The sequence below is a fragment of the Pseudorca crassidens genome, chromosome 15 (genome assembly GCF_039906515.1).
Source record: "Pseudorca crassidens isolate mPseCra1 chromosome 15, mPseCra1.hap1, whole genome shotgun sequence".
NCBI lineage: Eukaryota > Metazoa > Chordata > Mammalia > Artiodactyla > Delphinidae > Pseudorca > Pseudorca crassidens.
The window spans coordinates 82,853,965-83,138,348 of NC_090310.1; the positions used below are offsets into that span (position 1 = coordinate 82,853,965).

At 46.8% G+C, this 284,384-nt stretch overlaps 8 protein-coding genes and 1 long non-coding RNA gene across 24 annotated transcripts; 7 read left to right on the plus strand and 2 right to left on the minus strand.

Moving 5' to 3' along the window:
* The first annotated feature begins 28,632 nt into the window (after positions 1-28,632).
* FAM210B (family with sequence similarity 210 member B) lies at positions 28,633-39,969 on the plus strand. The gene is made up of 3 exons (XM_067708569.1): positions 28,633-28,878; positions 37,302-37,477; positions 37,675-39,969. Exons 1-3 carry the CDS (start codon positions 28,693-28,695, stop codon positions 37,889-37,891), a joined length of 579 nt encoding a protein of 192 aa, XP_067564670.1. The 5' UTR covers positions 28,633-28,692; the 3' UTR covers positions 37,892-39,969.
* Positions 39,970-41,201: 1,232 nt separating this feature from the next.
* Positions 41,202-59,473, minus strand: AURKA (aurora kinase A). 6 transcript variants are annotated; one of them, XM_067708564.1, is made up of 9 exons: positions 59,266-59,473; positions 55,578-55,621; positions 52,590-52,869; positions 50,530-50,584; positions 49,280-49,468; positions 48,362-48,500; positions 44,000-44,148; positions 41,975-42,149; positions 41,202-41,848 (listed from the first exon to the last, which is right to left on the minus strand). In XM_067708564.1, the coding sequence occupies exons 1-9, from the start codon at positions 59,324-59,326 to the stop codon at positions 41,669-41,671; spliced, it is 1,272 nt and encodes a 423-aa protein (XP_067564665.1). In that variant the 5' UTR covers positions 59,327-59,473; the 3' UTR covers positions 41,202-41,668. The 6 variants fall into 6 exon arrangements, with proteins under 6 accessions (XP_067564665.1, XP_067564664.1, XP_067564666.1 ...); XM_067708563.1 differs by having other exon boundaries at positions 49,280-49,471; XM_067708565.1 differs by having other exon boundaries at positions 49,280-49,471; positions 59,252-59,449.
* On the plus strand, positions 59,471-70,874 carry CSTF1 (cleavage stimulation factor subunit 1). Of its 4 annotated transcripts, none has more exons than XM_067708561.1 (6): positions 59,471-59,610; positions 61,942-62,142; positions 64,091-64,368; positions 64,533-64,730; positions 65,484-65,874; positions 68,667-70,874. In XM_067708561.1, exons 2-6 carry the CDS (start codon positions 61,974-61,976, stop codon positions 68,924-68,926), a joined length of 1,296 nt encoding a protein of 431 aa, XP_067564662.1. In that variant the 5' UTR covers positions 59,471-59,610; positions 61,942-61,973; the 3' UTR covers positions 68,927-70,874. The 4 variants fall into 4 exon arrangements, with proteins under 4 accessions (XP_067564662.1, XP_067564661.1, XP_067564660.1 ...); XM_067708560.1 differs by having other exon boundaries at positions 59,484-59,825; XM_067708559.1 differs by having other exon boundaries at positions 59,485-59,808.
* An 87-nt stretch (positions 70,875-70,961) lies between these two features.
* Positions 70,962-120,658, plus strand: CASS4 (Cas scaffold protein family member 4). 3 transcript variants are annotated; one of them, XM_067708557.1, is made up of 8 exons: positions 70,962-74,330; positions 76,459-76,660; positions 98,039-98,461; positions 102,748-102,849; positions 112,249-112,332; positions 113,820-115,127; positions 116,308-116,385; positions 119,386-120,658. In XM_067708557.1, exons 2-8 carry the CDS (start codon positions 76,625-76,627, stop codon positions 119,794-119,796), a joined length of 2,442 nt encoding a protein of 813 aa, XP_067564658.1. In that variant the 5' UTR covers positions 70,962-74,330; positions 76,459-76,624; the 3' UTR covers positions 119,797-120,658. The 3 variants fall into 3 exon arrangements, with proteins under 3 accessions (XP_067564658.1, XP_067564659.1, XP_067564657.1); XM_067708558.1 differs by having other exon boundaries at positions 70,962-76,660; XM_067708556.1 differs by lacking the exons at positions 70,962-74,330; positions 76,459-76,660 and having other exon boundaries at positions 97,412-98,461.
* A 7,606-nt stretch (positions 120,659-128,264) lies between these two features.
* RTF2 (replication termination factor 2) lies at positions 128,265-168,797 on the plus strand. 2 transcript variants are annotated; one of them, XM_067708571.1, is made up of 9 exons: positions 128,265-128,418; positions 132,126-132,220; positions 133,061-133,154; positions 134,891-135,030; positions 138,846-138,924; positions 164,117-164,230; positions 167,089-167,143; positions 167,251-167,346; positions 168,157-168,797. In XM_067708571.1, the coding sequence occupies exons 1-9, from the start codon at positions 128,350-128,352 to the stop codon at positions 168,333-168,335; spliced, it is 921 nt and encodes a 306-aa protein (XP_067564672.1). In that variant the 5' UTR covers positions 128,265-128,349; the 3' UTR covers positions 168,336-168,797. The 2 variants fall into 2 exon arrangements, with proteins under 2 accessions (XP_067564672.1, XP_067564673.1); XM_067708572.1 differs by having other exon boundaries at positions 168,160-168,797.
* On the minus strand, positions 146,628-158,555 carry LOC137208099 (beta-1,3-galactosyl-O-glycosyl-glycoprotein beta-1,6-N-acetylglucosaminyltransferase 7). 2 transcript variants are annotated; one of them, XM_067708570.1, is made up of 3 exons: positions 152,283-153,306; positions 151,252-151,347; positions 146,628-147,417 (listed from the first exon to the last, which is right to left on the minus strand). In XM_067708570.1, the coding sequence occupies exons 1-3, from the start codon at positions 153,250-153,252 to the stop codon at positions 147,194-147,196; spliced, it is 1,290 nt and encodes a 429-aa protein (XP_067564671.1). In that variant the 5' UTR covers positions 153,253-153,306; the 3' UTR covers positions 146,628-147,193. The 2 variants fall into 2 exon arrangements, 1 of the variants encoding a protein (XP_067564671.1); XR_010935458.1 differs by lacking the exon at positions 152,283-153,306 and adding an exon at positions 158,424-158,555 and having other exon boundaries at positions 147,383-147,417.
* Positions 168,798-170,177: 1,380 nt separating the features above from the next.
* On the plus strand, positions 170,178-172,926 carry LOC137206507 (protein FAM209-like). Its single transcript, XM_067705209.1, has 2 exons — positions 170,178-171,427; positions 172,357-172,926. The coding sequence occupies exons 1-2, from the start codon at positions 170,921-170,923 to the stop codon at positions 172,621-172,623; spliced, it is 774 nt and encodes a 257-aa protein (XP_067561310.1). The 5' UTR covers positions 170,178-170,920; the 3' UTR covers positions 172,624-172,926.
* Positions 172,927-215,696: 42,770 nt separating this feature from the next.
* On the plus strand, positions 215,697-218,108 carry LOC137206509 (uncharacterized). Its single transcript, XR_010934673.1, has 3 exons — positions 215,697-215,818; positions 217,274-217,440; positions 218,030-218,108. It is a non-coding gene; the product is annotated as an uncharacterized lncRNA (long non-coding RNA).
* A 14,926-nt stretch (positions 218,109-233,034) lies between these two features.
* TFAP2C (transcription factor AP-2 gamma) lies at positions 233,035-246,267 on the plus strand. 4 transcript variants are annotated; one of them, XM_067708573.1, is made up of 7 exons: positions 233,035-233,327; positions 238,535-239,020; positions 239,124-239,175; positions 240,390-240,606; positions 241,192-241,310; positions 243,272-243,416; positions 244,738-245,532. In XM_067708573.1, the coding sequence occupies exons 1-7, from the start codon at positions 233,127-233,129 to the stop codon at positions 245,021-245,023; spliced, it is 1,506 nt and encodes a 501-aa protein (XP_067564674.1). In that variant the 5' UTR covers positions 233,035-233,126; the 3' UTR covers positions 245,024-245,532. The 4 variants fall into 4 exon arrangements, with proteins under 4 accessions (XP_067564674.1, XP_067564677.1, XP_067564676.1 ...); XM_067708576.1 differs by lacking the exon at positions 233,035-233,327 and adding an exon at positions 234,434-236,953; XM_067708575.1 differs by lacking the exons at positions 233,035-233,327; positions 244,738-245,532 and adding exons at positions 234,435-236,953; positions 245,570-246,267.
* Positions 246,268-284,384: the final 38,117 nt, after the last annotated feature.

Here is a 284,384-nt window from a genome sequence, read left to right on the forward strand (position 1 = left end):
CATAGCAATCTGATACCTGAGCTTTCTGCTTCGGGGGAAAAAATGAGAAAACGTGATGCTCTTATGCTTTTCTTTTACAAAAGAAGGAATTGTGACATTAACTACCCTTCCTCTTTTTCCATTTTTTTCCTTCTTTCTCCTGGTTTGCAAAACTACTTTAAGATAAGAAATATGTGACTGTTTTATTTTTAAACACTGGCCTCAAATCAAGGATATTTTATTAGTTTCAGTTTTCTCGAGGAGAAAAAAATACCAGTTTCTGTTTTTGTTTTAGATTTTAGTGAAACCTCTATTTAGCTCTTGAATCAACTGCTTCTGTTCTAATCCCCACATGGCCTCCTATGAGCTGGGTAACCTTGACCAATTTTCCTAACCTTTCTGTGCTTCAGCTCTCTTGTGTATCACTCAAGGTCCAGGATGAAATAAATGGCACACTTGAGAGAAGCCACTGAAGAGAATTTAATACAGGATCAACTGACGAAGGTACAGGCATGACGAAGAGAAATCGGTAAGAAATGGGAAGATCCCCCAGAGCTGGTAATAGCACGAAGCCATCATTAGCCTGAACAGAGGGGCAAGGGAAAGCAGTGGGGTCCAAAATCTGTTGTGACCCTCAGCTGGAAGAGAGAACCACTTGCCAGGAGCTGTGGCCTTAGGTGAGGAGCTCAGCCTTTGCCCCCTTATGACATTATGACTTAACCTTCAGTCTCCCGAAGGCCGCCATTGGAGAAACACAACTAGAATCCAGAGGACAAAGGAGCACGATGGATGCTGCCCCACGGGCCATGCTGCCACAGCGCCAAGCACAGGAAGGAAGATCTGAAGGGCACAGAGAAAATCGAGCACAGCCCACCCGTACCATTAGGACAATAACAGCACCTTTGTCATAGAGCTATTCTGATGATTACATGAAGAAACATATAAAGGACAGTCTCTGGCACATATAAATGCTCAACAAACAATACCTTATAGCAGAATCATTAACTAGCCCACATAATCAGTATATATCTGAAGTACTGAATATGCCTACTGATACTAAATAACTATAGAAGTGAATTCTTTCTGAAAACCTGGGTGATTTATTTGTTTATTTATATATTTGTAGCAAGAAATTTGCCAAAGAAGTCATTTCCAAGCTGAATGTTTTCACCACACACTCAAAAAGAAAATCTTCATTTACTTTCACTAGGTCTGTACTGTGATCTAATATCCATTGCCCTTTAGGAAAAAAACAGCTCCTACAAAATGGAAATGATTTTTCTTCAAAGAAATGGCCACTCCAGATTTGTTGAAAGTGATTCAATATTTGGTTCAATATTTGTCCCCATGCCTGTGTCAAAATCTGGTTAAAAGAGAAGTTTTAGGTTTAACTATGGCCTGAGGAATGCAGTGCTGGCAGGCGTTTCAGTATAAAGGATTCCTGCAGAAAGTCTCACTTGGTCTTCTCCCCTTGAAAGCAAAGGATGAGTTTCCAAAAACCAAAATACTGATCAAGATCTCAACCCTAAAATGCAAAATGGAAGGCTGCCATCAATATCAATATATAATATATATTATGCTATAGTATCTAGAATATATAATCCAATATTAACTCAACATATAAAACATATCATCTAATATGTAACATATGATCCAATATTAAATATTGGAGGGTTGTCATATCTTGTGGCCAATGACTTTGTACCAGGTATAACCAGTGATTTGTGTAAGCCTGTAGCAACTCTAGTTATACAACTTGAGCAATTCATTCATAGCACTGAAACCCTAGTTGCATAACTTTACTCTCTACTTGTCCTTGGGCAAACCACCTCGATTCTCTCCACCTCCCTCTAGATTGGGGTGGGGGGGTGGGCAGAGTGCCCACTTCAACCTGTAGCTCTACCACTTATTAACTAAATGACCTTGAGCAAATTATTTAAATTTGAAATGTGACAGAAAGAGGAGTTGGAGGATTCTGAGGTTTTTGTCTTGAGTAAGTATACAGGATGGTGTTTGCCCTTTCCTGTGTCACTGAGTCAGCAGCCTGTTCTTATTTATTAGTTTATAACGAAAAGTTTCAGGCCTCGATCTGGACTCTCATCTAATGCCAAAGCCCGTGCATTTTGGTCCTTTACACCATATTCCCGTCATGCTTTGGCAAGTAAGCCTGGGCACTGAGCCTGAGCTAATAAGTCAGTCAACAGCAAGCTCTGACGACACTCCCCACTCAGCATCAATTTCTGGACTCAGCAAGATTGAAGTGATTTGCCAAGGGTCCCACAGCAAGTCAGAACTGGTGCTTTAGGCTTGTACAAACTTACCCTGCTTGCCCTGGGTGAAGCTTCGTCTCTGAAGCAGCAATTATTAACCTTCTAGAGATCCTGGACCACTCTGAGAATCTGATGAAAATGATGGATCCCATCCCCTTAAAAAGCTAGGCGTACACAGCTACACAGACAATTTCTGGAGGTTCACAGACGCTCCCTTTAAAGCTCATCTGTAAACCCACTCGGGAACCCTGGGCTAAGAATCCCTGCCTTGGAAGCAAAGTTGAAAATAAGTAAATTAATACCAAGATGCTTTTAATTATTTTGAATAGGTAATAGACACACCTGAGGAAAAATACTAAAATAAAAGAGTACAAATGAGTATTAGATGGTCTCTCTCCTAGTTCTATCTTTTAGCATCTCAATTCCCCTGACCGGATGCATCCACTCCTAACAGATTCTCCTATAGACATCCGGAGATGGAGTGTGTATGTGTGTGTGTGTCACCTTTCTCTTCACCCACAAAGTAGCATCCTGTACACATTGTTCTGTTTCTTGTTGCCTTACCCTCCTATGATTGCACAGCTGGCTCTTACTGATGAACACTTAGGGATGTTTTCATCTTTTCCCATAAAGAAACTTCCGCCCTGGATAACCTTGAGCATCCCTGTTTGTGCTCATTTCGGAGTTTATCTGTAGCAAAAGCTCCCGGAAGCGGCACTGAGGGTCCAAGGACCCGTGCGTTTTACCTTTAACAGACTTTCCAAATTGCCCTCCAAAGGGAATCTACCAATTCACACTCTCACCAACAAAATCACCAAGTATTTTAATAACACTGCCACGTTTTCCCCAGAACTGGAAGTATTCATTTTTCAATTTAAAAAAAGAAATCCACTACATGAAATGCTTTCTGGCTTCTCTTGACTAATCCAAGTTATTCCACAAATTATTCTCACAAACAAAAACAAATAGTCTGATCCATATGTTCACATTCAGCACAGGCCAAAAGAGCAAAGGCAAGCCACAGACAAGCCTTCGGAACCGAACCCTTATCTATCAATGTGGGGCTCTTTCTTGATAATAACCCTTTCATCCCATAATTAATGGATAGACCGATGTCTTACCTGAATCAAAATTTGTTTCAATTCCAAAGGAACCTCATATGAACAACTCAGAACAGAGATAAAAGTTTAAAAGATCAAAATCCCCAGGGAAATTTAAAATGCCAAGGCCAGAATCCATTCTCATTTCAATTAGTTCCAGCAAAGAACTACTGAATCAGAGTTTCCAATGCTGCTAAAGCAATTGCTCATTAAGGCAAACTGAGAGAAGGCTCAACCTTGCCGTTTTCCCTTCATGCCGAGCAGAACGTCCCACGCGTTCCGAATTGGACACATGGTACCAAGTACATATAAAAATGAACAAGAAATTTTATTAAAGCACAATACAGGGGAGAAAAATAAACTTGAAACTGGATATATGGGCCAAGATTCTGTCCACGAGGTGCAAGGGACCGAAGCTCAAACTGGCTTCAGGAGAAAAAGTTAAAAACTCAGAAAGAGAATGTGCCCCTCACCCTTTATTAAGGCCTCTGACGTCGCACCACTGCCCAATGGGGTTTATGACTTCCTGTCTTGCCCCAGGGTTACTTCTCTAGGATCCCTTGCCCTGGGTGCTGTCTCAACGGGACACACACTCAGCTACCTTCCGCAGCCTCCTCTTGACCCCTGTCAATGTGCATTGAGTCCCCCCAGGCTCAGCAAATAGAGTCAGCTTCCTCTGCTGCCCCTGCCTTCAGTCTCCTCCAGGCCAGAGAGGGGCACATGTCCAAATGCCCACCTGGCAAGCTACCCCAAGCCCTCCCTTGTGTTCTGCTGCTGCAGAACACACACACACACACACACGCACGCACACACGCGCACACACACACACACACACACCCCATCTTTATCCATTCATCTGTTGATGGACATTTAAGTTGTTTCCATATCTTGGCTATTGTAAATAATGTCGCAATGAACACGGGAGTGCAGACAGTGATTTCATTTTCTTTGGATAAATACCCGTACGTGGGATGACTGGATCATAGGGTAGTTAATTTCATGAGAACCCCCATACTGTTCTCCATAATAACTGTATCAATTTACATTCCCACCAATAGCACACTAGGGCTCCTTTTTTTCCAAATCCCCATCAATACTTGTTATCTCTCATCTCTTTTGGTAATAGCCATTCTACCAGGTGTGGGGTGGTATCTCATTGCGTCCTGGATGTGCCTTTACCCGTGATTAGTGGTACTGAGCTCCGCTAAGCTTGTGGCAATCTGTTCCACCGCGATGGAAAGCTAGCCTTTGAGAAGCAGGAGAGGTTGCCTGATGGCTCTGCGCATCTCTGAGCTTCCAGTCAGCTGAGGAGGAGAGGCTACCTGTTGGTTAGGATGAGCCTGGGAGAAAGTGCCTGGGCTCAACGTGCAATGGACGCAAGCTGGAAGGCAGCCACCACCAACAGGATGAAAATGGAGACCACCGAGCCACACAGCTGGTCAGGTGACACAAGGAAAACTGTAAGCTCAGATGTACTGCAGAGGCTGGAATACCCAGATCCTCCCCTGTCTTTCTTTTGCCTCTAGTTTATTCTAAGGCAAGACTCCTTACCATGCCCACAAGCCCCTGCAAGGGCTTACCCTGCTGACCTCCCTGACCTCCTTCCTCTCCACACTGCCCCTTCACAGATATATTATTATTATCATCACTTATTTATTTATTTATGCTGCACTGGGTCTTCATTGCTGCGCACAGGCTTTCTCTAGTTGCGGCGAGCTGGGGCTACTCTTGGTTGCGGCGCGCGGGCTTCTCATTGCCGTGGCTTCTCTTGTTGCAGAGCACGGGCTCTAGGTGCACAGGCTCAGTAGTTGTGGCACACAGGCTCAGTAGTTGTGGCTCGAGGGCTCTAGAGCGCAGGCTCAGTAGTTGTGGCACACGGGCTTAGTTGCTCCGCGGCATGTGGGATCTTCCTGTACCAGGGCTCGAACCCATGTCCCCTGCATTGGCAGGCGGATTCTCAGCCATTGCACCACGAGGGACGTCCCCACAGATACATTCTTATCTCATCAGCTTTATTTCAGTGTCTGGAACATACCAATCTCTTCCCACGTCTAGGCCTTTGCAATGTATGTTCCCTCTGCCTAGAATGCTCTTCTCTTGGCTCTTGCTTTGGGTGGCTCCTTAGTTAGGTCCAGCAGAAATGTCACTTCTTTTACTAGAAGGCTTTCAAGAAGCCTTCTCCAAATGCTCCACCCAAAGGAGGTCCCTCCATCTCATACTCTGTCTCTGCACCCTGTTTCTTTCCACCGCAGCACTCATGAGAATCTGCATTTAGATTATATATTCGGTTGTTTGCTTTTTCACTGTCTATCTTTATCACTAGGAAGTACGCACCTGTGGCAGCTGGGATTGTGTCTGCCTATTTAATCTCTGCTTCCCCAGGACCTAGCAGGGTGCCAGGCCCTAGAAGACACTCGATCATTTTAAGTGGACAAATGGCCTTCCTACCTGCGCAGAAGTGCTCCCCTGCCATCCCTTTTTCCCTCCTCTCATAAGACCAGCAAGGCCCAGAGCCTTCAAAGTTCTGCTTTCTGAATCCCAGACATGCTCTTCCCAAGTCCTGGTGATCGTTCACCAAGGTAGAACTATTGATTAGCCCCATTTTACAGATGAAGAAAACGAGTCTCAGAGAAATGAAGAGATCACAGAGCACCCGAAATAGCAGACCCAAGACTTGGACCCACTTCCGTCCGACTCCAAAATCCACGTTCCTCCCATGAGCGTCTGTCACCTCCAGTTTTCTAGAGAAGGCTTCTTGGGAAACCTTAACATCCCGAGTACTCACAGCAGCCAGTCCATGCCAAGCCAGGTGGAGGAGAGAAGGGTAAGGGAAATCTGGCTGAAAGGAATTTGAGGCAGCTTCCAAGGCAACAGGCAGAGAAGGCGTCCCCACCAGAGGAAAGTGCTCCCTGGAGACTGTGGGCTCCGTACAGACACTGGCTTGGTCCTGCTCAAGGCTGCACCTTCAGAGGTAAGAATAGTGCCTGGTATGTGGTGGGCATTCAGTAAGTATGGTTGAAAGAACTTAAAATGCTAATATCAAACTGTTAGGAGTTCACAGGTAGGTAACACAGCAAGGGTCTCAACTTGAGTAGAATCCCCGTACACACGGGCAGGCTTGCCAGGCATCTCAGTTATGTTGGGGTTTCTCAACCTGGACGCTACGGACATCTGGTGCCAGGCCGTTCTCGTCACGGGGGCTGCCCTGTGCGCCACAGAAGTGAGCAGCACCCCTGGCCTCTACTGTAGAGGCCAGCACACGTCCCCCTCCACGTGGTGACAGCCACCGATGTCTCCAGACAGTCCCAGAAGTCCCCTCGGAGGGCAAAACCACCTTCCTAACTCATGAGAACCACTGACTTACGTGCAGCGGAGCCTAATCCTTATTGAAACATGGGCTCAGACCCTCCGAGATTTTTGCCAGAACAAGGAAATAAGCTACCAGGATGCTTGGCTTGCCTTCCTTTCTTGTATAAAATTGACAATCTCTGTTTCAGGAGAAATAAGGGGAGGGAATCAAGAAGACTCTGCAGGTCACCACGAGGCAACTGACTCAGGACACCGCTGGGGCTAGTGTGGGGCTTGGAGCTGCAGTCATGTTGATTCCTAGAGAAGCTGCCAGGGTAAATTTTCCAAGCGTATGGCTAGGTAACATCTGGACTTAATCTGAAATGAGGTTTCACTGCCTTCTCTCACCTTGGGATAAAAAAATATATGTATTTTTGTTCAGCCTAAATCGGAGTCTCTAACACTTAAAATGAGAGATCCTTGAACAGAAGGAGTAAGCCATACTACAAACCACAAAAAGATAGTGGGGGGAGGATACTTCCTCCATCTGAAATGCTGCCGGATTAAAAAAAACAAAGACCAAGGTTTCTCTTACTTTGCGGGTGCGATCTTTCTAGGAACAAGCAGTGCAGAAAACATGGATAACTCAAAAGAATTTTCTAAGTGGCACCGTGAAAGCTCTGTGCACTTAGAATCTCATTCTCCCAAGAGTTTCTTATCTGAATCGTTAAATACGCTCATCAGTCCGGAACTGATGCCACCTTCCTCCTGAACCTTGAGGAAAAGCACAGACTCCGAGTCCCAAACAGACATTCACACCTGCCCTTCCTCCACTCTTTCGAATGTAAAGAGGAATGAACGTGTTTCCATCTTAAATGTCAGGCCTGCTCCGTGGGGGGCATCAACTCGGCAAAACATCAGAGGAAACACCAATCACAGGAGGGTTTTCTATTCCAGGTTGTGAAAGAAAAGCTCAGGTTGGAGTTCACGGAGCATTTTGCTTAAACGTGACCTGTTACTGATAGACAAGGGAGCAGGTGGCGGTGAGAGGGCTCTCGAGAGTGATTTTTAAAATAGGATTCTGATATCTGGAACATTTTCTTCTGACAAAATCTTAAGGAGGATCTCAATAAAAAGCAGATACAAGAGGAGCCTCTGGGACTTCCGTGGTGGTCCAGCGGTTAGGACTCTGCACTTCCAATGCAGGGGGCGAGGGTTCTATCCCTGGTCGGGGAGGAAGTTCCGCATGCCACACAGTGCGACCAAAAACAAAAGAAGGCTTTTTCAGAGAAACGGGAGGTCTAGAAATCCACCCCAGGCAACACTTCGCACCAGCATCTTCCCCAAAACCTCACCATGATCTGCCAAAACAACTTGGAGCTCTGCGCTCTGGGGGACTCGGTTTTCCCTTTGGCACTGGGTTGCTCTATGGATTTCCAATAAACTGTCCTTGCATTTTTTTTTTTTTTAGATGTTGGGGGTAGGAGTTTATTTATTTATTTATTTTTGCTGTGTTGGGTCTTCGTTTCTGTGCGAAGGCTTTCTCTAGTTGTGGCAAGCAGCGGCCACTCTTCATCGCAGTGCGCGGGCCACTCACTATCGCGGCCTCTCCTGTTGCGGAGCACAGGCTCCAGACGCGCAGGCTCAGCAGCCATGGCCCACGGGCCCAGTTGCTCCGCGGCCTGTGGGATCCTCCCAGACCAGGGCTTGAACCCATGTCCCCTGCATTGGCAAGCAGATTCTCAACCACTGCGCCACCAGGGAAGCCCCTGTCCTCGCATCTTGAGCTCGTTTCTCTGTCCACCTGCTGCCGCTCGGTGGCCTGGGAGCTGATTCTAGAGACTGGCTCACGAAAGTCCCCTGTCGCAGCCAATGGGAGGCAACAACAGGAGGTCCAAGGGCAGGAGGAGAGAGCAGTCAGGACATTTCTTCCCCACGGGCTCCCAGGATTGGTCAGCTCGGGCTAGTTTTGAACATGGCTATCTAAGCCCAATTTTCTAAGTCTGTTTCCATTTCAAACACCGTGGTTCGGATTTGGGGCTGAGAAATGTGGTCCCTGATATCAGTGTGCCTTAAGTTCGATCCTTCCCTGAAGAACAGTCACATTTTTTTACCTGGAAGTGGAATCTACTCTGTTGGTTGCCTGAGAGACAAAATGCACCGCTTTGTACCATTTAAATGTTAAGAGGGCTCAGACATTTTTCTGCAGAAAGCCTATTTCCCTGGCACTGAGTTCCCCAGTTCTCCCAGTTTCACAGGTTAGGGAGTTCTCTTTCATTAGAAAGTTTTTTAGAAAATGTTAGGGATGGATTTCATTTATATCAATTTCTTGCTGTGCTTTCTACTAAATTCCAAATTAATGCCAGCCCAGGGTTTAATAGATCAGATCCCTGAGGTCACTATGACCGCTACTAACTGAGCACTAGCTTTGTGCAAGGCATGTTCTATTCACTGTCTCTCATGCTCCTAAAACCCCCAAGGTAAGCAGCATTCTTCCCAATGGAAAAACTGAGGCTTCGCAATAAGTGAAGTCACTTGGAAGAGCTAGAATTTGAACTTCTATGGTCCGGAAGCCCTAATCTTTTGTACATATGGGGAATGACTGTTAAGGGGTAGGAGGGTTCTTTTTAGGGTGATGAAAATGTTCTGAAATTAGACAGTGGTAATGATTGTACAACTTTCTGAACAGAAGAAAACCACTGAATTGTATACTTTAAAAGGGTGAATCTCATGGCATACGAATTATGTCTCAAAAAAAATATTTTGAACAGCACTCAGAACAATGCTTGGCTAAGTACTAAGGAAGTTTTCATTAAATAAATTAAAGTAAATTGCAAAAACAATAAATTATTATTTCAGATTTTAAAATCTTTATTCATCAAATCCTTCGGCCACCCCACCACACGAGATTTTTCAGAATTGTCTTCAATCTTTCAGAGCCTTCACCCTTTCGCCGCTTTCCCATATTTTCTGCAATCTCTCCCTCCCAGTTGGACCCCTTCCAACTCCAAATTTCCCTCTTCCTGTTATACGAAGAAATCCTGCTTTATGTAAGTTGGTGCAGCCACTGTGGAAAACAGTATGGAGGATACTCAGAAAACTAAAAGTAGAACTACCGTATGATCCAGCAGTCCCACTCCTGGGCATATATCCAGACAAAACTATAATTCAAAAAATTACCTGCAAAAGATGGCAGTGTAGAAGGACGTGCGTTCACTCCCTCTTGCGAGAGCACCAAAATCACAACTAACTGCTGAACAATCATCGAGAGTAAGACACTGGAACTCACCAAAAAAGATACCCCACATCCAAAGACAAAGGAGAAGCCACAATGAGATGGTACGAGGGGTGCAATCAAAATAAAATCAAGGGGGCTTCCCTGGTGGCGCAGTGGTTGAGAGTCCGCCTGCCGATGCAGGGGACACGGGTTCGTGCCCCAGTTCAGGAAGATCCCACATGCCGCAGAGCGGCTGGGCCCATGAGCCATGGCCGCTGAGCCTGCATGTCCGGAGCCTGTGCTCCGCAACAGGAGAGGCCACAACAGTGAGAGGCCCACGTACTGCAAAAAAAAAAAAAAAAAAAAAAAAACACCTAGAGACAAATGACAATGAAAAAACGACAATCCAAAACCTATGGGATGCAGCAAAAGCAGTTCTAAGACGGAAGTTTATAGCAATACAAGCCTACCTCAAGAAACAAGAAAAATCTCAAAGAAACAATCTAACCTTACACCTAAAGGAACTAGAGAAAGAAGAACAAACAAAATCCAAAGTCAGCAGAAGGAAAGAATCATAATGATCAGAGCAGAAATAAATGAAATAGAAACAAAGAAAACAATAGCAAAGATCAATAAAATTAAAAGCTGGTTCTTTGAGAAGATAAACAAAATTGATAAACCATTAGCCAGACTCATCAAGAAAAAGAGGGAGAGGACTCAAATTAGTAAAATTAGAAATGAAAAAGGAGAAGTTACAACAGATACCGCAGAAACACAAAGCATCCTAAGAGACTACTACAAGCAACTCTATGCCAATAAAATGGGCAACCAGGAAGAAACAGAAAATATGAACAGACCAATCACAAGTAAAGAAATTGAAACTGTGATTAAAAATCTTCCAACAAACAGAATTCCAGGACCAGATGGCTTCACAGGTGAATTCTATCAAACATTTAAAGAAGAGCTAACACCCAACCTTCTCAAACTCTTCCAAAAAACTGCAGAGGAAGGAACACTCCCAAACTCATTCTATGAGGCCACCATCACCCTGATATCAAAACCAGACAAAGTTACTACAAAAAAAGAAAATTACAGACCAATATCACTGATGAATATAGATGCAAAAATCCTCAACAAAATTCTAGCAAACAGAATGCAACAACACATTAAAAGGATCATACACCATGATCAAGTGGGATTTATCCCAGGGATGCAAGGATTCTTCAACATACGCAAATCAATCAATGTGATACACCATGTTAACAAATTGAAGAAAAGCCATATGATCATCTCAATAGATGCAGAAAAAGCTTTTGACAAAATTCAACACCCATTTATGATAAAAACTCTCCAGAAAGTGGGCATAGAGGGAACCTACCTCAACATAATAAAGGCCATATATGACAAAACCACAGCCAACATCATTCTGAATGGTGAAAAACTGAAACCATTTCCACTAAGATCAGGAAGAAGACAAGGTTGCCCACTCTCACCACTATTATTCAACATAGTTTTGGAAGTCCTAGCCACAGCAATCAGAGAAGAAAAAGAAATAAAAGGAATCCAAATCGGAAAAGAAGAAGTAAAACTGTCACTGTTTGCAGATGACTGACATGATACTATACATAGAGAATCCTAAAGATACCACCAGAAAACTACTAGAGGTAATCAATGAATTTAGTAAAGTTGCAGGATACAAAATTAATGCACAGAAATCACTTGCATTCCTATACACTAATGATGAAAAATCAGAAAGAGAAATTATGGAAACACTCCCATTTACCACTGCAACAAAAAGAATAAAATACCTAGGGAGACAAAAGACTTGTATGCAGAAAACTATAAGACACTGATGAAAGAAATTAAAGATGACACAAACAGATGGAGAGATATACCATGTTCTTGGATTGGAAGAATCAATATTGTGAAAATGACTATACTACCCAAAGCAATCCACAGATTCAATGCAATCCCTATCAAATTACCAATGGCATTTTTTTTAACAGAACTAGAACAATAAAACTTGTAGGGAGACACAAAAGACCCCGAATACCCAAAGCAGTCTTGAGGGAAAACACGGAGCTGGAGGAATCTGACTCCCTGACTTCAGACTATCCAAGCTACAGTAATCAAGACAATATGGTACTGACACAAAAACAGAAATATAGATCAGTAGAACAGGATAGAAAGCCCAGAGATAAACCCACGTACATATGGTCACCTTATTTTTGATAAAGGAGGCAAGAATATACAATGGAGAAAAGACAGCCTCTTCAATAAGTGGTGCTGGGAAAACTGGACATCCACATGTAAAAGAATGAAATTAGAACACTCCCTAACACCATACACAAAAATAAACTCAAAATGGATTAAAGACCCAAATGTAAGACCAGACACTATAAAACTCTTAGAGGAAAACATAGGAAGAACACTCTTTGACATAAATCACAGCAAGATCTTTTTTGACCCACCTCGTAGAGAAATGGAAATAAAAACAAAAATCAACAAATGGGACCTAATGAAACTTCAAAGCTTTTGCACAGCAAAGGAAACTATAAACAAGATGAAAAGACAACCCTCAGAAGGGGAGAAAATATTTGCAAATGAATCAAAAGACAAAGGATTAATCTCCAAAATATATAAATAGCTCATGCAGCTCAATATTAAAAAACAAACAACCCAATCAAAAAATGGGCACAAGACCTAAATAGACATTTCTCCAAAGAAGACATACAGATGGCCAAGAGGCACATGAAAGGCTGCTCAACATCACTCATTACTAGAGAAATGTAAATCAAAACTACAATGAGGTATCACCTCACACCAGTTAGAACGGGCATCATCAGAAAATCTACAAACAACAAATGCTGGAGAGGGTGTGAGAAAAGGGAAGCCCCTTGCCCTATTGGTGGGAATGTAAATTGATACAGCCACTATGGAGAAGAGTATGGAGGTTCCTTTAAAAACTAAAAATAGAATTACCATATGACCCAGCAATCCCACTACAGGGCATATACTCAGAGAAAACCATAATTCAAAAAGATACATGAACCCCAATGTTCACTGCAGCACTATTTACAACAGCCAGGTCATGGAAGCAACCTGTCCATCGACAGATGAATGGATAAAGAAGATGTGGTACATATATACAATGGAATATTACTCAGCCATAAAAAGGAATGAAATTGGGTCATCTGTAGATACGTGGATGGACCTAGAGACTGCCATACAGAGTGAAGTAAGTCAGAAAGGGAAAAACAAATATCATATATTAACACATATATGTGTAATTTAGAAAAATGGTACAAATGAACTGGTTTGCAAGGCAGAAATAGAGACACAGATGTAGAGAACAAACGTATAGACACTAAGAGGGGAAAGCGGGGGCGGGGGGAGGGATGAACTGGGAGATTGGGATTGACATGTATACACTGATGTGTATAAAACAGATAACTAATAAGAACCTGCTGTATAAAAAAAAATATAAAATAAAATTCAAGAAAAAAAAGATACATGCACCCCTATGTTTAGCAGCACTATTTACAATAGCCACGACATGGAAGCAACCCAAATGTCCATCGGCACATGAGTGGATAAAGAAGATATGGTACATATATACAGCGGAATACTACTCAGCCATAAAAAAAATGAAATAATGTCATTTGCAGCAACATGGATGCAACTAGAGGTTATTATACTAAGTGAAGTAAGTCAGAAAGAGAAAGACAAATACCATATGATATCACTTATATGTGGAATCTAAAAGATGACACAAATGAACTTATCTATGAAACAGGAACATAATCACGGACATAGAGAACAGACTGGTAGTTGTGAAGGGGGAGGGAGTGGGGGAGGGATGGAGTGGGAGGCTGGGGTCAGCAGATGTAAGCTATTATAGAGAGAATGGATAATAAACAAGGTCCTACTGTATAGCACAGAGAACTATATTCAATACCCTATGATAAACCATAATAGAAAAGAATATTTTTTAAAAGAATGTGTATATATATATATATATGTGTGTGTGTGTGTGTGTGTGTATAACTGACTCACTTTGCTGTACAGCAGAAACTAACACAACATCGTAAATAAACTATACTTCAATAAAAAAAAATTTTTAATTAAAAAAAAGAAATCCTGCTTTCCCGAGGCCCTTCGCTCCAATCCAGTACCATGCTCATTTTTGCGTATCCAAACCAAGAATCAAAGCGCCTTCCATTTAACAAGATTCCACCCTGATTAAAAAGCAATTATGATTTATGTTTTTTCTTACGCAAGTTATTGTAATAGAGACAATACATGTCTTCTCTTTTTCTTTTTTCTTTTTAAAGAATTCAGAGGATAGGGTGGAAAAGGAAAAGGTGAGTCAGTAAGCCAGAGACTGAGGAAGCACAGATGGGACTGAAAAACTACGAACTCTTTTCTTCTCGTTCACCATTTCTCCCCATCGATGACAAATTTCAGACAACTTTTGGTCTCAGGACTTCGTATTTACTGTTCCCTCTACATAGAATGCTTTTCCCACAGGAAGCCACATGGCTCACTACCATAACCCACGCAGATCTCTGATCAAATGTCCCCACGTTGTGACATTCCCAGGGTTCCCTGATTGCATCTCATCCCTGACACCCACAATCCCTCTCGCCTGCCTTCTTTCCTCTCAATAGCTTGCATTATGATCTGCCATCCTATGTAGTTCAGTATTTGCTTGTTTAGGGTCTCTCGCCCCACTAAAATGTCAGCCCTCTAAAGGCAGTTTTCCGTCTTTCTTATTCACAACGTATCCCCAGCACCGAGAACAGTGTCTGGTACATAGTAAGATGCCCAGTAAATATTATTTGGGTGAATGAATGAATGAATAAATGAATGACACAAGAAGCTAATTTTCACCAGGTGTTCTAGACAAGGGGTCGTATTTTGCACAGATGGCAGGTATTACTCTACGTTGGGTGGTATTCCAACGTAGTGTAACACCTGCCTTCAGGTATTACTAAACTTAGAAGCTAAGTCTAAATACTGAAAACCAGTGAATAGCCTTTATATTATTACGAGAGTATGTGTGTAAGGAGCATGGCACAGTGTTTGGCAAGAGTAAGCCCTCCATCAATGGTAGTTGATTATTATTTTCATGACAAGCTAAATATTGTTCAGGTTGGTAGCCAGACTCCAAAGTGGTCCCCAGTGATGCTTACCTCCTGGTATTCACGTTTGTGTGTAATCTCCTCCTACACTGAATAGGGTTGAACTGTTTGACAAATGGGATGTTGCAGAAGTGACAGTGTATAATTTCCAAAGCTAGGCTACAAAGAGCATCGTAACTTCTGCCTTGTTCTCTTGGGATTCCTTGGGCTGGGAAAAGCCAGACACCATATTGTGAGGACACTCAAGCTGCTCTGTGGAGAGGAACCTCCAGCAGTCGACACCAACTGGCCTGCCATGTGAGTGAGCTGCTTTGGAAGGGGATCACCCAGCCCCAATGAAATCTTCACATGATGCTAGCCCTGGCCTAGGTGTTGACTGCAACCTCATGAAAAATTTTGAGTCAGAACCACCAGGTTATGAATTCCTGACCCAAAGAAACTATAAGCGATAATAAATGTTTATTATTGTTTTAAGCCACTAAGCATTGGGGTAACTTGTTACGCAGCAATAGATAACTACTACACTTTACTGTAGTGTCAGCCATCCTGTTGAAGGGCCATATTTCATAGTACATGACTAATTCCAAACGACATTATTCTAAGTCAGATAAAAAGATGCATCTCAGGACTTCCCTGGTGGTCCAGTGGTAAAGAATCCGCCTTCCAATGCAGGGGATGCGGGTTCGATCCCTGGTCAGGGAACTAAGACCCCACATGCCACGGGGCAACTAAGCCCGCATGCCACAAGTACTGAGCTTGTGCACCTCAGTTAGAGCCCACGAGCCACAAACTACAGAGCCCATGCACTCTGGAGCCCGCGCACCACAACTACAGAGCTGCCCTGGAGCCTGCGTGCCACAACTAGAGAAAAGAAAACCCACACACCACAACTAGAGAGAAGCCCGCATACCACAACGAAAGATCTAGCATGCCTCAACAGAGACCCTGCGTGCTGCAACTGAGACCCAACACAGCTGAAAATAAATTAAATAAATACATACATAAACATGGGGGGGGGAGAAAAAAAAAAAGATGGGTCTCTTTCAACCAAAGTGGTCCTTTCAGCCTGTGCTAAGACTTGGTTTTAATTATCTACAAAATTCTTTCTTGATCCTAGTGGCAAAAATCAAAGCCAATTCTCTATTCTAAGTTACAGGTCAGCAACTCACTGAGAGCTTTCAGCTTAGACATTTCAACAAAGGGGAAGGCTTTCCAGAGCTCAGCCTTGCACCACACTGCCTGCTCCCTCCCACCTCTAAAGCACTGCAGAAAATCACCTAAGTACTGATAGCTTGCTAAACTATACATCCCCAGACCCCACTCCCAGGGATTCTGAATCAGTGGCTGCAGCCTGGACCCAGGAATCTGCTTTATAAAGAAATAGTCCCCCAGGTGATCCCGATATAGGTAGAGCTGCTCTGAGAGAAAAGATGCTCTAAAGGCTGGCGTCTCCTCTGCCCTGATCCATTAGCTGAGCCGTCACAGCTGGTGAGATGGGAATAACACTGGAAGCATTTGCCAGCATGGTTTCGAGCCAGGCCTTCTCCAAGTCCGAAGTCAGGGGACAGCAAGCTGAGCGCCACTGCGTAAAACATATACAGTCAATCCTTTTATCTGTCTCAGAAAAGATCCACCAGTGAATAACTCAGAGAAAAGTTCCTCTGGAAGAATCAGTAGCCATTCCTACCTCTTGTAGGCTTTTTATTTTCTTTCCCCGTTTTGCAAATCTGAGGGAATTACACCTGTTTCATTATATCAGATGTTCGGGACCAAGATTGTTTTTTAATAGCTCTTTAGAGTCTCATGGACAATGCAGGCAAAACAACACGGAAACCTTGAAAATCTGAAGTGTGAAAAGAAGAGCTGGTTCTTTCCTGCTACCTCGCTTACCTCTCTCAGGGACGCTGATTCAAAATAATCATTTCCTGGCCCTAGTCAATACCCATTGATTATTCACCACTGCAGTTATTAAAGCAGGTTGATGTAAGAAAGCTAGAGCTCGGCTGGTGCGAAGCATAAAGATTCTATTTTCAAACAACACCAGAGATAATCTTGATCAAAGAAACCCACGGGTGCAAAACTGAAAGTCCGCACCCCAAGAGGCAAGCCCGCATAGATGCAGGCCCTTTGAGAGTAGTCACAATAAATCATTCTCTACACTCACATTCAATCAGTATCTATAAATTCTCTAAGATTTACATGTGCCAAGATTGCTGCAAGCAGAAAACCAAGATTTGTTTCTATTCCATAGTCTTTATCGCATTGTTTGCAAACTGGTGATTCCTGGGGCCCCATCTGGAGCTCAGAAATATTTGGTTACACCTGTAGAGGTTCTTTGTTTGTTTGAATTCATTGCCAACGTTTTAAAATCAGGAGATTTTACACTCAATGCAGATGGCAAGCCTGGGTCAGTTAGCATTTTCTGTGTAATAACCATTTATTGTCCCATGATTCTGGCGTTCAGAAATCTGGGCTGGGCTCAGCCAGGCGGCTCTGCTGGTCTAGGCTGGCTTGACTGATCTCTGCCAGCCATGTTCATGTGTTGGTGGTCAGCTGCCGGATCAGATGCGGGCTGGCTAGTCTAGGGTGGCCTCAGCTGGGACAATTGGCTCTGTTCCACCTTGTTCTCTTCCTCCATCAGGCTAGCCCGGGCTTGTTCACAAGGCAATCACGGGTTCCAAGAGCAAGGGCAGGTGTGCAAGGTCTGGATGCCTGGGCTCAAAACTCACACACCATTACTTAAGCTGAATTCTATTGCCCAAAGCAAGTCACAGGCCAGCCTAGATTCAAAGGGTGGAAAAACAGACTCCACCTCTGGATAGGAGGGGAAGAAGCTGAGGCCGATTCTGCAATTTTACACACAGCTTATCTTAAGAAATCAACAGATGGAAGCACACAGTGTGCTAGAGTATAGAGGCACCTGCCCCCTTAAGGGCCATGTCAGCGCCCTTCTGCACAAGCCTTGCCCTTGTGATTCACTGACACAACCATCTGGCCCTGAGGGCATGGCAGGGTTTGCCATTCCTGATCCCAGAAGAAGCTCCCACCTTGTGTATCCCAAAGATCCGTCCCCAGCACTGTCAGTACCCTGGAATCGCTTTTCACTTCTCAGAAAACATCTCCTTTCTGTTTACCCTGTCTCCCTTCCCCCAATAAATATCCCATTTTCTGCTGGGAGAATTAATGGGGGAAGGGGATGTGAAAGGGGGGAGGGTGACTCTTCGGTAGTTGGAAGGCTCAGGAAAAGAGCAGCTTTGGAGCCAACAGACTTGGGTTCTCCTTGTAGCTCCAAGACCCCATGAACATAGTGTCTCTAAGCCTGGTTTCTCGTCTGTAAAACCGTCCCTGCTAAGTTTGCTTACTTCTCCTTGAAAATGCATTATGTTCGTTGATCCATACATTTTGCATAAATATGGACCCTTTTTTTTTTTTTTTTTGCGGCACGCGGGCCTCTCACTGTTGTGGCCTCTCCCGTTGCGGAGCACAGGCTCCGGACGCACAGGCCCAGCGGCCATGGCTCACGGGTCCAGCCGCTCCGCGGCATGTGGGATCTTCCTGGACCGGGGCACGAACCCGTGTCCCCCGCATCGGCAGGCGGACTCTCAACCACTGCACCACCAGGGAAGCCCTGGGGACATTTTTTGATGTAACAAAGTTAGGCAAAAAAACAAAAACAAAAAGGAAACAAAAGCAAAGACAACCCAGAAAAGCACTCAGAAATGAGTGGTTAAGGTTATTTCCCGGCTCAGTCGTGAGTTTACACCAGGCTTCCTACAAAAACCAATTCAGGACTCATGTGCAGAAGCGATCTGCTGAAAGATCCAGAGACTTAATGGCCCAGGGAGCTGTTTTATGTCCTTGCATTTACAAACTGTAACTTGCCTCAAAGCTCAGAATCCCTGGCAATGCCTGCCTCTCCTTGGTGGGAGCCTTGGGAGGGCCTGCAGCGTCCCCTGCTGGGTGAGGGCTCCTGGGACAGGGTCACCCGGGGCTCAGAGCAGGGTTATTGAGGTAAGTCCGGGACAGATCCTCACCCTAAGGGACCTACAAGCATCACTCAGCTGCAAGCCGGTGAAGCCGGGGTCCCCTAACACCCACTTCCGAGGCCCAGCCCTGCAGCTCCCGCCACCTTCAGAGCCCCAGACCACCTTCCCCTTAACCTTCCTAAGCCTCAATTCCCTCATTTGCAAAATGGAAATGATGAGAACGCCGACCTCATTGAGGTGCAAATGTGACAATCCAGAGGAAGCCCTCAAAGCCCGGAAGCAGAGCGCACAACGCGTAGCAGCTATTAAGGTCAGGCCCGAATCTCCTCCGGATAACAGTAACATAACAAGAGTCATCTATAGCGGTCCCCCTCCCCACCCACCAGGAGTGTGGTAACAACAAGTACCGGGGATTCACCGTCTGCCAGGCTCCGAGACCCTTAGGCGCATTGAACGTTTTTAAACCTCAAGCATTTCCATAAAGTCCATAACATTATTATCCCCATTTCACAGGTAAGGAAAACTCAGATTAACTTGGCCAAACTCAGCTAGAAGCAAGTGGCAGGACTAAAATTCAAAAGCCAGCAACCTGTGTCTAGAAGTAATAAAAACTTTTCTTCCTGGATAGATATTAGCAAGTCAAAACTCTCCCCACCTCCCCCCTTTTTTCCTTGATAATCTATTAAAAAAGGGAAACTAAGTGAATCAAACCGTTTTGTTTTCCCCCAGAGACCCTCCGTGTTGCGTTTACTACCTGCAGAGCTCCTCACTGGCCTGGCGGCCCTGGGTATTTGTCCTCATCTTACAGAAAGAAAATGGAGAAGCCAGGTCAGGCTAAGCACTTCCAGTCACTTGCTTGTCACTCCCAGAAGCCAGTGGCGGGTGCCCAGGCCAGAAGCCCGCGGTCTAGGCCGCACTGACCTGGTTCAAGACCCCAGTCACGATGCACAAAGCTTGCCAGGGCGTTAGCTTTCGTAGCCTCACTGAAGCCAAGTGAGGGAGGCTGAGGAGAAACGCCTCCAAATTGCCGGGAGACAGATGAGAGACTGGTGAGCGCACACACACACACACACACACACCACACACACCACACACACACCACACATACCTCACACTCACAACACACACACCACACACACACATCTCACACACACCACACACACACACCACACATACCTCACAACACACACACCACACACACCACACACACACACCACACATACCTCACACTCACAACACACACACCACACACAGTTCTCACACACAGCTCACACGCACCCCTCACACACACACACACACACACACACCTGGTCAACCAAGAATCAGCATCACTTTTCAACGCCCCAGCGCGCTGAGACAAAGGAGGCTCTGAGTTCCCACGAGGTCTCAGGCAGAAGCTTGACTCACCCTGTACGTGGGCGCTTCCCCAGCTCGCCCGGCTCGGCAGATGCCTGTCGGTCTGTCTGTCCATCCGCCCTGAGCATCAGGACCGGCACGAGGCCCTGGGTTCGCAGCTCGAGAGTTGCGGGGTGAAACCTGAAACCGACCCCTGTCAACCGAGGGCCAGGGCAGGCCCAAGAAAGGGGCGGACCCTCCAGATGGGTGGGTGGTGCTTTCAACACGCAGGGAACTTACACACGAGGCTTGAAAGTTGTAACGAGCAGTTCTCCGCCCCGCGCCCGAGAATCTTAAAAGTTTATGTCGAGGCCTTAGCGGGCCTTCGTCATCCAGACCGTCTCAACAACACGTGACTCTCAGGCTGTGTCCTCCAAATGGTTCCCACTGTGGGATGGCGGGCGGAAGGCCGTGGGAGGAGCCTCCAATCGTCGGGGCTTAGTTCAAGCGGAAGTCACGTCCTCTCGGTGACCTCCTCCTACAACCCCGAGCCCTCCCTCTCTTCACCCAACTTCCAGGCTTCGCTCGTGTCTCCGAAGTCCTCCCACGCGGCGCCCAGAGCTCTGCAAACACCACCCGAGGGGTCTCCGTCTTCCATCTTCCTCCCCCACCCCGACCTCCAGGCACCAAGCAGAGGGGCCTGTTTAACGTGGTCATCAGATTATGTGGCTTCCCTGATTAAGATCCTTCAATGTAGGGCTTCCCCGGTGGCGCAGTGGTTGAGAGTCCGCCTGCCGATGCAGGGGACATGGGTTCGTGCCCCGGTCCGGGAAGATTCCACATGCCGCGGAGCGGCTGGGCCCCGTGAGCCATGGCCGCTGAGCCTGCGCGTCCGGAGCTTGTGCTCCGCAACGGGAGAGGCCACAACGGTGAGAGGCCCGCGTACCGCACACACACAAAAAAAGATCCTTCAATGCTTACTCACCGCAGCTAGAATAAAATCGCCTGATCTGGTCCCTGGCAACTTTTCCCAAACCCCTCAAGCCCCTCACTCCTTGCACACCGGCCACTCAGGCCTCCTCTGACACTCCTGCCCCCAACTTGCCACTCACATCACTTTCTTCCTCCTTTGGACCTGCACCCAGTTGTCCCTCTGCTTGACCCCCTCTTCCCCCTGGAAGCTCCACGTCTGCTCCTGGGCACCTTGCAGATGTCCAATGCCTCCTTCTCCGGGAAGCCTTTCTGATCACCCCTCGCCCAACACAATTCATGATGCTGTCCTCCCCCGGCTATCTGTTCTCTGCCCATCAGGCCCATCCAACTCGAAGCTCCCTAAGAGCAGGGACCATTTCCAAGCCACCCACCTGCATAACCTGGCAGAGTAGAGGGCAGATCGAAGATGTTCAAAAAGTATTTGAGGGAGGGAGGGAGGAAGGGAGGGAGAAAGGGAAGGAATGAGAAGACAGACATGGGAGAACAATCAGTAATTATTAACGTAATTTGTGATTATAATAGCCAACACCAGGATGGGCCTGCTCTGAGCCTGGCACCATTCCACGCACTTCACATGTGTTAATGCATTTAATCCTCACTGCGAGTCCCCATGTTACATGTGCAGAGACTGAGGCTCAAGTGAAGTAACTTGACCAGTGTCCACAGAAAGCAAGCGGTATGGCTCAAGCTTGAACCTGGGCTTCGCTCCAGAGTTCATGCTCTCAGCCTCCAGGAAGGAGGCCCTAGATGTCCATCGAATAGGGGAAAGGACACCCCCTCCGCAGGGAATACAAGGCAGCCGCTTAAAGAAGGATTTCCGTATTTACTGACATGGACAGGTGTCCTTGATGGGACACTGGGTGGGAAAAAAAGCAAATGAAGGACACATGTTATAATCCCATTTTTTTGGAAAACATCAGAGAAAACAACAGCCAGATGTGATTGTTCACACACAGAAACGTGGCTGGAAGGACACACAAACCTGGCTGATGCTGGCTACTGCTGGGAGGGCTTCCCGGGTCTCTCGCTCCAGGCTCTAGGCACATGGAACTCTCCCTGGAGACCTAGCAGGCTGCCCTATCCACAGTCCCAGAGCCCCAACTCCCCAGCCCCTTACTCGGCTTCCGCGCTGCATTTGCTGCTGCCTGACACCAGAGGGCACACTTATTTGTTTGATGCCCGTCTCTGTAAGGGTAAGAATACATTGAAAAAGAAAAAAGTTGATTTTCCCTGGTGCAAAAAAAGAGGAGAACCTTTGCATTGCCACTCTCCGTTTCTTAGATCATGTGATTCTTTCTCTGCCCCTTTGAGATGTATGTAAATCTTTTTAAAGGCGAAATAAGCCGCTTGCAGGTTTTTAAAACCCGGGAATGTGTTAAGAGTCTGAGAGCTGTCTCCTTGAAAGGTAAACATCAAGGAAGATAGCAGCCTATCTCCTAGGCCAGGTGAGGGTTTAACTTCGGTGACTAGCTCTGTGCTATAAATACATGTTTGTCACAGAGGCACAGGAAGTGTATTATTCCTTTGGATGAAGACAATTAGCAAGTACAAACGAGGGTGAACTACGTGTGAAAAACGGTGCTGTCAAGTCCTCTTACCTGAGAACTAGTTATTTTTTGTCTTTGGATGAAGCATCTGCTCAGCTGCATATAACAAGGCGCTTTCTTCCTGTCTCTGAGATCTCGTTAGTGAATTGCCCGTGATCTGCATCACGTTCTAGCTTAATGTTTACTCAATAATAAAATTCTTTTCTTTCTCTTCTCCTTTTGTGGAAAGGTTTTCTGTCAGCAGATTTGTTTTGAATTCTCCCCACCACCCCTCCCCGCTGGCTTGTCTTCCCCAGTAGAACATAAGCTCTGGGATACCTTGTCTTCCTACTTCACGGCTGTGTGCCCGGCACTGAGGAGGTGCTTAAAACCTGTTTATTGAATGAATAAAAGAAGTTGCTGGCTGTGTCCTTTGAGTTTTCATTGTTTACCATGATCAAATGTTACCTATGACAATAATTTTGCTAAAAAACAATTAAACTTTTAAAGACTCCACAGTTGTGCATACAAAAGGCAGCCACTGGTTTGCTTAACAGATATTGATTTTTTTTCCTGTTAATCCCCATGCTTCTCAGGCATGAGTCAGTCGTCTTTAAATCATTATTACCAAGTACTTAAGACATTCTTATTAGCAACATATTGAGACATCGAACGAACGAGAAAATCTTCAAACATCATAGTTCCAGCTAATCCAGATCCTTCTTGAGTACCGAGAAGTGATCGTTTCTATCTCCAAGGCAGTCGAGAGGAGATTCTTGGAAAACCGTGTCAGCACGCTCCTCCTCAACAAGCTACCGCTTTTCTTGGTGGTTGTTTTACAAGTAGCATCTCTCTCCCTGAGTGGCCTCACTGGACCGCACAGCTCGGGTTCTACGCCCTGTGCCCCCCACCCCGAAGCTTTTATTGGTGTCCAGTCCACACCATTCATACTCTTCTCGGAACGAATGAATGAAAAGGAACAATAATAATAATGGCCACTGTGCTCACCGCGATCAGCTTTCGGGAAGGCACTGTACGTGCTGGTCCCTGTGCCGAGCATACACGTGCATGAAATTTCTCTTCTTCTTCACAGCAATATTGTGATATGGTGCTATTATTATTCCCATCTTACAGATGAGAAGACTGAGGTCCCAAGATGTTGAGTGACTTGACCCAGCACACGGTCAGTGCACCATAATGGGGGGACACAACCCCAGGCAATCTGACCCCAAAGCCCCAGCTCTTGGCCCCAAGCCATAAAACACCATTTGTTTCAAAGCGTTGGACTAATCTTCTACCTTATTTGTGGAAACAAGAGAAAACCCAGCCAGGCAGTAACCTGAGGCAGGAGGAACCCGAATTCCTCTTAATAACTCACATTTTCTGAGCTCCTGCCATCAGTCAGGCACTAGGCACAGCACTCAAAAGGTGTCATCCCGGGCTTCCCTGGTGGCGCAGTGGTTGGGAGCCCGCCTGCCGATGCAGGGGACACGGGTTCGTGCCCCGGTCCAGGAGGATCCCACATGCCGCGGAGCGGCTGGGCCCGTGAGCCATGGCCGCTGAGCCTGCGCGTCCAGAGCCTGTGCTCTGCAACGGGAGAGGTCACAACAGTGAGAGGCCCGCGTACCAAAAAAAAAAAAAAAAAAGGTGTCATCCCACTTAAGCCTCACACCAACCTAAGGGAGGTTCATTCACTGTCCACATCCCAGAGGTGAAGGCTGAGAAACACAGAGAGGTGTCGTGACTTGCCAAGGTGCCACAGTCGGTCAGTGGCTGAGGTGGAATCATATCCAGGTCTCTCCGCCTCCATGGCCCATGTTCTTACTGACGATTTTTCCCCCAAATGAGGAAGAAAAGCAGAGATGATGATCCAATGTCAGCCCAAGTTCAGACAAGGACAGAGCTCCCACAGGGTGGGCCACGAGGAAAAAGAGGTCGCTCGGAAGTGGGTGGTGGCAGCTACCACCGGTGACATTCTCCACGCCCCCCTTGGTGCCTAGCAGAGCCCCGAGCATGACGCGGATGCTGAATTAAATAGTGACTGAAAAACTGAGAGCGAATGCACCTCTTCCTACAGAGACCTACGGTGCATGCCTCCATGGTTCCCAGTTCAGACATGGTCTGTGGGGCGTGGAAGCCCGTTTTCTCCTCAGCCCTCCTCCTCCCTTCGTTGTGCCCCACAGGCCATCTGTGTCATGATGGAGGGAAGGGGGGTGGGGAGTGAAGCCTTTGTGGGGACTGATACCATGCCCATCATGCACACATGGGATTGCTCTTCATTTTTTCAGGAAGTCACAGACACATGTGTCGTTATTCCCATATCACAGGAAAAGAAAGCTGAGGTTAAAGCAGGTTACATACTTTCCTTGGGGCCGCAAGGCTAGTGTCACGAGTTCCCAAACTCCACCCTGACCCATTTGCCTCCGAAGACCCTGCCTCACAGAGGGAGAAGAATCAGTAGGTGCCACATGATGGAAGAAAATGTGCACACGTGGTCAGCACCCAGTAAGTGCGTGTTGATAAGTGAATGGGTGAGACTCTTTCAAGGAGAGGGTTACTAACAGGATCTACTGCTACAAGATGTCACTAACGATAGTTCAGGTTATAATAGAGAAAAAACTGGAAATCACGTATATATTTATTATAACCTATATTAGTCAGCTCGGGCTCCCATAACAAAATACCACAAACCGGGTGGCTTAAACAACAGAAATTTATTTTCTCACAGTTCTGGAGGCTGGAAGTCCAAGATCAGGGTGCCAACGAGGTCCAGTTCTTGTGAGCATCCTCTTCCTGGCTTGCTGATTGCTTCTTGCTGTGTCCTCACATGGCAGAGAGAAAGAGTTCTGGTGTCTCTTCCACTTCCGATAAGGGCACTAATCCCATCATGAGGAACCCACCCTTATGACCTAATCTAACCGTATTTACCTCCCAATGGGCCCATCTCCAAACACTATCATACGGAGAATTAGTGCTTTAACATGTGAATTTGGGGGGAAACACAAACATTCAGTCCATAACACCCATTACCAGGACACTGGATTAAATAAATCATGGAGCACCTATACTATAGAATGCTCTGCAGCTTTTAAATAATAATATTGCACAATTATGGTTTCAACAGGAAAGACATTAGTGACAGATGAAGTGAAAAAGTCACATTATGATGCATATATACAACATCACCCCATTTCTACCAATACTAGGGGTGTGGGGTACTTTGGCAAGATCTGGATCTCACACCCATACCCTGACCAGAGGGCCACCAACCATTGAGATTGGACAGCTTCATACAAACTACAATAGGGAGGGAGGGGCATCTCCAATAGAAAGAGTGAGCTGGGCAGACAAAATAGACAGAAACGCCAGCCACACTGCCATGTCTTGAGTCCTTACTGTGTCATGCCCTGTTCTACAGGCACTGAACTATATTATCTCCTTTAACTTTCACAGTAACCCTTTGAGATGGGTATTATTACTCTCACTTCTTGCAAGTGAGGAAACAAGGGACTTAGATCGTTGGAGTCACTTAACAAAGATTCTAAACAGGGCCTGCACCACACCAAAGCTGTGATGTTCACCAACAAATCATGAAACCACAAAGCCTTACTTTTACTGCATCGCCCACTGCTGGCACATAGCAGGTGTTCAGAATAATGAATGCTGATTGGAAATGAACAGAGAGGAGGCAAGAAGTGATGTATGGGCACGGGTAGTTGGATTTGCTTTGGGAAAAGGGACAGAAGCAGGAGGTGGGGAATGGTGGAGGGAAACAGGGACGTGGGCTGGAGCCATCAGTTAAGACTCAGGCTTCCCCTGAGAAGTAAGAGGCCAGGGTATGTGCCAGGAGAGAAGTTATCAGGGCAGGAAGGAGGACTCCAGGTGAGCAGAAACAGTTTAGAGCAGACACTGCAGAATCTGACAGAGAAAGAGAACTGGAAGAGAACTGTTCTTGTCCTCAGGAAGACTCAGGTACAACCAGAGAATACGTAATGGGAGAAAACGTGGCAATGTGTCCCAAACACTGTTCACTTTCTATTTTATCACAGTTTATCTGCCTGTGCTCCAGAATCTACCTTCCCACATTCTTATAGAAAGGAGCCACAGTGAGTAACCCCGAGGCCCTGGACCCCTGAGCAGATTAACCATGGTTCCCTTGGGAACTGGGAAGAAGTAGTTCCTCCTCCACCAGAAGGGAAAACTCCTTTTCCTTCCTCCAGCACCCCGGCCCCCTTTAGGTTTCAGCCCCCTCACACACACACACACACACACACACACACACACACACACTGATGTGTGCCCCTTCCCATGGTACACGTGCACTTCCTGTGTGACACTCACCGCCGTGCACGGGCACACAGCCCTGTCGCACTGCCTGGAGTTACCACCCCCGTCCCCCGGCAGCCACCCCCTCTACCTCCCTGCCAGCAGAACCCCGACTGTGTTCAGGAAGACGATGTGCCTACTCTGACCTAAGCCAGGCCTATTTCTTTTGCTGGATCCTCAAATTCCAGACTCCCTTGCAGCTAAGAGTGTCCTGTGACTCAGCTGTAGCCAGTGAGACAGAAGGGGCTTCTCAAGGTGGGGGTAGGGTCCTGAGGTATTGAATTTGGGCACATCGATCCCCATCTCTTTCCAGTGTAGAACGGCTGAATGGCCGGCAGAACAGCTATAATTTCCCTTTGCACCTAGGTTTCTGGATACGAACTCATTTCTGCCAGTTGAATGCACTGGCAGAATATTTCGAAGGCAGAAAGGAGGCGGAGGCATCCTCCTGCGGTTTGGGCTGTTTGCTGCTGGTAAACAAGTGTGTGGAGACGTGGGGTTTTCTGCAGCAGAATTCAGGTGTGCAGTCGCCAGCCCACGGGTGTGGACCGTTAGTTGTGGCCGAGGCAGCCGCCTGACCCTGCTTTCCAGCGTCCAGTGATCTGTTCTGTAGAAGCTGGAAAGCAGCTGCAGTGGCAGTTTCCTGATCCTGGGGTCACGGCTCTGGCAGTGTGCTCTAGAATTCATTCATTCCACTGGCCGACCCCTGACACCCACCTAACGGCTTGTGGCTTGTGTCCCCCCTCTTGCCGGCCTGTGTTGCTCTGTCCAGAGAGCCTTTCCTGGGGGGCCAGCCTAATGTCCACTCCCCCAGCTTTTCCAATGGTTTTCCAAGCAACCGTTCCCTGTGGTAAAAAAAAAAAAAATTTTTTTCTGCTTAAAATAGCAAAGATCTAGAAACATAACATTCTGGATCCTCTAGTTTGAACCAAAAAAAGCTACCGGGGGCTCAGGCATGACAAAAGGATGAGAATAAGAGGCCTCAGGGAAGGTTTCATTTCTGTGAGCCTCAGTTTCTTCTTCTGCAGAATGGAGACCAAAGATTATTATTTTTATTACAGTTAATAGTTGACTACCGTGGTAGACTGCATTTCCCAAACATGGTCACGACAACATTTCCCATTCCACAAGCCCTTCCACACGTGACCTTGTCACTTCCCGTCAAGTCGGAGGAATCTGACCCCCTCACTCCTGAATCAGGGCTGGGCTGGCCTCTGACTCGCTTGTAAGCAACATGATGAGTCAGGATCCGCCGACTAGAACTCGCAGGCTGTCGGAAGGGGTGCACGTCTCCAGCCCCGCCCATTTCTCGCGGGGCTTCAGCTCCGGCCCGTCCCGGCAGCGCGGGGCTACAGCCCCGCCCTCGCCGCTCAGGTGGCGGAGGGGCGGGGGTCGGTGGGCGGGGCCAAGGACGGCGCGCGGCCCCGGCCCCACCCCGCCGCTCCGGGCTCGGGCTCCCGCGGGCCCCGCCCACCGCGCTGCTCCCTCTGCTGTCCGCTGTGCGGGCAGCGGCGCAGGGCTGAGTACCATGGCCGGGCTGCTGGCGCTGCTGTGCCCCACGGGCAGGGTGGGCGCCCGGGTCCGGTCTCGCGCCGCCTGGCTCCTGGGCGCTGCCGCCCCCCGCGCCCCACCGCCCTTGTTTCTGCCGCTGCTCGGGACCGGGCTGGACGCCCCGCTGCTGCACGCGGCCCGCGGGAACTGCCACGGCCGCCAGGTAAGCCTCCCCGCCCCCACCCCGAACCCCGCGCGCCCCGATCGTCGGCCCATCTCCGCCGAAGGAGAGCCTGACTCGCGCAAATGCCCGAGACCGAGCACCGCCAGGGTCCCCAGGCCTCAGATCTCTACAAGTCAAAGAAGCGAGTTCCCAGTTTACAGCAGGGGAAACTGAGGCTCAGGGAGGTGTGACTGCCCAAGGTCACAACCTCCAGGTGATCCCAGGATCCCAAAGCGTCAGGCTGTACTGTGGTGGTGGACGGGAGGATTGGAGATGGGGCCTGGACTTGGTATCGACGTTCTCACTGGGCGGTAGAGTTGTTCCCTTTGAAGTCGCGCCGGGGCTTCCTCCCTGGGCCGAGGAGAAAGGCTTGGTGGGTGCTGCGGTCTCTAACACCGCCCCCCCCCAACACTTGCTGCCACTCCCTTTTTATCTAACCTAGAGGGCAGGCCTCCCTGTCAGACTGCAGGCAGGACGCGCGCAAGAAACCCAGTGTTACTTCATTGCATCAATATTTCACTTCGGTTGCTTCTGTGTTTGCTAACTGAAAACTGGTTTCCATTCAGAATGGTAATGCAGACTATCCCTTTTTGAAAGTTTTGAAGTGGGTCTCCTTAAAGAAAAAAGGTGGTAAGCAGTGAAGTCTGGAGATCCAGAGCTAACAAGTTGGGACAAGCAGTGCCTGGAGGTTTGCACCTTTGGTCCCTTTGCCTGCCTGCATCCACTCACCAGCGGTGCAGACCTACCCCAAGTGCTGAAGGCCTCTGAGCCTGTTTGCTGACCTTGCAGGCGTTTAAAATAGCACCTTCCCAACAATAGTTTGGGGAACAGTTCCATGAGCTGATGTGGGCCTCAACATGGTGCCACCGGGAGCCAGTGCTTCCTGAATGTTGCATAGGCATTTGACCCGTGACCTTACCATGCCTCTGCCACAGGTGGAGAAACTTCCTTCCCTGCCTTCTGCTCCCCCATCGGACAGGTGGTAGATCTTGTCTCTGCCTCCTGAGCCCAGTTAGGGGATCCTCATGCGTCTGGCACCCTCCGCGCACACCCAGCTGTCTCCTGGTGATTCTCTGTGGATCAGCCCAGCTGTCCCTTCCTCCCGGAAGCCTTCCCTGACCACCAGTGATACCTTGGGTGCCTCCACTGGCCCCCTCCTCAGCCCCATGGGTGTGCATCTTCTATGCACTCATCATATGGAATGTCCTCCTGACTTGCTGGTCTGTCTTGTGAGCCTGGCACTGGCAGGTGTGTGTGTGTGTGTGTGTGTGTGTGTATACTGCTCCCCCACCCCATATTTATTAAAGTAAGAAGGCTGTATTAGAAGGGTCAGGAAGATTTGAGGAATGAGCCAAAAATTGCTCACAAGTTCAGATTGTTTAGAGTGACACCTGTTTTCATTCATGCAATAAGTAATATTAATAATAAACACTATATTTTGTTTACTTTGTACCAGGCACTGTTCTGAGTAGTTTGAAAATATTAATTCATGTAATCCTCACAACAACCCTGTGATGTAAGCAATACTGTCATCCCCCCCCCCCACTTAAGCCCAGAGAGGTTGAGTAACTTTCTGAGAATCACGCAGAGGTTACCTGTCAGAACTGGGATCCAAACCAGTCTCGTTCCAAGGCTTCTGCCCTCAACAGCTGTGCTGTGTTCCTCACTTATTCGTGAGTGTCTGCACTGTGCTAGGCACTGCTCTAAGGCGGCGGTGGGGGGGGGGGGCGGATAGAGCAATGAACAAAACAGACATAACCCACCCTCAGGGAGCCTGACGTCTAGTGGGAGGGGAGGGACAATAAACAGAAAAGGAAAATATCAGGCTTGATGTGAGAGGTGCTACTGAGAAATGCCAAGGGGGGAGGGAGGGTGCAGATGGGCAGGGCTGCAGGGAGGGATGCTGCCAGTTAATAAATAAGGTCATCAGGGAAAGGCTCCCTGAAAAGGCAGCGTGTGAGGGAGAACTGGGAGGTAGGACACTGGGGCTCAGAGAGCCATCTGCAGGTATATGAAAGCACTTATCTAAGAACAGACACGGGTGAGGTAGATGTTGTCTGCATCCAGGGCAGCGACTAAGGATACATCACAGGTTCTTAAGGTGATATTTCACAAAGAAATGAATGTCTGAAAAGTTTCCATTCCTTGCAGGTCATCACCTCATAAATTCCTTTATTTCAGTCTCTTTATTCTCCTCCAGGGTTAGGAAGAAAAATGCATGACCCACAATGATTAAAGAGATTTCCAGGATAAAAGGAAGAAAATTGTCCATATAAGCTTCTAACTCTAGAAAGTTAAAAACTAACTGCAGGGCTTCCCTGGTGGCGCAGTGGTTGGGGGTCCGCCTGCCGATGCAGGGGGCGCGGGTTCGTGCCCCGGTCCGGGAGGATCCCACGTGCCGCGGAGCGGCTGGGCCCGTGGGCCGTGGCCGCTGGGCCTGCGCGTCCGGAGCCTGTGCTCTGCAGTGGGAGAGGCCACGGCAGTGAGAGGCCCGCATACCACCAAAAAAAAAAAAAAAAAACTAACTGCAGCACCGGCTAACAGGAAATTGTCTTTTGTGTCTGAATATTTTGTCCCTCCCATTGTCTTGCAGTAGATACTGGTTATTCTGTAGCTGGAAGTCTGGCTGCCTTTTTTTTTAAGGAATAACTTTTCTTTTAATATTTATTTATTAATTTATTTATTTTTGGCTGTGTTGGGTCTTCGTTTCTGTGCGAGGGCTTTCTCTAGTTGCGGCGAGCGGGGGCCACTCCTCATCACAGTGCGCGGGCCTCTCACTATCGCGGCCTCTCTCTCTTGTTGCGGAGCACAGGCTCGAGAAGCACAGGCTCAGTAGTTGTGGCTCACGGGCCCACTTGCTCCGCGGCATGCAGGATGCGGGATCTCCCCAGACCAGGGCTCGAACCCATGTCCCCTGCATTGGCAGGCAGATTCTCAACCACTGCGCCACCAGGGAAGCCCTGGCTGCCTTTTTTTTCTTTTCTGGCCAAAAGGCCTTTTGCCAAAATAGAGGTCGTACAGAAAAGGGCTCTCGAGAGAGAGACAGTTCCACCCAGTCCTGGCAAGTAGACAGAGGGGACATAATGAAGTCTGGTTGGGCCAGATGTCCAGGGTGGAAAGTGAAAGGGGCTTTCACCCGTCATCAGCCTCAGGACGTTGTTTGGCTCTTGGAACCGGGGTTTGTCCACTGCTCCTCCTATCAGGGCCTGGCAGATCTCCCATCCGGGGCACTTCATCCGCAGCCAAAAGGCGGGTGGGGAGCTGTTTATCAGGAGCCTGAGCTCCCAGCGGCCATTCTGGCTGCTAGGCGTCAGAGGACAGGGCGGGCGCGGTGCAGGCCCAACCGAAGGGTACTGGTGACAGTTTTCCTTCTCCCCTCCAGAGCCTTGACGTTCTGGAACAGGCTCTTCCTTGAGGAATGTTCAGCTCTTGGGGGACATGAAGGGGAGCCTGCTGCACAGAACTCAGTCTGGGCGCCGCCAGCCAGCTCATAGCTTTGCCCCAAACCTTGGTCTCCCATCTGTCAAAGTGGGAGCGACAGAGGTGCCCACGTCGTGGGGTTGTGAGGGTTTTTATGGGATGGCGCCTTTAAAGTGCTAAGCCCGGTACCTGGCTCAATAGAAGGGGCCTCTCTTGAGGACACTGGTGGTTTTCCTAAAACCTTTCAAAAAACGTTATGCTTTCCTGCCTATCAGAACCAGCCTCTGGGACCCCATAAATGGATACTGGATTTTAGTAGGCAGTCCCCTTTTTTTAAGTGTTTGTTTTCTTAAGTCTGAAAAAAGCCCGCAGAAGTCAAAGCTAAAGGCAGAGAGGAAATACAGTTCGTCTCCCGCCTTAGGACCTTAACACTTAATTCCCAGGGACTGAGCAGCCTTTAATGAAACAGATTTAATTTTAATTGAAGCTTTAATTTAAAGCTTCCAGGTGTTTTGGGGTTTTGTTTGGTTGGTTTTTTTTTTTTTTCAGTCCCAACTGCAGTTTGGGAACAAAAGAGATGCTCTTTCAGTTGGGAGGTAATGAAAAGACTCTTTCAACTAATAAATCTGAGTTCTGTGCCAACTCTTTTGGGAGCAGGGGCAAATGAGCAGCTGCTGTGTATGATTAAAAATCAAGGATGATTCTGGGAAAGGTTTTTGGTTTTTTTTTTTTTTTTTGGCTACGCTGCGCGGCTTGTGAGATCTTAGTTCCCTGACCAGGGATTGAACTCGTGCCCTCGGCAGTGAAAGCGCAGGGTCCTAACTACTAGACCACCAGGGAGTTCCCAATTATGGGCAAGTTTTAATCCAAGACTGAATTCCACCCCCTCCTCGCCGTGCGTGGAATGTGGCCCTTCACTGAGCCTTACTTAGTTCTTTTGGGGACACTAGGAGAGTCTGCTTTTGTGCCTTCTTATCTTCTACGTACGTGCAGCAGCCACGGTTTATCTTCCATTCTGGCAGCTGGTCCAGAGCCAAGCCCTCCTGTCCAGCATGAAACCAAGCTGAGAGGCTGCCCCAGGGGTTACCAGACACAACAGGGCTCCAGACACTGCAGACATTCTTTGTAGGGCAAAATGTACTGTGGCTCCCAGCTTGCCCTGAAGAGTAAATTTTAGAATCTGTACTTTGTATTTCAGTTGAATCAAATTCTGCTTCATAAAAAGGAATGAAGTTTGATACCTGCTACAACGTGGATGAACCTTGAAAACACGATAAGTGAAAAAAGCTGCCGTAGTCTGTTCGGGCTGCTATAACACCATAGGCTGGGCGGCTTAAACGGCAGACATTCATTTCTCACAGTCCTGGAGTCAAGAAGTCCAAGGTCAAGACACGGGCAGATTCAGTGTCTGGTGAGGGCCTGCTTCCGAGTTCATAGCCAGCTGTCTTCTGTCTTCTTGCCATGTCCTCACATGGTAGAAGGTTCAAGGGAGCGCTCTGGGGTCTCTTTTACAAGGGCCCTGATCCCATTCATGAGGGCTCCACCCTCATGACCTAGTCACCTCCCACCTCCAAATACCATCCTGGTGGGGATTCGGTTTCAACATACGAATTTGGGGCGGGGGAGGGCTTCCACCAACATTCAGTCTGTAGCAGAAGCCAGTCACAAAAGGCCCCATGCTGTATGGCCCCGTTTACATGAAATGTCCAGAAAGGGCAAATCCATAGACAGAAAGGAGTTTCGTGTTTGCCTTTCCCCATCAGGATGGGGGAGAGAGGAATGGGGAGTGACTGCTAATTGGGTGACAAAAACGTTCCAAAATTAGATCCTTGTGATGGTTGCACAACTGCAAACACACATAAACCATCTGACTGTACGTTTTAAACCTTAAGATGGACTTTATGGCCTGTAATCTATATACCAGCAAAACTGTTACCAAAGTGGATGGGCCTCCCTGGGGAGGAGGAAGAAACGCACGTGGGGCGTTAGGTGGTGACGGCCTGATGGAGGGAACTGCACAGGAGCAGCTGTGTGAGGGTCTCGGTTTTAAAGAGGGTGCTCCAGGAGGGCCTCCCTGAGGTGATGTCGGAATAAAGACCTGGAGGCGGGGCTATGAGGACGTCTGGGGAAAAGCATTCAGGCAGAGGGAGCCGCAGATGCCAAGGCCAGGAGCGGGCCTGGCCTGGGCTGCTTAAAGCAGCAAGAAGGCCACGTGGCCCGAATGGGGAGCAGGAAGGAGAATGGGGGTGGGGGGCGGCGGGCCTGGAGGGCTGAGGGGCTGGTGCTTCCAGGAGGCCTCTGACGGGGGTGGTGCTGTAATCCCACCTCGGTTTTTACAGGCTCCCTCTGGCCACTGTGTTGAGTGGTCAAGGGTGGGATTGGGGGACCAGCTGGGAGGGAGGCCACCACAGTAACCCAGGGGAGAGATGAGGCGCCTGGGCCAGGTGGTCCTGAAGCAGCGTTCCCTAAACCCACCTAGGCTGGCACCGCTCAGCGCCCCTCCGGTCAGTACCCCTGTCTGCTGCTCTGTAGGGTCAGCCCCTCATGGGAGACCTGCAAGGTCAGGCCCCGGGCCCCCGGGTGGCCCCTGGTCTCTCATGTTCCTGCCTACAGCCCGGGCAAGAGTAGCTCGGGAGGTCTGGTCTGAGTGCCGTCAAAGAAAGAAAACAGCCCAGGAGGCCGACTGCAGTGGGCCCGGTGGAGGGCGGGGCAGTGGATTCTGATGGGCAGACACCATCACGTCCTGAGGATGGAAGGGCGGGGGTGGGCCACCAGGGCTGCTGGCTTAGGGGACAGCATGGATGAGCACGAGGGATGGAGGACACAGTGCGGGCCTGGCGTGCGATGGGGGGACGAGGCTTGGGTGGGCAAGCCTCCAGAAGTATCTGAGGAGGAAGGGGACCTGCTGCACTTAAAACCCTTTATCAGGGAGTTCCCTGGCAGTCCAGTGGTTAGGACTCCGCGCTTTCAGTGCCGAGGGCGCGGGTTTAATCCCTGGACGGGAAACTAAGATCCCAAGGCACAGCTGTGTGGCGTGGCCAAAAAAGTAAAAACTCCTGATCACATCCTAGTACCTGTGCATGCAATCCAGCTCGACCCCTAATACACCAGGCAGAGATGGTCCCTTCACTCTCCCAGTGCTAGGAGCCAGGCAAGACGACCAGGTTCCCTGCTCCCTGGAACCACACATTCCGGGCCTCTGGCCAACAGCAAACAAGCGAAGAACGGAATGCTTACGTACATGTATTTGTTATATTTGTTACATTGTAAGCAGGACAACTCCTGAAGATGGAAATCTCAGAGAGGGAAGTAGAGATGTGATAGCATGGCTGCCACTGAGGGCAGGCAGCTGAGGTGGTCAAGGAGGGCCTCTTGGAGGAGGTGACGTTTGTGTTTCCAGCTTAGGAAGTGGCTCACTCCAGTCTGTTGCAAGGCAGGTACATCTGAGAAGCGACGGCCACGTGGAGAGTCTGCTGAGGGCGGGCAGGAGCAGGGCAAGGGGAGGCGAGAGTGCTGAGCAGGTGTTTACCTGGCAACGCTGGCTGATCACTTAGAAGCACCAGGGGAACTGATATCTAATCGCAGTGCCCAGGCCTCACCCCACATCTATGAAATCAGAGGCTGGGCACCTGGGCACAGACAGATGGATCAGCAGCATCCGGGTCCCCTGGGAGCTCTTGAGAAAGGCAGCGTCTGCAGGGAGGCCCCAGACGTGCTTGGTCAAAGCTCCCACCTGCCCGCCAGCAGGGGCTCTGAAGCAGGGCAGGGCCGGGAGGAGGACCTGTGCCTCGTTGCGGTTGGAGGCTGCTGCCCTGGGCACCTGTGTCATTTCACTTTTGACCCTGGGATGCCACGCTGCATGTCATGTGTCCCCACCCCCCCACCCCCACCGCAGCCTTTGAAGCATGGCTCCACTGCAGCATGTTCTAAAAATACAAGAAAGCAGCCGTCCCGCTGCAAAGTCAGTAGCCGGAGCTGACTGACCCAGATGCTGCCTGTGAGAAGAGCTCTGAGGTCTGTCGTCAGAGCTGAAGAAACCCTTTGATGTAAAAGGCACTCTCCATATTGAGGAGTTTTGTCTTTTTAATCCAAGGTTGTTTTTATTTCTCCCAAACATTCCAGGCCCTGTAGATGCTCAGTAATTGTTAACAAACACCCCACGCAATGAATACTTTCTGTACTAACCCGGCCGCTGCATTTATGGCCGGAGAACTAGCCCTCCCTTTCTCCGTTCAGATCTCAGGGGTAAATCTTGATTCCAGAAGTAGATACGTCACGGCTTTTGCTCCATTTTATTTCGTACCCACTGTCTTGTAGAGTCTAGCATGGTTGTCACGTCACCACAAACCTGGAGGCATTAAACGACACACATTTATTCTTTGACAGCCCTGGAGGTCAGAAGCCCAAACGGGGTCTCACAGGGCTAAAGTCAGTGTGTGGGCAGGGCTGGTTCCTTCCAGTGGCTCTACGGGAGAATCCATTTCCTGCCTTGTCCAGCTTCTGGAGGTGCTGCACTCCTTGGCTCATGGCCTTTTCCTCTGTCTTCAGAGCCAGCAGCACAAATCTCTGCAAATCTGACTCTGCTGCTGTCCTCAGGTCTGCTTCTCTGACCCTCCTGCCCCGCTGTGTCCACTCACAGGACCCTTATGATTAAGGTCCCACTGGTCCCACTCAGAAAATCCGGATGATTTGCCCATCGCAGATCCTTAACTTAATCCCACCTGCAAAATCCTTCTGCCACGTAAGGTAACATATTCACAGTTTCTGGGGACTAGGACCTAGACATCTTAGGGGCCATCGTTCTGCCCATCGTACCTGGTACCCAGCCCTTCACTGCACTCAGTGGCTTAGCGGGCATTAGCCTCAGCTGACAAAGAAAGATAGTAACTTATCTCTCACTGGACAGGAAAGAGCAGAACGCTGCCTGAATCTGAAGCTGCTGATGACCACTAACATCCTTGCTCCTGCCCTAAAGCGTCTCCCCTTCTTTGGCTTGTGCGCAGGACACCAGCAAAATCACTGTGACAACAGGCGGCAACATCAGCAGTACAGAGGAGAAAAAGCAAAGCAAGTCGCAGCAGCTGAAAAAGATCTTTCAAGAATATGGTGCCGTTGGCGTGTCACTGCACATTGGAATCTCATTAATCTCTTTGGGCATGTTTTACATGGTTGTTTCAAGGTAAGATTTTGACAGTAGTAGATATTTGTTTTTCGCTGCCATCCAAGTGTCTTTGGGAATAAGAACTTTTTTCCTAAGACTTTATATTCATCTAGCTACTTTCATCACATTTTTTAAAATACTGTAAATGTCATAGCCAAATTGATCGGTTAACTCTATCCCTTTTGTGTTTGTCTGTTTGCCTCTCTCCCCTCCAGTGGTGTGGACATGTCAGCCATCCTGCTTAAGCTCGGGTTTAAAGAGTCACTGGTACAGTCGAAAATGGCAGCAGGCACAAGTACTTTCGTGGTGGCCTATGCCATCCACAAGCTGTTTGCACCCGTGAGGATAAGCATTACCTTATTTTCCGTGCCCCTGATTGTCAGGTATTTTCGGAAAGTGGGAATTTTTAAACCTCCAGCTGCAAAGCCTTGATAAACTCTTCAACTGTGGGCCTGAAAACCTACTTCTTTGAAATGATACATTTTGGACTGGTTTTATGATGTAGGGTTTCTGGTGGGGGTGAGGCAGGGGCTAGCTGCTGTCTTCTCGTGAATAGCATTTACTTTTGCCAGCAAAAATTCAGGGTTTCAAATCACTGTAATTTTTTTGCTTTATAAGTTTTGGTGATGCTACTCATCATAGGGCTTGTCTGCATCATCTACAGTGTCAGCAAAGCATCGCCATTGAGTTATCATCTGAAACAAAACTGTCAGCCAGGAAATGTTCCTTCTGGAGGATCACTGGTGAGGGTCTGCGTGCAGAAAGAAGCCTCAGGGGTTAATCTTTGCTCAAGTTCTTAAAGGGCAGCGATTCATTAAGCTGGTTTTTAAAGTTCCCCTTCCTCTAATATTTGCTGTCAGGCGGCCTTCGTTTTAATATGCAGTAATGTGCAGAACAGCTGCCAGTGCTACAATTAATGAAGCAGAATTTAAGACTTCACAATATGGAATCAGGATCTTAATTAGCATCAACACTTTGACGTTCATTACACTTGTTTGAGGGGAAAGAAAAACAAGTATTTCTGGTACGTTTCACTGATCCCAAGACACCTTCATATCTGGACATGATGGGGCCTGCCTCAGCTGATTTTTCCCAAACTTCATCAAAGTAGGTCAGAATCATTTGTCTCTGTTTCGGTAAAACACGGAAACTTCATCCAATAGTAATGGCATCAGTTGGCCCCGGACGCATGTGTCCTCAGGAATCTGGACACTGTACATATACGCAAAGCTGAGACAATCTTGGCCTGACTAACTCTGTCTCAGACTTCAGACATTCCAGAACTAGTGTCACAGTGTTTCCATTGTGTTGCTACTTATATTTTTTAATTGAGTTAAAATTATGTATGCAAAAAAAAGATTTTGTATCACTCTCTAAAAAAGTAAAATTACTAGCAGTTGCTGTAAATGGGAGACAACCGCAAAATAATAATATAGGCCGGGCAGGGACCGAGCTAGTTTACCAGGTAAAGGGCGTGTGACTTTAGGCCCCTCGTTCTCTGTTTGGGACATTGGTTAAGAACAGAAATGCAAGCACACAGATCTCAGTTGAGACTTTCTCCTTGAGCCAGTCAGGAGCAAGCAACGGAGCAGGAATCTATTCCCGTGGGCTTCAGCATCACTGACGGGACACTGGCTGCACCCCAGGAACCCCAGTGTAACTGCCCTGCCACCATGGTTTAGGGGGTGCATTTATCTTTCTGGCTCCCAGATTTATTTTTTATTTTAGTTTTTTGGTTTGATTAACTACATTTGTGACAATCAGAAAACTCAAGGAACTATAAGCTGATCATCCTGGTTTTACTGAGATCTGACTATTGACAGGTTTTCCTCGTTAGCCCATAGTAACCCATGTCAATCAGTTATTTCAGTTAACTTTTATGAGAATCTTTGTGAGCCAGATTCTCCATTTGCAAGATCTTTAAAGTGGATCTATTATCCCACCCCCACCCCCCCTTTTAAAGCCGTTAGCCCACTGCCAAAAGGTTTTAGCAATTTAAAGTTGGAATTAGACTGCCTTTCTGGGGTCTAATTCCCAGGACACGTCCACATCAGAGAGAGATGGCACCAGTGCTAGGTAATTCCTCATGAGGACAGGACCAGCACTTCTGTGTTGCTGTCTGTGTGTGAACAGTTGGCTCTGGGCTCCTAACCACCTTCCTCACCGGCCTCCCAACCATTCAACTCGTGAGTAATGCCTATGCAAAAAAGCCGATAGGGATTCCTACAGGTTTAAGGGCTTGAATGGGAGTGTACTGAAAGGGCAAGCAATAAAACAAATTATCATACCAAATAGCCATAGCGTTCTCTTGTAAGCCCCAACTCAACTCCACTCCACTCCAGTGGCCAGTTGTCAGAACAGAACAGAGTAACTAGAGAGGAGAGGCAATCAAAGGACCAGGGAGTTACAGCATTATGTGAATTCACCAGCAAGATGTACAGATCACTTGTATTTACATTGTTTTTATGGAACTAGGGGAATAAAACTGATGATCTATTTTAAACACGTAAGCCATTGTTCACCTCTAATTTTTTATCTGACCGAATGAGCAGCTTAAATTCCGTGAAACAAATAAACATCTTTGTAAAGTTTATGAAGAACTTTTTATTCTTAGAAAGCCATCACTGCTGCTGATCATGAAGCAGCAGTGCGTGTGACTAGTTTATTAATGCTGTGCTGCTACAGTGAGCTCTTTTCTGTGCTTCTGTGGGATTGTTTGGGGAAATGGCAGCTTAGCTAGTGTCACTGGTGGGGTTAGTCATGTTGTGTTGACTGCATCCGGGGTGGATGGATGAACTACTACTCTGGGATGTAAAAGCTCGAGACTGTGGGAACCAAAAGCTCCTTTGTCCCAACGGGGCTAACTGGACACGGCCGTTTTACTCAGTTCTTAAGTTTCCACAACTACTTCGGCAACTCTGACATGGAAGCGTATAGCCACGTCCTTCTGTGTAGACATTTCTGACCTCTGTAGGCCTCTTGCACTGAAAGTTGGCCATGAAAGCATGTTTCCTCTCCTAGTTCCCAGTAAGTTCAACACTTCCACCTTTGCCTTCATCATGGTCAAGTTCATCATCTTTGGTTGATGCACAGGTGTTGGCAGCCAGAAATACGTCATTTTACGTGATAGGAACACATAGAACGTGAGACCAGCTCCTCTCATGGCACCTCCTCATTTCTAGGCCAAGAGTGAACAGGTGGTGAAAAGAATTACCCCATGTACTGCAGACAGGTGTACTTGTGGACTCAGGTTTCAAGTTCACACAGACGCCACAACTCCAGTGTGTCCCGTGGGAACCAGGTGACACAGGGAAGAAGGGAAGCCTCTGCCAGCTGTACTGAAGGGGCAGCAGGCGTCCACTTTATAAGCCACGATGAACACTGACAGCGCCCAGATCCAAGTACGGCTGCGGAGGAGGAATTCCGTTTAGGCAAACACTCCTTCACCGGAGAATCAGGACAAAAGCCACACTTGGAAAATCCATTTGCCAAGAACTGGTTCACCCCACGTGTGAATCTCTTTGCCATCCTGTTGAGAACACAGTCAGAGGCCAGGGATGGGCAGGTGTGGATGTGTAGGACTCCCCCGCTCTGTCCTGACCACCTGCAGCTCTGGTGGTCCCCCAGAGGCCCCCGCTCAGTCTCACCAGGAGGTAAGTGGCTGAGGACCAACAAGCAGGCTCGGCAGGGGTACTGGACAGACACTGAGAGCGGTCCTAAAGGAACGCCATGGAGGTAAAAATACAAGTCTATACAAAAGTCTTTATTTTAACATTTAAAAGAAAGAATCACATGTTCATTCCGACAGCTTTACCAGACTGGGCCACCCGATAAGTTACACGCACACAGGGACTTGGAAAGTTATTGCACAGATTTTCAACGGGTCGAGTCAGGACCAAACAGCCGCCCTTCCCCACAGCCAGGCTGCGAGTCCATCTTCCACAAGGACACCTTACTCAAAACAGGCTGCGGGGTGGCTGCACTTGAACCTTGCCTCCAGATTGATCATATAACCACGGCTGCTCCCACTGCAGAGTGTCGTGTCTGCGGAGGTGGAGCTCTGAACTGGGAGGCCGAGCACTGCCTGCTCATAAACAGTATTTCCTGTAGCATCTCGAGGGCGGGCAGGCAGCAGGGAGATAGGCCAGCAGCCTGTTCCAGGCAGATTATCAGCAGCCCCGTCTCGAGGATTTCTGCCCCCAAAGATTCTTAAGATTGTTTGCTAGCTGATTCTTTTTTTTGACTACTCGATGGTTTTGAATTTGCCGTGATCCAGGGGTGTTCAAGTACTTCTTTGAGGGTGGGCCGCTGGCTGGGATTATGCTTCAGCAGTCTGGAAATGAGGTCCCTGGCTCCCTCTGGCACAAAGTCAGGGAATGTGAATTCCACCTGGGTAAGTGTACAATAAGTGACAGGGTCACAAATGTGGCTAAGAGAGAACAGGATAAATATTCAGATCGTAGCCTAAAGTCAAGGCTGATAAGGAATGATGGGTCCTTTCTAGTGATGTCTTACCCGTGATATTCTTTTGTAGGTCTCTTGGTATGTGTTTGCCTCAAAAGGAGGCTTCCCAACTAGAAATTCATAGCAAAGCACCCCAAGGCTCCAGAGATCCACCTTCTCGTCATGCATCCGGCCTTCAATCATTTCAGGCGGCAAGTAGTCCAGGGTACCGCAGAGGGTGGTTCTCCTAAAAACGCAGGCAGGTTCAGGTTGACGTGCTTCTGTTTCTGATGCACAACAGCTGCTCAAAATCACCAACCATTACACTAACGTTGAGCGCTTTTCCTAGGCTAGATCCTGTGCTACGAAGCAGGTACTGTTATAAATCCCCACTTTTAGACAGGGAGATGTACAAGATCTCACAGCTAGCAATCAAGCTGCACTCCAAATCTGTCCAACTCCAGAACTTCCTTAAATGATATAAAATATAGGATTTAAAGTATCACCACTATAAAATTTTGTGGACAACTAGGGAAATTTGAACATGGACTAAATAGCAGGTATTAATAAGGCTGTTAATTTTCTTAGGCGTGATAATGGTTGTGATTATACAGGACAATGTCCTTATTTTTAGGAGATGCACACTGAAGCACTCAAAGGACAAAGCACACTGTCTGCAACTTATACGTAGACGACACACCCAACATGGCAAAATGTTAACAACTGTTTGAGTGTAGGCACTGGATCGACAGGTGACCAATGCAGCACGTCTGTATGTTGTTTTTATAATAGAGGTTGGAAACAAACATCAAAGCAGGAGCAAAGACCATGCAGGTTTTGCTGGTTTACATCAGTTATTCTTTCCCTGGTGCCCAGTGAGCGCACAAATGCTCGCTCGACTGCATGGTGACCCAGGATTAAGGAGCTACCTCTCCAGACACCTAGCCTCTCATCACCACCGAGATTCAGGAGACGGCCTGAATCGGGGGGTTCTCAAATGACAGCACAACATCGAAGGAGCTCTTACAGTTACCAAGGTACGGGAGGCGAGGAGAAGTGACCAACATTTACACAGTGTCCTCTTCAGAAAAGGATCAGCTACCTTTCCTGTCACGATGACACCACTGGGAGGGTTAAGGTACAGTTTAGCCCTGCGATGCCATGAAGCCAGGTGCCAACAGCTCCCACCCGTGGCAGACCACGAGACTTTTTTTTTTTTTTAAACAGAGACTGCAGCAGCATATTCAGTGCCTTGCAGGAAACAATTAGGAGTGGTCTGTGACAAAAACAAAGCTCCCCACACCCAATGGCATCTATTTTAGACTACACAATTTTTTTTCAACTGGCTTTAAGGTAATCTGGCTAAAACTTTTTAAAGACCTACCCCAAAGTTGACAGACTCTTATTGGTGGATGTATGCTTTTAAATGCCCTACTTCACATGTGGTTCCAAAAGCTCACTTAAACTCCACTTACATTTTAAAGAGGAGAAAATGTTTTAGCTCTGTTGGCAAAGTTCACTTAAATTGTTTCATTACGTTGATCTCTCCACTTTAAGAGGAGACAGGAAAGGACTGTTCTGTTGACAGAGGACGAAAGAATCTTTGCCCCCCCACCCTGAAAGCTCCGTCCAAACCAGTTTGGTTCCTTTAAGTTCCCTGAAGAACTGTGCTCTTGGTTCTAGATCTTTGCAAGCGATGCCCTCAGAAACTTCTGTCTCCTGGTCCGGGAAGCAGTGGAGTCTCCCTCACACCAGTCAGCCAGGTGTTACTGCCCCTGTACACATGCTGCACTTCACCTGTCATACACTTGTCTTATCTTTTACTTATTTGTCCCCTTCATTAGTCTCTAAGGACATTACGCATCTTTTAACCCCAGGCTTAGGACAGGATAAACAGCCCAAAATGGCTGCGGAGTAAAAATGTTCTTGAAGACACTAGTTTACTATCAGGCCTAAATTACACCAAAGTACGTGCGTCAGTTACCTGCCCCAACTCAGCACACATCTATACTTTACATATTTTACTATTTAGCTCATGATTAGCCCCTGGGCTTTTGCTAAACTGAGCAAACAAGTTCCACGTCTGAAGTTACATACCTGGAGGATGGGGCATGTACTGACCACCCAAAATCTGCGATCTTAAGCTCTCCAGATGATCCGAGGAGCAGGTTCTCTGGCTTAATGTCTCTATGAATAACTCTCTTTGAATGACAGTAAGACAGGGCATTTGCCAATTCTGTGATATACTATTCAAAAAAAAAAAGTATTGAAAGTCTCTGTTTTAGATTTATATAACACAATTTTAGACATCTCTTCTGAAAGGAAACCCAACATAGATTTTAACATGTTTCGTAGATTTTTAAAGCCAAAACTAGAGAAAATGGATGACTCTACAAGAAAACAAACCAATTTAGTGTGCAGCATTAAGTACAAGTGATTCTGTGCTATGTTATTTGCTAACACAGCAGATGTGATATTGAAAGACAGGAAAACACAGAGACAGCACTACATCCCCACATGGCAATATATGGCCCAGCAGCAATGAATTAAGACAATATTGAAAAAATGGTATAAATTAGGGAGTCAGACATGTAAACGGTTTTTAACATTTAAAACAAAAACGCTTAAGTACAGACCATTCCCATTTTTAAACCAAGGCCAATTTACAACAAAAGGATTTGTCTGAAGCTAAAACTTTACTCTAAGAGCACCGGAAGAAAAAAATCCTGAACAATAAACTAAGAGCAGTTGTCCTGGCATGTTAAGTAGCGAGCTAAATTTGGGGACACACTACATAGTAATTCATTAGTCAGCTTCAAAGTACACAAGCAAGTCAGTCCTTTCGTTCGTTTTGTTTGCATTTCAACTAAAAGATCTAGCAAGCAGGTCCAGAATTTGCTTTAACATATAAATAAGAATGGTTTTATAGTATACTGAAAGAATATATTTAGCTCTGACTTAAGTTAGAGAAGCGTTTGTTTCCCAAAAGTAATTCTAGACAGGACTCAACATTATTTTATACCAAAAAAGGTGTACTAAACAAATGGGTAGAAACCAGATGTTATCGTCAGAAAGGACATTTTTCATTATTTTCAGCCAAAGCCAGAGACCAAAATTTAGACCATAATAAACTGAAAGTGAAGGCAAAGAAAGCTCGTCTCCTGCACCAAAGTTGGGTTGATGATGCCCTAGGAGCACACATTACTATTCCGGAGGGCAACAGGCTGTCCCTGCTCAAACCTCGGCAAGAACCAGAGCTCTCTGGCACCCAACTCCCTCCACACCTCCCACATTAGATTGTGGGTACACGTAAAGGTCCCTAACACTTCTCTAGAATTAGTCTTATTTTTATTAGAAAAGAAAAACAGGTGCGTGTATATATCTCCAAACTAAGGAATCTAGAAAGAACCAATCTTTTCTTTTAAATAGCTGTTTACACCAAAGTAAACTCCATCTGGACTGAGGAAAACTGAGTACTACAAATATTAATTGCCAATTAAATAAGAAACTAGTTTGGTTAACTAATATTTAAAAAGCAAATAAAATAGATTTCTACTTATCCATAGGGCAAATATTTAAGTTTAAAATAGTACGTCCTGGTTGCACAGACAGGACCAGAGGGTCATTCACCAATAGTGCTGTGATTTCATCAGAAGATAAAAGTAAAACCACCTGAACTTAATGCCATTTACATCAATGCCAAAAAGAAAATGAGTGTACATACTACCCAGAGACCTCCACCAAGAAACAGAACGAAGTAACCACCATTCAACAGGCCCATCATCAGCTAATTCAACAAAAAACAGCCCAAATTAAGACTCAGCTTCTTCAAACAATTTTCACACAATAAAGGAAAGTAGAATTTGGGGGGGGGACAAAAACCTGATAATGTTGAACTTTATTAAGATTAAAAACATCTGCCCCTGAAAAACACAGTTAAGAGAATGAAAACATGAGCCACAGATGGGGAGAAAACGTGATAAAGGACACGTACCACAAATACACAGGAACCCTTCAAACTCAGTAAGACAACAACAAAAATTTTTAATGGGCAAAAGATCTGAAGAAACACCTCAAAGATGATATACAGATGACAACTAAACACATGAAAAGATGCTCAACATTGTACGTCATTAGAGAACTGCAAATTAAAACTGAGGCACCACTGTACACCTACTGGAAAGACTGACATCCAAAAGGCTCAACACCGGGCTTCCCTGGTGGCGCAGTGGTTGAGAGTCTGCCTGCCGATGCAGGGGACACGGGTTCGTGCCCCGGTCCGGGAAGATCCCACATGCCGCGGAGCGGCTGGGCCCGTGAGCCATGGCCGCTGAGCCTGCGCGTCCGGAGCCTGTGCTCCGCAACGGGAGAGGCCACAACAGTGAGAGGCCCGCTTACTGCAAAAAAAAAAAAAAAAAAAAAAAAAAAGAAAGAACAAAAGGCTCAACACCACCAGCTGCTGGTGAGGAGCAACAGGAACTCTCATTCGTGGGTGGGAAGGCCAAGAGGGTATATCCACTTTGGAAGGCAGTTTAACAGTTTCTTAAAAGCTAAATGTAGTCTTACCATACAAGCCAGCAATCGCACCCCTAAGTATTTACCCAGCCAGTTTGAAAACCTATGTCCCACAAAAACCTGCATGCAATTGTTTATAGCAGCTTTACTCGTAATCACCGAAAACTGGAAGAAACCAAGATGCCCTTCAGTAGGTGAAGAGAGAATAATGGAATAGTATTCACCAATAAAAAGAAATGAGCTATCAAACCCTAAAAAGATACAGATGAATCTCAAATGCATACAGTTGCTTCCCACAGGGTAACTGGTTAACAATGCTACCACTACACATGAACACTGGAATTGAACAGATAAATGGATGGCGGAGGGTGGAACCCAAGTTTCTCAATGTTGGGGTGGAGGTTACAGATAAGCAAGGGAGGAGGGTAAAATGATCCATGTGATAATGGACTCATGTTTTGCTTAATATAGATACGGATGGATAAATATAGAAATACTTTTAGATACATGCATTTACATGGATTACTATACACATATTTCCTTGCTCTCTGTCAGCTGAAAGCCTAGAAGTAATAACACTCAGTAGCAATGATCATATCCAGCGCCCAGATCTTGGTTTCTAGTAACACTTTCCAATAAAAGGAACCAAAGCTCCGTGGAGAAATAACGAATTCTAAGACTGGGATAGGAAAGGTACAAGATGAAGCTGGAACATCATCTTATAGCACCAGAAAACAAGAAAGTGCTTTTCCGTGCACGCACACACACAACGATAGGGACATATCCAAAGGACACAGGAACCACGAGAGAGCTCCCAGTGGCCAAAGCTGGAACAATGAGAGCAAACTGGTATTAGATTATACTCAAAGTATAAAATAATCCATGAGTCCATGTTAATAAATGATTGACTCCATTTTCTGACTATTTTAACATCATTTTGCCTTTGGTGTGGGTATTTGTTGTTATATGTCTTTTATGTCTATGGATTAATTTTGTCTGGTGAATCAAAGGATTTATATCATTTATCAAATTTGGAAAATTCCCAGCCATTATCACTTCAAACATTACCTTCTGCCCAATTTCTCTATTATTTTTTCCTTCAGGATTACAAAATTTATTACTAAATTTATATAAGAAGTAAACATTACTTCCAAATGTCAAAAATAAATAAATAAAAATGAGTGAGTAAATAAATAATGGAGAATAGAGAAATATCTGGTACAGAATTCCAAATAACTTATGTCGATACCCTGCCCTATAGGAGATGAAACATAACCCCCCATGGGCTGTTCCTCTGAAAGGACAGAGCATGCAAAGGGAGAAAAAGAGTAACTTTACAGTGGAGAAACCTGACAAACACTGCCTCAGCCAGGTGGTCAAGGCCGACACTCAGGGATGAGTCAGGTTAATAGTATGTATCCTTGATACGAGAATGCATTTTACCTCTGATCTTCCTCTCAAAACCCCATGACCCTCATCTAATCATGAGAAACTAAAGAAATCTGAATGAAGTATGGATTTCAGTCAATAGTTATGTACCAATATTGGTTCATTAGTTATGACAACTGTACCACACTGATAAAATATAAATAGGAAAATTAGGTGTGTATTAATAGGAGAAAGTAAGTCTGTACTATCTTCAGTTATTCTATAAGTCTAAAACTAATCTAAAACAAATTTTTCTTTTTTTTTTTTTAAAGAGAGCAACTATACATTTCCACAGAAACAGCTGTGGAAACCAACCACAATATTCCATTTGGTACCTGATTTTATCTGTATATAAAAGGTACACCTAAGCTATTTTGATTTTTCCATTTCAAATATTTGATCTGATTAAGCTATCTTCCCATGAGACAAAACCCCTCTATTATATAATGAAAGGTCCACTGCTAGGTAGGACAGGTATAGAGGAAACAGAATTAGTCTGAACAAATGAAAACTTACAGTAGCAGTTCTCTGCTCATCAAACTTTGACAGTTTCTGAAGTTCTCTATAGACAGCTCCGAGGGGTGCATATTCCAGAATTAGGTAGACTCTGGTAGCATCATGGAAATAACCATACAGCCTGAGAATGTTTGGATGCCTGCAACGAAGGACGAACACTCTAACACCTGGTTTTGGAGCTGATATGTACTGAGTATCAAACAAATGCTCATGTGAAACCAGTGGTGAAAACTGCTGCTGGCCACAGATCCCACTTCAACCCCCCTTGAGAATTTGAAACTACAGACCCACTGTAAGAAAAAGATGTACACTGCTATCAATTTACATGCATTTCAAGGTATTAATGGACCTTGGGTTTAGTTAAGACTATTGTCTTCCTTTAGGCCATCTATATTCTTAGGTGGGGAAAGAATTCAGATAAATATTAAGTCTCTGCAAATTGGAAAAAAAAAAAAAGACATGGCATTCCCACAGTAGTTGAAACCCAGACACCATGAGATAGACAACACAGGCAGCGTTCACGAATGGCATGGGATGTGCTGCTGACAACTTTGGACAGCTGAGCACAGGCTATCTGTTTTTTTGTTTTGCTTTTTTTTTTTTTCTTTAATTCACCGAAAGCAAAAAGAAAAAGATCCACTGGCCAAAGTCAACCTGTAGGCTGCCAGTTTGCAACCTAACTCAAAATAAAAGGTATCATTCCCTTTAATTACCCACCAAAACAAAACAAGAACACCTCCGGTAAATTACTCCATCAACAAAACAAACCTTCAAGCAATTTTTCAGGACCACGGCACTTAAGTCTAGTGAATTTAGTCCCTCTGCAGTACTACGGAGCCAGCCTTCTACAAAGAAGTTTACAATCGTTTAACTCTTAAAGTTCTGTACGCCACTCTTCCTGGACATCTGAAAACTTACCTAAGGTGGGACTGTATTTCTACTTCCCTCCTCAGCTGATGCTCAACTCCTGCTTTCTCCAACTGAGCTTTAAATAATACCTTAAGAGCCAGGATAAACTTGCTTTGTTTTTCTCTCGCCAAATAAACATTACCAAACTTTCCTTTACCCAGCGGGCGACCAATTTCAAAATCTTCCAAAGCCCACTGCCTTCTAGGAAAGAATTGAACATTTTAAAATGTGAAGAAAACACATCTTTTCTAACAATGTATATTAGTGAGTAGTAGACATCCTATAAATTTTATATTCAAAGTTGTATTGAGTATGTACCCTCTGCAAGAACCAAACCAATAACCACAATTAATGAGTCACCACAGACATTAAGCCCCCCATGCCCCCACCCGCCATCAGCTGAGTGACTCTGTGACAAGGAACAACCTGGACTGTTAGAACTGAAGCACTCACTGGGAAGTGTCCCACGGCAGTACTATGCCCTGGAGCACAGACCTATTAACAACAACACTTAGGACCGTAAGAAGGATTAGATGAGTAACTGGAGAGGGAAAAATGCTGCAGAACCACCTGTGAGCCTCTTTCAAACCAAGCACAGCCTCCACCACTCTGGTTAAGCGAGTGGGATGGAGCCCGCAGGGCAGTGGGGCGAGAACCATTGGATGTAGATTCTCAGAAAGCCTCCGGTAGGTGCTAGAGCAAAAAAGGCTATGGATTCATTCCTGGCTCCTATCACATTCTAGAATCTAGACAATTCAGAGACTGAGAGCAGGGGAAAATACAGCCAAGCTTTATTATGAGGAACAAGTATAATAATTCTGTCAATACTTTCAAAATACCCAGACAGTCATGTATTAGTCCATAGCTCTGCAATAGGACCACATTTTGTTGTTATTTTTTTAACTTCCACCTCTTTACTAGAATAGAAAAAAGTATAGAAGCATACATAAACCATATGTAGTAGTTACTTCTGAAGGTGGAGAGGAACTTTCACTTCACACATTTCTGTAGCAGATTCATACAAGTCATTTCTAAATTTGGAAAGCAATAAGAAAAACTTGAGTCCCTAATAAACATCCATCATTAAAATTCCTTCTCCCTTTCTTTAAAGATTGGAAATTTGAAACATCTATATTTTCTAAGTGAAAATACAGTATAAAGACCTATTTTAAAAGTGTTCCCATAACTAAATTTGCAATTAAAAGGTGTATTCTAGTAGAATGATGGCACAGAACTCTGTAAACAAGATAAAACTTTACCTTTTTGATTCTTCATTTTTCTGTTTTGATGCCGCTTCCTTTTCAGGATTATTTCCTAGATAGAGTAAGTTAAAAACCTGTTTTTAGAATAACTATGCAGAATAAGTTAGAAATCTTTGATTAGAGATGAATATTAGTGTATGTCCAGAATGATAGATCTGAACTATTTCTAGTTTTTTTTTTGTTTTTTTTTTTTTTTAAAAAAGGGACTTCCCTGGTGGTCCAGTGGTAAAGAATTCGCCTTACAGTGCAGGGGTTGCAAGTTCTATCCCTGGTTGGGGAACTAAGATCCCACATGCCGAGGGGCAACTAAGCCCATGCGCCACAACTACTGAGCTCGTGCGCCTCAACTACAGAGCCCATGCAACCTGGAGCCCGTTCACCACTACTAGAGAAGAGAAAAACAGCGTGCTGCAACGAAAAGATCCCGCATGCCTCAACGAAGATCCCGCATGCCAAAACTAAGACCCAACGCAGCCAAAATAAATAAATAATAAATAAAATATTTTTTAAAAAGACTACTTACTACACTGTAACCTCACTCCTGCCATTTGAAGTCTTTATAGAACCTCGAGAGTAAAGACAAGCAGATACATATAGCTAGGCCCTTAGATAATCTCCTTGAAGCCTCAGTTTCTTTTTTTTTTTTTTTTTTTTTTTGCGGTACGCGGGCCTCTCACTGTTGTAGCCTCTCCCGTTGCGGAGCACAGGCTCCGGACGCGCAGGCTCAGCGGCCATGGCTCACGGGCCCAGCCGCTCCGCGGCATGTAGGATCTTCCTGGACCGGGGCACGAACCTGTGTCCCCTGCATCGGCAGGCGGACTCTCAACGACTGTGCCACCAGGGAAGCCCCCTGAAGCCTCAGTTTCTAAATGAAGAGCTTCTAAAGCAGAATTACCAATCTTCCCATCCATCACAAGCTCCCACCTCATCACCTTTTCCCCAGGAGGTGGGCCAGCCAGCTGTCCATTTGCTACAGACAATGTGCAACAAAACATAAGCCAACCACCACCTCCTTCCACTGTCTTGGTGGCCAAGGGGAAATTACATGGGACATTTCCACTTGTCTATTTCCAGCACTTCAAACTCTTAACAGCAGCACATTTTGCTCTGGTCAGGTATTTGAATTCAGGCCTCAACTGGACTCTTCCCCTCCCTGGTTCACAATCTCAGTTAAGGCCACCAGTATAACCACCATCCCCATGTCCAGTTTATTGCCCAGTTCAGTCAAGTCTGCATCCTAAGTGAGCTCTCGGATTTGTCTGCACCACTCCATCCTGGCTGTCTTCAAATAAGTTAACACTTCAAAATCTTAGCTTCCTCCTCCACAAAACCAAGTTAAAAACCATGGCTGCCTTTGTAGAGTGGTTACGAGGACAGAATGACACAACGCGGAAGAAGGAAGCCTGCGGTGTGAGCGCTCACACCTGGTAAATGCTAACTATTAGCACCGACCCTGCTCTGCCTAGGTCAGGCCGCTGCCATATCGGCCCCAAACCACAATGGCTTCCCTCCTATCTGGTACCCCTGGGTCCAGCAATGCTACTCTCCAATTCATGCCCCACATTCAGATGAGCTTTCTATAAAGGCAAGTCAGCCCGTCCTCCGCTCAAAAACCTTTCAGCAGCTTCCCAGTGCACACGGGATAAAGCCCCACTCACCGCGGCCAGCAGTGCCCACCTCGACCTGACCTGGCCCGCCTCAGTCCACCCACTCCCCACGCCGGGCACTTCCCTCCACACCCCAGAACCCTGAAGTTGTTCAGCTCCAAGAGTACCTGCTACAAGAACCCCATCCCTCCCCTCCGCCCCTACTATGCAATCAAAGAACACGGCACTGGTGCTGTGTCCTCCCTGGCTGCCAACTCTTCCTTGAGGGTGGGAGTCCGGCCTGGCCCACAGGAGACACAGGTACTTCACCCGGACACCAGATTTTCTCCCCATCCTCAGTAGAAAATGACGTAAAAGCTAGGGTTCCAAACAATAAACACACGTCTACACACTTGCTTTTTTAGCAACTAAAAAGAATGACTCTCCAATGAGCCTCAGAGCGCTGATTACCAGGTGCTGGGAGCTGGGGCTGCTCGCTCTTTTGGGTATTACTCAGCGGCCTGGAGACAGGACGAGGGGCGCTGGCTGCCTGCGTCGGCTTCTGCTTCAGGGGCTGTACGGGTTTTTGGCTGGAGACAAGCTTTTGCACTTGTGAAGGAACACGCTGCGAGGAATTTGAAGGACACAAGACCCGCTGAGCCTGGCCACTGTTCGCAGACACCGGATTCTGAGAAGGAAATTGCTGAGTCACCGGAACACGTTTTGGGCCATCACCAAGTGGAACTGTAGTCTAGATTGGGGAGGAAAAAGGAACTTTATGGTCTCCATGAACGAAAGCTGAATATCAAGAGAATATTCCAAAAGTTTTTTTTCCAATATAAGAAAATGAGTGTCACTCACTGATAACAGACGTTAGGGGAAAGCGATTTTAATCAGCACTTCCAGAGCATACAGTGTATGGCTGCAATACCTGAATGACACCGCCTCCCCTTCCCCAACACCCACCCCTAAAAAGCACGCCCCCATAAACAAATGTTCATGAACAAACTTTCATCGAAAAAAGGAGGCATTAAACACTAAGAATTCACAATGACTTGGGAATTATTATTTAGCAAGAAGCTGCAATTTGGAAACTGTATATCAAAATCCCAATTCCAATGACATTTCTTTGACAATACCTATGTTTAGAAAAGAGACTGAAAGAAATACAACAAAATATTCAACAGTGATTTTTTTTAAATTATTATTTATTTATTTTTGGCTGTGTTGGGTCTTCGTTTCTGTGCGAGGGCTTTCTCTAGTTGTGGCGAGCAGGAGCCACTCTTCATCGCGGTGCGTGGGCCTCTCTTGTTGCAGAGCACAGGCTCCAGACACGCAGGCTCAGTAGTTGTGGCGCATGGGCCTAGTTGCCTCGCGGCATGTGGAATCTTCCCAAACCAGGGCTTGAACCCGTGTCCCCTGCATTGGCAGGCGGATTCTCAACCACTGCGCCACCAGGGGAGCCCTCAACAGTGATTATCTTTGAGTAAAGAAGTTTTGGAGAATTTCTGTACTTGCCAGATTTTCCACAAAAGCTAATTACTTTTTTTTTTTTAACAATAATGACCACAGTTTTAATAGTCCAAAAAGCTAATTACTACTGATTTAGTAGTGTTTCAATTTCCAAGTGTTCAATACTGACAAAATGCATCTGAGGCAAAAGACAAAATAAATATAGGCTCTTCAAAAAGTTACTACCAGGGCTTCCCTGGGGGCGCAGTGGTTGAGAGTCCGCCTGCCGATGCAGGGGACACGGGTTCGTGCCCCGGTCCGGGAAGATCCCACATGCAGTGGAGCGGCTGGGCCCGTGAGCCATGGACGCTAAGCCTGCGTGTCTGGAGCCTGTGCTCCGCAACGGGAGAGGCCACAGCAGTGAGAGGCCCACGTACCGCAAAAAAAAAAAAAAGTTACTACCAAAATATATTATTTACATGCCTGTAAGTTGGATGTCACGAGTTTTTAAAATACTTAAATTCTAAGGCCCTGAGCTAATCAAACACAGGGCAGGGGGCACTTCCTCTAGCTTCAATGGAGGCAATTTCCTCATAAACGAGCAAACAGTGCCAGAAGAGAAGCCTCAGAATCCATCACCAGCTTGCTGGTACAAGTGCTTTCCAAGAGAGGGTTTCCAACTTACAGGAAAAAGAGATTGCTTCTGAAATTAGCAGCATCCACAGCACAGCAGACATTCAGGCAGCAAAAGACATTTTAAACATCAAGCAATTTTCTTTTTATGTAAATTTATTTATTTTTTTTTGGCTATGTTGGGTCTTCATTGCTGCGCATGGCCTTTCTCTAGTTGTGGTGCACGGACTTCTTATTGCGGTGGCTTCTCTTGTTGCAGAGCACGGGCTCTAGAGCACAGGCTCAGTAGTTGTGGCGCACGGGCTCAGTTGCTCTGCGGCATGCGGGATCTTCCCGGACCAGGGCTTGAACCCGTGTCCCCTGCATTGGCAGGCGGATTCTTAACCACTGTGCCACCAGGGAAGTCCCTAGAGCAATTTTTTAAAATGATTTTTATCATCAGAATTGAGAATCAAATACAGTGAACCAATTTAGCCTTTTTCTGGTTGGTCATTTTTACACTTTCAGCCAGTAAAAAAGGCTAAGTATCCATTTTTCAAAGATGAAGACTTCTAAAAACAAACCCCTCTCCTCAAAAAAAAAAAAAAAGCAGTATTTATATTCTTCTAATTTCCTAGAAGGAAAAAAACCCGGGGATTACTTATATTAAAAGGATCTTTCTGTGAGAGACCCATTCACCTAACTGCTCCACAAATATTCATCAAATGCTAAGTAAGGGCCAGGGGGTCTCTGCTCCTGGATTCCAATCTCCCCCAAGCTGAACTGAGCACCCCTCCTAGGAATTACTCAGGTTATATGTATATATAATATGGTACTGGCTCACACACCTACCCAGAAGGGCTCTAAGTTCTTTAAAGTCAAAGACCACATGCTTTTCACCGTTGTGATCCCTGCACCTGACACAGAACCTGGCTGCAATGCCCAGGAAATGCCCACTGAACTGCTGCTCGACATTCCTCTAAAGCGTGAGCAGAACCAACTACGGCAAAGAAATTAATTTCTGGAAAGCAAGGAAGTACGGGCAAGTGTTAAGCACCTACTACGTACATCATTATCCTGCATGCAATGGAGCAATAGAGATACTTAAACAGCTAACTGTAAGACAAAGCAGAGGAAATAAAAGTTACGGTGAAAGAAGCAACGAAGTGTTATTGAATGCGTAGAAAAATGACTAATTCCCACCCAAGAACGTGGTAGAGGGATCTAAAGTTACAACCCAGAGTAAAGGTAAAACGAATTCTAGATTTTAAACCCAATCTCAAACAACTCTACCCCAATAAAAAAAAATAATAATATAAATAAATAATAAAATAAAACCCAATCTCCCTTTGGGTTTTATAAATGTGACTTGAGATTACAGATTATTCGATTTACCTTAGGCCCCGAGATGCTGTTTTCTTTACATTTGTCCATGATGCCTGAAAAGAAAAAAGAACCACCTTTAATTTGTAAAAATCCACCTGCTTCCAAGTGTTATGCTGGATGAGGGTTATAAATCCTGATGAAAAAACCTCAACAGCACACAGAATTTTACATGTTTTGTCATCCAAATGAGGCTGATAAGGGAGCAGTGTTTTCTCGCCTGATACCACGTGCAGGCATGGGGCCTTCCCCCCACCTCACACGCTGCAGCCCGCCCCTCCCCCGATACTCAGACTTCACTCCTGAACCGCCCTGTCCTGCCCCATCATCTCTCTAACGGACCACTTTCATCACTGTACAAGCCAGCTTCCATACCTGCTGCCTTCAGAACAAAAAAGGTCCTCTTTACCCCAAAACTGACTCAAGCTATGACCACATCTCTGGCCTCCCCTTTCAACAGCAAAGCTCTGCAAGTCTCTACCACTTCCCTCACGCTGCCACAAGCTCCCTCCCACAGGGCTTTTATCCCCACTGCCAGCCCAGCTCCAGACTGACCCCTGCTGTTGCTAAACCGAAAGGTCAATTCTCGGCCTTCCTCTAACGTGCATTCCCTGCATTCCAGGGGATCCTGCACTCTTTTTCCACTCCTTTCTTCGCTTAGCTCGCAGATCTGTCTTCACCTTACTGCTGTCCCATCGCAACCGCCTTTGCTGATCAGCCTCACGCGTACCACCAATCTCAGTGTCTGAGGTGACTCCGGAATGGACTCTGCAGGTCTCCATCTACACCTGCCTACGGCCCCAGGACTCTGAACATCTTTAACAAGAGAACTCGAATTTGCATCTCCTGCCCTCCCCTCTCCTGCGACTGCCAGGCTCTCTAACAACCTGCTCAGGATCCCCCAGGAAGGTCTGCCAGGCGTCTCAACCCAACACACCAAATGAAACCTCTTCTCTCCGGCACACTTCTTTTCCCCTTTGCCATGGGGGTTGCCCAGAAACACTTCTTTCCCAACTACACTCACTCCTTCGGTGAGCTCATCCCATCTCCTGGCTTTCAGTACCATCCACAGGCTGAGGATCCCCAAATTTCCATCGGAACTCTGACCAGCTGGTAATCTGAGAGCATCTCAATGTTAAACTGTCCCCAACTGAAGTCCTGCTCCCTTCCCCACCCCATCTCCGGCAACCCGCTCTCTCGGATGGCGGACTGGGCTGCCCCCATCTCAGTAGACGGCAAATCCATCCTGCCAGTTGCTCAAGTCTAAAGTCTTAGCACAATCTTTTACACGGTTCTCCCTCAAAACCCTTATCTGATCCATCAGCATATCTTACAGGCGCTATCTTCAAAATCACTGCTCACAGCCTTTACTACTCCCACCTCGTCAAACCACAATTTTCTCTCCCCGCAATTATTTGCAAAAGGCTCCCCAATGGTCACTCTGCTTCCACCCTTCTCCCATTAAGTCCATTTGCAACACTGTGCCCAGTGATCCCATTAACAAGTCAGATATATGGTCCTTGGTTCAGAGGCCCCTCATGGTTCCTCAACTCAAATTCAAAATCTTACTTGCACATATAGGCCTATAAAGCCTCACAGAATGTGGATCTTGACCACCTCTGTGACCAGATCTCCTCCTCTTCTCTACTGCACACCAGCCATTCAGGGCTCCTCCCTTTCCCTGGCAGAGAAGTTCCCTGCCACAGGGCCTTTGCACTTCCTGTTCCCTCTACCTATGAGGCTCCTCCCTAAAAGAGAAGTGTGGCTGTTCCTTCATTTCATTCATGCTGAGATGCCCCTTTCAGATCATCTTTTACTTAACACCTTACATAACATTATTTGTACTTGTTTACCTTCTGAGTCCCCAGACTCAGATACCCAGCTATCTGCTCAGTATCTCTAAAGAAAGTAAGCTCCACAGGAGGAAGAGCTTAGTCCCATTTTGTTCACTGTTACCTCCCCAGAACATGCCTGGCACACAGTATGTATGCTCATCTTTTGGGAATGAATCAATCCATTAACAAAACAGATCAGTAATAAAAAATAGTTTCTAACACTTAGGAAGTGTTAGAATCACTTCCTGTGAGTCAGGCACAACAACCTATCAAGTAAGTAGAACATAAACTCCAAGAAAGCAGAAACCTTTCTCTATTTCTCTTACTCAGATGCTCCTTATACTCTAGAATCCAATCAGAAAGCACTCTTCAGCCCCACGCTTTCACATCCACTTTATAAGTAATCAAATAACTCCACCTCGAAGCCGGGACCAGGCTAAAGAGCCTGGAGTCCTTATAAACAGCCATTTAGACATAATAGACAAAAAAGAAAAGGAAATACATTCTCCTCGAATTTCACACATGCTCTGATGCTTTCTTCACTCTCCCTAACAGTTACAAGCAGCAGACTCATGAGAGCACACAGACCAATGAACACTGAACCATCTTCCACAGAAGCTACAGACATTCACGCCAATGTAATGCACTTTCCTTCTCAGGAAGCACAGTAACAGAATGGAACATGATTCTGATCCAGAAATTCTGGAGAAAGCCTCAAGAAGACTGCTTCTCAGGTGATTCTGGCCTGCAGCGGAGTTCAGGAGTCACATGTCCAGACGACCTGCACAAGATCCCTGCAGTTCAAACTAGAGATCCTACTAGTCTAAACAGCAAAACAGATTTGCACTGTGGGTTGAGGCTTTTCCTTCCTTCGTTAAACCTGCAAATGTCTGCACAGATGCAAGAGAGTGGAGAGGAAATGAGTATGTCGCTGAGAAGCATTTAATTCAAAGAACTAGGAAGGTTAAGGATGAGCAGGAAACAGTGAAAGGGTGATAGCTACATCTACATCAGGAGGACATTCGCTAGAAATGGAGACTTTCAGGCCCAACCCCAGACCTAACAACTACATCCTGCATTTCAAAGACACCCCCAGATGACCAGTATGTGGCTGGGCTAGACCACGAATTCTCAACGAAACATCAGAATCACCTGCAGAGCTTGATAAAAATACAGACACCTGAGTCCTACACCCAAGCGCTTCTGATCCCTTAGGTGGGTTCATATTTTTAACAAGGACGCTCAAGTAATCCCGATAAGGGTAGTCCAAGGTCTACGGTTTGAGAAGTACTGGCCCAGGAAGGCCTCTTTGAGGAAGTTATTTATTCACCCACTCATCCGTCCCGCCCGGACAAGGGCCTTTTCCGGCTAGTCTACCCAAAGTAGCCCCCGGTTCCTAGCGCCCTTCCCTAGTGGAAGTTATCTTGCTACTTCATCGTCTGTCTTCCCACCCCCCAGAACGTAAACTCCAAGACAGCAAAAACCTTCTGTACCTCCTTACCCAGGTGCTCACTGAACACGAGAATCCCATCAGAAAGCACCCCCCCAGAGCCCCCCCCCCCACGCCACACAACTCAACGCACTCCAGGTGTTTAATAAACACCAGGCGGCATGTTACAGGGCGTCTGGGGACCCAGGAGCTGATGGGAGGGCGCTGGAAAAGCACAGGGGGACGCAGGGAGGAACGGGGGGGGAACGCAGGGAGGAACTGGGGGACCAAGGGAGACTTTCTCGCCCCGACCCTCCCCTCGCCGGCCCAGCGGCCCCAAAGACCTCTTCCCTCCCACCCACCCCCAAAGGCCACCCAGGGTCCTCCCGCCCGCCTCACAGAGATGCCCCAGGTCTACGTACCTACGGCCTCCCACCTCCGACCCGAAGGCTCCGAGTCCTCCCGAGAGCTCGGCCGTTAGGAGGCAAAGTCTTCATTTTAAATAGGAGTTAAACCCTCGAACCCGAAAGCTGATTGGTCGGGGCTAGAGAGGCGCTGCATTTTCATTGGTTCAAAACCAACTCGACGGCTTGAGTCACGGCCCGGCGGAGACGGCGCGCAGGCGCACTTGCTTCGCAAGGCCCCGGAAGTGATGGAGGCAAAGGCCCGCCACATCTGCGGCCGTTCTAGCGCCCGCGGTGCTCTCCGGGTCTGACATTTGTCCGTGAGGCAGCAGTCCCTTGGCGTCAGGGTTGCCGCGTCGGAGATAAAGTCGGAGGAGGTGAACGAATCTCTAGAACGCGCCCGTAAGATGGCGAGAAGGGCAGGAGCGAGTGGGGTCAATCGATAGCGCAGCGCTCGGAGCGATGCCCTTTGTGCGTGCGCAGTGAAGGTGCGCCCGGAGCGATCGATTGGGCAGGATTCGCGTCTCCATTTTTCTAGGAGAGAGCGCGGGAGACCGAGAGAGCAGGACGTTCCGGTATGGGGCAGCCCGGGGTGCGTGGAATGGCGGGTGCGGTCGGCTAGCGCCTTTGGGGCACCACAGGAAAGACGCGGGCGAGGCAGGAAGAGTCAATAGTGAGCGGGGTGGCATGCGCCCTGAGTTGCCAGGCTGGGCCCGCACTCGCTCCTCTTCCTCAGAGGCCTCTCTTTCACCCTCTATTCTTCGCTAGCCTCTAGCTCGGGGTCATAGCGGAGCGTACGGTGAGGGGGCGTTTGTGTTCTCTCCCTGGTCTTCCTTCCAACTACGGGTACAACCAGTCCTGGACTGGTTACTTCCTGTCTTCGGGCCGCAGACCCTTCACCTGCAAATTGGGGGCGGTAATTAGGCGCTTTCTAGCCCAGCGAACGGACGTTCTATGGGGACTTGAGAAGCAGGGCTCGTTCTCTCTTTTCCTATTTTAATCTCTTGGTAGCCCTATGATGCGCCTGGCACGAGTGAAGGATGGAATAGTGGTTAAGCTCTGGGCTCTGGGGTGGGTAATCCTGGTGGCCACTTTAACCTTGGACGAGTTACGCAGCCACGTTTTACTTGCAGTATTTCCTAACTTCTTTGAGCCGGTTTCATCATCTCTGTTGTGTCCTAATATTGTCTACACAAGCATGGATTTATATATATTTGCTTAATACCTATCAGTAGAGCACAGTAAGAGCTCAGGCTCTGGGTTAGGATCCAGGCTCCGCCATTTACAGGCTGTTGGATCCTGGGTGAGTTAACCTTCCTGTGCCTCCGGTTGCCCACCTCTAAAATGGCATAAGCTGAAGATTGAATGAGGTAATGCATATTAGTTGCTTACACCATGTGTGTTATATGCGGAATGTCTAATGAATTTTATCTAGTTTATCATTAAGTTTTTAAGGAGCAGTACACGCAGCAATTAGAACACCATCTCTGGAGTCAAACCGCCTGCGTTCTAATGCTGGTTCCTCCAGGCACTAATTCTGAGACCTTGGGCAAGTTATTTCCCCTCCTCACCTGTAAACAAGATTACTGGACCTCCTTTATAGAATGTTGTTGAGGATTGAGATGAAACATGGTAAACACATTGGCTATTCTTATCATCAGTAGCCTCAGTAATTCTCCAGAGGGCCTTGGGTAGTTAAAAACACTGTTCCCGCCCCTTTCCTACAGCACCTCCCACTTTCAGAATCACCCCTGTGAAGTGGTGTTAACTGCCCACTCCCCGCCCTTCTTTCTTATATTCTTCTCTCTCTCCTGTGCTCTGCCTTCCAATTTTCTTCTGTGCCACAGCTACCTGTCTGCCTGTGACTTTTATTCTTTATCGCTGTTCCCCAGCTCCTGCAGCTTTCTGATACCTGTACAGATCTACACGTGTACAGACATTGATTTTTATAATCAGATTATCTAATCATGTCAACCAATTGGAGTTCTTTTTTTTTTTTTTTTTTTTGCATAAACTGGAAACCATCTGTAATTTTCTCTTTTGCTTTCTGAGCCGGAGAGAGAACTTAAACACTTGTAAATCAATCTAAACGCACAGTCCTTCCAGTTTTTCCATTTTTTATAGTTATTTTGGCTGTATCCTATTTGCCAATATTTTATTCAGCAATGCTTTCCAAAGTATTCTGTAATTAAATTATGTAATGTAACAAGCTCGGTTGCCTTGAAACATGTTTTAAGAATGACCATAACTGACATTAGTAAACATAACAGCTTAGCTGGTGGAAACAGTAGTGTCTAGACGTCCAACAGTAGCAGCTGTTGTACCTATTGCAAACATTAGCCAGGGTTTCATTAACAGAAGAAGTGGAAGATTCTGGGATAGCAGTAAAGAATAAAAATTGCAGGTGGGTAATTTAGCAGAGAAAAAATGTTCATGAAGAGAGGTTCTACTGTAAATATTGGCTAACGTGATTTGAACCATTTCTGTGTGCTGCTGTGCTCAATGCTCTACATGTATCATCTTGTTTAGCCTTCACTGACTTATTTAACAGCTGAGGACCCTGATCTCAGAGAAACGTAGTTGCTGACCAAAGATAATGCTGATAGAGCTGGGATTTAAGCCCTGGAAAGGCTGACCAGATTCCTGTGTTGCTTCTGTGGTTTGCTAGTGCCTCTGCCCCTCATCATCTCCTGTTTTCTCTCTTGCAGCTGGCAGGGAAATTACCTTCCTCTCCTCCAAGATGTACAGAACCAAAGTGGGCTTGAAGGATCGCCAGCAGCTCTACAAGCTGATCATTAGCCAGCTGCTCTATGATGGCTACATCAGCATTGCTAATGGCCTCATCAATGAAATCAAGCCTCAGTCTGTGTGTGCGCCCTCGGAGCAGCTCCTGCACCTCATCAAACTAGGTGACTTGAGAGCGCACGTTCAGTGAGCCCGTGACAAGCGTTCAGATGTTTGTCAGGATTGCTGCCCTTTACTTTTAGTGCCTAGTATGTGTCGAGCACAGTGCTGGGTAATGAAGGAGAAAGCGAAGTCCAGAGTGTGAAGGTTTTGAGCAGGTTCTGGCCTCAGGGTCTTTATGTGAATTATCTGGAGCTTTCTGCCGCTGTATTATTGACTTCAAGTCTCAGCTCAGATGTCGTCTCAGAGTCCTCCTCATTTCTTCTAAAATAACCCGAACATCTTCCCCGTACCTCCGCAAGTGCTCTAAAACAGCAATCCCATTTCCTTTGTAACAGAATCACTGTCTGAAATTTTCTATATTGTTTTGAGTTTCCCACACAATCCATACCACCTGCCAGAAGACTGCGAGTTGTTTTGCTTTGGGTTTGGGTTTTATTTTTTTGGCTGCGTCAGGTCTTAGTTGTGGCACGCAGGCTCTTTGTTGTGATGTGCAGGCTTCTCTCTAGTTGTGGCATGCGGGTTTTCTCTCTCTAGTTGTGGCGTGAGGGCTCTGTAGTTTGCAGCACGTGGGCTGTCTCTTTGCGGCTTATGAGCTCAGTAGTTCTGGTGCCCGGGCTTAGTTGCCCTGCGGCATGTGGGATCTTAGTTCTCCAACCAGGGATAGAACCCTCATCCCCTGCATTGGAAGGCGGATTCTTTATGACTGGACCCCTGGGAAAGTCCCAGACTGCAAGTTTAATAAAGATATTGAACCTTGTCTTGTTCAACAGTGTGTCCAGGTGCTTGCCTGTGTCATAGCACTCAGTAAAATACAAAATTGCCAAACATATTTATACTCTTTGACTTGGCAGTGTAAACTGTTCGAATTGGCCTGAGGAAATAAAATGAATTCCACTGAAATGCCCAACAATATGGAATTGGTTGTACATGTTCTCATATTCATAAAGTTGGATCCAACAACATGATGTGGGTGAACGTTTATTACACTGGCCAGGTGTTTATTCCATATGGGTAAATGACCGAGTATGTCACACCACGTTACATATTGTGATTTTATTTGTGTTTTAAGAAATGAAACAACTGTGTGCGTGGAGAAAGGTCCAGAAGAATTCATACCGCCATGTTAACAGTAATTATCTCTGGGTGATATAATACAAGGTTATGTTTGTTTTTTGTTTATCTGCATTTCTGATTTTTCCTATACTAATAAAAATTGTTTATATGATATGTCAAGTTATTTTTCAATTTAAAATGGATTTTCTGGGCTTCCCTGGTGGCGCAGTGGTTGCGAGTCCACCTGCCGATGCAGGGGACACGGGTTCGTGCCCCGGTCCGGGAGGATCCCACATGCCGCGGAGCGGCTGGGCCCGTGAGCCATGGCCGCTGAGCCTGTGCGTCCGGAGCCTGTGCTCCGCAACGGGAGAGGCCACAACAGTGGGAGGCCTGCGTACCGCAAAAACAAAACAAAAAAAAATGGATTTTCTTGTTAAACTTCAGTTTGTTTAAACCTCAACATTCTTTCAAAGATGTTTCACTAATGTTATTACTAACAATATATCTGACTTAGTGAGCTTCAGAGCTGCTACTAACAGATCTCAACACTAAAAATATTAAAATTCGAAATCGGGAAAAATGGACAATTTAATTACAGAACTGCTCTTTTTCAGTTTCTGTAGTTGTGGTTAAAGTAGAAACTTTTGGAGGCAAGTATCTGGGGAGGTGACTTTACCTGTTGGAACCTAACCTGCCACAACGCCTGTTGCCTTACAGCGTTGTCACTGTTTGTGCACCCAGGTCACAATACATAACTTTGTACAGTATTAAGTACCATGCAGCTCCAAGAAAGAGTAAGTTGACATCAGCAAACACCTTTCCCAGTTTGGATCCAGAACTTTGTCCTGTCTTTTTAAAATAACGTTTCTTCATGCCCTTAATTTTTATTCCTTTCAGGAATGGAAAACGATGATACTGCAGTTCAGTATGCAATTGGTCGGTCAGATACAGTTGCCCCTGGCACAGGAATTGACCTGGAGTTTGATGCAGATGTCCAGACTATGTCCCCAGAGGCTTCAGAGTATGAAACATGCTATGTCACATCCCATAAAGGACCATGTCGTGTAGCTACCTATAGTAGAGATGGGCAGTTAATAGCTACTGGATCTGCTGACGCTTCCATAAAAATACTTGACACAGAAAGAATGTTGGCCAAAAGTGCCATGCCAATAGAGGTAAAAATCCTGGTAATATACTTACCATTTGCCTTTTGTTGTTCATTCTTGGGAGAATGAGAGCATAGTTTAAACCAGTTTTAACTTAGCATAGCTGTAGAATGTATACTTTGAGCCAGACAGATTTTACACTTCAAGATTCTCTTCTCTTCTTGCTGGCCTAGGTCATGATGAATGAGACTGCACAGCAGAACATGGAAAACCACCCAGTGATTCGAACTCTTTACGACCACGTGGATGAAGTCACGTGTCTCGCTTTCCACCCAACAGAACAGATCCTTGCCTCTGGTTCAAGGGACTATACTCTTAAATTATTTGATTATTCCAAACCATCTGCAAAAAGAGCCTTCAAATACATTCAGGTTAGGAATGTTTGGAAAGGAGCTGTATGCATTTTTTTCCCTAAATACAATGAGCTGTTGTGTGGCTCTTCTCTTGTTAAAAGTCGTCTCAGTGGTCATCCTGTGAATAGAGAGGATGGCAGCAAGGACGCAGCACCCACTGCAAATGGCACGGCTCATGCTGTCACGCGCCCACCTCTGGCCAGTGAGGATGGCTGCCGGTCACAGATACAGTTCAGAATGCACATCACATTTTAAAGGTTGCAGATTCCTGTTTAAAGACAAAACACAACGAACTTCTCTAACTTAGGGGAATTAAAAAATTATTCAGTTGAAATTCTCAGGTGTTTGCTGGAAAAGCGACATTTGGTGCTCTGTTTTGAATATGCGGTTCAGAAATGCTAATGTTTTTGTAGTGGCTTCCACTTCAATATTTGGAGCCCTGGGACAAATTAAAGAAACTCTTCTTATAGTTTATTTTTATTCATTAATCGTATGTGAATGTGTCATAGATTGATAGTATTCCCTTCTGAGTTCACCCATTGTTTATGTGCAAATGATGAAGCTCACCAGTGATCTTCGGAATAATCTCACCAGTAGATAGTTTCGGAAATCTTTGTTCAGATGGTCCTTTTGTGTATTCCAGAAAGTTCTTTGTTCTTCTCTTACCTGTGTAATACCTAGTCATTGTTTTATGGGTTCTTTGCATCAGCCAAATATTTTCCCCATTTCCTGTGGGTTTAATTGTTCACCACTTGGTCTCTTTCCCAACAGGAGGCTGAAATGTTACGCTCCATCTCTTTTCATCCTTCTGGAGACTTTATACTTGTTGGAACTCAGCATCCTACTCTTCGGCTTTACGATATCAACACATTTCAGTGCTTTGTCTCTTGCAATCCTCAAGATCAACACACTGATGCCATATGTTCCGTTAATTACAATCCTAGTGCCAATATGTATGTGACTGGCAGCAAGGACGGCTGCATCAAATTGTGGGATGGTGTTTCAAATCGATGCATCACCACTTTTGAGAAAGCACACGACGGTGCTGAAGTTTGTTCTGCCATTTTTTCCAAAAATTCAAAATACATTCTGTCAAGTGGAAAAGACTCTGTAGCTAAACTTTGGGAAATATCAACAGGACGAACCCTGGTGAGATACACAGGTATGTGAGAAGTTGATATTACTTCACATTTCTGAGGCATTTTAGTTTCCAGAACTCTTAGATCCTCGAACTAGATCCACACAATAAATCTATGTGGATCAAACAAGAGGCAGAGCTGGAAATAGAACCACAGTTTCTTTGCCCTTCTCAAATGTTAACAGCTAAAATTAGATCTGATTCCATGCAAGTAACACTTGAGAATTAGGTGGTCTGTTTGTAGACCCATGGCCTGCCCACTTCCCGCAAAAACATGAAAGCAGTCCAGAGAAGAGACTCAGTAAGTGAGAGGAAAGATCTTGGCTCATGCCTGAGAGAGGAGAAGGAGCCCCCAAAAGAGACCCCAAGTGTTCCGAACCTAGATATAAAGTGGGCCCTTCAGACAGAAACACAAAATGGTCAGTCTGATTGTCTAATTTATGTTGGTCTCTAATTGTAACAGTTGTGCCTGTGAGCTCTTTTTATGAGATCTGTTTAAATTTATCCTATCACTAGTAGTCAGTGTTTGTCTAATTATTTGATAGTAAGTATTAAAATATTGTCTTTCATTTTCCTGTTCCTTGTAGCAGCAAAGGCTGTTTGGTAGAAAACTTCAGCTAGTTTCCTCTGTTGTGAGATGTTTGTGTCATACACTGAAATTTCCATGACCACAACTTTAAAACTCACAAGAAAACAACACTGTTGTAAGGGACTGCTGGGATGTTAATAAGTGAAGAAAATTGAAGAGTTGGTGACATCTGAACCACTAGGGTGCAGCATAACCTACCATAGATTTACCTTATTGTAACCAGTTTGCTTCCTGCCATCTCTCTGGCTTCTGATGTAGATGGTATAGCTAGCAAGTCTTGGGAAGAGTCATTTTTGTTTTACGAATGTTTGGGATGTTTTATGGTTATATGTGGCTGATTGGTTTGTTTTTCTGGAGAATTGGGATTTAATTTTAAAATGAGATTATAATGAATTTATACGCAAATTCCCTCTTTTTCTAATTCACAGTTTAAGACCCCTTCATGTTAGCACTATTGGATCTGCTTTTCCAGTTTTAATCTTTAGTTAGAATTCAGAGGGCTCTTGAAATAATGAAGGAAAAGGAAAAACTATCAAGTAAACATTAGAAATTTTGATGTTAAAAGTTAATTTAGGGCTTCCCTGGTGGCGCAGTGGTTGAGAGTCCGCCTGCCGATGCAGGGGACACGGGGTCGTGCCCCGGTCCGGGAGGATCCCACATGCCGCGGAGGGGCTGGGCCCGTGAGCCATGGTCGCTGAGCCTGCGCGTCCGGAGCCTGTGCTCTGCAACGGGAGAGGCCACAACAGGGAGAGGCCCGCGTACCGCAAAAAAAAAAAAAGTTAATTTAAAACGCTATAAACAAAATTAAATGCTGGCTAGGGAAAAAAATATATAGCATAGGTAATAAGCATAGGTCATACGCTGCTCAGTAAACCCAAGAAAAGATGACCAACTTCACTATAAACCTAAGAAATGAATATGGAAGTATCTTTTTGCTCATCAGATTTCAGGAATTTAAAAGATTGGTATTATATAGTATTGATAAACGTTTCAGGAAATCACATATTGTTAGGAATATGATTGGTAAAATACTTCTGAAGGGCAGCTTGGTGTCATATTATCAAAATTATAAATATATATATTTTTGACTTGCTATATCCACTGTTAGAAATTTAACCTAAAAAGATTCTTGGGAGGCATGCACATGCACACATAAAAAGGTATTCATCCCAGCATTATCTGGAGTAGTGGAAAGTTAGATAGAATATAAATGTCCAGAAGAAGCATTGAGAAAATTGTTACATAGCCTTTCACGGCATGCAGCCTTTAAAAATAAATACCCATAGTAATGCTTGTTGAACACTTATACTGCAAAGCTGAATGGGCATTACACCTCATTTTAATCCCTGCAACATCTTGTGGGCAGGTGCTGTAATTATCCCTGCAGAGCAGAGGAGACAGTTAAGGCCCAGGGATGTTATTCATTCAAAGTCACATCGCTAATAAGTACTGAGTCCAGATCCAGCACCAAAGTGTGTATTTTTATCCGTTAAGCTATATTCCCTCTTTGTAGGTCTCCACCACAAACTGTTGAATAAAAACTGTATGCCGTATGCCCTGATTTATATAAATTACAAACGCACACAGATTGGAAAAGATATTCACCAAAATGTTGACTGTGTAAAATTATCAGGCAGATTTTTTTTAATAGTTCATATAATACTTGAAACATAAAATATGCTTTTTTTAATTCATGGTGAAAAACAAAAAGCATAGAGTTTCCTCTTGGAGAGTTGGCTGTTCATCCATCCCAGTGATTCTAGTCCTAGGAATTTAGTCCTAAAGAAATAATGTGTTCTATACAAAGAATGTTTGTCACAGTATTACAGTTGGATACAAACTAACTGCCTAGCAGGAAAAGAATCATTACCTAATGGTGCTTCCAAACAATGGGATACTTTGCAGCCAGTAAAAACACAACGTATCCAACATGAAGTTAGATAATGTGGCACCACTTTTGTATTTTTTTAAGGTGTTTTTATGCCTAAAAATCCATCAGAACATTAATAGAGTCGCATTAGGTGGTGGGCCCAAAGGTGATTTTCTTCTTCATACATTTTTTAGAGTTACCAAAATTGCACAATAAATGTGTATTACTTCAACAACTGTAAAATGCAGTTTTTACGTCAACAGAGCTAATAACAAAAGTAGAACAGTCTGGGCTCTAAGATGTGAACTGGAAAGCTAGCCCTGGTGCCCAGGCCTTAACCTCTCGGTCTCTGCGCAGGTGCTGGCTTGAGCGGACGGCAGGTGCACCGGACGCAGGCCGTTTTCAACCACACGGAGGACTACGTGCTGCTGCCTGACGAGAGGACCATCAGCCTCTGCTGCTGGGACTCGAGGACGGCCGAGCGCCGGAACCTGCTCTCGCTGGGCCACAACAACATCGTGCGCTGTATCGTGCACTCGCCCACCAACCCCGGCTTCATGACCTGTAGCGACGACTTCAGGGCGCGCTTTTGGTACCGGAGGTCAACCACGGACTAGAGCCGCCGGCGTTAAATAGGGTTCTTTCCTCGAGGACTCCGCCCCTCCTTCCCCTTGTGTCCCGCCATCAGCTTCAGTAGTAAGTCATTGTACCATCTTTGGCAGTTGTGCTGCCACCTCTGCGTCCTTCTGGGATTTGTATGAAAGAATCTTTTTTTACCTTGATGGAGAATCATGGTGGAAAATGTTGGAAACACAGATCTGTGCGGTTGTTCTGCAGTCACTGATTATTACAGTGTGATTTTCATCAGTTTTGTAAATACAGGACTTGCTATTTCCCTTGATCATTTGAAGAAGGATGGAGTGTTCAAGTGCTTTCTAGATCCCAAGTGGATCTGTCGTGAGGAACGTTCATTTGGATATTTTGTCAACTCTCGTGCCTGTTTTACATCCCCTTTGTACCTTTCCTTTCAGAATACATTTTGGCAGATACGGGGGCATATGGCTCTGAGAATCAAGAGTTTTATGCCATGTTAAAACCATTTTAGAACATCGATAGTATCAATTCTATCCTAAAGTGACATCACTCTGATAATAAAGTTCAGATCTGCGACGTTACTGGTAACACATTTTTCACTGCAGTGAAACTAATGACCAGCTTTTCCTGAAGATTTATAGGAGGTCTGTCTCCCATCACACGTCCCACATTATCCTTTCACAGCCTAAAATGCTTGTCTTCAGTAAATGTGTTTCTGATGAGATTATTGCCATTTGATAGGAAACATTGAAAATACATCCAGTGTAATCAAAACTAGGTGATCCCGCTATTGCTCTCAGGTGTTGCTCATCTTCAGGAATGATTACTGTCAGTTGACTTTGTTCTTATGTAATTTTAAATCTTACTTTTCAGTTCCCTTCAGCATGAGCCGTAACTACTCATCGTGGATAGACCCAGCAGCTGCATTCTCAGAAGATTTTTTGCAATTAACAAACTAATACAGGTTTTCTGGTTCTTGAAACTTGACAGTGGTTCTCTGGATTCAACTCTAGCTAGGTCAGAGAGCCCTGAGCTCCCCTTACAGAGAGAAACTTTGGTTTATCATTATCTCCCAATACAAATACCTCATGGTCTGGGTAGGAGTACCTAGAAATACAGTCTGGGATCATTTGATAAAGATACTAAATATGTTAATTGTTTTATGTTACAGGAATTTTATAGTCTTCTGAAGTTTATTGTATAAAAAGTCTGCTTTAGACATCATCCTTAAGGATCATTTTAACTCTTTGGTCTATAAAACCATTTTCAGCATTCTTAACATGGTAAGTCACAGGTTTTAGTTAAGATTTCCAAAGAGCTATATTTTTTGGTCCGTAGTGAGTTTAAATTTATTTTGTGTTCTCATTCTGCGGTATTTGAGCTTGGCCATCTGTGGGTGCTTTTCTTGTACGACCAAAAGAAACCTATTGGATAGAAACAAGGATAACCAGTTCTACCCCAAAATTACCAACCAAAACTACCCACGTTTTCCATCTTTCAGCCTATGAAACTGTAAAGCAGAGGTTCAACCTTTCTGCTTATTCTCTCTGGCACATGCACTGGGATGACCACACTGTACTCCTGATACAATTTCCATTGGACCTTTTTAACTGTTCATGTATTTAAATGATACTGCCTACTTTTTCCAGCTTTTGGAATAGTCTCAGCAATAGATCTGTAGTTTCAGGACTTCTGTTTACAAGATCAAGATGCTTTTGTGTTTCCAAAATAGATTTCTTTTTAAATTTTTTTGCTTTTAAAAATCACATTAATGTTTGAAACTGGTGTAAATGCCAGGTATATTACATGGACTTGGTTTCATCACATCGTTAATTATTGTACCACTTAATTTTACCACATAACACCCTGACATTCAGATGGTGAGTAATATGCAGTTAAGAACTTATAACTTCTATGTTATTTTTTAAAGACATCTGATTTCTAAAATAAACTTTTTGTATATAATGATAATTTAAAGCTAGTGTTTGTGGGGTTTTTTTTTTTTTTTTGGAGCTTGCCTTGAATGTTTCTGTATTTGAACGTAAGCTCTTGAACAGCAGTTGTGACTTTGGACTGACACTTTTCACACTGTTTCTTCAGTGCTTTGTTCTAGAAGGCAGATTTTCGTAGCTTAATCACCTTTAGCTGTGTATCTTTGCTCTTCTATGAATGTACAATTTTTAGTATAATCTGTTTCTTTAGATGGTTCAGAGAAATCTGGCTTTCGCCTTAAGCTTTGGTTTCTCTTAGGAAAGGAGATGTTGGGGGCATCTAAGTCTCAGCTCTGTTGAGGCAAGTCATTTCCAGGCGATAGCTTCCTTTTCTGTGATTGAAGAACTTTATCAAAATCATCCCCAACATGCACTTCAATCACTGAACCTCCTTTTTTAAAAACACATGATATAAACAATTGGGAGAGGGGAAAAACATTTACTTCTTGGGGGACACTTCTTCTACTGAAAAAAACAGCAGGCCAGACAGAACCCTTTCAGTACGAACCTGGATAGAATTTGTTTTTAATCACTAAGTAGATAGCTGAGCTAGCAAGAAAGTGAGGGGGTTTCTGAGGCAGACCCCACACAAAGCACACATCCAGAGGATTAACAGTGACAGAGCTGCCGGTTGCACGAAGGACATTTGTCAGTCCCTTGCAGCCTAAAGATTTCTGGGCTCTGAGTCTTCACGAGGTTAGGAACTTTGATCAAGACCCATAAAAAAAACCCAGAACCCAAAAGTGGCCCCCTCAGCAAAAGGGCGAACTGGACAAAATCCCCACCTCAGAGAAAGAGGAATCCGGCCCCACACTGCTGGTTCAGGTTTGCAGGGAAGGGTCTGGGGCGTTGGCACAGGGGAGGGTCTTCGAGTATCTCATCCACAAACAAGGGTGAACCAATCCACACTACCTATGCGGTTTGGAGAAAAGCAAGCTGAGAATTCCAAGCAACTCCAGCTGGTAGTGGCCATGAGTGCCAGACAGGCCAGCACCAGTTCTCCATGGATGAGCACATCTTAACACCAGGCCTCAATTATTCCTTCTCCCAGAGAGCGCTAGGAGTCACGTGTTCACAAGTGAACATAGGAAGCAGCCACTGTGATGAGAATCAGAAACGAGTCAGACTTAGTGGAATTAGCAGATGCACAATATATATGTAGAACATGTTTGAACTAAAACAGAATAACTAAAATGGGGCCAAGGATCAAGAGACGTCAAAAGTAACCAAGTGGGTTTGAACAACAAAAACTATAAAACATTCAGCACGTCCGTAGCTTTCGTACCTCATGTTTTTGCCCTTTTTCTGGAGCCTTTGCCTTTGCCTTGCTATTCCCTTAGTGAGTGTTTTCATCTATGAAGCCTCTTTCGCAGTCATTTTCTGGCCAATTTACTCCTCTCTTCCTGGCTGCTCACCCGCAATGACTACTGGCCTGTGGTGTCATTTTCTGCCCTGGTTTTTCTTGATCTCCCTGTCTGCATTCAGCCTTTTCCTCCAGCTTTACACCCCCTCTCCACCTGCAGTGTTTCCTTTGCATCCTTTTCTTCAAGTCTTGCTCTCATTCTTTTTCCCTCTCAACCTTGGGATCAAAATTCAGGCTCTTAAGCTGAGCTCTCACTAATAATTACAGTAGCTGTAGGATGCCAGTCCTCCCTGTATTATCCCTATACTAGGGTATTTAGACGAATTTCTTGGCAATTTATGAAATCCTACTTTGACCAAAGGAGCTGTTTTGAGCTACATTCATGAGGTTAAAATCTGCCAGATAATAAGGTGATTTTAAAGCAGCAGAGTCTGAAATGTCCTGCCAGGCCTTTAAGGCTTTGGACATTCTGAGTGGTGTTTGGCTGGACTTTAAGAAAAAAGTCAGGTATTGAACTTCCACTCATGGAGCTGAATGGCTGAAAGTCCACACGAAAACAGCATGAAAGCATATATAAAGAGCAGTACGCAAAAGCCATCTGCCTTCTTGCACATTTATTTATTTTTAATTTATTTATTTGGCAGTGCCGGGTCTTAGTTGAGGCAAGCGGGATCTTTAGTTGCGGCACATGGGATCCAGTTCCCTGACCAGGTATCAAACCCGGGCCCCCTGCATTGGGAGCATGGCGTCTTAGCCACTGGACCACCAGGGAAGTCCCTGCCTTCTTGCACATTTATTGGGAGCTGTGGAGGTGATCTGACTCCCTAGGTTCTGAAAAGAAAATCAATTCAAAATACCGTTCTCGGGAATTCCCTGGCGGTCCAGTAGTTAAGACAGAACTCTGCATTTTCACTGCCGAGGGCCTACGTTCAATCCCTGGTTGGGGAACTAAGATCCCGCATGACACGCAGCCAAAAAAAAAAAAAAAAAATACTGTTCTCAGTGGTACATTAGTTAAGAGAGGAGGGGTGGGAATTACCTCATTAGAAGCTCTCTCACTTGGTTCTTTTGAATTCTAACCGTTTCAAACTTCCGCCTGCAGTATATTGCGAAAACCACCCAATTTTCTAGAATGGTCAACTCTCGCAATATTTGTGCACGTAAGAGACTCATTTGCCTTAAGATGTAAATATGAACGGATTGCAGCAAAATGTCTACAGCCTTTCATTCAGAAAAATCTTAGCAGGGTCAAATAGGAGTCTGGGAACTCAAGCCCCTTGTTCACAAAATACTACACTAAATATCTATGTAGGGGTGAGTATTTAATTTCTGGGCCAAATCCTATTACATTTGTATGTTGGATTTTGGTTCTGATTGTTTTTCCTTAAAAAGGCTTGCAGGGACTTCCCTGGTGGCGCAGTGGTCAAGAATCCGCCTGCCAACGCAGGGGACACGGGTTTGATCCCTGGTCTGGGAAGATCCCACATGCCGCAGAGCAACTAAGCCCATGCGCCACACTACTAAGCCTGTGCCACGATTACTGAAGCCCGCGTGCCTAGAGCCCGTGCTGCAAAACAAAGCCACCGCGATGAGAAGCCCGCGCGTCACACTAGAGAAAGCCCATGCACAGCAACGAAGACTCAACACAACCAAAAATAAATAAATAAATGAAATCAATTTTTTAATAAGACATGCAAATTACAGCATTCTAATCTGTATAGGGACCTTTGAGGTCAGCCCTTCAGTATAGGGAAGAATTACTGTCTGGAGTTTGAGAATGTGATAGGGACCGTCCAAATTTGAGTTGGTGTGAAATCTGTCTGTTGTCTTTTTTTTGTGTGTGTGGTACGCAGGCCTCTCACTGCTGTGGCTTCTCCCATTGCGGAGCACAGGCTCCGGACGCGCAGACTCAGCAGCCATGGCTCACGGGACCAGCCGCTCCGCGGCATGTGGGATCTTCCCGGACCGGGGCACAAACCCGTGTCCCCTGCATCGGCAGGCGGACTCTCAACCACTGCGCCACCAGGGAAGAAGCCCTGTTGTCTTTTTTTGTTCATCACTGTGTGACCTTGAGTGAGTATGTCCATCCTTTCTTTTTACTTTTTTTCAAATATATACGAAAGTCAATAATACAGTAGAAACAATGGTTGCCAGGGGCGGGGGTAGAGGAGAACAAGGAATGACAGCTGACGGGTACGGGCTTTCTCATTGGGGTGACGAAAACGTTCTGGAATTAGTGGTGATGGTTGCACAACTCTGAATATACTAAAAAACACTGAATCGTACTTTTGTGGTATGTGAATTATATCTTAATAAAGCTGTTATTTTTTTAAATTCAGTATCAGCAGTACAGTACAGTGAATCCCCATGGACTCATCACTCAGACTCCCCAGTCTTCAACTCACGCCCAGTATTGTTCTACCTCTACCTCTATCTACTTTCCCCTTGAATTATTTTGAATTTTCAAATTTTATCTGTAAATATTGCAGTATATATCTCTGAGAGATAAGGACTTTTTAAAATGCAATCATAACATTTTTCCGTCTCAATATATATGTGGAAACATTGAATCTTGGTTTAATAAATTCCCACTCTGGAAACATGAACCTCAGCCTTAGCTGGACAGTGCTTGCCTCTTCCTCATCTGAGGTGCTACATGGCCCATGGCCGCCGACACAGAGGAGCTGCTAGAGCCAGAAGAAAAAGCAGGAGGGAAGAGGTGCACCCAAGAGAAACACCCGGATTCACATTTAACAACATGGAAATCACCTGCTATTTTGCAGTGGCCTTTGCCTCACAAATATCACCTGTTATATGCATTGCAGTGGTACTACTTTAATGATTTGTGTCATCTGTAAAGACTAACAGGATAAAATACTTCTGTTAGGCCAGGGTCTATACGGCTCTGCCCCAGCTTCTCGTACCTTGCCTTCCTCGTGAAGCCTTCCCTAAATTACTCCCCCACTCTCCCATCTCTGTCCTCCTCTCTATGGATCTCCACCTTGAGCTTGTTGCCAAGTCAGTTTGTGATCGTTCTGTGCGATCACAGTTCCCTCCCTGTTAACTGCTCCCATCAACAGCATGTCAATTACTTGGCACTGCAAGTTAACTTCCAACACCGGTAACAATTTAAAATATAGACCCTGGGGACTTCCCTAGTGGTCAGGTGGCTAAGACTCTACACTCCCAATGCAGGGGGCCCAGGTTCAATCCCTGGTCAGGGAACTAGATCCCACATGCCACAACTAAGAGTTCGCATGCTGCAACTAAAAGATCCTGCATGCTGCAACTAAGACCTGACACAGCTAAATAAATATTTTTGAAAAGAAAGAAATAAAATAAAATATAGATTGTCTCAGCCAGAAGTCAGTCAGCTATTTCCACCTGTAAATCCTTCCTGGTGCTCAGACTTGTAGGGGCTACATGTGGGATAGCCTGCAGACAAGACAGTAAGTGCTGTAATCACAGGAGAACAATGAGAGAGACAGCCCATTGGAGGTGGAAGCTGAGCCCCGCTGGGAAGGATGGGTACCCGTTTGTTTATGTGAAATAAAAGTGTGAACATGCCTAGCAAGGAATCTGCTCTCCTGTGGGTCCTCTCTGGATGTTTAGTCTGAACTTAAGGAAAGTGGAAAGACTTAGCAAGTCGTCCCGAACTGTGTGAACTAGTGTGGCATCACGTGGGTGGGTCGGTGAGATTTGAGAGATAATGTATTGATAAGTACTCCGCATAACCCTGCTGCAGAGCCAGTACTCAAAGACCAGGGGGTGAGTATGGGGGTCAGAGCAGGGGGAAGTGGAAGAGTGCACCTGACGGGAAAGATGTGGGACGAGGTCCCTTGGGCACGCCCCCCACCCCCGCTGGACTTGTTTTCTCCGGCTGTTGCAGGGTAAGTTTTAGGGGGCAGGAAGGAAGAAACACTGACTGTTATCACAAATTTGTCCTGGTGGCCTCTAATCAGAGAAATATGCTTGGTCTCTCCAGGGGGAGTTGTTCCACAACGTTCAAGGGATGAGAATGCTGTGCGTTCATAAGTAGGAACTTCACCCTGTAAAGCAGAAGACTTTTTTTTTTCGTTTTGCGGTTTCTTGTAGCAAATGTGTGACAATTTATACTTACAGACATCACACATTGAGGAGTGAGTGTGGTCTGGATTTCTGGTCTCCCTTCCTTCACCTCTTTTCTTCTCACCCTTTCCAGAAAGTTTGCCTGCTGGGAGAATCATTCTGACAATTTCCTGTGCTGTCAGCTCCATAGAATTCAGTTTCTGAGAACCAGCCAGAGGCATGCAGTGACATTGCGTAACCACCTCTGAAGTCAGAGATATCAGCCGTGGAGCTCAAAGGAGCCGTTTCACACCAGCAACATGAAAGGAGCTAGCATCACGGACGGGGCGCCCAAGGTGAGTGGCAGGGCTGTGTGCAGAGGCAGACGGAGCAGCCTGTTTGGGTTATAAGGACAGCGGCCGATTTCAGGGCTGAGTTTCTGATGAAGTCAAAGATGAATACCAGTAACATCTAAGTTTGAGAGGAGAAAGTTTCACGTGAGTTTAAGTATAGAAACTATATGTGCCGTAAAGCTCCTGACCAGTCTGACTCAGAGATGGTTGCAAATTACTTTCTAGCAAAACCCAGTTTACGCGGTTGATAACACAACCCATCCCTTTGTGTCCATTCACCTTCTAACAAACTTCCGAGCGAGACATGGGTCTCTGCCCCAGCCCTGAGTCCTCAGCGGGCCTTCCTCATGCTGTTTTCACATTACCTTCTGTACTGACATGCATGAGTGGAGCTCAAGTCTGTGACAGGAATCAAAAAGGATTTGCTGTTTAGAATGTTGAAATGGCTGCTAAAAGAAAACTGCTTGGACACAAGGAAAAGTGAAGGTCAGGGTTATTTTGCTACATCTTTTTAAAATTTTAAGTAGAACAGGAAGACAAAATGAAACAATTATGAAATGGGGAGCTTGCTTATATGATTAAATATGTGTTATTTATTATTATAATAATAACAACAGGTGTCACTGGTGGAATGTACAGCTGAATAACCCATGACAGTCTCTCTTATGTAGATTGCTACCCTAGAATTTTGTACCCGACTATTTGCTTTGAAAAATTTTAAACCATTGGGAAAATAGAAAAAAAACATTCAGTAAACCTGTGCACATCCTTTACCTACGCTCACCGACTCCTGACACTTCGTCCCATTTGTATGCATCTATTTGTATATATTTAGACACAGGCTACGTTCACATTTTCCAAAAATCCAAAAACATCCTCTCTAGCTTTTTTGGCTGTTATTCTTTCTTTGCATGTTTACTTGTTTTTTTTCCAGCCCAGGACTCATTCCAGGATCACACATTTTGTTTGTTACGTCTCTGTCATCCTTAATCTAGAACAGTCCACTACTTTTTTTTTTTTTACATCTTTATTGGAGTATAATTGCTGTACAATGGTCTGTTAGTTTCTGCTTTATAACAAAGTGAATCAGTTATACATATACATATGTTCCCATATCTCTTCCCTCTTGCGTCTCCCTCCCTCCCACCCTCCCTATCCCACCCCTCCAGGTGGTCACACAGCACCGAGCTGATCTCCCTGTGCTATGCGGCTGCTTCCCACTAGCTATCTACCTTATATTTGGTAGTGTATATATGTCCATGCCTCTCTCTCACTTTGTCACAGCTTACCCTTCCCCCTCCCCATATCCTCAAGTCCATTCTCTGGTAGGTCTGTGTCTTTATTCCTGTCTTACCCCTAGGTTCTTCATCAGTCTACTACTTTTTTATTTCTTTCATAAAACTGACATTCTCTATGAATATCCAGATTTTTTAACGATTTATCCTTTTATTTTAATGGGCCACTTATTCTGCCCAATTTCTATAGCACTTTACAATGTGTAATTGTAACATGTATGTGTGTAATTAACATGTATATATACATATAGCATATGTATATGTGATAGTCCCAGCATCCCCATGATGCTATATGTATATATACATATATGTGATAGTCCCAGCATCCCCATGAATTTCTATTATCGACATTATACAGATAATAACAGCTGACCCTTACTGACTGTCCATCTGTCAGGCCTGGTCCTGAGTGCTATTCTTGCTTTTTCTCATTACATCCTCTCGACATCTCCATAAGGTAGACGTGTTACTCTTATCCCCATTTGACAGATGAGGAAAGTAGGGTTCATTGACTTGCCAAGGTCATTTGCTAGTAAGTGGAGTGCCAGGAGCCAAACCCAGACAGACTGACGCAGACCCAGACTTAACCAGCTCACTGTATGCTGACCCTTAGGCCAGAGGTCTGCAGTCTTTTCATAAAGAGCCAGCTAGTATTTTATGCTCTGTGGTCCACCTCTGATCTCTGGTGCACATTCCTGTTTTTATTTTTTATTTCTGGCTGCACCTCGGGTTTCGGGATCTTAGTTCCCGGACCAGGGATCAAACCTGGCCCCCTGCTGTGGAAGATCAAAGTCCTAACCACTGGACTGCCAGGGAAGTCCCTCTGATGCATATTCTTTTTTGTTTTTACAACCCTTTAAAAATATGAAATCATTCTTAACTCTTGGACTGGTCATGTGGATTTGGCCCACAGGCCCTAGTTTGCCGACCCAAGTCTTAGATGAATGATGTCTCAGCTCGTACGGATGCACCCCCTACCCAGTTACAGCAGCACCAGGGCGAGAACCCAAATCTTCCATTCCTAGCCCAGAGGCAACCTCAGTTCATGCTTTCTTGGGTATCCCTACAGAACTGCCAATGCACATATAAGATAATATGATTTTTTTTAAAGGTTTTTCAAGAACAGGAGCAGTAACTGAACAACTGTTGAGCTTCTTGTCTTTTACAGTGAACAGTACATATTAGAGCTCCATCTGTTTTAGCACCACTGACCTACCTCAGTATTTTCAATGCCTACGTTGTCATTTAGGTGCTTTTGATTAAAAGGTAACACAATGCTTGAAGGAGTCATACCATGTGAGTGGTTCTCAGCATTGGTGCATCTGACTTTAAAGCAACCCTGACTTTCACTTAGGGGCACCCAGACTCCTTTCATGCCCCGAGGTCAGCCTGTGTACGTCAGGAGGTGAACTGTGCCTGCCCTTTCAGGCTGTTCCCCAGTGTTGCTGCTTGACAAACAACCAAGAGCTCCTCGTCCGTAGAATTTCACCTTTGTGCACAGTGGATTTTGTGTAATTGTATGACTTTTATTAGGTTTCCGGAAACTGTCTTACAAAATGAAGAGAAAACTAAAAAATAAACATGGTGGTATTAGAGCTAGGAAACACTGGTCTCAAACAGTGTAATTGCAAAAGGTAGAGACCGTTGTGTGTTGCCAAGGCGGTAAATCCAACATCTCATTGGACTGTAGCTGATTGACTCCATGTTCAACTCCATTCATGAAACGCTGGAAAATTAGGTCTGAAAGACAAGGTGAATAACTGGTTTTACTATATGTAAGTCCTTGCTTTGGATTTTTGGTTGTTTCAAAAGTGCCTTATTTATGAAAATAGAGTCTGCATGTATTTTAGTGATTTGGTCCCGTTTGTTGCGGTTTACTTCTGAGCGTATGTGTCTGTGTGTGCGTGCGCATGTCCACACCATTAGAGGTGATGCTGAAAATAGCATCTTTGTGTACAGGCATCTTTGTCTCCCTGGAGTGAATGGCCAGGAATTGAAAGAGGAATCCTGGGTCAAATAAGCATGGTATTTTGTTTTCCATCACTTTCTGAGAACTTCTAAAATTTGAAAACTTAGTTTCCATAGTATTTTCTCTACAATCTATATTTTCTCTGTTTTATAAATAGAGCCATAGGCTGTTTTGCTCACTTGGTTTTCTGAAGGGAGTTTTCAAACCAAGTGTCTTTACCATGTTACTGAAGGGTGGATGTTCCAGAGCACTGATCAAAATAATATTTATGTTTTAAGAACGTTTAAACATCCTGAAATGTTCTCAACATTTCAGATTCAGCTTCAGTTAAAAAGCAAACATCCTGTGGTCCTCTTCCATCTCAACTCTGAGTGGGATGGTTCTAGATTCACTCAAGGAGGGTCTAGGTAAAGACTTAGAATAAAAAAAAAAACAATCACCAACACTCCCAGGGTTAGTTTAGACCCTGACAGGCTGCAGGGGCATTGGATGAGTCTGCCGCTCGCCAGGACTCTTCTGCTCTGGTACTTCTGGGCAAGAACGCTCGGTGAGGCTTTGTTTGTGAATGAGGAGCAATTTCAGGCTCTCCTTGTACCTTTAAAGCTCTCAGATGGTAAGCAAGACACTTTCAACTCAGTCTTTGTCGGAGAAGGGCAAGTGTGATCACGGCAGGGAACTCACCATCACCCACCAGGCCCTGCCGCGTGCCACTCTCACCAGCTCCCACCACCTCAGTTCCTTCCCCTTCTCCCCTGCTGTTCCCGACCTGGGAATGCTCCTCTCTCCCTGTGGCTTGACCACTGGGTCCTCCTCTCAAGCATCTCCCCATCCAGAGGCCTCTCTGGACCACCCTGTCTAAACCACCTCCCTTTTCCACATCCATCCCATCATTCTCATCATCCGTCCCAGCCTCACTTAACAAGATTGGAAATTGTCTTGCCTTTGTTTCGTCCTTTGGAAATTCATCTCCATAAGGGACAGATCTGGCCTTTCTTATTCAGTGCTGCATCTTTAGTGCCTACAGCAATGCCTGCACATAGTAGGTGTTCAAGAAACACTTTGGTCGGTGTGCGTGTGTGAATGAATGGGAGGTTACCTGGAGTGCAGATAGAGAGCCCTTGCAACATGGTCACGAGGACAGGAATAGTACTTCCTGCTTACCAGATGTCTGGGAACAGAGGTCACCCCTGACTCTCAGCTCTTCTAACCCCTACCTGGCCCCATCCTGACCCGCCTCTCAACCTAGATGCTTGAGAATTACCCCCCTCGTTCTCCCATGGCGAGATGTTGCCTTAGATCTGAGCCTGTGCAATTGAAGTCACGGCCACAAGGACCTGTGGTCTCCCTCTGACCTCACCAGCAGGCTCATCCCTTCACCTGCCTCCCAAAGCAAAACAAGTAACCACAGCACCCAGCTTGAAAGCACAACTCATGGTCCACTGTTTAGCCTCTCACCCAAGACAGAATCATTGCGCCCTGGGGGTTTGGGCGATCAACACAGAGCCGACATTCCCGTGGGATCAGACAGTCGGTAAATAAGTAAATGGACACAATGATCTCAGGTGCTGACAACTGCCCTAAAGCAAAGAAAACAGGGCTTCCCAGTGGCGCAGTGGTTAAGAATCCGCCTGCCAACGCAGGAGACACGGGTTCAAGCCGTGGGCTGGGAAGATCCCACATGCCGCGGAGCAACTAAGCCCATGCTCCACAACTACTGAGCCTGTTGCTCTAGAGCCTGAGAGCCACAACTACTGAGCCTGTTGCTCTAGAGCCTGAGAGCCACAACTACTGAGCCCGTGTGCCACAACTACTGAAGCCTGTGTGCCTAGAGCCCGTGCTCTGCAACAAGAGAATCCACAGCAATGAGAAAAGCCCGCACACCACAACAAGGAGTAGCCCCGCTCGCCACAACTAGAGAAAGCCCCCGTGCAGCAATGAAGACCCAACGCTGCTATAAATAAATAAATAAATTTATTTATTTTTTTAAAAAATTAGTATTAAAAAAAAAAACAAAAAAAACAGGGTGACCTGATAGAGGTGATCCACAGAAAGGGCCTCTCTGGAAACCAGAATGATGGGAAAAGCTTTCCAGGCAGAGGGAACAGCAAATGCAAGGGCAGGAATGAATTCAGCAGAGCAGAGCATCCATGAAAACGCCAGTGGTCAGAGCAGAGTTAACAAGGGTAGAAAGTGTCAGAAGCAAGATTTGAGGGGTAAGCAGGGTCTGTTCACATAGGGCCTCGTCGACACTGTAAGAACTTTGAAGTGCATTCTAACTGCAGAATGCACTCTAACTGCATTCAAACTGCTACTTTACACAAGCCACTGGCCTGTGTAAAGTAGGAGATAACATGGGCTGATTTACGTCTTGTAAGACATCTTAAGGCTGCCGTGCACACACAGACAGTCAATAGGAAAGAGCAGAAGCAGGGACGTGAATCAGGAGACAGGGCCAGGGCTTCATTTTCCATTTTGGATGGTACCGTGCTGTTCTCAACGCACATGGAGAAGAACCGTTTGCTCTGTCTTTTGAAAAAAATAAAACGTTTGGTGTTTGAGAGTGTCAGGAGATGTGATCAGAAAGAACAGTAAATAAAGGTATAAATAGCTTTTATTGAGGTACATGTGCTATATGCTTTATTTTTTTAAGAAACGGATGTTTATTTTCCACCAACTTTATTTCCATTTTCTTTCATTCATTCCCCAAATATATTGAGCCAGACGCTGCTCTAAATGCCACAGAAGACAAAAGTCACTTTTCTCAATATTTAATAAACTGTCATTAGCGTTAAAAATCCATTACCTTCTATTATTCTTTCCCCTGTTCGATAACCTTTATTCTCTCTTTTTTTTATAAATTTATTTTTTTTCTTTATTTATTTTTGGCTGTGTCGGGTCTTCGTTGCTGTGCGCAGGCTTTCTCTAGTTGCAGCGAGCGGGAGCTACTCTTGGTTGCGATGCGCGGGCTCCTCACTGCGGTGGCTTCTCTTGTTGCGGAGCACAGGCTCTAGGCACGCGGGCTCAGCAGTTGTGGCTCGTGGGCTCTAGAGCGCAGGCTCAGTAGTTGTGGCGCACAGGCTCAGTTGCTCCTTGGCATGTGGGATCTTCCCGGACCACGCCTCGAACCGGTGTCCCCTGCGTTGGCAGGTGGATTCTTAAACACTGTGCCACCAGGGGAGTCCATAGCCTTTATTCTCTTAACATTGTATTTGCTATAGAGCTCACTTTGGGGGGGGGGGGCGGCGGTGCAGAAAAAAGGCCAGACAGAACACCAACTGCTTATACTACAAGTTAAAAATGTTGCCAGGAGACTTTTCAAAGGAGAGTGGCCTGCATGATAATGGAATGAGGAAGCGACCTTAAAAATGTGTGTGGTCATGTTGGAACTGTGATGACTCAGGGGGGAAATGACAAGAGCCTGGAGGGGAAATAACTTCAAAGGAGGAAGGTGGGAGGCTGGTAACAAAGAAAAAAAAAGATACCACTACAAGTGATATTCGAAGACTCCAACATGAGTTGCAAAAAGGGGAATTAAGTATTTTTGGAACCATTTCCAAACGTATTGCCCATAAACCATGTGTTTATTGGAATGGAAGAGGGCTCCTGTGTGCACATGGCAAGGACAGAGATAGGAACAAGAAGGCGGAGTGTGCGTCTGCGCCTGGGACGGCATCTCCTGGCTCTTTGCGGGGAGGCTTTGCCAGCTCTTAAAACTCCTCTAGGAAATGTTATTCCTGGTCAAGTCTGGGCTCTGCATCGGGCCCACTCACTCCACGGTGAATCGATTGTTCTTTTTCTTTAAACCCTTGCTTCTCCTTAGAATCAGGAACAGTTTTGTTTGTTACAGGCAGCTTGTCTTTTGGGGCTTGGAGGGGGTGAGAATTGGGGTAAGAAAGCAGTAGGGTGCCTCTCCCTCGGAGACGCTTGCCATCTAGTTAACAAAAAGTAAAACGTGCCTGTGGAAGGTTCTCTTGGGTTCAGAATTTAAACTCAGAGGAGACTGAAGGGGCACGACAGTCAATTACTAATAGCGAGAATGTCAAGTTGCTTCTGTCCTACACGGATGTTTCCCAACATGGAGGGGATCAACAGCCCTGGGGAAATCAACAGGGACAGTTACAAAGCACATTCTCTATAACCTTCCTTGTGGCGCTAGTGACGGGTTTATCTGTGGCTCATTATTGACAACAAAATGAATAAACCCAGTGAACTGGAATAAATGCCCACCAACAGACTGAGAGAAGAACTTAAAGAACAGGTGGCTCGTTGCTTTCCTAACACCCCCAAAAATGACCCTAACAAATGGAGAATTCGGTGAACAAGTATGAACTTTCACATTTCTCTATGATCCAGTAAACAGCTTGGACCAGTTTTGAATTCTTCCTGATCAATCAAGTGGAAAATAATCACACCCTGCAGGGACTTTGACCTCATTCATACAAGATGATTTTAGGTGTGGTACACAGATAGAACATTTCTTAATGTTAGCTCTGTATTTTAATGTGCATTGGAAAAAAACTAAAACTAGCTCATCAAACTTGTAATTTCATAGGTCATATTGCTTTGGGAGACTTTTTTTTTATTGGCTTAATTTAATATTTTCCTTGAAGTTAAAAATGTACAGACAGCACATGGATATGACAGGAAGCATGCAGTTAATAGACACACGAAGTTTAAGAAACACAGTCTTAGACAAAGCTTTCTCCTAATTGGCGGTGGTATAATTGCTTCAGACCAATCAAAGGACACGAAACACCTTCTTTCGTCTCCATGCCTTTGATCCCCTTTACGCTTCAAAACAAGAAAAAGGGAAGGAAGGAAAAGATGAGAAAGGAAAGGATCCCACCTGTCATTTTCTTTAATCCCTCTGATGGCTTTCATGAAGTAGGAGATAAGAGCAAGACGAAACCATGCAAAATGTGGGGGGTTGCAGTTGGATGGGAACCCTACACTTTCAGATGAGGATACTGAGGCCCAGGAAAATTCTCAGCTACTTGCCCTCCTCCCTCCATGTGTTTCTCACAAGAGAGGGCTGAATTCTCAACCACTTACCTTGGCCCAACATTGCTCTCAACTCCTCTTTTCCCCAAACCAAATACCTGAAACAAGAATTCAGAGACTTGTCTAGCAAGGAGTGAACTTGGAGGTGGGGAGGGGGTTTGGGGGACGGATGAATAAATATCCTGGATCTCTAGGGCACTACAAGCTACAGAAACAGTTTGGTATAACATGAACCTGTCTTGGGCCACATCCAAAAATATCAATTACTTAGAAGACCTGGGAGATCTTTATTGTTGCATCATTTCAACCCTTGGGCTTGGACTAACAGAACCTTGTTCACCTTGTTCATGGAGAAATCAGTTAAGGTTTGTGTGTGTTCGCAGACTAAGCCATGGTCAGGCTCATTTTTAGAGGTGTTGGGAAAACAAGGAATCCTTCTTTTATTTAAGTTTTTCTTTTTCTCTTATATCCCTTCTCATTTCCAAGTTCACCAGGTTTATTCCCTTCTTAGTCCCCAGTGCCTACAGCTAAGCTGGAGACAATGGCTATTTGCATCCAGATGGGTGGAAGGGAACCGGTGTGTTATGTAACCGGCCCCTACCTTTCCCACCCATGGCTGTTGGTTTCACCCCAGATCTCTCACCCCACCCCAGGTAGGGACAGCTGCAGAAAGAGCAGTGCTCAGGCACAAGTGTTCTAGACCCCAAACCTCACAGCATGCCAGCACCAACTACTACAGGAGTTCCCTTCTGAAGTGATTTCTGCCAGTGTTTTCCAGGGTATGGACTAATCACCTTTAAAAATAATTTCTTTAAAGGATCAAGACGAAGGTGAATGTCTGTATCTGAGTTTCTCTCTTCTGGAATCCATTTCCTGCAAGAGTTCAATTGCTTAGGACTCAGAGTGAACTGTGTAAATGCATCCATTACTTGTTATTCTGCATTTTTTCCACTAAGTTAAGGAAGTAGGTAATGATGTTTCCCAAGCAACTATCCCATCAGTGGAAATTATCAAAAGTTGTTTTATGTCCCACGTTTTGAAGCAAAAAAGAGAGAAATTGAATTTTGTTTAGAAAGCTCTATTCTACTCAGTTAAGTTTTTGGCTTTTTTCGTTTTTTTTTTTTGCGGTACGCGGGCCTCTCACTGCTGTGGCCTCTCCCATTGCGGAGCACAGGCTCTGGACGCGCAGGCTCAGCGGCCATGGCTCACGGGCCCAGCCGCTCCGCGGCATGTGGGATCTTCCCGGACCGGGGCACGAACCTGTGTCCCCTACACCGGCAGGCGGACTCTCAACCACTGCGCAACCAGGGAAGCCCTAAGTTTTTTTTTTTAAAGCTTAAAGGTGACTCTAAATATAAAAGTAATCTGGAAAAAAGCATTTCAGTATCTCAGTTAAATGACTTCAGATCACTTTCTACACATTCTGGAGCCTTTTAGTCCAGAACTTTTCAACTTTTTCAGAAGCGGAGCTGAAGCTAAAACTCAGTTATTTTCTAGCCTATCTGGCAAATTAATATTAACCACAAGAAAGACAGCAGTTTTCCCTCAGCCTCTCTCACTTAACTGCTTTGCTAAGTTTTTTATAAAAATAGCTCCAAGAGAAGCAACTCTTCTTTATGCTGTGGGATGATGGAAGAAATTACTTAGCTGTCACCTCATTTAAAAAAAAATTCTAAGTATTTCTGAAAATGAAATGCAGATCATTGCAGCCGAGCTGTGTCAAGTTCTACAGCACCATGTTAGGCATGACACATTAAAAGGAAATAATTTAATATAGTTGCAAATCTCAAGGCAAGTTCTGGTTGTGAAATATACCATTTTGCTATGTTAAGTGACTCGGTTCCCTGTAACTTGTGGAATTTTACTTTTCAATGTAAATGTGGCTATGGAAAGCTACTGAAATTCATGAAAGGAAAGAAAAGTTAACTTAGAGAAGAGAAAGAGGAGGAGGCCTGATGGCCTGGTGGCCCATCTCAGCTGCAGACCTCATAATACAGTTCCACGTGGAAGGAAAGCAGCAAGTGGTTATCCCAACGCCTTCCCCGATGTTACGCGAGTGCAAGGCACAGCTGCAGTGTCCTGCAGCTGCTGGTCCTAATTTCTGGTCTTGGGAACAGTCCCCTCATGGGGGCCCCTCCCACTTGGCCCAGGTGTTTGTGCCCAGGACCATGTCATTCTGCAGCTGACCACAGGGGAGGGGACGTAGTGGTGGCAAAGGCACCCAGCCTCTCCTGTTTACCTGGAGACTTATTCGATGCCTCTCTAACTTACCTGGGCCAGGCCAGAAAAACCCTTAAAGCTTCACCCCACCTAAATTTCTGCGATTCTTAACACACCTACGGTTAGACCCTGTTGCCTTTAAGTGGTAGGTTTTTGTTGCCTTCTCTGGATGTCGTCTGTGACCCTACTCTCAAGGAGCTGGGGAGAAAGAAACACAAAATCAGCTGGTTCTCAACAACTGTCCAAGCACTTCTCAGCATTTTTCATGCTGGAAAGGATCCTCTGATGGATGGGCAATGAGAGTCCCATCAATGGTGTGAGTTATCCCGGAAGTACACAAAGGGTTTCCCCAGATGCCAGATGCTTTTGTGTGGCAAACTGCTTTTGGCTGAGATGAAGACTGACTGGGTCAAGGTTCCCGTCTATCAAATCTGGGAGTAGAACAAGCTTAAGTGATCATGGAAAGCAGGAGCTCAAGTTCACCAACGCAGAAGCAATTCTCTTCTAACAGAACAGAATCTTTTTTAAACACTAGATTTTTATATTGAAAAAGCAAAACACATACATATGGCTTTAAAAATTCAAACTGTACCAATGAACATGGACTGAAAGCATGTTTTCCTTTAATCCCAGAGCTCTATAGTTTCCTGGTCTCCGGTTCAGCTAGCCAGAGGGGGAGCCCCAATGACTTATGTCATCTTCCAGAAAGATGCTGTACTCATAAAAGCATACATAGGGACATACTGTCTGCACAGTTTCTCATCTTGCTTTTTAAAGTATTAATCCTTGGGAATTCCCTGGTGGTCCAGTGGTTAGGACTCCACACTTTCACTGCCCAGGGCCCAGGTTCAATACCTGGTCGGAGAACTAAGATCCCACAAGCCACGTGATGCGGCCAAAAAAAAATTAATACTCTATTTTAGAGAATGTTCCACTTCGGCTCATTTAAACTCTACCTCATTATTTCTAATGGCTGAATAGTATTCCATTATACAAATGTGTCATTATTTGCCAGTAATTACATTGAAGCCATTTCCCAAATTCTTAATGGAGAATCTAATTCTGATCCTCTAACCATACAACTTACCCAACTGAGTTAAAAATGTTTTTATCAGCTTACCATGCCTCTCTCCAGAGGCACACTTTGTCATTTGCTCATCCATCGAAATGCACATGCCATCTCACAAAGGATAGCATGCTAAGCACTATGATTTGTAGGCTAAAAGGGCAGACTCCAGGGTCAGAACTGCCTGTATGCCAGTCTTGGTTCTATTCGCTGCCCCCCGAGCAACCTTAGGCTAAGTCACTCACCCTCTCTGCGCCTTAACTTTTCATCTCTTAAATGGGACATTAGTAACAGTCCCCGCTTTATGGGATTGTGACTATCAAGTGAGATAGTCAATGCTAATTACTTATCCCAGTGCGTGGAACAGAGTTGAAAAGCTGTGAGCAACCCTTATTAAGGCGGCATTGGCTACATAGGGAACAACAATACAAACGTGACTCAATATGCATCCCAAAGATTAGAGAGGATTTTTTTTTCTCTTTGATTAATTATGGGAACTTAATAGCAGTTGACACATACAGTGTGTAAGAAGTCTGCGTTGTAAGTGGGGAGCCTTCCCAGATAGCCCTTGCTGTGACTCCTTAAAGCCTGTTGAGCCCTCCCTTATCTCTCCCCAGATTGCCTTGCAGAATGCTGTCACCCATCCGCATCTCTCATTAAAAAAGTGTCATGGGGATACTTTGTTTCTTCCTCAGGGTTGTCCTCCTTCCTCTGTCCTTCTTCCCTTTTTGGAGAATGTGGGTAGGAAAGGGAAAATGGAGGTGGTGAGGGGATTTTTCTCATGCTCTTGGAAACTTTTCTTTCTCTCTCTCCTCTCTCGATTTTGTTTAACATAATGCGCTTTAAAATATGATGGAAAATAAACATTCACGAGCCAACAGATAGCACCATTCTCTCTGCTTTGATCTTTCTAAGCCTATCTATGTATTTATGTAATATGAAATACTTCCAAGTACATTGAAGGGGAGACCTTTGTCTTTAAAGATGATCAAAGAGCTTTCTCCGTTCCGCATTTACTCCTATGTTCTCAGTCTGGGCTCAGCAGCCTCATAAAAGATGTATTAGAGAATATCTCATTGATCTCAAAGGAAAAGTTCCTACATCCAGGAAAAACCTTCATGAACTTCAGGGGTTCACATTTCCCATACATCACAGGGTTTGAAATATTGATAGTGCATGCATTTTAAAAAAATTGTGGCTTATGTGTAACTATTCTCTCTCATGGCCCTCAGAGGGGGAGTATCAATCATTCCATCACCTTCCCCTGAAACTAACTACTACTTCCAAGAATTCTTGGAAGTAAGTCATGGAATCTGTGAGAAGGAAGCTAAAACGCTAAGCATGGATGCTTTTCAAAGAAGGATTTTAGTAGAGGAAAAAGGCCTGTCTTGTTAATGGGGTTCCACGATGTCGTACAGAGCAGGGACCCAGCAACGGCTTTCTGCCCAGGGTTCCTTCCACGTTTATGATCTCTGTCTCTTCCTGTCTGGGACACTTATTTATTTACTACTTCCTGCCGTGAGCGGGTGACCCTGTGGTATGATTTACCTTCCCAAGGAAATGAAGATTTTCTGGCTACTTTAATGGAAAACATTCCAGGATCTCTACTCTCCTATCCCCTGGCCACTACCTCTGTCATTTCAAGAATACAAGAGTCTGGGGGTGGGGGGAACACTTGTGGAGGATGAAGCGAGAAAAAGCAGGATTGGGTTGTGATGCTGATCTGACCCTTGTGAAGGGAAAGAGGGGAGCAAGCAGGGGAGGGTGGAGAGAGCCTCAGACTGTGAGCATTTTGCACATAGTCTTGGATAACATAATGGGGGGGCGATGGGGGGCTTCAGAACAGATTGCCCATTAGAGGAGTCCTGCACTGGGCAGAAAGGCTCCAGCCCCCGCTTGTTAACTTCCAGTTTGCAAAGGAAACCAGTGTGGGGCCTCTAAGAGCCCAGCAGTGGGCTGGACTCAGCCACAGAGTACTTCATTTGGCCCAAGTGTCATCTTTTGAAATCTGCCTGAGTGTGCCGCAGTCTCCACCGCTCCCAAACGTCTGACACCTGGCCTGCCTCCCTGACATAATACTGCTTGCCCGGCTCCTGTGACCATTTGAGTTTGCCTCTCCTGCCTATAGACGTCATTAACCCAGCTCCTTCTAAGTTTACATGCATCTAGACTTCAGCAGATTAGAGCAGGAAATTGACTTGGACTCGGGGAGGCTGTGCACTGAATTGACAAGAGCAGGCTTCAGAGTCCGACAGACTCGAGTTTGAATACCCAGTCTACTGACTGCTGCTGTGTGACCTTACCCTCTCCTAGTCTCGGGCACCATAAAGCTCTAAAATGAGGCCAACACAGCCAGTGAGCCCCCCACCCCCACCCCATCCAGCTCGAACACTGAGTTTCTGCAGCTTTGCTCTTTCAAGTGAACTGAAGAAAAGTGGAAAGTAAAGCAGGAAGGCAAGCCAGGCTCTTGGAGAGCCAGCATGGGGCAGGAACTGAGGAGCTGTGCCCACCCTCCCGGCCCAGAGAGGGGATGACCATCCTGGCAGTGGGAATGATGCAGAAGCCCAAAGAGCAGCTTCAGCAGGTGGCATTTCTACAGGCTCATCTAATGTGGTTCTGCTTAGAACTGTAGCTGCTGGCTCTTCACATCACTGCAGAAGACAAAGTATGAGAACCAAATCTGTCTCTCTGCATCTTACTTCCCTTGGTCCACAGCGCGCCTCTCTTCCCTTCTCTGGCAGTTACAATCCTGCCCTTCTTTCAAGACTCACCTCAGGGTTGCCCGCAATCCCTCGCCAGCTCCTCCTGGCAGCGCTCCTAGAGCCAACTGCCACCCTTATCTGAGCCTCAGGCATCTCCCGCCTGGACTGGACCACTGGCTTTGATGAGCCTCTTTGGCTTCACACTGGCTCCGTGGAGTCCCCTTTCCACCCAGCAATCAGAGATAAACATCAACCAATACGGAAACCAAGCCCCAGGTTTTTGTTTACTTCTCTCCGGACCACCTGGTCATCTTTCAGTTTCCCTGACTCACAGTGCACTTCGCATAGACACACAAATTCACTCCCTCCCTCCCTCACCCACTTTTCTTCCTCTGCATGGATGATTTGTCCCCCTTTCTTGATCTGACTAACTTCTACTCACTCCCAGATTGCAACTTCCATGGCCCGTTTCTCAAGGGAACGTTCCCTAAGCCCTCATCCATCCCCACTTCCCAACTGCACTCATAATTCCTCATAAATGTCTATATCTTCCTTCATTGCACTTAAGAGAAGTAGAAACCCTACGTTTATTTCTGATGTGACTGGAATGTGTCTCCTCTGCTAGGACGTACACCGGCATGAGATCAGGAACTGTTTTGTTCACCACTGTATCTCTAGCAGAGTGCTGGGCATATAATCAATGCTCAATGCAGTCTTGATGTATGAATGATTGAATGAATGAATGAATGAAGCTAGCTAGTTACTCCCATGACTCATTGCTGATTCAGTATAGATTAGCACATTGCATCTGGCCATTGTGTGAACGTCTCCCCAGAGAGGGAATCTGTTGTTTGCCTTCATCTCCCTAGTCTCCTTTCCCTTCTTCCAACTGTTGTATGAAGATGGGCATTTGGGGGAAATGTCCTTTTTGGAAATTGGTTAAGAAGGTTTCTTCCGTTGTACCTAGAACCTAACTGTCTTTGTGCCGAAAGAGAATAAAAATATAAACATATGCCCTCTTTCATCTCTTAAATATCTACACGAATGTTTCCAAATTATCACCCTGTTAAAAAATAACTTGGGAGTGGCCTCAGTGACAATTGCAGTTGTTATCAGGATGCTTTGCAGTCCTCGTCAGTCCCTTCCATCTGTTGTCTATAAAGTGTTCAGCGCAGTGCCGGGGCATGGGTTCACGATGCCTGTTTGCTGCGGCTGCTATTTCTTGTTCTCCCCACACGGCCAGCCTGTCCATAAAAGCCTGGGTTACCCCGACCAGACTGTTTCTTGAACATGCCTAGAGGGTCATCACCTCCAAGTCCCGTGGATGCACGTGGAGGAGCCCAGCCTCCAGCGTGTGGTCAGGGACATTCTCTTCAGGAGGTGACTCGAGCTGAGATCTGAAGGAGGATGAGTCATTCGTGCAAAGATCTGGCAGAAGAGCGTTCAGGGCAGGAGGACTAGCATGGGCAAAGGTCCTGAGGTGGAAGCAAGCTTAGTGCATCGCAGGAAAGTAAGAAAACGATGCAGCTGGAGGGAAATTAACGGGAGTAGTAGCAGCTCGGGAAGCCGATCAGGCCGGGCAATCCGGTAGGGAGTTTAGGTTTTGTTCTAAATGGGGTTCTGAGCAACTGGACATTTTTAAACAAGAGACCAAAAGTCTGATTTATATGTATAAAATACCACTCAATGCAAATCAAAACTACAATGAGGTATCACTTCACACTGGTCAGAATGGCCATCATCCAAAAGCCTACAGATAATAAATGCTGGAGAGGGTGTGGAGAAAAGGGAACCCTCCTACACTGCTGGTGGGAATGTAAATTGGTGTGGTCACTATGGAAAACAGTATGTAGGTTCCTCAAAAAACTAAAAATAGTGCTACCATGTGATCCACCAATCCCACTCCTGGGCATATATCTGGAGAAAGCCATACTTTGAAAAGATACATGCACCACAATACTCACTGCAGCACTATTTACAATAGCCAAGACATGGAATCACCCTAAATGTCCATCGACAGAGGAATGGATAAATAAGATGTGGTACATGTATATTATACAGTGGAATATTACTCAGAGCCATAAAAAGAATGAAATAATGCCATTTGCAGCAACACGGATGGACTTAGAGATTATCATACCAAGTGAAGTAAGCCAGACAGAGAAAGACAAATATACCAAATATCATTCTGGCTGGTGTCTAGACACTGAATTGTCAGGGGAAGTGTGCAATAACGGATGTGAGGAGAAGGCTTAGAGTCCACGTGACCTCGGACAAGTCATTTGACCTCTCTGACCCTCCATTTCCTCATCTGTAAGATGGGAATAAGAAAACCTACCTCTGAGGCAGTTGAAAATTAAGTGACATAATGGCTTCAGTGCCCCCAACACAAGTCCCCATTCAATATAGTCCACTGTTACCTACCTTTTCTGGGAGAGGAACTCCCCAAGATTTCTCACATTTTAAAAATTCTTTTATGACACAAATTTTGATAGTCTGTTATTAAAACTCTAAGACATTAATTGACTGCAGGAGATGTCTCTGGACCAATTATAATGAAATACTATTCTGAAGGGAATCATGTTATAGCAACATATTTAGGATTTTCCTTTGCTGGGACTTTACATCCTTTAAGATGCTGGCTGCTGCTCTGAAGGCTTCAGGCTGTAAGTGCAAAGTAAACTGTGTCTCCATTTTGGACACAGCTGTGGGTGCCCGATGGGGTGAGTGATCACACAAGCCCATCGTTCTCTGGACAAGCATCCCAGCCTTTTGTAACAGGCAAATCCACTGGCTAAGCTGATGCCAATCTGGGCACTTCAAAGCAACTGCCATGTTGAAGCAACTTCTCTGTCTAAAGATACACACGATCTTATTTCTAGACAAGTGCAAGCACGTTTCAGATGATGGGCTTTTTCTTTTCAGACTACGTTAGATGTATTTCATGGGAATTGTGACGATGGGTTGGAGATTGTGTTTTGTTTTCCCATTTCTTCCCAGTGTGGACAGTTAAAGTATCATTTTCATAAAGGTAAAATCATGACTCTCATGCGAATATAAAATGAACTCATGTCAAAGATTTTATTAAACTGAGTAATTAATGAAGGAACCAGAAAAAAAGTTAAAAGAGCATTTGAGGATCTAGGTATCTGGAGACAATTCAATACAGTAATATTGGGATAGGATTGCAGGGCTGGACACGAATCTGATTAAAATCCAGCCAACAAGGTAATAAACCATTAACATTTCAGGTTATCTTTTCTTACTGAACAGAAGTTACTGGCTTCTTTAACCGGAAAAAAAAAATCCACAAGGTAGCAAGTAACTTTACTAAGTCAGGACCTTTAATCAATACCCTTTATAAGATTCGAAACCTCCCTTCCCTCTAAATGCTTCATCTCTGCTCGATTCTCCAAAGCTGAGGACCCATATTCATGTGAAACCAACTCACAGCACACTGAAGGGACAGTACTAGAGTGGGCAGACTAGCCAGGCCTCGAGGTCCATCTTCTGGACATCTCAGGGGTCATTCTTACTGAAAGCCATCAAAAAGAGTGGCCAGAGAGTCAGAGAGCTTCCTTCTTCTTAGACAGAAATAGGAGCTCTCACCTTGGTGCTGTGTGTCTCTTTACCTTCCAAAGACTTGAACCTAAGGCATCGCATCACTCATCCTTAACCACTCATTAACTAACCAAGTAGCCAGTGAGCACCTACTGTGTGCTGGAATCTGGGGATACAGTAAGAGCAGGAAAGTGTGGTCCCTGCTCTCCTGGACGTTATGCTCTGCAGGGAGACAGATACCAAATAGATGATCGCCCGCTTAATGAATTAAATACAAGGGTCATAAATCCTGATATGGAAAGGTGTTAAGAAAAAAAATGGGGAGAACTAGCTTAGTCTGGAAGAATATGGGTAACAGGGCATCATCTTTCAAGGAAAGGACACTTTAAATTAATCTGAAAGGATGAGAGGGATTTCACGGGGAGCAGGGGGGCAAGGTGCTAACTGTTTCACGGGGAGCAGGGGGCGCAAGGTGCTAACTGTTTCACGGGGAGCAGGGGGGCAAGGTGCTAACTGTTTCACGGGGAGCAGGGGGGCAAGGTGCTAACTGTTTTGGGTAGAGGGGACAGCTTGTGTGAAGGATTCGAGGACCCCAAAAGGGTGGGGCTCCTGAGTGGCTGGTGAGGAAGTGACGCCATGAGGCTGGACTGGAGAGCAGGGTCCTGGAAGTTTGGGCTTCATCCAAAGGGTGCTGGGGAGACGTCGAAGGGCCGTAGGGTGAGGAATGACGCGATCAAAATTTGTGTCCCTGGAAAGTCCAGCACTGGGAACAGTGCTGGTAAATACTCAGTAAACATTGGCAGAATTCGTGAAGGAGCACAGGGCTGGCCCGAGGGGAAGCTTCCCCTCGGATCCCTGGCTGTTAGCTCTAACTCAGCTCTTTGCTTTCCAGTTGAATCTCATAAACTCACTCAACCTCAGACAAGTAAGGCTTCATACCATCCCTCTAGCTGAGGATCTGTGGTTCACCATGGATGAAAGAGAAAATCTCCGCAGGCAGCAATGACCCTCACTGTACACCAGCCCTTAACGCTTCAGGCCCTTCTTCCTTCTTTGAAAAATGAGTGAACAGTGGAGATGCCCCAGGGAGGTAACGCCCTTCCCAAACTGCAAAAACATTTCAAGTTTTCTTGACAAAGATTTTAAAATGAATGCGCCATCCAACCAAGAGCTGATGCACAGGGTATGTTAGGGTGCAAGGAAATGGGCAGTTTCATTCAAGGGTCAGGGTGGGCAGATGTGGAAATGACTCAGACCTCACTGGAGGGCCGTGAGCAGCCCGGAAGGGGGAGCCCCAATGATTTCCACCTGCAACTCCCCTCCCACAAATGTGTCTGTGGAAATAACAGGGGGAGTTGCAGATAGTTGGCTATCAAGGTAATCATTTCAGCATTGTTTGTAATCGCTAAAAACTAGAATTAGCTAAAATGTCCCCAAATCAGGAAGTTCGAGTATGGGTCATTCATACAATGGAAGACCATTCTGCTATTTAAAAGGATAGGGAAGAAAACTGTTTATAGGCTGACGAAGATGTTCACAATCTATTTTTAAGTGGGGAAAAGCAGATTATAAAACTGGATGTATCATAGATTCTTATTATGTTTTCTTAAACATCTTTATTGGAGTGTAATTGCTTTACAGTGATGTGTTAGTTGCTGCTGTATAACAAAGTGAATCAGCTATATGTATACATATATCCCCATATCTCCTCCCTCTTGTGTCTCCCTCCCACCCTCCCTATCCCACCCCTCTAGGTGGTCACAAAGCACCGAGCTGATCTCCCTGTGCTATGCAGCTATCTATTTTACATTTGATGGTGTATATATGTCCATGCCACCCTCTCCCTTCGTCCCAGCTTACCCTTCCCCCTCCCCGTGTCCTCAAGTCCATTCTCTACGTCTACGTCTTTATTTCTGTCCTGCCCCCTAGGTTAAAATATAATTGTTACTCTAAGTATGTGTATGAACATGTAAGTTCAAGAAAAGGTCTGGAAAGACACAGCCAAAGAAGTAACAGTAGTGACCTGTGGTTGGTGGCACTGTAGGTGCTTTTGGCTTTTTCTATTTTCTTACCGTCATTTTGTATTCTTTCTTTATGAACTTTCATCGCTTTTGTAGCAAGGAAAAAAAGGCTCATGTACAAAAATGTGCATGATCTCCTAGGATCTCAGCTGCTGTAGATTTTATGGAGGATTTTCAGTGCCTCTTTGCCTGCAAGGAGGATTTGATTCTCCTTAGTCTTCTCAGATATACATGCATGTGTTTCCCCAAATCCACAGACCTGATTGTGGGTTTAAGATGGTATTTTTCAGCAGTTGGCCATCCAATTCCATTTTTGTGACAGAAAAAGAAAACATTATTATGCAAAAAAAAAAAACGGCATCAGTTCTCAACCAATGTAATGGGAGGATTGGTCGTTTCCGCTTTATTTATAAACTGTACTAGGGGCTAGTGTGTATAAAAAGTATAATTAACTAAATTTGATTTTTTTAAAAAGGCAGCCGGAAGAATGAATACCAAAATGCTGTAAATAGTTACCTCTGAGTGGTGGGATTGTAGGTGATTTTCACTTTCTTCTTTTTGCTTCTCTACACTTCCTAATTTTTCTGTAATGCACTGATATAATAAGGGAAGGAGGCGATTACTTTAAAACCCACAGAAACAAATTGCATTCTTTTATTGACAGCAGAAAATTCCAGTAAGAAGGGGTTTTACCATTGCCGTCGTTACAACAGGTGGTTTTGCGTTTTTTGGAGGACTGTGTGGCTTACAGAAAGAGCATGGGTCTGAGAATTAGGAGACTGCCCGTGTTTTGATCCTGGCTGTATAGACTAGTCACTCACCCCTTGCGTCTTTGTTTCATTGCACGTGAATAAATGAACATTGATGGAGCCTCGCCTATGCGCCTGGGTACATGCTTGATGCTGGGGAGAGAGCAGCAAATCGAGTGAGGTCTGGTCCCGGAAGTCATGGAATTTCCAGTTCCAGTCGGGAGAAAAACAAGCACCAGGCAAAGGGCAGTAGAATCATCTTGACACTTTACAGCCAAGCATTACTGAGCACTTAGCAAATGCCAGGCACTGTTCAATGAGCTTTCTACACTTACCAACCCATTTAATTCTCACAATAACTCCATCAGGTAGATGGTACTATTATTCCCATTTTACAGACAAGGAAACTGAGGCCCAAAGAGAGTAGCTAATTTACTCAAGGGCACACAGCTAGGAAGTCACAGAGTCAGGATTTCAACCCAACTCTGTGCTAGGCTGCCCTCTACCATATAACTAGGGGGGTCATAAATTAAATCAGGACCGTGAGAGGGGAGAGACTGGACCTGGTCTCAGGGTGGAGGTAATACTTCCTGGAGGATCTGACATTTCACCTGAGGCCACGCCCCACACTCCCCAAGGATGGGTAGAAATAAATCAGGCAAACAACAGGGACGGGGCCTCTGGGGTCGAGGAAACAAGATAAATGAGCAGCTGTGACTGGGTGCTAAGCGAGTGGTATGGCTGCAGTGGTTACTGGCAATGATAATGACCGTGAATTCTTTCGCCCCTGCCCCCAGATGCTCTTGGCCAGGGCACTTTATGACAACCACCCCGACTGTGCCGATGAGCTGGCTTTCTGCAGAGGAGACATCCTGACCATTCTGGAACAAAATGTGCCAGAAAGCAAGGGCTGGTGGAAGTGTTTGCTTCACGGGAGGCAAGGCCTGGCCCCTGCCAACCGCCTTGAAATCCTCGTGGAGGCCCCTGCCGACAGGCCCTGTCCCCCTTTCCTGAGAGGCCCGGAAGATGCTTCCACCAGCTCCCAGGAGACCTATGAAGTGCCCACCCTGCTCAACCCCTCATCTCCAGGCCCTGTGTACGAGCAGATGAGGAGTTGGGTGGAGCGGCCTCTGCCTCCCACCGTCCAAGTCTATGAAGTCCCTGACCCGCCTTCCAGCGCCAGAATCGTCTGTGAAAAGACTCTAAGATTTCCAAAGCAGGTAAGCCTGTTTCTGGACAGAAGAAATAGGTCAAGGGGTACGTAGCACCCAGGGGCTTAACTACCCTTGAATCGTGGGTGTCCATCAGGAGATCAAACATACAAGATGGGAACCAGATGGCCGGGGTGAGTGGATGAGCTTGTGTTTGGCGCCCACTTTGGTTGTCATTAACACTCTGGGCACCCTGGCGGTTCCTGGCTCACCGAGACACCCACACTTTGCAGGAAACTAAATACTTAGTCAAGCTGTGTGTGAAAGCATCTCAGCATTCATGGTGGTGTTTTTTTACGCCAGGAACACTAGGATGGCTAGTGGTAAATGGAGGGGTTGAATTTCCATGGGTCAAAGGCAGGAAATCACTCATCAGATTTAAAATTTGTATTCCTTTCCATCCAGAAACTTTACTTTCAGAATAGCTGCAGAAATATACAAGAAGGCAGAAATAGATCTGGATGAGGAGGTCATAGGCACTATAGCGTTATTTGTTACAGGGAAAGATCCAGGATGCCTAACTGTTTATTCATGGGGTATTTGTTCCGTAAATTTCGGCATAACCTATGATGAGCTACTATGCAGCTGTGAAAAAAAGATGAAGCAGTCCTGTAAGGTATTTATAAGTGGGGACAAAGAACCATTTAAATAAAAACCAACCTAACAAAGAAAAACTCAAAAAAAAAAATTGTGTGTGTATGTGTGCATTGAAAAGAATACACACCAACGGTGGTTACGCTTAGGAAGTGGAACTGGTTAAGGAGAAAATGAAAGAAGGCATTAAGCAGGGACCTTTAATTTATTCGCTCCTGTGTCCCCAGCATCTGGGACCATGCCTGGCATGGGGTGAGTACTTGATAAATATTTGATGAACAAAGAGACTAGGAAGTTGATTTGTGCGTTAGGCAGAGCATGTGTTACATCTGTAGTTTTTAAAAATAACAATTTTTAAAAAACAGAGGAAAAGAAGCGCTCAGTAAATGCAGAATGAAACTGTTTTTTTTTTTAAAGAAGGAAAGGAGTTAAGAGAAAAATAATGTACTGTTTTTCCCCAAGCCCTGGCCTTCATGAAGTGTTAAGAATGTAGAACAGATTTGCATATGGTCTTCAGTCACTGTAGGCATTTCCTGCCGTCACACACTTTGCTTTCAGCTCAGATGACACATCCCACCCGGCCCCAGCTCTGCATGGAAGTCCCGGCGAGGTCTGTGTCCAGGAAGGCCCACTCCTCCCATGTATGTGCTGGCCCCCACCCCCCAGCTTCCCCCCCCGCGAGCAATATCCCACCTACCATGCAGGCCTCCTCCACACTAGCTTCTTCAGACAAGGTGTTGATTCCTTAAGAGATTTTGAGTACTTCAGATTTCCTAGCTCCCCGGGGCTGCCATGCAGAGAACCAGCTGTTACACAGAACAGCTGCCACTCGTAGGCACTGGCTGCAGACACCAGAAGGAGGCAGCTCAGTCTCCAGCATCCATCCGTGAGGTGGACCCCAAGTCACTTTTCGGGAACAACTGGCCCAGATCTAGGCCTGGCACACTCAGCTGTCATCTGAGCAGCTGACTCGGTGCTGGCTTCTCTGAGAACAACAAGTGGCCTGAGCTGAAGTTAATTGAGTTGCTTTTCAAAGCCACTAAAAGACACACACAAAAAATCAAAGGCCCCCAAAAAGGACAGCAGCTGCAATGCCCACTGTTCCCCGGGGATCCCAAACCCCCAGCACAGTGCCAGGCTCCTGCAAGGTGCTCTGTAAACATTTACGGAACGAATGAAATGACCGGATCCAACCTAAGGCTTCACAACCATGGACTCACTGTCAACTTCTAGACTGACAACGGTATGGAAGGAGAGATGAGTTTACCTCATCAGAAAAGGGCCAGGGCATTAGCTGTAACATTTGTCCTTGACATGAAGCGTGGAGCTCTCACTGGTGCAGGCTGCGGCCACGGACAGAAACCACGGCTGCAAGAGGGGAATTTAGAAGCGAGGGACTCCTCACCACTCAAGCAGGTCTTGCTGTGGCCCCAGCAAAACACCTGGGGAACTTTCCTTCCTTTCACTCCTGCTTAAGTTCCCTCCATCGCTGCCCTGTCTATATTTTTGCTCCCTCCCGCCTCCCTTTTTTATTGCCTTCTCCGTGCTTGGGGGTCTTTTAAAGCAAGAGATGCCATCTGTGGCTTAGAAATCAGGAGTCCAGGTTCACTTGGCTTTGGGGGCAGCCACAGCTATGCTGGGTGATTGGAGACATCCCAGCACCCCTCTGTACTTCTCTTTCTTGCTCTGTATCAAGAGAGGGTGGGGCTCCATCATTTCTAAGTTCACCTCAAGTTGTATCTTTTGGTGATTCTGAATAATTTTGCTTCTTCCTCTACTACAAGAAGGAAGGAGCTAGAAGAATGCAAGATGATAATCAGTTAAGAATCTTCTGATTCACAGAAAAGGCAGACATCTTCTCCAAGTTCGGGTAATCTAGCGGTGAGCCTTGAGTCTGAGACCGCCCAGAAAATATTCCATTCTGAGCAGAAGCGGACATTGGTAAAACCGAGCACGTCCAGCCATTAGCTTTGAGCTGTTTTCCGACGGGCGGTTCACAGGGTTGGTACACGGCCCGGGGGACCCATTTCAGAGATTCCCCGGGTTGAATATCTCTAGATTAAGGTTGGCCAAAAATTAAAAACCAAGAAGGTGGAAATATGTCACCTGTCTCAAGTTGTCCTAATAAGGGATTCTCCGTCTTTCTAGCTGGAAGAGACCCGTGTAGATTAGAACAACTCTTCGCTTTACAAATGAGGAAATTGATTCCCAGGGAGGTGAAAGGCCCATCCAGGGTCATACCCTGATGAGTACTAGAGACCAAAGTTTCTTTGTTGTGTCTGTCTCTGTCTACACCCCTGGGCTGACAACACCCAAGGCAGAACCCTTGGCCTACGCTTGATCTTGTTCACCTGGCTCTGTGGCTGACGCTATCTATTTTGTTTTATTGAAGTTTAACCTATAGATCCTAAGGGTATGTAGTTCAGTCGCTAGTATCCGGATCTAGAAAAAGAACGAAACTAACATCCCAGAAGCCCCCTCCCACCTCTCCCAGCCACTTCCCCCCAGGGTAACCACTGTCTTGAGCTTTGTTTTACTTTTTATTCCAACTTCCTTAATATAACATGTCGGCCTCTCTTAAAAAAATAATAAAATAAAATGACCATACAAAGAAGGTATTTGATTTTGGTTTAAATTCAGAGAGGGTAATCTTTTGTATTTCAAGTAAGAAGGTCAGATTTCCTGATGAAACTGCTTTTAGACCCTCTAGTTCTCGACCTGGAGCTTCCTTCTGTCCTCCAAACCTTTCAAAACCACGTTTCTCAAAACAGGTTCCTTAACTGATTGCCATCTACATTTTCCGAGAAACACTGGGCATTTTTGAACTGACTTCTTTCCACCTAAAATTCCAAACACAGGAAAGTCCCCTTGTAGTCTGTAGGTTGTCTCTTGGGCAAGTGTGACCCACAAAGTCAGCTGCATAAATAAAATGGACCTGTGGTGATTGGGGAGTGGTAGGCAGTGGAACCGTGTTTGGACAGGCTCTGCGGTGGGAGAGAGCTCGCTGTGTTCCAATAAGGAGGGGGGTGGGCAGGGAGGAAGGAAGGTGATGGCTGACAACTGGGGACACACCATGCATAGTCCCTGGGGTTGGGCAGGGCATGGCCTGCAAGGAGCTTGGAATTAACCCAGAGCATAATGGGGAACCGTTGCTGAGTTTGTCCTGGACAGATCAGCCAAAGACCAGCAGGGACCAAGTCCGGTTTACTAATCTGCGGCAGTGAAGGGGATCACAGAGCAGAGGATCAGGTAGCACCTGTAAAGCCCCCCTGCCTGCCTCATTCACGGCTGCATCCTCAGCATCATTAGACAAACATTAATAACCCAGCGTTCGAATCACAGCCTGGGATCCCTAGAGAACAGCAGAATCACCCGGGAAACTTGATGATACAGCAGTTTTTCAGTTTCTCCATCAAGACTCAGAAATTCCGTACCACGGACGCGGAGCCCAGGAATCTGCATTCCAGCCTGCTTCTCAGGTGAGGCTGATGCAGGCAGCTATGGGCCAGCATGTGAGGAAGACTGCCCTCCACCATGGACCTCCCCAACAGCGTGCTGCTGTTCCCAGTCTCAGAGCGAAGGGCTTCCAATTAGAGGTGCCCAGAGAACATCCCAGTGTGTCAGAGCTGCCTTTGCTGTCTCATGACCCGTGGACTCAGTGGTGACGTTTCTTTCCCTCAACTCTTCTTTTTCTCCCCAAGGCCCTCTTCACAATTCCCAGGCCTGCTCGGACCTCGTTGCCAGCTCTGCCTTGCCAGGTGTACGATGTGCCTGCCCAGAGCCGGTGCCTCCCAGCCCTAAAGGTGAGCCTCAGCCGTGGCCCTGCTCTTCCCACACCTCTCCATCCATTGTGGGGTCTCAGGGTCACGCAGACCCTGCATTTCGGCTTTGCCACTGAGATATCTCCTGGAGCATCAGTCCTGACTCCAAAGGACACACCTTCCCTCAGAAACCAGCTTTGTGCCCAGGGAGCCCAGACCTACTCACGAGAACATTACTACTATTTGAATTCTGAATATTTAAAACTTTTTTACTTTTCATTTGTAATAGATACTTTATATCCACGCATATGTATACACACAAACATACACATACACATATCTGCACTTTTTTTTGTTTTTTTTCGGTTTCCAAAGCACTTTTATTTTGGCAGGCGCGATCTTAGTTCTCCTGCAATGGGAGTATGGAGTCTTTTTTTTTTTTAATAGACCTTTATTAGAGTATAATTGCTTCACAATACTGTGTTAGTTCTGTTGTACAACAAAGTGAATCAGCCATATACATACATATGTCCTCATATCCCCTCCCTCCAGAGCCTCCCTCCCACCCTCCCTATCCCACCCCTCTAGGTCATCGCAAAGCACCAAGCCGATCTCCCTGTGCTATGCTGCTGCTTCCCGCTAGCTAGCTATTTTACATTCGGTAGTGTATATATGTCAGTGCTACTCTCACTTCGACCTAGCTTCACCTTCCCACCCCGTGTCCTCAAGTCCACCCTCTGTATCTACATCTTTATTCCTGCCCTGTAACTAGGTTCATCAGTACCTTTTTTTTTTTTTAGAGTCCATATATATGTGTTAGCATATGGTATTTGCTCTTCTCTTTCTAACTTACTTCACTCTGTATGACAGACTCTAGGTCCATCCACCTCACTACAAGTAACTCAATTTCATTTCTTTTTATAGCTGAGTAATATTCCATTGTATATATGTGCCACATCTTCTTTATCCATTCATCTGTCGATGGACATTTAGGTTGGTTCCACGTCCTGGCTATTGTAAATAGTGCTGCAATGAACATTGTGGTACATGTCTCTTTTTGAATTATGGTCTTCTCAGGGTAAATGCACAGTAGTGGGATTGCTGGGTCGTATGGTAGTTCTATTTGTAATTTTGTAAGGAACCTCCATATTGTTTTCCATAGTGGCTATATCAATTTACATTCCCACCAACAGTGCAGGAGGGTTCCCTTTTCACCACACTCTTTCCAGCATTTATTGTTTTTAGATTTTTTTGATAATGGCCATTTTGACCGGCGTGAGGGGATACCTCATTGTAGTTTTGATTTGCATTTCTCTAATAATTAGTGACGTTGAGAATCTTTCCATGTGTCTCTTGGCCATCTGTATGTCTTCCTTGGTGAAAAGTCTATTTAGGTCTTCCACCCATTTTTTAACTGGACTGTTTGTCTTTCTGATATTTAGCTCCATGAGCTGTTCGTATATTTTGGAGATTAATCCTTTGTTGTTTCATTTGCAAATATTTTCTCCCATTTTGAGGGATGTCTTTTTGTCTTGTTTTTGGCTTCCTTTGCTGTGTAAAAGTTTTTAAGTTTAATTAAGTCCCATTTGGTTATTTCTGCTTTTCTTTCCATGACTCTAGGAGGTGGGTCAAAAAGGATCTTGCTGTGATTTATGTCATAGAGTGTTCTGTCTACATTTTCCTCTAAGAGTTTTATAGTGTCTGGCCTTACATTTAGGACATTAATCCATTTGAGTTTATTTTTGTATACAGTGTTAGGGAGAGTTCTAATTTCATTTTTTACATGTAGCTGTCCAGTTTTCCCAGCACCACTTATTGAAGAGGCTGTCTTTTCTCCATGGTATGTTCTTCCTCCTTTGTCATAAATTAAGTGCCCATATGTGCGTGGGTTTATCTCTGGGCATTCTATCTTGTACCATTGATCTATATTTCTGTTTTGTGCCAGTACCATACTGCCTTGATTACTGTAGCTTTGTGGTATAGTTTGAGGTTGGGGAGCCTGATCCCTCCAACTACGTTTTTCTTTCTCAAGATTGCCTTGGCTATTTGGGGTCTTTTGTGTTTCCATACAAATTGTAAACTTTTTTGTTCTAATTCTGTGAAGAATGCCATTGATAGTTTGATAGGGATTGCATTGAATCTGTAGATTGCTTTGGGTAGTATAGTCATTTTCACAATATTGATTCCTCCAATCCAAGAACATGGTATATTTCTCTATCTGTTTATGTCATCTTTGATTTCATTCATTAGTGTTTTTTTTTAATTTATTTTTGGCTGCATTGGGTCTTCGTTGCTGCACGCGGGGCTTCTCATTGCGGTGGCTTCTCTTGTTGCGGAGCATGGGCCCTAGAGTGCGTGGGCTTCAGTAATTGTGGCATGCGGGCTCAGTAGTTGTGGCTTGCAGGCTCTAGAGTGCAGACTCAGTAGTTGTGGCGCATGGGCTTAGTTGCTCCGTGGCATGTGGGATCTTCCCAGATCAAGGATCGAACCTGGGTCCCCTGCATTGGCAGGCGGATTCTTAACCACTGTGCCACTAGGGAAGCCCCTCATCAGTATTTTATAGGTTTCTAAGTACAAGTCTTTCGCCTCCTTAGGCAGGTTTATTCCTAGGTATTTTATTCTTTTTGTTGCAGTGGTAAATGGGAGTGTTTCCTTAATTTCTCTTTCTGATTTTTCATTGTTGGTATATAGGAATGCCAGAGATTTCTGTGCGTTAATTTTGTGTCCTGAAACCTTACCAAATTCATTGATTAGTTCTAGTAGTTTTCTGGTGGTATCTTTAGGATTCTCTATGTATTGTATCATGTCATCTGCAAACAGTGACAATTTTACTTCTTTTCCAATTTGTATTCCTTTTATTTCTTTTCCTTCTCTGATTGCTGTGGCTAGGACTTCCAAAACTATGTTGAATAAGAGTGCCAAGAGTGGACATCCTTGTCTTGTTCCTGATCTTAGTGGAAATGCTTTCAGTTTTTCACCTTTGAGTATGATGCTTGCTGTGGGTTTGTCATATATGGCCTTTATTATGTTGAGATAGGTTCCCTCTATGCCCATTTTCTGGAGAGTTTTTATCATGAGTGGGTGTTGAAATTTGTCAAAAGCTTTTTCTGCCTCTATAGAGATGATCATATGGTTTCTATTCCTTAATTTGTTAATGTGGTGTATCACATCGATTGATTTGTGTTATTGAAGAATCCTTGCATCCCTGGTATAAATCCCACTTGATCATGCTGTATGATCCTTTAACTGTTTTGTTGGATTCTGTTTGCTAATATTTTGTTCAGGATTTTTGCATCTATGTTCATCAGTGATATTGGTCTATAATTTTCTTTTTTTGTGATATCTTTTTCTGGTTTTGGTATCAGGGTGATGTTGACTTCATAGAATGAATTTGGGAGTGTTTCTCCCTCTGCAATTTTTTGGAAGAGTTTGAGAAGGATCGGTGTTAGCTATTCTCTAAATGTTTGATAGAATTCACTTGTGAAGCCATCTGGTCCAGGACTTTTGTTTGTTGGAAGATTTTTAATTACGGTTTCAATTTCATTGCTTGTGATTGGTCTGTTCATATTTTCTGTTTCTTCCTGGTTCGGTCTTGGAAGGTTATACCTTTCTAGGAATTTGTCCATTTCTTCCAGGTTGTCCATTTTATTGGCAAATAGTTGATTGTAGTAGTCTTTTATGATACTTTGATTTCTGCAGTGTCTGTTGTAACTTCTCCTTTTTTAAAAAAAATTTCTAATTTTATTGATTTGCATCCTCTCCCTTTTTTTCTTGATAAGTCTGGCTAAGGGTTTATCAATTTTGTTTATCTTCTCAAAGAACAAGCTTTTAGTTTTATTGATCTTTGCTAGTGTTTTTTTCATTTCTATTTCATTTATTTCCTCTCTGAGCTTTATGATTTCTTTCCTTCCACTGACTTTGGGTTTTCTTTGTTCTTCTTTCTCTAGTTGTTTTAAGTGTAGGGTTAAATTGTTTATTTGAGATTTTTCTTGCTTCTTGAGGTGAGGTTGAATTGCTATAAACTTCCCTTTTAGAATTGCTTCTGCTGCATCCCATAGGCTTTGGGTCATCGTGTTTTTGTTGTCATTTGTTTCTATGTATTTTTTAATTTCTTCTTAGATTTGTTCAGTGATCTCTTGGTTATTTAGTAGTACACTGTTTAGCCTCCATGTATTTGTGTTTTTTATAGTTTTTTTTTTCCTGTAATTGATTTCCAATCTCATAGTGTTGTGTTCAGAAAAGATGCTTGATACGATTTCAATTTTCTTAAATTTTCCGAGGCTTGATTTGTGACCCAAGATGTGATCTGTCCTGGAGAATGTTGCATGTGCACTTGAGAAGAAAGTGTATTCTGCCACTTTTGGATGGAATGTTCTATAAATGTCAATTAAATCTATCTGGTCTATTGTGTCATTTAAAGCTTGTGTTTTGTTATTTATTTTCTGTTTGGATGATCGGTCCATTGGTGTAAGTGGGGTGTTAAAGTTTCCTACTCTTATTGTGTTACTTTCGATTTCTCCTTTCATGGTTGTTAGCATTTGCCTTATGTACTGAGGTGCTCCTTTGTTGGGTGCATAAACATTAGTTATTATATCTTCTTCTTGGATTGATCCCTTAATGTAGTGTCTCTCCTTATCTCTTGTAACAGTCTTTATTTTAAAGTCTATTTTATCTGGTATGATTATTGCTACTCCAGGTTTCTTTTGATTTCCATTTGCATGGAATATCTTTTTCCATTCCTTCACTTTCAGTCTGTATGTGTCCCTAGGTCTGAAGTGGGTCTCTTGTAGACAACATATAGATGGGTCTTGTTTTGGTGTCCATTCAGCCAGTCTGTGTCTTTTGGTTGGAGCATTTAATCCATTTACATTCAAGGTTATTATTGATATGTATGTTCTTATTACCATTTTCTTAATTGTTTTGGGCTTGTTTTTGTGGGTCTTTTTCTTCTCTTTTGTTTCCTGCCTAGAGAAGTTTCTTTAGCATTTGTTGTAAAGCTGTTTTGGTGGTGCTGAATTCTGTTAGCTTTTGTCTGTCTAAAACGCTTTTGACTTCTCCACTGAATCTGAATGAGAGCCTTGCTGAGTAGAGTAATCTTGGTTTTAGGTTTTTCTCTTTCATCACCTTAAGTATATCCTGCCACTCCCTTCTGACCTGCAGAGTTTCTGCTGAAAAATCAGCTGATAACCTTATGGGGATTCCTTTGTGTGTTATTTTTTGTTTTTCCCTTGCTGCTTTTAATGTTTTTTCTTTGAATTTAACATTTGTTAGTTTGATTAATGTGTGTCTTGGTCTGTTTCTCTTAGGGTTTATCCTGCATGGGACTCTCTGTGCTTCCTGGACTTGGGTGACTAATTCCTTTCCCATGTTAGGGAAGTTTTCTACTGTAATCTCTTCAGATATTTTCCCAGACCCTTTGTTTTAATCTTCTTCTTCTGGGACCCCTATAATTCGAATGTTGGTGCGTTTATTGTTGTCCCAGAGGTCTCTGAGACTGTCCTCAATTCTTTTCATTCTTTTTTCTTTATTCTGCTCCTTAGCAGTTATTTCCACCATTTTGTCTTCCAGCTCACTTATTCGTTCTTCTGCCTCCGTTTAAAAAAAAATTTAAAATTTTTTTAAAATTTTTTATGAGTGGGATTGTGTTCCTTTCTTACTGGTTGTTTGGCCTGAGGCTTCCAACACTGGAGTTTGTAGGCTGTTGGGTAGAGCTGGGTCTTGGTGCTGAGATGAGGACCTCCGTGAGACTTTACTCTGATGAATATTTCCTGGGGTCTGAGGTTCTCTGTTAGTCCAGTGGTTTGGACTTGGAGCTCCCACCGCAGTAACTTCTGCCCCACCCCCAGTACATGAATCAAGATCCCCCAAGCCACATGGGGTGGCAAAAAAAAAAAAAAAAAAGAACAATAACATATTAAAAAATAAAATTAGACTAGGAAACTAACAGATATAGTAGAAAGAACATAAAAATAAAAATATACATGAATCAGCAACTGGAAGGTACATCACTACCACAATAGTAAAAAAGAGGATGAGGGAAAAGAAAAAAAAAGGAAAGGAAAAAGAAAAAAAAAGGTGGGGGGAAGGCCTTGGCTGTGGAGGGCGGGGCCTAAGCAAGGGCGGGTTTGGGTGGTGGGCAGGGCCTATGCTCAGGACCCACAGGGCTGGAAAAGGCCCTGAGGGCTGTGGCGGGTGAGGCTTAGGCTCAAGGAACAGAAGGGGCCCAGGCGTGCCCCCCACCCCTGGTCTCAGAGGGCGGGGGACCTCACCTGGGAACCCAGCAGGCTTCTTGGGCTCGAGTAGGCAGGGCAATCGCCCTCCGCTCCTCTCCCTCTCCTCCCGGAGGGCCCCTCCTGCCTGCCTTTCTTGATCTCCCTGGCCTCCCTCCTCTGCCCCTGGGACCCACGCGGCCTTGAGGGGGCTTTGGCGGGGCAGCTACCAGCCGCGGAGCTCAGCAGGCTCTCCGGCCCCAGTGGGAGGGGTAATCACCGTTCACTCCCCTCCCGCTCTTCTTGGAGAGGCCCTCCTGCCTGCCTCCCCTGGTCTCCCCAGCCTCAGGGGCACCAATCCTGTCTGGCCCCCATTTCTTCTCCCCGCTCAGTCCTCCCATGTCCTACCAGTTCACTTGGGGGTTCCTCCCGTCTCCTTGGGCATCAGGGTCCCACACCAGCAGCCGGCAGGTGCCCTAGTTGTGGGGAGACGCTAACTTGGTGTCTTCCCACACTGCCATCTTGACTCCACCCCCCTGCACTTTTTAAAAGTAATAATATCATGAAGGATATACATCTTTTTTGTTGTTTTTTGGCTGCGTTGGGTCTTCGTTGCTGTGCGCAGTCCTTCTCTAGTTGCAGTGAACAGGAGGGCTTCTCTTGTTGCGGAGCACAGGCTCTAGGCACGTGAGCTTCAGTAGTTGCAGCACACGGGCTCATTAGTTGCAGCACATGTGCCCTAGAGCGTGTGGGCTTCAGTAGTTGTGGCGCAGGGGCTTAGCTGCTCCGTGGCATGTGGGATCTTCCTGGACCAGGGCTCGAACCCATGTCCCCTGCACTGGCAGGTGGATTCTTAGCCATTGCGCCACCAGGGAAGTCCCACATCACAGTCTTAACATTATCATTGGTTATCTTAACATTGATTATCTCTGGGGGAGGAAATTTTAGGTTTGGGGATTTTTTTAAACTTATTTGAATGTTACTAGTACATCACTTCTGTAAGACATGCTTCGTTTAATCAGAAAACAACTTCACTCACTTCTCAGCCCATCAAAATTGCCCCGTGGCTGTGTTCTCCCCTGCCCATCAGTGCACATCGGAATGGCCTGGGTGCTTCACCCACGCCTGCATCCTGGAACCACACTCAGGGGCGCTGATGTTTGAGGTCTGGGTGGGCCCCGGGCAGCAGTAATTTTAACGCTCCCAGATGGTTCTGGAGCACAGCCAGGGCTAAAGGCCACTGCTCTAGTCTAAATAAAAATTCAGGCCTTCTCTGTGACTTCCTGGTCCCTCACAGGTAATAATTAGTCTCAATGGAGGAATTTAATGTTCAGTGCAGGCAATACCCGAAGTTCCTACTATATTTAAAGCGAAAGCTCGTGCTCTCTCAGCTTGTTTGCAGGGCCTGGGCTCCTGCTGCAGGGACGGAGGGCTGGCTGGATTCTCTGCTAGTTCCCCACCTCGGGTTCCTTCTCACTGGGTGACCTCAGGCTCCTGCGGGGCTGAGGGGAAGCAGGGAGGCAGGACAGAGGTGGAAAGGTCCCGCGTGCCTGGTTCTGTGGGAGGGATGGTGCAGTGTTACCCCATGGAGGCAGTGAGCACTGCAGGCTGATTCTTTCTCTTCGGGGACATTTTTGCGAGTGCCAACCCCTCCCCGCCTCCCCCGATTGCCAGGTATCTCTCTCTCTCTCTCTCTCTCTCTCTCTCTCTTTTTGGCTGCGTGGCTTGTGAGATCTTAGTTCCCAACCAGGGATTGAACCTGGGCTCTCAGCAGTGAGGGTCTGGAGCCCTAATCACTGGACCACCAGGGAAGTCCCATGCTGGGTATCTCTTACCTGCAAGTTGCACAGGGTGGGCAGATGCTTCTCCTCTGGCCGGTGGCTGAAGGTTCCTCCCTGAGCTCCAGGCAGCCGGTCATCTCCAGCCTCACCCTCCTGAGATGCTCTCACCCTCTAGGCCTGGCTCCAGCTCCCATGCAGCCCACGTCTGGTCCACAGAGAACGCACGGGCTCCCTCAGCCGCAATGGACCCCAGGGCCAGGACTGGGGGGCGGGTGGGGTATGGAGAATGTGGCACTTTCTCCCCCAAAGTTTTAAACAAAGACACATTTGCAGGACTTACTTCACTTGCCTCGCCCTCGTCCCGGCCCTGTGGATCATTTCTTTATTCAAAATGTTGATATTTCGTTCATCACGATTTTTTCACATCAATTGCGATTTTAAAGTGTATTGCATTAAAATATTATTTATCTTAGACACTGAGTTTGTTGGTGCACCTTTAAATGTTATGCCAAGGCAGGCACTTCCCATTGCTCCGCCTGGTCCCCGCCCTGAGAACAGACCCCCTCAGCCCAGCCACCACCCTGTGCTTTGTCAGAAGATTCTCACCTTTAACTTTTCTCAAGCAGAGTTAGACATTGTGCACTATGACCCCAAGCTCAGGTGGCACAGCTCAAATCTCGGAAGGTTCCGTGGGGCACTTTCCACTTTGCCTGAAGGGAGTGAAAAGCATCCTTTCCTCCCCCCACTGAGAAGGGGAGAGCAGGACACTCACAGCCCAGCTCGCTCCAAAGATACCCCCTCTCCAAATTCCAGCTTTTTCTCTTTTTCTTTGCAAAACCTGTTTTGGTGCTCTCTCACCTCGCTTTGGAACATGGAACCTGTTTTTTTTATCCTAAAATATGTATTTCCTAATTGTTGCACCCAAAAAAAGCCTATTATCTGTAGAGGCGCCATGTCTTTTGCTCATTACTGGGTGTATATATGTCATATGGTTCAGTGTGTAGTCGTTAGTAGGCACTCAGTAAATATTTGCAGGATGAATACATGACTTACAAGCACAGGAAAATTTCTGCTGAGAAAAACAAGAAAGGAAAAAGACATAGTAAGTCCCAATCTTATATTTATTCTTCTTTAATTCAATCTTAAGGTGAACTAACAAGAGGAAATGAACTACCGTTTTTAACTGCAGCTGCAGCTAATTCTCTCTATAGTTTGTCCCCACCTTCGATCTAGAAGTCACCTTTTCTAAAGCACAGAGTCCATTGTTGAAAATATACCCAGTAGAGCACACACTTCCACCATGAAAGCATCATGACTGAAATCCCCCAAGTCTTCAGTGATTTGTGTTTTCATTTGGAAAAAAAAAGGAACACTGGAGTGGAGAGAGTTTGTGATGTGCAGCCATCAGGAGGGAAAAATTCATGTTGTCCTTCTTTGTGGTCTTTCTCCAGGAGCCAGGGAAGCAGCAGCAGCTATATGACATCCTCCCCAGCCCCCAAAAAGCAGCACTTGGTCCCCCTGCCAGCCAACCAAACGTAAGTATGACGGGCGCTGAGATCCGATGCTATGCAAACCTGAATGGCCTCTGGGAAATGTTGTTTGCTTGGTCAAAATTAGGAATGCAGGGCTTCCCTGGTGGCGCAGTGGTTGAGAGTCTGCCTGCCGATGCAGGGGACACGGGTTCGTGCCCCGGTCTGGGAGGATCCCACATGCCGCAGAGCATCTGGGCCCATGAGCCATGGCCGCTGAGCCTGCGCGTCCGGAGCCTGTGCTCCGCAACAGGAGAGGCCACAACAGTGAGAGGCCCACGTACTGCAAAAGAAAAAAAAAAAAAATTAGGAATGCAAATCCCTCACAGCAGAACTTACTTCACTGGAGGCAAAACTTGTAACTGCAATGGCATTCAGGAACAGAACAAGCTACGTGGTTTAGATCCTTTAACTTCCATATGCCTCCGTTTCTTATTACAAACTTATGTGAGAATTGACATAATCCCTGCAAAAGACCTAGTACAGTGCTTGGCACAGAGCAAGAGCTCAGTAGACTTTATTTTATTTTGTTTTATTTATTTATTTTAATTAATTAATTTACTTATTTATTTATGGCTGTGTTGGGTATTTATTGCTGCAGGCGGGCTTTCTATAATTGTGGTGAGCGGGGGCTACTCTTCGCTGCAGTACGCAGCTTCTCATTGCGGTGGTTTCTATTGTTGCGGAGCACGGGCTCTAGGCGCGTGGGCTTCAGTAGTTGTGGCTCTTGGGCTTCAGTAGTTATGGCTCACGGGCTCCAGAGCACAGGCTCAGTAGTTGTGGCGCACGGGCTTAGTTGCTCCGCGGCATGTGGGATCTTCCTGGACCAGGGCTCGAACCTGTGTCCCCTGCGTTGGCAGGCGAATTCTTAACCACTGCGCCACCAGGGAAGTTCCTTGAGCTCAATAGACTTTAGATAAATGCTTCTTCTTATTGTATACCTTGGAGACATGTTGCATCAAGGTAGGTTTTTATTTGTATAAAAAGGAGGTGCCTTAATTTGAAATCTGTAATCCATGTTTATCGTTGGATTCTGTCACATGTATAAATAAATGTACCTATGCCCAAGGTGGCAACTCAGCAGTTTCACAAAGGATGCATAGGAGTTTGTTAGACAGAAAGCAAGGGGTTGGGAAGACATTTAGAGCAGAGGAACCAGTTTGGGTAAAATTAAATATAGTGGTTCAAGAGAGCATTCTGTGTTCAGGGGAAGGTAAACAGCAAGGGTAGCTGGACTTTTAAGGAGGGTGGTGGCAGAAGCGGAGAGCAAGGAGGCTCAAAAGGAGGTTGGAGCCCGACTGTGAAGGGCTTGAGTGATAACAGCAGTGGGGAGCAACAGAAGAAGCGTGAGTGGGGAGTGTTGATCAGATTTTTAAGAAGCACAGTGCCAAGCACTTGGTGGGTCCTCAGTGTAATACACGTGTGTCACCTGAGTCGCTCATACTGTCTTTTTATTGCTCCTAAACTGGGTGACTTTGTGTGGTTTTTCACAGGGGCAGAGTGTTCCCCTGATGTCAAGCATTGCCTTAAGGAGAGGCAGCTGCAACACGTTGCCAAGCCCTCAGAAATCCGAATGGATTTATGACACGCCAGTGTCTCCGGAAAAGGCTGATGTAAGAAACGCATCTCTAAGCAGCTTTGTGGAAAAATCGGGGCACCATGCTCTCCCCAGGTACATGTCCAGTTTTCACAGCCCTCAGAACAGCAGAGCAAGGACCCTCAGTCCACACCCGCAGAAAAACGTGCCCATGCAGAAAAAACTCAGCCTTCCAGAGATTCCTTCTCATAGCTTTCCACCACCCAGGGATGCATTCCCTTTGGATGAAGGTGTCAGCTACAAGGTCCCTGCAAGCTTTCTGATCTCCCGAGTGGAACAGAAGAACACCAGGCTGAACATTTACGACGTCCCTAAAGCAGTGCTAAGTGTCCCTCAGGCTGGGAAAGAGCTGGGAAAAGCCGATGGGCCTTCAGAGAATTCCATGGACCATAATTCCTCATGGTTCTCCGGACGGGCAGCATCGCCGTCTCCTGAGCCAGACGGCTTGTCCGTTTCCAGTTCTGACAGCAGAGCCAGCGTCCTTTCCTCATGCTCCTCCACGTCTAGCCACTCTTCTAGCTCCTTCTCGGAGGAGTCAGCCAAAGAGCTCCCCTTGGACCTGGACTTGGCCAAAGAGACAGTCACAGCTCTGCAGCACAAGGTGGACAACTCTGTCGCGGGCCTCTTGCTCTTCGTCAGTAGGCAGTGGAGGTTCCGAGACTACCTGGAGGCCAATATCCACGCGATCCGCAGGGCTGCCGACCGCATAGAGGAATCCTTGAGAGAATTTCTGGATTTCGCCTGCGGCGTCCGTGGGACCGCCTGTAACCTCACCGACAGTAAACTTCAGGCCAAAATTAGGGATCAGCTACAGACAATCTCCAACTCCTACCAAATCCTGCTTGAAACAAAGGAAAGTCTGGAGAGCTGCGATTGGTCCCTGGAAGTCCTTGTGACCAACAAAGTCCAAAACAGCCTGGATGACCTGGAGAGATTTGTCCTGACGGCGCGGATGGTTCCAGAAGACATCAAGAGGTTCGCCTCCCTCGTCATTGCCAACGGGAGACTCCTTTTCAAGCCGAACTGTGAAAAGGAAGACCCCATGCAATTGACCCCAAATGCAGAATTTAAGCTTGCAAAATCCATCTGGCTTCCCCAAAAGGAGATTGAATCATACCAAAGGAATGCTTCTTTTCAGAAACAAAGGGAAAGCAAACACCCTCCTGAACTATTAAAGAAAAATAGGACAGATGTTTGTGAACAGGTGAGTTCAGAGTGGTATACTATAAGGGGACTTTCCATTTTTATCTGGAGTGGTCACCAGTAAGTTAGATGATGAGAATCTGTTTTATCGTCTTTGGGGAGATAAGGGTTCCATTTTCCAGAAAATAAAATTCATGGAAGTAAAATTCTAGGTGAGCTCTTAGTAAGAAGTAAGATATGTATCTTAATATTAAGGCAGACAGGATATCTTCTGGAAAATTGGGGTTTTGGGCTTACCTCTGATGCTAGGATTAGAAAGGATTTTGAAAACCTTGTGAAACCTGTTCTTTGAACAAAATTTTTCATCTCATCATCAAGTTTCTTTGCATTTTTCACAGTTGTAAATTTAGTCATTGTCAGTGTGTTTCTTAGAAACAGAAGAGGAACTGTAAACACTCTTCCAAGTTGTGCATGGTCCTAGCAGCCTCCAGACTCTAGTTACTCTTAGGAATACTTTGCTCCATGAGTCTAGACACTATAGAAAGAGACCCTTAGTTCAAGAATTGCAAGTTGCAGGGCTTCCCTGGTGGCACAGTGGTTAAGAATCAGCCTGCCAGTGCAGGAGACACGGGTTCGAGCCCTGGTCTGGGAAGATCCCACATGCCTCAGAGCAGCTAAGTCCGTGTGCCACAGCTACTGAGCCTGCGCTCTAGAGCCCACGCACCAAGAGCCCGTGCTCCGCAACAAGCCACTGCAATGAGAAGCCTGTGCACCGCAACGAAGAGTAGCCCCCGCTCGCTGCAGCTAGAGAAAGCCCACACGTGGCAAGGAAGACCCAACGCAGCCAAAAAAGAAAAAGAGAGAGAATTCCAAGTTGCAAGAAATGCAGCAGGTAACCTGGGGCCTGTGTCACGGAGATAACTCAGTGCTTTCAGCCCCAGTCTTGGTTTTCTGCTGACATGCCTGGAGGTGCAAGAGCTTTAACACACTCTAGAGAAGCTGGAAATTTGGTTATTTTTCGTTTCCCAATAAAATTGTGTGTCATTATATTAGGCCATGTTGGTAGGCAAAATTCAGCCCTCGGGCTGCTGAAGTCTCCTTTGTTGGAAAAAGTCATTACTAGGTAGAACCATCAACAAAAACATAACGAGGAATGCCCAAGTTATAAAGTGGACTTAAACAGCTATATAATAGTATAAAGACCATTCCAGTTGGTAATTTGAAGGGATTTTATGTTTCAGGAGTTGCCTAACCTAGAAGATAAAGAAACACCCATCTTGGAACAAAGGTTGGATGAAAACAAAGACTTAGAAACCCAGGTAAGCGATGATGCTGACTCTCCAATACTTCTGATGGACTAATAGGCTTCATCCCCAAGATGTTTCCTGCTGTGAATAATTCAGGATTACAGCCCTGACCCACATGGGAGGAGACTTGGTTTTGTGACGGTTCTTCCTTTTTTATAATAGAAGGAACCCTGGGGATGAGCAAGTCCAATGAGCCCCAAAACGTGGACCATGGTCCTTTAACCATCAGTGAAATAATTCTAGGTGCTCTGCAAATTTATCACAGGAGATACTGACATGGCATGAAGTCACACGGACTCACATTCTTGTTGACATTTTTTCCCCTTTGGCTTAAACAATAGAAATTCATTTTCTCACAATTCTGGAGGCTAGAAATCCAAGATCAGGGTTCGTTTCTCCTCCGGTGTCTTTCCTTGGCTTGTACATGGTTGTCTTCTCCCTGTGTCTTCACTTGATCTTCCCTCTGTGCGTGTATCTGTTTGACATTCCCTTTTAATGTTTCTGATTACAACAGAAAAAACATTTTGGTTTGGGGCCTGTGTATCTTCAACACCTCTCTGACATTTGATCTTCTTCCTTTTTTTTTTAAATCAAAAATGTTATCATTGTACTTATTTTTCTTTGCTTACCTCCTATTAGTGGCAAAGGATAGTAGTTTTCCATTTACCGATTTAAAAAGTTTTAACTTAAGTAAAAACAGCTGATCACTTAAAAACAAGGATGTAGCTGACCGAAGTTAAGAGGAAGATGGAAAGGGCGTAATGTGTGAAGGTTTTCTTTGAATCACTGAAGCCTGGGAACCAATGAACCCATTCAACCTCCTGGCTGATGGGGGGTGGGAAGGGCAGCATGGGCGAGAAGGGACAGAGATATCCAATGATGTGGACAAGATTGTTTGCCTTCTCAGAGGCCAACTAAGATAATAACCCAGGCGTCCTGATGCTTCGTTCTGCAAACCCCAAACCCAAAACTTGGGGCCTGTCAGATGACTAAAAGTCATGCTATTTTGTTCAGCACGAAGTATGCCTTGGACCAGTGGTTCTAAAACCTGAGAGTGTGTCATAGTTTCCTATAGAGCTTGTTAAAACCCAGAGGGCTAGACCCCACCCCAGAGTTTCTGATTCAGTAGGTCTAGGGAAGGGCCTGAGAATTTTCTTTTCTAACAAGTTCCCAGGTGCTGGAGGTCCAAGGATCACCCTTGGAAAAACCCTGCTTTAGACTGACTGCTTCTCAGTGGGGGTGGCAGGGGGACCACTGACCATCAGGTGGGCAGTTCTTCACTGCGTGGGATGGACTGTTCAGCATCCCTAGCCCCCTGTCCACTGGTAGCCTGTAGTGTTCCCTGGTCAATGTGACAACCAAAAATAGAGATTTCCAACAGCCCAGAATAAAAATCATAGTACATTTTTGTTTACCTACAGGTAATACTCCCAAGCCAAGATGCCAACATTCCAACGTCCAGATGGTTGCTCCTCATTTCTAGCCTCTGACGCATTCTTCTCATGCTCCCTGCCCCCCGAGAGCCCATCTCAACCAACACCCCAGGCTTTTCTTCCCTTTACCTGTCTATCTTAATCTGTTTGTGCTGCTACAACAAAGTACCATAGACTGGGTGGCTTATAGACAATAGAAATGTATTTCTCACAGTCCTAGAGGCTAGGAATCCAAGACCAGGGTGCTAGCAGGGTCAGATTCTGGTGAGAGCCCTCTTCCAGGCTGCAGACTGCCCACTTCTCATTGTATCCTCACCTGGCAGAGAGCAGAGGGTGGAAGCAAGCTCTCGGGCAACCCTTGGAAGCGCACTAACCCCATTCCTGGGGGCCCCACCCACATGATCTCATCTAATGCTGGTCACCTCCCAAAGGCCCCATCTCCCAATAACTTCACACTGAGGGGTAGAGTTTCATGATATGAATTTTGGGGAGACACAGTCAGACTATAACACTGTCTGAGTGCTTCTGAGCTGGATGTTTTAAGACCGTAGGTTGATAAGAGTGCACAGTTTAATAGAAAGAATGAGAGTTTCAGACTTGCTGACTAGGCTAAGAGCTCCAGATCTTTATTTTGCTAGTAGAGTGACCCTAGGCAGCCTCTTCTCTTCCGGAAGCCTCAGTCTCCTCACCTATAACCTAACAAAGGGGCTTTTTTTTTTAACTTTTTATTTTATATTAGAGTATAGTTGATAAAAATGTTGTGTTAGTTTCAGGTGTATACAAAGTGATTCAGTTATACATATACATGTATCTATTCTTTTTCAAATTCTTTTCCTATTTAGGTTGTTATATAATATTGAGCAGAGTTCCCCATGCTGTACAGTAGGTCCTTGTTGGTTATCCAATTTAAATATAGCAGTGTGTTTGATTATTACCTGGAGTAGGATTTCCACTAAGTTTGATGCTGAGAATCTTTCAACAGTGAACGGGCTTTGGTTCCACATTCCAGAAAATAAAATTCATGAAAGTAAACTTTAAATAAAACTTTAATTAGCAAGTAAGATAAATATTTTAATCTTAAAGCAGGTAAGTCAGTATATTTTTATTTCTTCTGGAAATTTGGGGGATTCAGATTTACCTCTGATACTGGAACTAGGAAGGGTTTTTTAAATGCTTTAAAACCTGTTCTTTGAGTAAATTTTTAAATCTCACCATCAAGTTTTCTGCATTTTTTTTTAAGTTATAAATTTAGTCATTGTCAACGAGTTTCTTAGAATGGGTTTCTAACAGTTTGTAGAGCGGATTGAATACGATTTTATATGTATCTAATATGAATGATTTTATGTATATAATGCAATATATAAAATTATATACCTGAGAGATAATTTATATGTAACAGTGCTTTGAAAACCTTAACATTAATTTCTTAGGCAAATGTTGCACTGTGGGGCTTCCCAAACAAAACTGTACTTTTTCTTACAAAAAGTCTAGCAAATTGAGCAAAAACAGGAAAAGAGAGACAACCACAGCCTGTCGATCGAATCTCTCTCTTATCCATTGTTTCCTTTCTCTTCTCTAGAATCCTAGCTCCCTTTGCCCCCGACCTTTGAGTCAGCAGAATCCTGAGAAGAAAATCCGCCTTTCTGAACACTGCCGCCTCTATTTCGGGGCGCTCTTCAAAGCCATCGGCGTGTTGCACAGCAGTCTCGGCAACGGCCAGCCCCCCGAGATCTTCATCGCACAGAGCAAGCTAGTCATCATGGTCGGGCAGAAGCTGGTGGACACGCTGTGCCAGGAGACCCAGGAGAGGGACGTGCGCAACGAGATCTTGCGCGGCAGCAGCCGCCTCTGCAGCCTGCTCAAGGACCTGGCGCTGGCCACCAAGCACGCCGTACTCCAGCATCCCAGCCCCGCCGCCCTGCAGCACCTCCAGGCTGAGGCCAAGAAGCTGGAGCGGCACACGCAGCAATTCAGGGGGATGTTGGAATGAGCCTCCTTCCTCCTTCCTTCTCCGTGTTAACTTCTTCGCTTCAGCTTCACACCCACAACCTGTGCAAGTCTGTGCTCTGGGAAAAGCCAGCCTGGGGATACACCAAGGGGTGGCAACAGCCGTGGTGCCCAAACCCAGTATTACCAAGTGGCTGAGCAACCCCAGGACATTGGCTTATCCCACAGAGAGTCAGGGAAGAGAATCAGGTGTGAACTAAGGACCAAAGTTTTTAGCCTATCATGTAGGGCCAGTGTGTGAAATGAAGTTACAGAAATCAACTTTTATATTGGCTAAATGTGTGCCTGTTTTAAACTCAGTCATTCAGTCCTTACTTATTGGGGACCTATTATATGTCAGATTCTAGGTTCTGGGCATATAGCCCTGAATCAGACTGAGGCTTTGCCCTCAAGGAGCTTACAATCTAATGGGGAGACAGACAAATGATGAAGAAATACATACACAATGTATTAGCTGCTAGGGAGAAAATAAGTAGGAGAAGCGGGGAGAGATTATTTTCAAACAATTTCTGTTGCATCTGATAGAAAATATAATAAGTTTTTCATTTTGGATTAAACTAATTCTGTGAGATTGGTACAAATTATGTATCTGCATCTTACACCAAAAAAAATACATATATATATATATATTGCTATTTTGTCTGAACCTAGTAAAACAGGCATGTTATAAGTAGCAGTAAATTTGCAACATAACATGTTCTGTTGGGTTCCCTATTAATTTATTTTGTACATTATAGGTTCTGTGTTGATAAATTCAGTATGTGGGATCATAAAAGGTTTACACCTCAGTGGTCTCAAATGTGTTACCATTTATAATATTATGTAAATACAGTCATGAATTGCAACATCCTTTGTAGCAATCTTTTCTTTGGAAAAGTCTTTGATCCGTGTCACTTGGGTTCTGGTACCAAAGCAACATGTTTACTTGTGTCATTTAAACGCTTCTCCCCAAAGTGTTCAAGGAGCTACAGAAGAGGCCAAGTTCGCACGCGCAAGGCTAGCTCAGGAAAAGCAAAGCCAGGAAGTGTGGTATAAACAGGATCCTTATCGCTGGGCACAGATCTGAGAGGGGCCCAGAGCTCCCCCCACCACCCCTGCAAGTCAAACCACCTCCTCTTCCTCTCCTTGTAGCTGGGGCTTTAGCTTACGTTGCTATGGTTACATCATCACTTCAAGTCTTCACATCTCCTACGTGCACCTCAGCCACTAGGCATCTCCAGTCTGGAAATCACCTGAAATGGTACTAGCTCCGGTTCCTACCTGCTACTTAGTAAGCTCTTTTAAATTGTTGACTGCCAAAAGACTAATTATTTTCATTGAGTTAGTCTCAGGGTCCCTAAAGAAGGACCCCGTCTTTGTGAGGCTTGGTTCCCTACACTAGAATGGAGAGAGCCACATTCTGGGAGCAGCTGTGATCTGTATCAGCTACGACTCCTTCTGTTACAAGGGATCAAAAACCATATCCATGCTCTCTTAAGCAATAAAGGGAATTTATTGACTCAAGTATCTTAAATTAATCCAGGGGCAGGCTGGCTTCAAGAACAGCTGGTTTTAGGAATCCCACTATTGGGCATATACCCAGAGAAAACCATAACTCAAAAGACACGTGCACCCCAATGTTCATTGGAGCACTATTTACAATAGCCAGGTCATGGAAGCAACCAAAATGCCCATCAACAGACAAATGGATAAAGAAGGTGTGGTACATATATACAATGGAATATTACTCAGCCATAAAAAGGAACGAAATTGGGTCATTTGCAGAGACGTGGATGGACTTAGAGACTGTTATACAGAGTGAAATAAGTCAGAAAGAGAAAAACAAATATCGTATATTAATGCATGTATGTGGGATCTAGAAAAATGGTACAGATGAACCGTTTTGCAAGGCAGAAATAGAGCCACAGATGTAGAGAACAAACGTATGGACACCAAGGGGGGAAAGTGGTGGGGGGGATGAACTGGGAGATTGGGATTGACATGTATACACTAATATGTATAAAATAGATAACTAATAAGAACCTGCTGTATAAAACATTTTTTTAATTTAAAAAATTTTTAAAAAGAACAGCTGATTTTGGGTCCTCCAGCAGAATCATCAAGGCCCAATTTCTCAGTCCCACTCTCTCTGTGTTAACTCTCATGGTTGCAGGGTGGCTGCCCTGAGTTATGTCCTTCTTGGTTTGTGGCCAATGGGGAAGAGTCTTGATTTTTGCTTGGACTAGTTTAGATCAGATGCCTGCCCCTGAAAGCTCCATGATGAGAAGGGCATGTAATACCCAAGTTGTCCTAGACCTGGAATTCACCCCTACACACACACGCACACACACACACATGCACGCAAACACACACACACACACATGCACGCAAACACACGCGCGCGCGCGCACACACACACACTCCCATGTGTCCCGAGAGAGGTAAGGGGATGGATCTGACAAGAACTGTGACATGTCTGAGATTTTCTCCTACTTCAAATTCACAAGTTAGCCTGTGACAACTTCATGAATGCTGAGAGAAGACACGAGACTGAGGTCAGAGGCTATGTCAGGGTCCCCAAGACGAGGTCCAGTGATTCGATAGGAGGATTCACAGGTTCCCACATATAGCTGTGCTCACAGCTCTGAGCCATCACGGTGAGAGGAGACAAAGCAAAATCGACAAAGGGAAAGCGCACAGGTGGCGGGGGGTGAAGTAGCAAGGAAACCAGGCTCAAGGTGCTGAGAGTCCCCTCCCAGAGGTCACACAGGACACCCTTAATTCCTCCAGCAGCGAGCTGTGACAAACACATGGGCAATGTTGCCGGTTAGGGAAACTCTTGAGAGCCTGGCCCCCAGGGTCTTCACTGGGGCTGATCATGCAGGCAGCCTCTGTGTGGCGTGGACCAAAATTCCAGACTCTCCAAAGGAGAGCAGGCATCCAGCATGAATCACATCATTTGTACAAACAGTTTAGGCCCTGCACCATTCTTACCAACTCTGGGGATGGTGAAAACCCTCCTCAAATCCAAATTCCTATCCAAGCACCAAAGCCAACCTTGCAAGCAGGACTTTCTAGGGAGATTAGTCAGGCCTGTCATGTCAACTCTCCTGCACAGTCAGGGGGCTTTTCTTACAGCCTCGCAAGCAGCTTATGTTTCATCTTTGCATCATTTCCTCACATCCCTCAAGTCCCAGGGGCAATGCAAAGGTGGGCCCATGTGATGCTATGCACACAGTGGGTTTGCATCAAAGCCAAAGAAAAAAAACCCTGAACATAGGAAGCCCCAATCTTTTATAGTATCTGTGTAAACCTGACCAAGCTTTGCCTCTGAGGGAGACCTTATCTTTACGATATTGGACAGCAAACAATCCCGCCCTTCTGCTCTGGAGGGAGAGGTTATCTCTGTCTTCCAAGGGAGTTTGTTACAAACATCCTGGAAAGGATAGTCTAGAAAAAAATGTCAAGTCAATGCCTCTGCTCAGAAGATGTGCAGAAACACGAGAGACCCTTGGAGCGCTGTGTCCCAGCTGGAGCCCCTAGCAAAGTTAGCAATGGTGTTAGGAGGAGGGGTTGCTCCAGGGAGACACCAATAATTGTTTACTCCACGGGGCAAAATGATGTTTTACACATGAGTGATAACAACAAGATGTATCTATTAAGGGATTACTATATTCCAGACACTGTTCTAATGCTTTAGATGTTTCAGCTCATTTAGTCCTTTAGAAGTGACATAGTCTCCAATAGGTAATGGACAGGTCCCAAATGGTTTCAGAATACTATGTATGTACGTATGTGAGTGGAGAGATCAAGCCATGGATAGAGCCAAAGAGAAAGAGAAAGACAGAGAGAGAAACACACACACACACGGATCTGGAGCTATATCTATATATACTTTCTTTTTTGAGAAGAGTTCAAACCAAGGACCTTTGTCAACAAAGTACAAAACCATTGGGTTTAAAATAATGCAAACTGCTGCTCTCAGCTAAATGTGTTTCCCTCCTTTTTTTTAAAAGAGAGCAGTTGTGGGATGAGTTTCCACTGATTAATTCAATAGGAAAATTACTTCTGAAAAAAACCTGTAAATTAGGATAAAATCGTATTTTTTAGCTTTCAGCAACTTTTGGCTAAGTATTTTTCTCTAACACCCAGACTTCTGTACTGTTTCCTCTCCAGGTAGGAAGAGGAAATGGTGGGTGGTATGGTGGTGATGGTGGTGGTAGCAACTTGATCTCAATTAAGTTCAATTTCATCAGGAAGATGGAAGTGGTAAGAAGCCTTGTTTAGAGATCTCCTAGTGTGATAAGCACTGTGGACCCAAGCACCCAGTGGCAACTATTTTTCTTAACAAAGCATCTTTTAAAAACTTTATGTTCTCCCCAGGTAGGCACCCCATGTCTCCTGAAGCTGCCCCTTTGCAAAAGTTGCCCATTTATGTAGGTTATTTGCTAATGCCCTTTTCCTTTCATTCATTCAACATTTAGTGAGCACCTCCTATCTGCCCAGGCCTCTGCTGATCACTAGAGGTGCTGCAGGGGCCAAAGCAAAGACTCTGCGTCATGCAGCTTTCATCCCAGCTGAGGGAGATGGAAAACCAGGGCCAGAACCGGGTGAGGCGAGTGAGGCACTCTTTTTGGATGGAAAATGTAAGGGGGGGCTCCCCCAAAACTTAGTAATCAAGATAAATTATACTTTGATGCCATATTTTAAAAATCTAAATCAATGCAAAAAATCCATGGTGAACAAGATATCAAAATTTAAATTTATAACACGGTATCAGTGGTGGGAAGTGCAAGGAAGAAATTAAATCAAGGTAGGGGGTAGCATGATGGAGGAGATGTGCTTTTTTAGTTGGAGAGGTCTGGGAAGATGACTCCGAATAGGGGACCAGGAGCTGAGTGATGCGTCGCTGAAGGGAGCTGGTCTGGCAAACATGGGGAAGAGTGTTCTGGAAAGGGAATAGTAAGGTGAGTGCCCAGAGTAGACGTACACCTGGAGAGTTCAACGGAGAGGAGCATGCCCGTGAGGCTGGAACTGAGTGAGACATAGAGAAGAGAGTGACATGAGCTGAAAGGAGTAGCCAGGGGCCACTTCATGTAAGGCCCATACAGTCCTGGAATATTTTGTTTTCGACCACACCGTGCGGCCTGTGGGATCTCAGTTCCCCGACCAGGGATCAAACCTGCACCCCCTGCAGTGGAAGCTCGGAGTCTTAACCACTGGACTGCCAGGGAAGACCCTCCTAGAATATTTTTAATATTTCACTAAAACTGCAAACAAAAAGTAATTTTTGTCCTGAGTTATCTCAGCAATCAATTCCATTTTCTACTTTATTTTATTTTAACCATCTTTGGGTTATCCTCCCAAGTGTAACCTTAAATGAGGCTGCGAAATTCTTGAAGAATCCTAGCACAGAGTTGTTTTTTTTTTTTCATGCTAACTCTTAAAGTGAGTTACTCTGCATATCAACTTTTTCCGGAAAGAATTCTTATTATTTATGTTATTTATTTATTTATGGCTGCGTTGGGTCTTTGCTGCTGCGCATGAGCTTTCTCTAGTTGTGACGAGCAGGGGCTACTCTTCGTTGCAGTGCACGGGCTTCTCATTGCGGTGGCTTCTCTCGTTGTGGAGCATGGGCTCTAGGCACGCGGGTTTCAGTAGTTGTGTCACGTGGGCTCAGTAGTTGTGGCTCTTGGGCTCTAGAGCGCAGGCTTAGTAGTTGTGGCGCACGGGCTTAGTTGCTCTGTGGCATGTGGGATCTTCCCAGACCAGGGCTCGAACCCGTGTCCCCTGCCTTGGCAGGCGGATTCTTAACCACTGCGCCACCAGGGAAGTCCCTCCAAACAGAATTTAAAACTGCACCTCTGGAGAGCACATGGGCAGAGCTAACCGGAAATCAAACCCTCAACAGTTTAGAAGTCTGAAATATTTGGGAACTATAGTAACACCCAGTAGAAGCACTTAAAGTATTGGTTCTTAGCCTGGGCCTCGGGAAGTCATGAATGAAATACATACACGTATAAACTGTAGCAAAATTTCCTACATGCTTATGGATATTCTTCTGCGGAATAAGTCCAAAGTTTTCATCAAATTCTCCAACAGGTCCAATGACCCCAGAAAGGTTAAGGAATACTGATTTTGCTAGAGGGTAATGTTTTTCTCTTTCATGATTTCATTCTTCTCCTGCCCTTCAAGTTCACAGTTTGATCCAAGGATCAAAGTTGTCACCAAGGATCCTCTTAAGGGAATATCCTTTACTGGTTCATTCAGCAAAGGCAGTGGGAAGAAGCTGCTGCCCAGTGCGCTGGAAATGAAATGGCTCAAATCAAATAAAGCACGGAATACAATGCCTGACAGCTCTCAACACAAATTAGTTGCTACTGATGATAATAATCAACTTAGCTGTGTATGGTCTGCAACAAGAAGTAACTTAGAGACCAATACTCTAAAAAAAGAAACAAAGGAGGAAGAGAAAAAACATCCAGCTGCCTGACCTTTAATGCCCTGAGAGTCATCACCACTGGGTGTCATCAGCAGCTTTGCGGGGAGAAGTCAAGGATCCTGGCATCTGTGGTTAGATGGGCCTCATTTGAGGAAGCCCCTTCCTCATCTCCTACTCCTACTTCCTTGATGTGTGACCCTGACCCAAGACACCTTGGACATCTGAGACTCAGGTTTGTCCTTCGGGAAACAGAAGGCATTACACCCCCTACTAAGATTGTGAGGACAGAAGGAAAGAATGTTTCCAAATCTCCCAGTGTAGGTAGAATCATGGTTTGATAAAGAGCAGCTATTTTTTTTTCTTTTTTTTTTTTTTGCGGTACGCGGGCCTCTCACTGTTGTGACCTCTCCCGATGCGGAGCACAGGCTCTGGATGCGCAGGCTCAGCGGCCATGGCTCACGGGCCCAGCCGCTCCACAGCATGTGGGATCTTCCCGGACCGGGGCACGAACCCGTGTCCCCCGCATCGACAGGCGGACTCTCAACCACTGTGCCACCAGGGAAGCCCAAGAGCAGCTGTTTTTGTTTTTTCTGCCCCAAATGAATTCAGTGAGGGGTAGATATACTTGTCAGAAAATAGCACTGGTTTGAGAGTCTGTCTAAAGATCCTTGGGTTTTTGCTATTCTCTGTCTGATTTTCTGTCCATTGCTGTAAGAGAAAACTAATCTTAGAACCCATTCCCAGCTCTCACTGACTAGCTGTCTGACCGTTGACGAGTGCTTCGATCTTTCCAGCCTTCTGTTTCCTCCCCTAGAAATGAGATTCTAGGTGTACTCATCAGTTTTAGGGGCTGCTTGTCACCTCTCTCTGAATGAGTCTGTACTTTCTTTTGGTTTACTGACTACTGAATAGTGAGTGTGCCAAAGATTCTTCTAGGCACTGAGGATGCAACAGGGAATAAATCAAAGTCCCTAGGGAGTTTACAATTCTTGTCATGGGCATAAAAATAAATCATAAGCCAATGAGAGGCCAGCTGATTAAAGGGTTTATTTTCTTTTAATTCCCATTAACTGCAGTAACAGATAACCCAATCTTATAGCCCCTGAGGTTTTCATATCCACATACACTTTATTTTCTGTTCCCAAGTGGGGAATATTTTCTGTTTTTTATGTTTCACTTTGGTCAACGTGGTAACATCCATTCATAAATGGTCGGCTTTACTCGCAGTGGATAAGCTTTCCCCTAATATTTGTAATAATTAAAGGAACAAATGGAGAGATGGTCAAGAGCATGAAAGCAGACAATCATGGATTTTAACAGGGGTTTTGCATGGGATTTGTGTTCTCATTATAGATATGATACAGCCTGTCTCTTGGAAACATCAGTGTACGTTTTATAACTATACCTGAGTCTGTTAATTATACCTCCTTTATCCTTTAATTTATTTTTAATTTTTTTATATACCTGCGTTTTAATAAGTAAAATATTTTTGCCTGGGCTTCAGTCTGCTGTGAATGAAATGTATACATGTACAAACTGTGTGCACTATTTCATATGTATAAAATATACGTGGCAGTATCAGAAAGTTTCAGGCCTTAGAGGATCTTACTCCCCCATAATCTCATATAATATCACTTCAAAGGATTTGTTACGAGTGCTTAGGTCACAACTGATGCTCACTAAAAAGATACGTTCTCTTTTTGAACACATGAACGTTAACTGAAATAACAGTTCCATCCATATTCATCACTAATTGCACGAATAAAATGCAGCCCTTCCCTCCACGAGCTCCCCAGCCTACGGATGTCTGCCCAGAGTCAGACAGGCTGGGGCCCGACGGGCTGCCGCGAGGGAGTGGAAGAACGCTCCGCACCCTGCTTCGCACTCGAGGCCCATTCAGCACTTTGCAGCAGCTTCCGCCGTGGGGCCACGCCCAGCGCCCAGCGATGTTCTCCATGGCAACCGGGGCGGGGCAAAAGCCCCACCCCACCCCCGCCGCGTTGCGACGGGCGTTTTGCGTCACTGCGGCGCGCCGGAAGTGACTGCTACAGTCGCTAGGCAGCCCGGAAGTTGCGGCTGTAGGGGTTTACTTTGGACTCTGACTCCCGGCTTGCGATGGGTTGCGACGGGGGAACAATCCCCAAGAGGCATGAACTGGTGAAGGGGCCGAAGAAGGTTGAGAAGGTCAGTGACATGGGTCCAGTGGGGCCCGGGGGTAGTGGGGCACGCGGACGCCCCCAGGGGGCGAAAAGAGGTGGGAGGGGGAGCCAGCGGGTTTCCACACGCAACTGTGCTCATTTATCCCTTTCAGAGAACTCAAGATTAACCACAGTATTAATAACGGGCCTCTATTGAGTGCGTGTTGTTGCTATTCACCCGGCAGTGCGCATAATATGGGGTATCTCATGTAATTCTCAAAACAGCTCTACGGGTACATACTGTCAGAAGACATGCAAATTGAGGCTCAGGAGGAGAAAGTTGTAAAGCTAGTAAGTGGCAGAACCAGGATTTGAAGTCTGTCTGCTGCTAGTAACAGTGATACAAATGGCTGCTCTTTGTTGAGTTTTGTACACACTAACTTCGTTTTCTCAGTGAAGTCTTCTCAAACCGTTACCTATGAGATCAGGTCCTCCTCTTTTTTTTTTTTTTTCTCTGCTGCGCTGCGAGGTATGTGGGATTTTAGTTCCCCGACCAGGGATCGAATCCGTGCCTCCTGCAGTGGAAGCGCGGAGCCCTAAGCACTAGACCGCAGGGGAAGTCCCCAGGTCCTCCTCTTTAAAACTATCTAACAACCATGTAGACTGCTTTCAGGTTGGTTAATGTTGATCTCAGAGGATGGTAAGCTCCTGGTGGCAGAGCCTGCACCTTTTACCCCCTCTACAACTAGCACAGCTCCTGGTGCAGTAGATGTAGTGGATAAATGAATGAGTGAATAATCCCTAATGCTCACCAGTAATTGAGCAAATTATGTATTATAATTTCCATGCTACTAACAGGGAAATTGAGTCAGTAGCATGACCAAGATCATGCAACTGGTAGGTAATGAAGCCAGGATTCACATCCAGTTATTCAGGATTTCAAAATTAGCACTAGTAATTACTTTTTAATAATAGAAGGTGTGTAAAGTACCTAATACAAGTGGCTGGCACATTGTGGATGGTCCATATGAGTCTCCATTCAGCAGCCAGAGAAGTCTTTTTTAAAGATAAACTCCACATATCAACTGTATTTAAACCACTCCAGTGGTTTCCCATTGTATTCAGAAAAAGAATCCCACAAGACCCTGTGTGGTCAGACAGGGTCTGATGTAATTACCTCATCTTCTGCCCTTCTCCAGCCCTTTCATTCTGTTCCAGCTACACAGGCCTTGTTCCTCAACCTGGAGTATAATTTCCTCAACCTGATATGTTCTTCACTGAGATAGTCATATCATTTGGGTTTTGTTTTTTTTTTTAACATCAATCAGTTCTTTACTCAAATGTTATCTCAGTCCACTGTAGCCAAAATACATCTCACTTCTGATCACTCTATCCTGTTCTGCTGCTTTATTTTTCTTTCTTTAAATAAAAATTATTTATTTATTTATTTTGGCTGCGCCGGGTCTTAGTTGCAGCATGTGGACTCTTAGTTGCGGCATGCATGCGGGATCTAGTTCCCTGACCAGGGATCGAACCCGAGCCCCCTGTGTGGGGAGCGTAGAGTCTTACCCACTGGACCACCAGGGAAGTCCCTACTTTTCTTTATAATGATTATCACTATATTTGTTCTTGTCTCTTTCCTATATGGACAGGGTCCTTGTATGTTTTATTTCTGTGACTCCTGTGATGTGTCTGCCACACAGTAGACACCCAACAAATATGTGGAATTTGAGAGTGAATGAACACCCAGGAGGATGGAGCGTACCCTCTAATCATACCAACATGTGCAGACATTAATGCTGGGTAGTTACCACTTGTGTGCGAGAGCTTTTACCCAAAGAGTATTCAGCTCAGTTTTGTTAACTTGTGCCCAGAGCTGAAGAAGTAGCTTAATGAAAGGCTTGGCAAAGAATAGGTGTCAGAAGGGGATAGAAAAGAAAAAGGGTGATCTGAAACAACTAGAGTGCCCAGGCAGGATGGAGTTTTATTATCCTTATTCACTCAACAAATACTTATTAAGTGCTTACCGTATACACCATTCTAGGCCCTGAGGATGCAGCAGGAAACAGAGTCCAGCCCTTGTAGAGCTTACATTTTCAAATAGGTAAATAATAACATTTGTTGATCACTCATGTGGTATGTTGGGTCTGGCCCAAAACATTATTCAAATTTGATACCTTGCCCTGAAAAGAGTGACCCTAGAATAAATGTTTTCAGAAGTTTTGGGGGGACCAATTTTTAAATTCCTGGGCAAGGAGTAATCTGGAAAGTAGATCCTAAACTTGCTGAACATGGCTTTTTATTTTTTTAAATTGATTTTTTGTTAGCTGAGTTGGGTCTTTGTTGCTGCGCGCAGGCTTTCTCTAGTTGCAGTGAGCGGTGAGCAGGGGCTACTCTTTGTTGCGGTGCACGGGCTTCTCATTCCGGTGGCTTCTCTAGTTGCGGAGCACGGGCTCTAAGCGTGGGCTTCAGTAGTTGTGGCTCGCGTGCTCTAGAGCGCAGGCTCAGTAGTTGTGGTGCACGGGCCTAGTTGCCCCGTGGCACGTGGGATCTTCCTGGACCAGGGATCGAACCTGTGTCTCCTGCATTGGCAGGCGGATTCTTAACGATTGTGCCACCAGTGAAGTCCCCTGCCTGGCTTTTTATCCTAGCTCCTTGGTCTGCTTGTGTGTTTGTGACCTTGACATGTAACTTAACTTCTTGGTATGTCAGTTTCCTCAACTACAAAGGTAAAAATCCTAACTCAGAAGGTTTTATGAGGGCTAAAAGACAAGTCACTGAAACTGCTTAGCACAGTGCCTGGCACACAGTAAACACTTAAGTAGTTGTTCCTGCAAAAATTAAATTTAAGGGAATTTAAAATTTTTTCTTCCTGTTTTCTTTCAAATGTGCCATCCTGTTACATTATTCAGGTTTGACATTTTAGGAAGAGGAAAGAGTGGGACATGGAATATTAAATAGGAGAAAATATCATTTGAGGGCTCGGGAAGGTCTCAGATCTGGATCTTTATACTGTGGATAATGGCTTGATATGCCACATAGTGAGCAGTTGGCAAAAAACACTTCTGTTAAATTGCTGATTTTATAAAGAATTATACAGTCTGTGCTGAACTGTTTTTTTTAAAAAATGCCTATCTTCTCAATTCTTTGTCCTTAAATTCTGCTACAACTTTGGAGCCTTTCCCATTGTTAGGAATTAACCTGTACTGCTTGTTTTTTCTGTATGGCCTTCCTAACTTACTGTTAAGATATAGATATTAATATGTAACTAGCATAAGCAATATAATGACTTGATGTGAACTGTTTCTTTGTACATGTCATGTATAGAGAGGCCTTTATTTGACGTAGTGTCGGTTACTTGTGACTTTTTAAATCCCAACTTCGTGTGTCACTATCTTTGATTTAAAACACAAAAATCGTGGGACTTCCCTGGTGGTGCAGTGGTTAAGACTCCGCGCTCCCAATGCAGGGATCCTGGGTTCAATCCCTGGTCAAGGAACTAGATGCCACATGCTTGCCACAGCTAAGGGTTCGCATGCTGCAACTAAGGAGCCCTCGAGCCACGACTAAGGAGCTGGTGAGCCACAACTAAAACCCGGCGCAACCAAATAAATAAATAAATAAATATTTTAAAAACAAACAAAAAAATTGTCACAGTGTGGTATTACTGAATAAGCCTTTATATGTGGAACTGTGGACCATGTGTCTTTCAGAGGTGAAAATTAATTGACAAGATTTTTTTTCTTTTCTCAGGTTGACAAGAATGCTGAGTTAGTGGCCCAGTGGAACTATTGTACTCTAAGTCAAGAAATATTAAGACGACCAATAGTTGCCTGTGAACTTGGCAGGTGTGGTTCCTTTACTTAATAGAGACGAGTTTTTATTAAATGATCTTAAAAAGAATTTTAACATATAAATGCTGTTCTTGATTCATCAAATGTGAATGATCTCCAGCAAATTTGTGAAGCCTGGGTTATCATTCCCTGTCTCAGAACATACTTCTGCACTTTTCTATTCCGTTTGGTTTATTTAATCCATGGGTTGAAAACTCAGGGGCCATTAGGAGTTAAGTTATAAAGATAAATGCATGAAGGACCCATGTGGGGTCAGTAGGGAATGGTGAGGACTGGGGGAAACTGGAGAGTTCACATTCCTGTCTAAAAGGTAGCTGCAGGAATTCCCTGGTGCTCCAGTGGTTAGGACTGACTCAACGCTCTCACTGCCAAGGGCCCAGGTTCAGTCCCTGGTTGGAGAACTAAGATCCCACAAGCTGTGCTTCATGGCCGACAAAAAAGGCAAATTAAGGGTAGTTGCTATTCAGTTCCAGCCTGTTGTTACAGTTCAAGATTGTAGACTGATTCCAGAACATATGGTTGTTTTTTTTTCTTTTTTTCAGGGAAAGTTGAAAATGTGTACTTTTATATTAAACTTCCCAATTTAAAAAAAGCCTTGTTCAGGTCACATTCAGTCCTCAGACTGCCAGTTTGTAGCCCTTTATGTAAACTAGTTTCTTTCTTTGTATGCTTTGGAAATGGTTGATACAGGATTAAATTTACTTTTTTTTTAGGAGTGCAGGGCATTTCTATTATCAGACGTAAATGACTTTGGATTGTACTCAATTTAGTCTCCTTCCTTTGGGTGAAGGTTGATTATTGCCAGAATGTTTTGACTGATCTTTATTGTTGCAGACTTTACAACAAAGATGCCATCATTGAGTTTTTATTGGACAAGTCTTCTGAAAAGGCTCTTGGGAAGGCAGCCTCTCACATTAAAAGCATTAAGGTAAGACAGGTGATTCTGAAGTGCTCCGGCGCTTTCAGTGGTTAGGGTTTATTTTATAGAATTCATGTAAATTTTAGACTGAACTTGGAAATTTGGAATTCCAGTCCTGCCCAGCCACCTAATAAAGGTGTGATTTGGGGCAAGTCACTTGAAGTTCAAACCAGAAGTCCTCACACCCGTACTTCCTGGATTATAAATCTGTTGTGAGTTCATCTGTGGGAAAGAACTTCAAAACTGTAGTATACGAGTTTCAAAACTTCGAAACTTGTATATTGTGCTATATAGGTTTGGGGGGGCATTATTTTTATAGTTAAAACTCAGCCACTCGAATTTTGGTTTGGAAGACACTTTTATAGAATTAGAGATTTTTATAGGTGGATAAGTATTCAATCATAGTGGTTATCTCCTGCTGATTAGAGGTTCTGAAAGTTCTTTCATAAAAGTGGAAAAACAAGCTTTTTAGTAAAGGAAGTTTGTTGAGAGGACAGAATCTTTCAAATCTGGTCAGTGGGAGAAAAATCAAAGTAGTGAAAAATTCGAGAACCACCAGGCTTGACAGGTGAAAACACTCGCTGTGTATGACATGTTGAGGCCTCATGGCTCATCAGTGGGGCGCTTAAACTAGGTCCAGAGCCCCTGACGCCCAGGCTACGGCTTTGAGTTTTTTCCTCCTTCTGTTTCTTTTTAAAAATTTTTTATTATTATAATAGGCTTTTTGTTTGAGTTCTCGGGGTAATTACAGAATATGTTTATTTCAGACAAATTAGTGATTCTGAGATGTAGCTGTTGGTAGTGCTGTAGAGGTAACCATGCTGACTGTTGCCATCGTTTCCTTGGGAAGAGAATTCATTTCTCAAAAACCCATAGTAGCATAATTATCTTATCTCAAAAATGCGATTATCACTGAAATTAACTTATACAAGTCTATACTTAAAACACAATATATAATGTATGTGGTTGAACTTTTAACTTTAATGCAAAATTTTTTTTTCTAAGAAATCACAACTGTAAAGACAAAAGGATTCACATAAAACAATGCAAAGGTTATTATTACTGCAGTTAATAGTCCACAGACACTCTGAGCAGAGAACTTGATGAACACACAAGCAGGAAGCCGACCCCGTGTGTGGTGGCTTTCCTTTCAAGGTGCTCAGCTGCTCTCTGGAGTGTTGAAATCAAATGGTGCGGTTAAATATGAAGAAATGCTTCAAATGCTAAAGTGGGGCTGTTAGGTCACTCCTTGTAAAACTGAATTTTGAAAACCGGAACAGCTGGATCTTGGAGTGTGACAGTAATCTCCGGCTAATATTCTGCCTTGGACTCATTAGACCATGGCCTCACAGATTTACCGTCTATTTATCTGTTAAATAAACGTGGCTGGTCAGTAATATGAACAGCCTCAGTGAGGCTTCATCAGCCAGGGAAGAAAGTGTTCCTTTCTGGATGAAACTAATACAAAGCTTTCTTCTCTTGGTGGGGTAAATTTTCATGTCTGAAGTTACTTTGCCTTATATAGCAAAATGCTTGTAAAATAGAAATTAATTATTTGCTAGACAGTGCATTTAAAAAATTTTGTTTTCTATCACAACTTATGGTTTAATTTTATATCCATGTTAATTGATGTTAAAGGAAAGTAGAAAAAGAGGTTTGAATGGGAAGGGACTAGAATAATAATTAAGGCCAAAGATGATCCATTTGTCAAAGGAACTCTTAAAATATTCATGTTTTTTTCACAGAATGTGACAGAACTGAGACTTTCTGATAACCCTGCCTGGGAAGGAGATAAAGGAAACACTAAAGGTGACAAACACGATGACCTCCAGCGGGCACGTTTCATCTGCCCTGTTGTGGGCTTGGAGATGAATGGCCGACACAGGTCAGTAATGGGCGTGGGCAGATGCTGTGGGGTCTGGGTGAGTAATCCCAGTGCTGTTAGGATCTGTGCCGAAGCTTAATAATCACACAGATTTCTTTAAGGTGCCTTTTGGTTTGGGTGGCGCACAAGGCCATGTTCATTCCCTACCAGCCACGTGTAATGTGGCCTCTTTGTTGTCTGCAGCTTTCTGTTCTTGAGGTCAGGAGAACCTAAAGTAAAGAGGGAGTTGAAACATTTGTCTTGTGACACTTAAGAGACTTGAGTTGAGTTCTTTGGTCTTCTCCTATGGGAAAGAAAATAAAGGACAGATATTTCCCATCAAACAAATGCCATTTCCTTAACAATTGCTTAAAACTCTGCAGTGGAAAACGGTCTTACAGAATGTGTGGTTGATCGGTCAGTGAAAGGCCCGGTTGATGATGATAACTTGCTTTGAATTTGTAGCTAACAGATCCTCTGGCTAGAGCACCAGAAATCTTAAGCTTGAGATTTATATTGCAAATGTAAGTAAGTAAGTATATTTCCCCCTTAAAAAAATACGAGTGTCGAGTGGATTAGTAGGTGCCTTTTTATAGGATGTCTCACTTTGCCAAAGCTTTAAACTTCTTTCCCACCATTTAGAAATATCTTTAATAGCTGGTAGTCCAGACTAAATTTCACAAGAGGAATATTCTGGAGAATGAGATTCATGTACCTAACCTTGTCCTACGTGTGTGTGTGTGTGTGTGTGTATACGTACACATTATTTTGAGGTGAAAGTCATAACATTCACAGTCTTTTTAAAGTGTATGTTTCAGTGGCATTTAGTACATTCTCAGTGTTGTGCAACCATCACCTCCATCTAGTTCCGGAACATTTTCAGCACCCCAAAGTAAAAACCCCCTACCCAGGGGCTTCCCTGGTGGCACAGTGGTTGAGAGTCCGCCTGCCGATGCTAGGCGACACGGGTTCGTGCCCCGGTCCGGGAAGATCCCACATGCCACAGAGCGGCGGGGGCCGTGAGCCATGGCCGCTGGGCTTGCGCGTCCGGAGCCTGTGCTCCGCAACGGGAGGGGCCACAACAGTGAGAGGCCCGCGTACCGCAAAAAAAAAAAAAAAAAAAAAAAAAAAAACACCCTACCCATTAAGCAGTCCCTCCCCATGCCCCCTCCCCCCAGCCCCTAGCAGCAAACAATCTGCTTTCTGTCCAGTGGATTTACCTATTCTGAATATTTCATATAAAATAGAATCACACAATATGTGACCTTTTGTATCTGGCTTCCCACTTCTTTTTAAGAAAACCATGGTTCACCCCCAAAAGAGGAACTTAGCAGAAACAGACTCAACTCTGGCGTCTTGAGCAGGGGTTACCTGTAGCCTGTTGCTCCAGTTGTGGCTTCCCCCAGTTTTTTCCCTTTCATTTGCTGGTTAATCTCTTCTCCTTTTTCTCTTCTCAGTTAATTGAGCTTTGCCTGTTTTGGCTTTGCCCTCTTCCTGTTAATAGGGCCTCCACACTCAAAAATTGATTTGGGGGTTAGTTTGTATATTTAATAACGTTTGTATAATAAAGATTTAAGTGTACAGAAAAATAGAAATAGGTTATTGGTATAATAAAAACATTTAGCCTTTGTTTAAAGAAAAACCAGTTCCTAAGTCACTAATACTTAGTAAGCATTCATAAAGCAGGTTTTTTTTTAAGTCCTAAACAACATTTAATGAATATTAGTACAATGTTATTAATTTGGTTTTCGTTAGAGCAATCTGCATCTGCTATAATCCCTAGGATTAAAAGTTTCTATGGAGAAATTAGAGAAAGTTTCTATGGTGAAAAGTTTGGAGAAAGTTTCTATGGTGGTATTTTTTAGAGGAACATAACAAGTAAATGTGAGGGGCTTCCCTGGTGGTTCAGTGGCTAAGACTCCACGCTCCCGATGCAGGGGGCCCGGGTTTGATCCCTGGTCGGGGAACTAGATCCCACATGCTGCAACTAAGACCCAGCACAGCCAAATAAAAAAATAAATAAAGAAGTAAATTAAAAAGAAGTAAATTGTGAAAGTGCTTTTTGCACCTTTACCCCATCCTAGCCTCCAGTGACAGCACTGTTAGCTGTTCGGTGTCTAACGCCCCCTACAGACCTCTGCAACCCCAACACACAACACACTTCCCTGCACCTCTGCAAGAGAGACACAAATAGACATGTATGCTTCCCACCGGCATGGAATCATATTACACATATTTTGTAACCTTATTTTTTTCTACTTCTCTGTCTAATTTAAACATTTTCTTGGCCATACATACAGATTTCCTTTTTTTTTTTTTTTTTAATTTTTTTGGTTGCATCGGGTCTTAGTTGTGGTAGGCAGGCTCCTTAGTTGCAACTTGCCGGCTCCTTAGTTGTGGCAGACAGGGTCCTCAGTTGCGGCTTGCGGGCTCCCCAGCTGTGACACACAAACTCCTACTTGCAGCATCATGTGGGATCCAATTCCCGGACCAGGGATCGAACCCAGGGCCCCTGCCGTGGGAGTATGGAGTCTTAACCACTGTGCCACCAGGGAAGTGTCTCACCTTATTCTTTTCAATAGCTGTGTAAGAGTTCATATTTATTTAACCAGTCCTCTGTTGATAGGCATTAGGTGGCTTCCTCTTCTTCCTTGCTGTCCTACACAACTTCATAAATACATACTTGTGCATGTGCACACTTGTGGGCATGTTTCTGTAGGAGAAAGTCTGCAGAGTGATGCTTTACCTGATACTACTGCCAATTGTCCTGAAATGTTGTGGCCACCCAGCAACACGTGCCTGTTTCCTCAGACAGTTTCCAACTGGATACCTTCAGACTCTTTCATTATTGCTTGATAGGTAAAACACTGTATGTCCTTGTTTGAAATGCATTTCTGTAATTAAAAGTAGGGGTTAAGCATCTCTTATGTGTTTTGGCCATTTATATTTCTCTTGTCAACTGCATGTTAACGCCCTTTACCCATTTTTCTATATTGTGTACTGTTGCTTTTATAGACCTCTTTGAATATTCATAAACTCTGAACCTCATATGTGTTTAAAATATTTTCTCCCTGAGTTCCTATTCTGTCTTTTGACTTTTTATGGTGTTTTTAAAAAAATGCCTTTATTTATTTTTATTGATAGAGTCTTTTTTCCAAAGGATTATTGCAGGGGGGTAGGAGTGGAACTTTGGCCTATGTTTGTGGTTTTAATTTCAGCACACAAGTTTCTCCTCTCTCTGAAAAGTAGAGCTTTTCCTAAGTGACTAAGAAAACTTTCCTAAGCTGAAATGGCGTAAATCGAACAAGCAGTTACCCTTAAGACACATCTTGCTAGCAGATGCACAAAATAAATAGGGATAAAGCACAGATGGTCACAGACACAGTTCAAAGCTATGGCAGCTTGACACTGAGATGCTGAATGTAGTTCCTCTAGAAGGAGCTCGGGGTGCGAGCTGCCTGTATAACAGCTCACTGCAAAACAAATGCTGAGTGCCATTTCTTAGTTCTTGCCATTTTTCATAAAAGCAGAAATCCACTTTGGATTTCTTTCCGTTAGCGAAAATAGGTACTAATGTAGGTCTTTCGTAAAAATGAAGTGGCGTAAGGCAGACTTTCAGAAAGCGGGGTGTGTGTGTGTGTGTGTGTGTGTGTGTTTTAAGTACTTTATTTATTTAGGACACACTGATTTTTTTTTTTAATGGAATCAAATATAACCATTTTTTTCTTTGAGGTTCTTGGCCTTTGTGTAAACGAAACAAATGTTAATTGCTAAATGTGCGTAATGATTTTTGAATTGTTATTTAAGTCATTCTCCATGTTGGATTATTTCTCCAGGTTTTGTTTCCTGCGGTGCTGTGGTTGCGTGTTTTCTGAACGAGCCCTGAAAGAGATAAAAGCAGAAGTCTGTCACACGGTGAGTTGTTAACATACATCATTTGTTCCTTCCCAGTAGCTGAAGAAATCAGATGGTTTGGGGTCCCCCCTCCATGTGTCATTTCAGCATCTTTCAATTCTTTCTGAAACATGAATCTAATTAGTTGCTTCTCTGCTTAAAACCTTTCTAGTCCCGTCCTTGCCGGAAGTAGAGACTCAGACCGCCTCTTGTGATGTGTCCCTGCCCTTCTGTCCTCTCCTGTGCCTTTGTCCCCTCCACCGTGACCTGCCAGCGGGAGGGGTCCTGCTCCCCGAACCTTAGTTCCAGAGCCATTGCTTCCTGTGTGAACCTTGCTGCTGTCTCCTTCCCTGCTCCCTGGGCACCTTATTATCCCACTGACCTCATCACAGTGTAATTGCTAGTTAGGTGGTGCTTTCCCTACTGGACCATGAGGGTTTCTTCTTCTAACTCTTTTTTTTTTTTTTTAAAGACTTCATATTTTTTTTGAGCAGCTTTGGGTGCACAGCAAAATTAAGAGGAAAGTAAGGGGTTTCCCCTGTACCCTCTACCCTCACACGTGCCTCCCCCATTATCAGCATCCCCCCCCAGAGCGGTTTACTTGTTCCAGTTAGTGAGCCTACGTTGACACCCCATCATCACCCACATCCCCTTTACATTAGGGTTCACTCGTGGTGCTGTACATTCTGTGGGTTTGGACAAGTATATAATGACGTGTATCCATCATTATAGCCTCACGTGGTGTATCTTCGCTGCCCTCGTGATCCCCTGTGCTCCGCCTGTGAGTGTTTGAGAGCGAGGGCAAAGCTCGTCCATCCTTCACCCTGCCAGCCTTGTTCTCCCCAGGGCAGGTCGCACGTCCTCAGTAGACGCTCTCGGGAGTGAGTGAACCCATCACGTGAGGGCGCGCCTGCTCAGCTCACGTGAGGGCGGTGCTGAGGGCTTTGTCCTCACGGGGTTGCTGCTGCAGCCTGGGACATCTGTGTCTGGGTGTTCCGCCGGTCCGTGGGGAGCCTGGCATTTACTTTAATGTCATGGATACCAACAACTCCTGGCTGCATTTTCACCCACATTAATTCTGCTTGGATTTCCTTAGGCCTCCCAGTACTGTTTCTCCCTGTTGTGAATTATTCTTTGATCCAGTAGCTATTGTGGAACAGCTGCCATGGGCAGTACCGTCCTAGGCACGTGGGGTGGCGTACATTGTAGATAAGATTGATCCAGTCCCTGCCTTCATGGAACCCACATTCCAGTTGGAGAGAGAGACACTCAGGTAACCGAGCAAGGCAGTACCGCTTGTGACAGCTGCCAGGAAGGAAGCGCAGAGGGTGAGGTGCCGGAGGGCGAGAGGCCCCCTCAGCGGTGGTCGGCGGGGGCGCCTCTGGGGCTTTGAGCTAAGACCCGAGGGTGAACGGCAGCCAGCCAAGCGAGGTCTGAGCCGAAGCTCAGAAGTGGCGGAGGACTTCGCTAGTTGAAGGAGCAGAGAGTGCGGTGGATGGTGGGGACAGGAGAGAAGTAGATGAGGTTGAGGGTGAGGCAGGGGCCACCTTCTGTAGGGCCCAGGTGGCTGCGCTGGGGCTTGTGGATTTTACCCTAAGAGCAGTGGGAAGCTGGGGACAGCTTTCGGCCAGGCCGGATGTACTTTAGTTTCAGAACGATTTCTCTGTAAAGAAGTCAGACGTGGAGGAGGATACGCTCAAATGTGATTCCATTTATTTGAGACTCAAAAGACAGACAAAAGGTGATTGGTAGTGAAGAAGTCAAGGAGGGGCGTGGAGTTGTTTCCAGTTTGGGGCGATTACGGATCAAGCCGTCAGAGAATTTGGAATCTGTCTCATTAAGCTTTTGCCAAAAAAAGAGAAATTCAAAGAATGCATTCAGGAATTGATTCATGTCGTTTATTGTCCAGTATTTATTATGTCTCCTGTGTTCACGACGATGTTACAGGTGTTCCCAGGGAGGATGGGATGTGAAGGAATCAGTGCCTGTGCTCAAGGAGACTGCAGTCGTGCAGGAATCAGGTTACATGAAAAATCATATTCTGTTTTGTTTTTTGAGGCCAGTTGCCAAGTGGATGTAAGGATGCTACTGGAGTTGAAGGGCCAGAGAACTTTCTGGCTGTGCTGGTGAGAATTGTCTTTATGGGAGGAGACATTTGTTCTAGGCCTTGAAGGCAGAGCATGTTCTCACGGGTCAGGCTTTCCCAGAGAGTGGGACATGGCTGCTGGCATAGGCGAATTGGTGTGAGGGGTCCACAGACAGGACCCCAGACGCCCCTGTGAGACATTGCACAGCAGGACGGTAGCTCCCATTCTGGCGCACCCTCTGCCTGTGTGCCTGCCTGCCTTGTGGAGAAAGTCTCCGTTTGGTCCTCGGATCGTTTTAATACATCTCACTGATCTCCCGAGAGAGAGCGGACCTTACGCTCAGAGCTTTGGCAGGCAGGGCCTCGAGAGATATGTTTGTGTTCTCTGCATTTTTATGCTTTCTTTACATTTATGGCAAGGGGTACTGTTTTTATACATATGGTATGAATATAAAGTCAACATTTAAAGTAAATTTAAGTAAAAACAATGGGTAGATTTAACGAAAAATATTAAGATACTGACGGTACCTTAGGCAGGGGAACGCCTGAAGTTTGAGAGACGCCCTTGTCAGTGATGGTGGGTGCGCTGTGGGCAAAGGGAATGTGTGGGAGAGGAGAGCAGCCGTCACACTCAGGGGAGGAAGTGCCGGGGCAGCCTGTGAAGATGGGGCCTCAAGATGTAGTCCTGGCCCAGCCGCTCAGGAGCAGGGAGAGGCCAGAGATGTGAGTCAGACTGCTGGCGGAAGCTCTGATTGCCAGGCAGAGGGGCAGCTCGGGGGGCATGCAGCAGGCGGCCCTTGACGCCTTTGCAGCAGCACAGCGCCTGGGGAGCAGCGGGGTGTAGGTCTGTGCAGTATGGGCAGAGGGAAAAGACTAAACAAGAGCAAGAATCTGACAGCAGGTGAGGAAAAGGAGCCTGAGAGAGAAGTATCGTGAAGGAAACGGCTCAGCTGGCCTGGGCTTCCTGCGAGCAGGAAAGGAACCTCGCTCGCATTTGTTCTGTGTCCAAGTGTGTGCGTGTTTTCACAGATAGTGCGCGAGGCGTTGTCTGAGTGTTAGACACATCCGCAGGCACACTGAGGAAATTTACTTGAAAGGATATAAATATGAGAAGGTGAGAAATGAAGCTGAAATTTATTAAAGCAGCCAAGTGTCCTGAATCAGTGGTTCCCAACCCAAGCTGCACTATAGAATCCCCACAGTGGTTTGCTAAGTTCCCACTCCCCACCTCAGACCCCTCGTGAGCATCTTCAGGGTTAGTGTGGAGCCCGCACGGAGTTCCACTTTCATATAAGCTCCCGGAATAATTCTAAGGGGCAGGCAGGTCTGGGGGACTCGGGGATCGAAAGCACTCAGGCTTCTTTCCCCGACCCACAGGGATAACTTTCTTAGATTGGCGTGCAGTTGTCCCTTCATTGGCTGACGCCAGGCATCCGTAACCATCTTGACAGACTTGAAGCAGAATAGGAGTGTCTGCTCACAGCTCTGCAGAGAAGTTGATTTTATTTCATGGAAATGCAACATTGCAAGGGAACTCTGAAATCATTTTGTTGGTGTCTGGGAACAAAGTGCTAGTAAACGTCTGAAAGTCTACGTAGAGCGCTTCAAGGGAAAGGAAGGAAGTAGGAGGAAAGGGGAAGCAACTGCATCAGGATTGCGCAAGAAGCCAAGACCAGTTGAGGACCGGACACCGGCTCCTCCAGCCTCCTAATGGGGGCTGCCAGGGCTGTTGAGACCACCTGCAGTCAAGACAGGACCCTGGCTGGAGTCCAGGAACACCTCAGGGACAAAATTCTCTTAAAAATAAATCTGTTATCAGAAGAGTAATATTTTACTCTTTTCACTTGTATAATCTCCTTAAAAATTGCCTTTGAAACATAGCTAGATTGAATACTCTGTGTATTAGTTTGCTAGGGCTGCCATAACCAGGTACCACAAACTGGGTGACTTAACAGAAATTTATTTTCTTACAGTTCTGGAGGCTAGAAGTCTGCAGTCATGATGCTGGCTGGGTTGGTTCTTCCTGAGGGCAGTGAGGGGAGGATCTGTTCCAGACCTGTCTCCCTGAGTTGTCGGTGGCCTCTTCTCCCTGTGTCTGTTCATATTGTCTTCCCTCTGTGGAGTTTGTCCCTGTGTCCAAATTTCCCCTTTTTATAAGGACACCAGTCGGGTTGGATTAGGGTCCACACTAGTGACTGCACCTTAACTAATTGCATCTGCAGAAGGTGACATTCTAACATACTGGGAATTAGGACCTCAACACATGCCGGGGCGGGGGGAGCATAATTCAACTGATAACACTATACAGTTTAGAAAATCAGAGCATGGGACAGTCAGTCAGTGGCACACTTGAGTGGGAGTCATTCATTCGGGCACTCACAGGACCGACATTGAGAGCCTGATATATATCAGTTTTGGTTCACACACCAGCACTGGCTGGCTTGGGAGTATAAATCACTTCACCTCTCTGGGCTTCAGATTCTAGTATGTAAAACAAAGGAATTGTAGTAAATTTTTGGACGCTTTCCTTTTAGACCCAAATTCCAAACAATGACATTTTTAAATGAAGAAAAAATCCAATGACAAATTCGTATACTGTCATTAGGAATCAAGCTCGTACTTCTAATTTCAGGTCTCTAAAGTTTAGTAATACTAAGTATATCAGTCAAGGTTGGCTACGTCCTGTAACAAACAGCCCCCCAATTCCAGTGGCTAAGAACGGTGAGAGCTCCTGGTTAGGCAGCTTTCTTTTAAGGGAAACTCAAGGACTCAGGCTTCTTCTGTCCTGTAGGTCTGACTTCCTCTGGTGTTTAGAGTATTCTCCGTTCAGTTGGCTGATGGGAACAGAGAAGGAAGCATCTAGCTTAGGAGGTTTTTATGGGCCAGGCCTACTTAATGCTTCTGTTCACATTCCGTTGGCCAGAACTCAGTCACGTGACCACAGCTACATGCAGGAGCCTGGGGATTATAGTCTAGCTGGACGCCCGGGAAGAAGAGGTGAACAGGAGCCACTTCTGCCAAACCAGCAAAAGGAAGAGTGATGGCGCAGTTTCAGGAGCTGTAGTGCATCGTGAAAATGTGAATGAGGGAAGATAAGGCCACAGTGTCAAAGTCTAAAGCAAATATTTTCATGTTTTACGTAATGTCTGAAATTTAGAGGAACCAACATCATAAGAACAGTGTCAGGGACTTCCCTGGCGGTCCAGTGGTTAAGACCGCACTTCCACTGCAGTGGGCACGGGTTCAATCCCTGGTCAGGGAACTAAGATCCTGCATGCTGCGCGGCACGGCCAAAGGAAAAAACAAAAAAAGGAAGACACCTTCCCATGGAAACAGAAAGGAATAAACAAGTAAACAGACACGATAGAATGTGATATTAAAAAAAAAAAAAAAGAACAGTGTCAGGAACCTCCGTGATACTGAGGGTGTGCACGTTCTCTGCTTTTCCCTGTGTAGTTCCATCGACATTTGGCTTTTCAGTTCCCTAGAAGAGACTCCAGGGTTTGAAGTAGCTCTGGTTCTGTGTCTAAAACACATGGTGTGCACACTTGATTTCAGTAAACAGAGTCCAAAGAGATGTAGTTGCTAGGTTTCTTTGTTTTCACTGTCAGCAAAGCACCAGCCGAAAAATTAGTTGTATTCCCCACTATGTTCTTCCCTTCTTGTAACAAGAAGAAACACATCGGAGTAATCACAGGTTGCAAAATAAATGATGTGCTTGTTACTCAAAACACGGTCCATGGTCCTGCGAATATTGACATCGCCTGGGAGATTTTTGTTTTTTAAGAAATGCAGACTCGCAGGCCCCTCCCCAGACCTGCAGAATCAGAAACCGCGTTTTAACAAGAGCCCCAGGGCACTTGTATGCACAGTAAAGCTTGAGAAGCTGATCTGGGCGTTAGAGGTGTGGGCAGCAGTGTTTGACTTGCTAGCCTTCTGGCTTCATTTATTTAGGCTTTGTGACAGGTGAGTGCGGTGTTTAAAGTCAGAAGCGAAACAAAAATTTACACTCGTATACCTTTTGTTTGTTTGTTTTGAGTACTTGTCATGGAGGGGGTGGAGTGGAAAGGGGAGAAAATAAGGAAGGGGGTCTCTTCAAAAGCGGTTGGCAAATACTGCTGTTCGGGCCCAGCCTCCTTCACGCTTTTCCTTTCTACTGTCTTTATGGTCTTTGTGAATATTAAGCCTCAAGAAATCATATACAGCACAGGCAGCTGTAGACTTCTACATGAAAGAAAAATACAATAGAAAAATTGAACAGTAGACTGCGTGTTAGCAAGAAGGTTCTGTTCCCCAGAAAGTTAGAGGAATCATCTCAGTATCCCTGTTATCCTCAAGGTTGCCTTTAAGTTACAGTTTGTAGCAATGTATTTCAGACGTGTTTTACACATGATTTAATTTTGTTCTTTTACTTCATGAATGAGTACAGCCAGAGGCTGAGTCAGGCTGGAGAGAGCAGCAGCTTCTTGCTGGTTCCGATGCCCACGGAGCCTGCTGCTTTACCTTGGCCTCCCTGGCCTGTCCCCTGACGCTCCACTGAAACCCAGCTTGCGCTTCCCTGAATCTCATGCTGCTTCATTCCACCGTGCCTTTAAGTTATTTTATTATTTTTATTTTATCTCACTGTTACTGAGAGGATTCACTGAGATGACTTCTTCCATTATAATGTTTGAGCCCTCTGAGGGCAGGTATGTGTTTGTATTTGGGTTCTGTGAGTTGACGTTGAAATGAGATGAAGGAAGGCTTATCTTTTAAGTAATTTGAAAAGATTTAAGCTTCCCCTTTATTTTTTATTTTATTTAATTTTAAAAATGCAATGGGGTGTGCACTTACTTGCAAATGGGTTGTGATGAAACGTAAGGGACATGACTGTGGTGAACCTGAGCTTTCGGAACAGCCAGTCGGAACACGGCCGTGAGCTGTGTGTCTGCCTGTGCGCGGGGAGGCTGCTCCGAGCTGTCTGGGGCTCTCATGCCCTCCTCTGACGGTCCTAACCCGCTACTGTGTGTTCTCCCTGGGATTACGTATCTTTGGGGAAGCAATGTTTGTTTAAGCAGAGATTTTAATATGCTGTGGGTAGCTTGGGTTTGATTTGTGGGCTGTGCTTTCAGAGCCTCTTTTCCTTCTATGTAGTTTTCGTGCTTTTCAAGGGCTATTTTCATTGAGTGGATTTCATTTCATTTCTCTGTTTGGGAAGCGTCAGTTCACTGAGGGGTTATACTTCGCCCTTGAATTATCCATTTATTTCTTTAGTGTCCTCTCCTGTGGTTCCTGCTTTTCCTTTATTTTAGTTGTTTTAAGTTGTGCTATTTAATAGTTGTATATTTCCAGCCTTGTATGACGCCGTGAGCTCTTTTTTAGAAAGAGAGTATATTAAAAGTCCTCGACAAAACAACAAAGATTCGCGGACTTTTGGCAGACCTGAATCTGTGAGTAGAGAGAATTCAGACCATTCATGCCTTTGACCTGTGCTGTTCTGTATGGTAATCATCAGCCACATGTGACTATTTAGATTTCAATTAATTAAAATTTTAAAAGTTAAGGTTCCCTTAATCAGCCACTGCAGCCACGTTTCAGATGCCCAGCTCTCCCCGTGATTGTGTCTGGTATCAGACTGTGCAGATGTAGACCACTGCATCATCACAGCTGCACGGCTGCAGGGACCTAGGGCGGCCTTTGTAGGAAGTTGTGTTTCAACTCCAGAATTTTATTTTACCCAAAGGAAATAGACTCTTCCATGCTTTTCTAGGATTTCCAGAACAAAGTTACATTGTTCCCAGCCAGAGATAAGCATATTTTCTCCCATTTTCTGTGGGAGTTTGTTCTTTTTTAGAATCTCATCCACAGTAGTATATCTTTAAGACAAGATATGTTCTTATTCTAACCGGAGCCTGAATCTAAGTGTTTGGGGGACTTTGATTTTCAGCAGCTGTTAAGTGAGGCAGTCGAGCCTCCAGGATACTTACCCAGTCACCAGTGGGACTTTGAGTTATTTTTTCTCTTGTGATTTCTTTCTCAAAGCCGTAAAAGTGGCCTATAGTCAATAGCAGAGTCTTGTTGGTAGCACGTTTCTAAACTCATTTCAGGACTAACTTGTGTCAAGGAATTATTTTCCCATTCTTTTTGGTTGAATGTTCTCTGATTTCAAGTTAGGGAAACAGAATTATACCAGTAAGAAAGCAAACATTCTCTATAACTTCCAGCTCAGCGGTTCAATTTCATATTAAAATGACTCTCCCGTTTGAAATGCCAGTGTGGTTCCACAGGGACCTCCGCCTGCCCTAGAACTTTAAGTCTGTGCCACCGCTCCAAGCATGAGACCACAAGAGGCTCGGTCGAGTCAAACTGGTTGGCAAACAAAGAAGGTGATTGAATGATCCAGGGCAAGTCTCCTGGTCCATACACACAGGCGTCCTGGACATAGTGGCCTGCAAAGGGAACACAGAAACTTAGCTGCCTTTGTTTCCTCATCAGTTTACATCCACGTGGAAAAGTGATGCACTTCTAAGGCCATCTGTAAGGCCTCTCTGCTTCATGCCAGTTCAGATTAAATGGGGTTTCCATGATCTCTTTGACAGGGGCTTTTATGTTGAATTTTGAATTCATGATGGAAGGGAAGCTTTCATTTGTTTGGTTAGTGATTTTTGAAATGTTTAATGGCTACTTTAGGTGAATACTGTAGAATTTTAGCTAGTCATGAGCACGAGGGGGACGTAACAGCCATCATTTGCCAGATAACACCTAAATTCTGATAGCTGCTGTTTTAAGTTCCATGAACTTTTCAACTATTTTCCTCGGTTGTGGGTAGTTCATAAGAGTTGTGTTGGTTTTAATAACCAACACATTGCTTCAACCTTCTATTGCTTCAACCTTCTTTTGGTTTTGCAGAGTGAGTTTGATATAAATAGAAGTAATTAAAATTGGAATTCTAGTTTGGATCCAGTACTGATTGGACTCCTTCGAGGTGAACTCAGTAGCACGTTTTATGTGTCTGACACTGTGCTTGACTCTTCCTACTCTATTTTTTTTTTTTTTTTTTTTTTTGCGGTACGCGGGCCTCTCACTGTTGTGGCCTCTCCCGTTGCGGAGCACAGGCTCAGCCGCTCTGCAGCATATGGGATCCTCCCGGACCACGGCTCGAACCCGTGTCCCCTGCATCGGCAGGCGGACTCTCAACAACTGCGCCACCAGGGAAGCCCCCTCCTACTCTATTTTAATCCTCCCACCAACACTGGGAGGTGGTTTCTGTCATCACCTTCAGTTTGCAGAGGCAGGAGTGCTCAGTTTGCGTGTAAGGGAAATTTCTGTCCGTTTTGGAGACCTTGCTCTTTTCTCTGCTCAGTGCTGCCATGCTCTCTCCCCCATGCTGATACTGTAATCCTACTTCCAGAAACTTATCTTAAGGAAATATTATTTAAAAGAGTTGGAACTGCATGCATAGAAATGTCCAGTGTTGTTTGTAAGACTGAAAAAAATCAAAAGGGATCTTTTCCCTGCTAAGCGTGCATTCGTGTAGTGAAGGGCCTAGAACTGGCCCATGGTAAGCACTATATGCGTGAAAGCTGTTATCATGATCAGAATCTTTTTAACTGATAGACTCTTGGTGCAATGTCACAGAATCTCAGTAGTATTACATTTAACCAGTTGAAAGTGTAAATATGAAGATAATATGAAAAGCTTAGGACATAGTGAAAGAGGAATCAACTGCACCTTGATCGTAACTGCATACTCTATAGCTTATGTACGTATGAACTAGAAGGGAACACAAATAAATGGAACTTTGTCAGAATTGCGTTAATGCTGTTTTGGTGATTAAAAATAAACAAATTCTTTGTTGCTGATAGCAATGGGATGGCTCTGCACTGTGTGCAGAGCTGGGCCATATGCCCCCCCAGTGGCGTGGCATCAGGCAGCCGCACCTGGTTTGAGACCCAGCTCTGCTACTGCCTTTGCCACTTCCTGTGCCACGTTCTGTGACTCTGGGAGTGACCTCGCTTCTCTGAGTCTGGGGTTCCTTGTCTGTAAAGTGTGCATAATGATAGTTTCTACCTGCATATCGCTGTGAGCATCGACAGCAGGCCCAGAGCCGGGTTCCAGAAGGGTTTACCACAGACTCTGCAACAGTGCTTGGCCTAAGTCGGGACTGACTGAATGCTGGCCAGGGTTGGCCCTGTACTGCTTTGCTAGTAGAACCATTTGCACAGTGAAGCTAGTGATGGCAAGAACTTTCTGAAGTGTTTACTTGTAGGGAATAATGATTCTCGTTAAGACTCGCAGTGACTAGATTTTCTTGCAAACATTATTAAAATACTCAGATTTTGCTACTCTAAGAATTTGGAATCACTTTATCATTGACAGCCACAACCCTTCATGACATCTTTTTTTTTTTTTTTTTTTGCGGTACGCGGGCCTCTCATTGCTGTGGCCTCTCCCGTTGCGGAGCACAGGCTCCGGACGCGCAGGCTCCGGACGCGCAGGCTCAGCAGCCATGGCTCACGGGCCCAGCCGCTCCACGGCATGTGGGATCTTCCCGGACCGGGGCACGAACCCGTGTCCCCTGCATCGGCAGGCGGACTCTCAACCACTGCGCCACCAGGGAGGCCCCATGACATCTTATATACCATTGGTGAATCACTTTTTCAGGAAGAATCTGAGCCTCTCCTTTTCTGAGCATTTATCCGCCAGTCCTGTCAACCCCTGTGAGCCACTTACTGTCTGAAGAAAGGCCAGGGTTGTTTGTTAGTCTGTCGTTTAACTGTTACCTTCTTTCTATGTGACTATCCCCCTAGCTGAATCATATCTACCTTTTAAAAAATACTAGAAAATTATTCCAGTCCTTCTGACCTGGTACCTGTTCAGGAGGATGGCTGTGCACATGGCAGCGGGAATTGTTTGTCTTTGAACTGTTCTGGTATTAGATTTTCCATTTTTTGTTTGTCCACAACCTGTTTCTTTTAGATCAGTCTTTAAATCAGCTTGGAAACTGGGCGAACCTAGTTTATTTTGCATTATCTGATATACTGTATTCAGACCTGAGGACTGTACCCAGATGCCTTGTGAAAATAGGTATGTATCTCTGTAGTAGCTCCCGTGGTGGTTAGGGAGCTGCTTGTAGACAGACAGCGCAGGGCCCAGGTATCCCTGGAGAGCACGTGCTCTGCCGAAGCCGCCTTCACACACGGCTTTGCTCCAGTCTTCCCGCGTTCTCTGTCCACCACCAGCTGTGGCCCCAGAGACGTCAAGCACACTCTGTTTTCCTTCCCCGGAGTACACCAGAGAACTTGCCATCTTTCTGCTGGACTCGTCCGTATCATGCTGCGAATTGTCTGTCATCCATCGTTTCCTCCCTGAGACTGTCTGCTCACCCTGGGGGTTCAGGGGTGCAGAGCGCCGGCCCCAGAGAGGAGGCACGGATAACTTCCCGGGAGCCAAGTTCTAGCTCTTCGACTCCGGAGGTGTTTTCCCCGAACCGATGCACCTGAGAGCTGCTCTGTAGCCAGCTAGTTCTCTTCCAGACTCTTCACAGAATAGAGATGTCCTCTCCTCCACCCCAGATCTGGCTTTTGTGTATTGCCCTGGTCACTAAAACCTCTGGCACACAAGACAAAGGGGCAAAAGAATTCACAGTCCCTCAGGGAGAATCTCCTGAGGGCAAAGCAAAGAGACCTTTTTTCAGCAAGAACTGCGTAAGAAGTATGGGGGCAGCTGGCTGACCCCACCGAGGAGCATATACCTGTGTTACTCAGGTGTCTGTTCTAGTAAAGAGACCCAGGGAGACAGAGAACTCATTTTAAATAAATGTTAGGGTTTGAATTCTAGGAGCAGGTGGGACAAGCCAGATAGCTCATGTGTTTTCATCTTAAAACTTTAAAAGTTGCAGCCCTGTTGTGTGTTCACTTTGTGAAAATTTATCGACTCAAATACTTAGAATTTGTCTACTTCTCTGTCTGGATATTATAATTCAAAGGAAAGTTTTTTAAAAATTGACACCGTGCTAGTTGGATCATCACTAATTCTTCCAGATTGCAGTAAACATGACTGTCAGTCTTCTCCCACTGTTTTCGAGGCAGCAGTTGTACAGTTTTTATAAAATTTGAAGGCGTTTTGTGGCTTGGGTTTTGTTTTTATTTTTGTTTTGGCCACACTGCGTGGCTTGCAGGATCTCAGTTCCCAGACCAGGTACTGAACCCAGGCCCCAGCAGTGAAAGCCCAGAATCCTAACCACTAGGCCACCAGAGAACCCCCTTGGGTTTTGTTTTTACCTTTGCAGCCATCATGAACAGTTCCCTCCTTGTTTTTCCATTTAATGGCTCGAACATTTCCTTCCCATCCAGTGTTTGGGGTGGAACCTGGAGCATCTAAGGGAAAAGACATGCAGGCATACAGTGAGCAGATGAAGGGGAAGCCCAGCCTTGTTCAGAATGCATGTTCTCATCTGATGAAAGGTAACGCTTCTGGGGGCGGGGTGTGTGCTGCACCTGTGGTAGTATCAGGCTGGAGCGAGGTCCCGTATTCCGTCTTTGTGCTTAGACTTCACTTTTCATCCCTTCCACCATCCCTAGTAACTCACCTAGTATTGACAGCGTGTTATGTTGGGTTTCTTTGGATCGCGTTTTCTCCGCAGCAGCTCTCTGGGGGTGATTTGAAAGGATTTTCAGTGGATGTGAGAGGTTCTAAAAAGCTCCTAACCCATTTCTGCTGGATTTCATTGTTTGCACTGTCGCCTGGACTGACTGATTCGCTTAGCTGTTCAAGCTTGAAGCCACATTCGCAATAAGAGCCAATCAGCTTTATAGAAAGAGCAAATAAGCCCATTTAAAGTAGTGCATCAGATTTCCCTCTACCTCTAAGAAAACCTATCTGAAGTATCATATTAGCCACAAACAAAATTACTAGTTTTAATATTTTCCATTCTTAACGAGCCCCTAGCACGATACCTGGCACTAGTAGGTATCCAGCAGTATCTAATAAGTGAAGGAAGAAAGGAAGAACTTTCCAAAGATCTGTGCTCAGAAGTTTCAAAAGGCTCTATTTGAGGAGATGCACAGTGCTGGTACTTCCTTCTGGAGAGGGAGCAAAAGCAGCCAGCCTGCTGTGGGAACACGGCGCGCTCTCGGCAAACCTCAGATCCCCAAAAGCAAAGACCCTCCTGGACTACCCCAGTGGAAGGTCTTACAGAACGCAGAGCTGTTTACCAAGGCAAAGAGCTGAAACAGAATCTTCAGTTAAGGCTACACTTCTCCTGTTGTTGCCCCTGGCCTGAACAGACACTGTTTTTCTGGATTGTTCTTACCTTTCAGTCGGTTCAGAGTTACCCAGTAATGTCGCTCTGGGCCGTGGATGTCTTTAGACCACCAAAGCATGTCTTTTGCGCGGGTGTCTGTTAGTACAAACTCCACAAACTTCCTTGTTAGTACATAGTAAGCACTTCCAAAATAAATTGTTAAGTTATGGGGTGGTTCATCTTTGAATCTGTCATTTGGAGGTACATAGATATCTTCTTCAGGGGTGAATTCGGGATGGCTTTGACTCGTCTTGGATTTAATGCTTGGTGGCTGGATTACTCCAGGAGTTATATTTTTACCATTCCATTTGCTTCTGATGTAGTGTATGATTTCTCTGTTAGTTTTGATTGGAAAATCCTGTCCACAAAGATTAATGACATAGTTCCATTGAAATTTGGAATGAACTAGATCTTTCATACAATTAATATCTGCCTGTAGTCTCCTAAAGCCAGTGTAAGCCATTTTCTCTCTCGTTGATGAAATAAAAATATTTTCAAAACAATTAACCAGGGATTGCACAGCAGTCTTATACTTCTTGGGGGCCTTTTCATCAACATGAATACAGTAAACATTTTGAGGCACATAAATGGCTCTGAGAAGCTGCACAAACGTAGCCAGCTCCTTATGAATAGTTATAATATATGCCAAAGGGAAGGTGCCCTCTTCTGCAGACAGTCGTCTGGTTATGAAATGCAACTCCTGGGATATCCTGGAACAATTTCCTGGCCTGTGTAAATGAGCAAGTATTTCAGATCCGTGAGGGTTTTTACAGAATTTTGCAATTTGGGGAGCCACCTCTTTCCCTTCAAACAAAGCTGAACACAGTTCATCTGGATAAAAGCCACAGTCCACTACTGCTGGGTAGGTGGGTTCCTCCTCTGGTTCCTCAGGAGTTGGATTCCTTAAATAAAGAAAAATGAAGACGCAAATGGCTACGCACACGAGAAGACCTGGCTTTGTGGCTCGCAGCTGGCTCATGTTTTGAGCTCCAGTCGCCTTCTTATTACCATGGTTTAAAATGTTTTCCTCTAAGCTTCCTAAAAGAGCAACAGGCAGAATTTAGGGTGTTGTTAACTTTATTCCCCCCCGTCCCTGCTAACTCTATTGGTGTACACGTATTTAAAGTGTATGATTTGATCAGTTTTTATATATGTGTATACTCATGAAACTGTCACCACAGTCATGATAACAATCATTTCTTTTACCCCTAAAAGTTTTCTTGGACCCCTTTTACTCCATCCTCCTTCCACCATTGTCTCTGGGAAATCACTCATATGCTCGTGTCACTGTAGACTAGTTGGCATATTCTACAGTTTTATATAAACAAAGTTATACGTGTGTACTTTTTTGCCTGGATTTTTTTTCACTTAGGATAATGATTTTAAGATTTCATCCACATCACTGCATTTATCACCATTTTTCCCTTTTTATTGTTGAGCAGTATTCCATGAAATGGACGAGCCACAATCTGTTTATCTGTTCATCTGTTGAAGGACACTGAAGTTGCTTCTAGTTTTAGGATATTACAGGATGCTGTAAGCATTTGTGCACAAGTCTTTGTGTAGACCTTTGTTTTTGTGTCTCTGGGGTAAATACCTAAGAGTGAAATGGCTGGCTCGCATACAGGTATATGTTTAACTTCTTAAGAAATTGCCAGGTTTTTTTCCAAAGTGGGTGTGCCATTTTACATTCCCCCCAGCAGTGTATGAGAGCTCCATTTACTGTACATCCTCACCAACACTCGGTATGGTCAATTTAAAACACTTTACCCAGTCTAATAGGTGCATAGTGGTAATTCATTTTGGTTTAACTTTGCATTTCCCTGATGACTAATTTTCATGTGTTATTGCCCTTTTATTGGCAGATAAAAATCTCAAATATTTGTTTTGGACATAGATACTGTCCTGTTCGGCGTTATTCAGAATTTATCTTACGCCATTATTCTGTATCGTGTTATGAGAATATATCTTTCCAATAAAGAAAACAACAAATCAAGAGAAATTTTGCGATCACATAATTCAACTTGTTGAAATGAGTTTATGAATTTTTTTTAGAGAAGGCTTCAGTGATTAAAAACAAGATATCTTTATCTAATAAAATTATTTGACAATAATTTAGTTTCCTCTCTTGAACTCTACAGAGATGCATGAAGAAGTATTTTAATTAATTAATTATTGTTGGCATGCAAAGACCATCCTTTGGAATTTAGGGAAGAAAATTGATCAGGTAAAATGTCTATATTGTTAGTAGTTTTTTCCCTTGTTTATGAATTTTGTCTCTAGGTCTCTGTAAAAAGTCACATCATTGCTTGTTCCTACTTCCTATTTTAAAAAAAAATATTTATTTGTTTTATTTTTGGCTGCGTCGGGTCTTAGGTGTGGCACGAGGGCTCCAGAGTGCATGGGCTCTGTAGTTGTGGCACGTGGGCTCTCTGTTGTAGCCCTTGTGCTCAGTAGTTGCAGCGTGTGGGCTTAGTTGCCCCACAGCGTGTGGGATCTTAGTTCCCCGACCAGGGATCGAACTCGCGTCGCCTGCATTGGAAGGCAGATTCTTAACCTCTGGACTACCAGGGAAGTCCCCCTACTTCCTGTTTTTAAAAACCCATTTACTTTTTTTTTTTTTTTTTTTTTGGGTGGTACGCAGGCCTCTCACTGTTGTGGCCTCTCCCATTGCGAAGCACAGGCTCCGGACGCGCAGCGTCCATGGCTCACGGGCCTAGCCGCTCCGCGGCATGTGGGATCTTCCGGGACCGGGGCACAAACCCGTGTCCCCTGCATCAGCAGGCGGACACTCAACAAGGGAAGCCCCCCATTTACTTTTGACCAGTGTTTATCTCAGACTTGACATTAGGCCCTTACCTTTCCACATCATTATTGCAAATGCCATTTGGATAAAGCATTAACAAGGCAGCATTTTGAGTTATCCTGTGTTCTTAAACTATGAGCCCATAAAAACTGTAAATGCTGATTGTGGATTTTAAAAACGTATTTATTTTCATTGTATAGTTTCTTTTTGCCCATCATGCTTCAAAAATAAAACAACCACTGCCCAAATATGTCAGGTTACGTTTTACTCTGGTTCGGTAAATGTTGATTGCCCCCAGCATAAAACGTTATGGCATAATTTTACAGGCATTTTTATAAATTACATAATACCTTTTATAAGCACAGTCATCATTATAATTAACACATTTCATATCTGGTCTCTAAAATAGACACAACATGTATCATAAAAACAAAAATTCAGTTGGACGGAAATACCTTCTTGAAATGAAAATAAAGCTTTTAACTGCTTCTCTGTTAAGAATTTTGGTGAAAGGTAAACCATGTACCATAGTTCGTTACATTTTCTCCTGTGTTTAGCTTTTGCATGGGAAGGGGGTTTGGGGGGTTTTTTGGTTTGTTGTCTTGGTTGTTGTTTTTAAGCTTATGGTCAAAGTGTAAAACATGCTGGTCTCATCACAGAAATGTTAGCCCCACTTCACTGACAGACTATATACCCCATGCAGAGCCCAGGGGATTGGGTATTTTCAGTGTTTTATGATAATTAAGTGAAGACACATCCCACGTGTAGTCCGTTGTCCTTCAGGGCAATACGTTGGCTAAATGCTTTCCCTCCCTTATTTATAGAGAGACAGGCACAGGAGCTTGCTCACAGTTAATCTGCTGCCTTTCTGCCTCGTGTTCTGTTAGTGCAGTGCTCACAGTTGCCTGGTTAAATCTTCCTTTTGGCTCAGGTTCACTTTGAAATTTAGAAATCGGTGTGGCTAGAATGCCATGTTGTGGGAAGGGTCACCAGCTTTATTTTCATTGTTTCAGTACAAGCTTTTCCAGGTAGTCAGGACAGCCTTGTAATGAAGCCTTTGGAGACTCCACTGCTGCTGAATTTTACATAGTTCTTGCTGTGGCTTTAACCTGCTTCTGGTGGACAGTGTGAAAATTCCCACAGGAATCAACTCTTTAGGGCCTGGCAGTTTTTCCTTTTTAAGTCACGATGAGCATCACTTTCAGCTTTGCAGACATTTCAGTTCTTGGTGATTTGTTGTCATGGTTTTGTTGCTATAATGTGAAATCAACTTTTGTAGTCATAATGAAACTGTAATTGTTAAACATGTGCCTTTTTATCACTAAATTAATTTCCAAGAAATGTAAGTGATGTTTTCCAGGTGAGAGGAACATGCAGCCCATTAAAAAAAAGTGCAGTCTTACTGATTATTGAGCAATTTTTTTCCTCCACAAAATGTTTAAATTTTTATTTATTTTAAAGACTTTAGAAAGAGTGGCAGTTATCATTATATATCATGGAGCAGATACAAAAGTTCTTTATTCAGACCAGACCCATTATTTTACCATTCCAGTGTTCTATTTTCTCATGTACTACTGAAATCACAAATGATTTCTAAAATTATTATTTTGTGTGTGTGAGAGAACATCTTAAGGCTTTTTTCGTATAGTGTCATTCCTTAAATTATCTTTCCTGGCCCTTATATATTTTGATAATCTTTTAGCTCCTCATATCTGCAGCCTTTAGTGAGTAGCATCATTAAAATATGTATAGTGTACAGTAGAATTGAATAGCTTCCAGACAGTGAATAATGTTTTGAAGATTACACGTTCAGTTGACTGAGGACATATGACATCCGAGGGATTTTGTAGAATATCTTTCGGTAGCAGTAATTACCAAAGTTACGGTTAAGGATGGTATTAAAATTTTTTCCGTTTCGTGGTACTAGAAATCACAGATGATTCCCAGTTACAGTTCTCAGAATGGAATTATTTTACCTTTTATTTAGGTTTTTGTCCAAGCATAAAATATTGCCAAGGAGTTGTTTCAAAATACATTACTATCCTAATTATGAGAGCCGGCAAGCATGTTTTCCTTCTTCTTTTCTGCCTTCTTTATCTGTCTGTAGTGCCCCTCTCCCACCGCCCCTACTGTAGGCCTTAACAACCAAGAACAGAAGTCAGCAATATGGGTCTGGTACTATGTGTTGCCACTAGAACACTTAAGGGCAGTCATTTTGAATTTGTTATGACGGGATTTAATTTGTTATATAGGCTTTTCAGGGGGAGTTGGCAACATCCTGGATAAATTAATTATTTTGCTAAATCTTTTATACTTTGTGGGTTTTGTTTTTTTTTTAATTTGGTTGCACCGGGTCTTAGTTGCGGCAGGCAGGCTCCTTAGTTGTGGCTCACCGGCTCCTTAGTTGTGGCGTGTGAACTCTTAGCTGCAGCATGCATGTGGGATCTAGTTCCCTGACCAGGGGTCGAACCCTGGCCCCCTGCATTGGGAGTGCAGAGTCTTAACCACTGCGCCGCCAGGGAAGTCCCTCTGGTTTTTTTTTAAAGGTAATTCTTGTTAGTAAATAGAAAATGGGCATCTTTAAAGATGAACTTGTAATATTTTGCCATATATTCTATAGACTATTACTGTTTTAGAGTATTAACATTAGCTTAACCAGATTAAACAATCTAGTCTTTATTTTCTGGACTGCAGATGGGGGTGTATGATAGTACCTGCCTCATGAGGACACTGGGCTAGGGGTGTGGAGCAGACGGCTGAGCGTTTCCCTCTCAGCCTGGCCCGGGGCAGTGCTCAGTGCTTGAGCGGGGTGGGGCTACTCGGTACCCGCCAGTCCCGGAGCAGTGAGACCCTCAGACCAAAGAAGTCACTGTAGCTGCAGCAATGAAAATTTTGTGTCTGTTATTTTTGTCGTCTCTGGGCTCAGAATGATGTCCAGAGCACCCTACAAGTTAACAGTTTTTTCTTGAACTATTTGAGCTTTATCATAGTAGTTAGACTGATTTCGAATTCAGACCGTCAGAGCTGTCCAGTAAAATAGATGTCTTAATCACACATGCTTATTCCTAAAATGTGTATACGTTTCTTCAGCCACTTTGATGTGAAGGGGAAAACTACATTTTAGGATATCTATTTAAAACAATCACAACAAAAACAACGTTTTTATTAGAGGACAGTTTTTTGAGAGGAAAAGATGCCTGCTACTTCTGCATTTTATAAAATTACTGATATTCCAATAGTTCTATTTTAAAACCATGGAGGAGGCACAGAAAAACATATTTTAGTAATAAGACCTGCTCAGCCTGTGCCATTCATGATCTCTGCATAGTTAACGAAGCACTTACCGGGAGAGGCTCGCATACGGGGTAGAGGTCCTGGCCGCGTCCGTGCCCAGCCTGGCTTTTTTTTTCCTTCAGTTGCTTCCTTGCTGTGGCTCTGGCTGAAATCACATGAACAGAGTTGCTTGGCAGGTTTTGTTACCCTTTCATCCCTGGAGGATTTTATTCTTGTTGATCCTGACGCATGGGTTGGAAAATAGAACCTGCGTATTTCTTCAGGGCTGGCCCCCTGCCTTATAAAACAAACAGCAGAAAACACCCAGCCCAGGTGAAGGGCAGCGCAGGGTAATTGTTGGATTCTGAAAGCTGGATGAAATCCTGGCAGTCCTGGGTCAAATTCTTTAAATGTCTTTAAAAGTAGGAGGCTAGGTTTGGTTATCGGACACTTTTTCATTAAAGGGATAAATAAAAGTCATTTAAAAATCTCATTTGATTCCTAAGTAGCATTCGGAGTGCTTCAGTGTGGCTCTCCAGAGGCCTGACTTCAGGGAGGCAGGTGCGCCCTGCCGTGCCCCGTCCTCCCGCGGCCGTCTGTGCATGGTTAGTAATGACTCCCTTTCGTTATTCTCCGATGGATACTTTTCCTCCTAACATCCTTCCTTTTCTAGTTTAAAAGGTCCTCCCGCTCGCTGGACCTCTCTTTAGGTTTATCCCAGATGTGTCTGTCGAGAATAGTGAAGCCAAGAGACGTGAATCACACCCTGCAGAGACTCTCACCCTCGTGGGTGTCCAGACACCTGAGCTCTTTATTTAGTCAGCCGAGTTCAGCTTTTCTTCACCTGCTGCGGTGACTCGAGATACCTGTTGCTCTTTTGCAGAACAGATGTTGCTGTTGCCCTAGAAAGATTTCTTAACTAGGCAGCTAGAACCTAGTCTCTTTAGTCTTAAGGGGACGCAGCATTGCTACACGTGTGACATGTGTGCCTTTTATATAGAAACAGGTCCGTGCAGCCTTTTAGTGGGGAGACCGTGTATATGTTTGCATGGAGTTGTTCACATTCTGTGAGTTGAGAGACTAATTTTTTCAGACAAGAGTCAGGAAAGGAAAGGCCACCCTGTCAGCTGCTGAAGTGTTGCTCCAACTCTGCCCCAACCCCGAGGGCTTGTTTTAAATTGTCCTGTGAGTGCTGCTGAACTGGCCTGGCAGGTCCGTCCCTGGGGGAAGAGGATTGGCGCTGGATTTCACCTGGACCTCACATGCTTAACCTGGAAAAAAGCAGTGGAAGAACCTGAGAAAATGATGCAGAGAGTTGCCTGCGTGCAGCTTTGTACTCCCATAGCTCTAAGGGAGACACAGAGTAAAACCAGCCATGCTGAACGGAGTGTTGTAATAAATGGACAAAAAAACAGGCTTAATGTATCAGCTTCTTTTTTTTTTTTAATTTATTTTATTTATTTATTTTTGGCTGCATTGGGTCTTCGTTGCTGCACGCAGGCTTTCTCTAGTTTCAGTGAGCGGGGCCTACTCTTCTCTAGTTTCAGTGAGCGTTGGCCTACTCTCATTGCGGTGGCTTCTCTTGTTGCGGAGCACGGGCTCTAGGCATGCGGGCTTCAGTAGTTGTGGCTCACAGGCTCTGGAGCGCAGGCTCAGTAGTTGTGGCGCACGGGCTTAGTTGCTCCGCGGCATGTGGGATCTTCCCAGACCAGGGCTCAAGCCTGTGTCCCCTGCACTGGCATGCGGATTCTTAACCACTGCGCCGCCAGGGAAGCCCTGCATCAGCTCCTTATACTGATGTGATTCAACTAAAATTTTTGAAAGATCAAAATCCTAATAAATAAAACAGACATAGAGCGTAAACATGTAAATTACAAAAGAGGCGCTGTGAATACAGTGGGGTGTTTTATGTTTCTTAAAGCCAAAAAGGAGCTGTCTTCTTCTGCTTTTTAGGTTAGCATAAGTTTTTTTTCTCCTTCCTTTACGTGGTGTGATGGGCATTCTCACATGTTGTAAGGAGTGTGAAGTTCATGACCTTCTAGAGGAGCTATTTGGCTTTAAAATTTCACTCCCTTTCATCCTGGTTTGAAATATTTCTTTAGGTCATGTTCTCATTCCTTCATTCAGCAATTATTTACTGAACATCCCTGTGTGCAGGACCCTGGGCTTAAGACTCAGCTACAGCCATGAAAGATAAAGACAAAACCTTCCCATTTGGAGCTTACAGTGTGACAGAGGGCAGCCCTGTTTTAAAAGTCAATACACACATACAGGCATACGTTCATTTATCATAAGCCATGAATACAGGAAACAGGGTTCTGTGATAGAGAACAAGCAAGTCTCAGAAGTGGAATTTGGGGGTCAAAGATGCATGTAATCAGTTGTTCATCACAATTATTATTTGTAGGAACAAAGATTGAGAAACCACTATTCCACTTGTTTGTGATATAAATATACAGACATAGTAGCATATTACTCTTGATTCTGTTTCCTTCAGCACTTTCCTACTGGCCTTTTTTTTTTTCAATATTTAAAAAAATTAACATCCAGAGGTCATGTAAATATACAACGTCTAGTCTGCTTTTCTATTTAACATATACTGAGCATATGCTGTGTTGTCGAAAACTCTTAACATAACTGTATACGCTTCCTTTTTAGGAATGTATTATGATTTATTTAGCCATTTCCCACCTTTTTTGGACATCTGAGGTACAAGTCATAAAAGGAAGCAAAACTGAAAATGAATATGTGATTTCACCTGTACGGGAACAGTACACATAGAAAAATGGGAAATCCAGGTGTTTTCTACTTTGTGTACCTATTACTTTTATAAGCAAAGAGAGGGTCAGTCCCTTTGGGCCGCTGGCCTTTGCAGCAGCCCCACTCCCTTTCTAAAGCCCCCCCGCCCTTTAGTCCACGGAGGAGAGCCCCTGTCTGGCAGCTGACATCGTGGCAGAAACCTGCTTCCTGCCCTGGTTTTACTCGCCTCCAGGGACGGGCTGCTCCACGCAGGGCCCTGGGTTCCAGCAGAAGCCTGGTGAGGTCAGGCATGACCCCAGAACAGGTGCTGGGCCCGTAGCTGGAGGGAGGGCCACGTGCTGCCATCCCCAGGGGCTGCCCGCTCAGGTCCAGGCAGCTGAGTCCTTGAGGGGTGGGTTTGGTATTAGTGGATTTTTTGAATTTTGGAAACAAAGAGCAAAATATCTCAAGTTTTAACGTGCAAGGTTCCCGGCTCAGTGTTGTTACTAGCAGCTGATTCAACTCTAGGACTACAGCTCGGGTACAACACACCACAGCTGTAGGCAGGACAGGGCCCACCGTCACACGTAGACAACTAAACAATCGTGTGCAGGGAAGGAGGCTGCGGACCACTGGCACGATCAGTCAGACCCGGGCAGCAAGAGTGGTGGAAAGAGGCGCAGAAAGCCCGCGGGGGAGGAGGGTGAGGGCTGTGACGGGGCAGGGGAGCAGATACGCTAAGGAGGGTTATTGACGCCAGAGCCCCAGCCCCAAGCCCCACCGGGCCTTATCTACCACCTGATTCTGTTCCTGCAGATCCTTTTTCCTTCTGTCTCCAAGGAGGACAGCCCCCAGGGGAAGGCTCTGCCCCAGTCTCCCACAGCCCGGGGCTTCCCAGGTGGCCTTCCCCTGCAGAGGGGCTGTTCCCCTCCCCTGGCCTCCTGGCATCTCTGTTCTCCAGAGGCAGCCCTGGCCAGACGCCATACCAGACGCCCCCAGTCTGTGCACAGAGCTCCTCTCTGTGGCACCAGCCTCAGGCTTTGTGGGTCTTTACCACCTTAGAAAAAGAGCCGACTTTGACCTAGAGCTGTGGGTTTTGGACACAGAACCACAATAAATAACCCCAGCTAAGGCAGCGGCCAAGGAGAGTCAGCAGACGGTGACCGGCTCCTCTGTGTGTTAAGAGGTGCTGGGAAAGCTGTGGCAACTTTTAAGAAAAAGAGCAGTTGCGTGGCTTTTCTTGTGCTGAGAATGTTTTCTATGAGAGAGATACTGGGCGTGGACTCGGCCTACGGCCGTCCTCACCGCCCAGGTTTGTCCAGTGATCCAGCAGGGCTGTGTAGCCCTCAGATGGTAAGGGGCAGAGACCCAGGCAGAGTCTAGAGAAATCCACGTGAGGCTTCCTTATGCTTTCTCCCTTCCACGAGGGGGCACAACTCCCAGCGAGGAAAATGCAGCAGCGCGTACTGTCATCCCTCCGTGTCGGTTGGGGGGCTGGGGGGATTGGCCCAGGACTCCCGCATATACTGAAATCCGCACATGCTCAAGCCCCTTATATAAAGTGGTGTAGCGTTTGCGTATAACCGACACCCATCTTCCCGTTTACTTTAAGTCATTTTCAAGTTACTTATAATACCTAATATAATGTAAATTCTATGTAAATAGTTGTAAATACAGTGTAAATGTTACGTAAATAGTTGCTGGTCTGTGTAAATAGTTGCCAGGACCTGCACTGGTACGTGGCAGCTATTTATATAGTATTCAAGTGTTGCTTTTTGGAACTTTCTGGAAAATATTTTCTTCCCAAATATTTTCTGTCTGAAGTTGGTTGAATCCATGGATGAGGAACTCAGGTTATGCGATGCTTCAGCTTAGGGAAGCTAGTTAGAGACACGATGCTGAGGGCTGGAACTTGGAGTTCCATCCGTGTTAGGAAAATGCAAAACTGGTGATGGTTGAGTGTTCAGTGCCCAGCTCTGGGCTCCATTCCCTACGACGTTACCCTTAATTCTTGCCTCAACCCGATCATGCTGGGAGTTCAGTTTATCCCCATTTAACAGATGCGGTAACCGAGGCCAAGGTCTAGGCAGAGGGACTCTGGAGAACCCACAGGAAGAGGGAAACAAACCCCCGAAATGGATGCTGGCCCACACACTGTCCTCAGCAGTGCTGGCTCCCCAGGGAGCAATTGAAAATGCAGATCCCCTGTGGGCATGACAGTGGGCAGCTGCAGCCCAGGAAAGAGCCGAAATGCAGGCTGTGCCTCCGGAATGGTCCTTCCCCTCTCCTGCTGGGATTTAGTCCATTTACCCTAATTGGCCAACTTCCTAAACTCTAGAACAGTGGTTCTCAAAGCCTGGTTCCCCCACAGGCAGCATCTGCATGACCTGAGAAAACATTAGAAATGCAAATTATCGGGTCCCACCCTAGAACTCCTGAATCAGAAACTGGCGTGGGTCTCAGGGATCTCCCTGGAGATGCTGATGTAAGGTCAAGGTTGCAAACCTCTGTCTGGAATGTGAGATTCCCCAGCCTCTCCCTTTTAGCCTTGGCTCAGCTGTGTGTGAGTCTCACAGGCTCTTACTAAGTCAGTCCTCATGAGATGAGCCAGCAGTAGGTGCTCAATAAGTATTGCTAATGATCCCTTAAACAGACATTTCCTAAACGTCCACCCTGTGCTTGGGTCTTTGCATGGGGCCCCTGGAGGTCGGGTCCAGTGGGGAGGCCTGTAAGCTAAGAAGCCCAACACAATTAGGAAGTGGGAGGAACCCTGCAGAAATCCAAGTTCCTAGACACCAGCCAGGGCCAGTCTGGCAGGCAGGCCTGCTATGCTACCCTGTACACAGAAACTTTCCCAAGCAGGGCTCGGGGTCAAAAACTGGCCAAGCCAAGGTGCAGGCGGGGAAACAACAGGAATTTCCCAAGAGCTTGAGGACCCGTGGTTGGGCTAAGAGTGAGGGCCTGAGGGTAGCTGCTTTCCACGTGGTGACAGAATCTGTCGTCTTCTCTCTTTTGTTCTCTTCAGTGTGGGGCTGCCTTCCAGGAGGACGACGTCATCGTGCTCAATGGCACCAAGGAGGACGTGGAAACGCTGAAGAGAAGGATGGAGGGGAGGAGGCTGCGATCCAAGCTGGGAAAGGTACCGGAGTCCTAGGCTCAGTTCCTCACCTTCCCGAGTCTGGGCGCAAGTCAAATCTGCAGGTTCTGCTCCAGAGCCTGTCGCAAACCCGCCAGCTGTGCTGCTGGTGCTGGTTCGGGGTTCACTGCGATCAAGGTGTTTTTATGACCAGGCGGGCCTGGGCTCTGGAAGATTCCAGGCGGCCTTGCTGGGTCGAGCTCAGTGGTCTGCCCTGCGCTCGGCTGCCTCATCGGTGAAGGGGGGCGGGGGTTCACGCCACCTGCGGGGGGCGGGTGTGGGCAGGAGGGTAGAAAAGCTCAGGCCTGTGAAGTGCGTCCGGAGGGCAAGGCGGCCACCACGATTGCTGCGCGGGCACTGCGTGTAAGAGGCTTGGTGTCACACCTTGTAAAACTGAGGAGGAGTGAAAGACACCACCCCCAGCACCTCTGCAGAGCCTGTGCGGCCCAGGTTTGAACGTCCTAGAGATCTGGGGGGAGCCCGGGGCCTGTGCTTCCCACCCACTCCTGGGAGTGCAGATGCAGATGCGCACACGCATGCAGCCACACACACACGCATGCAGACACACATGCACACGCGTGCATGCGCGCACACACACACACATGCAGACACACACACACGCACACCCCCTCCCTGCACTCCCTGGAGCGAGGAGACAAGCAGCCTTCCCCCCGTGGAAGCCGCTGCCTGGCCGTCCCGAGCCTCCCCTGGCCGCGGTCTTGAGTGGCACCCCGGCGATGCTTGCTGATGCCCGGCGCTCTGGGTCGGGGGTGCTGGGGTGAAGGCTTTGCTTTGCGCCCCAGGTTTAGAACCACCTTCCATAAGCAGTGGAATCCGTGCTTAATGATCTGATGTGATGAGCAGGCTCAAAACAGTTGATCAGCTAAGAAATCATTCAATGTGTCATTGATTCTGGATCCAGTAGTAAATTTTGTTGTTTCTTGAGTACTTACAGATGATAGCCATGGTCTTTTTTTCTTTCTTTAAAAAAAAAAAAAAAGGTTCAGGGTAAATGTGGGAGAAACTTCATGCCATCAGAACTAAGGCAAAAGAATGCCTAAAGTATTAGAAAATTAGTTTCAGTGTCCTGAGGACATAAAGTTGTGAAGAGAAATAGCCTGCCTGGTTCTGTGCTACTGGCTGCATTTACCAGTGATGTAATGATTAAAGATTTTTCAGCTTTTTCATTCTTTAAAATCATAATAGAGGAAAGTGCAAGACCGTATCACCCTGGAATAATATATAATTCATGGTCGTGAGGCTTTAAAAAGCTGAGAATATGATAGCTGTATCGTTATTGTGTGTGGGCCCAGAATTCTCAGAGCCAAACCACTGGCATTTCCTCCTTTGATAGCTTCACTTAGGTAGAAAATAGATAATGTGTGTGGATGGTTCTGTAGTACAAGGAATTGTGCCCAGCTTTTGTGATCAAATACCAGTAGAAGTGCTCCGTGAAGCGGTCTTGTACAAGGTTATTGCAATATTCATGAGAAAGAAAGAGACACTCTGTCATTTAAAGGGGCGAGTTCGGGTTTAGAAGCGAATAGAAGTTTGAGGTATTTTTGAGGACATTTACCAACTTGTTCTTTGTTGCTACTATTGATCAAGTTCAGTTTTTAAGAAGCACAAAAGGGAAAAATTGTATTTTAATGGAAGCTCCTAGAGACATTGGTATGGTCATTAGCCTTCTTCTTACTTTAGTGAGCTGTCTCCTCTGTCCCAGGCTTCCTGCCAAGTTGTTCAAAGCCCGGTGGAACTAACACACCCCTCTCCGGAGGCAGGATACTTCCCAGACCTTCTGGGAATGCTTCCTAGAGACGGCTACCAGGAAACCAAAATATTTCCCCAGTATACCCGCAGCTGGAGACAGGGCATAGCATTTTCTGTCTAAGGCCTCATTGCTCGTGCTTTTCAGATAACCTCAGCTCTGAATGGAGGGCTTAGAAATAAGCAGCTTTCTGCATTTTTTTTTTTTTTGAAGGATGACGTGTTACCTTCACAAATGTGAATGCATGTCTTGCATGTGTGAAATGAACAGGATGTGTTTATGTTTTATGCAAGTGTTACAGATCACGTAGCATATACATATTACAGGTTCAGGGCCACTGCCTGAGCAAGGTCTTTGATGTTTTCTAGTGATGGGAGCCTTCAGAAACGTTTAGGCTGCGTATCTCTAATGCCACCTTTTGCATGCTTAGGAAAACGGCATGTTTAAAGTAAATTCTCTGAGTGAACGTAAGTCCTGTTTGTCCTTTCTGTGATTGAATTAGCTGTGTGGTTTTAGAACGGTTTGTTGCATTCCTTAAATTTTTGCTGACCAGTTTAACGATTATGAGCGACAGAATTCTGACAGAAGTGATCCAGAGCTGAGGAGAATTGGCTCAAGTGTTCCTTAGTACAGGCCTCAAGCCCTTATAGTTAAATACACAAGTGTCAGAGCAGTTGGACAACTTTGAAGAAGTCTTCCTGGAAAGGTTGAGATTCGGTACTGGCTGGACTTATGTTATCATCCAGGTAACTGCTCTTTTGTGTGCAGTCGTCACCATTAACACTGACTGTTACCACTGAAACCTGTCCTCCGCATTTAGATTTTTTGAGGATGTGGTTTTGGAATGTAACTATACAGCTGAGCAGATCTCTGCGGATGTATGTCATGTGAGGCCAGAGTGCACAACTGGAAACACGTGGGGAGGCCGAGGTTTAGGGCAGAGGATCAGAGTCCTCTTCAGCGGGAGGCCTGCCCTGAGTGACCCGTGTTGGCCTCTCACTGGGCTCCCGGACTGGCGGGAGCCACACTGACACCGAAATCAGTGCATCTGAGCACGTGTCCGCCCCTCCCCCCACCCCCTTTCTTTTCACAGAAAACAAAGAAACCCAAGGTGGCAGAGTCTCTCTCAAAATCAGATGTCAGTGAAGGTAAGATGCTCAAAGAGGTCCTTATCTTAGCAAAAATAAGGCCATAGGCCTGTTTCCTAAATAAGTTCCTGATGTTGTTTTGTTTTGCTTACTTTGTTCTTTCACAGAAGCCCCAGGACCATCAAAAATGAAGACAGGGAAGCCCGAAGAAACCAGCCTTGATTCTCAAGAGAAGAAAACCACCTTGCCTCCCAGAAGTGCAGGTGGGTCCTATTGAGATGGCAGTGGGCCACTTAGACAGCTGGGAACCTGCGTGGGTGCGTCACGGTTTTGCTGGCGCGAATTCGAGAACTCAAGCTCGTCCTAATGGTGTCTCTGAATAGTTCACTGAGCTCTCTTGGCGGGTAACTAAGAAACAGTTGATTCACCTTAGAGCAGGAGCCCTCTCGGGACAGAAGGGGTGCGGGCACAAATGCCAGTTTTCCTGTGGAGTCTGCACTTGGTGCCAGGCTAACAAGGGGCGCCGAGGCCTGACTCAGGCGTTCCCTAATTTAAGGCTGGGGCTCGCTGTGCACCACGTGTGCACTCGAGCCGGCCTTCCTCCACCTGCTCTTGACCGAGAGCCGTTCCATTTGGTGCATAGTCCAGAATTTAGTGCCTTTGCCTGGAAACTCACTACCTTTAGCAAAGAAAATAGTATTTCACAAAGAAGAAAAGCACAGATTGAAGAGGTAAATAAAGGAGTGTGTAATCCTGTGGTGTAATCGCCCTCCAGAGTGTTCATGGGTTCCAGTACCCCGACACACACCTCAGCCACCTGGCCTCGGGATCTGATGTACGTCATCCCCAGAGCTGGGACCAGTGCCGAGAATATATAGCAAGTCGTGATGAGTGTGATTTTAGATACAGTAGCTTCATTTGTTTTTAGGACTTGGCAATTGAGATAACGTATTTCAACATTCATCCCCAGAAAGCAGGAGGGAAATTCCTGGGATTAATGAACTTTTGAGGATGTGACATCTGGAATAATCTGTAGTCCCAGCTTTAAAGTTTTGGGCTTTTCATTTTTCCAGCAGCACAGGGGAGCTCTTCCGGAAAAGCCGGGAAGCCTCCGTGTGGAGCCATGAAGAGGTCCATCGCCGACAGCGGAGAGTCAGAAGCTTACAAGTCCCTTTTCACGACCCACAGCTCCGCCAAGCGCTCCAAGGAGGAATCGGCCCACTGGGTCACCCACACATCCTACTGCTTCTGAGGCCCAGGGCGCGGCCTCGGCGCACCCCACAGCTCGGAGCCGGCGTGGCAGGGCAAGACGGGGGCTCGGTGACCCTGCCGGCCCCACCCCGTCACCCTCTCCACTCACCTCCCCCAGTGCGCGTGGACCCGCCCACGGCCGAAAGCACGCTGGCCGCACTATTTATGTTTAAAATAATTAAAGATGCCAGATTCCTCACGGGTATGTGGTTGGCTCATTTTGACTCAGACTCTTATGGTTTTGCTCGCGGTGGTTAATTAATTAAACAAGCCAAGTGAAACCGAACTTGAGGAAGGGCGAGTTTGAAGTGCATTCCGCCTGCAGGGCTGTGGGCTGTAGGAGGGGTCGTCTTGGCGCCAGGGAGGAGACTGAGGGGGCTTCCTTGCTGATCGCCTTGATGAGAGAGGAGGTTTAGTTGGCACCCGATGATTTCGTACGAAAATAAAGTAAGTCTAAAGTCTGCTCTTGTTCTCATCTCTGTATTTTTCTCCTTTCTTCCCCGAACGTTGAGTAAGAAAATTGCAGCCATTGCACTGATAGCGATTGTAGTTCTATGACATCATGTCAATTCCACTTTCTCTCTCAGCAGAAGATTATAAAAGGGGGAAACTGTGCATAAAATTGGTGTATCTTATCCATAAAGTGTATTGAAGTGAATAATTAATGAAATTCTCCTATGAGACTAAGAATCAGGAACATCCAGGTTCAACACTGCCTTTCTGGAGACAGTTGTATCATTCAGATGGTTCTTTATACCAGATCCAGGGCCCTGGTTTCCATGAAAAAGCAGGCAAAGGAGCTGGGGGAGGAAGGTCGGAGGCGGGAGGGAGCAGCCTCAGAGGGAGGATTCTGGGGAGGGGGTGGAGAGCCGAGCGCAGCCTGCTCCGTCCCGGGTCCTGTGCCTCAGCGGGGTGGGAAGTTGGACCTGAGGACGTGTTGACATTGTGAATATAGAGGAGTTTTATCAGAATGACACTAACATCAGTGAATTTCTGTTGTGGACTTTTCCAGAACAAACCTGAAAATTATCTATTTTCTTTCCCAGATCAGCATTTATATACCTTTACATACAGATAAGTCTGGTTATAATAGCCGTGCCTATTTCCTAATCAATTCTTGGGCCTCGCGCCCCCGTAAGCCCTGCACAGATGCTCTTGGCAGGGAGCCCCACATCCCCACCCCAAGCTGGGGGAGGATGTGCCCCAGGGCAGTCTGTGCCGCCGGATCCCACTCTCCGTCTCTCCTCCTGGTTTCAAACCATCTCACAGAACTTCATCACTCAACACAGTTAGAGGCACAGGGGAGGCACCCAATGGACCCTTGGTTATATCCAGCAGAAGGCTTTATTCCCCGGGAATAAGTGTGAATCAGGTGACCCAGCGGAACAGGTACAAGCCCTGCGTTCCATTAGTCGGGACTTTTTGTTTCATGTCATTTTTAGAAACTGATGGTTTCAAGTGCACTGGCCGTTGAGCCCTGGCTGTACTCCTGGCAGCGGCCTCTGTTGTCCTGCAGGCTGTGTCCCTCTCGCCTCAGAGTCTTCACACCTGCCTGGATGTCAGCCACTTCCCCATCTTACCCAGCCAGCTCCTGATCATCCCACATGTTCCACCTGAATGTCTTTTTCAGGAAAGCCTTCCTGCCTGAACCAGCCTAGAGCTGCCCCCTTGTGTTCTCTTAAAGCTCTCTGTTCTTATCACAAATGTTATTTTTTTCTTTTTTGGCCACACCGTGCAGCATGCAGGATCTTAGTTCCCCAACCGGGGGTTGAACCCGTGCCTTCTGTATTGGGAGCGTGCAGTCTTAACCACTGGACCACTAGGGAAGTCCCCTTATCACAACTTTTTTTTTTTTTTTTTTTTGCGGTACGCGGGCCTCTCACTGTTGTGGCCTCTCCCGTTGCGGAGCACAGGCTCCGGACGCGCAGGCTGAGCGGCCATGGCTCACGGGCCCAGCCACTCTGCGGCATGTGGGATCTTCCCGGACCGGGGCACGAACCCGTGTCCCCTGCATTGGCAGGCGGACTCTCAACCACTGCGCCACCAGGGAAGCCCAGCCTTATCACAATTTTAATGAAATAAATGATACTCTTAATTAACTCAGGCATTGCACACTCAGGTGAAGTCAATGAGTGTAACTGTGAGGCGATAGGGAGTGGTGGGGACTGTGGAGAAAACATGGCCACCTAGAGGGGCGGTTGCTACTCAACTCCAGCAGAGAGGGGCCCCCGTGTTACCAGATGGTCCATACTTTTCAAAGGAAACTTAGTTTCCTTTGAAATCTGGCCTTTTTAAATGAAGCCCTCCCCCCACCGACATTTAAATATTGGCAAATAATCATTTTCAGAAACAATGTAGGCCAAAATACATCAGTGGCTCCTAGTCTGTAGCCTCTGTTTTTTTGGTTGTTTTTTTTTTAGCCTCTGGTTTAATATCTTTCTTTCCCACTAGGCTCTCAGCTCCACAGGGACACATGCCTGGGCTGCTCTGCTCACCACAGCGTCTGCAGTCAACAAATAGAAAAACAAAAATAGATGGACTCTCCCAGTAGAGCATGAGGGTCAGAAAGAACATAGTGGCAAGGAGATGGCCTTCTATCACTCCCCCGCCTCTCTTTTTATTGCCCTCTGGAAATTTCGCTATTTCCCTTTAAGCCCTACTCCCAGGCAACCCCTGCGAGCCTCTTTATCCTCTGCCCTGAAGTCATCACATTGGCCAGAGCTGGTTCTGGTTCAGGGCCTTTGTGACATCACCAACCGCCCAGCCCAGCCCTGGTTCCCAGTCTCCGGGTGCAAGGGCAGACCAACCCACCATGAGCCACTTTGTCCCCCATCTCTGCTCACCATGCGGACACTGAAATGGTTCTTGTTCTTTCCTCTGTGCCTCTCCTGCGGCTATGCCTTTACGTTTTCTTCTCTGAGAGATAAAGCCAGAGAACCCCAGGAGAAGGCGCCTTGCGGAGCGCGCTTTCGAATTCGGCAGAGTCTCCCAGAGCACGCCCAAGGCTGGCTTGCGAGCAAGTGGCTCTGGCCTTTCTTTGTTGTCGTGCTGTATGTGATGCTAAAGTTTCGAGGAGATAGTGAGACGGGTAAGGTAAGGATGGCTCCGTATTTCACACCACGTTGATTCCACCGCAGAAAGCTTAGACTCAGAGGAACACGTACTCTGGTTGTTACAGGCAAGACGGTTAAGTACAACGAGTATGAATACAGAGTACCTACTTCTGGTCCTGAGAAACATTGGCTAACTCATTTCCCGACGTGTCCTTAGGGAGGATGGGAGATCTTAACTCACAGAGGTGGGGACTCATAGTTGAAGACCACCTTCTGTTTACTGGGCAACTAAAGCCTTGGCTCAATATTTATCCTGTTAAATCAGATGTTTCAAATTGAGGATAGATTCAAGAACTTGGCGTGTTTCAGGTCAACATTAGTTATGGAGGCAGACTCACTGCCCCTGATTTTTAATTTCCCTAGCGTTTGAGTCATTACAAGTTGCTGAACTGAATGGAAATGGTATCATTTCCCAGGTAAAGGAAAAGACCTGTCATAAAGCATCAGAGGTGTAAAGAGGTAACAGCCTGTCCATAAAGTGGCTGAACAGCTCTGAGAAGAGGAAGGGAGAGAAATACGGCAGCATGTTCGCTCCTGGACAAACCCCCCGCTTCAGGATTCTGTGTCCAAACTGATGGGAGCAGGGGTTGGCAAACCTTTTCTGTAAAAGGCCAGATAGTTGATATTTTCAGCTGTGCAGCCCATTCAGTCTGTGTTGCAAGGACTCAACTCTGCTGTTTGAGCATGAAAGCAGCCGTAGACAGTATGCAAATGAACGAGCCTGGCTGTGTTCCAATAAGACTTTATTAACAAGAAAAGCTGATGGGCCAGATTTGGCCATCGTTTGCCAATCCCTGGGCTAGATCAATGCTAGAGCCAACTTCTCTTAGGTGAGCCCAGCTCTCTTAGAATTGTGTCAAAACCAGCAACATCAACAGTATTATTCACCCCGAATATCTTTCTTGACAGGAGCAGAAGAATCCTCCGGCCCTTCGAGGCTATTCATTACGCTCTCCAACAAAGAAAAATCAAAATGCTTCCCCCAGCGAAGACCATGCATTCAATATCCTAACCCAGCTCGAGATGGACCTTGTGAAATTCATGTCCAAGGTGCAGAATCTGAAAGCCGCCATGGCAACAGGCGGTAACCTCAAGCTTCTCAACTCAGAGATGCCTGCAGCCCCACACAATAATATTACAATATATGAGATATGGGGAGAAGAAGACTCCGAGTGAGTGGATTTGTGTGTCAGAGTAGGAGAGAAAAATCTGAGTGTTTACAAACCATAGGCAAACTAGTAAAACTATTCTGAAGAAAAAGAATTCTCGAATTTGGGGCCTTTTTCCTTTCTCTTTTTTTAACCTTGAAAAAAGTGTGAGACCAGTAGCCATAGCAGTTATTGTTTTGTTTAACTGTTGTTTTTTGTTTGTTTGTTTGTTTTTACATCTTTATTGGAGTATAATTGCTTTACAATGGTGTGTTAGTTTCTGCTTTATAACAAAGTGAATCAGTTATACATATATGTATGTTCCCATATCTCTTCCCTCCTGCATCTCCCTCCCTCCCACCCTCCCTATCCCACCCCTCCAGGCGGTCACAAAGCACCGAGCTGATCTCCCTGTGCTATGCGGCTGCTTCCCACTAGCTATCTATTTTACGTTTCGTAGTGTATATATGTCCATGCCACTCTCTCGCTTTGTCCCAGCTTACCCTTCCTCCTCCCCATATCCTCAAGTCCATTCTCTAGTAGGTCTGTGTCTTTATTCCTGTCTTACCCCTAGCTTCTTCATGACATTTTTTTTCCCTTAAATTCCATATATATGTGTTACCATACGGTATTTGTCTTTCTCTTTTTGACTTACTGCACTCTGTATGACAGACTCTAGGTCTATCCACCTCATTACAAATAGCTCAATTTCGGGCTTCCCTGGTGGTGCAGTGGTTGAGAGTCCGCCTGCCGATGCAGGGGACACGGGTTCGTGCCCCGGTCCGGGAAGATCCCACATGCCGCGGAGCGGCTGGGCCCGTGAGCCACGGCCACTGAGCCTGCGCGTCCGGAGCCTGTGCTCCGCAACGGGAGAGGCCACAACAGTGAGAGGCCCACGTACTGCAAAAAACAAAAACAAAAACAACAAATAGCTCATTATCATTTCTTTTTATGGCTGAGTAATATTCCATTGTATATATGTGCCACATCGTCTTTATCCATTCATCCGATGATGGGCACTCAGGTTGTCTCCATCTGCGGGCTATTGTAAATAGAGCTGCAATGAACATTTTGGTACATGACTCTTTTTGAATTATGGTTTTCTCTGGGTTTATGCCCAGTAGTGGGATGGCTGGGTCATATGGTAGTTCTACTTTTAGTTTTTTAAGGAACCTCCATACTGTTCTCCATAGCGGCTGTATCAATTTACATTCCCACCAACAATGCAAGAGGGTTCCCTTTCCTCCACACCCTCTCCAGCATTTACAGCAGTTATTGTTTTGTTCTTGCCTTCCTCACTTCCTCTAGAGTGGAGGGTGGTGAGAAGTGCATGGACAGAGGCATTAGTGTAGGGTGACATTCTTGGCCACTGTGCCATGGCCCTTGTAGAATAAGGCTTTTGGGAAATTTGTGGTAAGATGCTGATATTATTTTCTTAATAACTATCTTTACAGTAGCTATTTTTGCAAAAGACAGAACCTTTTTTTATCTTTATGATTTATTATATTACAAAGGACAACTTTATAGGTTTTAAAATGAAATAAAATAAAAAATTATTGTTAGGAGGTGTGTGTGTCAAGGGGATGGTGGATTCTAGAATCATTTCATTTTCTTACCACCAGAAAAGTCATCTTATTCATTCTGTCTCATGGGTCCCATGCATTGACTTTTCTACTACAAAACTAACAGTTACATGTGTCTAAGTGGATTCAGAGAAATGGAGAATCAAACCATGTTTTAATGTAATTCAGATATAGATGAGCTAACCAGGGGTTCCCAAATTGGTCAATATGAATATTCTTTATAATACTTATTTAAAATATGGGTATTTGGGCATGTTTGTATGGCTAATGGAAACTACACTTACTCCAGGCTGTTCTGTTAGCTCATGACCTCTAATCTAGGCCAGCCTGGTAGTTTTAGAGACATGCAGGGACTTCCCTGGCAGTCCAGGGGTTAAGACTTCGCCTTCCAATGCAGGGGGTGCGGGTTTGATCCCTGGTCAGGGAGCTAAGATCCCACATGCGCCTAGTGGCAAAAAAACAAAACATAAGCAGAAGCAATATTGTAACAAATTCAATAAAGGCTTTAAAAAAAATGGTCCACATCAAAAAACATCTTAAAAAACAAAAAAGAGAGACCTGCAGGTGCAGGCCTGGGCAGAGACGTCAGCTATGCGAGACCATGGAAATTCCCTTATTTCCACTTCAGTCCAAATTAAAGTGGGCTTGACTCTCCATCACCTTCCTTCCCAGCCATAAAGAGTTCAAAGAGTTCATCCTCATCGTCGGAGCACAGTCCTCAGGGTCAGTCGCACATACGTGTTCGGGAAGAGACCTCAGATCAGAGCCGGCCATCTCTTCCCCTCTCGTAACTGTGACGCTACCTTTGAAAAGTGGTCCCTGAACCCTTTACTTTTTGCCGAAACTTCAACTTCCAGGATGTGGAAAAACTGGAAGGAGCTGAGACGCCTCCTTTGTGCCTTCTGTTCTCTTTCTGGGTGTTTTCAAGCAAATGGGACTATGTGAGTTATTTTCACAGCACATTCTGAAGAAATGCAGATAAGGAAAAAAGACTTTGGTTTTAACCTGTGATGTCAACATGGGGCACATTTTAGATTAGAATAGAGATAATGTAAAGGTTGCCAAACCGTGGCTCATGGGCCGGATCAGCCCACGGCCGGCTTTTGTGCAGCCCATGAGCTAATAATGGTTTTTATACTTTTAAATGGTTGAAAAAAATCAAATGATGAATTGTATTTCATGACATGAAAATTACATGAAATTCGGGAATTCCCTGGCGGTCCAGTGGTTAGGACTCTGCACTTTCACTGCCGAGGGCCTGGGTTCGATCCCTGGTCAGGGAACTAAGATCGGCAAGCCACGGGGTGAGGCCAAAAAAAAACCGAAAAATTACACAGTGACCATAAATAAATTTTTATCGGAACACAGCTGTACCCATGTACATATTGCCTATGGTTGCTTTTGTGCTCTGTGGCAGAGTTGAATTACTGCACAGAAACCATTTTGGCCCCAAAGCTGAAAATATTTACTAACTAGCCCTTTACAGGAAAAGTTTGCCAATCCTAGTTTATGCTAATCTTATTTATATGTTAACAACCAGAAAAGGTGTTCATCGAGAACCAGTGTATTCAATAACCTTCACAAATAGCCCCTCTTTGTCTGATGGGCAAAAATGTAATTTCATATCATATTTTTGTGTCTACTTTTGTCCAGGTCACTACCAGCTAATGAAGGGAATCCTAAGAAAGAGCAGAACATCAAAATGCCTTATAGCAAGTCGATTGAGGACATAAATGAGAACGAAATCTGCTGTACAATTGGATTTAGCAATTCCCATAAAATAGCGTCCCGGGTCTTTGCCTCGCCCTAACACAGAGCTTTGCAGACCTCGGTGTTGCCTGGAAAACAGTGTTTCCTCACCCCAGTCCATTTCATGCAATATTTTCAGGCAAAAATGCATTAGATATAGGTGGAGAAGCCAGAGCTCCACAAAGCTGCTCGGCTCTGTTGTTCCAGGGTCAGCTCAAACCCCACTGTTACCACACTCCGCAGTGACTCAGCAAATCGTAGCCGCTGGATCGCTGTAGTTGTCTACACCTGCTGTCTCTGTCCGAGGAGGTTCACTCGGGTGGTTGGCAGAATTCCTAGACAAGACCCCTCTCCTGGGGGCCTGAAGGGGCCACTGCCATACGCGAGGTGATGGGTCGTGGGGCGGAGACGTGAGGGCAGCCTTTAGGATCCAAGAATGGTCCCCAGTCAACAGCTAGAAAAGAAACCCGGAATCTCAGCCATACAACTGCAAGGACATGGGCTCTACCAGCAACCAGTAACCTGGAAGAGGCCCCCGAGAGAAGGGATCCCAGTCTGGTGAGACCCTGAGCATATGAGGCCACCTACCAGAACATAGATTCCCAACCCACAGAAACTGTGAGAAAATAAATGTGTGTAGTGTGAAGCCACTAAGTGGCTTTGTGGTAGTTTATTACACAGCAGTAGAAAATCAATACAGAACACACACACCACACACACACACACACACACACACACACTCTTTCCATCCGCTCTTTCTGATGCTTTGGATGACACATCCACGCTCCCTCTGGCCTAGTCACCAGCCTCTGAACCAGGGGAATGGGACCAAAGGAAATACTGGCAGAGGGTCACGAACAGGGCTACCCTGCTCCTGGAAACCAGAGGTTACAAAGTGTTGGCTCAGGGACCAAACCTCCCCCCACCCCAGCATGTTTGTTTGGCCCTAATCATATTCTCTAACATTTTATCTTGAAATTTGTAGATTCACAGGAAGTTGCAAAGTAGCAGAGTATCTCCTTAGACGCTTGGTCTAGTTTTCCGCATTGGTTTTCCCCAGCGGTTACATCTTACTTGAGTACAGTCACAAAACCAGGAGACTGACATTGCGACAATGTGTGTGGGGAGTTCTGTGTTGTTTTATCCCGGGTGTGGAGGCGTGGACCCACCACTCCACCATCCCAGCAGAGACCCCCAACTCCTGGCAACCACCAATCAGTTTCCATCTCTGTGATGTTTTTAAAATTTTGTTTATTATTTTATATTTATTTTTGGCTGTGTTGGGTCTTCATTGCTCCGCGCGGGCTTTCTCTAGTTGCAGCGAGCGCGGGCTGCTCTTCATTGTGGTGCGTGGGCTTCTCATTGCAGTGGCTTCCCTTGTTGTGGAGCACGGGCTCTAGCCACGCAGGCTTCAGTAGTCATGCCTCGTGGGCTTAGTTGCTCCACGCATGTGGGATCTTCCCGGACCAGGGTTTGAACCCGTGTCCCCTGCATTGGCAGGTGGATTCTTAACCACTCCGCCACCAGGGAAGTCCCCAATCTCTATGAGTTTTGTCCTTACAAGAATGTTTATGTGAATGAAATCATACAGTGTGTGACCTTTTACTTTTTAAAAATATTTATGTATTTATTTAGCTGCGCCGGTTCTTAGTTGTGGCACGCAAGCTCCTTAGTTGCAGCATGCAGGTTCTTAGTTGCGGCGTGCAGGATCTATCTAGTTCCCCGACCAGGGATCGAACCCGAGCCCCCTACATTGGGAGCTCAGAGTCTTAACCACTGGACCGCCAGGGAAGTCCCCTACAGTGTGTGACCTGTGAGGCTGGCTTCTTTCACCCGACATAAGGCCCTTCAGATCTATCCAGGTGGTCTCATGTGCCAGCACTTCGTGCCTGTCTGCTGCTGAGTCCATGGAACCCTCTGCCTGCCGTGTGGGGGAAGTTTTGGTCTCTTGTAGGTTTTGGTTATAATTACAGAGCTGCTACAAAGAATCGTGTGCAGGTTTTTACATGAACACGCATTTTCATCTTTCTGGTATAAATGCCCCGGGTTGCGGTCGCTGGGTCACATGGGAAATGCATGTTTTGGCTTCCAGTAAGAGTCAAAGATTTAGAAGAAGATACATCCAGGGAACTGCCGCTCTTTCCTCATCCCGGCTACCCGGATCCCACACCCTCCTGCCCTCCACGAAGCCCTGTAGTGACGTGATCAGCCCCTTAGTTTCTGTTTTGTCCTTCCTTTCTCTTGCACAAACGAACAGATGCGTGTGTATTTTCTTATACCCCTTCTTTCCGACGTGAAGGACAGCAAGCTTTCCAAATTCTTTGGGGCTTTGCTTTTTCCACTTAACAGAAGGTTCTTGGAAATCCCTTCGAAGTGGCTCTTAGGGGGTCTTTCTCATTCTTTTTTCCCCGCTGCAGAGTGCGCCATTGTGTTTGTCCAGCCCCTGTCTTATATGCGGACATTCAGGTAGCTTCCAGGAGTTTGAAATGACAAATAATGATGCAGTGAATAACCTTGTGCTGTGGTGTTGGAGATGTATCTTCAGGGTAGGTTCCTAGGAGTGGGTTTGGTGGGGAGAAGGGTGAACGCATGTGTGGTTTTGTTAGGCATTGCTAAATTTCCCTCCAGAAGGGTGGTGCTGAGTCGCGTTCTCATCAGGGATGCCAACACAGCGTTTCAGCTGCCCGAAACGCCGGTCTTAGAACGCTTTGCATGGCTTGCAGTTACCGAAGATTTCCACTAGGTGGCAGACAAAGCCCGTCACAGGGAACAGCGCTCTTGCTTCCCGAAGATTTCGTTTTCAAGGGCCCTCGATAACAGTCACGTGTGAGTTGAAGTAGTAGCTGTCATAACACTTGTATCCCAGTTAGCAACTAGCATTCATTGTACTGGTAGTAATGAAAACATTACTTTGTGTTAACAATGAACATTTGTCGTTTGATTATTCACTCATTCAGTCAAGTATTTGTTCTAAGCACTGTTCCAGGCTCTGGGCATGAGGAGATAAAAAGAAACAAACATCTTGCAGGCACAGAGCTTGCATTCCACTGGGGGAGAGACAAGAAACACGTACATAGTCCAACATGTAGGCTGTCAGGTGGGCCCATGTACTACAGAGAAAGATAAAACAAGGAAGGGGAGCAGGGTTTGGGGGTCAGTGAGTGAATGGTTGTTTAGGATCTTAGTGTGGTCGGGGAAGGGTTGCTGAGAAGCCCTTACTGGAGGGAGTCAGCCCTGAGGACCCACGAGGAGATGAAGAGGACGTGGGAAGAGGAAGTGCAAAGGCCCTGAGGCAGGAGCGCCAGGCCTCAAGGCGAGCTGCTGGGGGTCCCATGCTTGGGCCGAGTGAGGGAGGAGATGAGGTGGGACACAAGGAGCGGGTGCCTCGCAGGCCACCGGCAGGACTCGAGTTTCCCTCCTAAAGAGATGAGGGCTGTGGGGAGACTGTGGAAACCCTCCTTCCCCCACTCCCCGACAGAGATGCACCCATCCCCCAGGTGTCTCCAAACGGCCCAGCCCCGGCCACACCTGATCTGGGCTTTGTCGGTCTCTGTTCTCAGGGGCCCTTGGGGGTGGGGGATATGGGGACGACAGGTGGGGGGAGATGAGGCTTCCTGTGGGAGACGAGCACCTTTCAGGGGCCCTGCTGTGTGACCTCTGCCTTCCATTGTCTTTGGGCCACTTAACAATTCTGTAAACTGTAGAAAATGGGTAATACACGAAGCCTCGGTGTTTATCAAAATGCAGGTGGATCTCATGTAAGGGACGCAGTTAGTTGTGCAGCTCTCTGTCTGTCTGTCCTCCCGTCGGCTTCCGGTCCTTTGAAGCCTCCTCTGAACCTGCTGTACCGTCCTACTGGCCCCTCCTTAACCAATGAGTTGAGTCACGTTTCTGACACATGATCGTCTTATATCGCATGAGTCGTGAGTCTGCCGCTTCAAAAGTTCCCTTTCCCGGTGCCCCGAGCCCTTCTCAGCCACGGTGCGGACATGAAGACACCTCTAGCACGTTACCCCAGGAGGGGAAGAAATTAGATTCCCTTCCATTTTGAAAACCCATAAAAAGGAAATGTGATGGAGAGGAGGGGGCAGTGGCTGTGGGAGGACCCGCTGCGGCCCAGGCTCTCCTGTCTTCCGTTCTCTAGGTGTCAGGGACACCCAGGGGAGGGGGCCCAGCGGGGACCTGCCCGAGGGTGGTGACCCGGGAGATGGAGCACCCTGGAGGCAAAGGGGAGGCTCTGAGCTCCTGAGGGCAGAGCCTGGTCTCACCCTGAGCACCCCCCGCTCCTCCCAGCAGACCCTCGCTGCCCTGAGCACCCCCCGCTCCTCCCAGCAGACCCTCGCTGCCCGTGCAGGCGAGAGGGAGGCCTCCCCAGCCCTGAGGTCACTCCTGGCGCCCTTAGGAAAGCGCTTGCCTTTACTGGGCAAACCTCCGGGTTCCTTCAACTTGAAGAGCCCGCGAGTCTGCTCAGTACGTTTCCTCCCCGCCGTGTGTGGACTTAGACATCAGGCAGATGCTGCAGGAGCTTTGCCTCTCACTCGGACCAGTGCCTTCCGGCCGCTTCGTTCTTCCAGAAACACCCTCTCCCCTCCACTCACTCATCCTTCCTTCCGTCATTTATCTGTCCATCATTCAACCAGGACTCAGGAGCATCTCACTGTGCGGACATGGCAGTGGGTGCAGAGGATACAGGGATGAGCGAACGTGGACCACAGGGAGACCCACCTCACACACCTTAGAGGCTGCTCTCGAGAAAGAGACTGTAAAATGGTGCAGCCACTGTGCAGAACGGTATGGAAGTTCCCCAAACACTTAAAAATAGAATTTCCATATGACCCAGCAAATCCTCTTGTGGGTATAAAACCCCGAGAATTAAAAGCAGGATCTGGAAGAGATGTTTGCACACCCAGGCTCATAGCAGTGTTGTTCACAACAGCCAAGAAGTAGAAGCAACCTAAGTGTCCATGGATGGATGAGTGGATGAACAAAATGTGTCTTATACATGCGTTGAGTATTATTTGGCTTCAAAAAGGCCAAGCACCCTCTGGGCACCAGGAATGCAAAGGTAATCAAATCCTACAGTATTATTGGGGGCTGTCAGACAATTAGGAAAAACAGACAGTGGCTACAAACACATAAAAATATACAACAGCATTCAGGAGTGGGTAAGTGCTGTGAAGAAAAATACTCCAGAGGAGGGGTCTCTTGTGCCAGATGGTCAGGGAAGACCTTCCAGAGGACACTTTGAACAAACCTGTGTGAGGTGAGGACCCAGGGATGGGAAAAGCAAGTGCAAAGGCCCTGAGGTTCTCCTAGAAACCCACCCCTTCCTTCAGAGGGCCGACCTCCATCCTTAATTATACCTTCACTTGTGTTGTAATTGGGTCCTTAACGGATATGCTGTCCCCAAATGTGCCACTTTGGCATAAGGATTATTTTGAGCTGAAGGCAGCTGAGGCAGGAAGAGTTCTCCACCCTCCCCTTTTCTGCCTAAAAGCAGGACATAAATTTCGCACTGAGGAAGGTGCCCCCCTTCCCAGCACACCAGGGGGAGAACAGTGACTCTTATCATCAAAGACTGGAAGTCGAAACCGAGATGCATTTGCATAAACAGACCTGACTAGAACAGTCCTGTTTTCCATTAGTTTCCCCCATATATTTCCTAGTCACTTGCCCACAGTCTGTCCCTTGAACCCTAAACCCTCTTTCCTTTGTTAAAATGGTATATAAGCCCCTGAGTCTACCTGCTTCTTTGATTGTCACTTCTTTTCTGTGAACTCCTGTGCACACAAACAGTAAAAATTGTCTTCTGTTCACCTTTTATTAGTTTAATTCATAAACCCCTATTTACTGAGCGTAAGAAAGTAGAGGAAAAGCTTTCCTCCCCAACATTTTTTTGTCTTTTTTTTTCTTTTATTATTTTATTATTATTTTCTTTCAGTTTTCTTTTTTTTTCTCCCCAACATTTTAAATTCTCTATTTTTAATAGATTTTGGCTCTTCTTATTCTAGAGTTTGGATGTACCGTAATTTAACCAGTTCCCTACTGGTGGATGTCTGGGTGCTCTCCAGTGTTTTCTTATTACGAACACATATGGTACCTATTTCCCTAGATCGGGCAGGATTTGGTGCTTCCCACTTGAGGCCGTACAACCACCATCTGCCAGTGTTTGGGTTTATTCCACAGTCAGCAAACACAGAAAGCGCAGCCAGCCAAGGCACTGAAAACAAAAACCCTGCAGTGGCTTTTTACACGTGACTTATTTTAGAATTTCTAAGCACAGTTAAGTGATGACTCATCCCACTTAAATTCTGAGCTGTTTAAAGGGCCATCTGGTTCATCAGAATATGAAAGACTCTGCCCAGCAACCTGGAAAAGCACCCAAGATGAAGACCCAGCGCTTTTTAACCACTGACGGTGAGTCCCAAGGAATGTCAGCCGAGTGTTAGCTCCTTGAGGACAAGAATGTTGTCAACTAAATAACCTGCATAATGTCTGGGCCTATTTTTGTAAAAAACGTTTCCTTTTTTTTTTTTTTTGATTACATAGGCAATGCAACCCAAAGCACAAGTAACCAAAGAAAAATAGATAAGTTAGACTTCATCAAAATTAAAAGCTTTTGCGCTCCAAAGGAAACTATAAGAAAGTGAAAAGACAACTCAGAGAATGGGAGACAATATTTGTAAATTATATATTTGACAAGGATCTAGTATTAAGCATATAGGAAGAGCTCACAACTCAACAGTGAAAAGAAAAACACCCAACTGAAAATGGGCAAAGGACTCAAAGAGACATTTCTTCAAAGAAATGTACAAATGGCCAATAAGTACATGAAAAGGTGCTCATCGTCAGTCATCAGGGAAATGCAAATCAAACCCACAGTGAGACACCACTTTGTACCCACTAGGATGTCTGTCATCAAAAAGGCAGACAAGGACTTCCCTGGTGGCGCAGTGGTTGGGAGTCCGCCTGCCGATGCAGGGGACACGGGTTCGTGCCCCGGTCCGGGAAGATCCCGCATGCTGCGGAGCGGCTGGGCCCGTGAGCCATGGCCGCTGAGCCTACGCGTCCGGAGCCTGTGCTCCGCAACGGGAGAGGCCGCAACAGTGAGAGACCCGCGTACCACAAAAAACAAAAAACAAAACAAACAAACAAGAAAAACAGCCTCATACCCATTAGCACTCACTCCCCATCCCTGCCCCGCCACTGATAACCACGAATCTACTTTGTCTTTATGGATTGGCCGCTTCTGGACATTTCTCATAAACTGAGTCACACACGTACAGCCTTTTGTGTCTGTAGCATGTACCATGTTCCTTCTCATGGCTGAATAATATTCCATTGCATGGATGGACCACATTTGGGTTGTTTGCACCTTTGGGCTATTAGCTCTCTCATTCTTAATCATATCACCTTACCTCCTTCATCGTTATTACGCCATCATCCTACTTATCTACCCATATCTGTTTGTTTTCTCCCTCCCTCACTGCACTGTAAGCTCCAAGCAGGCACAGAGTTTTGTCTGAATCATTGCTGGGTGCCTGGCCCACAACGATAAATGAGTGATTGGAATTGGACCTGCTCCCACTGAGTCAGGCCTCTGGGAAGTGAGGGCATCATGAGCTCAGGGAGAAGAAAGTTCTCATAGTTTCCAGGTGTGGCCTGGAGACGCTGCTTTTCTCTTGGCCCCCGCGACCTCTGCTTTGAGGGTCTGCACCACCAACTTTATCTTCCTCTGAACCTTTCACGTTCAGAGGGGAGGTGTTGGGACAAGTGGTGGAAACGGGTGCGCTGGGGGGAGCGGGGTGGGGGTAGTTGGGGTGGGCGGGGCCACTATCTTCTGGGAACCGATTCCTGAAACTTGCTGGTTCTGCCGAGACACCAACCATGCAGTGGTTTCAACAGTTACCCCATGGAGGGAGGTTCCCACCTGTAATCAGCTCTCCTAGCCCAGATGAGGATGCTGATAATCCCCTCTGCTCAGCATTTATTTTATTTTATTTTTGTAGTTTGGGGGAAATTTGCCAAATATACCCTCTTTCCAGGAAAAGGAAATTTTTATTTCCTTTTTTTAAAAATAAATTTATTTATTTTATTTATTTATTTTTGGCTGCATTGAGTCTTTGTTGCTGCGTGCAGGCTTTCTCTAGTTGCGGTGAGCAGGGGCTACTCTTCGTTGCGGTGCGTGGGCTTCTCATTGCAGTGGCTTCTCTTGTTGCGGAGCACGGGCTCTAGGCACTCAGGCTTCAGTAGTTGTGGCACGTGGGCTCAGTAGTTGTGGCTCGCGGGCTTCGTTGCTCCGTGGCATGTGGGATCTTCCCGGACCAGGGTTCGAATCCGTGTTCCCTGCATTGGCAGGTGGATTCTTGACCACCGCACCACCAGGGAAGCCCAATTTCTATTATCTCGACTTCATTCTCAGACCAGCCTTCCCCCGTGCTTGCGAAAAGGCTGCCAGGAGCTCCTGAGGCCACCGCCATGGAGATCTTTCCTTTGGCTTCCTTTTCAAACGTCTCGTGGCCTCTCATTGTCTCTTTCTAGATCATCTGCCCATCCCCGACCAATCGCAATGGCTGAGGTGAAAGCAGAGTGCTGATTGGCTTAGGCCTAGGTCACAAGCCCCATCCTCGGCCTGGATGCTCAACTTGGGGAGACATGTGGACTGGGGGCAGGGGCATGGAGGAAAGCGGGGGCACTTATTTCCAGAGGAAGGATGGATGGAAAATGCGGAAGGGACACCGAATACCATCTTTATGAGAATGTAAAGTGAAAGCCTGGAGTGGTGGGGTTCGTGCTCAGGGATAGCTGGGGCCAGATCAGGGAGGGCCCAAAGGGAGGTGCTTGCAGCTTAGATGCAGGGGGCGGGGGTGGGGAGGTGTGGAGGATGTGAGCCAGCATCCCGGAGACAGCAAGTCTCATCCGTGGGCTGCCTGGCCCAGGTGGTGATGGTGGCCAATGGTTTCCATCTTTGAGTCAATTCTTTCATCTTGACAACGATGAAATGCTGCTTCTCCTGAGTTCCTTCCTTCATTGACTTGTAATCCACCCAGTATACTCAGAGGTCCACACACTTTTTCTGTAATTGGCCAGAAATAGTAAATATTTGGGGCTCTGAGGGCCATCTGGTCTCTGTCACATCTGCTCAACTTCACTGTTGTAGTGACAGCCGCCATATTATTCACATACTGCCTGTGGCTGCTTTTGAGACAATATGTACCGCAGAGCCTAAAATTCCTATCTAGCCCTTTACAGAAAGTGTTTGCCAACCCTGTCATATACTAGGAACGTCTTCCAAGGGAGTAAACACCCTTCCTCACCACCATGTTTAGTGACTGCATTTTGCTTCCCTTCCATAGACTTTTCCAAAGCTGCTCTACTGAGGACCTTTATTTCCCTGGCAAATGTTCTCAGAAATGAGTTTGTTAAGGAAGACACCTGAATTTGAGAAGCAGTGAGACAAGTGTCCCCAAAGCCCCGCCTGACTTCTCTCCCGGCCCAGCCCTGGTCTCTAAGCTCTGAAGGGCTGAAAAACGGACATTTTCTCAGGTACGTCTCCTGACTCAAGAACTTGCAACTTTGCAAACCCATAAAGTAGGCCACCTACTCAGGAATCCCACTGGCCCTGTCCTGATAGTACAGGACAGTCCCCGCTGGTCCCTGCAACCTGGACCCAACCACATCAAGCTGTTTACAAGGAGCTCCTTGAAAAATTTCCCCCTTAATTACAGTTTAAGCTGTGCTGAAGAATCACTTGCTTGCCTGGGGTCATGACACATCAAGCTGGGCAGGGGTCTTCTTGTTGAATCAAGGAGGTGGATTCAAGACAGAAGCTTGAACCAGTTTTTCTAGTTCCCAGGCACCCTCCAGATTCTCCTCCGGGTTTACTTTTCTTAGGTAGAAACCTTACCTGGATTTGCAGAGAACATGGGGCTCTTTGTCATCCAGGATCCCTCAGGGGCCCACGGGCAAGTTAATTGTTTGGGAAGTGTTGCCTCTTAGGCATTTCTTTTTTTCATAAAAGAGGAATTAGAGTCTTTGGGTCCTATAACCTTGGATTTCTGCCAAGTTTCCTCATAGCATTTTCACCTGAAAAAGATAAGCCTTTCCCCTCCTGAGCCAGGAGAGTGTTTCTTGTACCAACAGTGGTGTTTGAAAAGCCCAAACTCTCAAGCCTGGCTATACCCCTGCATTTATCATGTCAGACATCCCAATTGCAGGTGTCATCTCCCAACCAACTTTTAGATGGATTGGAAAAGCCAGAAAGAAGTAAGAGGGAATCATTATAATCATTTTTCAGATTTATAGCATTTTTGCCTTTTAAAAAAAGGCTTGGGGGGCTTTGGAGTGTGTTTAAAATTTATTTTAAACATTGTTTTTCCCCTGTGGTTGTAAAATGATGCACGGTCATTATAGAATCAGGAAATCTTAGACTGGGCAAAAAAACAAACATAGCCACCAGCCCACGGTCAAGGAGGTAAACATGAATAACCCTGTAGGACGAGCTTGGGCCCCGTATCATGCATTCTCCATGCAGTGTGGTGTTCAAAGACAGAGTCTTTCAAGAGAAATGAAAGACAGGAATATTGTTGCTTGTCGTTACAACAGGTACGTGGAGAAATACACACGTAACGCAAGCCCCATGCAACCATTTTAAAAGTAATTGTCCAACAAAAAGAGATCCAGAGGGAAATTCGGCCAGTCCTGGACTATGTGGATGACTGGTACCTTATAAGAAAGATATTTTGGCAGGTGATGGAATTCTTCATTTTATAGCTAGGCTTCTTTGCATCATAAATCAATGATTCCTAATTCTGGGGTTCGCCCAGGAGGGCTACATAAAAGCCACCTAGGTTGCTGATGAAAAAATACAGATTCCCACCTCCTTCCTTACCTGAGATTCGGACTCAGTTGATCTCACCTGGGAACCTGTGTTTCTAAACAGGCCCATGAGGTAATTCTTATATACAGCCAGGACTGAGGATAACCAATATGGAGTGTCAACATCCTTTCTCACCATCCTTTTAGTGTCTACCTCAAAGTCAAATCTCCTTCCCCAATTTCAAAGAATCTGATTGACTCTGCTTGGGTCACATGTCCCACTCCTGGACCAACCACTATGGCTAGTGAAATGAGACACTGTGATTGGCCAGATCTGGGACTTATGCCCTTCTCCATGGCCAAGAGGATGGGATATTGTGATTGACAGCAATGCTGAATCATATGACAGAGTCAAGGAGAAGTGTTTCCCCAAAGGAAGTGGCAAGGGCCCCTACTGGGCATGTCATTCCAGGAATGCCTAAATCTTGTTTTAGCCCAATCCACTCCTTCCCCTTAAGGTCCACCCACTACAAGAGGCAAAAGCAAATTAAAAGTCAGCTTTATTATTATTATTTTGGCCGGTGCTGCATGGCAATGTGGGATCTTAGTTTCCTGACCAGGGATAGAACCCATGCCCCCTACAGTGGAAACATGAAGTCTTAACCACTGGACCGCCAGGGAAGACCAGCTTCATTATTATTAACTGGACTTCTGGCAGAACTCTGGTGATAAACTGAACTCTAATTGTTGATAAATAGGGGGGTACCTCTTGGCTTAGATGTGAAGATGGAGAAAAAGGATAGCCTTTCATCTCCTGCCAACTACCAGTCAACTTCACCTGGCCACCGGGGGTGAATCACGCCAAGGGATGAGAAACAAGGATGTAGAACTTGAAAGCTAGAACTGCTGGGGTCAGGAGCCGCTGTTTTAAGTGACAGTGACCTGGCCCATTAGTAAATTAGAATTTGACCCAATTAGATTTGTAAGTCTTCCTCCCTGAAGGGTAGGAGGGAGGAACTACAAGAGTTCAAGTTGAAAAATCCCAGGGAAGCGCTCTGATTGGCTCAGCTTGGGTCACATGGAAGAGACAAGGAGAGAGAACCCCAATATGCCCCCCTGCCAGAGAATTCTGGGTAAATAAACGATTATTCCAAGTACCTCCTTACTCATTTTAAGATGCTGTGACATAATAAGAAATACATATTTTGTCTCTGCCCCCCATTTCCAGGCACAAAGCTCCTAAAACCCTTGGAATCTCTGGAGTGAAAAATGTCTTTTTGTATGCTAATGAGATGGCTGGTGACTGGGGCTCCTGGGTAGCCTCAGGATGGGAGGCTGGGGTGGGGTTGGTTGCCAATGGGAACCAACCACCTGCTTAGAGGGATGGAACTTCCAGCTCCACCCACTGACCTTTGGGGAAGGGAGGGGGGCTGGAAGTTACTAGCTGGCTGCCAATGATTTACTCAATCGTACCTACATAATGGAACCTCCATAGAACCGGCTGAAGGATGGGATTCAGAGAGCTTCTGGGTTTGTGAACACCTGGGGGTGCTGGAAGTGTAGGATGCCTGGAGACGGCCATGAAAAATAATAATAAAAATATATTTTTTAAATATAGACTGACAGTTCCTGAAATGCTAGTTCCTGAGAAGGAGGGGTTAGGCATGGCGATGTACTTTAAATATGGGGGATCTGTCTTGAAGCAGTGTCTTCTGAGAAAGCGCCCTCTTTGTTTTGAGTGTATCCTTATTTGGATTGCCTTGCTGTGGGGGTGCTGATGGAGATGGGGTGGGGGCGATAACCCCCAATAATAATAGCCAAACACCATGCGGCACATAGGACGTTTCCTATGTACTTCATAAGTATAAATTCATTTAAGCCTCAAAATGACCCTATGAGGTAGGGCCTTTGCAACCTTTCTAAGGCCGCACAGGTAGCAAGAGTCACAGGACCTTGAGCGTCGTGCCCTCCTTGCCTTCAGAGAGGCTTGGATTCTGGCTTTGCAGCTCCCCGACCAGGCAAGCTGGGGTGCTTACCATTCTTATTCGTTTTTTCGGTACGCGGGCCTCTCACGGTTGTGGCCTCTCCCGTTGTGGAGCACAGGCTCAGCTGCCATGGCTCACGGGCCCAGCCGCTCCGCGGCACGTGGGATCTTCCTGGACCGGGGCACGAACCTGTGTCCCCTGCATCGGCAGGCGGACTCTCAACCACTGCGCCTCCAGGGAAGCCCCTGCGCCACCAGGGAAGCCATTCTTTAGCCTTGGTCCTCCAGCTGCAGAACAAGGGTAATTCTGGAGTTGGGCAACGATGAAAGCACCTGGCTTCGGTGCGCCCCAGAGGAAAGGGGTGATACTTATGCTGACCTAGAGCTGCAGCGGGTCTGGTGCCAGGATCCGGGTTTGGTTGGTTGCGTCTCCAGACTGAGCTGAGGTCTGTGCAGGGAGCAGCTGCCAGTGCCCTGCCCAGACACAGAGTGGCCGCATATGGAAGGATGGAATAAGTCCCTCTGGAAGCTTCTCCCCTTGAAACGCCTGACATTAAGGAATCTTCCTCCTTTGCTCTCTTTCTCTCCTCCCCTCCTCCCCTCCTCCCTTCCTCCCCCCCCCTCCCGCCGGCTTTTTTTTCTTTAAATTCCCAATGTCAGTTGATGCCTTTTCAAAAGAACCTAACTAAGCGGGACAGGCAGTGCGAGCACAGGCACTAGGCAGGATTAAGGGAAGATTAAGATCCTTTGTCAATTTCTCCTCGTCTCCGCAGAGACAAGACCTGAAGTGTTGCTAAAGGATCCCCCTGGTGGGCTTCCCTGGTGGCCCCGGTCCGGGAGGATCCCACGTGCCGCGGAGCGGCTGGGCCCGTGAGCCATGGCCGCTGAGCCTGCGCGTCCGGAGCCTGTGCTCCACAGGGGGAGGGGCCACAGCGGTGAGAGGCCCGCGTACCGAGGGGGAAAAAAAAAAAAAAAAAAAAAGAATCCAAAAGAGAATCCCCTGGAAACCACTTTCTCTGGGGCCTCCTTTGGTTTGCCTCTGGCTGGGTGGAGCTCCCACGTGTGCAGCCTTCACGCGGAGCGAGCTGCCAACCTCGGAGCGGGTGAGCCAGGGCGTTCGCATTGGGTTGGGTCTCCATTCCGGGGCCAAGTCGACTCATCTCTGGGGCCAGTTGCTTCAGACCTCAGAGACAAGCCACGTCCTGCCAAGAGACGTCTGCTTCCCAAATGCAGGGCCCAAGGGTGCGGTCCTGCGGGCAGCCCCGCCTGCTCCTCCCTGGGTCCCCTTCTTCCTCCGTTTCTCCTGGTTTATGGAGGAAACATACAACCTGCTCTTCTGACTTAAGGCCGGTCCCCCATCTTGCTGCAGGTCCCACCCTTTGTGACTTTCTCCAGGATTTCAAGTCCTTAATTATTCCCTCCATTGTCCCAAATTTTCCATTTCTCTCTCCTCTGCATCTCACCAGCCTGCAGCACTGCTTCCTTATTAGAACGAGAACAGAACCCTCTGACCTCTGTGAGCCCCACCAGCGTCCACCCTCATTTATCTGTTTTCCTTCACAAACTTTTCTCCGTTTCCTCAGTTCCCACCCGTTCTCCAGCCCCCTGCCCCACCCCCGGCTTCTCTCTCACCAAGGGCACCTCCAACCATGTTACAATATACAAAGGACCCACTCATGTCCTCACGTGATGAGGCTTCTTAGCTGCACTCCACACAGCTGACCACTTTTTTCTTCCAGAAGCTCCCTCCTTTCTTTCCTTCCGTGACACGCTCGTGGTTTCTCAGCCTCCATCTTCGGCCCGCTCCTTGCCGCCCTCCAAGTGCTGGCCTCCGCACGGCTCGCCCTAGTCCGCTTCATCACTGGGCTCTCACGGGACGACCTCATCCACCGCCAAGGCTTTAAATGTGCCCTAGCGGCTGAGGGCTCCCACGCTTACTCTCGGGTCCCGCTGTCACCTCACAGATTGATCGCCTACCTGACACCCCTACTTGGATGTCTCGTGGGCTTTCCACACTGAACGTGTCCAAATGAAACCTCGCGTTGTCTTCTTCCCCACCTGTCTCCGCCCCAGGCCCCCTCAGCTCCAGGAATGGTACCGCCCTTCAAGCCAGACGCCGGAGCCCACGACACCCTTGCTGCTGCTGCTTCTTCCTCCCTTAAGCTCCCATCCAATCAGCCACCAGCTGGCAATTCCAACGCCACTTTCGTCGTCCTCACTTTTCCACCTGAGGCCAGGCCACAGTCAATGCCCTCCTGGGTGATGTGACAGTCTCCTGCGTGATCCCCAGCCCTCATTTCTCACACTGCTGCCCTTGGCATCTTTCTAGAACGAAAGTCAAATCAGGTCAGTCCCCGCTTAAAACCATTTCATGCTCCCTAGGGCTCTGAGGGGAGGTCTAACTGCCTCAACTCAGTTTACACAACCCTTCAGAGCCTGGCGTCTCGCTTCCTCTCCCGACTCCAGGGCCACCCCCGCAGGGTGCACTCTGTGTCCCTGATAACCTGACAGGCTCTCGGGTTCTAGAATGTTCTTTCCACTCCAAGCCTTTGCACTTGCTGCTGCCTTCTTGGGCTACCCTTACCTACCCTGCTCCCCACCTCTGGTTAGCTCCGACTCATCCTTCTGGCTTGACTTAAATGTCCCTTCCTCCAGGAAGCCCTCCCTATCTCATCCTCCCCAAACAAAACAAAATCAAATCAGACCTAAAAACTGAGTCATAAGCTCCTTTCTTCCCTGAGGAGGGATCACGAAAGCTGTGTTTGCACAACAAGCACACCGCTTTTACTTGCCTTCCTTGTTACAGGTTCATAGAAATGGGGTCTAAATATAAACAGTTGCATAGCACTAGAAAAACACAAATCTTGGGACTTCCCTGATGGTCCAGTGGTTAAGAATCCACCTTCCAATGCAGGGGACACGGGTTTGATCCCTGGTCGGGGAACTAGGGTCCCACGTGCCGTGGGGCAACTAAGCCCGCATGCCGCAATGACTGAGCACATGAGCTGCAACTGGAGAACCTGTGTGCCACAACTACAGAGCCGACGCGCTCTGGAGCCCACGCGCCACAGCTACTGAGCCTGTGCACAACTAGAGAGAAGCCTGCTCGCCGCAACTAAGCGCCGACGCAGCCAATAAATAAATAAATAAATATTTAAAGAAAAACACAAATCTTTACCTGATATGCGACTGATGTGATTAGCTGATTGGGACAGATCATCAGAAAATGAAATAAAAGCAGAGACTTGATTAATAAAAAGTATACCTTGCTCACGTAAAAAGATACTTAACTGGGTTTTATAGAAACTGAGTTCTTTTCTTCCGCATGGGTAGTCAGTTATTCCAGTGATAGATTACAGAATTGGCTTCTGCCTTTCACGTATTAAATCACAACACCATCTTCCAGAATTGTAAACACATCCTTGGCTAGTTTTGTTTCATTCATATCATAATTATCATCATCGTCACTTAGGACGGCTTGAGAAATGGAGGAGGAGGCTGGCTATAGCATATTTTGACCCCCCTTGGCCTCACTATGAGCTGTTTTCCAAGTGTTTGGCCCCTACTAGGGGCTGGTTCAATACCGATGAATGAATGAGTGAGTGAATGAATGAAATCGCACTCAAACCAGAGTTCCAGGTTTCATGTTGTTGGCCTCCAGCTGTTAATTTCAGCACACACACAAGACCAAGCATGGCTCTTGCCCTGCAAATCATGGAACCATCGGATGACAGGACGGCAGGGTCCCCGGAGCACCCATGGCCCTTCTCCGAATGCATCAGTTGAGCTGGCTGAGCCATCGCACGGAGCAGGCAGGCTGCAGGCTGGGTGGAAGAAAGCGTGGGGGGAGGGCGCAGCGGCCAGATCGTACCTGGGCCTGTGGATTTTATTCTCCGTACGGTGAGAAGCCCTTGGGGAATCAAACACATCACCTGATCTGATTTCCTTTTTGTTTGCTTTGCTTTTTTAAAGATCACTGCAAATCTCTGGAAAACCAGATCCAGGACTGGAGAAAGTAAAGGTAGGAGAGTGTAAACACACAATTGTGACACCAAAGGAGCCCCTCCCCACCCTTAATGGCAATGCCTAGGGTCAGATCGCCATCTTGTGGTCAAGCCTAGAAACTGCACCCTCCCGTCTTAGTTTCCGGTGCTCCTCGCAGTGGAGGGGCCCGGATTTGGACCCCCAGTGACTTGTCCTACCAGAGTCTGAGGTCTAAAAGCCTACGTCCAAGTCCTGGTTTGACCACCCCCAGCTGTATAACCAAAGAGGATTCAGGTTTCTTTATTTTTTTAATATAGATTTATCATTTATTTATTTGTTTGTTTTTTGGCTGTGTTGGGTCTTTGTTGCTGCACGCGGGCTCCCTCTAGTAGTGGCAAGCGGGGGCTACTCTTTGTTGCGGTGCGCGGGCTTCTCATTGCAGTGGCTTCTCTTGTTGCGGAGCATGGGCTCTAGGCGCGCGGGCTTCAGTAGTTGTGGCACGTGGGCTCAGTAGTTGTGGCTCGCGGGCTCTGGAGCGCAGGCTCAGTAGTTGTGGCGCACGGGCCTAGTTGCTCTGCGGCACGTGGGATCTTCCCGGACCAGGGCTCGAACCCGTGTCCTCTGCATTGACAGGTGGATTCCCAACCACTGCTGCACCAGGGAAGCCCTGACATAAATTTTTAAATGAATAAATAAATGATGAAAACAGGAAGCTCTTCCTAACACTACAATGCAAACTAATTAAATGTAGAGAGAATGATGGAATTAGAATATTACTCTTTGGCAGTCATCATAGAAATAATTCAGACAAGATACATCCATGGATGCTAAAATTAGTGGGTGAAAGTAGAGTAGGAATGGGAAATTAAGTATCTCCCCCTGAAATACTTATTAAATGCAGAAGAAGAAAAGGAACTTTACTGTGGAGGAACTTGGCCAAAGCATCTTAATCAAGAGACCAGTGCTCACATCCTCAGTCACGGGACAAGTTGATATCACATGCTACATGATAGGAGCCAAGGAGAGGAACACAGCATCCCTACTGTGAAATTCCGGGCAGACGTGTAACCAGAGTCTCATCATAGGAAGCAGTGGATGAACTCAAATTGAGGGTCATTCCACAAAATACTTGTCCCATCATCTTCAAAGATGTTAAGGTCGGGCTTCCCTGGTGGTGCAGTGGTTGAGAGTCCGCCTGCCGATGCAGGGGACATGGGGTTCGTGCCCCGGTCCGGGAAGATCCCACATGCCGCAGAGCAGCTGGGCCCGTGAGTCATGGCCGCTTGGCCTGTGCGTCCGGAGCCTGTGCTCCGCAATGGGAGCGGCCACAACAGTGAGAGGCCCGCGTACCGCAAAAAAAAAAAAAAAAAAAAAAAAAAAGATGTTAAGGTCATGAGAGTTGAGGAAAGACTGAAGAAATTCTCCAAATGGAAAAGACGGAAGAGATAAGAGAACTGGGTGTGAAGTGTGATCGAGTTTGGATCCTTTTGATATAAAGGACAGTATTATTAGGATGATTGGCAAAACTCTGAACGAAAAGTATATGCAGGCTAAATCTAGCAAAAAAAGTGTAAAATCTTTATAAAGGAAGCATAAAACTTGACCAAAGGGCATAAACTTAGGCTTCAATCAGTGGGAAAATATCATGATTGTGTTGGCTTGGTAATGAGTTAATTTGCCTCGACTGGACTTCATTTCCCACAGTTCCCTTCCCCATATGTTTATGGTTAGGACGGCCCTAGAGATTCTGGTTCAAGGCTCGGCAGAAAGCAGCAGCCTTATGTTTTTTATGCTCATACAATTGGACCACAGTCACCAGGCTCTTCTGTAGCTCATGTACCTTGTCACTCACCTGCTGACATACCCCTGCCCTACTCAGCGTGGGGCCAGCTCCCTCTGCCTATGTTGGGCTCATGTATGGGCTTCTGTGCTTACAGGTGCCCATTGGACTCTGACTTCCCAGAGGCCAGGGACCTCTTTGATTTTCCTCCAGGGACCTCTTTGATTTTCCTCCAGGTGTTCAGCAGCAGGGCCTCTGGTCTTGGGCAAAGACCCTGGCACACAGTGAGTGGGCTTTTAGGATTGTCAGTTGCATATTAACTGAGCACCCAGAGTTGGCTCCATCCTTGATGATTGTGTCAGGCACAGCTCTGAGTTCTGGCTCGCAGAGACCCGAGCCCACGGATCTCCAATCCTAGGCTAGTGGTTCTCAAAGTGTGGTCCTTAGACCTGCAGTATCAGCACCACCAAATTCCTGCCCACCCCTCCCCCTCAAGAGCCACTGAATCAAAATCAGAAGCTGGGGGGCGGGTTATGCCCAGCAATCCACCATTTAACAACCCCTCCAGGCGATTCTCATGCACATTGACAATTGAGAATAGCATTGAGAACACTTGAGTTCTAGAGTTTTGGAAGACTGCCAATAAGGGTAGTTGGGTTAATTCCCCGCAGGAAGAAGGAAGAGAGTTTTCTGAGGCCCACTATCATTCCCAAAGGGATCGTGCATTTCCAGTTGCCCACCTGGGGAGCTAGGCCCCGGCAGATGGTGCATTTAAGGCTCACGTCAGATTTTCCCATTTTAAATCTCTGCTTTCTTGATTTATTTTTATTTTTCCAAGTAGGACTTCATATGATTTATTGGATAACCATTTCTTCTTTCACTGATAGGAAAATGATACCCTTTATCATATACCAAATCTGCATGTATATTTAGGTGTTCCCTATTTGAATTTTCATTTTATTTTATTTTTTTTAATTTTTTTGCTTCCTTATTAGAGTATAATTGCTTTACAATGGTGTGTTAGTTTCTGCTTTCTAACAAAGTGAATCAGTTATACATATGTTCCCATATCTCTTCCCTCTTGCGTCTCCCTCCCTCCCACCCTCCCTAGCCCACCCCTGAATTTTTAAATGTTTCAGTCTATTGAATTTTTTATCTTTGAACTAGAATCATATTGTTTGTTTCAGAAAACAAATTGTTTTATTTTGTTTTCAGAAAAAATCTTTTTTTGGAATAATGCTAAAAATTAGTATCATTTCAAAAGTATTTGAACATGTCAATTATATCTCAATAAAACTGGCAGAAAAAAAATTGTTTGACAACGTTGAAATAACAGCCAGTAATTTCCCACCCTTCCACCCTCTCAATCTCAGGCCCAGAGGCTAAGGTCTGGGTTAAGGTTCGCAGCAGGATTAGCAAACGAGAACCCAGTGGAGATGCCAGCATTTCAAAGACAGCAGCGTGCCCAGCCTGGGGACCAGAAATGGGGATGTTTGCATCTTTCCCCCAAACTTCCGGTGGTCCTGACCCTCTTCTTGGGAGGGTGGAACTTCCGGCATTTGAAAGGGCACCTCCATCCTCCACCAGTCCCACCGTGGCTGGTGTGGCTCCAGAACAGACGCTGGCTGCGTTGCACACACATCACACATCACAGTATCTGCCTCGGTGGTGCCTAGGAAGGTCACCAATCCCCATTTTACAAAACAGTGTTAAGGGACTTCCCTGGTGGCGCAGTGCTTAAGAATCCACCTGCCAATGCAGGAGACAGGGGTTCGAGCCTTGGTCCGGGAAGATCCCACATGCCACGGAGCAACTAAGCCCGTGCGCCACAACTACGGAGCCCATGTGCCACAACTACTGAAGCCCGTGCGCCTAGAGCCTGTGCTCCGTAACAAGAGAAGCCACCGCAATGAGAAAACCCATGCACTGCAAGGAAGAGGTGCCCCTGCTCGCCGCAACTAGAGAAAGTTTGTGCGCAACAATGAAGACCCAACGCAGCCATAGATAAATAAATAAAATTGAAAAAGAAAACAGTGTTGATACCTAGACTGAGCGAGAGGCACGTCCGGAGCCTGAGAAGAAACAGCGACCGTGGAGAAGGAAGGTCGGGCCCAAGGGGCCTCAGCTCCCTCAGGACCCCCTTCCTCCAGATCAGAGACAAACATGGCATGTGTCCTTGGAAAGCATTTTTTCAGGATGTACAACTGGTTGTGTGAATTAAGAAATGAAGTGTCGGAAGGATGTGTTATGTACCAATGGCAGACAGCAGTGGTGTAACTGAGATTCACCTGGTTATCCCAGTAACTCACGCTTTCTAGTCTAGCCTGAGAAAACGAACAGGGAGCAGTTCCCCAGCTCCTCCATTTCTAACCTCACTGCTGAGATGTATTTATTAAGCACCTGCTCTGTGCCAGGCACTGCACTGGGCTCATTGCACAGTAGCTCTCCTTTTATCAGCACAGTAACTTTACAAGGCAGTTATCTGTATCATCCTTGTTTTTTTTGTGTGTTTTTTTGTTGTTTTCTTTTTGCGGTACGTGGGCCTCTCACTGTTGTGGCTCCTCCCGTTGCGGAGCACAGGCTCCGGACGCGCAGGCTCAGCGGCCATGGCTCACGGGCCCAGCCGCTCTGCGGCATGTGGGATCTTCCCGGACCGGGGCACGAACCCGTGTCCCCTGCATCGGCAGGCGGACTCTCAACCACTGCGCCACCAGGGAAGCCCTATCATCCTTGTTTTATAAATGGAAAGACTAAAGCTCAGAGGGTTACTTAGTAACTCAGCCAACATCACCCAGCCTGGAAGTGGCAGGGGAGGGATTCGAACCCAGGTAGTCTAGTTCCAGACTGTGTTCTAGCTCCTCTGCTGTTCTCTGCTGGCCAGTCTCACATAGTTTGTCTCTTGAATGTTTGGCGTATTTGTTTCTTATGGCTGCTGTAACAAATTACCATAAACTCAGGGACCTAAAACAGAGCCTATGTATTCTCTTACAGTTCTGGAAGGCAGGAGTCTAAAACGGACGCAGAGCTGCACCCCCTCTGGAGGCTTTAGGGGAAAATCCATTCTTTGCCATTTCCAGCTTCTAGAGGCAGCCTGCATCCCTTGGCTCAGGGCCCCTTCCTCCATCTTTAAAGCCATCACCCCAACCTCTGCCTCCATCATCACATCTCTTAACTTCTGACTCTCATCTCCTGTCTCCCTCTTATAAGAATCCTTGTGATGACATTAGGTCCATCCCGACAATCCACGATGATTTCCCACCTCAAGACCCTTGATCACATCTGCAAAGCCCCTTCTGCCGTGTAAGGCGACATATTCACAGGTTCCGGGGATTTGGATGTGGGTATCTTTTGGAGGCCATTACTGTGCCTAGCACATTTGGTTACTTCCATTTTGTAGAATAACAGCAAAAAGCATTTTTAACGCCTTCCTAGACCTTAATCCCACTGGTTTAATTCCGCCAGAAAAACCTGCCGGTCGAGCAAAGCTGGGTTATTATACCTCCTGCAGTAAAGGAAAACACCACTTCAACAAAGTCTCAGATTAGGCAAATTAGGGAATGGTATTTATAGGGTTTTAGGGCCCTGGTTGGGCGATTTTAAAGCAGTTTTGCAAGGCAGCGAACTGGTTGGAATCGGGCCGTTTCTGACACAGCAGCTTTGGAATGGTGGGCCCAGGGAGGTGAAGTTTTGAAAGCAGAGCTGATGCATAATCTTATCTTCCAGAAGCAGATATTTCGTGGAACCGGCAGCAAGTGATTTTTACCTGATCTCAGTATTGCTTAACACGGGGATTATGTGAGTTTTAGTTCTCACTAATTACAATAGTAGTAGTTCCCATTTTTTGAAGCTCCTCCTACAGCCAGACAACTTGCGTACATTTTGGAAAGGACAACAACCCTAAAGGCAAGTATTTCAGCCTAATCTCAGGATAGCATAATAATCCCCCTCATGGATTTGGGAGTCAAAAAGTCCTGCATAAAAATCCTGCCTCTGCAGGAGAATAGTTTCTTCATCTGTAAAATCAGGATAACGCTTCCTGCTCTGAGGGTGAAGGCGAGTATGCAGTGCTCCGGCCGGTATACACCGTGTGTTCACAGGAGCAGGGGTCAAGCATCCTTGTTCGCCCACAGACCTGGGTCATGCCTGGTCTCCCAGCATCATTATTAAAAGTGTCCCTTTTTTTTTTTTTTTTTTTCCCTGCACTGTGCAGCTTGCAGGATCTTAATTCCCCGACCAGGAATCAAACCCAGGCCCCCTGCAGTGGAAGCTGAGTCCTAACCACTGGACCGCCAGGGAATTCCCTAAAAGTGTCCTATAGATGAAAAATTATACAGGCACTGTTCAATACAGTGAAGCTATGGTTATTATTTCTACTCTGTAGGTGAAAGGGAGAGGCTCAGAGAGGTTAGGTGATCAGCTCAAGGCCACACTGCTGAGTGGGCAGAATTCGCCGCGTCAGAGGCGCACAGCTGGCCAAATGCTGCTCCTTCTGCCTGGAGTACTGCCCCCATCCTAAGCCCAACCCAATGCCACGCTTTGTGACTGTGTATTTGTGTGATGTCTTAATTAAATCCATCCCCCCCCAGTAGATCAGGAGCCCCATGGAAGCCAGATTGAGGTGAGTGTCATTAGTGACCGTACGGCAGTGCCTAGAACAGAGGGAGCGCAGTGGGTCCTCCACAGAGGTTTGTTATTTGCATGCAGGTGACCAGCCTGCTGCCTTGTGAGGATTCTGTAAGCAAGGCAGCTTTTCTCTTCCTGAGACCCAGGCTCAGCAGCCGCCCCAGAGTGCTGGGAAGGCCCATTACCCCAGCCGGAAGAATGCACTCAGTAGAGGACAAGACCTGTTCCCACTGTTAATCGGGGGCCTCCCTGTAGATACCGGAGAACTGGTGAATAACAGAGCTTTCACCATACTTTCACCTAAAACGGCTCTGACCACCATCCACCTTCCACAGCAGGGTAGACACAGGAAGTAGGAGAAACTGTGCCCATGCACTGGGCTCTCTTGAGTATGGTTCATACACTAGGCTGACCCCAAATGTCCCCAGTGAAAAGGATTGTTTTCCTGTAATTACTGTCCTTTGGGCTTGGCCTCACAAAGACATCGCATGCAATTAGCTGGGATTTCTTGGCTCTGATAAAACAATGTATCCTCTTAATAGTAACAGATGTCAAGGAACTCTTGAGACATTGGTCTTCCCTGCAGGGGAGGAAATTAACATACATAGGTATAGGTACTTAGTTCGATTCAGGGAATATCTGATCATGGTATTAAAAGTTCCACCGCTGTAGAAGAGTTTTAACAAGACAAATCTGAGCTGGCCCCGTGACTCAGCAGTTTCAATTCCTGGGACCTCATCTTCAGAAACCAGCATCAGGATGCTCCTTTTATCTCTCTTTGTGACGACAGGAAAAACTGGAATAACCTAAGGGCCCATTAAGGGGGAAGAGGTTCAGCTTCAGCAGGGTGCTTCCATACAATGGAATGTCTCCCAGGTGCTTAAAATAATGAGGCAGAAGCCAAAGATGACATCAAGGGCTGTGGAGAGAACAAAGCCAGCCTTAAGTTATATGTGTGTGTGAATGGATACTCAGATGAGAGCCTAGAAATGCAAATGAGTTCAGTCTGTTCCCCCTCCGGAATTTAAAAAAAAAAGAAAAGAAAAGATTGTATTCAGGTATTACTCGGGTCATTTAAAAAACACACACAGCATTAAAACGAACAAGAAAGTAGCAACTTTTAACGGTGGACCTTAGCCCAGCACAATTCCACTGCAGGTAAATGCTGGTGTTAACAGCTCAGCTGCTTCCTTGGTAAGGTTAGCCGGTTGTGGCAGAGCCTGGCGGCGGGAGTCCTAAATTAAAATTAAAATCTCACCCAGATCCCTCCCAAAAACGCTGAAAAATCAACCCCAACCCCACTCTGCATCAGATGAAAAGTCTTAACTAGGTCAGGGGTTCCCATTCTTGGCATGGCTGACATTTGGGGCAAGAGACCTCTTGGTGGTGGGGAGAAGGGGTGGTGTCTTCTATATTGTAGGATGTTTAGCGGCATCCCTGGCCTCTACGCACTAGAAGCCTGCAGTAAACACCACTGCCCCCCAGCTGTGACAACCAAAAATGTCTCCAGACATTGCCCAATGTTCCCTGGGGGCGAAATCGCCCTCACCCCCGCCCCTGGCTGAGAGCCGCCTGACTAGGGTGATCTGTGTTCAGGTTTCCTTGAGATCTTTCTGATTGCCATCTCCTGAGCTGAGGGAATTACTAACATCGACCCCTTTGATTCTCAAAAACGCCCTGTCTGATAAAGTATGTAGTCACCCTGGCTCTGACCCTTCTCCCCACAAAAATGCACCTATGTTTGTGACATCATCCTCCTGAGGTTTGGGCCCCAGTCCCCTTGGGGGATAAAGAAATTAACACGTACTGTAACTAACACCGTGAGCCTCAGTCAGAAGCATCTAGATTGCCACCTCACTCTTATTTCACGGTCCACTTGTATGTTTCAACTTTGCCTTAAGGCCAAAGTAAAATTGGGAAGCCGTGAGGAATGGACAAAGCACTGTAACGTATTTGAGTGAAGTTCCTTTGAGGATTTCAGCCAGTTCTAGGTTTTTACACTTTAAATTTTTTTTTTTTTTGAGATCTCAGCACTGCTAGAGGGTGAGGGTTCCTCTTGCAATTCTATGAATACAGAGTGATTGGTTGTGTCAGGCACAGAAGTAATCCCTAGGGGTACAGCAGTGGACCAAGGACAGGCCCCCCACGTCCTGGGGCTCTTATGCTGGAGTCAGGGCGTGGGGTGTTGATATTGACCAACAGGCAATAAATAAGAAAACTGACAAATGAACAAAACACTGCAAATTGTGATAATTCAAATACCCCTCGGGAGGTTCCCCCGGCCCTCCCACCTGCCTCATTCTCTTCCCTGGTGCTCGGCATCTCCTGACCTTCTCTATATTTGACTCATTAGTTTATTAGGTCCTTTCAGTGGAACGGAAGCCCCAGGAGGACCGGGTTTTTGGTCTGTTTTGTTCCCTGCTCTATCCTTAATGCCCAGAATAATGCTGGGCATGTAGTACATGCTCCTTAAATAGTTATGAAATGAAAGATGGGGAAGAGAAAACTCCGGGCAGAGCTGGGAATCACAGGGTGGAGGGACGTCGTGGACCCAGGTGACGGGGGTGGGGTGGGGGAGGCCAGTTTGAGAAGATGACGCGTCTGACTCAACCCTGGTCCGAGAGGGGACCAGTTAGTCAGGGCTTCTCACGGGCCGATGCTACGGAACCGTACATGCTGAACACACCACAAAGTGAGTCCCCTTTTTTCTTTTTTTGGCTGCATTGGGTCTTCGTTGCTGCACATGGGCTTTCTCTGGTTGTGGTGAGTGGGGGCTACTCTTCATTGTGGTGACTTCTCTTGTTGTGGACCACGGGCTGTAGGCGTTCGGGCTCAGTAGTTGCAGCACGTGGGCTTAGTACTTGTGGCACATGGGCTCAGTAGTTGTGGCGCACTGGCTTTGTTGCTCCGTGGCATGTGGGATCTTCCTGGACCAGGATTCGAACTCGTGTCCCCTGCACTGGCAGGCGGATTCTTAACCACTGAGCCACCAGGGTAGTCCCGTGAGTCCCTACCCCAAGAGGTTGAGCATGTTTCCATTTTAGATGTGTGGAAACTGAGGCACGAGAGGTGAGGGAACTTGCTAGTGGGGGATGAAGATGGGACCCCAGGCCTCCCTCCCTGCACGGACCCGGGCAGCGTGTGGGCCCGGTGGCCTGGTCCAGGCTCTCAGCCTCCTGCTGGCTCTGACGCTGACCACGCCCCTGGCCTGACAGAGCAGAGCCTGGGAAGGCAGAGGTGAGGCACTCAGATAGGCAGACACAGCCGGCTGGGAGTCCTCATCTCCAGTGGAAGGGTCACGGCCACCCAGAAGCTCCGCTGACTTGTTGGCACCCCAGGCTGGGCACAGCTGGTCACCTCTGACTCCCTAATCCCGCTGGGAGCTCTAATCCAGACCTCTGGGAGGTGGAATTAGACAGGGAGTGGGAAATTGTACCCTTTATCTGTTGTTTCAAATTCATTTACCATAAACATATATCCTTTCTTTTTTTAAAAAATATTTATTAATTTATTTGGCTGCTTCGGGTCTTAGTTGCGGCACATAGGATCCTTGTTGTGGCATGTGGGACCTTTCCCTGTGACACGCGGGCTCACTAGTTGTAGCGCTCAGGCTTAGTTGCCCTGCTGCATGTGGGATCTTAGTTCCCCGACCAGGGATTGAACCTGTGTCCCCTGCAATGGAAGGCAGATTCTTAACCACTGGACCACTAGGGAAGTCCCATGTATCTTTTCTTTTATAATACTGATGATTCCAGTCTTTAACCAAAAAGTAAAATAATCTAGTACTAGAAAAGCAGACAACTCAGTAGGAGTTTGAGAAATGGCAAAAGGTATCAGTTCCCATTAGCAGAGAAAGAATTGATTATTCAAAAAATATTAATCAGACTTAAAAAAATGATGCGTCATTTTTTAGTCCCAAAGAAGGACAGATATAGCCAAGAAGATGTATAAGGTGAAGTCATAGTAAAAAGTAGTAGAAAGAAAAGAGAAACGATGACTGGAACACCAGGCTATGAAGAAAAAGGTGGACACATTTTACTATGTAAGAATTTCAAATGTGAAATATTTCAAGCATGAAGCAAGAAGAGGGGATAATAAATACCATGGCTTCCTGCTCGGCTCCTGCCTCACAGAGGACAGCAGAGCGCATTGAAACCCCGGGTCGTCTTCCATAGCCACCCCACATGTGAACTGTCCCGAATTTGTAAGAGATGTTTTTTCCTCCCCTCCGGCCTCAGTAGTGGCTGACAGTGACGTCCATTCAGCGCCAGCCTGTGTTAAGCTCCCCCACGTAGGTCACTTTATTTACTGGTCAAACGTGATGACATTGGGCACCTTGGTGCTGCCCGTGTGACAGATGAAATGACCGAGGCCAAGGTGCCCATCTGGAGGGTCCTTATTAAGAGGCAGCCCTGGCTACTCACTCATTAATAATCTGCCTTAAACACTTGTGTTTGGGTTGATCTTCCATAATTTTTTACCGCAGAGATTCGGGGAGAGTGGGTGCTGGCCTACATCCTGTCCTCCGTTGCATGCACTCCCCAGGTGGGTGCCTGGATTGACCGTGGGCAACCTCAAGGCAGGGAAGAGCCCTCCTGCTGGGAATTAGCCCATTTACCTGAACTGGGGACCAGGTTTGTGCTGCCTTTTACCCAACACTTTTTTTTTGGCCGCGCAGAGCAGGGACCTTAGTTCCCCAACCAGAGCTTGAACCCGGGCCTCCTGCCGTGGAAGTGCGGAGTCCTAACCACTGGACCACTGGGAAATCCCCATTACCCGATACTCTTGAACTGAACATTGATCGGCTCAGATTCCTTTTAGCACAAGGCCTGGAACGTGGAGGTTCTTACTGAAATAAGGAAGAGAAGGAGACGGTCTCTGTACTCAGGGAGGCCAGAGTCTGGTGTGGAGATCCACAAGGAAAGAATCACAGAGGAGCCCCTCCCCCCGAGAGGGTGGGAGCTCCCCTGTGACTGAACATCCTGGGTGCAGAGGGCAAGGGTGGGCTGCGGTGGGAGGGGGCAGGGGGCAGAGCTGAGTCTTGTGCTAAGGCCATTTCTGTTGGGCCTTTTTGTCCTTGCCTGTGTGTTCGGTCTTATTTTTTTTAATATTTATTTATTTATTATTATTTATTTGGCTGTGCCAGGTCTTAGTTGCATCATGCGGGATCTTGAGTTGTGGCATGGCATGTGGGGTCTTTTTACTTGCGGCATGCGAGATCATTTTTCTTTGTTTTGTTTTGTTTTTAGTTGCGGCATGCGTACTCAGTTGTGGCATGCATGTGGGATCTAGTTCCCTGACCAGGGATTGAACCTGGGCCCCCTGCATTGGGAGTGAGGAGTCTTAACCACTGCACCATCAGGGAAGTCCCTGTTTGGTCTTTTTTTTTTTTTTTTTTTTTTTGCAATACGCGGGCCTCTCACTGCTGTGGCCTCTCCCGTTGCAGAGCACAGGCTCCGGACGCGCAGGCTCAGCGGCCATGGCTTACGGGCCCAGCCGCTCCGCGGCATGTGGGATCTTCCCGGACCGGGGCACGAACCCACGTCCCCTGCATCGGCAGGCGGACTCTCAACCACTGCGCCACCAGGGAAGCCCTGGTCTTATTTTTAATAAAATAACTTTTTCTTCCAGTTTTATTGAGATGCAATTGACATACAGCCCTGTGTAAGTTTCAGGCCTACAGCATCATGATTTGACTTACATCCATCATGAAATGGTTTACCATGAGAAGTCTAGTTACCATCTGTCACCATACAAAGAGGTTCCATTATTAATGACTATCTTCCCCCCATGCTGTGTAGCATCCCCAGGACTCATTTATTTTGTAACTGGAAGTTTTTAATCTCTTAAATAAAAACCAAAAGAATTGGGTTTTAATTATAAAAGTAAGACACGCCCATGATCCAAATAAGTCAATGTACAAGACCACACAAAGACAGAAAACAAAAAGTAGACACTTTCATGCCCGTGTCGCTCACCTCCCGATTTTATTTCCTATGATTTTGTAAATTTTCAAGTATTTGATTCGCAGTTAATTTGCAAAACAGATGATCACATGCCATGCTTATGCCCATGCCTGGGGCAAGCCCCCTTTGGAAAGCTGTGGTCTAATGTTCCATCACGGCTCTAGAAAGCGCCTCAGAAATATACCTTGCAGTTGTCCCCCTGCCCCACACACCATCCAGCATCAAATAAAAATTCACGCATTGCGTTGGCCTTAGTCTCTGTAACCTAGAACAGTCTCCCATCCAGCACCTCCCACGCCTGGCTAGGGACCCTTACAATGGGCTACACTGCGCTTGTCTCGTTGGTCCCTGGTGGTGTCTTTAACTCAGTCCCTCTCTTTTCTGTAAACTGGAAGTTGGGTTTAATTAGATTCAGGCTAAACTTTTTTGTCAAGCATTCTTCATAGGTGGGGTTGACAGAGATAGCAAATAAAAATATAGGCTGCCCTACATTTCAATTTCAGGTAAACAAGGAATACTTTTTTTAGTGTAAGCTATGCACCATGCTCGCTCTCTCTCTCTCTCTCTCCCTCTCTCTCTCTCTCTCTCTATATATATTTTTTTTGGCTGCATTGGGTCTTCGTTGCTGCACGCAGGCTTTCTCTAGTTGCGGTGAGCCAGGGCTACTCTTCGTTGCGGTGCGCGGGCTTCTCGTTGCGGTGGCTTCTCTTGTTGCAGAGCACAGGCTCCAGGCGTGCGGGCCTCAGTAGTTTTGGCTCGCGGGCTCTAGAGCACAAGCTTAGTAGTTGTGGCGCACGGGCTCAGGTGCTCAGCGGCATGTGGGATCTTCCCGGACCAGGGCTTGAACCCGTGTCCCCTGCATTGGCAGGTAGATTCTGAACCACTGCACCACCAGGAAGTCCCCCCATGCAATATTTGTAGAATCACTTATACTTCGAAAAAGGTATTTGTTGTTTATCCGCAATTCAAAATTAACTGGGCGTCCTGTATTTTATCTGGCAAACCTGTTAAAATCACGATGCCACTGTATGCTCTGTAGGGCCTCTCTGGGTACCACGGTTACTGACGGCGATGTGGTCACCAGGTTACAATGGTGACTTTCAGACCTCTTGACTACTTGGAATTGACCATGTCAGGTATGGCACCTTGGTACTCCCCATTTGACAGATGAAGTGACCGAGGCCGAGGTGCCGATCTGGAGAATCCTTTTGGCCCTGGGAATGGACCTCCCGGGGTGTCTCTGGCTGCTTTCAATTCTCCTCTCTCCACCCTGCACATATGTGGAGCTCCACCAATGTCCAGGTTTTTGCTGACTTTCTCGGGGTACACGTGGAGGGTTAGCAGAAAGATCACAGACTCTGGAGACTGACAGGTCTGCTTTCTATTCTGACGCTGATGTCTCCCGGCAGGGTGGACTTGGAAAAGCTAAACGGTCTCTCTGAGCCCCATCTGTCCACTTTACAGATGAGGAAGCCAATGTCTGAGCCATTGGGTTGCTTTGAAGATGAAAACAGAATTCATTCAATAAATATTTTTAGGCTCCTTGATTATATCCGTGGATGCAGAAAAGACATTCGATAAAATTCCATACAATTTCAAGTTTAAGCAAACCAACAACCTTTTTTCTATAAGAGCAGTTGAGCCTGATAAAGGGTATCCACCACAGATCTAGAGAAAACACTCTGCAGCTGGGGGGCTGCAGAGTGCAGCCTGTGGGATCTCAGTTCCCCAACCAGGGATGGAACCTGTGCCCCCTGCAGCGGAAGCACAGAGTGCTGACCACTGGACCTCCAGGGAATTCTTAATGGTGAAAATGTTTCAGTAAAGTTAGGAATCAGACACAACCTTCTCTGTTACTGCTTGTATTCAACGCTCCACCAGAGGTCCTGGCAGCGTCCTTTCTGTGCTCTTGTACACTGATTTATGCGGATCACGGGTATATCTTTTTAAAAATAATTAAAAACCAATCATTTTATTAAAAATACAGCCAAACACACAAGCAAAGGCCTAAAAGTCCAAGAGAAATGGCCTTAGTACAAGCCTTAGCTCTCCTTACTCCCCAGTTGCAAGCCAACCCACCCCTGCTGAGAAAAAAAGAAAAAAGAAGGAAGAGATTATAAGGATTCAAAGGAAAGAAACAAAAATGTCATTATTCAACGATAACATGACTATATCAAAAATCCAAGAGAGGGCTTCCCTCGTGGCTCAGTGATTAAGAATCCGCCTGCCAATGCAGGGGACACGGGTTCGAGCTCTGGTCAGGGAGGATCCCACATGCTGCAGAGTAACTAAGCCCCTGCACCACAACTACTGAGCCTGCACTCTAGAGCATGTGTGCCACAACTACTGAAGCCCGTGTGCCTAGAGTCTGTGCTCCACAACAAGAGAAGCCACTGCAGTGAGAAGCCAGCGCACCGCAATGAAGAGTAGCCCCCGCTCACCACAACTAGAGAAGGCCCACATGCAGCAACGAAGACCCAATGCAGCCAATAAATAAATAAATTAATTAATTAAAAAAACAATCCAAGAGATTCAACAAACCATTACAAGTAAAAGAGATGCATAACATTACTGGAAAAATGATTAATATTTTAAAAATCTATACACAAGGAAATAAGAACTAGACACATAGTTAAAAATAATGATATAACAAAAAATGATAGAGCAACAAAAATAGTTAGGAATAAATCTAATAAAAGGCATGTAAAGGGCTTCCCTGGTGGTGCAGTGGTTGAGAGTCCGCCTGCCAATGCAGGGGACACGGGTTCGTGCCCCGGTCCGGGAAGATCCCACATGCCGCGGAGCAGCTGGGCCCGTGAGCCATGGCCGCTGAGCCTGCGCATCCGGAGCCTGTGCTCCGCAATGGGAGAGGCCACAACAGTGAGAGGCCCACGTACCGCAAAAAACAAACAAAAAAAGGCATGTAAAAAGTTTTGGAGAAATTTATAATACTTTGCTAAAAAACTCAAAGGAAGTTTTACATAAAGATCAGTTTTCCTCAAAATAACTTCCAAATTCAAGGGAAGCCAATAAAAATACGTTAGTGAATTGGCCCCAAAACTTGGCAAGGGTGATTTTAAATGCATAAGTTCTTTATGGATTTTAGACTCTAGAGTCTGGATTTTAGCCTTTGGAATTTTGTTACTTTGTAAAAGATCAAAGAAGAGTCAAGGCAATTTTGCAAAATAAAACAAGAAAGAACATATCTTAAAAGATTTTAAACTTCCTCTAAAGCTAAGTGGGAAGTACAACAGGTGGTATCAGACTAATGTACTAGAATAGAACTCAGAGAAGACCCACACTTCTGTGGGAACATGTATGTGACAGGGGTGAATGGACAGCTTGGTAGAGAGGAAATGGATTCGTTGGCAAACCGTTCTGTGTAACTGGCTATTATAAAAAGATAAATTAGATTCCTGTTATTAGATCATTCACTAAATAAATTTCAGATGGATTAAAGAACTAAATATGAAAATGAGGCACCGAAAACTTTTAGAAGAAAACAGAAAATATCATGATATTAGGGTAAGGAAGGATTCTTAATCAAGATAAAAACAACAAAACTATAAATAGAATGTTGACACACTCAATTGCATTAAACAGGGTTTCTTTTTTTTAATTAATTAGTTACTTTATTCTATTTTTGACTGCGTTGGGTCTTCATTGCTGCGTGCGGGCTTCTCATTGTGGTGACTTCTCTTGTTGCGGAGCACGGGCTCTAGGCACGTAAGCTTTAGTAGTTGTGGCACGCGGGCTCTAGAGTGCAGGCTCAGTAGTTGTGGCGCACGGGCTTAGTTGCTCCACGGCATGTGGGATCTTCCTGGGCCAGGGCTCAAACCCATGTCCCCTGCATCGGCAGGCGGATTCTTAACCACTGCGCCACCAGGGAAGTCCCTAAGCAGGGTTTGTTATGGCAAAAAACCAAGATACTTGATATGAAAAGTCCATAGTATGTGCAGTGCTTCAGAATACAGGATATAAATCCTAGAAAACAAAGAGAAAAAAGTCAAGCAAAAGCAGCAGAGGGCTTCCCTGGTGGCGCAGTGTTTAAGAATCCACCTCCTAATGCAGGGGACACTGGTTCGAGTCCTGGTCCGGGAAGATCCCACATGCCGTGGAGCAACTAAGCCGGTGCGCCGCAGCTACTGAGCCTGTCCTCTAGAGCCCGCGAGCCACAACTACTGAGTCCACATGCCACAACTACTGAAGCCCGCGCGCCTAGAGCCCATGCTCCGCAATAAGAGAAACCACTGCAAGGAGAAGCCCGCGCACCACAACGAAGAGTAGCCCCCGCTCACCGCAGCTAGAGAAAGCCTTGCGCAGCAACAAAGACCCAACGCAGCCAAAAGTAAATTAAATAAATAAATTAAAAAAAAAAAAGCAGCAGAAAGTAGAAAAACAGGCAAAAGATGCGAACAGGCAATTCATAGAAAAGAAAACCCAGATGAGTGGGCCATTTGATTTGCAAATTAACAAAATATTTCAAAATTTAAAAACAATATGTGAAAATTAGGAGGTGAATGGCTAGGGGAATAGAGAAATTAATCTTTATTTTGTGCCCTTCCTCCTATTCTTGTTTTCTAAGCCATGCATATACCTCATTTATTTTTTTATATGTCTCATTTTAATCATTAAAAACTACTTATTTTAGTATGCATAAGTGTAAATATATTAGCACTGGCATTTCAGAGCAGAGGGAGTTGTAAGTCTGCGGTCTCCCACTGGATAGGGGGTTCCATATCCAACCCCACTTCCTGTTCCCTACACCCCAGTTGGACTCAGTGAAGGTCAAGGTCCCGCTGTCAGAGCCGGGCTCCTGAGTGGGCTTCTTTGCTTACAGGCCTCCCCACTGGACCTGACCTCCAGGGGCCCCATGCAAAGACCCAAGCACAGGGTGGACGTTTAGGAAATGTCTGTTTAAGGGATCATTAGCAATACTTATTGAGCACCTACTGCTGGCTCATCTCATGAGGACTGACTTAGTAAGAGCCTGTGAGACTCACACACAGCTGAGCCAAGGCTAAAAGGGAGAGGCTGGGGGATCTCACATTCCAGACAGAGGTTTGCAACCTTGACCTTATATCAGCATCTCCAGGGAGATCCCTGAGACCCACGCCAGTTTCTGATTCAGGAGTTCTAGGGTGGGACCTGATAATTTGCATTTCTAATGTTTTCTCAGGTCATGCAGATGCTGCCTGTGGGGGAACCAGGCTTTGAGAACCACTGTTCTAGAGTTTAGGAAGTTGGCCAATTAGGGTAAATGGACTAAATCCCAGCAGGAGAGGGGAAGGACCATTCCGGAGGCACAGCCTGCATTTCGGCTCTTTCCTGGGCTGCAGCTGCCCACTGTCATGCCCACAGGGGATCTGCATTTTCAATTGCTCCCTGGGGAGCCAGCACTGCTGAGGACAGTGTGTGGGCCAGCATCCATTTCGGGGGTTTGTTTCCCTCTTCCTGTGGGTTCTCTAGAGTCCCTCTGCCTAGACCTTGGCCTCAGTTACCGCATCTGTTAAATGGGGATAAACTGAACTCCCAGCATGATCGGGTTGAGGCAAGAATTAAGGGTAACGCCGTAGGGAATGGAGCCCAGAGCTGGGCACTGAACACTCAACCATTGTCAGCTACTGCTGCAGTTTTGCATTTTCCTGTAACAGAGCTACCTACCTGTGCCAAAACAGATGGAGCTCCAAGATATATCCTTGAGGGGAAAAATGCAGGTTGCAGAAGGATACAGAGTTTTATTCCCGTATATGATTCATGGAGCCCTATATGGAAAATAAAAGAATAAAAGCCAGCAAAGAAGGAAATACACCAACTTCTTTTCGCCTGGGTGATAACTTGCTCTATTGTTTTCCTTCCTACACTGGGAGGGGAGCACACAGGGGGTTATGCTTCCATTTTTTAATATCTAAAATACTTCATTTGAAATTTTTAGGTAGTAAATTTCATCAATGTTTTTTCTTTACGTCTTGGTGTTTTGTTTTGTTTTGTTGCGGTACACGGGCCTCTCACTGTTGTGGCCTCTCCCGTCGCGGAGCACAGGCTCCGAACGCGCAGGCTCAGCGGCCACGGCTCACAGGCCCAGCCGCTCCGCGGCATGTGGGATCTTCCTGGACCGGGGCACGAACCTGTGTCCCCTGCATCGGCAGGCGGACTCTCAACCACTGCGCTGCCAGGGAAGCCCTATGTCTTGGTGTTTTAAGTCACATCCATGACTAAACTTTTTCTTACGTCTTTAACGCTTTATACATTTAACTCTTTGCTATAAGTGTACTCTTTTTTGGAATAAGGAGTTAAGTTTTTCCCCAAAATCCTTCTCCTTAATGTCATTTATTGAATAATAGGTTCTTTCTCCACTGGTGTGAAATGATACCTTTTACCATTTACCAAAGCCCCATATATATGTGGGTAGGGTATTAAGTGACTTATTCAGTTCCATTAACTTTTCTGATTGTCCTTGTACCAATACCAGATCATTTAAGAAAAAACTAAATTGGCATTTTTGTTAATAGAGCACATGTTCATGGTAAACGATGTCGGCACAACACACGAAGAGGGTAGTTTCCCACCATCCCCAATCCTACCTCCCAGCGATAAAGGTCTGGGTTAGGGTTCATGGCAAGATTAGGAACGAGAGCCCAGACGGGGTGCCAGCGATTCAAAGGCAGCCATTCCCAGCCCCTTAACAGCAGGCAGGGGTGGGAGTTCCACTCATTTGCTAAGATTCTCGGGGGTCCTCATTCATTAGCTGGAAATGGTGCACCTTTGGGGCTAGCAACAGGATCAGCTGTGACTGTTATTTCTTTAACCGATGACGAAAATGAAGTCCTAAGCCATTAACTGTCTTGTCCAAATTCATGCTGCCAGTTGGTAGGTGAACATTTTCAGGTTAGAGCTGCATAGTAGGACACGTACTATTCCTTTTGCCTGGACCATCTCTCCTCCAGCACGCTTTCACACTTTGTAATTCTGTATATTGGTTTGAGGCCAGAAGCCCACGGGGGCAGACACAGGTCTGTTGGGTTCACTGCTGTCTGCCCAACGCCTGCAATCCTGGGAGATGCCGGAGACGCGTAGTAGGTGGTCAGTGGATATTTGCTGATTGACAGGGTAATGCTTAGCCTACTGCCTGGAGCCTAGGAAAGGCTTAAGACATGCTAATAATTACGGGCTAGAAGGCATTTGTCTGCAGACAGGCACGGTCTCCAAGTGGCTGGTACAGATGTTCTCAGGCTGCTCAGAATGCCAGCAGCACGGGGCGCATTTCATAACGGACAAGCCTGTTTCTACCACTCATCTGCGCAGGCGCAACAGTGCTGTTTCTCTGAGTGATACTGAGCCTGTGAGTAACAGAGCCTGCATCATTTTGGTTGCTTTTATCTAAACTTTGGTCCCAAGCCACCTTTCACAGTCAGCTGGACCCAGGAAGTGGAGAGAAATCATGGTCACCCACCGGGCTTTCTCTGACATAGTTCTTGTGCCAAGGCTGTTTGGTTCTCATGCTGGACATCCAGGCTCACGGGACTTCCCTTAATCACCGCACTTATGGGGAGGGGGTGCCTCCCAGATTCACTGCCCTCTGATAAGATGAAAGTTCTAGATTCTTCTAAAATATTTTCTGTTACTAGAATAACAAACCCTTCCGGTCTTGGTCATTCTCCAGACATCCTCTACCCCAGGAGAAAAAGTATTGGTTGTATGTATTGAATAATTTGAATTCCACAGAGTGGACTCTTCTGCAGGTATTTTAAAAAATGAAACGTACTGATAGATAATAATGCAGAAGCATGGCCAAGAATATTGCCGGGTGGTAAATTTGTGTAAAATAGCAAATAGGGCTTCCCTGGCGGCACAGTGGTTAAGAATCCATCTGCCAATGCAGGGGACACGGGTTCGAGCCCTGGTCTGGGAAGATCCCACATGCTGCGGAGCAACTAAGCCCGTGTACCACAACTACTGAGCCTGTGCTCTAGAGCCCACGAGCCACAGCTACTGAGCCCTCACACCTAGAGCCCGTGCTCTGCAGCAAGAGAAACCACCGCAATGAGAAGCCCACCGCAACGAAGAGTAGCCCCCGCTTGCCGCCAACTAGAGAAAGCCCACGTGCAGCAACGAAGACCCAACACAGCCAATAAATAAATAAATAGCAAAGAATAAGATCTTTATAAAAGCTGTTTGCAGAGATATATACTTCAGTAGATAGAAAAAGGACTCCAAGAATTTATCAGTCATCTGGGGGTTAAACTCAGGAAGAAGGTTTACTTCTAGGAGAAAGCCAGGGAGATGGACATTTATATGTTCTGTAGCTGTACAGGTATACATATTTCATGAATGTTTTATAACCAAAATATATTCATGCATTAGTGGGTAATTTAAAAAAAAATACATTGAAACAAACAAACAAAAAAACCCAACAGAAAGTTATAAAGTGGGAATAATGCAAATCCCTGTCCCACCCAGTCACCTACCCTCCACCCTCCCAGGTGGCCACCACAAACAGCAGTTCTTTAGATCTGTAATCGTTCCTTTTGTGAGTAAATATTTGTGTTCAGAGAAAATGTTAATAGCCGTGAAGTTGGATGGTTATGCCTTGGGTGCGGCCCCAGGAGGAGAAAGGAATTAAACCACACCTCCCACAAAAAGGAAAAAAAAAAAGAAAAGAAGGAAAGAAGCCATAAATGGAACACTTCTTTCTGAATGTGATCTCCTGTGCGTGTTACGGAGAGACAGCTGTCAACCTCCGTCTTTTAAATAATAATGATGTTAATTAGAATCATACTGGCAGCCATTGTGTGCTGGACCCTGTTTCAACTGCAGCTAAACTGCCTTCTCTTGAAAATGGAGCTCACATCTTATTTCCTTTTTTTTTTTTTTTTTTTTTTTTGCGGTACACGGGCCTCTCACTGTCGTGGCCTCTCCCGTTGCGGAACACAGGCTCCGCGGCCGTGGCTCACGGGCCCAGCCGCTCCGCGGCATGTGGGATCTTCCCGGACCGGGGCACGAACCCACGTCCCCCTGCATCGGCAGGCGGACTCTCAAACCACTGCGCCACCAGGGAAGCCCTTATTTCCATTTTCTTTGTTATTATTATAGAACGTTTTCAAACCCATCCAAAAGTAGAGAGAACTGTACAGCGACCCACCCTTCACCCGGACTCATCACTGTTTCAGTCACCACCACTTTCTGCCCCTTGCTTTTCGTCCATCTCTCTCCTCCACTCCCCCCATCAATATTTTAAAACGAACCCAGACTTTGTATCATTTCACCCAGAAGTACTTCAGTGTGTCTCTAACAGATAAAGACTTTCTGCCTGTTTGTTGTTATTCTAACCACGTAACCCCAACATGGTTATTACTCCCGATAGAAGTTAATAGTAATTTCTTGCCATCTACTAACCAGTCGCTCTTCAATGTTGTGTTTTTTAGTCTGGCCAGAGGAAGACCTGAACAGTTTTGAGAAATTGCCCAACACCATAAGGCATTTAAACAAAAATAGTAAGTGGTATCCCTGAATGAGGGCCACCACATCCCCGGGATCTTGTTAGAAATGGAAAAATCCCAAACCCAGACCCATGCATTGATAAACCAAACCGCCAGTTTAAGGAAAACCATGAGTGATTAAATTCTCTTTACTGCATAGCAGGTAGTGGCCAGCCCACTCTGGATTAATCCACTTTTTCCCTGAGATCTGGATCTTGCTTGGCTAGAAGAGATGTCTCCTTCAAGTCTTAATACCCACAGTAAGAGCCCGGCATGCCGCAGGCATCAACCAGGTTCTTGGGGACAGAGAGGTCCCCACTGTTCCGAAGCTCTCACGCTAGTGGAAGAGACGGACAGCAAATTTATAATTAAATAAAATAATTGCAAGTTGTGATTGCTCCTATATCAGCTGGATGAGGTCTCTTCTGACATCCTGTTTGTTTGTTTTATTTTTATTGAAGTATAGTTGATTTACAATGTTGTGTTAATTTCAGCAAAGTGATGAATGTTGATGAGTGTAATGTTGTTAATTACAGCAAAGTGACTCAGTTACACATATATGTACATTCTTTTTTATGTTCTTTTCCATTATGACACCCTGTTTAAATTGCACTGGCTCGTAAGGCCTTGTCCCGCCAGCCCAGCTCCCCGCCCTCCTCGCTCCTTCTGCTTCACTTTGCCCAGTTGTCCTCACCTCCAGATGTTGGGCCTGGATCTTTCCTATTTATGTGTTCATTGCTTTTCTCTTTGGCTAGGGTGTGAGGTGTAGGATAAATATTTGCTGAATGAAAGTCTACTAAAAGTTTTTGAACAATGAAGGAAAGCACTTACGAGTGATCAATAAGAGTCAGCTATTCTTTTTTATTTATTTTTTTGCTGTACGCGGGCCTCTCACTGCCGTGGCCTCTTCCATTGCGGAGCACAGGCTCCGGACGCGCAGGCTCAGCGGCCATGGCTCACGGGCCCAGCCGCTCCGCGGCATGTGGGATCTTCCCGGACCGGGGCACGAACCCGTGTCCCCTGCATCGGCAGGCGGACTCTCAACCACTGTGCCACCAGGGAAGCCCAAGAGTCAGCTATTCTCTTAAAAATAAATCTATTTCATTCCTACCCACAGAAGAGTTCCTATGAGGAAGGAGGCTGATACAAACAGCAACTACAGAAAATGACTTGCCCTGGACCCTGCAGTGGGTGCATGCCTCCACCCCATGCTGTGTCCTTCGGAAGAAATCCAGGAAGCCTGAGGCCAGAGCGCAGGTGAGTCACTGAGGACTCTATGCCCTTGTGGCGGTCCTCCAGGTCCCCTGTCTGGATTTGTATTTTTTTCACCCGAGGGCTCTGCATCAAGAGGCTGGTGTTTTATTGTCCCTCCTAGACATAAAAGGGACCTAATCTCAGCCTCATCAGTATAAAGATCTCAGGTGTCTCAAGATGTGTCTGTACAGTCAGAGTAATTCTAAAATTCAAGCGGGAGTTTTGGGGGGAGGAGGGAAGAACGTAGGGTTGAGGCTGGAGCAAAGCAAATACTGATAGATTCTGAAGCGCTCATGGAGGATGAGGGCAGTGAGGCAGGTGTAGAAACAAGGCTGAGAGCTTTCGCGCTCGGTCTTGGAACCGGGGTAGGAGCAGAGTGTTTAACACGCAGAACAGCGACAGCCTCACCCACGCCTGGAAGGGAATCTAGGAAATGACAAAGGCGGCACTTCAAATGGAAGGGATTTAAAAATAAATGCTAATGGATATGTTTTTGTTTGTTTGTTTGTTTTTTATATTTTTTTGGCCACACCGTGAGACTTGTGGGATCTCAGTTCCCTGACCAGGGCTCGAACCCGCGCCCCTTGCATTGGAACCTGGGAATCTTAACCACTGGACCGCCAGGGACGTCTGCTAATGGACATGTTTATCCATTTGCAAACGGTACCACGAGTCTTCCCCCTTCAACCTCAAACACACACAAATATACACACTACCAATTCCATATGGGTTCAAAACCCAAACCTAACACACAAATTCAGGGAGAATCCTTGAAACAAGACAGGTAAAAAGACAGTGTGATGGAAATGGGAGCAAATAGCATGGAATACAAGTGGTCAGTCATTATGGGAAAAGTTGGTCACCACCGTTTTGACCCTCAGATTGTGGAGAAGCTAAAAAATGAGACAGAGGGCTTCCCCGGTGGTGCAGTGGTTGAGAGTCCCCCTGCCAATGCAGGGGACACGGGTTCGTGCCCCGGTCCGGGAAGATCCCACATGCCGCGGAGTGGCTGGGCCCGTGAGCCATGGCCGCTGAGCCTGTGTGTCTGGAGCCTGTGCTCCGCAACGGGAGAGGCCACAACAGTGAGAGGCCCACGTACCGCAAAAAAAAAAAAAAAAAAAAAATGAGACAGAGCTCCAGGTAATAATGCAGAAGAATAGCCAAGAATATTGCTACATGGAAAATTCATGTCAAACAGCAGAGATTAAGATCTCCTTTGTAAGTTGTGTGCAGAGTAAGGGCTTAAACAAACAGAAAAAGGATTCAAAGGACGCTTCCCAAAGTTCTTAATCATGGTTACTTGGGAGAAGCTAGGGCGTTCATTCTCATTCTAATGTACAAACGTGACCTTGTGAGGACGTGGGCCTTCTCGACACGATGGGGGTGTGTAATCGGTTGCCGCATTTTAGAAACTAAATGTAGCATTAGTTACAAACTCTTCTTGCGTTTCCCCTACAGAATGTACCTGTATGATTCTGCAAATCCCACACATCCTATGGGCAGTTGCTCCATTACATTCTACAGCACAGAAGAGTCTCCCAATTCCTCATGGCAGCCAGGCCTTAAACAGCCTGTGGGTGGCTTTTGTTTGGGCCATGGGCTCTTTGAAAAGATGACTCAGTCAGGTAAGTGGTTTGGCACCTGGTGTCAAACGTCTCACACTTGAGCACACAGGACCTGTCCGGCCTGGAAGGGCAAGTCTTGAACATCTGTGGGCCTGGGGTCCCTCCTGCGTGCGGTGGAGTCACCTCCACAGGTGCAGGTCCCACCCCTCTAAGACACCACACCCCATCACTTCCTACCCCTGCCTTTCCTTCTAATACCTGACCCATCTTAGTTATGAGGTTCGTGGTGGTCCCCATGGTAAGATCTGGGGAGCAGGACTTGGCTGCTTTCCTTCCCCACCATCCCCCCAGCCTGACCTGGTACCTGGAGGTACTCATAGTACATCTGCTGCAGGGACGTGGGACCCCCCTCATCCACCGCCCGGGCAACCTCAGAAGAGCACCTTATTTACAAAACACCCGCTGGTAGGACAACGCTCAGTGGAGCTCTGGAGATAACAGGAGGAATGTCTGTGAAGACTGAACGATGGAACTCCTAACCCCACCTTAGCTCCCAACCTGTGCTGCCCCAGGGCCTTGCCCTCACTCCCCTTGCCTCTGCTTCCCCTAAAGGTCTGCTGTCTGACCTTCTGGCGCCTCTCGATTTCAGCATCGCCTCCTCTGGGAACCTGCTTCACCTCCAGCACAGGCCAGGCTGCCTTATGCCCACAGCACCCCTGCCTCTCCGTGGTGTCGCTGCCTCTGTCAAGGTTGGGTTAGCTGTGTAGTCGTTTGCCGAGATTCTGTCTCCCGCCAGCGATGCGAGGCCCCAAAGAAAGGGGTTGGAGCCTCCTTTGTTGTCTGTGAGCTGCCCAGCACGGGGCCTGGAACACTGTCGGCGCTCCATAAGTATTTGTGGAATGAAAGATGGACAAGAGACAACTCCCGACAGAGATAGGGAATCGCAGGGTGGAGGGACAGCGTGGAGCCGGGTGACGGGGAGAGGCCGGTTTGTGAAGGTGACACGTCTGACTCAGCCCCGGTCCAGGAGGGGACCAGTTAGTCAGGCCTTCGCAGGTGCCGATGCCCCAGAAACACAAGGACACTGAACACACCACAGAGCGACCTTTTAAGGTCAAGGCTACCACTTCAGACACTCCCCACGGGGCTTTTCGCTTCTCTGTCTCCAAACCCCAAGAGGTTGTGAACGCGTGGCCCATAGCACCCGGAGGTTTCTGCTCTCATGGGTGCAGCTCTGCCCTCTCTCCCTCCCTCCGCTGGTGTCTGTTTTAGACCTTGGTGGAATTTAGCACCCAAACTCCCTGGGCTCCATCACCGTTAGGGCTCTGTCAATTCCCAGTGCTTAGAAATTAACACTGTATCCCACCCCTCCCCCACCCAAACCCCATCCATGGGGAAAACTTTTGGGGTGTCAGGCCAATGGAGATTTGATTTGATTTATTTATTTTGCATATTTACTTCCAGTTTTATTTTTTTTTATTATTATTTTTTTTTTTGCGATACGTGGGCCTCTCACTGCTGTGGCCTCTCCCATTGCAGAGCACAGGCTCCAGACGTGCAGGCTCAGCGGCTCACAGGCCCAGCCGCTCTGTGGCATGTGGGATCCTCCCGGACTGGGGCATGAACCCATGTCCCCTACATCGGCCGGCGGACTCTCAACCACTGCGCCACCAGGGGAGCCCCAGTTTTATTTTTTAATGAAAATTACTTAAAAACTTATACATGCTCATTATAAGGAATATAGACACTATAGCAAATACAACAATAAATGTTTTAAAAGCTCCCCAAATCCTACTGTCTAAAAATTATTACTGCTAATATTAGGAAAATATTATTAGATACATTTTTCTTTGCATTTACAGAGAGGAGGATGGACAAACAGGTGAAAAATGATATCTCAGTATAATTTTAATTTGTATTTCTCTTATTAGGAGAGAAGTACAGAATCCTCTCATATGTTTAAAAGTCATCTATACTTCAATACCTGTGTTTTATTTATATTTCTTGCCCAATTTTCTATTGGGGTTGTTGACTTCTTATTTATTTGTAGTAGATCTTTTTATACTACATAAAAGATCTTTATATAAGGTAAATTAGCTCTTTGTTATGGATTCATTTAATAATGTGCTGGATTTAACTTTTAGTGAGTGGATTCATTTTTTTAAATTAATATTTATCGCAGCATAGTTGCTTTACAATGTTTGCGTTAAGTTTCTACTGTACAGCAAAGTGAATCAGCATATATCCCCTCTTTTTTGGATTTCCTTCCCATTTAGGTCATCACAGAGCATTGAGTAGAGTTCCCTGTGCTGCACAGTAGGTTCTCATTAGTCATCTATTTTATACATAGTATCAATAGTGTACCTACGTCAATCCCAATCTCCCAATTCATCCCACCACCCTTCCTCCCTAGAAGATTTTAAAAGTTCCCTGAAGGATACAGGATGGCTGTAGGGTCCCGGATGTGTGGTGGATGCTCTGCAGTATTGGGTTTTAACACTGATGGCTGCCACCATCAGCCCGGCACTGGAAGGCTGACCCCAATTCCCCCTGCCCACTCCCTTCTCCCACCACTGCCAGCCTTCTGAGAGGTGCAGAGGCAGACCCCTTGGCCTCCCCAGAGACTGTCCCTGAACCATCCATTCCCCTTCCGTCGGATAGAAGGAGAAACTCAAATCTAGAGGTGGGACCGTGGGGGCAGGTGGGAGGGGATGGGTAACCTTCTCAGAAAACCTCTGGCCGCCTACCCACAGGAGATGCAAAATAACAACCAATCCAGAAGGTTTCTATCGTATTCATAGCCCACGCTTCCTTCCCCAGTGCCAGGTACTCTGCTCACTGCTCTTACGAAGGGAAGCTAAGCAGAACATTCTTATGGGGACCTACAACTGTCTCATTTACAAAGGAAGAAGCTCTACCTGTCAGAGGGACAGGGCTGTCCTTGCCCGCCTCCCCCCTTTCTTCTGGGGATGCTTAGAGCAGTAGATCTCTTATCCTCTAATGGACTCCAAAATGTAATTCTTTTTTTTTTTTTTTTTTTTTTTGGCGGTACGCGGGCCTCTCACTGTTGTGGCCTCTCCTGTTGAGGAGCACAGGCTCCGGACGCGCAGGCTCAGCGGCCATGGCTCATGGGCCCAGCCGCTCCGCAGCATGTGGGATCTTCCTGGACTGGGGCACGAACTCGTGTTCCCTGCATCGGCAGGCGGACTCTCAACCACTGAGTCACCAGGGAAGCCCAAAATGTAATTCTTTTTAAAAATTAATTTATCAATTTTAAAATTGAGGTGTTAATTGACATACATTACATTAGTTTCAAGAGTACAACATAATGATTTCATATTTGTATATATTGCAAACTGATCACCACAATAAGTCCAGTTAGCATCTGTCACCATAGTTACAGAATTATTTTTTTTCTTATGATGAGAACTTTTAAGATCTACTCTCTTAGCAACTTCCAAATGTGCAATACGATATTATTATTATTATTTTTAATTAATTAATTTATTTATTGGCTGCATTGGGTCTTCGTTGCTGTGCACAGGCTTTCTCTAGTTGCGGCGAGCAGGGGCTACTCTTTTTTTGTGGTGCGCGGGCTTCTCATTGCGGTGGCTTCTCTGGTTGCAGAGCACGGGCTCTAGGCACGCGGGCTCAGTAGTTGTGGCATGTGGGCTCAGTAGTTGTGGCTCACAGGCTCTAGAGCACAGGCTCAGTAGTTGTGGCGCACAGCCTTAGTTGTTCTGCGATATGTGGGATCTTCCTGGATCAGGGCTTGAACCCGTGTCCCCTGCACTGGCAGTCAGATTCTTAACCACTGCACCACCAGGGAAGTCCCAATACGATATTAATAACTATAGTCCTCATGCTGTACACTACATCCCTGAGACTTATTTTTTTTTATAACTGGAAATTTTGACTCCCTTCACCCATTTTGCCTGCCCCCCCCCACCTCTGTCAACCATCAATCTGTTTTCACATGTATGAACTTGGTGTTTTGACTTTGTTTTTGTTTTTAAGATTCCACATAGAGGGACGTCCCTGGCGGTCTGGTGGTTAAGACTCCTCGCTTCCAATGCAGGGGGTGCAGGTTCGATCCCTGTCTGGGGAACTAAGATCCCACACACCACTCAGCCTCCAAAAAAGATTCCACATATAAGTGAGATCGTATGGTATTTTTCTTTCTCTGTCTGACTCATTTCTAGCATAATGCCTTGTGTGTTGTTGCATGTGGCAAGATTTCATTCTTTTTCATGGTGGGATAGTATTCCATTTACTTACCCACTTATTTGTCCCTTCGTATATCTATTTAATCATGCAGTAAATGAGCATCTGCTTGGTGACGAGATACCAAGGGCACCAAAGGGCAGAGATTCTCAAAGTTTCGGTCTAAGGACCTCTTTACATTGGAAAAAATTACTGAAATTCTCAGAAAGCTTTTGATTATGTGGGTTAGCAATAGTTACTGTATCAGAAATTACTGAGACATTTAAAACATTTATTTGAAAGTAACAATAATACACACCCATGACATATTAACCTAAAAACATATTTTATGAAAAAAGTAACCATATTTTCTAAAATTAAAAAAATATGTAGTGAGAACAGTGGTTGGGATTTGTCTGTTGGTTTGTTTTTACATGTTACAGCTCCCTTTAATGCCTGGCGTAATAGAAGGCAACTGGGTTCTCCTGCCTGCTTCCGCCTCCAATCTGTTGTGATAGTACACATCACGTAGCCTCTGGAAAATTCCACCGAACCGAGGGAAAGAGGCAAATGACATGCTGTTATGAAATAGTTGTGCTCTCATGACCCTCTGAAACAGTCTTATGGACTCCACTGCCACAAGGACACACCAGCCAAGGGCAGTAGGACCAGACAGGGCTGGGGGTCACCAAGCAGCCTATAGCGGCCCTGTAGGCATGGCAGCCCTCTTCTCCCTCTCCCTTGACCTCCTCCCTTTGTTTCCTTCCATCTCTTCCCGTATTCCTCTCCAAACTTCCCCTGCCTGTTCCCTTGCTTGGCTAGGTAACTCCCTCTGGAAGCTCAGCGTCTCCGCTCACCTTAGGCTTTTCAGACTCCGAAGCCTGTAGCCCTGCTTTTTATTTGGTGTGTGGCCTTGGGCAAGTTATGTAGCTTCTCTGACCCTCATCCACTCCCTCTTCAAGGTGAGGAAACTAAGACCTGACGCACAGAAGCATTCTGTAGAGTCAAGGAGATTTTATAGTTATAACCAATGTTAATGATGCGGCCTCTCTCTGCTGGCAAGTTCTGTAGGCAGGGAATGGAACAGACACACGCTTAGGCCCTCAAGGGTTCTACGTCTTAGAGAAGAGGTGCATTTTCATTCATAAAACAAATAAGTATCGAGTACCTCCTATATGCCTGACACTGGATAACATATGTAAAGCACCAGAGTTCAGATTATGAAATCCTATGCAGCAGTTTTTAAAATGAGGTATTCGAATATGGTTAGAACTTGAAGATACATTATTAAGTAGAAAATGCAAGTTGCAGAATGATATAGGAATATGTAGTACCATTTATTTATAAGCATGCAAACACATCTATTTTTTTCTCTTAAATATTTATGTTTTGGGGCTTCCCTGGCGGCGCAGTGGTTAAGAATCCGCCTGCCAATGCAGGGGACACGGGTTCGAGCCCTGGTCTGGGAAGATCCCAAGTTGCCCTGGAGCAACTAAGCCCGTGCGCCATAACTACTGAGCCTGCGCTCTAGAGTCCGCGAGCCACAACTACTGAGCCAGCGTGCCACAACTACTAAAGCCCGCATGCCCTAGAGCCCATGCTCCACAACAAGAGAAGCCACCGCAATGAGAAGCCCATGCACCTCAACGAAGAGTAGCCCCTGCTCGCTGCAACTAGAGAAAGCCCACGTGCAGCAACGAAGACCCAACGCAGCCAAAAATAAATAAATAAATAAATTTGTTTTAAAAAAAATCTGTTTAGCTATTAATTACAAATCTAATTTCCCTTATATAAAGAAATCATGTATTTTTACCTGATACATCTAAACATCATTTGCAAGTATAAAGACCTGAAATAACTTAAAATGAATTTACAAAATATGTTATTTAAAATATATTATTACAGGGGCTTCCCTGGTGGCGCAGTGGTTGAGAGTCTGCCTGCCGATGCAGGGGACAGGGGTTCGTGCCCCGGTCTGGGGAGATCCCACATGCTGCGGAGCGGCTGGGCCCGTGAGACATGGCCGCTGAGCCTGCGTGTCCGGAGCCTGTGCTCCGCAGTGGGAGAGGCCACAGCAGTGAGAAGCCCGCGTACCACAAAAAAAAAAAAAATAATGACATTGCTTGATATAGTACCTGGCACAGGTATATGAAATATATACAGAAGAAGACATGAAAAGGTAATTTCCTCTTCCAGCCATGATGAAGCCTCGAATACTGGCCTTGCCTTCCTGCTGTAAACAACTGGAAAAGTGAATAAGATAACAGGAAACAATTGTTTTCAGACACCAGACCACCAGCATCACAGGACTGTGGTCCCTGGAAGAAGGGTGACGTGTGCCCTCTGATCGCCCAGCCTTCCACCTGGAGCTCCTGTCTGGCCAGACCGGCTTCCTGGGCATGTGACCTGTGCACTTACAAGTGTCGCAATCTTGAAGGGCCTCGTGCTTGGGTTAATGCTCTGCTGTGACTGTCCTGGAATTCTTAACTTTTGAACAAGGGTCTGGATTGTCATTTTGCTCCGGACCTTGCAAATTGCCATGTGATTCCCACCCTTAGGAGTGTACCTAAGAGGCGGGGACCCGTGCAGACAGCTGCAGCCTCAGCCGGGGCAGGGCCAGGAGCCGTGGCGCTGCCTCGGCCCCGCCCTGAGCTGCTGAGCAGCCTTCTGCAGCAGCGGGAGCAGGCCTAGGCCAGATCTGCAGTGAGTCACTGAACATGCTCTGCCTTGGTGGCCATTCTCCAGCCACCGACTGGATTTTGACGAACAAACCAAGATAACGCAGGGTTTCTTGACCTCGATGCTGTTGACATTTTGGACCGGATTGTGGGGGCACCCTGTGCACTGTGGGATGTTAAGCAGCATCCTTGGCCTCCACCCGAGAGATGCCAGGAGTGCCCACCCCTGAGCTGTGACAACCAGCAATATCTCCAGACTTTGCCAAATGTCCCCTGGGGGAGAAATCACCCTGTTGAGAGCAGTAGCTTTAATCGAGAGCTCGGCCCCAGGCCTGGCTTTTTCCTGTCTCTTCGAGACCTAACAGACATCTAATCTCAGCCTTATTAGTACAAAGATACTGGATCTTTCTAGCTATACATTCTGAGTAATTCCACTCGAAATGGAAGCAAGATGTGTGTGTGTGTGAGTGAGTGTCAGGGGTGGGAAGAGCCTGGCACATTGATTCCAAGACTTTTCTGGAAGTCTTGAATCAGGGAGATGAGGCAGATATGGAAACAGGGCAAAAGCTACAGTCATCAAAACACAGCTTGGGGGACTTCCCTGGTGGCCCAGTGGTTAAGACTCTGCGCTTCCACTGCAGGGGGCACGGGTTCGATCCCTGCTTGGGGAACTAAGATCCTGCATGCCACACGGGGTGGCCAAAAATAAATAAAATATTTAAAAAAAAAACAACACAGGGACTTCCCTGGTGGCGCAGTGGTTAAGAATCCGCCTGCCAATGCAGGGGACACGGGTTCGAGCCCTGGTCCGGGAAGATCCCACATGCCATGGAGCAACTAGCCCGCGAGCCACAACTGCTGAGCCCGTGTGCCACAACTACTGAAGCCCGCGTGCCTAGAGCCCGTGCTCCGCAACAAGAGAAGCCTGTGCACCGCAACAAAGAGTAGCCCCCGCTCGCCGCAACTAGAGAAAGCCTGCATGCAGCAATGAAGACCCAATGCAGCCAAAAAAAAAAAAAAAAAAATCCCACAGCTTAGCACTGGCATAGGAATAAACTATTAAAGAAGGCAGATGGGAGGGCAGAAAAATACACATGGACAGAGGTCAACTTGTACGATTAAAGGGACGTTTCAGTCTGCCCATCTGCACTGTTAGGGCCATCGGCTATCATCTCTCCATTTGGGAAGAATAAAAATTATGTCTATCTACCTTAGACCATGAATACATCTCCCTTCCCACTTACCCCCCCATACCAGCTGCATTAAAGATCGAAACATTAACAAGAATGTATGAAAATCATTGAAAAATATCGTTCCAGTTTTAGTACTTACCCCCCATACCAGCTGCATTAAAGATCGAAACATTAACAAGAATGTATGAAAATCATTGAAAAATATTGTTCCAGTTTTAGTATATGTGCTGCCGAGGCGAGGACTGAAAAAATATTGAAGAAAACGTACCTTGATAGAAAAATGGGCAAATAGCGCACATGGTTTGCAGAAGTCACACATATGACCAGCAAATATTTGAAAACATGCAAATCAAATGTACCCTTTTTCTTTTGAGCTAATAGCTGATCGCCAAAAGTTAGGGATCAGTAAAATCACCTCTTTCCACTTTGTAATTGGGAGGAAATGGACACGTTCCCTACACCGCTAATGTAGATCGTGCTGCTTTCCTAGGCTCTGGTGCCCAAATCCCACTTCTAGGCATCACACCTGGAAAAGGTACATCTGCGTTTCTGCAGGCTCTCAAAGTCTCTCTAGACTCACCCTGGCAAGCCCGAGGCCTTAAAGAGCCTGCGGCCGTGTTTTGTTTGTCCCACAGGCTATTTTAAAAGACAGCTTGACTCAACTTGTTAGTGTGTGAGTTTAGTCTTCAGCAGACAGGTTAGTACGTAGTGTCGTATTTACCCATTTCTGCCACCTCCCTGGCTCTGAAGGGCAAGTTACTGAAGCACAGTGTTCCTGGGTTCCTGCACATGCAGAATGGAAAGAGAAATAGTTCCCCTTCATGGGGTTCCTGCAGGATTAAATGAGATAATACATGCAAAGGCCCAGGAACAGTAAGCCACACGTGGTAAGTGTCAAAGCAGGTCAGCTAGGATGCATAGGAAAAAGGCAAGTAAAAGCAAAAAATTCTAATGTGACAGCTATCATAAACATTAAACTTAAAACTAGCAAAAGAGAAAAAAAAAAGGAAGGAAGGAAGAAGAAAAACCAAGGAGGAAAGCAAAAAAAAAAAAAAAAAGCGAATCTACACATATGGGCATGCAGAGATGTCCCCACTCTACAGCTAAGTGCAAAAAGCAAATTGCAGAAGAGAAACTACTCTCGCTAGTGTTATTACAATTTTATGTTTAAAATGTAGATCTAATGTAACACATATCTTCTGTATCACATGTAATATAGATTATGGATGGAAAATGTGTAGAATTATACTTCTGTGTTGTAATGGTGTTTATCTCTGGGAATGGGAAAACTGGGGACTTCCTAGTTTATTTATTTCCTTTTGCACTTGAATTGGAAACAACCCCATCATTCAAGTCCCTGCTCAGAGATCACTTCCTTTACATGATCACCTCTTTGAAACACCCCGTCTCCCCACCGTTCCCAGCCCCTGCCCTTGCCTCCAGTGCCACCTGATGCTATATGTGTCCGTGGTACTTACTGTCTGTCTCCGGAGACCCTGAGCTTCTCGAGGGCAGGGACTTGGCCCTTTGCCACTGTCCCCTGACACAGGAGAGGTCTTGGCAAGCTGCCTGCCCAGTGAATGAAGAAGCCGGCCACCTGGTGAGATTATCCAAGAGGGGAACAGCACTTCTTCTCTAGACATCTACTCTGGGCAGAATCCCCCAGACCTAATAGGCGCAGTGTGTCCAGAGGGCCTCCTTCCATTCTTCTCTGGGCCAGAGTCAGCTCTTCAGCACCGCCTGCCCGAGCCACAGGCTAGTCAGCTCCCCCTGGCCTGTTAGGCAGCCTGGCCTCTGTTCTAGCATTTCTCCTCTTAGCATTTCCTCCCCTCCTCCCTTCTTCCCTTCCTTCCTTCCTCCCTCCCTCCCTTTATAATAGTTTACTTAATACTATTGCCCCAGCCAGTATAAGCTTCATTGGTTTGGGGATTTTGTCAGTTTTGTGAACGTTCTGTATCCCCAGAACCCACAATAGAGTTTGGCATGTAGGAGGCCCTCAAAACATTGTTGGAGGGATGCGTGGCCCCTCCTTCTAGAATAGGGGTTACCGGAGGGCGGGTTCCTAACCTGGTGACAGCCTGGCAGAGATGCTCATAACTAACAGTTGGAGGAACGAAGGAATGAATGTCTCCAAGCGCCTCTCACTTGCTGATTAGCCCGAAGGCTACCGACGTGGCAGGTGCACTTAGGAGGTGAAGTTGGGCAAATGAGGGGTTCAGGGAGGCGGCTGAGTGTGGGCGGGAGCGGGGGTGTGGGTCGGCGGTCAGCCTGAGAAGCAGGTTCAGCTACGGATAGAGAGCAGCCTGTGCTCCGAGGGTAAAGAGAACGCAGCAGTGATGACATTGCAACAGACACTGTGTAACACTTACGTTGCCCAGGCATCCTTTTAAACCCTCTGCGTACACGATCTCATTTCATCCTCACCCCTACGAGGTAGGCACTGTTATCTCCATTTTGCAGATGGAAACACTGAGGCACTAAGAGTTGAAGCAGAGTCAGGACCTGGAGCAGACACAGCGGCGCCCAAGCCTGTAGTCTTCATCAGGGAGTAAGAGGTGAGGGTGTGGCACATTCCGGGAAATGCAGACACCATCAGCCTTCCACCTGTCCTAAATGCGATAGGAAATGTAAGGCATTCGGACCCCCTGTTTTCTAGTGTTCGGTACCGTGGGGGCACTGACCTCCCCTAGTGCCCTGCCAGACAAGGTAAGGCAGCGCTGGAGCCTGGGGCCAAGGACATCGTGAACCCCTGGATACACATCAAATAGCCTCCCAATCGGAAAAAGTTAATAAAAGCTCTACAATCAAAAACCACGGCTCTAGCCCAAGCCCCTCCTTGCTCAGTCTGTTCACTCACCACTGTCAACTTGCGTCAGCCCACCTGGTAGGGGCCACAAGGGGCTTGGGACTGCGGGCAGATGGAACATATCTCTCCATTGCACAGTAACACAGGGTCATAAAACAACCGCAACCTGTCTTCATTTAAAATTTTGATATTTTGTTCATCAGGGAGTTTTTGTGTGTGTTCATTTTGATTTTTAAAAACTAGTGCATTAAAATATTGTCCTGATTACTGCATTTTGGGATGTCCTCTGAAATTCTGCTTCCTCACTCTAATTCCAGCCCTGGTCCTTTCCCTCCTGTTACTGACCTTGGGGGTAACTGACTTGCCCTTCTTTTGGGAGTCATCAGGGCAGGCTGGTGGTCCAGGTGAGGGGAACCTGTAGATTCAGACCTGTCCTAAGGGTGTGGGTCCAAAAGGAGAAACGGGTGACTTGCTTGTTTGGATAGGATGGGGCGGAGGAAGTCTTGGTTTCAGGTCATCACCTCTTTGGGGGCCTCAGAATTTTCCTGAATATAATTGAAATATGGATTTATAATCTAATCCTTTGGGTGGGGGAGGGGACATAGGAAGAAACAATCAAATTCTTTTTAAAAAAAATCATGTTCGACTTAAACTTCCTTGCCTCCTCTTCCTCTAACCCCCAAATCCATATAAATGATAGAATTTTTATAACCTTGTATACAAGAATGAAAAACTGTTTCTTTAAAACAAAACATAGAGGGACTTCCCTGGTGGTGCAGTGGTTAAGAGTTCGCCTGCCAATGCAGGGCACACCGGTTCGATCCCTGGTCCGGGAAGATCCCACATGCCGCGGAGCAACTAAGCCCGTGCACCACAACTACTGAAGCCCGTGTGCCTAGAGCCCGTGCTCCGCAACAAGAGAAGCCACCGCAATGAGAAGCCCGCGCACCGCAACGAAGAGTAGCCCCGGCTCGCAGCAGCTAGAGAAAGCCCAAGTGCAGCAACGAAGACCCAACGCAGCCAAAAATAAATAGATAGGCCCAGACTCCCCAGCTTCTCCACCGGAGCCAACAAGAGGTTTATTTAAAGGGAAAGAAAGAGACTATGGCACTGTTTCCTCCATTAATTGTGAAAGGACGTTGCAAGTTTGGGGGCTGGATAAATGTCATTAGTGGGCCCGGCCCACTGGCTGTAAAGGATGTAGGCACACCAATTGCTGCTAAAAGAACAGGCTTTTATTTATTTTTATATATTTTATTTTAAAAATATATTAAAAAAACCCAAAAATAAATAGATAAAATAAATAAATTTACATTAAAAAAAGCATAGAAAACAAACTGTGGTTACCAGGGGGTGTGTGGGGATAAACTGGGAGATTGGGATTGACATGTACACACTGCTCTATATAAAATAGGTAACTAAAAAAGACCTACTTCATAGCACAGGGAACTCTACTCAATCATCTGCGGTGGCCTAAATGGGAAGGAGATCTAAAAAAGAGTGGATATATGTATAACTGTTTCACTCTGTTGTACACCTGAAACTAACACAACCCTGTAAATTAACTATAGTCCAATGAAGATTTTTTTAAAAAAGTCTAAATGCTGGTTTTGAGCAGGGTACATTGCTTGTTTAAAAGGCCAATTTGTGATGATTAAAGAGTATCCTTTCAATACAGAAAGAGTTTGGGTGACCTGAACCACAAAGAGGGACAGAGGAATCCCTTAAGCTATGCAGTTATGGTTTTGGAACATGTGCATTTGATTCATTATACACAGTTTCAGAGTCTCATATGTGAACACCTGAAACTATGTATTCGTCTTTAAGATTTTTTGGTTGGTGTTCCTGGTATTTAAAAAGGGTTTGGGAACTGATATTTGTTTTACATTAAGAGTGGCTATAAAGAATAATTTCTTTCTTTTAGGTTCTGGTTCTAATTTGGTGTTGATTTTTGCTGGCTACGTTTTCCCTCTGGATCCTTGGGTTGCCATGGTACCATTTTGGTTTTTTTAATGTTGTTGTTTCTGGGCTGACAGCCCCACTGAAATGAGTTCCTACATGCAGAACTCAGGAGCTTGGCACCACGTTCAGGGAAGAAAACGTTTGTGTGCCATGTGAGGAAGATGCTAGCAGTAAACTGGAGCTACTGCAGCCTGGCTTGTAGAATTTAAAAGAGTGGGCAGGGACTTCCCTGGTGGCCCAGTGGCTAAGACTCCACACTCCCAATGCAGGGGGCCCAGGTTCGATCCCTGGTCAGGGAACTAGATTTCACATGCCGCAACTAAAGATCTCACATGCTGCAACTAAAGATCCCACATGCCACAACTAAAGATCCGGCACGTGGCAAGGAAGATCCCGTGTGCGGCAACTAAGACCTGGCGCAGCCAAAATAAATAAATAAATGAATAAATAAATAAATATTAAAAATAAATAAATAAAAGAGTGGGCAGAGGAGAAAGGACACAGGTGGCTGCCTGGGGGCTGGGAGCTCTCCCCCTGTGGGCTCTTGCTCCAGCCTCCTTGCAGACCCCACTAGTGGCAGCTGTCTAAAGAGACCCTGGGGAGCTTGACACCTTGTCCAGGTGCCAATATTTCATAATTATGTGTTGTGGCAGTACAAGATGTTTCAGTTTCTGAGGTCAAATAAATACATTTAGGCATTAACAGTGGTCATTGCCTTTTAAAAAAAATTATAAAAGTAAGATGCAATCAGAGCAGCAACAATAAAAGAAGACCAGAAACGTAACAGCAACAACAATAACAAAATCTTTGTTTCTGGATTAAATTGTGAAATAAAACCAGGATGTTAACAGTGATTAGTGTGTTCATTTTAAAAAATAATTAACACAAGACACATCAGTTTTAACCCCTCCCCACCACAAATGAAAACAAGACCCCATCCATAATGAAGTAAAAAAATCACCTTTCTCTCCATACCCTCCCCCCCCCCCAGTCCCATCCTATTGCCTGAGTGTAGCTACACCTCAAACTGTGGCCTGTGTCCTTTTCATTATTCCTATAGTGGGACCAAAAGGCATAGCATGTTTCGATCTTAGAATAGAACCGTATTGATGATCAAAATCCTACCTTACACCTTCAGCTAAGCTATTTTCCCTGTAGTTGTGTATTTTAAACCACTTTACACTAAGTTGTGGCTGTGCTTACACCACTTTTTGTTTTTGAGACACGTAAAAATGTACATTTCACTACATGGATGGTTCTGTCATAGGAATTTCTTGGTGCCTTTTAAAAACTGTACCTTTGAAGACTACTGGGGACAGAGAACCTCTGGGAGAGTTTCCCAGTAGGTGGGGCTGAAACCTGCAGTTTTCCTGCCATTTCTTTTTTTCTTTCTTCTAAAGCATATGTAGAGTAATCTTGAGTAAGTTTTCAACTCACCTCTCTGGAAAAGAAGCTGTTTGGTTGCCTGGGCAGGTTCTGTATGAAAACTATCAAGGACTCAGGTACTGAAGGGCAGCTTCTGTACAAAGCTAATTTCTCCTCCTGGTGACCTGGGTGGTCACAGTGGGTCCCCTGTGGTACGGTCAACAAATGGCATTTATTCTTGTGTTTACAGTCTTCCTTAAGACTGCATTTTACTGGGCTCTCAGCTGTGTGTGTGTGTGTGTGTGTGTGTGTGTGTTTCCTTTCTTTTTTTAAGTCACCTAGGTCCTTTGCCTCTTTCCTTCAGGCAAAGAGCATGTGATGACCAAGGTGTAAGCAAGTCTCTCTGGCACTTAAGGAAGACCCCAAACCCACCCACCTCCTTCTCCTCCAAGGAATTCAGTGCCCCTGGTTCCATTTTAGCTGGACCTGGAAACCTGCGAGGTGCCTGGAGGCAGATCAAAGCCAGAAATGAGGGCGGGGAATTCACGGAAATGTTAATAGATCTGGCTGTGGAGACAGAACACATTTAAAATGTCCTCTGCCTGCAAGACGTAGAATACATTTAAAATAGTTTTGTGATGGAAGGAGCCCTACCTACTGCTGGTTATAAACAGACGTAAAGATCAGTCAAAAGACCGGGAAGACCCTTTTCAATTGGCGAGTTTACAGTTTCCAAGGGGAGGAGGGCAGGGGAGGAGTAACCAGGACATTCAGGTGTGTCTTCCAATCGCGATAGCCCGTTTTGGCTGTGAATTGTACCCCCCCATCCCCCTTCCGTTAATTAAATAAACGCTCGGAGCACTTTACAGCACACGACGCGGCCCTTGGGGACCTGTTCCTGCGTTGCTCCCATTCTTGAAAACCTCAACTCACAGAGGGTTGAAGAGCTGGCAACATGAATTTCCAGTTCCTAAAGGTGAGAAGAGAGGTGTTGGGTGGAGGACAGATCCGAGGACCGGCAGGGAAAGAGAGGGGTGCTGGAGGCCTGGCTGCCGGAGGGGGTGTGTGCCCGCTGGGTGGGATGGGCGCCGCTGCGGGGTGCACGGTGGCCCCTGGACGCTGCGCACTTCTGGCGCAGGAAGCCGAGTCCGCGCCGCTGGGCGCCTGGCCACAGTGGGCCTCCTCGCCTGGCGGCGACCAGATAAATAGGTGAAGGCCTCCGGGCTTAGCTGGCCTGGAGGTGAGTGGTGTTTTAGGACGCAGAGCCGCGAAGGCCTCCGGGGACACTGGGCTCGCGCCTTGGCCCACCTGCCTGCGCTCGGAGCGGTTAGACTGCACCCGGATGGGCCCAGGGATGTTAGTGGGTGGAGAGGTGACAGGCACTCTGAGGGCGGGGGTCCCCCGGGGCAGGGAGGCGAGAGCCGGCTTGTCTCTAATAGGTGCCCGAGAGCCGCTAGGAAGGTGGCCTTGAAGAACAGGCAGGCTGGTGGCTTTGAGGTAGTTGGACGACTGAAAATTCGCCTGCTGACAAGTGGGGCGATGGTCCTCAAGTTAGAGACTCTACCACGACCGCTGCGCTCCGCGAGCGCTCCGCAAATGAGAGCTTCTCCGAAGCTTGGGTCCTACAGGCTCCCCCAGCTCCGCGCTTCGCGTTTTCTGGTTTGCGAGGATGCTTGCAAAGGAAGAGCTAAAGGCTGCGAAACCCCTTTGAGGACCCGGCCTGGCGCGGAGCGCTTACAAGTGAGCAGTAGAAAGAGTTGGGCTGGACCCTGGGCTAAGACGAGAAGCATCTGTGCGTGTGTGTAGCCGCCAATTTGAGCATCAGGAAAAACAAACTGCTATTTTGATATTATTGCTGCTATTTTGGAGTGACTGAATTATTTAATACATGTGGCGCCCCGGACGTGCACCTTAGTGGGCTTAGACAGTTCGGATGCTCTTGGACGCCAAGTGTCCGTTCAGTGGGTGCCGGTGCTGCGAGGGAGGGCGTGGGCTAGCGCGGGAATGGGCGCCCTCCCGGACTGCTGCAGGCCCCGGCTTTTCGTCTCTGCTTCGCTGGGCCCCGCCTCTTAACTGCGGTCCCAGCCGGAGCCCAAGCTGTTCCGCGGGGCGACACAGACACCTTGTTTGGTGCACGGCGCCCGCGAGGGCGCTTCGGAGCCTCCACATGCCGCTCGGGCGCCCCCTCCCCGGGACGGGAAGCTGAGTCGCAGGCCTGCTCCAGTCCAGCTCTACCCGCCCCGCCGCCTTCCTGGGCTTGCCATGGGTGTGGAGGCGGCGGAAGCCTGCCGCCCGGGTCTGGGAGCCTTGTTTCCAGAGGCAGTTGCCCGCGCATCTTTGGAGGTGGCGCACTGTTGTAGCGCTGCTGTCCTCACAGACGCCTTGTCGCCTCCGGTCTCTGGTTTCTAGCGCCATCCGAGCGGGCTGGGGGCCGGGGTCCAGGGTTTCAAGCGTGTGGGTTGAGTGCAGGCTCCCTAGGGGGCGACAGAGGGAAGCCGCTGACAACCGTCCAGCCCCATACCCTTGATTGTGCGAGGCGAGCGGCGAGGCTGCTCCCCGGGATCCCCACGTTCTGTTTACACTTGGCGTCTGCGAAGCCGCGGAGGGTCGGAGGGGACACCCTTCCCAGGCCGTGGCTGCCTGAGGGCGCGGCCACGCAGTCATGCGTCTTCGCGCGGCGAGGGGTGGGGGCCTTGGGGGAGGTCTGTCTTGAGTGTGGGAGCCATCGGCTCTCTGCTCTCGCTCTCGGCTCAGAGCAGAAAAGTTGAGCTCAAGGAAGGGCTGAGATTTCCGGCATCCGGAGCAGGGCGCGCGCGTGCCTGGGTTCCGTCCCTGAAGCAGAAGCTGTGCGTGTTTGGGTGGAGTCGGCCTGGCCGGGAAGGTTGAGGATTCGTTTGTGCCGCCTTCCCCATCCAGGGCACAGAAGTTGCGCTCTAGCTTGAGCGCGTGTCCCTTGGAGGGGGGCAGCGTCCAGGTCCAGGGCGCTGGCTTGGGAATGAATGGCCTTTGCCGAGCGGTTCCGAAACCTCTGTGCCCTTGGGGCTCCCTAAACGGAGGTGCGCAAACCCTCGGGGCCCATCGGCTCCCTTTGCCTCCGCCATAGAGGCCCCGGGGCTGCGAGGGATTTCCGTCCCTCCGGGTGGCTTTGGCGAGCGCTGCTGAGGAAAGGAAGGGCAGCCAGGACCTGGGGCGGGGGGTTGGTGCCTTGTTGCCCAGCCCTGGACCCAACATGCCCGGCGGTAAAGTTGCAGGCGTGGACGAGACAAGTTGTTCAAGCTGCATCCCCGGCCGGGTCTTGGAGTCAAAGCCGGGGCTAGAAGGCCCAGTGTGGAGGAGAGCTCCTGCGTCACTGGTCTGGATGTCTGGGGTGCCCAGAGGCTCCGCAGCCTCCCTCGAAAGTACCTGGGACCCCAATCTTCCACTCCCAGGGCGCCAGCATGCCTACCGCACCGGGTCCGATACCTGCCCTGAGCAGGTGCCCCCTGCGCCCACTCCCGAGTACCAGGAGCGCTGCTTCTGCGGTCTTCTCTTTTACCCCCCGTCCCCCCCCCCCACGGTGTCTTGAAAGCTAGGTGTCAGGGGTCGTGTGTGCACTGTCTTTGTACGTATCCTAGTGCAGAGCCCGCAGACAAGCCCGAAAAGCCTCCAGTGGTTTCGTCTCCAGGTTTTGTTCTCACAACTGGTCGGAATATCACCTGGAATCTGTCTACTCTCTGGGGCGAGGAAGAACCTTTCGCTTGGAAGACGCCTATTTTTATTTTGGTTATTTTATTTTAGGCCCATCTCGGTTTAAAGAAATGCTAAAGTTCAAACAAGCCCGGGCGGGAGTAGGGAAGCAGTGGGTGCATTCATTCTGTGAATTGGGAGCAGCGTCCACTCCACAGGCCCGGGGCAGTAAACTGATAGGTATTGATTATTGCAAAATCGGATTCGTAATCAAATCGAAAGATTCCTTCTCTGATTCCCTGAGAATGTTTAAATTCAGCTCCCGAGAATTAGCGACTTTCCCCTTGAAGCAAAAAGAAAAAAAAGGTCAATTACAATAATCGGGCCAATGGATTTCGTTTCTTTAAAATGTTTCAGCATTGCGCTTTGCTTTCAAGGTTGGGGGGCAAATGCATATTGGGGGGAGAGGCAACGTTTATGTGGAAGGAAGTTTCGTTTTCTGCCTGTATCTGCGGACCCCGGGTGCTCACCTCTCCAGCGGGGGTCCCTCCACGGCCCCTCCTCCTCCCCCCACCTCTTCCCTCGTCCCCGCCTGTGACGCTAGGGTTGCATTCAGCCCCGCACCTCTTTTCAAGGTTGAGTTGAGGCTTCTTGAGTGCCTGGCCCGTCGGAGGAAGCTGCCGAGCCGGCGCCGGGCAGGGCAGGGCCGGGCGAGGGTAGGCGGGTGCCCCCCACCCGCCTCCCGGCCGCAGCCCAGCCTTGGAGATGGAGCTTCGGGCGATGGCGGCGAAACGCCGTTGTCCGACACTTCGGGGCCGGTGGAGCGGCCCACCCGCTCGGTGGCGCTTGGGGCCGACTCCCCAGAAGGCCTTCCCACCCCCGCCCCCTCGGAGGACCCCGAGCGCACTGTGCCCACGCCGTGCGGGGGAGGGCGTCGTCCCTCGGAGGGACTGGGACTCCAGCTGCCTGATTCCAGTTTAAACCTTAAATCTCCTTGGAGCGGGTGTTTGGGACGTTTTAGGAGATAGGGGGACCTCAGCTGTTGAGACGTCTTTTGGAGGGTGGGGGAAGGCGCTGTCGGTGAAAGAGGGGGGGCTCTTGGGTTCGGATCCCGGTCCCCAGCTCTGCCGACCTCAGGTGTGTGCTTGGTGAGGGTGACTGATGGATGGCGTGATGGGGGACGCTGGCCTCTTAGGTTTGCGGCTGTCAGCGAGGTGCGGCCCATTCGACTCCTCTCCTAAGCCCCCCGAGGCGTGGGTCTCCGCGCGGCGCCGGGCCAGGATGCGGGGCGGAGCTAGGCTGGGACTGGCTGGGGGCCGCCCCGCCCGGCGCCGGGGCCTTCGCGCCGGCCCCCGGGGAGGAGTTATGATAATTTCTTCTCATTAAGGCGCCCGGATCCCCCGGCTATCGCCTGGACACACACTGCGGGCGCGGCTTCCCCGGTCCCCGGCCGCGGCCTCTACACCCGCGGCGGCACCATCTACAATCGCGGAGCCGCCGATGCGCGTCCAGTGACCGGGACGGCTAGGCCCGCGCGCGGCGGGGGCAGCGGCAGACGTCTGGCCACCGTGACCCCAATTTTGGATTTACCGCTCGGGGGGTGGGGGGAACCTGGATTTAACTGGCGACTGTTTTGGGGGACGCCGGACGCCATGTTGTGGAAAATAACCGATAATGTCAAGTATGAAGAGGACTGCGAGGTGAGCTGGGCACAAGGGCGCAGCCTGGCCCCGCCCGAGTACAGTCCCGGAGGCGCGGGCCACTGGACCGAGGTCGGGGGCGAGGGCGCAGGAGCAGCGAACAGGCACCCACCGCTCGCCCTTCGATGGGACAGGGTCCACTTTTCCGGACATTCCCTAGTGCGTTTCTCCGGGGTTCCCTTCCTGAATCGGGCCTTTACCTAAATATCCAGTCTCGGGAATGGGGCCTGGAAAGAGCGTAGCAGATCCCACCCACAAAGCTTACCGGCCGGTTTCTCGCGAAGCAAAACAGCCCTTTTCCCCGATTTCTCGGAAGAGCGCTGGGTCTGCAACTTTTAGAGGTGGCTTTTACGCACGAAACCTCCGTCCCAAGGAGTCAGACGAGGTGACCTGCCGGCGACACCTTTGCGGAGTCTCCTCCGAGGCGGGCTTGTCACCTGCCCCGCTACCTCCTTGGGGAAACAAGAAAACAACCGAAGTTTGGCTTTCCAGAGAAGGGGGGGCCGGGGGGGGGCGCTGAGGCCAGATGGGGCCGTAAGCGCTCGGGAGTGCTCCAGCCTGTCGGACAGGTTGAGCTAGAGTTTCGGAGAGTGGGAGGGAGGGAGGCGGCGAGCGGAAAGAGGAAGAAGACGCAGGCGGCGCGAGGCGTGAGCCCAGGCCCCGGGAGAGGGGAGCGGTGGCGGCGGGGACGCGGGAGAGCTGTGCGCCCGCGGGACCTAGAGGGGCTGCCCCTGTTTGCAGGCCCGGGCACTTCAGCTAGGGGGCGACGGTGTCATAGCTCTCCTGGTCCCCCGCCACCCCTGTGACCCCGGGAACACATGGCGACACGTCCTTTGAGAATTAAGTCGGACAGCCGTGGGGCGAGGGAACGTGCCCAGGCAAGGTTGCCCAATTTTCGGGGTCCTTCGTTCTCCGTGCCCGATTTGTGGGGAAACTGACGGTGGCTGGGCAGGACGGCGTTACTTGGTCGGGACACAGCTAGCAGGGAGCGCACCCCTGGCTGCGGCGGGCTCCTCCTTGAGTCCCTTGGGCGGCGCTGGGTGGCTGCCCCCGCTAGGGAGGGTCTCTCGCCCGGAGGTCTTTGTCCTGAGGGCGTGGAAGGGAGGGTCCCTGGGGCGGGGAAACGGCGCACTTCCTGCGCGGCGCGCATTCTTCGCGCCCACCGCTTCCCCACTTTGGGCCGACGACGCCAGCATGTGCGGGCTCGTGAGCGACCGCGCTCTGCGCTGCCTGCAGGCTTTCTCCCCGGACCCCTGCCCCAGCTTCTTCCGGCCCAAGGCCTGGCATTCGGATTTGGAGCCGCAGAATACCTCGGGCGTCAGACCTTCGCCGCGGGGCCCGGAGTGCACGTTCCTCCAGGTCTTTCTCCAGTTTCCCCTTCCTCTGCGGACTAGCGGTTGACAACGAAACCCCGGGGGCACGTTGCTCCCCGGGGCCTTTTGGCCCGAGGGCAGGCCCCGCGGGGGTCGGTCCGGGCTGGTGCGGAGGGTCCCCGGGGGTCACAAGGCTCGGCGCGGTGGCCGCGGGCCGTGCGCAGTAGCGGGGTTTCGTACTAACCGGGTCTCCGTTTCTGTGCCCCAGGATCGCCACGACGCGAGCAGCAATGGGAACCCGCGCCTGCCTCACCTCTCCTCCGCCGGGCAGCATCTCTACAGCCCCGCGCCGCCCCTCTCCCATGCTGGAGTCGCCGAATACCAACCACCACCCTACTTTCCGCCTCCCTACCAGCAGCTGGCTTACTCGCAGGCAGCCGACCCCTACTCGCATCTGGGAGAAGCGTACGCCGCCGCCATCAACCCCCTGCACCAGCCGGCGCCCACCGGCAGCCAGCAGCAGGCCTGGCCGGGCCGCCAGAGCCAGGAGGGGGCTGGGCTGCCCTCGCACCACGCGCGCCCGGCCAGCTTGTTGCCCCACCTCTCCGGGCTGGACGGCGGTGCCGTGAGTGCCCGCAGGGACGCCTACCGCCGCTCGGACCTGCTGCTGCCCCACTCGCACGCTCTGGACGCCGCGGGCCTGGCCGAGAACCTGGGGCTCCACGACATGGCGCACCAGATGGAGGAGGTGCAGGTGAGCGCCTCGGCCCTGCCCGGACCCGTTCGCCCCACTGCCTCTCTCCTACCCCGTCCAGGCTCCCCCGAACTTAAAGGAAACTTTGTCATTTCTCCCCCAGAATGTCGACGACCAGCACCTACTTCTGCATGATCAGACGGTTATTCGCAAAGGTACGGAGTGAGCACGAGTTCTTTTCTTCCTCTGGCATCACACACCCTGTACTGGTTCTTAGCGGTAACTGGGAAGTTATTAACTTATTGGTGAGGTAGGGCTTTTGGTATCCGATTTGGGACATTTGTGGTGGAAGGGAGTGACAGGGACTCGAGGCAGATAGGTTTTAGGAGTGAGAAGACGGGGCATTTCTTTAAGATCTAAATGGAAAAGGATGCTCTCAGGAGCTGCCCCTCAATCTCCGGATTTGTTACTCCATAGTTTTCCCTTGGTGGGTGTTACTTATTGAATTCGAGAGTGTTTTTACAGAAAGAATCCCAGAGTGAGTTAAGGCTGTGACTTAATTTGGAAAACAAGTCACCACATACCCTTAGTGGAGTGATTGGTTCTGTGACAATTTTAATTGTTGAACGGGTTGATGTGATTTTATTTCTGATTTCAAATATGCACAGGGGTAAGGAGCCTTAATTCTGACCTGCAAAAAGAAGGTGGGACACAGTTTGGTGTACAAAACAGACAGCCCTGAAAGCATCAGGCTGGGTGATCTGTCGGGTTCATGCAGGGATGAGGGGGGCGGGGGTTTGGAAAATTGGATTACTTGGGCGACTGAGTGGCTCGTGAAATTAAGTTACCTACTGCCAGGATTCCCAGTTTAGCTCTGTTGGGAAATGGGGTCATCCTAAATGAAATGTAGCTATGGTCTGTTACTTGAGGTTAAACTGTTTGAAATCAACTGAGGAAAAATGAGTTTGGGGGGAAAAAAGAAAAAAGAAAGAAAACCTCAGAAAATAAACTGAATTTCCCAGTAAACTTAGAACAGGTGTGTTTGTATTTTAAAATTTACTGTGATCAGTTGCACTGAAAGATTTTGCCAGATGATTATGTCCTGTGATTTTGGATATTCGTTGAGTGAGGGGGAAAAAAGAAATCTTCATTTATTTAGTTATGAAGTAGTCTTTTGAAAACAAACGTTCTAACGAAACAGATTTTAACAGTGGTCAGAAAATGCAAACCCTCCACACGTGGGATCTTGACTAATTAACTTCCCAAGGTGTTAAATTGTGAAATTCAGATTCGATTATCTTTGAAGAATATGGCTTTAAAAAAATCTGCTTGCAATTTATAGTCCAACATGCAGTTAGTTGTTCAAAGAGCTCTTTCAGCTTTGGTTAGTGGTTTGCTTGGGAACGCCACTTCTGATCTTCACTCACAGGTCCTATTTCAATGACGAAGAACCCCTTGAGTCTCCCTTGTCAGAAGGAGCTGGTGGAGGCTGTGATGAATCCCAGCGAGGTCTTCTGCTCGGTCCCTGGAAGATTGTCCCTCCTCAGCTCTACATCTAAATACAAAGTGACAGTTGCCGAAGTCCAGAGGCGACTGTCCCCGCCTGAGTGCTTAAATGCTTCATTACTGGGAGGTGTCCTCAGAAGGTACGTGGGGACACGTTCTGGGCATGGCGGTTGAATGGTTGGGGATGAATAACAGAAAAGGACCAGGGAGATAGTTTTAACATTTATGGAACTTTGGTACCTAACGCTGAATTCTCATTGGCTCAGGGAGTTTTAGTACACATCTTCTCTTTTAGAACGTGCCAGATGTAGAAGGAAGTGTTAAAACAGCGCTAACAAATTCTCATTTGGTTAGAATTTGATTCCCTTGTATGAGTGGTAGCATCTGTATTCAGAGTAGAGGAGCTCCATGGGTCTGGTTCCCCCAGGGAGTTGTTTTTTTGGGGGCTGCTGCAGTTTCTACAAGTGAAAATTTGTCTGCTCTGTACAACTTGCAATGTTCTGTGATTAAAAAAAAATAATAATGTTGGCGATGCTGAGAAAGATTTTTGAATTTTACAGGGATTAAGTAATAAATTAAGGATTCCCTGTATCACTTGATTATGAGCCACGTAATGTAGGTTGTTTCTGACAGATTTCTGTTTTGTGAGCAGCATGTTAGGCATTTAGAATTTTAAAGTGGTTTCTTGAGAAAAGAATTTTTTATTTTATTATTATTTTGCTCAGAGCTAAATCTAAAAATGGTGGCCGATCCTTGCGGGAGAAGTTGGACAAGATTGGGTTGAATCTTCCAGCGGGGAGACGGAAAGCTGCCCACGTCACCCTCCTGACATCTTTAGTAGAAGGTCAGTGGAGTTGTGTTTTTGTTTTGCGGTGTTTTTAGTTAGTGCTGTGTTGAGTCTTTAATATTTCTCTAAAGAAAAGGTTAGGGACTTCCTGGCGATCCAGTGGTTGAGACTTCGCCTTCCAATGCAGGGGGCGTGGGTTCGACCCCTGATCGGGGAGCTAAGATCCCACATGCCGTAGGGTGCGGCACCCGCCCCCCCCCCCGCAAAAAAAAGGTATAAGAAAAGGTTAAAAACAACTCTTAGTCACAAAAGAGAGATGCAAGCGATTTTGCCATGCGTTCATTACAATGAATCACAGTCATTTAATCAAATAAGTTAACATTTAACGATGTGTCTGCTGAAGTATTCTGTTCTGGGTCTCCCAGAAAATCATTGTTAAAAAGAAACGGGTTTTCCTAAGACATCACATTATCAGATGAACCAGTTTTTGAAGGATGCAATCGATCATTTGGTACACCTTTTCTTAAAACTGGTTACCGGTGGGCAGCAGGACCGTTTCTAGTCTTTGTAGCTGTGGAATATTGGGACTGTGGTCAGTGAAGAGAAAAGCCCTTGTATACAATGAGCCTAGCCCAATTCACAGTTCCTTTGTTCATTTTCCCCATCAAAAAAAAAAAAGTAATGGGGCCCACAGATGAGCCCCTCTCCCCAGTCCTAAGATAGTTAGGATGTGACATTTCAGTTTCTTGAATGGACCTGCGCCCCGAACCTGGAAAGTAGCCAAGAATGCAATACGGCCTTTTACAAAGTGGGCAAGGGAAAAGTGAAATAATTATTTTTCAAAACAAAACAAGCTCGTTGTTACTGCGCACAGGAAAATGAGTTGATGAACACGGAGGGGGCTTATCCGTAAGCCTGGAGCGGCCGCCAGCACCTCGCCCAATCAGCAGGGCGCTGGGCCCCGGCTCGGGGGCCGGGGGAGCCAATGAGGGGTGGTCTCCTGGTAGTCAGGCAATCTTTTGAACACTTTCTTTCCCTGGTCTAAATGGCGCGACCGCGCTGCTAAAAGAGACTTGGCAGGGCCCTGCTCTACCTTTTTACGAGTGTCTTTGGAGGTCAGGGCAAGGAGAAAGGAGCTGCCTGTTCGATGCTGTTGGGGACCAGCTGTCCTGCATGGAGAATGGTGGATTCCGCGTGCGTGGAGCATAAATGCGGCTCCCCTAGGTTTCCTTACCGGCCAGGCAGGGGTGCTTGAATGAGAAAGCGTGTGCCTGAACAATGGTTCTCAGATGTTGATTTAGTGAGTCGGGGGAGGGAAGTGGGGATGGTGGGTGAGGTCCACCATCTGGGTTTGTAAAACTCTAGCAGCCCCAAATCTTGGAACCAGAAAGAACCCAGCGCCGCGGGTGGGAAATGACACCCTCCCCTCGTTTTCCTCCCTCTGTGCCCCCCAATACCTGAGACGAGAGGGTAGGTAGGGCTCCTAACATTTCCGGTAGGAAACACTCCTGCTTCTCTTTCTTAAAGCAACATTCTAGAGACTTACCTCCACCAGTAATGGGGCGCTCTCATTTAGAAACAAAGTTCCGTATCAAAGACTTTTGTCCCAGTTTCATAAAGAAAAGTGACAGTTTGCTTCTTTGTCAGTCATGCTCACTCCCCCTAAGTTTTCCGACTTCTGCACTACCAACGGATGCTAGACGCTGTTTTAGCAGCGAGAGGAGCATCTGCTCAGCTTGGGCAGAGGACTGGGGTAACATCGTTTAAGTACAGTTAAAATTTTCAGACTTTTTTTTTTTTCTTACATTGTATGATTTCACCCTAGGGGAGGGTACCCACTGCAAGTACCCAGGAGGTTCTGCTTACTGGCTGGATCGTTGTCCCCTTGTGTGATTGCATTTTAGAATGCAAAATGACTGCTAGACCAATACCGATAGTGCTGGAAAAAGAGGGAAGGGACAGTTTGCCTTGGGGACCACAGTGGCCCTAAAGTCTGTTGCCATTGCCGATTATTCTAGGTGAGGCTGTCCATTTGGCTCGGGACTTTGCCTATGTCTGTGAAGCAGAATTTCCTAGTAAATCCGTGGCCGAGTATTTAACCAGACCTCATCTCGGAGGACGCAATGAGATGGCAACTAGGAAGAATATGCTGCTGGCGGCACAGTAAGTATCCAGGCTTGAGAATTTGATGCCCCGATGCCCTGACCTTGCAGCTGAGGGGCCAGCACAGTCCCTGGTGCTCAAGAACGAAAGGCTCCTTAAGTAAGTTAGGGTGTTGAGCAAGAGGAAATGGCAAGGAGCATCTTTGACAGAGTCAAATTAGAGTAACTTTCTGTAGCATTTAAAAGAATTAGAGCAGTGAGTGTATTGCTCAGAATGAGTGTTTTTGAGCCGCTTAGTTATTCAGCTCAAACTAGTTAAGCTACTCTTTCATTATCTTATTTGCATGTCTTACAAAAATGTGTTGAAGACAATTTATTTTATCACATCCAGTCAAGATCCTGCGCCTTCTGCCTCCTGATAACAAGATGTTTTTGATTTTTAAAATGTAATGATCGGGTTGTGTGTGTAGGAGACGAGGGCAAATGAAATGTCTCAAAACGACTTAATGCAGCTGAGGGATTTCTCACAGAAACCAAGAGTAAATGGATTTTAAAATCATGGTAAATGAAGCAGAACTAGTCAAGTGGGAAATAGGGCAAAAGCGAGCAGTGAACCAGCCTGTATCGAAAGAGTGAGTTTCAGGGAAATGAATTCAGGGATCTTGACAGAATTGGTTTAAGGAACCAATCTGCATCAAGTAAAGCTAGCCCTTACTCTCCTAGGCTGGAATTCTGACTCCACCTCTTACCAGTCCTGGTGACCTTGGCCAGTTGATTCTGGCATTAATCCTTTTATCTTCTCTAATTGCAGTGAGGATTAAATAAGATAGTACTTAAAAGAGTTTAGTTCAGGGCTTCCCTGGGGGCACAGTGGCCAAGAATCCGCCTGCCAATGCAGGGGACACGGGTTCGAGCCCTGGCCCGGGAAGATCCCACGTGCCGCGGAGCAACTAAGCCCGTGTACCACAACTACTGAGCCTGCGCTCTAGAGCCCAAGAGCCACAATTACTGAAGCCCACGTGCCGCAACTACTGAAGCCCGCGTGCCGAGAGCCTGTGCTCCGCAACAAGAGAAGCCACCGCGATGAGAGGCCCACGCACCGCAAAGAAGAGTAGCCCCCGCTCGCTGCAACTAGAAGAAAGCCCGCGCGCAGCAACGAAGACCCAATACGGCCAAACATAAATAAAAAGAGTTTAGTTCAGGGCCCAGCACAGAACAGGTGCTAAGCGCGGCAGCTGCCTATTGCTATCAGTTTAAAATGTACTTCCTTGGCCAGCCCCAAATTCTCGTTGCCTCTAGGTGTCATCCCCACACTAGTTTGTGCTCTTTACCTGTCACGGCCTAGATTGAACTCAGTGGTGTGTGTTGACTGTCTTTCACAGGCAAGTGTGTAAAGAATTCACAGACCTTCTCAATCAAGACCGAACTCCCAATGGGAACAACCGGCCCACTCCGGTCCTGGAGACCAGCATTCAGAACTGCTTGTCTCATTTCAGCCTGATTACCCACGGGTTTGGCAGCCAGGCCATCTGTGCTGCTGTGTCTGCCATGCAGAACTACATAAAAGAAGCCCTGATGGTCATAGACAAATCCTACATGAACCCCGGAGACCAGAGTCCAGCCGATTCTAGCAAAACCCTGGAAAAGATGGAGAAGCACAGGAAGTAAAACAGAGGTGAACAAAGGGCCGAAGCGTCTGGAAGGAAAAGGACTCCAAAACCGGTCTCGACCAGGACAAACTGGGAACCCCGCTTGCCTGGGGGACAGAGTTTGTTATCCACCTTCCCACGAAAAGGGCCTCCGTCGGATTTCCAGATCTTCACGTGCCCTCCTGGATTCCTTAGTACTTAAGGAGTGCTGAAGTGTCTCCTAAGCTCTGGACGCGCTCTCGGGAGGTGACAAGTGCTGGTTCTTTACCCATTAAGCTGATACTTTAGTTTTTGGAACCCCATTCTTCCTTTCTCTGAAGGTGGTGCTACAAGTTTTGGAACCTTTTAAATAAATTCCCTGGGCTAACAAAAACCCACACACACATAGCTGTTGAGATGTCAAATTGATGTGATTCAGATCCACTATAATTTTCAGTGTTAAGGTAAAAGTATTTATGTAGCCTCTTCCGTCTCACCCTACATACCGCGGGAGGCAAGGATTCTGTCCGCTTAAGAACTGGTTAATAGGTTGGTATTTGACACACTTTAAATCCCTTGTTCACAGGGACCCTTCGGGTTTTACGAAACTTGTAGAAGCAAAGCCTGCTGATGATTTTATGTTTTTCTTTTTAAGAAAAAAACAAAACAAAACTTTGAAAGTTAACTCTTCAAATAGGAGGAGACTCTTTGAAAAGACATGTTCCTTTAAGGTACGGAAGCTTTATTTTGCGTATTTATTTCACATCTTGGTGTTTCGAGAAAACTTGAAAAGGGGTGGGCATGAAGCATTTTTTTTTGCTGTCTCTCATCCCAAGTCCCAGAGGAGAATTCTGTATTTTGAGAAGCTGCGTTGAGTGTACAGATTTTATTTATGCATAATTTAATGGGGTCTGTAAATACGGGTGCACTTCTTACGACTTTTTGAGAAATGGGATTCAACTTTAATATTAGCTTTTAAAGGTGACGGGGTAATCTAAGACACATCTTTAGGCTTTATTCATATGTACACAGGGTATTAAGAGTCAAGAGTATCGTGAGTGCTGTTCTCGACTCTGGAAGACTCTAATTTAATTAAAGCTTTCTGTTCACAAAGCAATAACTTTGTCTTATTCCTGTTGGGCTGACCCCCAAGATGAGTGTGAAGTACAGTGTGTGTGGGTGAAAACGGAGTTTTGGAATTGAGCTCCTTGCCTGTAAATGTTCCCTAAATAATTGTTATGTATATGAAACCTGTATAATAAAAAGAAAGTATTCTCAATAGAAGCTGTGAAAGTCTGGTTGTAACTTGATGTGTTTTTTTTAATTTTCTAAGAGGAGTGGAAGAATGGCAGAGCTGATTTCTGGGTTTTGGCTGTGGCTTAGTTAATGAGACGGAACAGGAAATCTCTGTGCCGAGGGGAATCTGGAGTTTCATTTTGTCTCTCTTGGAAGACTGCTCTGTTGCGCCACGTCTCGCACTCATCAGTGGTTCTCACGACTGTGTATGGTACCATCTTCCCCAACACAAGGGCTGTTGGGAGATGTGTGAGGGACGGTTGATGGACAACAAGAGAGGAATCCATAGTTTGGGAATCATGTCTCTTGCGTAAGGCTGCTCAGTTGAGAAACACTGTACTTATGGTGAAGTTGCCACCTCACAATTTTGAGAATGGAAATGAGATGATTGTTGGTAAATTCTTGGGCAGATCCTCCTTGGGAGGACTTGGCATTCAGTCAAATGCAAGCAGTGGTTGTGTGGTAGGTGCTCTGAGTGTTTTCAGTCAATTGAAATGCTCCATCTTTGGGAACGTTAGGATGCCCATCGATCCAAGGGATCCTAATCATGTTGTCTGCTGGGCAGATCAGAGGTTGGGTCTCTGTACTTGCGGAGCAGAAGAGACCAGCGGGGCTTGTGTACTTGCTGGATGTGTGCAAGGATCTTGGGTGCACACCGACAGTCCTTGAGTTCAAGTTGAAGTGGCCTGGCACATCCTCCAGGAAGTGAGATGTTTATAGTTTGGCATGAGTGGCTGCACTTGAACGTTGGATAAGGCTATTGCTTCAACTCCAGTCTCATAATCCTTAATTCATAACTCTACCAAATGGTCAGCAATTCCTGATTTAATGCTGGCATGGGATGTTGTTAAGTAACGTAAACTCTGCCAGCCTGATACTGTGCTCTTGGCGGCCTGTTCTTGGCCACTGAACGTTCCCATTAAGTCGGATTTATCCGGCTGGTGTGTCAGGATCACAACTGCTTTGCGTTAGAGCAGCAAGAAGGTCTCACACTGGCGCTTACTTCTCAATCAAGACGTGAGACGTTGGGTGTTAAGAGGAAGTCATGGGGGCAAAGGGCTGAAGGAAAAAGGACTGTTTTCTTATCGGCATCTTCACTTGCCTTTGGACCAGAGTCTGGCTTTGAGGAGCTGTGCTGAATTGTAGTGCAGATAATGTTCTGGAATCAACCCAGGATTGAAGTGAGTCATAAGCAGGGCTTATGCCTGGCTCAGCGCTCAGCTCTCCTTTTTCCTCGCTCCCACTGGACACCCGAGGACAGCTACCGGGTTCCTGGGTCCAGTGCATGATAACAGGTCTTACTTCCCAACACTCTGAGCTGATGCTGTGGAGAACAACCAAGCAGCCTCGTGAGGTCCCCACCGAAACACTGGCTGTCTTGGCTTTCCCTTCGGTGAGAGAAGGGTTTCCTGCCCTCGGAGCGCTTCCAACTCCCAGGACCGTCAGATCAATGGACTCCTGTTTTTCCCAGGGGCCAGTGTTTTTGTTTCAAGTCTTGTGTTGGTAAGAATTCTATTCCTTTCTCCCTTTTCCTTTCACCCTGTGCCGTTGTTGCCGGCTGGCTCTTTGATAGGTTGGGCTTGCTTTTTATGAAGACACGAGATGCTGCTGAAGTCTTTGCCCTCTGGGAGAAGAAATGAAGATGCTCCCTTTTTTTCCCTGGTTGCACCGAAGGAAAACCATTGTCTGAAGGCACGTGCGGTCTAACGTTTATGGATGAGAGGGACTCGGCAGGACTCAGCATCTGTAAACTGGACACCTGCCCATCCTGGTACCTGGCACCTTGGAGGTGCTTGCCTGCCTCACAGACACTCAGAGGTTCTCTGGAAGGTCAGAGGGTGTTTTCAATAGTACGTGATGGTTGTCTTATCTCCCAAGTGCACACAATTTAAGTTGTGCGTTAGGAAAGGGACGGTTAGTCTGTTTCTCATTTGAAATGATTTCATAACAACCATCATTCTTTTCTCTTTGGGGGCCTAGTGTCAGGGTGAGGTCTGAGACCTGAAGTTCCTGTATTTGGATGTTAAAGCACAAAACAGGATAAGGTCATGGGTGGGTGAGAGACAGAGAAACTCCTTCTAAGGCCCCGCAGTGGTGGGGATGCGGGAGCCACTGCCTGTTTCCCGGGGTGAGTGTTGGTTACCAGCTGTTGTGGATTCCCGTACAGGTTGCTGTGACTTCCGAGGACTTCGGGTACAGGTCCTCCTTGACTGACGATGGGGTTAAATCCCAATAGACTTATCCTAAGTTAAAAATAGCTTTAGGTCAAAAGCATATTTATTGTACATCAACTATACCTCAATTTTCTTTTTTCTCTTTTTTTTTTGGCTACACTGTGCAGCTTGTGGAATCTTAGTTCCCGGGCCCTGGCAGTGAAAGCACCAAGTCCTAACGACTAGACTGCCAGGGAATTCCCTATACCTCAGTTTTCAAAAAAAATGTATTTAATTCACTTAACCTATCAAATGTTAGAGCTTAGCCTCGCCCAACTTAAACCTCCTCAGAACACTTAAAAATTAGCCTACAGCTGGGCAAAATCATCTCACAAAGCATATTTTATAGTAAAGGGTTGAATACCTCATGTAATTTGTTGACTGCTCTATGGCAGGTGGAAACCAGAATGGTTGTCTGGGTCCAGAGTAGTTGTGAGTGTGAGTCACTGACCCTCATTGGCCACCGCCCAGCATCACGAGAGGGTATCACTAGCCCAGGAAAAGGGCAAAATTCAAACTTCGAAGTATGGTTTCTACTGAATGCATATCATTTTTGCACCATTGTTAAGTTGAGACGTAAGTCAAACCATCATAAGTCAGGGACCGATTGTACTTCTCTAGTCTTTTCCTTTTCCCAGGGTGTGTTGGGGTAATGAAGTGGCGGTTTGGTTTGCCTTCCTTTACAGCAGGTGGAGAACCCAGGAAGTAGCTGCCCTTGGCTGCAAGGGGAAGAACAGTCTGAGGTTCGTTTAAGCACGTTTTCCAGGTCAGGGAGCTTTCTCTGATCCCTGGCATGGCAGTGACCGTCGGCCAATGCCTCTCTATCTGTCTGAGCTCAGTGGGCAGTGAGACTTTTCCCTTTAGTTGGAGATAAGAAAGGTTTGCTTTCGAAATTTCGATGCCGCAGCGCACGAGCGTGCTCTTCCCAGGGGCAGCTGTTGCTACTTGATGATCTGATCATTGTTGACTTACCTTTCTCATAACTCAGATACATTGAATTTCTCTTCCAGTTGACAGTCTTCATTTGCTTCTCTGAAATCTGCAGGCCACCGGGCTGGGAGGCTTGGTGACACTCGGAGCCATCAAAACCCGACCCCTTCCTGGTTCTCTCAACCCAGGCTGGCGTTATGCCCAAGGTCCACTCATGCAGGGTGGACCTAGCCTTTGTCCGCTAGCAGCACAACATAATCTGCAGAAACAAACCTGACCTCGTGGTTTTTGAAAATTACTATTACATTGGAGTCCATAGTTTCATGGAATGCTCAGTTACTTTTCGCACCATCATAAACACTAATTTCCCTGCCTCGTTTGGATAACATTTCGATGCGGGAGACGGGTAGAAGGAAAGTGTGGAAACTGAGAGGAGTTGAAAGGCATTACTCCAGGGACCTCTTCGGGAAGAGCTTTGTTAAGAATGTTTACAAGGTCAAATCTCAGTGGGTTTTTTTTCCCTTCTGGTCGCCCCCTGAAGCTTGTTGGTTTTAGTTCCCAACGTGGGATTGAACCCAGGCCCTTGGGCCCTTTGCAGTGAGAGTGCAGAGTCCCAACCACTAGACCACCAGGGAATTCCCTTGGTTGTTTTTTTTTTTTTTTCTTTTTCATGACACATCGAGTGTCCCTTGAGGCTTCCCAGCATTTTCCAAGGAAACATCTTAGTCTTAAGGAATGATCCTCACAGGTGAGAGTATGGGAGTTGGATGGGCTGAAGAGGATACCCTGGCATCTGGCCCTTACTGAGATTAGAAGGCCTTAGGGACTTCATGGGTGTTAGGGGTTGAATTGTATCTCCCCAAAAGGTATGCCCTAGTCCTAACCCCTATACCTCAGTTGTGACCTTATTTGGAAATAGGCTTGTAATTAAGATGAGGTCATGCTGGAGTCCAGTGGGCCTTAATCCCATATGACTTGTGTCCTTACAAAAAGAGAAGAGGCACAGACACACGAGGGGAGAAGGCCACGTGAGGTCAGAGGCCGAGATTGGAGGGATGCAGCCACGAGGGTTGCTGGGTTGCTGGCCACCTCCTGAAGATGGAAGAGGCAGGAAGGATTCTCCCCCACAGTTTTCAGAGGGAGCGTGGCCCTGCTGACACCTTGACTTGGATGTCTACCCTCCAGATGTGTGAAACAATAAGTTTCAGCTGTTTTAAGTTGCCCAGTTTGTGGCACTCTGTTATGGCAGCTCTAGGAAATGAATACAATTGTTAAATTCTTTTTCCTTTGCTCTTTTCTTCCCATTGATCTTTCTGTGGGTTCTTTTCTAAACATGCATATCATATCTGCACAAAGAATGAGAAAGCCACCTCCATGGTCTAACCACTGGGCCAGGTCCAATTAACATCATGGAGACCCTTCAGTGTTAAATGAAGCATCATTTTCCTGCTTGTACCTTCTTAACAGCTACGTTGATGCATGGTGCTGTCGCCTGGTGGCAACTGCATTAGCCAGTGACCTGGTCTTTCATCATCTTGGGGAGAAGTCACCCCAACATCCCTGTCCAAAGCAAATTCAAAACTCTGAGAGGTCCCTTTCACTTCCTTCTACTTGTTTCATTTCACTGGGTACCTCTGGGTATCCCAATATTGACCCCTGAGAGCAATGGCTGCTAAACTTGGCAGGTCATCAGAGGTCCTTGGAAGGATCAGATATTGAGGTCCTTCTGTTGCCTTTGACCTACTGAATCAGAAACTCTGGGCCTAGGGTCTAGGAATCTATTTTACTAAAAACAAACTTCTCCTGGCGATCTTGATAGTGAGCTGAGTTGAGGAACCACTGCCTTCCAGCATCTTCTAGCTCTAACGTTTTGCTGAGTCACATCCCTTCTGGATGCTCTGTGTCCTCAGCACCTTCTCCAGGTGATGTGCTCCGGCTCTTAGAATCTTAGATGCACACGGTGATCACGGAGCACTTGGGACACATTATGGTTCAACTGTCTGGCTTCTCCAGTGGACTCTAAGTGCACGATGGCAGGCACCAGGTCCATCTTGCCCTCCAGAGTCTCACCGCGCACTGACTAGCCCGATGCCCAACACAGGGTATTTGTTCCATAAAATATGTTGAATCCTGGGGCCGAGCTGTGTGAGAGTGGCGTTTCTGGGGTGGTCCCTGCAAACAGCCCTTCCCTGGAGACACTTCATGCCTCAGGGCCACATAGGCAGCCAGAATGACCCACCAGAAGGTGTTTCATCCTCTCTTCTCCTGAGCTAATCCAGCACACGTGGTGGGCGAGTGTTCTTCTTAGGGAAGATGTGTATTAGGATTGAGTAGGCGGTGCCTCTTTCTACCCGCTGCCCTTTTTCAGGGTCTGAAATCTGTCTTGTTATGTTGGGGATTTTGACATCATTCTTGGATACTGGGAGTTGGCCTCTTCCTGTTCTCACTCCCAGCCAAGGTGGGGTTGATGTGAGTCAACTTTCACTTTGGGATCAAAGAATCTGGTCCAGGTTTGGGACATGGCTGAGGTTGAGCGCCCTGTTCCCAAGGCAGATCGGCCTGATCGGGGTCAGACTCAGCCACTTCCTGCTGTGTGGCCTTAGGCACGGTCCTTCACTTCTCTGAGCCTCCTTTGCCTCACCTCAAAACTGGCATCTTAGTTGCCCTCCCATGAGGATGTTGGGAAGATGAATAAGATGATGATGTACCACAGGGTACAGCATCCTGCCTGGTGCCTGCTCGGTAAACAGCAGCTGCTGGTATTATGAACTTTTCCCGTGCCAAAACTGTCATTCAAAAATGACCCAGGAAAATGCAACTGACATTTGAGCTGGGAGCTTGCCTAGCTCGTACTTAGCTGCTAATGCCCTGTGCACCCCTGCTAGCCTCTGCCCTGAGTTTGGTGGCATCACCAACATCTTTTCTACAATAGCTGCTGTTTCTGATGCACTGGGGTCGGCTCCAGCCTGCAGAGACCCTCTGTCCTCTGCCTCAAACTTGATGACAAGTTGGAACCCATCATCTTACAGAAAACTCTTAGAACTTACATAACCTTTTACAAGACCAAATTGATAACAGTTTGGTGAGTGATCCTACAGATGCTAAGGTTTTCAACTCTGGGACTTATCTCCTAAGCAGTCATTGATTCATTTCATCAATAAACAGCCAGAAAGCACCTGTTTCAAGTCAGCCAGTCTTCTCGGTAGTGGAGTAGCAGACAAGCATCCAAGACAGATGAACCCCCCCACCCCAGAGCTTACTCCTCAGTATGGGAGCCAGACGTGGATCCGACACATAACTAAGGAGAGAAGTTTTGAGGACGCTAAGTGCCACGATGCAAATAAGACGGCGACTAGGGATAGAGAGGAGGTGCTGAAAGAGGTGGTGGGCAGCCCCTTAGCTGGGGTGGTCAGGGAAGGCTTCCTGAAAGAGGGGACATTTTAACTGAGCCCTGAATGATGGGAGTGGGCCAGCCACAGAGGCCCCAGGTGGAAAGGAGCTCAGGGATGGGGAGAAGGCCAGGGCAGCAGCATGGAATAAGAGGAGGGGGGAGGTGTGACACGGAAGCAGGAGTCAACTCATGGGGCTTGGCGGCCGCATTAAGGGGTTTGAATTTAATTCCAATTGCAATTTGATTTGAAGCAAGGAAGAGACGGAATCTTTTAAATAGACGATTCCAGGCTTCCCTGGTGGCGCAGTGGTTGAGAATCCGCCTGCCAATGCAGGGGACATGGGTTCGAGCCCTGGTCCGAGAAGATCCCACATGCCGTGGAGCAACTAAGCCTGTGCGCCACAACTACTAAGCCTGTGCTCTAGAGCCTGTGAACCACAACTACTGAGCCTGCGTGCCACAACTAATGAAGCCCACGCGCCTAGAGCCCGTGCACCGCAACGAAGAGTAGCCCCCGCTTGCAGCAACTAGAGAAAGCCCGCGCGCAGCAATGAAGACCCAACGCAGCCAAAAATAAATAAATAAATTTATTTAAAAAAATTTTTATTTTAACTTGTTTCCTGACTTTGGAGTCAGCGCAGTTTCTCACCTGAAGCAATTTTCTGGAGCACAAGTGAGGGACGGTAGGAGGCTGCCCCTCCACCCGCATTCCCCATTACTTTTTCTCTTTGGCCAGGAATACTGATTTTCTGTGAGCAGAGACTTTGATTGTTCCCCCACTAACATCCATACATATTCTTTTTCCCACAAGACAGAAAAAATTCAGTGCTGGCAGGCACCAACCATTTAGGAAAATCTTCAGAAAGAATTTTCTCAGCTGTTCCGTTTTAATTGTTGTTTTCCCTATCCATTGTTGCGAACTCGTTCTAGCTGATGACAGAATGAATTTAGGTGTCACAAACAATTCCATTTTTATTGTTGACAAAAGTAATACACATCACATGCCGCTACACTCTTAGAATATCCTTGGGAGGACAGATGAGGGCCCACGAAGAGGCTGCCCTGGGCGGGGGGCTTGGAGGTTGAGACCAAGGCTGAGGGTCTGGGGTGGCCGGGAGGTGGATCTTCCACTCTATGTCATTTTGTCCAGCTTGAATGTTTTAACTTGAATGTGGTGAAAACCAACAAAACCTGCTTACAAACCTAAAAAATAAAATAAAATAAAAACCCTAGGTTTAGTAAAAGCACTGAAAAAATAACATCTGGGGAATTCCCTGGCAGTCCAGTGGTTAGGACTCCACACTTTCAGTGCTTAAGGGCCCAGGTTCAATCCCTGTTCGGGGAACTACGATCCTGCAAGCCGTGTGGCGCAGCCAAAAAAAAAAAAGGAAAAAAAGAAAATGCAGAATAACCATTTATAAATAAATAAATAAATACATAAATAAAATCGGATGCTTGCTGTAACACAAAGAACCTACAGAAAACACACCTGCACCATGTTATTTAATTCCCTAACAACCCTATTTTAGCCCATTTTGCAGATGAGGCACCAGAGGCTCAGACAAAGGTAAGGAAGTTGCTGAAGTTCTTACAGCCAGTAAGCCGCAGAGCCGGCTTCCAGAGCAGGCCTGGCTGCGTCCGGGGGTGGCACTTCGGACCCAGTGCTGTCCTGTCCCCAGATGGTAAGATATTACATTATTGAGCACTCAGTACGTGGCAGCCACTGTTTTAGACCCTTTTCATATTAAACTAATTTACTCTTCCCGACAACTGTAGGATGTATGTATTACAGCCCACATTTTACAGATGGGGAAACTGAGGCTCCGAGCCGTGAGTTGCCTGCGGGAGGTTCCTCACTTGGTGGATGGGCAGCCCAGACTGGAGCTCTGACTCCAGCGTCTGGTCTTGGGAAGCAGCAGCCTGTCCTGCAGGCAGGCCGGCCAAGGGGTGGTTCCTGGGAAGGACCCTCTATGCCTTAGTTTCCGAGTCTTTAAGGAAGGGCCCATAAATAGAAGATAAAAATATCTGAAAGGATAAACGTTCTACCTCATGCAAAGTGCTTGGCTCAGTGCCTGGTATGTAGTAAGTGCTCAAAAAAAGTTAGTGTTTAAGCTTTTAACCTTTTTGTTGGCCGCAGGGCATTGCGGGACCTTAGTTCCTCCACAAGGGATTGAGCCCGCACCCCCTGCAGTGAAACTTCGGAGTCTTAACCACTGGACGGCCGGGGAGTTCCCAGTTTTCAGCTCTTTTGAAACAGGTGGAATGGAACAATCTCTGGTCAAAAAAGAGAGCAAAAGAATAAGAGGAAGAGAGAAAGGAGGGGGGCGAGCAGGAATGAAAGGAAGGAAGGAAGGAAGGAAGGAAAGGCAGAGGGAAGGAAGGAGGAAAGAGGGGAAGGCAAGAAGCCCCACTCTGTGCCTCCATGGTAGGCTGGCCCCTTCCACCCTTTGCAGAGCGGGGGAGGGTGGAGCTCCTGCCAACAAGCTCAGGGTCCCTGCCCAGTGTCCAGCTCCGGGTTGCCTCAGGCTTCAGGGCTCAGTTTGCCATCACCGCTGCCCTTCCCATGGCTCGCCTTTCTACCTGGCACCTTTTCCTCTACCTCCTGTGCTCTCGCCTACTCACTCCTTCTCAGCCCCAGCTCCCACCTTGGGCATCACCTCCTCCTGAAGTCTTCCCAGTCCTGGGCTGGCTTAGGTGTCCTCTCAGTTCCCATCATACTTCTTATACTGTGTGGGAACTGGCTGTGAGTATTGCATCCAACAACTATCTATAGAATAAATGAATAAATCCATTTATACCAAAATTTCAGAAATTGCTGAAGTGAATCTCACTTCAAGACAGTTAAGGTATTCTCCCATCCAACCATCCATCCATCCATCCATCCATCCATCCATCCAACCATCCATCCACCATGCTAGTCCCTGGGTATATAAAGTGAACTAAAGCTGCCCTGGGCCCTGCCTTGTGGAGCCCACAGTTCCAGACATCAGTCCAACCATCACAGGCACATGTAACTTCTGACTTGGAGTCCTCTGCGTGGTGAAAGGATGGGGATCTAGTGGAAATGTCGCTGCCTCCGTAGCTTTCACAACAGAAAAAATTTTTTTAATTTAATTAATTAATTTCTGGCTGCATTGGGTCTTTGTTGCTGCATGAGGGCTTTCTCTAGTTGCGGCAAGCAGGGGGCTACTCTTCATTGTGGTGAGCGGGCTTCTCATCGTGGTGGCTTCTCTTGTTGTGGAGCACAGCCTCTAGGCATGGGCTTCAGTAGTTGTGGCACGTGGGGTCAGTAGTTGTGGCTCGCGGGCTCTAGAGTGCAGGCTCAGTAGTTGTGGCGCAAGGGCTTAGTTGCTCCGCAGCATGTGGGATCTTCCAGGACCAGGGCTCGAACCTTGTCTCCTGCATTGGCAGGCGGATTCTTAACCACTGTGCCACCAGGGAAGCCCCTTCAGCAAATATTTATTGAGTCCCTATGATGGCAGGCGGAGGGGGAAGCAAGCGTTGGGCTGGGGCTACAACAGCAGATCAAATAGAGACAAGCTCTCTGCTCTTACGATTGGACATCCACCAGAGCTCCAAGACGGGCCAGCACGGGGGCCCTTATTCCTATTACTATGATTACTATTATTAGTATAAACTGGGGCCCACAGGAGGAAATGCAAATGGTGTACAGAGGTGAGTGCATTTCCCTCCCACCCCTGTCTCTCTGTCTGGAAGCAAATCTCATTGCCAGTTAGGTGTGCATAAGGAGATATTTTAGGCACATACACACAATTACATGTATTTCTTATTTAACCCAAATGGTGGCATTTTGTGCACACAGGCTGGTACCTCGCTCTTTTCACTTGGTTTATCACGAGGGTGGTTCCTTACCAGTTCATACAGAGCTGCCTTGTTTTGCAAGATGTCCCTTTGTGGGTGATGCTCAGATAATTCATCCTGTTCTGATGCGGTTTAGGGTGTTTCCAGTCTCCAGTGGATATAAGCAAGGCAGCGGGGAGCACACCTGTTCACAGGCCATTTCACATGGGTATTTATTTGCAGATTCCCGGAACCAGAGTTTTGTCCCTGCAGTCTACATGAACAGGCCTGCTGGGGGTGGGGACGGTGCTTTACATGGAGTGTTCAAGGAGTCTCACTGAGGAGGTGACACTGGGGCTAAAGGGCTGGGAGGGATCATGTAAAGCTCCCAGGACTGGGCCTCAGCAACGTTTACTGAGATGCGAGAAGACTCTATTACGACTTTTGTGCAAGTAAGACCCAGAAAGTCAGTCACAGGGAAGGAAAACCCGTGGAAGCTGCCCTCGGCTTCTTTTAGCTGGGACCCCTGCGGCCGACCCTCCCCTGGAGGTGGCCGGTCTTGGAGCTCCAGTGGATGTCCAGCTCAGGATGAATTTCATACTGGTTCTGAAGCCGGACACCTGCAGATGCCCTGTCGCAGTAGGACAAGGAATCAGAGGAATGGGCACACTGAGGGCCGCTGGCCTTGTTTGCTCAGAATTAAAAATTCCTCAAGCTTACAGTTCAGAGAAGGTGGAGGTGGGGTGAGCCCAAGGGTGGGGCTCATTAGAACTTTATTGACTGTCAACAGTGGAAGGAACCTTAGAGGTCATTGGCTAAACCACTGATTTGGAAAAACAAAATTTGTTTAAATGGTAAATTCCTTTGATGCCCTTGAAGTGGTTATTTGAAAGAATTACAATAATAACAAGTATTGTTTATTTATCACTTATTATGCACCAGGGTCTAGGCCAAATGTTTTACATCCATTATTTCTTTTCAATCTTCCAAATAACCCTCCAGGGAGATACTATCATTATCTGTGCAGTAAGTGAGGCTGAGGGTGGTGGCCTCGAGTCCCCTGGCTGAGTTGGGGTCCCGGCTGCCTCCCTCTGACTCTGGGAAATGGGATTGGAAACTCCCAGGTCTTGTTCTTCCAACCTCCTGTTTACGGTTGACAAAAGTGAGAACCAGCCAGGAGGATTCATTGTGTGACCAAGAGACAAAGTTAAGAGAAAGTTAAAGATCTTGGAAGTACAATTCCTGGCCCAAGAGAGTGCACACATCTCTATGGTTTTGATGATCCCACCTGCCATATTGGCCCGCAGAGAGAATGGTCCAAGAAACACCCATTAGCACGATACAAGGGCTGGGTCTCCAGCTGTTTGCCAAATTGGAGTGCTGTATTCTTAATTTTTCTAGTCTGATGGGTAGAAAAATACCCCGTGATTACAATGAATGCATTTTAAAGAAACCTACCAAATGTTGGTGGGCCACACTCACCCTCCTCCCCAGTGATCTACAATGTGGGGCTTCAGGTTCTGGTTCCCCTCTATTTTATTTTTAGTATAAATTTATTCATTTGTTCATCTTTGAACTCAATAGTGCTGTGTGCCAGGCACTGTTCTAGGTGCTGGGGACACTTCAGAAAATTTCCCTTAGATCCGTCAGATGGAATACAGCCCTGCCTGCATCTTGATTCCATACTTCTAGTCTCCAGAAAGGTTAAATTCTGTTGTGGCTTCTGTCTATGCTTAAAAGTCAATCAGAGTTGGGATGTATTTTGAAGGCAGAACCAAGAGGATTTGCTGATGGGTGGGATGTGATGTGGGAGAGAACTGGAGGAGTCCAGGCTGGTCCAAGGTTTTTGTTCTCAGTGTCTGGAAGGATGACTGGGAATCAGGAGCAGGTTTAGGAAAGAAGATCACGGGCTCCTCTTTGGAGAGACTGAGTCTAAAGTGACTATCAGACATCCAAATAGAGGCCATCATGCATAAGTTCCCACCTGCCCTTTATTTTGATTATTTTTTTGCTTGAGGATATTTATTTTTTATTTCTTTTTATTATTTTTTATTTTTTTTGCGGTACGCGGGCCTCTCACTGTTGCGGCGTCTCCCGTTGCGGAGCACAGGCTCCGGACGCGCAGGCTCAGCGGCCATGGCTCACGGGCCCAGCCGCTCCGCGGCACGTGGGATCCTCCCGGACCGGGGCACGAACCCGTGTCCCCTGCATCGGCAGGCGGACTCCCAACCACTGCGCCCCCAGGGAAGCCCGAGGATATTTCTTGTAGATCTTTACAAGGTGGTACATAAAGAAGTGCCTCGCTCTTGTTCGTAGCTGTATAGTATTCCGTTGTATGGATGAACCGTTTATCCTATCGTATGGAAGGACCAGAACTGGGCATGTTTTCAAGTGATTGGATGAATCAAATTACGTATGGTGGTTTGTTCTTCCATGACAAACATTTTTTTGAGTGTTTACTGTGTGCTTGTGCCTGTGAGGAATCTGAGAGCAATAACTTCATCAGGGAGGTACTTTGATGCAGTGGGGGAGGAGCTGCAGCTTCAGATCCACACTCTGTGAAATGGGTTGTTGTGTTTTCTAGAGAAATAACTGACACGAAGCCCCCAAAACAGTATTTTGACGTAGGCACCCAACATGTGATATCACCTGCTACCATTCCTTATATAACCATGTCCCAGAGGCCTGAGAGGTACAGGGTGTTTTGTAAATACGAGTCCCATCTTCCTTGAAAAATCATGTGGTCCAACAGCTCCGTTTTGGAGATTCACAGTCCTCTTTAATGCACCAAAGGCTCTGATAAATCCTGCAGTAAAGAAACTTTTGTTTAACCCACTGTTGTGAGAAATGCTGGCTTTGGTTGACACATCAGAGATCAGACAAACATCATAAAAAAACAGGTTTGTGTCAACTTTTCAATGAGTGATGCCTCTCTTAGGTGTAACCTCTTGTCTTGTTCTTTTGACTCTGAAGGTTTTCCTCCGTTTTGTCCTTGAAGACAGTGCAATAGTCTCCGTCTGATCACTACACACGATCTCTGGGGGAGGCCCCAGCCGTCCGCTGTCAGGCCTGGGCTCACCCCATGAGGCACCAGGGTACAGTATGCAAATTAAATAGCACCCGGTATGTGACTTAAGTAGCACCCCACCAAGAGAGCTCCCTCCCATGGAAAACCGGACCTACCCTGGGTCTTTCGTGAGAACATTTTTACCCTGGGGCTCCCGAGGTTTAGCTTCTGGAGTTACAGTATAAAAGGGAATGGCTTTAAAAACCTCAACGCAACTTCTTGGGTGATGGAAATGTTTTAAAACTGGATAGTGGCAATGATGATGGGACTCCAAAAGTTACTTAAAGCCACAGCACTGGGTACGTGCAGTGGGTGACTTTGGTGGTATGGAAGTTATACCTTTATAAAGTTGTTTTTATAAAAGAAGGCAAAAAGAGAAAGACCCAACCATCTCTAGTCCTGAGTCTGCGGAAGGGATCGTGTTTCCTCTGCAAGTTACACATGGGGTTTTCACAGGGCAGAACGTGTGCTGTGCCACAGGTGGGCTGGAGAGGGCGTTCCGGAGTTTCTCCTGCAAATGGATGAATTCATGGCTTAGGTGGTGGGAGCTTCTGCCCATGTAGAGCTGACCAGATCAGATGTCCACCCCCAAAGGGCATGATCGCCTCGCAGCCAGAAGCACTTTGGCCAGCTGCTTGCGCTGTGATTTGTGGTTGACTTTGCTGGGTGGTGGTTTCTGAGGAAGGACAATTACACTGATTGAGCCTTTCAGGAAATCGTCCCTGAAGAGAGGTAAGAAGACCTTAATTATGGCCCTGGCTGCCAATTAGAGTGAGATCCCGAGTTTATGAATCCAAGAAAGTCTCACCAGACTTCTGCTGCCCCTTGGCTTTTAGCTCCAGAACATGTACAAGGGAAGATGGGTTCTAGAATTTACGGTATCGGCTCCCAACTTGGTCTGTAGTTTCTTTTGAAATCATTTAGCTGCTTGTCCTTAAAGAATTTCTAACTGTGATGTAGGAGAAGAGTTTCCAGTTTATGTTCTCTTAAAGGGACTCAAATTTCTCCCTTCCTTTCTCCCTCTCATGAACGCACTTACGTTTCTAGACAACTACTGTGCGCCAGGCCCAGTGTGGGCACAGGGATGCGCCCTGGAAACCAGACAGGCTCTTTCTCACCTCCGTGGAGAGTCTAGCCCAGTGAGGATGTATAGCCCACACCAGCCCCTGCCCTCCCTCTGCCCTTTGCCGTGTGACCTGTGACAAGGGGTGGACCCTGCCCCACTCATGGCAAAGCACTCAGACTGTCCTGCCTGACCCTGGAATTTTGAAATCACGTTTCAGTAAGTCTCTATGGACCCCACTCTATCGTTTCTGCATTTATAAGATATTTATTGAGCACCTACTATGTGCCAGCTCATTTATAGCATACGCTGATGAATCAGGTAAACCTGGTCTCTGCCACAGAGGTGATGGTCTAGCGATGACAATTGTCACCGGTGCCCTTTGCCCCCATGGGATCCTCCCAGTGACTCATCTCAGGGGTGGGCACCATCTTGTTTCCATTTCACAGACGCCGTCATCAAACGGTGGGTGGGAGCCGGCGTCCCACCAGCCCAGCCTCCTGTCGCTTCCATCCTGTTGCTGACCACCGACTTGTAGTCCCTGAACCTCAGCAGCTGAGGCCGAGGGTGATCTGTGTGGACGCCACCCTCCAACCCCCACTCAGAAAAGCTGGAGAACCCTCCTGCATTTCAAGGTCATTTCCATAAGAAGTGAAAATCCGATCTGAGCTGGCCCTGCCTAGTGATTTACAATTCCCCAAACAGGGCGGTCCCACCTAGTCTTGTTGTCTCCCTTCTGATCCACTCAACCCTCTACCCCCACCACGCCCCACCTCAGTTCCTGTTTATTGCTATGGACTTGTGACAGCGAAGGGCCTCAAACAACAGAGAAATGTAATTTAAAAAAAAAAGTTAAGGAATATTATGATAGCGTCTAAAAGTTCACATTGAACAAATAGACTTTTTTTTTAGACAGACAAATGCAATGTAATGTATCATTCAAAAATGGATTGACTAAAAGCAGAGCTGTTAAGAGAAGGGATCTGGAATCGGGATGAGCCTGGACCCAATGCCTGCCTCTGTCACATCATGGCTGTGCCACTTGGGTAAGTAAATGGGCTGCCAGCCTCAGTTTCCCTGTCGGTCCCATGGAGAGTTGGTGAGGTTTCCTGAGGCAATGCAGGTCCAGTACTGTGAGCGGTGCCTGTCCCGTAGAGGGGCTCTGTCTGGGGGTTTTATCTGAGGCAGTGCCGGTGGGCAGTGCCACGTGGGACCCAGTATGCAGCCCCATGTGAGACCCAGTGTGCAGCCGTGGATGGCGTTTCCTGTGTGTGCACCTTGGTGTCAGCAGGGATACTCGCACTTGGAGGGGGTCCAGACTCAGGGTTTGAGGCTGGTGGTGAAAGTACAGCCTCGTGGGGTCAGGGGGTGGGGGGTGGGGTGCCTGCTCTGCCGTCCTCCTTGGAGAAGCCTTCTAGGACCCTTCCAGGTGCACTTGACCAGTCATGACTTTGCCCCGGCTGAAATAGAGGTAACAGCAGGACACTTTGCAACGGAGTTGATTGCATTCTCATCCTGGAGATGGGATAGTGACGTCCAGGGGGTCAGAGGCCACATTTTATCCATCTTTGTGCCGCTCCCGTCCAGCCCAGTGCCCAGTGATTGGATAGCAATGCTGGGGTCAGACTGCCTGGGTTTGAGTTTCAACTCCTCTACTTACCAGCTGTGTGCTCCTGGGCAAGTTACTTAACCTCTCTGCGCCCTGTTTCCTCATTGGGAATAGTAGTAATAGTAGTCCTCGAATGAAAGGATGATTTTGAGGAGGAATGAAGGTCTCGCATGTACCTTCCACTCTGCGTGGCACGCAGTAGGCATTCATTCCTTCATGGACCCATTCAGCACATGCTCATTCTCTGCCATGTATACACCAGGTCTTCTAAATGATGGGAGTCAACAGAGAACAGCTAGACAAAGATCCCTTCCCCTCCCAGAACTTCTATTCTAGCTGGGCTGCGAACAAATAAACAAGCGAAATAGATAGCATGTTAGATAACGATGAATGCAGTGGAGAAAAAGAAAATGAGAAAGAGGAGGCCGCCCTCAGTGAGAGGGCGATGTTATGACGACGATTCATCTGTAAAGAGCAGGTATTCTACACAAGACGGGGAAGCAGTGGATCTGGGCTCATTTCTACGTTTCAGTGAAGTGGCATTAAGGTAGGGGAGTGGGAAGTGGGCGGTAAATTAAGGGAATATTTTCTCCAAATGACCTAATAAAGCTGCTTTTCCTCCAGACATGTAAGAGGAAGGCTCAAGCTCCCACCCACTTTGGGCTGCTCCAGGAAGGTGGAAGTGATAGGTGATTCAGCACCCACCCTGGCGGACCCTAGAATTCTGCTCTTACAGCTAGATTTGCCTCTTGGGGAGAGCGTTGGACCCCCAGAGGGTGGGTCTGGCCAAGGTCAAAGCTTATGCAGAATCCTCATGATAGATGCCACTGAGACTGGGTCATTTGATGATTTCTTGTCATTCTTCTGTGGACTTAGTTTAAAAATGTGCTTATTTTATGAATGTTCTCTCCTCCACTGCTTATGGGGAAGACACACTGCAGAATGAACTATCACATCAGTAGAAAATGTTCTGTTCATCTTGGTCCCACTGAGCCTAGCATATGGGCAAAGCAGCTACTGTATGCTAACTACCATTAGATGCTTACCACTTCATTCATTCATTCATCCATTCAGTAGACTTTTGTCTGCTGTCATGTACCCAGCATTATTTAGGCAAACCCCTATGATCCAGGGGTCAACAGACAGTAAACAAGTAAATGGTCAAATACAATGAAAGCACAGCCCATCTAGAGTTCTATGAAGGAGATAGAGAATGATGGTGGACGTTGGGCAGTGTAGGCCAGGTGGAGGTGCCATTTGAGTTGACACTTGAAGGATGACAAAGAGCTGCCATGGGAGGATGCGGGAGGAGCATCTGGCAGAGGGAACAGCATTTGCAAAAGTGCTGAGATGGGAACAAACCCTGGCATGAGCGAGAAGTTTAGGGAAAGCCAAGGTGGCTGGGCTGGTGGCACAAGGGAGCCAGTGGTGCGGACCAGGCTTGAGCAGGGCTTGATCAGGCAGCGCCTTGCAGCCCGAGGTACGAGATCTGGAGTTAATTCTGAGAGCACTGGGTAGCTTTTGGAGGGTTATGTTTTCAGATCACTACTCTCGGGCAGAGGATGGACAGGAAGGGGGTCGGGAGATCAGGGAGGAGGCCCTTCGGTGCTTCCGTGAGAGGAGCAAGGATGGGGCTGGGGGTGCTGGTGGTGGACACAGTGGGTTTAATGGTGGGCCCCCAAAGAAACGTCTACGTCCTAATACCTGTACCTTGTGATTGTGATCTTATTTGGAAAAAGTCTTTGCAGATGTAATTAAGTTAGAGATCTCTAGATGAGATCATCCTGCTTAACCAGATGGGCTGTAAATCCAATGACATGTGTCCTTATAAGGGACAGAAGAGGAGAAAACACAGACACAAGAAGAGGAGGAGGTCCTGTGGCCATGGAGACGGAGATTGGGGTGATGCAGCCACAAGCCAAGAACATCTGGATACACCAGAAGCTGCAAGTGGCACGGAGGGATCCTCCCCTAGAGCCGTCAGAGGGAGCACAGCCCTGCCGACACCTTGATCTCAGACTTCTGGGCTCCAAAACGTCCGTTGTGTTAAGCTGCCCAGTTTATGTTAATTTCCTGAGCCGCCCCAGGAAACCAATATGGTGTGAAAATGGTAGGAGTGACAGGATAGCAGTTACATTGCCTCAAAGTACCTTCTCACAGTGGGAACGTAACTTGACGGTGGAGATGCCCGGCCGATACCACTTTGACCGAGGGACCAAAGTTAACCTCGCCCGTAATGCCACCTTACCCAAGGAGGGTCCTCCTGCCCGGTGTTGCTGGAGCCAATAGAATGAGACCGAGTTCAGTTCAGAAGCCAAGGAAAGTTTTATTCTCTGACCAAAGAATGGAGAGGACTGAACCCATGCTCTAGAGCACAGGCTCCCCTCGACCCGACCCAGGCCGTGGGCGGGGCTGCTTCCTAGGGATCTCTGCGCGCGGAGGGGCGGGGGCGGGGCTTCTGCGCGGCCCGCAGAGCTGAGCGGCCAGGCGCCTGCGCAGCCCTCTTGCGCGAGGAACTCTGGTCTGAAGGGCTGGGCGCCTGGCCTCTGCGTGCCGCACCGTGTGAGCCAGTGACAGCGGACGAAGCAGAAACGAGAAAAAAAGGTTAGACTTGACTCTTATTACCCAGATTCTAGTTTTATTTCCTGGGACTTGTTAGTGGGCTTTGCTGGTGACAGTGACAGACTCATGTATGGTACTGCCTCCCGGTGGGATGGGACAGGACGGGATAGGCGCCCGTCTGGGGCCGGAACCAAACTGCACCCCGAACTGCTTCCTCCGGGGAGTCGGTGGGAACCCTTGTCCTCATCTTCATCTTCGCCTTGCGCAGAGGCTCAGGCCAATCTCAGACATCTGGGGCCGAGGTCAGGCCCAGGCCAGACGCGCAAAGTTCACTGTCAGTAACAGAGGTGCAGAGAGGAGCGGCCTTGAAGCTTGTGGCGCAGGGGCTGCCTTGCGTGTGCTCCGACCGAGTGCTTCCTAACTACCTTGCCAGTGTGCCACAAGTGACGAAAACAGACCCAGAGCACGACCGCCAGTTTCCAGGCCCACACAGACAGTAGGAGGCAGAGCTGCGTGTCTCACCAAGTCGGGATTTTGCCCTAAAATCTGTGCTCCTTGGCCTAAAACCTGCCCTGGGCCCTTTGAAAGGAGGAATTCTCAAAGAGCTTTTCCTTCTTGAAGCTGCATTAGGGCTGTTAGGATAAGAAGGTATTATGTGCAGCTGGGAGTGAATCCGCTAGAGATTTCTCTTCAGAAACTGGAGATGGGGCTGCAGGGGAGAATCTGATGGTTAGATGATGTAAGGAAAAATACTAGTAAATTTAAGCACTAAAGCAATAATGAAAAGGGCTTTCCTTCCAATCGTAGGATGCTTACTTGATGCCGGGAACTCTGCCACGTAGTTCTGACACATTATCTTTGTGTTTTTAATATTTCAATCACTTTCAGCATTTAAGCTACATCCAACTCCCACCAGAAGTAATGTTTCCCCTGCGGGTGAGAAGAACACTCCAGGTCATGTGTAGCTCTGCTCTGTTCATATTAATAATGTCCATGAGATGCCAGCTTAGGTGTGCTAGGAATATATATACACATACACATATATAAGACAGACTTTATAGATATGTACATATAGTCATATACACAGTCATAAATATAGTCATATATATACAATCATATATATGACAGACATATATACAGTTACATATATATAGTCATATAAACAGACATATATAGGCTTATATATACAGTCAGATGTATGGCAGACTTTTTTATATATATATAGTGTGTATATATATACATATATCTATTTATATATTCATATATATATAATAGACTTCCTGCCTCTGAGCCATGGGCCATGTGGAGGAGGGGACGTTGCCATGGGAAGGGGTGGATGGTAGTGATCACATTGGCTTTGCTTTGGGCTCACTGTGCAAAAGGCACGGAGCTAAGCCTTTTGCACACATTTTCTTATTTAATGTCCCCCTGCCCTAAAACTTAGGAGACACAACTCTCACTCCTGCACTAGGCTGGAAGCTCCTGGGCACAGAGGCATTTCCTGGACAGTTCACTGCTGTGCCTAGAACAGAACTCGGCATGTCATGAGCGCCCAGCACATGTCTGGAGGAATGAATTATACTGAATTAAGTATTTGTCGAATCAAGACGTGTTTCCACCCCCAAGTACACACGGCCAGGAAGTGGAGGAAAGTGAGCAAGGCCTCTGGATCTGCTCAGGCTCACTGTGGAGCCTGCTCCCCTCTTTCCCACGTGGGGCAGGCGGGAGGGCAGCCAGGCAGGGGCGGGGATACAGCCCCTCCCTCGTGGCTGGGGCGGTGGTGCAGTGGGTGCGGACTCGTGGGGTTAGGAGGGTTTACCTTTCAGCCACTGGCTTAGAATTCCCAGGACGTGCAGAGACCTGGGCCCGGAGGAAGTGTGGGTGTCAGGAGAGGACCTTTGGCTTGGGAGGGGTCATTCTTTTGCAGAGTCTAGTCCTCGTGGAGCTGTATGCACGGTGAGCCTCCCAGGCCCACAGATGAGTCAGAATACGTTTCTTCCTTTAAGGGGCTTATTCATTGGAGGGGGTGGACACCACACTGGACTATGTTTAATTTAAAAATTTTCTAGATTATAAAAATAAATTAGTGTAGTAAGAAGTTTCCAACAGAACAAAAGGGAAATGTTTGCTGAAAAGTAGGTTTTGTTGTTCTCCCGGACCACCTTCCCTCTCCTGGGGGTGCTGTTACCTGGTAGTGCTTTCCTTCCAGAAAGTCTGTGCAATTGTGTGGTATAGACCCTTTATAGCTTTGTACTTTACACACTCTTGTGCACCTTATCTTTTTTCTTTCCTTAAAATAATAGCACGTAGAGCCCTCTGGCATCATTTTTCATGACGGTACACTACTCCAGTGTGCATGTGTGCCATGGCATGTTTAACATTTAACCTTGGTGCTGTTCTGTTTCCTTCGCTAACACAAATTGTGCTGCAAAGAACCTACCTGAATACTCATCTTTCCGAACATGTGGAAGAACATACGTACATTCTATCATATATCTGTATATTATATAGAAGTAGAGGGTCTTCCGTGGTGGTGCAGTGGTTAAGAATCCGCCTGCCAATGCAGGGGACATGGGTTCGAGCCCTGGTCAGGGAAGATCCCGCATGCCACGGAGCAACAAAGCCCGTGCACCACAACTACTGAGCCTGCGCTCTAGAGCCTGCGAGCTGCAACTACTGAGCCCACGTGCCACAACTACTGAAGCCCGTGTGCCTAGAGCCCATGCTCCGCAACAAGAGAAGCTACTGCAGTGAGAAGCCCGCGCACTGCAACAAAGAGTAGCCCCTGCTCTCCACAACTAGAGAAAGCCCACGCACAGCAACGAAGACCCAACACAGCCAAAAAAATAAAAACAAATAAATAAATAAATTTATAAAAATATATATATATATATATAGAAGTAGAATTCCTAGAATAAAGGGTACGATTTTTGAAATCTGCTGTAGTTATTACCAAATTACCCTTCTAAAACATTGTATCAATGTTTATTATCACAAATCTGATGATTCTTTTCCCATATTTATAACACTGTGTTATCATACTTTTCATTTATTTATTTATCTATTTACTTACTTGGCGGTGCCGGGTCTTAGTTGCAACATGCGGGATCTTTGTTGCCGCATATGGGGTCTTTAGTTGCGGCATGCGGGATCTAATTCCCTGACCAGGGATTGAACCCGGGCCTCCTGCATTGGGAGCACAGAGTCTTGGCCACTGGGCCACCAGGGAAGTCCCTCACACTTTTTGCTATCTGTAAACCTGGTAGCTAAAAATGACATTTCCTTGTTTATATTGACATTCCTTTAATTACGTGGTTGAGCATTCTTTTTCACGTATGTGTTTTTATTTTTATGTGAACTGCCTTTTCATATCCTTTGCTCTTTTATTTTCTATTGCCTTGTCTTCTTAACATTGATTTGTAAGAGGCTTATATTAATGGTTTGGCTGTCATACCACTTTGGATTATACAAGTCTGGGTTGGGGTCTTAGTGTAGTGATAGACATAAGTCCAGAATAATGTGGGAACAAAGACAAGGGTCCCATGATGTTGAGTGAGTTTATATAAGTCAGGAGAGACTTTTGGGAGGAAATGATATGGAGATGAGTCTTTTTTTTTTTTTTTTTTTTTTTTTTTGCTGCGCTGTGCAGCATGTTGGATCTTAGTTCTCTGACCAGGGATGGAACCTATGCCCCTTGCAGTGGAAGCGTGGAGTCTTAACTACTGGACTGCTAGGGAAATCCTGGAGATGAGTCTTAAAGGATGTGCTGAAGGAAGAAGATGTATCAGAAGAGTAGATTACATATGCAGAATGTCATGGCAGGAGATTGTGTGTGTGTTGGTGGGAGGTTGGGGGAATTATAAATAACTCTGTCTTCTGAAAGTAGAGTGCTTGGAGGGGTTTTGTGTGTCGGCGAGAGATGGCATTGGAGTAACGGAGTGTTGGTTCACTTTCCTGTGGGCAACAGGAAGACGTAGAAGGGGTTCTAAGCAAACGATCAGATGAGCAAATTTGTGTTTTAAGAACTCTACTTGGTGTTTTGTAGCATGGATTGTAGGAGAACAAGATTAGAGAAGGAAAACCAGTTAGGAGGCTATTGTAGCAATTTGGAAGAGGAGATAGTGGGCCAGGCTAGGGCAGTGAGCATAGACGAGGGTGACATGGACACTCTTGAAAGCCATTCATGTTTGGGAGGTAGGATTGGCAGAATGGGTGACTGAGTAGCTGTGGAAAATTGTGATTCATAGACAGTTCCTCTGTAAGCAATGGGGGTTTAGAAGAGGTGGATGTCGGTGGGGATGAGAAGAGGTGAGAATGGGCTGTGGTGAGTTGGGCAGAGGATGTTCTTGGATTCTACACACAGTGGATGTTCCAAAGATTGTTGACCCTCGATTAGACGTCCTTTGGGGTGTCTGCCCAGCCCACACCCCCTTCTCTGAGCTGACCCTTCTCTCCACAGGTATGGGCTCTTATTGCCAGGTGACCCTGCCTCTCCATGGCTACCTGGAACAGTGCTTGGCTACGTGACCCAGAGGACACCAGTTGGAGCTTCTTTCCCTGGAATTTGGAATTTGAACTGGGAAAGATGCTGTGGGACCAGGGCTCACCTGACTTGTCCAGTGCACTCTGGGGCAGTGTCTGCGCCCTGCATGACTGCCACAGGGGAAGTGGACTCTCAGAGACGGGGTAAAGCAGCGTTCCTGGACAGAAGAGCAGGGATGTCCGGCTCAACGGAGCAGATTGAGCCCCCGCGGTTGTCACCAGTCCCTCCACAAAGCTCGCTAACAGGGCAGCACAGGAATGAAGAGGCATTCCCAGGACAGACCAGAGAGGAGACGGCACGAGAGACCTCAGAGTGATTGGAAGCAGGAGAGCCAATGGACAGATGGCAACTGGCAGAGAATTCCATGAAGTTCTAAGTCTGGGGCAGCGGAGAGAGTGAGCACATTCCTGCCAGAGAGCCCCAGGAATGGTAAAAAATGGGAGATATCAGGGACTTCCTGGGGTGAGAAGGAAAAATGGAGGATTGGTGGACAGATTTTACAAGGACAGACTTTAGACCCAAGATCTTCGCCATCACTTAGTGCAGCTGGGCATCTGCCCCTTCCCATCCCAGACGAGAGGTTTCCTTTGTTTAATTTCTTTATTTATTATATTTTTGGCCGCTTCGCAGCGGCATGTGGGATTCCCCAACCAGGGATCGAACCCATGCCCCCTGCATTGGAAGGGTGGAGTCTTAACCACTGGACCGCCAGGGAAGTTCCAAGAGGTTTCCTTTGAAGGTTGGCACTAGAGGACCTAGACCCACAGATCCCAGCCTAACCAGGGCCGCAGGTCATGCACTGAAAACAGGGAGTTTGCAGGAATGTTTATTTATGGAGCAGTGAAATGTTCAGTGTCTCCTCGACTCTGCTTCCAGAATCCTAGCAGCCAGGGGCCAATGTCTGGAGGGTTTTTCTCAGGTAGGGTTGGTTGACAGGTAAAATGCGGTTGCCCAGTTATCGTACATTGAATTTCAGATCAGCGACAAACGCTTGTTTGGTATAAATGTGCCTCAAATGTTGCAAATTTTTATTGGTAAAATCTGGCAGTGCTGTTCGGGAGAAACTAAGAGGCCAAGAGACAAGTCCTGGAGGTTTCCTCCCCAGCGAAGTGACTTGGGACCTTGGACCCCTACTGGGGTGCCTGTGGGTAGATACTCTTTCCCTGTCCAGCAGCATTTGAATCTCACTCGTAAATGTGAAGAAATAGCCAAGATCACCTGACGTTAGAGGGAAGGTTCCCAGATGAAAGACAGTGATGAACACCAACAGGAAAAGGAATTCTGAGGATGTAGGGACACTTCGGAGAGCAGAGAGCTTCAGAGAAGCAGAGATAAGAGACGAGCCCCCAGGGTGACCCTTGCTGGCTTCCCAGTTTTCGGTTCCTACGGAGCCCCTGCCCTTCCCATCCCTGGCTTCTGTAGTCCTCTGTCTGCCAAAGAGCCACCTGGGCACTTAACATGCTGTGAATTTGTCTCCTTCCTTTCTGACCAAAGGGTTCTTCTGTCCTGAGGAAAAATCACTCCCATCCAGATGTGCCTGCCCTGGCCCCTCATCTTGCTGACCGCAGGCAGCTTGGAGGAAGAGGTCTCCCCTGGGTTAGCAGTCGACCCAGTGTCTCTGCCAAGTGACCCTGGCAGCTGCAGCCTCCCCGTGCCCTCGGGGAACCAGGGCCAAGTCCTAAAGGCTCCATCTGAGGCTGGCCCAGGTCCTGGCTGCCCTCTCCGCTTGCAGGGGATGGAGCCCGTTGGCTCTGCTTCTCAAGTGGGAGCCGGGAGCCGACACTTGGTTTGTGCCCTCTCTCCTTCCCTGAACCAGGCAGAGCTCGTGCTCCTTTGCATCTTCTCCTCTCCTCCCCTGTCCAAAAGCTCTGGGAGGGCTTTTTTTTTTTTTAATAAAGACTTTATTTTTTTAATAAATTTATTTATGTTTGGCTGCATTGGGTCTTCATTGCTGTGTGTGGGCTTTCTCTAGTTGCGGCGAGCGGGGGCTACTCTTCGTTGCGGTGTGCAGGCTTCTCATTGCGGTGGCTTCTCGTTGCGGAACACGGGCTCTCGGCGAGTGGGCTTCAGTAGTTGTGGCTCGTGGGCTCTAGAGCGCAGGCTCAGTAGTTGTGGTGCATGGGTTTAGTTGCTCCACGTCATGTGGGATCTTCCCGGACCAGGGCTGGAACCCGTGTCCCCTGCATTGGCAGGCGGATTCTTAACCACTGTGCCACCAAGGAAGTCCCTCTGCATTTGTTTTCATGGTGAGAACAAGAGAGGAAATCTGACTCACACAATGAGTGACAGGGGTTTTTCTTTTTGCGGTTGTTTCATTTTGTTTGTTTGTTTATTTTTAGCTTGCTTTCCAACAGTAGTTCTCAACCTTGGCTCACCTAGGGCAGGGGTTGGCAAACTACAAAATCCAGCTGCAGCCTGCTGTTGTAAATAAAGTTTTATTGGAACACAGCCACAGCACATTGTCTACGCTCCTTCAGCGCACTGCCTGTGCAGAGCTGAGTAGCTGCAGTAGAGGCGGTATTTGGCCCTGTATAGAGAAAGTTTGCTGACCCCTGACTTGAGGAACGTAAACCCCGGTGTCCCTCTCCCCAGAGGCTGACTTAATTGCCCTGGGTCGGGGTTGGGTGGGGTAGCCTGAGCACACTAGGAGTCTTAAAAGTGCCTTAGAAGAAGCTCCTGTGCAGTTAGCACTGGGGAAAAGATGAGGCCCGAGCGATGAGGCAGGGGCAGCTTATGTCGAGGGCCTGGAAGAGGATTCCAGGCAGAGGGACGAGTACGGCTGAGGACCCCGCTAGGGAGACCGCGTGGGGGGTAACGGCACCCAGGCGGCTGGGTGGGGAGAAAAAAAGACTGCCAGTTAAGCTATGACATGCCTTTGGCTATAAGTCACATTCTGATTTCAGAGATATTAATGTGTGAAAAGATGTATACTGAAGAATCAATGAATGTGGATGGATGAATGGATAAAGAGAGAGATACAGCAAGAGGGTGTAAGAGAGAGTCCATGTGAGAGCAAGTGTGTGTGTGTGTGTGTGTGTGTGTGTGTGTGTGTGTGTGTGTGTGTGTGGAGGGATTCCTGAAAGCATCTTTGAGCACCTGGATTTAGCCATTCCTAAAGTTGACAGTGCTTTTATTTATTTATTAAAAATATTTATTTATTTAATTTGACCGTGCCGGGTCTTTGTTGCGGCGTGTGGGATCTTCTTTGCCGCATGCGGGATCTTCACTGCCGCATGCGGGGTCTAGTTCCCTGACCAGGGATCAAACCCAGGCCCCCTGCATCGGGAGTGCGGAGTCTTAGCCACCAGACCACCAGGGAAGTCCCGACATTGCTGTTATATGAGCCAATAACTTTCCACTGTTCCTTAGGCACATATGAATCAGATTTCTGTGATTCACAATGGAAAGAGACTGGACTGATTCTTTTGCTTCTGATCCCTTTTATTGCCCAGATGCACGTAATAGAAAAGATTTTTCTTTTCTGTCATCTCCTCGTGGCTGGAGACCTGTAGTCTACTTCACCGTAAGGACCCACAGTGGCTGGTATGGACTGAGCCTGACCCAGCACGCAGCAGATACCTGTGGAATTGAGGTAGGATCCATGTTGAAACTCCTTGGTTGCAAGTATCAGAAACCTTAGTTCAGAGCAGCTTTGGCAAAAAGTGCAGCTTGTTGGCTTGGGTATGTGAAAAGTCCGAGAGTGCCCAAGCTGACCTGGGGCTCACTGGCTTTTTCAGGTGTGGTCTTGACCTTTCTGTTGTCTTCACTCTCAGACTGGCTGTCCTCGTGAGGGGACCCCTGGTCAGATGAAGACCTTCCAAGTTAGCAGTCTCAGTGGAAAGAGATTTTCTTCCTCTACAAAATTCTGAGTGCCTAGGATTGAGCGTCAGTGGGCGGCTGGGCAGGTGCCTGGGGAACCAGTCCCTAGGGATTCCCTGGACCGGACTGGAACATGCTGTTTGGCCACGTGAGATCATGTGACCTGCAGTGGGTGGGGCGTCAACTGTGGAAGGTAATATGGACTGAAAGTGATGGAGAGGTGTGGCTCCCTAGATGAAAATGGGTGCTGTTACCAGAAGAAAGAGGATGGGGTCCCCAACAATTCTATCCCTTTCTTCTGGGTTAACACTACCCCAGGGAAGGCCCCCAAATCCTGGCAACCTGGTTGTCGGGATCTGACCTCTCCCAGAGAAGCTCTTCCTGCAGGGTTCCATCCAGGGGCCTCCCAGCATTTGGTAGGTGCTGGGCCCGCCTTTCCTTCTGCAGAAATGCAACAAAGGAGGCCAGGGAGGGGCATCCCTTGGGGGGCTGGAAGCCGGCCTGCTACAAGGAACCAGGAGCTCTTTCTGGGGGCCATTACATGATTTCCCTCTTCTGTGCCTACAAAAAATATGGTCTTAATACAGCATGTTTAACAACACAGGCAGGATTAAAGGGCAGCCCTAATTGACCAAGGGGTGGGTCTCCACCTGTTTACTCTCCAGAATAATTCCATGCGGCAGGAATGATTAGTTGTGTCCTTCTCATGTAATTTGCGGGGGAGAAGTATGATGTCTGAACAGTTTGTGGGCGGGAGGCATGATGCTTCACAGGAACCAGCCCCTTAGGTCCACAGGAAGGATGGAGCAAGTATCTCTGCTGCGGCTAGAGCAGATGGAAGCCTGTTCCTGCTCAGGTCGGGCTAAAGAGGCTTCACAGGGTTCCAGAGCCCAAGTCCACCACTGTCCAGCTGCGCGATCCTAGGTGAATGAATTTCCCTCCCTGGCACTCGCTTCATTCATCTGTAAAATGGGGCTCTCTTGGGATTGAGCGCTGTGATGCTCATAAAGGGCTTGGCATGGTGTCTAGCAAATAGTAGGTGTTCGATAAAGAGGGAACTGCTGTGGTTGCTGCTGCTGTTGTTATTATTAGACTGTTCCCTTTTCCACACTGCTGCCAGAGGGAGTTTTCAGAATGCAACTCTGGTCACATGACCCTCCACTCTCTGCTTGTAACCCGCAGAGGTCTTTTTCTCTTAGAGCTGGGTTTCTCAACCTCAGCACTATTGACATTTTGGGCCTGATAATTCTCTATCGTAGGGCATCCTGGGCACTGTAGGATGTTTACCAAGCTGGCCTCTACCCACTAGATGCCAGTAGCACTCTGCCCACCCCCGTCAAGATGGGACAACCAAAAATGTTTGCAGACATAGCCAAATGGTCCCTAGCACGGTCGCCCTTCCTCCACGCTACCCCCTTCCCAGTTGAGAACCACTGCCTTAAATCAAACCCTGAGCATTGTCACGGCCTCCCAGGCCAGTGTGGTCTAGTGGCCTGGCTCTCACAGACCCCTTGGGTTTCGCCCAGCACTGGGCTTCCCCTTGTTCTCCCTGCTTCAGCCACTCTGGTCTCTCTGCCACAGAGACTTTGGATCTGCTGTTCCTCTGGGAAGGGCCTATTCCAGACTCCCATTCCTCTTTGCCCCTAACTCATCCTTCAGACCTCAGCTCGGTTGCAACTTTCTTAAGAAATTCTGATTTGCCCAAATGGGTCGAATCCCCTTAAATATTGGTTTTCACTGTAGCATCTCCTTTCGCAGCACTTGTCACGGTTGTAATCTTACGTTCGTGTGTGTGATTCTTTCCTTAAAATGAAACTTTACGAAGGAGCATAAATTCCCTACAAGCGGGGAATGAGTCTTGTGTGTCCCAGTGGTTAGCACCGGGTAGAGTGTTGCTGAACGTTTGTTGGATGAATGAATGTATTCTGAGCAGTTTCATCCCACCAGCTGGTGCCTGGCCATCTCCCAGCCAATGCCCTGGATCTCCTTGCAGAGAAAGATAAGTTTCCTGTGTTGGATGGAGCCTGGGGGAATGACAAACAATGTTTTTATCTTGTTTTGTTTTTATGCTTTTTATTGGGATATAACACACATAAAATAAAATGCACTGATCTTAAGTATACAGCTTGATGAATTTTTAAATTCTTTTTTCTTTCAATTTTTTTTCTTCTCAATTTTTTTCTTTCAATTCCATTTTTTGGCCAAGCCGCGCGGCATGCAGGATCTTAGTTCCCTGACCAGGGATCAAACCCACACCCCCCTTCATTGGAAGTGCATAGTCTTAACCACTGGACCTCCAGGGAAGTCCCACAGCTTGCTGAATTTTTACAAAGATAATCCTTTGTGTAGCCAACACCCAGATCAAGACATAGAACATTGCCAGCACCCCCAGAAGCCTCCTTCCTCTCCCTCCTACTCAGCACCCCACCCAAAGGTGACCACTGATCTCATCTGTATCATCATAGATGAACTTTGTTGGTTGTGGATGTTGTATTAGTCTGACTTCTCCAGAGAGACAGAACCAATAGGACACTTAAATATATAGAGAAAGATTTATTTTAGGGCAATAGCTGTGCAGTTATGGAGGGTGGCTGGCCCCAAATCTGCAGGGTGGACCGGCAGGCTGGAGACCAGCAAAGGGCTGATGTTGTAGTTCAAGTCTGAAGGTCATCTGTTGGCAGAGTTCCTTCTCACTCTGGGAGGTCTTCGGGGCTTCAACTGATTAGATTAGCCCCACCACCTTAGAGAAGGCAATCTGCTTTACTCAAAATCCATCAATGTTAATATCACTGTCACAGAAACATCCAGAATGATGTTTGGTCACATATCTGGGCACCGTGGCTCACCTAAGTTGACACATAAAATTAACTAACACAGACATCATGGAAACGTCCTCTTTTGTGTCTTGCTTCTTTTGTGCAGCATTATCATGTCTGTGAGATTCACCCATGTGGTTCAGTAGCAGTAGTTCATTCTTCTTTGCTGTGTAATACTGCACTGTATTGATACACTACTGTTAATTTTTATTGTTGATGGACATTTGGGTTGCTTCCAGTTTGGGGCTATTATGAATAAAACTGCCGTTAATATATTTGTATTTACTGTTTGGTGGACATAAATGCTAATTTCTGGAATTGTGGGATAGCTGGTTTACAGGGTATATCTTCTTTTTTTTTTTTTTTTTTTTTTTTGCGGTACGCAGGCCTCTCATCGTTGTGGCCTCTCCCGTTGCGGAGCACAGGCTCCGGACGCGCAGGCTCAGCGGCCATGGCTTACGGGCCCAGACGCTTCGCAGCATGTGGGGTCTTCCCGGACTGGGACACGAACCCACGTCCCCTGCATTGGCAGGCGGACTCTCAACCACTGCGCCACCAGGGAAGCCCCAGGGTATATGTTTTACTTAATGGATACTGACAGACAGATTGCCATAGTGGATACATGTTTACCTTTCCACCAGGAGGGTATGAGCATTCTAGTTCCTTCACATTCTCCTGTGTCCTGCATGTTGTCCATCTTTTCGATTTAAGCCGTTCTGGTACATGTGGATTGGCATCTCATTGTGGTTTTAATTAAGTCTCTTTTAAAAAAAAATTCTCTGTTGGATGAGACCAAAAACAGACTCCCATACAACTTGAGAAGTGGTTTTTTTGTTTTTTAAAAAATTAATACGATCCTGTGCGTCAATTTGCAGAGAGAAGGAAACCAGCATTTGCCTTGCACCTGCTCCCTGTCAGGCACTGTGCTAAGGGATTTACAGATTTCTTCTCATGTCATCCTCAAGACAACTCCTACAAGATGTGGACAACCCTGGGGATAGAATGGGGACAGGCACCACTCCCATCCCCGAAGACCTGAGCATGCAAATGAGACAGGTTGGCACTTCCTGGGGAACTGATTCAGCAATTGTTTCTGCGACAGGCACGGTGTGAAAGTGACAGATATTCCCACAGAGAGAAAACTGCTTTTTTTTTTTTTTTTTTTTTGCGGTACGCGGGCCTCTCACTGTCGTGGCCTCTCCTGTTGCGGAGCACAGGCTCCGGACGCGCGGGCTCAGTGGCCATGGCTCACGGGCCCAGCCGCTCCGCGGCATGTGGGATCTTCCCGGACCGGGGCACGAACCCGTGTCCCCTGCATTGGCAGGCAGACTCTCAACCACTGCGCCACCAGGGAAGCCCGAGAAAACTGCTTTTGATGGGAGCCACGGCAGGAATCAGCTGGGTCTCGAGTACACATGTTGTATTTCCCGTTGGTCTCTGCGTCAGGGCCACAGGTTGCAGGTATGGGGAGCAGAGGCTGCCTGTGGTTTCCACGAAGACCTGTGTCCTGGTGGATGGATGCTGCATCAGTCCCGTGGACTCTGGGCCTCCTGGATTTCTGAATTTCATCGACCAGTACCATTTTCTCACTGGTCTTTGGTAAAGGTTATAGGTGAAGGTTACTTTTGCTGTGTGAAGGCATTTTTGAGTCCACTACCATTGTCTCTCCTTCAAGAGAACATTTGAGCACGAAAAAGCAGGTAGACAATCAGAATAGAAGTGAATCCCCAGGGTTAAGTACATCTTATCTATTGAAAAAGTCAACATCTTGCCCTTATTTTTCTCATTGTGCTGTGCTAGTGGAAAATTCACCACAGAATGGATTTTGCGAACCACTGGGGTGACAGAAAAGTACAGACTTCGGTGCTAAACCTTGGTTTGGAAACTAAGCCTGGTACTTAGGGCTGCATGACATTGGCAGTGTCGCTCATCTTTCTGCAGTCCAGTTTCAAAGGCTCAGAATGTTATCTGCAGAAAACACCTGGTACAGTGCCCAGACCCCCTAATGGGGGGCCAATAAGTGTTACTTGAATGAATTTCTGATATATTTCAGGATCTGCAATCCCTTAGCCACAAGTGCAAAAGCTTAAACCACTGTGAAAATAGAAAGTGCTTTTCTTATGTTTGGTGCAAATTCGTGTGGCAGCAAAGCCTGACGTGAGGCCATTTTACAGTCTTTATTGATCCCCATTGGCATGAATATTCGTATGTTCTTCTCTAGAAATATCATATTTGATACTGAGCTGTTCCCCCATTGTACAGCATATGCATGTATTACCTTTCTACAGTCTGGATCATCCTGAATTCTGATGTACATTTGGGTTCCAAATGTTAGAACCTAAATTGAGATTGACTTAGAAAAAAATTTCAAAAGGTATGTAATCATCGCATGAACCTAAAAAAGCCAGGGATAGCTCTGGCTTCAGGTGCAGCTGAACCCAGGGGCTCAAGTGATGTCTGTCTCTGTTTCTCTCTTGTCACTCAGCTCTGAGCAGCTCTGCTTTTCTTTGAGTGTTAGCTCCATTCCCATTCTTGCCTCAGACAGATGGAGGGGAGAGGGTGTTGTAATTGGCTTAGTCTGGGTCACACCTGCCACTCTGCTTTGGACGGGATGGATGATAGCGCCTCGGAGGAGTGTGGGGCAGACCTAAGCAGCAAGTGCTCACCGTGTCAATTATGAACTAGTTCTGTGGCAAATCCAATCCTTTGTTCGGCTTTCCCAGCTCCAGGGAAATCACAGCCAAGCAAAGGGCGCCCTGGACGAGGACGAGACTCTTGCTGTCTCTGCCCTTCTCATTCTGGCTCTGACTCTGCAGCGCAGTGAGTAACACGTCCGAGAGCCTCACGGTAGGCTTACCTCTTGCTTCCGCAATCAGAGGGCCGGTCCTTCAAGCCTCTGGTGTTCCTGTGCCTCACGATGATGGGAAGAGCCACAGCACATGCTGTTCCCTCTGCTGGAATGTTCTCAGTGCCTGTCACCTGGTTAGAGCCAGTTCACTTGTGATTCTCAGTTTAAAGGACAGAGCTTCAGAAAAGACTTCTCTGACCCTCTGAGGTTCAATCCCTGACCGTCTTTTTTCACAGCATCACTTTCACTTTGTAATTGTATATTAACTGGGCCTTTATTTGTTTAACGGCCGTCTCCCTCCCCTCTTAGACTGGCATGGCTTGATGGTCGGGCCGTGTCTGTCTCACTCACCACCGTCCCTCCTCAGTGTTGGACACGCAGGGGGTATATTTCACAAGTGGTAACTCCCCCAGTTGGGCCAGATTCCTAGTTCCCAGCAGCCTCAGAAGCTCTCATCTAGCTCTAGACACCCTCTCCCCCTGCTTGCCTCAGCTCAGCTGGGGTGTGGTACCACTTGGATGTCACCACGCTCACAGCTTCCTGGAAGACGAGCCCCGTGTATGTCTCTGGGCTTTTCCTGACATTCTCCAAGGAAGGCTGTCTCAATCCCAGGCTGCTGGGCAGTGCTTTCCCATAAAGTGCCACACGGGAGTGTGTAATGGACTCACTTTGCCGTGTCTTCCCTGAGCTGCACTGCCGTCCTTCTGGGAAACTGATCTATGTGATTCTGATAGCAATGGCCAGTCACAGTGTTCTCTCCTGGAGTCTAGGTGTGGTCAGGTGACTGAGCACCAGGGTGGTGGGTCCAGGCACGTGACACAAGCTAAGCCAATCGGAGTCCTTCCCTGGGATTTCTCTCATTTCTGCTCGTGATGTCAGATGACTGTGAGGCTGGGGCCAGTTCCAGCCCCAGAGAACAGCTGCTCTGAGAGAACAAAGTTGGCTCACCAAGAGAAGCAGAGACCACAGAATAGAAGGCCCTTAGAATAGCCATGGCCCCTTTACTGGACATCCCCTGTGTGGCAGGCACCCCGCACGCGTTTTCCCTAAGGCATCACCAGCATTATGATGGGACAAGGAAAATGGGATGATGAGGCTCTTGGAGGTTCAGGCATTTGCCTAAGATTTCAACAAGGTGGAGCCAAGTAGGGTTTGCCAGAAAGCCCCGCGGTCTCTGCACTGGCCTGTGGGATGCACACCTGCCCCCCTTTAGGGGAGTCCCCTGCCTTGGAGCTGGTCTTGCCTCAGGAGAACCAACCCTTTGTGTACCTCTGTCATTCCAGTGGGTGAGGATGGGGTGAGCAGAGGACCCCATGCCAAGGCCTCGGATGCTTTCCTTCTTTCCCTCCCCCGCCCTCCTCCCTCAGGGCAGATGCTTTGGGGACCACAGTGGAAGCGACTCTTAGGAATACCTGTGAAACAAAGGGCTTCCTTCATGAAAGAGAAAGTCCCTTTGCCCAACACCAAGCAGAATGCACCAGTTAAACAAACAGCTGCAAAGCAAACCCATCCAAGGAAGCAGTTGAAAAAAAGGCCTGCATCTCGCACTTGGGTAACCACGTCCCTGGGAGGGAGGCTGGGGCAGAGGGAAAGGCCTCCAGCAGCCAGAGGAAACACTGGTATGTCTTAGAGTTGGAGCAGCCCAGCTCCCGGCTCCATCAGCCAGAACAAAGGGCAGAATGCACTCCTGAGCGGGGCTCGGGGGCTCTCCCGAGGACAGGAAGGCCCCCTGCGCCAGATCGGCAGCAACATCAGGATGTGAAGAAAGCCCAGCTTACCGCATCCCCTTGGCGAACCGTGACAAGCGACGCACCAGCTTTCAACACCACCCTTGTTCTCCATCAATGGGTTCCATTGTAGGCACAACTTCCCTGGCTCTGGGAGTTGGTTCTGTGCCCTGGCCAGAGTCTCAAACCAGGGGACTTGGGCTCATCTACTCCCTTCCTCTGCATCGGGAAGCATCCCCAAAGTCTTGCCCAAGAGCCCCACTGGGGAAGTTTCCTTTTGCTCCCATCAGTGGAGGGGCAGAGAGCTGGAGGGCATGCTCGGCCGTGCTCCCTCCAGGCACTTGAGCCGTTGAGTCTCCGCTTTGCCCCTCTCTCGTTGCTCTTCGCTGGATGTTCCCCGTTCAAGTCCGGAACAGAGGTCGCCAGACTACCATCTGGAGACCAAATCTGGCCCACTACCTGGTTTTCTAAATACAGTTTTATTGGAATAGCGATGCCCGTTCATTTACATAGTGTTTGTGGCTGCTTTTGCCCTACGATGGCAGAGTTGAGTAGTGGCAACAGAGATTGTATGGCCCACAAGGCCTATCATTTTGACTACCTGGCTTTAAAGAAAAACTTTGCCCGCTCATCTAGATCAGAGGGGAGTGTTAGAGAATTGAAGGTTTGGCATTTTCAGTCTCTAGCTCAGTTGACTGGTTCATTCATTTGACAGCTACTACCTGAGCTGCTTCTGTGCACCAAGCTCTGAGCAGGTTGCTAAGGATACACGAGGGATAAAGCGGACGCACTGCTAGCCCTCGAGGGAAGCAGAAGAGATGGTTACCATGCAAGCAGTTCACGCAAACTTAGTTACAACTGTGCTGCGCGTTAGAGAGGAAAGGGTGGTGTGATATGTGGACCCAACCCCGGGGTCAAGGACAGCTCCCTGGTGGGAATAATATGTCAGCTGAGACTAGGATGTGTGGGAAGTAACCAGACCAGCGGTTCAGGAGAGAGAGAGGACAGAGAATCCTCTAGACAGAGGGCCCAGCCTGGGCAAGGCAGGGCAGAGCACGGCCCCGGCCAGGAACGGAGTGAGGTCCTAGGAGGAGACATGAGAGACAGGCTTCATGGGATGGGGTGGCTGTCCCCTGGGCCACTGGTCCACCATGACTGGTCCGGTGAGAGACTGGGACAGTGTCCCTCCTTCTTTAAGACAGTAGGGTTTCCCTTTTCCCTTGTACAAAGCTCAGTCTAAATCATATTAACAGTTTCTTCTAAAATGGTGTCTGATGGTAGCCACTAGCCACGTGTGGCAATGTAAATCTCAATTTAAATTAATCAAAATATGATGTAAAATGTTCAGCTCCTCAGTCACACGAGCCCTACTGCAAGTGCTTGAGAGCCTCATGTGCAGATACAGAACGTTTCCACCATCAACGAGAGTTCCCCTGGGCAACATTGGCCTAAATGAAGACTCTGGCCCAACCCTCTATCAAGGAGTCACCCCGGGAGGACTTGTCTTTCAACTGGAAAAGTAAGGAGTCTGGACTTTGGGATTCAAGCTCTTGCATTCACAAGCTATGTGATCTTGGGCAGGTTATTTAATTTCTCTGAGCCTCAATTTTGTCATCTGCAAGACGGGCCCAGAACAGCATTTGGCACACTGTTGATACTCCCTCTAAACGGCAACTGAAATCATTTCAACTTTTGCAGTAGAGTGAAAACAATTAAAAACCATGGTGGAACTTCCCTGGTGGTGCAGTGGTTTAGAATCTGCCTGCCAATGCAGGGGACACAGGTTTGAGCCCTGGTCCGGGAAGATCCCACATGCCACGGAGCAACTAAGCCCGTGTGCCACAACTACTGAGCCCGCATGCCTAGAGTCGTGCTCTGTGACAAGAGAAGCCAGCGCAATGAGAAGCCCGCGCACTGCAACGAAGAGTAGCCCCCGCTCGCCGCAACTAGAGAAAGCCTGCGCACAACAAGGAAGACCCAACACAGACAAAAAAAAAACCCAAATAAATAAATTTATGTATATTAAAAAAAAGGACTGTCATGGTGGCCCGAGTATCCCTATTAGGGAGGAAACTGTCTTGATTTGTGAAAAATACTAAGTTGCTGTGAGGCTAGGCCTGAGGGTGGGTTGTGTCTGCATTGCAGGAGGCAGGAATCTGTACGGGAGAGCAGGGAAGAGGCAGAGAATTTGCAGGGGCTGAGAATTACACGTGCTGGAGCTGGTAGGTGACGACCCTTAGTGGCTGGTGTGGCTGAACGTCTTCCTAGAACAAGGATGTCTGAAGATGAATTAGAAACTCTTTGCAGGCTGAGCCGTAGGCCCTGAGCCCACCCCTTCCCAGCCAACGCCGTTCCCTGTGAATGACTCAGGAGACTGGAGAAGGGGGTAGTGTGTGGAAAGAGATGCTTTCCCCATCTGGCTCTTCATGGTATGGAGGAGAGAAAGCACAGAGGCGCATGAGGATCCGCCTGCCATGTCAACTCAGTGAAGAGGACTCAGAATCTGAGGGGCCCGTGAGAAGCTCAGATGACCTGGAATTCACAGAAATCTTGGGAGGGCTTTGGACTTTCATGGGACAGGGAATGAGAGGTCCAGGGTCATCTCAAGGCCCAGGAGGCCTCGGTGGACATCTGGGTGGCCCTAAACTCTGAACTCTGAGGGTGGGGTCCAAGCCTCCCCCTCAGTGCACAGCGCAAAGCCCTGTGTTCTGGATATGTGGGCAGGGTGCTGACAATATCCATTGGCTTGAACTGGAGTTTAGTTCTTTATTCATTCATGTATTCATTCATTCATATGAATAAGTGGGCAGGCCTACTGTGGCTATATATGTCCAAAAACCCAATGCACACTAATTTAAAGGAAAAAAATGAACAATTTATATAACAACAGTAATCCATGGGGGTGAATCAAATCTGGCTTTAGGGAAAGCTGGATCCGGGGCTCTAAGAATAGAAAAAGGACCGAGTTCTCCTTCCTTTCATCGGTCCCTCTTTTCAGTCTAATAAGATGGCCGCCAGCAGCTCCAGGGCAACATGAGCTTCCTTATTCCAGAACGAGGGGAACAAGGAGTTTCCCAGAAGCCCCAGTGACAGTGTCTTTGTGAGTCACTGGCTCTGATGGGGTCACGCGCTTCTCCCTGAACCCGTGGAACAGGATGGTCTGTTTGGCTTGGGCTCTCACAGGTTCCCCACAGGCTGAGCCAGAGAACTTATGGAATAAAGTAAATCAGGGGAACCGAGGAACGTAGACAGAGGTGAGCAGGTGCTGGGCGTGGAAGAAGAGCTGTCCGCCACGATCAGTTCACACAACACCCTCGGGCTGCTCTGGGTGCAGCAGAGGGCAGGCTGGACCCTGCGCCCGCACGGAGCTTATGTTCTAGAGGGGACGTTGACCCTTATCCCAATGGTCCTTCACCTCCCCTCCCTTCTGGCCCGTGACCAGCCCAGAGAGAGGAGTGAAATTAACTGTCCTTTGTTATTGGGACACTTCCTGAGAGCAACAAAGGGCCTTTCACAGGGAGAACATGAAGCAAGTAGATGCAGGATGACCTGGAAGTCACAGAATTTGGTTGTTGAGGTGCCAGATGAAAAACACCCAGCAGGTCATGTTCAGAATTTGGAGCTAAAACAGACATGCTCTTAAAGAAAAGAAATCCATATATGGCCAGCATGGCAGGTACATCTTTTGGAGTGAAGGACACTGGGCTGAATACTCA

What these genes read in the sequence shown, in the direction of transcription:
- CASS4 (XM_067708556.1), top strand. Translation starts at nt 97,979, where the DNA reads ATGGCTGCAGTGGTTACTGGCAATGATAATGACCGTGAATTCTTTCGC. An exon ending in GGACAGATGTTTGTGAACAG is followed by an intron (nt 115,128 to 116,307) that starts GTGAGTTCAGAG and finishes TTTATGTTTCAG; the next exon opens with GAGTTGCCTAACCTAGAAGA. An exon ending in ACAAAGACTTAGAAACCCAG is followed by an intron (nt 116,386 to 119,385) that starts GTAAGCGATGAT and finishes TCTCTTCTCTAG; the next exon opens with AATCCTAGCTCCCTTTGCCC.
- CSTF1 (XM_067708561.1), top strand. Translation starts at nt 61,974, where the DNA reads ATGTACAGAACCAAAGTGGGCTTGAAGGATCGCCAGCAGCTCTACAAG. An exon ending in CCTGCACCTCATCAAACTAG is followed by an intron (nt 62,143 to 64,090) that starts GTGACTTGAGAG and finishes TATTCCTTTCAG; the next exon opens with GAATGGAAAACGATGATACT. An exon ending in AAAGTGCCATGCCAATAGAG is followed by an intron (nt 64,369 to 64,532) that starts GTAAAAATCCTG and finishes TTGCTGGCCTAG; the next exon opens with GTCATGATGAATGAGACTGC.
- RTF2 (XM_067708571.1), top strand. Translation starts at nt 128,350, where the DNA reads ATGGGTTGCGACGGGGGAACAATCCCCAAGAGGCATGAACTGGTGAAG. An exon ending in CTCACATTAAAAGCATTAAG is followed by an intron (nt 133,155 to 134,890) that starts GTAAGACAGGTG and finishes TTTTTTTCACAG; the next exon opens with AATGTGACAGAACTGAGACT. An exon ending in TGCGATCCAAGCTGGGAAAG is followed by an intron (nt 164,231 to 167,088) that starts GTACCGGAGTCC and finishes TTCTTTTCACAG; the next exon opens with AAAACAAAGAAACCCAAGGT.
- LOC137208099 (XM_067708570.1), bottom strand. Translation starts at nt 153,252, where the DNA reads ATGAGCCAGCTGCGAGCCACAAAGCCAGGTCTTCTCGTGTGCGTAGCC. An exon ending in AACTCTGAACCGACTGAAAG is followed by an intron (nt 151,348 to 152,282) that starts GTAAGAACAATC and finishes CTTTTCCCTTAG; the next exon opens with ATGCTCCAGGTTCCACCCCA. An exon ending in TGTTCATGATGGCTGCAAAG is followed by an intron (nt 147,418 to 151,251) that starts GTAAAAACAAAA and finishes TTCCCTTTGCAG; the next exon opens with GCCACTATGTCCAGGACGCC.
- AURKA (XM_067708563.1), bottom strand. Translation starts at nt 59,326, where the DNA reads ATGAAGACTTTGCCTCCTAACGGCCGAGCTCTCGGGAGGACTCGGAGC. An exon ending in ACAGCATCTCGGGGCCTAAG is followed by an intron (nt 52,870 to 55,577) that starts GTAAATCGAATA and finishes TCCCCAATCTAG; the next exon opens with ACTACAGTTCCACTTGGTGA. An exon ending in ATGAGCAGAGAACTGCTACT is followed by an intron (nt 44,149 to 48,361) that starts GTAAGTTTTCAT and finishes TTTTTTGAATAG; the next exon opens with TATATCACAGAATTGGCAAA.
- FAM210B (XM_067708569.1), top strand. Translation starts at nt 28,693, where the DNA reads ATGGCCGGGCTGCTGGCGCTGCTGTGCCCCACGGGCAGGGTGGGCGCC. An exon ending in GGAACTGCCACGGCCGCCAG is followed by an intron (nt 28,879 to 37,301) that starts GTAAGCCTCCCC and finishes GCTTGTGCGCAG; the next exon opens with GACACCAGCAAAATCACTGT. An exon ending in TTTTACATGGTTGTTTCAAG is followed by an intron (nt 37,478 to 37,674) that starts GTAAGATTTTGA and finishes TCTCCCCTCCAG; the next exon opens with TGGTGTGGACATGTCAGCCA.
- TFAP2C (XM_067708573.1), top strand. Translation starts at nt 233,127, where the DNA reads ATGGTCCTCAAGTTAGAGACTCTACCACGACCGCTGCGCTCCGCGAGC. An exon ending in TCAGACGGTTATTCGCAAAG is followed by an intron (nt 239,176 to 240,389) that starts GTACGGAGTGAG and finishes CTTCACTCACAG; the next exon opens with GTCCTATTTCAATGACGAAG. An exon ending in AATATGCTGCTGGCGGCACA is followed by an intron (nt 243,417 to 244,737) that starts GTAAGTATCCAG and finishes TGTCTTTCACAG; the next exon opens with GCAAGTGTGTAAAGAATTCA.
- LOC137206507 (XM_067705209.1), top strand. Translation starts at nt 170,921, where the DNA reads ATGGCCTTCTATCACTCCCCCGCCTCTCTTTTTATTGCCCTCTGGAAA. An exon ending in GAGATAGTGAGACGGGTAAG is followed by an intron (nt 171,428 to 172,356) that starts GTAAGGATGGCT and finishes CTTTCTTGACAG; the next exon opens with GAGCAGAAGAATCCTCCGGC.